Source organism: Pinus tabuliformis, chromosome X (assembly GCF_031772625.1).
Source record: "Pinus tabuliformis cultivar Carrire ecotype Pingquan chromosome X, CPIR1, whole genome shotgun sequence".
Lineage (NCBI taxonomy): Eukaryota > Viridiplantae > Streptophyta > Pinopsida > Pinales > Pinaceae > Pinus > Pinus tabuliformis.
This window is the reverse complement of record NC_142308.1, coordinates 1,591,121-1,879,478: the sequence shown is the minus strand read 5'-3', so window position 1 is coordinate 1,879,478 and position 288,358 is coordinate 1,591,121. Positions and strand designations below refer to the sequence as shown.

Below are 288,358 nucleotides of genomic sequence, written 5' to 3'. Positions count from 1 at the left end.
GATTTTACTTCTGATGCAAGAGCAAGAGGATCATCATTTGGTAATTCAAGGATGAACAATTTAATCATCAATTGGACAACTTCAAGCACAGAGTGTGAGTCATAGAGTTCCTTCAACTTTTGCAGGGCTTCAAAAGCATTTGAAAATGGTGAAATATGGGGACTCACCTCTTCATTTACAGATGTTGCAATCAAGGCATAGGCCTTGTTGTTCTTATTTTCCCAAATGGCAAATTCCTTGTTTGATGTAGGCTTTGCAGGTTCATTATCTCCTTCTCCTACACAAACTCCTTTCCACAACTCATTGAAAATGAGAGTGTGTTTGATCTTTCGAGACCACTCAGGATAGTTCTCCTTCCCGATGAGAACCACTCCCACAATAGATATCAATGAATGCGTTTTAAAATCTGTGTACTGTAAAAAATACTTTTGCTGCCAATGTATAGAATTTGCACTTTTGGTGGTAATAAATGCAGTTATGGTGTAAAAAATTACAATTTGATATGTATAGAGCAGAGGTATTCTTAGGGGAGGGTATATTTGGGAGAGGGAGTATGTGGGGGAGGGAGATGGTATGGGAAAGGAGGTGGACTGTGGAAATGTATCACAGTTACCGTGTGGGGAATGTATGACTGTAGGAGATATTACAATGCAACGATTCGGTATGACTATAAGAGATATTACAATGTAGTGATATGGAGGGGCCAATTATATGGAGGCTAGCGCATGTATTTAAAAAAATGAGAGTGGGAGCGGTGTAAAAAAAAACACAGCAGTATACTAAAACGAAAATGGTGGGAGTATTACCAGGTCGGGAATGTGGAGAAGCAGAGGCATACCACCTGTGATCTTCACTTCGCTAGATAAAAGAACCAGCAACATGACCCTGATTTGCAACACGTTGTTCTCAGGTATATCACCATTCTTGCTTAAATCTATCTGTCCCGCCTTGTCCCTGACACTCACTCCAGCTGGGAGCCCCTCGTTGGGAGAAAGGTATCATATAACCAGTCAAGAATAGCACCACGATGCCGCAGGAGTGGTAATCCATTCGGATCAACCAACGAAATAACACCAATAACACACAGTCAATGCAATAAAATACCACCAAACTCGCTCAGAAAAAATTGACATACCATATATAATTCTTGCAACATGGAGGATTCGCTCACCGCACCACAACACTTACAGGTAGCATAAAATTGATCATCCAGCAACACAGGTTTCGATCTAGATTATCCCTTAACACATAAAATAGAGCATTGGCAGAGATGTCAGTTTTATAAAATAGGCAGGAGGGAGTTACAAGGGTAGAGAGGGAAGCCAAAAATGGCGTTGGCTCTAATACCATACCAGGCCGGGAGATAACTCCTCAAATGAATTGTGTTTATTCAATAAGACTAATCATGGCTATATACATAAGGGAGTAACTCTTGGGCTTCACCTCTCAATGACTCTTAATTTTCCATTATTTTCTATTTACATTATTTGCAAGTGTTCACCCAGTCCCAATGATTAGGTGTCAACAGTTCTCATCATCAGTTTCCTCTACTACCTTTTCGTCATTAGGAGGACTTTTTTGTAGCAACTTTGTCCCACCTTCCTTCAAACCCTCTATGTATTTCTTCAAATTTGTTCTCGTACCATCGATATTAGCTTCCATAGCATAGATAAAACAATCTATCTTAGCTTTGATCGCATTCTTCAAATCATCCATCCAATTTTGCTTACTAGGTGTTTATATTTTCTTGATTTAAGTCATTCTTTTTCTTGCTTTTAGGAGTTTGATATTTAAATGTCTGTAACTCTATAATTTCAGATCTCCAAGTTCTAAAATTTCAGCTAGTAGTCCTATTAGTCTTCTTTCAAACCCCACAGGTCTGATCGAAACTGGATTCTTCAAGAAAGACTTATGCCCAATCTCCCACGATGACCTGATTATAGACTAGTTCAGTGGAGTGAACTTCTACAAAGTGCCACGTGTCACTGTTTCGACCTTCGACCCTAAAAATGATACCCAACAAACTAAAGTTCGTACTCTTTCTGTCCATTTTTACAAAATTTGGATCTAATTCTTAGAGAGAAAGTTATAACGATTTTCCCAAGGTCACCTGTTTGCGATCGAATTCTGGAGCTTGTAAAAACCCTAACTTCCTCGAATTATATCTATGAAAATATCGTGAGACAAGATATGAAATTCATACACGAGGTTCACTAAGATTTCAACTCAAATGGGTTTTAATTTTAGCTTTTTAAGATTCGCAATATATATATATATATATATATATATATATATATATATATATATATATATATATATATAGGGAAAATGCCACGATGACCTGTTTGAAGTAGCGAAACCCTAGAATCCAAAGCTTTGATACCAAATGCTATGCAACCAACTCACAAAATATAAGAAGAGATAGATCAATGACTTCATAATAAGCCTCTCTGAGGGGGAAACCTCCTTTACATTACATAAATGAACAATTCTTGGATGATACAAATGACAAGACCTCCTTTCTATATATAGGAGTTTAAGGGGTCACAATATAATTAGAGCCGACATAACAGTAATATTGTAAGGGCACAACAATAAAAATTGTGGGATTCTATGGGGCACAATAATAACAATATGGGGTCTACATGGGCACAACAATACAATAAGGGGGTTGCACTAATAACAATAAGGGGCTACACTGGTAGTATAGGGACCTAATAGGACAGGTGATGCAGGTCTAGGATGTATTGTTTGTACCATGACTGAGATATAACGTGAGATCTGTCTCGATTATCGAGAAGAAGGGGTTTGAGGTCTTGTTCTAGGATCGGAAGGCAAGACTCAGTCCCAAAGGCTTTAACTCCACAAGTATTGTGCTTGGAGTTAGAGTGCATGGTCTATATAAGCTGATGGGCAAGCCTTTGGATCATGGAAAGAAGAAGCAAGCGGACCAGGTGAAGATTCTAGAGAAGCAGTTACAGGTGCAAGCTTCAGAGGCACAGGTACAAGCTCCAAATGAGAAGGTTCAGGTTCCAGAGGCTTAGAGGGAGTCGAGTTCTAGCGGGAGTTTGCAGGTTCAGAAGGAGACTTTGCATCCCAAGAAGAATGTGTGGTCAGCGGGGAGCAAGGTTTCTCCTACAAATGCCAAGAATGAATAATGGAGAGAACATAAGGAATTCCAGGAGAAGAAGAAGAAGTAATATGCTTCTAGTGACAGCGACACTTCTAAGAGAGGCATAGTTCATACTACAAGGATTGCTGCAGTGGTGAGTGCCAAGAATTGGAGTAGTGATGATGATGACGAGTTACTTCCTAGTCTTGGAATTACCTCTATTTCTAAAAGGGAGTGTTGATTTTTTGAGTAGCTTGGGAGATACTCCAAGTCCTAGGGTTCAGTGTTTGGAGGTTGGAGTACCACAAGAGTCACTTGTGGGCTTGGAACCCAAGGTTGGGGTTTTGCACCCATAGATGTTTGGGTCAAAACTATGGAGAATTTTCTACATGTGATGGATGGACATGATGGAGGATGGTGAGGAGAATCCAACGCAACAAGAATCGTCAAACTCTAAGTCATAGAAGATGAGTTATGAATTTTTGAAGTTTACAATGAATTTTTGGACAACCAATTCATGTAGGCTTGAGATGAATTCGTCCAAAATACATGTCTCTTCATGAACTCAGAGGCAGTCGAGTTATAGAAGAAGGAGGACGATGATTTAAGGGTCTATTTTGTCTGTGTACATATGCAACTAGGCCAAGGAGCTATAGGAGGAGAGCCGCAAAATTAAGGGTTAGTTATGGGCTTGAAGTGTGGAAAACTTCCTTTGTAATAAGTCCGAGTTAATGATAGAAGGCATCTGCATGGTCTGGTTATGATCACAAGAGTTTTTAGTTTGATTTAGGAGAGATATTACCACTGTTATTTAGGTTGCATCCTAAGTAAGCAATTTGAAGTAGGCCTCAGGCCTAATGACCCTAGAACAGGGTGTTGTAAGGGAGATTAAGGGCTTTCAATTGGTCCTAGACAACAACAAGAAGGAACATGGGTAATAAGAGTTAATCAACAATTGTTAGGAGGCAGAGAAGAGGTATTAAAGTGGGTTGACGTGGACTGCATTCAAGCCCTAACCAGGCAGCCTAACCTACATTAGTATTGGAACAAACTCATGGTATGTTTGTGTTGATCTTATGTTGAATTGTTGCTAGTTGGGTGGTTTCCAAGTGTGGACAAATTTGCGGCCTGTGGGAGCCAATTGTTGAGGTTGACTTGGGTAGTTGGAAACCTCAACAAGGAGCAGATCTTACAGTGATTGTATTGGGCATCATTGGATTGGTGGAGGATAGCGTGTTGGTAGTGCAAAGTAACCCTTGACAAGTAGTCATAAAGGGAGTTTGACAATTGAAGTTTGGGTGAAGCTGTGAAGCGTAATGTGTAGTACATTGATAGACTAGTGCACTCTTTGAATTCAGCCTTCTGTGATCCATAATGAATTACAAAAAGTGTTTCGGTAGAAATCACATAACAAAATTTTTTGCCCGACGCGTTTCGAACCAACTAGTGTGGTTCATCATCAGGACCAGATGAAGAGGCATACCATGGTAACGGCTTAAATAGAGAGCAATGTAGAGACCAAAATTTCAAATAACGACTATTTTTGAAAAATAATATTTAAATTAATTTATTAAAATCAAATATTATTAATTTTTTTTATTAATGGGAAACAATCGAAAAATATTACAAGAATATATATATATATCAAAGTCGATAATATTTAAATTACGATATTAATTTATTAAAAACAAATATTATTAAGTAACAACTATATTAAACAACTAGTTTTTGAAAAATAATGTTTAAAATTAATTTATTAAAATCAAGTATTATTAAAAAAATCTATTAATGGGAAATAATCGAAAAATATAACTAACAAGAAAAAAATCAAAGTCAAATTCCAAACGAGGGAAGTAAAAAATTATAAAAAGAGTTAAGACCCTAATCGAGACAAGATCATGTAACAAATAAAAATAATTAATGGAAAATAAATCAAATAAAACAAAAATATGCACAAGTATATATATATATTCAACAATAAAATACAAGGTTGAGGCCCATTAAACAAATAACAAAAATACTAAAAGGAGTTAAGAACAAATATAACTGACAAGAAAAAAAATAGTCAAACTCCAAACGAGGGAAGTCAAAAATTATAAAAAGGAGTCAAGACCCTAATCGAAACAAGATCATATAACAAATAAAAATAATTAATGGAAAATAAATAAAATAAAATAAAAATGTACACAAGTAAATAATACATATATATATATATATATATATATATATATATATATATTCAACAATAAAATACAAGATTGAAGCCCATTAAACAAATAATAAAAATACTAAAAGGGGTTAAGAACGAATAAAATACTAAAGAAAACATGAAGGATCAAGAATGTAAACTCTAATGAAGAATAAACCAACAACATATACTATAAAAAGGACACCAATGCTTACACATATAAACAAACAAACAAAATAAACCCTGTTAGCACTCCACAGTGTCCCAAGGACGAGAAAGGAGACTGACGGAGGTAACCTCAAACCAACTTTAGATTTGGTAGCTAGTCCTACCAAATCAGAGAGGGCTCTCTCAAGGATCTCACAGCGAGTGAAGTGACTAGAGATGAAATCCGATGTTAAGCTAGATATTAAGCTCAATGGGGTTTGATTTTAGGGTTTGTTGGATGAAGCTCATAGATCTAGGAACTAGTTAGGGTTTCAAATGATCAATTGTAGAGATACAATGGGGCAAGGTAGGTATGATCAGTGACATAAGTAGGTTGTCATTATGGTATAGGGATGAAAAGATAGAGGATCAAAATGAGCATGTAACCATGAATTCACTCATCATAAGAAATAGAACACTAGTATGAAAATCTCATCAAAACAGAGCATATAACTTATGAATTTTGCTTAAACACCTATGAGATGATCACAAGAAAGCATAGAGATGTTAGTAAGGTAAAATAAAGATTCAATTTAATGATAAATAGAGAAAAACACTGTCAATAAAGCATACCACAAGAGTCCCAAGATAATAGCTGAAATTGCATGTTGTATTACTGCAAAAAAAAGGTACACTAGCTCCAAGTTATGCTTATCAAACATCCAACCCTCTCTATGACTTAGATCAGGCTACATATAGACCAAAAACTACATTTCCCCCTCTCACGGGTCGAATCCACCTTCATAGGAACTGTTTACAATAATATCTCCAACCATACCTAAGACTAGGGAGGTTAGAAACCAACTCCCAATTTGGCCCAAACTGATTCACTTTAACTTTACAAGCATTAATGAGCATGAATCTACACTTATTTGACATTTACAAGCTTAATTACAATCATTTACATCATGTCAACTCAAAACAAGACAAATTACATCATGAAAGATGGACTTTGACTGAAGCAACTCGAAAATTTGGCCTCCACAAGCCACACGTTGCGCTTCTATCTCAAAAAAAACATGAAGGATCAAGAATATAAACTCTAGTGAAGAATAAACCAACAACAAATACTATAAAAAGGACACCAATACCTACACGGATAAATAAACAAACAAAATAAATCGAAAAAGAAAGAAACCTAAAAAACTAGGAGGATAGGTTAGGGACCCAACTTCTACTAATAATTCGACCATCATCTCTATTCAAATTATTGGGCCTCCCTCAATTTACGATGATGGAAATGACAAACCCTAGCAATGACTTGGGTCTCCTCAATGCAGATGTGATGCTTATATTTATCTGCATGCTCTATCAAAGCAGAGGAGTGGGTCCTGCTACGCTTGATGTCAACAGCATGTTTACGAATCCTTTGATTAATTGAGTGATCAGTTTCACCAATGTAGGGAGTCCCACAAGGGCATGGGATAACGTAAACACCATTCATATTCTTGGGGTCCACTGGGTATTTTACAGATCTAAGGGAGCTCCAAATGGTATTTAAAGGCCTAAAGGTTGAAGCCATCTTATGCTTCCTTAGGATCTTCACAATCATGTTAGTGGTCCCTTGGATAAAAGGAAGATGAACACTAGTAAATCAATCCTTGGTATCTTTCTTAGCCCTAGGACCTTTTTGAGATCTGAGGAAAGCCTTAGTACATTGGTGTTTACTATACCCATTATTAAATAAAACACTTAGGAGATGTGCTTTCTCTTCATTGAGATGGTTGTCATCATAAACTCTTAAAGCTCTAGTCGCTAAGGTGTTGAGAACACCAAGCTTTTGAGCTGGGAAATGATGAGAATTAGCATGAAGATATTGTTTGTATGAGTTTTCTTACGAAATACCTGATGAGAAAAAGAGCCATCATCATTCCTTGAGAGCAGGACATCAAGGAAGGGAAGACTACCATTACTCTCAAATTCCATGGTGAACTTTATGGAATTAGATTTATTGTTAAGATGGAGGAAAAACAATTCTAACTCTTCCTTACCATGGGACTAGATGACACAAGTGTCATCCACAAAACTCTTCCACATATTAGGTAGAAGACAAAAAGAAGCTAAGGCCTTTGAATCAAAATCCTCCATTAATAGATTAACTACCACAGGGGAGAGGCGGGAACCCATGGTGACACCCCAAGTTTTCTCATAAATTTCCCCATTGAATGAAAAAAAAGTAGAAGCAAGACAAATACCAACTAAATTAGTTGTATCAGGATCCATAATGCGCTTGATGACTTTGATGGCTTCATTGATAGGGATATTAGTGTAGACAGAGACCACATCGATGCTCACAAGCTTGTCATTCAGATCAAGATTGAAACTCTTTAACTCATTGACAAACGATGCAGAGTCCTTAATGAAGGATTATGTATGGCCAACAAGGGGCTTACGAAGATAAGTTGGCCCTCCTATCGTGTTGACAGTGGGTCTCAGAGGAGCCCCTTCCTTATGAATATCTAGCAGTCCATAGATTCTAGGGGTTAGAGGGCAACTTTCTATAAGTTTATGACTGAACGAGTTGACTGAGCTACTAGCATTTATAGCAAGAGCCACACTTTTGGAAATCTTCTTCAGGGGATTGTTGTTGAGTTTCCTGTAGCTCTCATTATGGTGGTGGTCCATCTTCCGACAATAATCATCCTTATCAAGAATAACCACAACACCACCTTTGTCGGTGTTGAGAACAACAATATTCTTATTAGTGTTTAACTATTTGAGAGCGTCAAACTTGGGTTTGTTGATGTTGTTCTTGAGTGGCTTTGCCTTTCTAAGCACAACCGCACAGTCTTGATGAATGATATCTTTAGTGACATCCTGTAAGTCTTTAATACCATATCCAATGTCACAGCTGATAGCTTCGACTGGGATCTTTCTAGGAGCAAGAGCAAAATTTAAACCTTTCTCCAAAAGACTAGATACAGGGGGGTCAAAAGAAAAGCTAGAGAGATTGACAACTCTATTACTAGAAGAGGAAAGAAAATTGGAACAAACATTATTATCCAAACCTAGAGTCTTATTACCAAACCTAATATTATTACTGTTATCATAATTGAAAACAGAGTCACTAACCTCATTAATAATATTTGATTTTAATAAATTAATTTTAAACATTATTTTTCAAAAATTAGTTGTTTAATATAGTCGTTACTTAATAATATTTGTTTTTAATAAATTAATATCATAATTTTTTATTATTTCCCATTAATAAAAAAAATGAAAATATTTGATTTTAATAAATTAATTTTAATATTATTTTTCAAAAACTCGCCATTTAATATAGTCATTACTTAATAATATTTGTTTTTAATAAATTAATATCATAACTTAAATATTATTGACTTTGACTTTTTTATTCTTGTTAGTTATATTTTTCAATTATTTCCCATTAATAGATTTTTTAATAATATTTTATTTTAATAAATTAATTTAAATATTATTTTCCAAAAACTAGCCATTTAATATAGTTATTGTTTAATAATATTTGTTAATATCATAATTTTAATATTATTTTTCAAAAATAGTTGTTATTTGAAATTTTGATCTCTACATTGCTCTATATTTAATCCGTTGCCATGGTCTGCCTCTTCATTTGGTTCTAATGATGAAGCACACTAGTTGGTTTGAAACGCGTTGGCAAAAAAAATATTTTTATGTGATTTCTACTGTAAGACTTTTCATAAGATTAGTGGACTGCTAGAAGGCAAATTGGAGCTCAGGTATTGGCTAGCCTAGAAGAGCAGATTGGATCAGCCCGTGTTCATTGGAGCAAAAGTGACCTGCAGTAGTGATAGGTGGCAACGCTCCTGTAGACTCTATGTGTTGTCCTTTGATGGACTAAGGAGCAACTAGAGAGCAGAACAAAAGCAATGAACCGACAAGATGAGATATGACATGGACACTGTAGTGAGGTTGTCATTGTATCTTATATTCATGTACTTGTGGATAATTGAGAGTCATTTTCCCTTATATGGGAAGCCCTAGACTGTTATATTACTCAGTTGGTTTAATATAACGAAGATTGGGTTGTTGTACATATTTGTACAATATTTTTGTAAAAAGTGGTCTATACTTGTGCATGTGTGATTTACTACTATTTATATTCCGTTGTGCAAAGTAGCTTTGTTGAGATTCTTGGTTTGGTGTCAGAGATTCTAAGATTCTATCCTAGACCCAAGATCATGGAAATTCAACACCTTCAATGTTCCAAATATTACAGAACCAAGGGAGTAAGCCATCTTTGTTCCACCCTATGATTTGTCAAATTGCCCACATGCCATTTGTTGGTTGCTTCCTGTTTGCTATTGAGGTAGCGTGGGCCTTAAGCTTCCTTCTTTGGCTTCAATGTGAAAGTTTCATTCCATTCAAATGCAAAGGGAAAAGCTTTTAAGTTCTCCAACTCTAAGCCTTTGTTACCCCTATACTTCGCATTAGTGCTTATGCAAAGCATCAACCCCTCAAGTCCCCTACTTTAAGCTCTATGTAGCTTTGTTACTCCATACCTTTGCATAGCTCCTTACTCCTTACTATGCATGCCTCATCCTTCACTTTTGATAAGAGTGTATAGTGTAGAGGTGACACCTTTCACCATCTCATTGAATCCTTCATGTTATTTTTGTGGTGTCTCGCTTGACCTTTTCCTTTGACATAGAGCGCAAAGGTAACACCCTCCTCCATAATTAAACCAAAACATTTACATACTCTTTTACGTAGGCATTTTTTCAAGATGTTTTCCTCCTCATTCTATGCAGCATGGATGTAACACCTCTGCTTTGACTCCTCCAATCCTATGCATGGTCATAAACTTTGCATGACCAAAACTTTTCATGAAGGCTTTCACCAAGGTATAGAAAAACAACTCCTATCAACCTTATAAATAAGGTTTAACAAGTGTTCTTATGGATAAAATTAAACTATTTATAAATACAAATTTAACTAGAGAAAATAACTTGATTCTTTAATACTTCCATATTAGTGTAATGGTTGAATTCTTAAATATCAACATCTATCAATTAGTTTGATGCATGTCATGAATACTATCATTGATGTTCTTATTTCTTGACCCAATAGTTAACGTGATAAAACTTATCATAATAATTTTAAAATTGCCCCACGTAATGGCATGAACACTTCTAATTGCCCATTATCCATGAATGTGTTCTCTTGTAAAAAACAAAACTTCTCCATGTATTCTTAGCTTTGTGAAAGCAATGCTTGCATCATAGTATATTCTTGCAACTCTCAATAGAAATCAAGTTGCCTTCGGTAGTAGTCAAAATAAAATAAAACAATTACCATAAAGAGAAATTTCCATTTTGATCTCTAGGATATGGAATTCATTTGTGAAGGGTTATTGGAAGTCTTAATAGGGCTTGGAATGAGCCTACTCGCAGTCTTTTATAGCCTGTACTTGAGCATGCTAATTGTGATACATTTTTTCTAAGTATGCAAAATAATATCAATGTGGGTAGTCTGTTTGTCCAAATTCACCATTTTAAAATCAATATTGGCAATTTATGACTACGGCAATTTAATTTGGCTACTTAATTCATCTTCTATTTCTATCTTTATCCAAGAGTTTATCTTCACATTAATTTATGTACACAACTTTATAATCACATGCTAAATAATGCATTGATCAAATTAGAATAATGCAATGGATGAATGTTAAAAATCACTATGGTAAAAACTAAAGAATGGTTGTATATGGCAAGAGCTAATTGTGCAATTAGATTTTCTATTTTTTTTTCCACCTTTCAAATACCATGGTTTACCAAAACCATGGCCTTGTAAACCACAAACAATAGAAAACAATTATTAATCGTGGTGATTCACTGGCATCCACCTAGAACAATCCTCTTCCCTTAGGAAGAAATGGTATCCATTGCATCAAGTTCCCTCATCAAATGAGGAAACTTTTGGTAAATTTAGCTCCTTGTGAGCCATTTTCCTTGGTAAAAAAGTTTCCCTTCTTTGACAACTCAATAGAGTTGTTTGTTTTGCTGGTGGGTATCGTTTGTCTTAGTGTCCATAATCTGATCAGTTGTAACTCGTTCAATGTAGTCAGGATTGAGATTTTGGGGACCAAGAGCTCAACTGCCTCTGAGGTGTCCAACAAAAGTGGAAAGTATGGTTAAAGCAACTCCACATTAAACACCAGGTGCAAGCCAAGGAGAATAGGAATACTCAATTCAAAATCATTTGCAACCACAACCTTTGTGATCATATAAGGCCCATATTACAATGTTATAGGCTTCCTATGGGGGCCTACGAGGTTCTCTTTTTATAAATGCAACCACACCTTATCACTGACCTAAAACTTGTGTGGAACTTGATGCTTGTAAAGTCCCTGCTTATACTTGGCATTAGCTTTTACAAGGCATCATGAAGTTGTTGTCAAAGGTGTTGGATCTATTTAACAATTTTGGATTCTCAATTTGTTTCGTCTTGAGCATCAAGGACTCAATTGGTGAAGATGCAATAGGAATGGTGACATCCATGAGGGATATTAGTTGGAACCCCACATATGTAGATTTTTTTTGTAGCAACGAGAGGTACTCTTGCTTTGCTAAAGGGTCTCCAAGTCGGCCTATATGAATTAGGAAAATTTTTATACTAAAAGGATAGGTCAGCCTGGGAAGAATTTGAGCCGACTAGCGTAGGAAGAGGTGTGTCTCTTGGGTTGTCACACCCCCATTCAACTTGCATAAATAAACATTATGATGCTTCATTTCAACACCAACAAAGAGAATTTTTTCTCCACCATTCTTATCCATCTTGGACAATGGCACATGTGGAGAAGGAAGACAAGTTTGACCATCTTAACTGAGTTGATTTGGCCTCTTCTTTGACCAAGTTTGACTTGTGTTGAACGAGTTGGTTTATCTCATAGTTGACAATAGGATAGTTGCAGTTTGACCACAATAATGCCACAGGTTGATCGTAGGTCCAAATTTGACCGCAATCTTGTTTTGACTAGCATTGAAATTCTTATATTTTAGCTAGTTTGACTAGTGTTGACTTGTTGAAGTATTGACCATGTTTAATTGGTAGTTTAACTTGGATATTGTCACAAAATTCTAAACAAATTGTTGATTTGTAAACCTTGTTGAAGAATAATTTCTCTTAAGAAAAGTTGTTGGATTTTCTCCCAAGGTTGGGTTTCCCAGGGAAAAATGCGTTGTCTCTATTGTGCATGGTTGTCTTTCTATGATCTTTATTATTTCCACTGCATTTACTATTGAGATTTATGAAGTGTAATTATTCAATGATAGTAATGGCATAAATAGTGGTTAGAAATTCTTAGGAAGTAATTATCTGGCCAAAAACCATATTCTAATGTACATCTTGTAGAAAATTTAACATGGTATCAGAGCTTTGTTGAAGATTAGAAATTGAACTTAGCCTTATATACTAGTATTCAACAACCTAATTAGGTTTTGGATTTGTTGTCAAAATGGCACCGAGTCTCAAAGTTGAAGATAGGTTGGATGGTGTTATCAACTTCATATCTTAGAAGACCGGGATACTCCTTGTCTTGGACAAAAATGAGCTTAAGAATCATGTGGAGGAAGTTATTCCAGAGCCATAGGGATCTGGGGAGAAATCCAAGTAGAAAAAGTCAAATGAATCTTTTTTTTCTCCGCTCTTACAGACATTATTACAGATGGAAACAATGTTTGGTTGGTGGACAATGGTGCATCTACGCACATGACTAGTTTTCAAGATTCTCTCTTAAATTTGACAGAGAGGGATTCAACATTGCAGATGGAACTTGGAGATAATGCCAAGTATGTAGTGAAAGGAGTTCGGTTAATTTTGTTTTAGCCGGAGTTCGAAGATTCTCTACACATGAGAGATGTTTTGGTTGTACCATAATTTAGGAAAAACCTTCTCTCTATATTAGCATTGGAGGATAGAAGTTATAGAGTTGCATTCATTGATTGTTAGGCTTTTATATAGCCTAAGGGCTCGAGTATAGACTTAGTGGAAGTGGTTGATGTTCAAGAGGGAGGACTATACAGACTAATAAAATGACCAACCTATGCATTGGTATCAGTTTATGTGAGTTATGGCATTGGAGATTTGCTCATATACATTCTAGGACAACATCGTAACAAAGTTAGTCAACATGTTACTTTTGATGAGGAGGTAGACTTCGGAAGTCCAAAAAGTACCATATGGAGATTGATAGTGAGGAGAAAGAGGCTCTGAAGGATGCAAGTACATGTCCATTTATTCCAGATGTTCATCCTTGAGACTATCCAAAGGAGTCAACAGAACCTATAGATCTACCAAGAGATTTTGCTGACACTTTGCAAGATGCAGAAGGGCATGCAACTCCCCATGGTACTTTCAGGGAGAGCGAATGACCATAAAGGTACTCGGTTTATATGATGTTGACGAGCCACATCATTGATTTTGAACCTTGTAGTTATGAGGAGGAAGCATGCCAACATGTTTGGAAGGATGCCATGATGGAGGAGTACCAATCCATCATGAAGAATGATCTGCGGGAGATAATTTTGAGACCATGGGGGAAGTCAGTGGTGACTTCTAAGAGGATTTATGAGATCATACATGCAACAAATGGTAGAATTGAGAAGTACAAAATGAGGTTCATGGTGAGAGGGTTCTCCTAGAAAGAGGAAGTGTACTATGACGAGACATTTGCTCCAGTTTCCAAGTACACTTTTATTACAATTATTGTTTATTGTGCTTCATTTATGGGTTATAAGATACATCACATGGATGCAAAGATCACAATCCTAAATGGTGTGATTGAGGAGGAAGTGTACACAAAATAACCTCAGAGCTTCAAAGTACTTGGGAAAGAGTCCCATGCTTATATATTGAAGAAGGATTTGTACAAACTCAAGCAGGCACCTAGGGCGTGGTATTCTAGGATTGATGGATACTTGATGAGCTTAGGCTTCACCAAGAGTGTTGTGGATCATGACCTTTACTTCATAATTGTTGATGGCAATCCTTTTATCTTGGTGTTGTATGTTGATGATTTGTTCCCTACTAAAACAGAGAGACCCATCGTTGGGTGCAAGAGGGAGTTGGCCTCAAAGTTTAACATGAAGCATCTTGGCTCTATGCCCAATTTCTTGGAATTGGAGGTGTGGCAGAGATCAAAAGTACATTGTTAAGTTTTTGAGGAGATTTAGCATGATGGATTAGAAATCCATGGCTACACATATGGTGACAAATCTAAAGAAGTTGAGTGATTCTGCTTTAGATTCAGATTTGGTGGATCTCGTGATGTACAAACAATCAAGAAAAGTGGAAGGAGTAGTCTTCCAAGAGGATGTCATGGGATTTAGATTGCCATACTAGATGCTCTGAGATAGGATATCTCTAGGGGCAACATCCCTTCTGCGAGGAGACCATGCTAAACAACAGGTATGCTTCAATAACAGAGTGAGCAATAGTGGCAAGAGGATTTGCTTCTATGATAAAGGGAGCAATTAGGATTGCCACAAGAGGATCTGCTTCAGTGTTAGAGGGAGAACAAAATTAGGGTGACCAAAAAGTAGTTGTAGTGATGGATCCAATGAAGGAAGTTGGGCAGTTTATGGTTGAGTCGAGGCATCCGATGATGCATGTGTTGAGGTACCTATGTGGTACTTCATATTGGACTAGGAGTGCAGAGGATAGAAAGAGCACCTAGGGGTGTTGCTTCAACTTGGGATTAACTATGGTAACCTAGTTTAGTAGGAAGCAAAATTTTGCCGCACCTAGTACAATAGAGGAAGAGTATATCGCAACCAATGCCACAAGTCGTGAAGTCGTTTGGCTTTGAAAGCTTCTAGCAGAACTAATTAATCGGGTCACTTCATCTGAGACATGGTGAAAAAGGGAGCAATGAAGCTTTAGTACATATCCATAGATGAGCAAATTGCGGACATTCTCACAAAGCCTTTGTTTATAGTGAAGTTTGTATACTTCAGAGGCAAGCTTGGTATGCTAAAACATTGCCTCCCTCATTGAGAGGGGGGTATTGATGTCATTATAGAATAGGGTAAACCTTCTCCTTAAAGGTCATGTTGATTTGGCCAAGTCACGCTAATTTAACCAGGTCATGCTGATTTAACCAAGGGAGATTAATACATTCAGTTGAGTAGCCATGTTGATTTGGCTAAACCATGCTAATTTGTGGTGGGCTCCAGTATTGTAGCAATAATGCTACAACTCCTGGAGCTTCCTTCTCTAATTTTATCAACCCGGTAGTTCGTAACAAACTTGGAAGCGACGGTGTTGTATGCACAAGTACTAGCTCTTGTCGCAACTGTCACTTGGTCAGCTGGCACAAGTCCGCTAGGGCTCAAGCCAACTTCTATATGTTCTCAGAAGAAGCTTTCTAAATGATGAACGAAGGCTATCTCAAAGGAAATTAACCTACTTTGCAAGAATGAACTGAAAGCCAACCAAACATGGAAACCCTAGTAAACCCTAATCTGACTAGCTTAATCCTTATGATGCAATGGTGGGAATGCAACTTCTAGAAATGATGCCATTACTTCTAGTGAGATGAGATGCATGAATTTAAACTACTTCCATTGAAGAGAACACGTTTTTGTATTTTTGCTCAAGTGGGTGGAGTTATTGTGATTGTGCTTCTTACTGGGTCTTGACTGTGCAGGGGTAGTTCAAAGGGGAGGAAGGCTTGGGAACGGTCAGGAGGACTCTAAGAGGTTCCAGGGGATCCCTAACATCATTCCACAGAAGTTCACAACGTTCAGGTGCTTGGCAACCGTGTTTGCAGACTTCTACAGGATGTCTGCAGGGGATCCTACAGGAAACTCGGGATTTCTACAGGAAGTTTGCTAACTTCTACAGGATGTTCTACAGTCGGAGTTTTGGGTGATGGAGGAGTGAAGGAGCTGTGTGGGTGGATAGGTAAGATGAAAGAGGAGCTTATGATGACCTATGGACAGAAGGATGAGATGGAGAGAGAGTGGATAGAGCTGGTTGGTCGATAGAAGAGTAGAGGCAATGGAAGGCCGAAAAGATTGAGCAACGTGGACAGTAGAAGGGTTGGAAGGCAAAAGAGCTGAACAGAGGATGCGTAGGTGGCTTAGGCACAGTTTAGAAGAATAAGAACACGATGAAGTGGTGCTGCACAGTGTAAATGAAACAAATCACCCTTATCTTGCATGTAAACGAAAGTTCACCAACCTATTCTAACTGTTTTATTAGGAATCAAAGAACAGCAATGTAAGTTGAAAGGAAACCGTGCATGATGCTGAACCAAAGAGTCATTACTCAAGATATAATCGTATGAACAATTCTCCAATCGAAAACATTACATCAATACTTGCATGCATATGTTAAAACAGGGTTTTTGGCAGTTGGCACGATCTACACTTCCGGTCCCCAAACAGAGGTGAAAGTGAGCATGCATTCAACCTTTTTTGAACTCAACGTAACTTCAATCTCCCTACGCTAATTCTGAACTACTGAAACAACTGCATTCATGAAACTAACCTACATAACCAAACCGAAACAGTCAACTCAGCAAACTGTGTTTTCCAAGTGCATGTAAAGGAAAGAAATGCAATGATAAAAGAAAGACAAGTAACAATACAAAGGAAAGGAGGTCTATTGCTCTCAGGTTGGGCCCTAACCTGAGAGCTATAGCTCCTCTAAGAACTCAGAATTGAATCCAAATCCGACTGCCTTTATTAAAAGATCATAATCATGAGTCTAACAACATGCCAAAATTGGCTTACAAAGAGCAAAAACAGAGCTACAACTCGTGCTTCAAAATCTATATCAAAAGTTCAAGAGTCTCATCGAAGGCTACAACCTTAATATTTATACATGATGAGGGCCAAGTTGGCCTCCTCAATTAGTGGAGCTTGGCTGTCCAACTAAAAGTAAACTGTTGTTCCTGTAGAATCCGTTGGCTGCCTTCTAGTTCGGTGGTGATAGCTGTTGGAGCTCGGAGTTGGGGTGGAGATCACGAGGAAGGTCATTCAAGGCTGTGGATAACCTCCCTATAAACCCGCAATGCCACCTTGGCTGTCTCCTTGTCTTCATTTGCGTGGTCTTTGCTCCATTTAATGTCAAAAAACCTGAAATCATCATGTATTAGCCATATAGGCATAATGACTGCCCTTCTTCCTACAAATAGCACGAATATACTAAGAAATGATGCATAAGTGATAAAAAATGAAGGGTTGAGCAAGGTAAGTAGGCCAAATGAGCCCAAATTGTTACCAAAATTTGGGGCTCATCAATTTGGTCAAGGGTGAATGGCCCTCAGTAACTGTAGAATAACACAAACTTTCTCCTGAGAGGCCATTCTGATTTGGTTGGGTCATGTTGATTTGACTAGGGGAGATTAATACATTCACCTAAGTAACCGTGTTGGTTTTGTTGGGCCATGCTGATTTGGATAGGGGTGAAGGGCCCAAGGGCAAACCTTCTCCTAAAAAGGCATGTTAATTTGGCTAGGTCGTGTTGATTTGAGTAGGGAGTTGGATACATTTACCTAAGAAGCCATGTTGATTTGGCCAGGGGTAAATGGCCCAGGTTACTCACATTTCCTGCTCCAAGATGGAGTGATATATATTTATAGACATGCAAGTGAGGGGACACTACATCAACATAGTAAGCTCATGAACTTTTTTGTGGAGAAGAAATTTCAGCTAAGGGGAAATATGTTTTAAGCTAAGGTGAATACCTCCCTCGCTAAGAGGGAATGTTGATTTTTTTATAGCATTAGGAGGTATTCCTGCTTTGCTAAAAGGTCTCCAAGTCAACCTAGATGAATTAGGAAAATTTTTGTATTAAAAGGATAGGTCAACCTAGGAAAAATTTAAGTTGACCAGCCTATGAAGAGATGTCTCTTAGGTTGTCACACCCTAGATCCATCTTAACTCCGATCTACCAAGTGTCGAGAGGGATCAATCTCTTTTCACTTTAAAAGAGGTTTGCATCTCAAGAAATTTGATCCCTCTCAACGCTTGATAGATCCAGAGTTAAAATGGATCTAGTATAGTTTAATTATTAATTATAATTATAAATATAGTTATTAATTTTATGTTTTTTATTTTATTTTTACCAAGTCAAAAAGTTAAAGGTTACAACATCTCTATTGTATTGGGATCAAATGTCTAGTTGTTAAGTTTAGTTATGAAACTCAAATATAAAGAATTTTTTTAACAAAAATTGAATTGGCTGTGGGGAAATATTTGATAAAATATAATATTACAATATTATATGTTACCTAATATTTATTAATTACCCAATAAAAAGTGGCTATGGGTGGAGGGAAATACTAATTAAAATGTAATATTATTACATTTTATTCAATATTTCCCCACCTCTCCTAATTTTATAGTTTAGATTATTTACTTTCAAACTTCAAATATAAATAGAAATTACAATAAAATGAATATTATAATATTATATTTTACCCAATATAACCTAGTAAAAAATAGATGGAGGTAGACAAAAATATTAGATAAAATGTAATAATTACAAATTTTTTTAATATTTTCCCCACCTATGTCAGCATAAATATATCAAAGAAAAAGTTTTACCTTTACAAGCTACATGGATTCAATGCCATCATTTTATACAACTAATTATGTATCTAAATATAACATCAAAATAAGATGGATCTAGGATAGTTTAATTCCCCCCTAAAATATGTTATATTCCACATGAATACCATGGGTCAATACCATGGATTAGTACCCTCTCATTTTTTATTTCAATATATCCTTCATACTAAAAAGTATATATATATATATATATATATATATATATAGAGAGAGAGAGAGAGATATAAAGGTGAAAATTGAAGTATTTTATCTATGATTTTTAAATTAACATTATTAAAAAAAAAAAAAACCTTACACACAACATCTCTTCCATATACATATATTAGCCCTCCCCCCCCACACACACATATATATATATATATATATATATATTAACATAACGTTACGTGACAATATCTCCCTCATGTACTAGGTTGTAGAGCACCTCTTGGCACAATAACTAAACATTGTGATGCCTCATTTCAACACCAATGAAGAGCAAGTTTTCTCCATCATTCTTATCCCTCTTGGACAATTGCACATGTGGAGAAGGAAGACAAGTTTTACCATATTGACTAAGTTGGTTTGACCTCTATTTTGATTGAGTTTGACTTGCGTTGAATGAGTTGTTTGATCTCATATTTGACTGTAAGAAGGCCGCAATTTGACCGCAGAAGGCTGCAATTTGACCGCAATCCTATTTTGACTAGGACATTGACCAATATTGAAATTCTAATATTTTAGATGGTTTGACTAGTTTGACTTGCTGAAGTATATGACCAGGTTTGACTGGTATTTTGACTTGGATATTAGCACAAATTTATAAACAAATTGTTGATTTGTAAACCTTGTTGAAAATAAATGTCTCCTAAGAAAAGTTGTTGAGTTTTCTTCCAAGGTTGGGTTTCCTAGGGTAAAATTTATTGTCTTCATTGTGCATTGTTGTCTTTTTGTGATCTTTACTGTTTCCATGGCATTTAATGTTGAGATTTTCTAAAGTGTAATTATTCAATGATAGTAGTGGTGTAAATAATGGTTGGAAATCATTAGGAAGTAATTATTTGGCAAAAAATCGTATTCTATCGTACATCTTGTAGAAAATTTAACAAAACACAGTTGAAAAGAGATGTGGCTAGTAGAGTTTTGGAGAGCTCTATTATAACCATGCTAAGCATATGGAAAGTTGTCATCCCATGTATGTAGATGTTTGACCTAGAAGTGTAGAGGCACCCTTGAAGGCGAGGTGATTATGTCGTTGGACCCTTCTACAAGCTTGTCCACTTGTTTATGTTATGTAGAGAGAGCTTGTGTTGAAGTTGTGGTGGTTGTAGTGACCTTTTATTCTCCTTTTGGCTAAACCATGAAGAGGACAAACTTTGACGTATGAGAGACTACTTTTTGGCATTGTTTTGTTAGGATTAATGGTTTTTTCATAGTTGGAACTACCTCTTGTATCTTATAGAATTGACCCCCCATAGTAGCAATGACACTATAAGGTCAAGGCTCACAAATAACATAACATTTCCACATATAAGATTGTCCTAAAAGAACATCACAAACTTCAAGTGGGGCAACATCACACATTACCTCATCTTTGAAGGGTTTGATGTTGTAGGATAGGTGACATTTATGGTTGACACAAGAGTCTTGTCCATGGCTCCACTAACCAATGGTGTATGGTTGGGGGTATGGGACTATCGAGAACTTCAATCGCTTGATCACCTCAGTTGAATTTAGTTTCTTATAGCTCTCATTATCAAGAATGGAGTGTAGTGGGGTCCTCTTCAGCCACATCTGTGAATGGAAGAGGTAGTCCCCCTTCTCAGGTTCCTCCAGCTCTTTTGGTTGGATCTTTGTGGTTGTGATGGTATCACTTAGTTATGCATTGATGATTTGGTTCCCTTTATCTTATTCTGAAACAGAATTTGAGCCACTATGGTTTTTTCTCTTTGAGCTCATCCAACAATTATTTTTTTGAGTGGCATTCATCAATGTTGTGCCAAGGGTTTTTATGGAGCTCACACCATTTTCTAGTGTCATTCTTTGACTTCCCATTACCTATCTTTTCCTGTGACTTGGGATGGTTATCTTTATGTTGGATCTCCTTACTTTATCCCTTGTTTTGTGAGTCAGGGCTTCCTCTTCCAGGATTATGTCGTAGTGGATTTACTGAGCTAGGTGGCTCCACACACAAGCATAAGTCCAAAAGGGCTCAGAAATGGTCAAAATTCAAAGTGTTTAAATTTCAACAAACTCAACATCAGATCAAAGTGCTCGTCACCCTGATTCCAACAACACTCGAATCTGAGCTCTTATGAGAGAGATAGAGTTCTTTAAAGTTTGATAAGACAGGGTAAAAGTGTGGCCCGCAACATGCCACATGGCATCCCAATTAGCAGGTGTGGCCCAGGGATTACGTGGAAGTCGACATGTAGCCTATCAGCTATTGACACTTAGCCCCTAGTCATTGGCTCCTGACCCTGCATAAAAGACAAAAAAAATATCTATTAAAAATTCCATATAAAAACAAAAATCATTTAAAACAAGAAACTATATATTAAAATATAGTTATTAATATGGTTATTCCATATTAAAAATACCAAAAAAAATCAACGATTTTTATTAAATGGTAAGGTTGTTATACCATAACAATTTGATCGTTTACCTTATGGTTAACACGCCCATGGTTTGTAACAAAGTTATGGAACCGCATGCCATTTAACAATTCCAACTCATATGGTTATAACCGTTGAGCGCCCATTAAAAAATGGCAAAACAGGGGATGTAATTTGGGCAGAGATAGGGTTTGAACACAGGATGCACCACGCCCAATCTTAGCCTTTGCCGACAGTCCAAACAGCCTTCTTGTTAACTTCATCCGACAAATTATTTATGAACCAATTCATTCCATCCGACCTGGAAGAACCGAACGGAGGAGCGTCGAGCGACCAACGATGGAGATTGCGGAACCGTGAGCATGAATGGAACCTTTCCAGGCAGTGGAACCATGAAGAGTCCCAAACGGCAAAACCATGATGGGACAAATTTCGAGACAATTTTTTGCAGAGAATATTCCTTGATCCCTGAAAGATTATGTGGGGAGGTAAATTTTCATTTTGTCAGAATATTATGAAGTTTATAGTCATTTTAACCAGAATTTCATAGGGAATGCGATGGTGAAATCAGAATCACCATTTGAGCAACCTATTAGCAAATTCCCAACAAAGTATAAGCTTTGAAGAATCTTGAGAGAATCTTTCATATTCCTTGGAGGCTGAAATTCGCCAGAGTCAAAATGCAGCCAACTTTATTCTCAGAAGTCTCAGAATCTTGCAAGGATCATGATGGCGAGATCAGATTCGTTATTTGAGCAGAAGATCTCCGGTAAGTCTAGAGGATAGAATCTTTCGAGAATCACATGGATCTAAAAGATTCCTACATGCCCAGATTTTGACGGTGTCAGAATTCGATAAATGGATAGTCGATTTTACACCTCTCGACAACAGAAATTCAATGGTGCAGTCAGTTTTATAGATGAGCCTTCCATTTTTCGGCAAACGTCAGAGGTGCAGGTACATGAATCAGTGATGTCATGTTTTCCTTCATAATTGTTGAGATGATGTATTATGTTTTGAGATCCCTGCTTGATGTTATGTTGTGGGATCACTTTTGCCACATTATGTGAGATGTATTTAGCTTGTCATGCTATGTATTGTTGTGGAGATCCCTATGTAACTATGTTGAAGGGATGCTCATTTCCACATTGTGTGAGATCATTTTAGTTTGTCATGGTGAGAGGAAGCCTTCTTGAGTGAGAATTCTTGTAAGCAAAACGTCTCATGGAGAGACAAGCCACTCTTGTTTGAGGGCATATGACCTTGCTATGAAAAAGTGTTGTCCATGTACATCATCATCATTTCCAACATTATATGAAGTGACCTCCACCATCTTGACACTAGGCCTAGAGACGTAGTCCACACTGGACGAACTCCGTTATCAAATGTCTCGTGTTTTGACTTGCTGATTGTTGTCATGTTTCCTCTTACTTAAGCATGCATATGTGTTCTTTTATGCTATTTTAAATGCAATTCTAACAACATCACAGAAGTAAAAGATCTTGGATGATTCCGGTAGCTGAAGGAACCCAGATCAAGTTTGGTATCAGAGCGGTCTTCTCACTGATGTGAATTGCAAGCGTGAACGATTGAATGTGTAGCAATGGAGGATGACAAAGAAATGTATGAGACCTTCCTACGAATGTCCAAAATGGTGGACATCATGTATGAAGCATATGAGAAGAGAAGAGAGGAGGAGGCAGAGAGATCGGAAAGCAATGCTTCATCCACATCTTCCAGTGTACACTCATTGCCTTCATCATCTTCTCATCATTCGAATGAGGAGATCAACCAGAGTCTTCAAGTAGATAACATCGAATTAAAGATGCTTCTACAAGAAGAGAAAAAGGAGAAGCATCGATTGCAGCTTCAGTTGCAAGCCGCAGAGGCAGCCTTAGAAGAATTGAATGAAATGACTGAAGTTGTCAAGCGGAGCATTCTGAATTATAGAGGCTTCTATAAGAAGAGGAAGAGGAGAAACAGAGGCTGCAAGCTAAAGACGAGGCCTTAGAAAAGTTGTTGCGTGACTGCTGTGAGGTAAAAAGTAATTCTCTGACTTCATGTATGTTTCGTGATGATGATTTCGTTATTTTTGAAAATCAAACCACAGGAATCGGCTCCAAACTGTTAAAGAGAATGGGGTATCAGGGGAAGGGCCTCGACATTAATGGCCAGGGCATCATAAACCCCATCAAAGTAGAGGAATTACCCCGTTAGGCAGGACTTAGGTATGTCAGGAAGGAAGTTGGAGAATGCACCAAGATAGCCAACAAACCACCAACTACAGATGATGAGAAGCCCTCATTAGTTATTTCCAACTCGACGGTGGAGGTAAAAGATATTGATTTCCCTTCAGTGTCATCTTCACATAGTACAATTTTTGTTACAAACAATTGACCGCCCATTAAAAACAAAAAAACGAGCAATATAATTTGGGCAAGGACAGGGTTTGAACCCAGGATGCACCACACCCATTTTTTGCCTTTTCCAACAAGTTAAATAGCCTTATTGTTTACTTTGCCTAACAAATTATTTATGAACCAATTCATACCATCTGACTGGGGAGAACCGAACGAAGGAGCGCTGAGCGACCAACGGTGGAGATTGCAGAATTGTGAGCATGAATGGAACCTCGCTATGCAGCAGAACATGGCACGAATTTCTAGACAACCTTTTGCAGAGAATATTCCTTTATGCCTGAAAGATTCCGTGGGGAGGTAAATTTTCATTTTGTCATAATGATATGAAGTTTACAGTCATTTTAACCAGAATTTCGTAGGGAACACGATGGTGAAATTAGAATCACCATTTGAGCAGCAGATTTGCAGATTCCCAGCAAAGCAAAATCTTTGAAGAATCTTGAGGGAATCTTTCAGATTCCTTGGAGGCTGAAATTCGCTAGAGTCAGAATGCAACCAACTTTATACTCAAAAGTCTCAGAATCTCACAAGGATCATGATGGCGAGATCAAATTCGTGATTTGAGTAACAGATCTCCAATCAGCCCAGAGGACAGAATCTTTGGAGAATCACGGGGAATCTAAAAGATTCCTATAGGCCCAGATTTTAACGATGTCGGAATTCGACAAATGGATAGTCGATTTTACACCTCTCAACGACAGAAATTCAGTGGTGCAGATAGTTTTTACAGATGAGACTTCCATTTTTCGGCCAACGTGAGAGGTGCAGGTACATGAATTAATCATGTCATGTTTTCCTTCATAATTGCTGAGATGATGTATTATGTTTTGAGATCCCTGCTTGATGTTATGTTGTGGGATCGCTTTTGCCACATTATGTGAGATGTATTTATATTGTCATGCTATGTATTGTTGTGGAGATCCCTATGTAACTATGTTGAAGGGATGCTCATTGCCACATTGTGTGAGATCATTTTAGTTTGTCATGCTGAGAGGAAGCCTTCTTGAGTGAGAATTCTTGTAAGTGGAACGTCTCGTGGAGAGACAAGCCACTCTTGTTTGAGGGCATATGACCTTGCTATGAAAAAGTGTTGTCCATGTACATCATCATCATTTCCAATATTATATGAAGCGGCCTCCACCATCTTGACACCAGGCTCGAAGACGTAGTCCACACTGGACGAACTTTGCTATCAAATGTCTCGTGTTTTGATTTGTTGATCGTTGTCACGTTTCCTCTTACTTAAGCATTCATATGTGTTCTTTTATGCTATTTTAAATGAAATTCTAGCAATATCACAGAAGTAAAGGATCTTGGATGATTCTGGTAGCTTAAGGAACCCGAATCATTTACAAATCCAAACTCCCACTTATTATTTTTCTTTGGTTTATGCTCTAGTTTAACAAGATATTGATATGCAAATCCTAGTGAGGAGATGTATAGGAAATCCATCTTTGTTTGGATGTACCTATGTAGGCCACTACAATAATTCAAAACTAGATGTCACCTAGAGTCTTTGATACCTAAGATTGAAAGTAATGTATGGAAAATATGGTGTACTTTGGCAATGTATGGTTTGTCTCTTATTATGGATTTACATTGAATATCCTAGACTCATCTTCGATGTGTCTTTCCCAATAGCCTTTTCACCAAACTTTGACATAAAGAAGGGATTTTAGGAGCGCAAAGGTGATTTTCTCATTGTTGGAAAATGTTTGGACAAAATAATAGCCTTGTAACATATATAACCATTTCTCTAAAGCACCTGCATTTATATGGCCTTCAAATAAGGGAATATAAAAAAATTGTACCTTGAAGGGTGTTGCAACTCCAAAATTGCCGCTTGATGAAGGTGCCTTGGTTGCTTTTGGTAGCTCTTAAAGGATCTAGATGAAATTGTCCATCATCTCATTTTTGTCACGTGAGTGCTTCCTCGAGCAACAACTCAATAACATCTCCTATGGCATCATTTTTTTTCTTTCGTCATGGGAGGTCACTTGGTCTAGCAAGAATGGTTGTCCTTAAGTGAGACTGGCTTGAGATTCAACTCTTTATACCTTGACCTTTTTGGGGACATGCCCTACGAAAATACAATGATAAGATTTCTTTGATACCACTGACCTGGGTTGTCTGAGGAATGAAACTAAACAATGACAATGGAAAAAATGTCATAAGTGCATTGATCCAGGTGGATGTTGGTGGCCACCCACCTATCCCATTTGGACCCCCACAACTGTCTCTTTCAGCTTTTTCAGTTTCCTAAATTGTAGCACAATTTACTATTTTTAGCAGTTTTTTCGGGTCCTGAACTTCCGGAGCCGTTTTGAGGCCCTAAACGACGTTTTTTTGGGAATCATGTTGCCTCCCAAAGTGGTAGTACTCGGACAGATCTTTCTAACGAGCTATCGTACGCGTCAAACGGAGATCGTATGCCAAAGTTATGACCTCGGGAAATTGATGTACCAATTTACCCAAACGGGGCCCACAATTTGGCGTTTCATCTTCTAGGGTTAGGTTTTGGGATGTGAAGGGTTTTCCATTGTTTCTCAACAATAAATAGGCCTTCGAGCCTCATTGTAACACAGTTTTTAGAACAGTTCAGAGGTATGTAGCCGCCACATCTCTTCTCAGAGATAAGCTACCATCGCCCTAGCTGATTTATTTCCATTTCTGTTTGTAAGCACATTTCAGTATTTTCCATTAATGAAATGAAGTATTATTTCCACTGCATCTTTGTGTATATGGTTATCTCTGTAATTTGTTGCGTTCCTGTTTAAATCCGGATCAGTGGTATAAGAGCGGTCTGCTTTTTCTCTGTTTTTCTTTGCATGTCCCCAACGAGGTCGGGATATAAGGAGTTAGGGCTTGAACTGGTCGAACCTTTGCAAGACCAGCCTCGCAAATCCCGACGGCCTCCCATGGCGGATGAGAAGAAAGACGAGGGGGCAGGAGATCCTATCAAAATCTTGCTCGAAGAAACCCTCGAGCGACAAAGGAACGCGATGATGGATAGCTTCGCGCAGATCCTTCAGCGGCTACCTATAGGCGACGCATCGGCTTCCAACAACGACTCTGGAAACGCCACACCGTTTAAGGTACAAGTTAATTTTGAAATCCCCATCTTCGAGGGTCAAATAGATGCAGATGTCGTAGATAAATGGTTAAATCTGCTAGATGGGTATTTTTTTGTTCATGAATTTTCAAATCGGGAAAAGATTGTTTTCGCTCTTCTCAAAGCAGCCCCCCACGTCAAGGACTGGTGGGAAACCTACTGCGAGCAGAAGGACGAAAGTACAGGCTCACTATTTTCAGCCACACCCACTTGGAATGACTTCCGAGATGCCATCAAGGAGAAGTACTACCCTGTCGGAAGCTATGAGGACAAATACATCAAATGGACCACACTACGGCAGGGACGAGACCAAGATGTGCCGGAGTTCACAAACATTTTTCATACCCTTCGCACACAGTTGGGTATCAAAGATTCTGAGCTGCATCTGGTACTCAAATACTGTGGCTGCCTTCACAGATACATCCAGGAAGAGATGGGGTTCTTGAACATCTCCTCACTCGGCATAGCATACCGATACGCTGTCAAAATCGAGCAAAAGTTCAAACAGAAGAAGCGAGACTTTGGATCTGCAAATCCGAAGCCCAAAGGACAAAGCCAAGGCAGGGTGACCCAAGGCAACCCGTCGAAGCCGCAAGAAAAGAACAACACCACGAAGCCGAAGAAGGACACAGGGAAGTGGTGTGAGTTCCACAAGAGTCCCACTCATAACACAAGTGAGTGTCGGACCAAGCAGTCGCTGGTGGCTGAGTTGAAGGCTTCCGAATCAGATGCATGTTCCAACCCTGAGCCAGAACCCGACAAGGGGAATGGAAAAGGGAAGCAGATCATTGATGCGGATCCCAGCACCACTGTTGCCACCATTAAGATCCAGAAAGATGAGCCTGAAAATCCAGAGGAAGGGGAGCGTCTTTTCCACTCACAGATGTGGGTGAAGGGTTCGCCGCTACAATTCATTGTCGATAGTGGCAGCCAAAAGAACCTCGTTTCAGCAGAGGTCGTGAAGCGGTTGGGCCTACCGACTACACCGCACCCGCAGCCGTACAGTATCAGGTGGCTTCACGAAGGACGAGATCTGAAAGTTCGCCAGCAGTGCCGCCTTCCATACAACATCAAGCCCTTCACAGACGAGGTATTGTGTGATGTTACACCTCTGGATGTTTGTGATGTATTATTAGGCCAGCCATACTTGTGGAGGCGACATGCTGTGTATGAGTCAAGGCCTCGCGCTGTCATTATTTCTTTGGGTGATTCATTATACAGGATACCGGAGGTAGCCCCACCTACTACCACATCTTTGATCACTGCTAAGAAAGGCAACAAGCTCATCTCGCAGACCAGGAAATTTATCTGTCTGGTTCACTCCCAAAGTAAGGGGAAGATCGTTGCTACCTCCATGACCCCTGCAAAGGGTTCCTCCATGCAGCAGCAACAACAAAGGGATACGGTCGTGACAAGACACAGGAACAACTTCTCCTCACCCACAGGGGTACCACACAAGCTTAAAGTGGGCAACAAAGTCTGGTTGCATTTGCAGAGAGAACGCCTTACCATAACCCATCAGAAACTTAGACCACTTCGACATGGTCCTTACACCAGCACCAAGGCTACGGGAAACAATGCTTTGAAGCACAACATTCCTCCATTCCTTTGCCTGCACCAAGTGTTCAATATGGACCATCGTCGACCATGCTTCCCACCATTTCTGGTCACAGCAGAGATTGCAGAACAACTCACCAGACACCCAGCTCAGCAGAAGCTTCCTCATCTCAGGGAGGAACTCAATGCAATGGGGACCATTGCTTCCTAAGGGGGGAGGAATGATCCAGGTGGATGTTGGTGGCCACCCACCTATCCCATTTGGACCCCCACAACTGTCTCTTTCAGCTTTTTCAGTTTCCTAAATTGTAGCACAGTTTACTATTTTTAGCAGTTTTTTCGGGTCCTGAACTTCCGAAGCCGTTTTGAGGCCCTAAACGACGTTTTTTTGGGAATCTGGGGCAGTACTCGGACAGATCTTTCTAACGAGCTATCGTACGCGTCAAACGAAGATCGTATGCCAAAGTTACGATCCCGGGAAATTGATGTACCAATTTACCCAAACGGGGCCCACAATTTGGCGTTTCATCTTCTAGGGTTAGGTTTTGGGATGTGAAGGGTTTTCCATTGTTTCTCAACAATAAATAGGCCTTCGAGCCTCATTGTAACACAGTTTTTAGAACAGTTCAGAGGCATGTAGCCGCCACATCTCTTCTCAGAGATAAGCTACCATCGCCCTAGCTGATTTATTTCCATTTCTGTTTGTAAGCACATTTCAGTATTTTCCATTAATGAAATGAAGTATTATTTCCACTGCATCTTTGTGTATATGTTTATCTCTGTAATTTGTTGCATTCCTGTTTAAATCCGGATCATGCATAAAAGAAATAATGTAGAGGAAAAATAATATAAAAAGAGCTTAATTATTTTTATTAAATGGTAAAAGTGTCATAAGACTACAACATGAGAAACTTCATGGATTTTACAAAGGTCAAGGCCCGTATTCATATTTTTTATGGGTGCCTTTTATAGTCATGCACTTTCGTTAAATTGTGCAATTACATTTTTTGTTTTCTTCCACCTTTCAAATACCATGGTTTACCAAAACCACGGGCTAGTAAACAAGTGGACAAACATATTGAGCCTATAACTAATCAACCACTAAGTCATTAGGAGGGCCATTACCATTACATGCATCCCTTTTGGCATGAGGATCACGAGATATTGGACCCTTTATGTTGTCATAGAGTAGGCCTCATAATTGATGTGGGATATGAGGAAGGGAGATCTTGTGGTTGGAAAAAATATTCCAAGATGTCACACACATGATATCTTATTGTTGTTGTTATCATTCACGTACATGTTCATGCCATATAGGCATGGGATGAGAAGGCCAACAAAGTAAACATATCAATGTATAACCAATTGATCATGTTATTAATAGGGATGCCACTACCTTTGTGGATTCCCTCACCAACATAAATATTATGGTATATGAAGGCCTTTATGTCACAAACCAAGCCTTACAACAAAAGTGGAATAGTAGAAGAGAATAATTTATTGTTGCATAAACTATTTTAAGGCACCACTTATAAGTGCATCCAACAATTACTATTATTATTCACACACACATACACTAACCACGTAGAGGAGGGAGAATAACATTGAGTAAATAAGCATATCAACATCATAACTAATCAAGTATTATGCTAGTAGTAGGGGCATTACTTATATGGATGCCCGCATTAGTACACGGATCATGGAATACCGCATTCAACCATAAACCAAGCCCCACAACGAAAGTGGGATAAGAGGCAACAATATTCTATAATTGTAGAAACTATTCCTAGGTGTTGCACATGGGTGTATGTCATCACCACTGCTATTGTTCACATAAACTTACACAACCCACTTAGATGACGAAGAAAAAAGATGAGGAAGCAAGCATATCAACCCCCAACCAATCAACCACCACATTAATAGGGCACTGGATGCCTTAATTATATAGGGATCACAATATATTGGGACCATTACACTATCTCATACCAAGCCTCACAACTAAATTAAGATAGAGAGGGAGATTTTATAGTCTCGTAGGAACAATTTTTTTTAGTGACTCGACGATACCAACTAAAGTAAACTAAAACTGGAACAAAACCACATTAACTTAGACTTTTAGTATAAAAGTTCTCCCATTAAAGTAACACGTGGGAAAGAAGAATGAAAAATTTATTATAAAACAACATTCGAACATAAGGATACACCAATGATAGTGAAACTTGTAATTAAGCATGGAAATGACATAGATAACATCCATAAGCCAAAAAGACTATATAAAATATCACATCAAAACCTTCAGTAAATATTAATTTTTTCATAGCAATAACTCGTTATTTTATCAAAAACTTTATCATGCCTTTACTCATGTGACATTTAATATATGTTTAAAAAATGATTGTCTAGTCTCAAAAGGAAATTTAACAAGTCTGTAAAATCATTACACAAACAAAACCAAATCCACACACTCCAATGCTTGCAACTATATTGCTTGATAAATTGACCTTGTATAAATATAAACTGACATAGCATTGATAAACTACATTGAGATTTAAAGCCCTCATTGGGTAACAACAATTTATTCAACTTGCTTTGTTGAGCCAAAGTTGTTGAAAGGGTTGCCTACTTATTCGTGATGGCCATGAGTAATCAAAAGTATGTCCATTGAGGGAAATTAACAAAGCTTGAGAGTAGAGCTAGTGAATTTGAGACAATGGGGAGAGAAGTCTTTACCTCCATTTGTTTTAATTAAAGGAAGGTTAAATTGGAGGAGAGATTATCAATTCAAGTACCATAAAGCCAAAATGTGCTTCCCTGCTTTCACATCAAACCTATCCCTCACCTTGTTGGATTCAAAATTTTGTGTCCCAAATTGGTCTTACTTCTTTGCAACAAGTGTCGAATAGGTCACATTCAAGTTGATCCAAACTTATACAGGAATGCAATGAAATACATATATTGATCCAGGTGGCTCCAATGACACACACAAAACAAAGAGGGCTTATGAACACTCAAAAATGAAAAATATCAGAATGATTTCAGACCAGGACCAAATCTCGTCGTCCTCATTGCGGTGATATGAACGATTCGTCAAACCGAGTCCATATGCGAAAGTTAGAAGCAGTCAAAGTTCGGTTGACTTTTTGTTGATGGGTAGGCTTAAGGAGGCCACAATTTGGATAGAACCCGGCCACTGGATTCCGGCCAACCTGGGCCAGGTTCTGGGCGAATTTGTAGCCTGGTTAATTTGTCTCCTTCGGCCTAAAATCCAAATAATTTTAAAAGGCCCTTTTTTAAAAAGCATTATATATATATATATATATATATATGAGGTGGCGGGCCATGATCCCTGCCACCTCCCTTCCCAACCGCGTTAACAAAAAAAAAAGTTAATTATATGACTCGACGGCCATTACCTTGCTAGGCCCTCCCATATTTGCACCATATATATATATATATATATATATATATATATATATATATATATATATATATATATTAAGGGCGGTGGGCAGGCCACCTCCGGTGGACCTCGCCCATGCCCCACCAAACATAGAACAACAATAAGCCAAGGTTGGCGGGGATTGAACCCGCCAAGCCAGCGTGGCCGGCCCACCTCCCAGGCACCCTCACCAACCTCACATCCACGCAACCATACGGCCCAGCAAACATTTAATGCCGCCACCAAAATCAAATAACGCACCATGTAAAAAGTTTCCAACACCAAACTTGATTACGGTTGTTGCATTTCAAGGGCCGCCCACCCAATTTGGAATGTATGTTAAAATATAGGAGGGGAAGGATTTGACACCTCCTCGACCGATTGTGTATTTTTTCCGCCACACCAACGACCTCTTCATTGATATCTCTGCCCAAGAAGGATATTTAAAAGGGAATTCTTTCTCATTTTTTAGGGAGGTCGGACTTGAAAGAAAACGGAGTGAAGCATATGGATGGAGAGGCAGAAGGGTGGCATGGAAATCGAAGCATGATTTTCTTCAATTAATTTTAATGCAGGGTGGAACCATGACTACTGTAGAAACAGGAAGCGGAACCATGATCCTTGAAATTTTCCCGTGGAGGTAATTTTTCTCTATGTCGGAATATAGTCAAGTTTATAGTTGTTTTTCACGGTTTTCTGCAACGATTATAATGGCGAGGTCAGATTCGCCTTTTGAGTTGCAGATTTCAAGTCCACCCATGGAGCATAATCTTTGACAAATCCAGAGGGAATCTAAAAGATTCCTTAAGCCCCAGATTTTCAATTTCTCAGAATTCAGAAATTTGACAGTCGATTTTGCACTATTCGACACCACAAATCTGATGGTGCGTTCAGATTTTTCATTTGTTCATTTTATTTTCCAACCGCTTTTCTAAGTGGAATGCAGGTGTTAGCATTTATGTAAGAGCAGCCATTTCCATGCGATTGATGTCGTGATGTCGATGGCACGAAAAGCTTCAGCAGTTTGACATCCGCTTCTTTAGATGGCCCTTGGTTGTGAGGTATATGCAGTGTGTTCATGTACTTTTTGCTATGCATTATGTTGCACAGATCCCCATTTGATGTTGATGAGGGATCTTGTTTATTACTTGTTTTCATGATTCCTGCTTTATGTGACGCAGAATCATCTATGTGATGTACTTGTTGTCATAATTCGTCATGTTATGTTTTGAGATCCCTTTGTTGTATGTTGATGGGATACTCATGTTGTTGTCATGCATGTTTTGCATTGAGATCCCTCTTATGCCATGTTGGCGGGATGCTCATCATGCATGAGTTTATGTCATACTGATAAGAGTCTTTTTGACTAAGAGTTCCTGTAGCGGAACATCTCTTAGAGCCACTCTAGCGTGAGGGCATTTTCCTTGTATGATAACGACATCACCTCTATGTACATCATCACTATTGAAAACACTTAATGCAGCGGCCTACACCATCTTGACACCGGGGCCCGGAGACATAGTCCTTCATGGACGGACTCCATTATCAACGGCTTATGATTTTATGTTGCTGATGATTGTCATGTTCCTCTTCTTTCCAACATGCACATGTATTCATTTATGCTCTTTTAAAAATGCAATTTAACACATCACGAAAGTAAAAGGCCTTGGAAGGGTCCTTTGTCACACCCGGACCTGGATCAAGTGGTATCAGAGCGGTCTTTGCGTTGATGTGAATTGCAAGCATGAACAATGGAATGTGCAACGACAGAGGATGAGAAAGCGATGTACGAGACCATGCTCAAAATTTCCAAAAGGGTGGAAATAATGTATGAAACTATACAAAAAGAGACAGAGGAAAATGAGCGATTGCAGCTTCAGTTGTAAGCCACGGAAGAGACCCTAGAAGAACTGAAGCACAACAACCAGAATCTTCAAACAGAGAACGTTGAATTGAAGATGCTTCTACATGAAGAGAAAGAGGAGAAACATAGTTTGCTACAATAGCTGCAAGCAAAGGACGAGGCCTTGGAAAAGCTGCAGCGTGACCCATATGAGGTACAAAGTAATTCTCTAAATTCATGTATGTGTCCTGATAATGATTTCGCTATTTTTGAAAATCATGCCATAGGAATTGGCTCCAAACTGTTGAAGAAAATGGGATATGAAGGAAAAGGCTTGGGCATTAATAGCCAAGGCATTGTCAACCCTATCAAAGTAGAAGAATTACCCCGTAAGACAGGACTTGGGTATGTGAGAAAAGAAGTTGGGGAATGAGCCGAGACAGCAAGCGAACGACCAACAATAGATGATGAGAAGCCCTCAACAGTTCTTTCCAAATCGACAAAGGAGGTAAAAGATGTTGATTTCCTTTCGGTTTAATCTTCACATAGTATGCTTTCCGTTGGAGATTTGGAGATCCCAATTACACAGACAGACATGAGGCTCCTTACCAGGACGAAGCATGCGAAGGAAGAAGAATTTGGTGTTAATAACCAAGGCATAACTCAACCATTAGAGGTTGTGCAGAGACCTCAATTTTTAGGCTTGAGATACACCGAGGGAGAATGCTCGAAGGTGTCAAATTCTTCTGAGACATAGTCGAAATCGTCGAGGAAAGAGAATGATGGGAAAACATCCCCATCATCCCATGGTAGTTTCCATTACAGGGAAAGAGTCGAGGCAAACTCTCATCGCCATAATTACACCAAAGACGACAAGGAAAGGAATAACCACTCTCGACATTCAAATGTTCATGTCGATTATGATCATGTTGTTAATTATGAACGTAAAACATGGCATCGAAAGACATGTACCTTTTGTGGATTACATAACCATACATTTTCTAAGTGTTGGAAAAGAATGGCAGCACACAAAAGGATGAGGCGTGAAAAACCCCCTCAACAGCAGGTAAAGAAACATGTTAAGCAGATCTGGAAGAAGAAAACCTATTGCAGTCATTGCGATAGAAATGGCCATCAAAGAGCCACTTGTTGGAGGCTCCATCCAGAGCAGCGCCTTAAAGACAAAGTGTCGATGCATGAACTTCATGAAGCAATTGTTCGACAAGCAAAACCGCCACAAGGAGGCGACCCATTCACCTTGATAAGTGAAAAATGGTTTCTAGATATGTTAGTGTTTCATGGTCGTGCTTTTGTAAATCATTTGTTGCATTTTAAAATGTAAAAGTGATGACGTGTTTCCATCCTTGTTAGGCAACAATGATGTCTGGTCTTAGTTTGTCTTGCATGATAAACTGTAAAAGCGTTGTCGTGTTTCCATCACTTGTCAAAGCAAATAGTGTTGGCCTTATGTTTGTAAATCATGTGTTGCAGTGATGATGAGTTTTCCATTACTTGTTGAAGCAACAATGATGTCTTGGCATTGTTGTCGTAGCTGGAGTATTGTGTCCATCTTGTTGTAAACTTGACCACCGAGTATGTGTTACAAACTCGTGGCAAGTGTGGGATGCTTGGGTCATTTGTTGGTCATGAATGTCAAGCATGTAATTTGGAAAACAATGTACTACAGGTTACAGAGGTTGCAGGTGTCGGCTCATCGCTTAAGGCTCCGAAGAACAAAGGTGAAGGAGATGGAAAAGAAGCCTTTCAGGACGCTTGTGATGCAGACATGTACAAAAAAGTTGCAGATTGCTTTTCATGCTTTTGGAGGACAAAAAGCTCCTAAGCGGGGAGGATTGATCCAAGTGGCTCCAACAACACACACAATACAAAGAGGGCTTATGAATGCTCAAAAATCAAAGAGATCAAACCAGGACCAAAGCGTAGATCCCGTCGTCCTGATCATGGTGATATGAACGGTTCATCAAACTGAGTCCGTATGTGAAAGTTAGAAGCAGTCAAAGTTCGGTTGACTTTTTGCTGACTGGGCAGGCTTAGGGAGGCCACAATTTGGACAGAACCCGGCCGCCAAATTCCGGCCAACCTGGGCCAGATTCTGGGTGATTTTGTGGCCCAGTTAATTTGTATCCTTCGGACTAAAATCCAAATAATTTTAAAAGGCCCTTTAAAAAAATAAAATTAAAAATATATATATAATATGAGGTGGCGGGCCATGACCTCCGCCACCTCCCTTCCCAACTGCGTTAACAAAAAGAAATAACTATATGGCTCGGGGGCCATTACCCCGCCGAGCCCTCCCATATACGCACCATATATATATATATATATATATATATATATATATATATATATATATATATATATATATATATATATATATAGATATATAGATATATATATAGATACACACACACACATATATATATATGTGTGTGTGTGTGTATATATATATATATATATAGGGCAGTGGGCAGGCCACCTCCGGTGAACCCGACCGACACCCCACCAAACATAGAACAACGACAAGTCGAGGGTGGCGGGGCTTGAACTCGCCCGGCCAGCGTGGCAGGCCCGCCTCCTGGGCACCCTCACCAACCTCACACCCACACCACCATATGGCCCAACAAACATTTAATGCCACCACCAAAATACACCAAACTTGATTACAATTGCAACATTTCAAGGGCCGCCCACCCAATTTGGAATGTATGTTAAAATATAGGAGGGGCGGGATTTGACCCCTCCTCAACCGATTGTGTATGTTTGCCACTACACCAACAACCTCTTCGTTGATATCTCCGCCCGAGAAGGATATTTAAAAGGGAATTGTTTCCCATTTTGTGGGGAGGTCGAACTTGAAAGAAAATGGAGGGGAGTGTATGGATGGAGAGGCAGAAAGGTGGCATAGAAATCGAAGCGTGATTTTTTTTAATTAATTTTAATGCAGGGTGGAACCATGAGTGCTGTAGAAACAGGTAGCCGAACCATGATCCTTGAAATTTTCTCGAGGAGGTAATTTTTCTCCATGTCGGAATATAGTCAAGTTTATAGTCATTTTTCAAGGTTTTCCGCAGGGATCGTAATAGCGAGGTCAGATTCACCTTTTGAGTTGTAGATTTCTAGTCCACCCATGGAGCAGAATCTTTGAGGAATCTAGGGGGAATCTAAAAGATTCCTTAAGGCCTAGATTTTCAATTTCTCAGAATTCAGAAATTTGACAGTTGATTTTGCATTATTCGACGCCACAAATCTGATGGTGCTTTCAGATTTTTCATTTGCTCATTTTATTTTCCAGCCACTTTTATAAGTGGAATGCAAGTGTCAACATTTATGTGTGAGCAACGATTTCCATGCGATTGATACCGTGAGATCGATGGCACGAAAAGCTTCAGCAGTTTGATATTCAGTTCTTCAGATGGCCCTTGGTTGTGAGGTATATGCTGTGTATTCATGTACTTTTTGCTATGCATTTTGTTGCACAGATCCCTGTTTGATGTCGATGAGGGATCTTGTTTATTACTTGTTTTCATGATTCCTGCTTGATGTGACGCGGAATTGTCTATGTCATGTACTCGTTGTGATGATTCGTCATGTTATGTTTTGAGATCCATTTGTTGTATGTTGATGGGATACTCATGCTGTCGTCATGAATGTTTTGCATTGAGATCCCTCTTATGCCATGTTGGCAGGACGCTCATCATGCATGAGTTTATGTCATACTGATAGGAGTCTTTTTGACTGAGAGTTCTTGTAGCGGAACATCTCTTAGAGCCACTCCTGCGTGAGGGCATTTTCCTTGTATGATAACGACATCACCTCTATGTACATCATCACTATTGAAAACACTTAATGTAGCAGCCTACACCATCTTGACACCGGGGCCCGGAGACGTAGTCCCTCCTGGACGAACTCCGTTATCAACAGCTTATGTTTTTATGTTGCTGATGATTGTCATGTTCCTCTTCTTTACAACATGCACATGTATTCATTTATGCTCTTTTAAAAATGCAATTTAACACATCACAAAAGTAAAAGGTCTTGGAAGGGTCCTTTGTCACATTTGGACCTGGACCATATACAAACATAAACATAGAGATGCAGCAGAAATAAAATATCATTCCATTAATATCAAAGAACTGAAATATGCTTACATACAAAATAGAAATAAACTAGCTTGCTGTGGACCTCCAAAAAACGTCGTGTAGGGGGTCAAAATAGCTTCGGAAGTTCAAGACCCAAAAAAATGCTAAAAATAGTAAATGCTGCTATAATCAAGGAAATAGATGAAACCGACTCAAGCTTTAGGTGGAATAAGCGAGTGGCCACCAATATCCACCTAGATCAGTCCTCCCCCTTTAGGAGGCAATGGTCCCCATTGCGTGCAGATCCTCCATGAGGTGAGAAATTTTTTGTTGAACCTGGTCCCTGGTGAACCACTTGCCCTGGTGGAGGAGTTGGCCTGCTTTTGTAAATCATTTGTTGCATTTTAAAATGTAAAAGTGATGACGTGTTTCCATCACTTGTTAGGAAACAATGATGTTTGGTCTTAGTTTGTGTTACATGATAAATTGTGAAAGTGATGTCGTGCTTCCATCACTTGTCAAAGAAAATAGTGTTGGCATTATGTTTGTAAATCATGTGTTGCAATGATGATGAGTTTTCCATCACTTGTTGAAGCAACAGTGATGTGTTGACATTGTTGTTGTAGCTAGAGCATTGTGTCCATCTTATTGTAAACTTGACCACCGAGTATGTGTTATAATCTTGTGGCAACTGTGGGACGCTTGGGTCATTAGTTGGTCATGAAAGTCAAGCATGTGATTTGCAAAACAATGTACTGCATGTTGCAGAAGTTGCGGGTGTCGGCTCATCGCTTAAGGCTCCGAAGAACAAAGGTGAAGGAGATGGAAGCGAGGCCTTTCAGGACGCTTGTGATGCAGATAAAGTATAGAAAAGTTGCAGATTGTTTTTCATGCTTTTAGAGGACCAAGAGCTCCTCAGTGGGGAGGATTGATCCAGGTGGCTCCAGCGACACACACAAAACAAAGAGGGCTTATGAACGCTCAAAAATAAAAGAGATCATAATGATTTCGGACTAGGAACAAAATGTAGATCCCGTCGTCCTGATTGCGGTGATATGAACGGTTTGTCAAACCGAGTCCGTATGTGAAAGTTAGAAGTAGTCAAATTTCGGTTGACTTTTTGCTGATGGGCGGGCTTAAGGAGGCCACAATTTGGACAAAACCCGACCACCAGATTCCGACCAACTTGGGCCAGATTCCGGGCGAATTTGTGGCTCGATTAATTTGTCTCCTCCGGCCTAAAATCCAAATAATTTTAAAAGGCCCTTTTAAAAAATAATAAATTATATATATAGATATATATATATATATATATATATATATATATATATATATATATATATATATATATATATATATATATATATATATATATGAAGGGTGGTGGGCGGGCCACCTCTGGTGGACCCGGCCCACGCCCCACCAAACATAGAACAATGACAAGCCGAGGGTGGTGGGGCTTGAACCCACTCGGCCAGCGTGGCCGGCCCGCCTCCCCGACACCCTCACCAACCTCACACCCACGCAACCATACGGCCCAACAAACATTTAATGCCGCCACCAAAATCAAATAACGCGCCATGTAAAAAGGTTCCAACACCAAACTTGATTACGGTTGCCGCATTTCAAGGGCCACCCACCCAATTTGGAATGTATGTTAAAATATAGGAGGGGCGGGATTTGACCCCTCGACCCCTCCTCAACCGATTGTGTATTTTTGCCACCACACCAACGACCTCTTCGTTGATATCTCCGCCCGAGAAGGATATTTAAAAGGGAATTATTTCTCATTTTGTGGGGAGGTCGGACTTGAAAGAAAACGGAGGGGAGCGTATGGATGTAGAGGCAGAAGGGTGGCATGGAAATCGAAGCGTGATTTTTTTTAATTAATTTTAATGCAGGGTGGAACCATGACTACTGTAGAAACAGGGAGCGGAACCATGATCCTTGGAATTTTCCCGAGGAGGTAATTTTTCTCCATGTCGGAATATAGTCAAGTTTATAGTCGTTTTTTCTCAATTTTCCACAGGGATCGCAATGGCGAGGTCAGATTGACCTTTTGAGTTGCAGATTTCCAGTCGACCCATGGAGCAGAATCTTTGAGGAATCTAGGGGGAATCTAAAAGATTCCTTAAGCCCCATATTTTCAATTTCTCAGAATTTAGAAATTTGACAGTCGATTTTGCACTGTTCTACGCCACAAATATGATGGTGCATTTAGATTTTTCATTTGTTCATTTTATTTTCCAGCCACTTTTCTAAGTGGAATGCAAGTGTCAGCATTTATGTGTGAGCAACCATTTCCATGCGATTGATGCTTTGAGATCGATGGTACGAAAAGCTTCAGCAGTTTGACATCCGCTTCTTCAGATGGCCCTTGGTTGTGAGGTATATGCAGTGTGTTCATGTACTTTTTGCTATGCATTGTGCTGCACAGATCCCTGTTTGATGTTGATGAGGGATCTTGTTTATTACTTGTTTTCATGATTCCTGCTTGATGTGACACGGAATCGTCTATGTGATGTACTTCTTGTCATGATTTGTCATGTTATGTTTTGAGATCCCTTTGTTATATGTTGATGGTATACTCATGTTGTTGTCATGCATGTTTTGCATTGAGATCCCTCTTATGCCATTTTGGTGGGATGCTCATCATGCATGAGTTTATGTCATACTGATAGGAGTATTTTTGACTGAGAGTTCCTGTAGTGGAACATCTCTTAGAGCCACTCCTACATGAGGGCATTTTCCTTGTATGATAACGACATCACCTCTATGTACATCATCACTATTGACAACACTTAATGTAGTGGCCTACACCATCTTGACATTGGGGCCCGGAGACGTTGTCCCTCCTGGATGAACTCCGTTATCAATGTTTTATGTTTTTATGTTGCTTATGATTGTCATGTTCCTCTTCTTTACAACATGCACATGTATTCATTTATGCTCTTTTAAAAATGCAATTTAACACATCACAGAAGTAAAAGGTCTTGGAAGGGTCCTTTGTCACACCTGGACCTGGATCATATACAAACATAAACATAGAGATGCAGCAGAAATAAAATATCATTTCATTAATATCAAAGAACTGAAATATGCTTACATACAAAATAGAAATAAACCAGCTTGGGCGATGGTATCTTATCTTTAAGAAGAGATGTGGCGGCTACATGCCTCTGAACTGTGTTACAATGAGGCTCAAGGGCCTTTTTATTATTAAACAACGAGGGAAAACCGTAAATAACCAAAAACCTAACCCAAGGAGATGGAACACCAAGAGTATGTGGGCCCCGTTGTGGTTAGTTGGGCAACCAGCTTCTTGGGATCGTAACTTGGTCATATGATCTTCGTTTGGCGTGCACGATACCTTATTGGAAATATCTCTTTGAGTGCTACAAGATTTGCAACAAGTCCCTACCTATGTCCAAGAGCTTGCTGCGAACCTCAAAAAAACGTCATGTAGGGGGTCAAAATAGCTTCGGAAGTTCAAGACCCAAAAAACTGCTAAAAATAGTAAATGCTGATATAATCAAGGAAATAGATGAAACCGACTCAAGCTTTAGGTGGGATAAGCGAGTGGCCACCAATATCCACCTAGATCAGTCCTCCCCCTTTAGGAGGCAATGGTCCCCATTGCGTGCAGATCCTCCATGAGGTGAGAAATTTTTTGTTGAACCTGGTCCCTGGTGAACCACTTGCCCTAGTGGAGGAGTTGGCCTGCTTTGACAACTCGATATAGATGGATCCTTTGCTAGCGAGTGTTCTTGATATGTGTGTACATGATCCTATCAGTTGTGGCCTATTCGATTTAGCTTGGGTTGAGCTCTATTGGTGTGAGCTGCTCAGCAACATCAGATGTTTCCAATAACAGGGGAAAGTATGGTCGCAATTGGTCCACATTGAATATTGGGTGTAGGCCAAGGAACGATGGAATGTTCAGTTCGAAGGAATTTTCCCCTACAGCCTTGGTGATGGTGTACGACCCATATCGTAGCAGGCAAAGTTTGTGGTGGGGCCTAGCAAGGCACTCCTTCTGCAAATGTAACCAAATTTTGTCACCCACATGGAACCTATGTGGCACCCAATGCTGATCATGACGCTACTTGTACTTAGAATTGGTTCGGTCTAATATGTCATGGACTTGCTGGTGGATGTGCTAAATGCTCTCAATGAAGTTGTTTGCCCTGTCAGCATCGACCTTAACATGAGCCGAATCTACATGAGTAGCTACAAATAGTATGACCACATCAATGAGACATAATGGCTGAAATCCCAACCCCACCTGAAAGGGACTATGACCAGTTGAGTTATGGAGAGATATGTTGTAACTATGTTGGACATAGGGGAGGCTTTCATCCCATGTGTGTGGATGCTTCGATTTGTGCATGTGTAGAATGTGCACGATCATCTTGTTGATGACCTCTGTTTGGCCATAAATTTGGGGGTGGAAGGTCGTGGACTTAGTGAGCTTGGTATCCAACATCGGCCAGAAGCTTGACCAACATTTACTCTAGAACTTGTTGTACCGATATGAGAGAATGGATTGCGGGATCCCAAAGTGTAACCACACTCGTTCAAAGAAGAGCTTAGCATTGGCTTCTATTGTGATACTCTTCTTGTAGGCCGCTAAAATGACCATCTTAGAGAATCTGCCGACGACCACGAAAACATAGTCACTGCCATGCTTAGTAGAAGGAAGGTCCAACATGTAACCCAAGGAGATGGATTCCCAAGGTTGACTAGGAGTAGACAAAAGAGTATATATCCCTTGCTTCTTGATGGTCGGTTTGGTAATGACGTCGACAGTGTAGGATTTGATGTACTTCCCAACATCCCGTCGAAGGTTCGGTCAATAAAAATACTTCTGCAACATTGCCATTGTTTTCTTAATTCCGAAATGTCCAGTGATCCGATTGTTGTGCTCCTCGCAAATCATCTTGGCACGCTCGCTTGAAGGAACACAAAGGTGTCCCAGGTGGCATAACAGTGCACACTGGAGGTGAAAATCAGGAACTTGCTTACCTCTATGTAGCATTTGGTATGTATTGCCGAATTATGGATCGCTCTTGTACAAATGCGGCCACCCCAAAGTCTCATGTCCACAAGAGTCGAGCATAGTGGTTAGCACCATGACCAATAGTTAGCTGAGGCAGTTTGCAACATTATTGGTGTTTCCCTTCTTGTACTTAGTGTTCAAATGGAACTATTGCAGGTATGTGGACCATTTCTAATGGTGATCATTCTGCAACTTTCCTTTTGTCTGTATGAACTGTAGGGGCCGATGGTCTGTGTGGATGATCGTGTCCTTCCCAAAATGTAATGCTTCCATTGTCGGCAGACCTGCATAATGGAATACATCTCTTTGTCATAGGTGAGATACTTTCAGTCTGTGTTTGAAAGTGTCTCATTGTGATATGCCACTAGATGCCCCTGTTGAGTAAGAACTGCACCAATAGCATAGTCAGAGGCATTTGTCTCAATCTTAAACGGTTGTTGCAGGTCTGGTAATGTGAGCACTGGCGCAGAGTAGAGGTGATGCTTCAACTCGACAAACGCCTTCTATTGGGATTCAGACCAAAAGAACTTTGCTTTTGCTCCACCATTGGTGACTTGACTCAAACGTCAAGTGATATGAGAGAAACCGAACACGAACCTACGATAGAAATTGGCAAGACCCAGAAAGCCGCGGAGCTGTGTTAGAGTGGTTGGGGATGACTTGTATGTTGAGTAGGGCTCTTATGAAACTCACACCATTTTCCTGTGTCCTTTTTTGTCTTCGTGGTGTTGTTCTTTGCTTGCGGCTTTAGCGAGTTGTCCTGGGTCATCCCACCTTGTCTTTGTCCTTTATTTTGAGGTTTGGGGGCACCTTTCCCTTGCTTCAGATTCGTAGATCCAAAGTCTCTCTTCTTCTATTTAAATTTCTGCTGGATCTTGACTGCGTATCAATAGGTGACACCAAGCGAGGAGATGTCCAAGAACTCCATCCTGTCCTAGATATACTTGTGTAGATAGTTGCGGTACTTGAGTACCAAATGTTGTTCAGAATCCTTGATACCCAACTTCATACGAAGGGTATGCAAAATATTTGTGAACTCCGACACATCTTGGTCCCTTCTCTGCCGCAATGTGGTCCACTTTATGTATTTATCTTCATAGCTCCTGACAGGGTAATATTATTCCTTGATGGCATCTCAGAAATAATTCCAGGTGGGTGCGGCTGAAAACCGCGAGGGTTCCTTCTCGTTCTTTTGTTCACAATAGTTTTCCCACCAATCCTTCACATGGGGGGTGACTTTGAGAAGTGTAAAAGTAACATTTTACCGATTGGAAAAGTTATGAATCGAAAATTATCCTTCCAACATATTTAACCATCTTTTTACGATGTCTGCATCTATCTGGCCTTCAAATATGGGAATGCTAAAGTTGACTTGTAGCTTAAAGGGAGTGGCACCTCCATAGTGGCCGCTGGGTGACGATGCATCGCCTGTGGGTAGCCACCGAAGGATCTGGGCAAAGTTATCCATCATCGCGTTCCTTTGTCGCTCGAGGGCCTATTCGAGCAATATTTTGAAAGGATTTCCTGCACCCTCGTCTTTCTTTTCTTCCACCATGGGAGGCTGTCAGGGTTTGCGGGGCTGGTCTTGCAAAGGTTCAACTAGTTCGAGCCCTAGCTCCTTATACCCTGACCTTGTTGGGGACATGTAAAGAAAGACAGAGAAATAGTAGACCACTCTGATACCACTTATCCAGAATTATACAAGAACGTAACGGAATACAGATACAACATAAACACAAAGATGTAGTAGAAATAAAACATCATTTCATTAATATAAAAGAACTGAAATATGCTTACACATATAATGGAAATAAACTAGCTCGAGTCATCGTAGCTTATCTCTAAGAAGAGATGTGGCGACTACATGCCTCCAAAATGTGTTAAAATGAGGCTCAAGGGCCTTTTTATTATTGAACAACAAGGGAAAACCTTAAACAACCAAAACTCTAACCCTAGGAGATGGAACACCAAGAGTTTGTGGGCCCAGTTGGGGTCAGTTGGGCAACCAACTTCCCATGGTCATAACTTGGTCACATGATATTCGTTTGACGTGTACGACACCTCATTGGAAATATCTATCCGAGTACTATAGGATTTGCGTCAGGCCCCTGCTGGCTACAATCTTGCTACATACCTCCAAAAAACGCTGTTTAGGGGGTCAAAACAACTTCAGAAGTTCAAGACCCGAAAAACTGCTAAAAATAGTAAATGCTTCTATAATAAAGGAAACATATGAAATCGATTGAAGGTCTAGGTGGAATAGGCAGGTGGCCACCAATATCCACTTGGATCACAAGTCTCAACTACTTCTTTTCCACATCAACAAATACTATTCAATTCATGAACTTCTCTCACCAAACTTCAACAACATCAATGTTCTATGGAGAGTGTCTCTTTTCAAGTGACACAAAGTAAAACTCTAAGCCAATCCTCTTACAAGTCTCAAGGCCATAATTGGTCGAGAGAGGCAAGAACCAAGAGATCTCCAATATACATGCCCTCATTAATGTCTAATTACAAGATATAACAACTATTAATATCAAGGATAATCACAAGAACTTTCACATTGGATTTTAATGAGGTCAATGCCATGCGTTGATGATTCCATGATGTAAGGAATAATGAGGCATGAGGGGTGATGAAAAAGGGTTTATTACCTCTCTCTTGCTCGAAGTTTCCAATGGGGCAAATGCAAAGTATGAATTCCCCATTATATTTATTTTATTTTCCATTAAAAAAGGTTCAGACTAATATTATATCCTATTATACCTTGGAAGTGAAAGTTTTCCCTTTATTATAGTAACTTTTACATTAACTATAATTTTTGCTTTTAAATTAAACAAACATTTAGAACAAACACGAGTGGAACTACGTGCAAATAGATTTAAACACCAAAAGTTCCGCAGTTTATGATTTTTACAAGGTCTACCTCAAATTCATTAATTAACGATATTTGCCGTCAACTAACGCTAACGTCATCGTCTAGTAACGGAATTTTAAACCCATATGAAAATCTTGCTTGTGCTCTGATGCTCCGTTGCAGATTACTGTTTTCCATTACCGAGACGGACATATATAGCTCTTATGCGAGGGTCTCAAACCCTTTGAAACACCTTGTTTTGCTTGAGTTGGTTACGAGAACGAATCTGCTAACAATGGCTTCAGCTGGCCTCAGGAGAGAAGCAAGGCGCCTGGGCAGTATAACTGCGTCAGGAACGCTCAAGGCCCTAACAGGATCACCATGGCCGCAGCCTACGATCCACCAGACACAGTAAGTCCCATTTAATTCTTCGATTATACCAATACATGTATATGCTTTGAAGGATTTGGCACAGGGTGTGAGTCGATCCTCCACTTTATTGGATTTTCCCATAGGTCTTAGTCATCGCGCTTCCGTTCTTTGTTACCCCTCCTTTCAGGGGGTTTTTGGACTTGGGCATATTCCTTGTGTATAAACCACAATGCCGGTGATGGATTGCTTTGAACTCTGTTTAGTCATCCTATAATCGATTGAAGTGAAGTTTAATTTTTGTTTCCTTTTTAAATTTACTTAAATCCTATTATCCATCGGCGTGATCGAGCCCTTGCTGAAGAATAAAATGTGGGTAGGGCTAGAAAACCACGGTTTTTTCGCCCTTTATTTTACGCTCGCTTACTCATATATTCGTTTTATAACTTTAATGTTGTCACAGATTCCAAAAGAATGATTGTTTCGCGACGAGCGGTGGCACATACATATCTGTAGCCGCATTTTTTTACAGTTTTAGTTGTTATTTATGCCCACTCGAGGCTGCATTTGGTAAATTTAATCATGTTAGAAATTACCAGTAGAAAAGTTCCATGTTTGTGGTATTTTGCTTGTTTTCCAGCTACTTATTGCTCCATGCGAGCAGAAAGTTGTACACATCTAGGCTATACCTGCATTTGCACATATTTGAACCTTGTGACTATTTATTATCGTTTCGAATTCCAGACAGGACTTTTCAACCACGCATTTTTCTATAGAGAAAGATGCATATTTATGGCCACATTTAATGTGTGCTCTCTTAGTATATTTTTAGTTATTTTCCTTTAATCAGATCCCAAAGGATACCTCCTAACATTCATGGATAGAATCCCTGGTAAACCTGTTGACATAAACTAGTGCACCTAGAGGGGTTCACCACCAGGCACCTGCTGGCACGGAACTAGCCAAATGCCCAGAAACATTACAACAATTGCTGGAGCTTATATTGCAATTATAATTGTTATCTTTCACTTTTTAATTTAAGTATCAATAACTGTGCTCATGTTAATGTTGATTGACCAATTACATTGTGATATTTAATTAAATTTTATTTATGCCTTTTAAGAACCCAAATTTGATTAGAGTAAATTTTTAGGATTAGTTAATGTTGAAGGACATGTGACATGGATACTTGTGTGACTTGTCTCGTTATCCATGCTCCCATTGTAATGCTCAACCATGCCCCAGGTGTTGTGTCTCGAAACACTTCTTGGAGATGACTTAAGGCAAACATTCTTAGGTGTTCTCTCCACTTGCTTTTCAATCTGTTTTCTGGTTGTTAGTAACCTTTTGGATTCAATTATTATTATCTGCTGTTTACGTTCTTGTCATAGCATGTTTCTTAATGTCTGGTAACTATTTGCATCTAAGTGCATTTTATACTTTCTAATCATCTCCCAAAACTCAGCATATCTAACAAATGGTATCTGAGGGTCAGTTTCAAACCTGTGAAGTGTGTGAAAGCCATCATTTTCAGATTGTCATCTTCCCAATTTTGATAAGCAGACATTGAATGTAGGTTGTTACATTTTTATAGATTCTATGGTACACATGGTTGCGGGATTCCAGGTGCTATTCTTCAAAATTCTGAATGAATTCTGGGATTTACTTCAAGAGGAAATATCAGGGCCATAGCTTGACTTTTTTTTAATGGTTACTCTGGCGTAGTTGTATAGTTGCACCACTGTGACCACCATACTGTGGAAGTTACAAATTTGTCTGGACTGATCATTATCAGCACTCAGTAACATGGAAATAACAAATATCTTCATGCAGAATCATAGAAGTTTGATAAATATGACTGCTCAGTTGGATTTATGCTGCAACTCATGCTTGGAGACAAACTCTTCCTGACTGAAAAGTTAAGGTGTTAGAATTATCAAACTCCCAAGGAATTTGTGATTACTCATCAATTAAGGAAAGATGTGGTAGTGAACAAGGTTCACTATCCATTTTGATCTATTAAAGTGACCTTGCCCTTTAAAAGACAAATTGACCTTTGCATAGAATAAAAGGTCTGCAATTTTCTCATATTTGGCACTGTTGTGGCTGATTTGAAATGTTAATTATGTATCATCTGTCATTTGCAAAGTTATCGGACTGGACTAGACTGGACTGGACTCGGGACTCGTTTGGTCCTATAGTCAAACTTGACTTGTGGCTGAGCAAACACCCAGCAGTCAACCCAACAATGACTCAACATATAGAAAAATACAAAGCTAAAGGTTTTCTAGAAAAATATATTTATTTTTTCGCATCAAATTTAATATTTATATTATACATGAAGTGAATAAGATTGCAAAATTAACACATTCAAGTATATTGTATGATCCATGACAAGAAGTTATGAACCAAAATGAACAAAGTTTAGTGTGTCCAATTTCATGAGTCAAGTTAATACTCAAGAGTCAAATATGAAATCGTATGACAAATTATGATAATATATAATAAATATAACCTAAGAAACAACTTCAACAAAAGTCTCTTTCACCCCTTCTCTTCACTTGTATTTTGCTCCAACCACATTATTTCATATTTTGTAAATAATCTCGCCTAGGCTACAAGGTCCTGCTTTGTAATCCAATCTAATGATATCAACATTGTCCATGTCAATGTCTTAAAAGTTGGTGCCACTTGATATGTGAAATGAGTTATGAAATATTTCAACATACAATTTAGATTGATTCTAAAATGCTTTTAAAAGTTTTAGCTTGAATATAAAATTTTGACCTAAAAGGTTCGCCTCTTTCAACTTCATTCAGAGTTTGAGATGATAATCTACAAACGCTAAATCATTAAGGCGTTTCTTAGTTAATCAATGCTGTGTTTTGGAGTTTATATGCTAAAATGAGCTCCACTTTTGCTTACAAAAGCATGGAGCAAGGCTGGCTTAATATTCAACTAACGAATAATTGTAGCTCAGGGTTGTTATCAACAGAGTTTTCCCACCCTACACCTAGCATAGTATGTACACATATATTACATATTTGAATTCAAGATTTGAAAAGAATATAAGAAATTCTAATCTATCATATCTTGGTTTTTCTTGATAGCAAATTCTATCTCACTTTGACCTCATTTGCATTGACAATAAACGATTTACCCCCATTGAACTCATGAAGCTAAGAAACAACTTTCCTATATAAAGCATCAATCCCAAAAATGTTGATGAATACAACCATTTATACCCCCTTTTCACCTCTCCATTTACATGCACATTGCCCCCACCATCATTGGGAGTTTGTATGGGTCCCTTACAATCTTTACAACCTAAATGGCATTTGATAATACTAAAATATATAACCTTAGGTGGCCGATATCCTTATTATTTCAAAGCAAAAAATAAGTTGAATTTATTTAACTGTTGCAATCTAATTTTTGAACATAACATCAATCACACAATAGCTGGAAAAGTAAATTGCGGAAGCATAAATGAAATGGACACATAGACAAATGATTTCTCTTTCAATGCAACTTCTCATTTTGTAGATCAAAACTGACAAGGGAACCTCCACATACTGCCAAATCAACAACTGTATGAGCAGGTAAATCGCCCACAAAACATATTTGTATAGCCTGTTGAAGAGTTGTATGGATTGCATGGACATCGACAAAAACAACTATATGGATATGCTGTATGGATCTGTGTTGTATGAATTTGCTGTTGTGTGGCATTGCATGATCTAATGTACATTTGCCATATGTTCACTGTATGACGACCTCCTCGTTCTTTGGATTTCCTGCTCACATGATCTGCTTACTTATAATTTACCTTATTTGTCTTGTCTTATTTATGCTTTACTGAAAGACTCCAATCTGCCAAAACTCTAATCTTCCCTTGAGATGTATGGCTATGATTAAATCTAAGTCATTGATGTATTAAATTAAACTCCTTAGGCTAAGTCAACTGCAAAACATAAGATATTTCACTTTTTCCTAAGTGAATTACAAGATAGAAATAATGACGCACTTTTCTAAGTGGTTACTTTTGAAATGTCTCGAACCACTTCTTGCACATTCACACTGAAACTTGTGCAAGTTCTTTTCCAAGCCACACTCATCAACATGCTCACTTAGCTAGGAAGGAATTCGACACCAATCCATGTTTGTCTTAAAATGCTTCAAACTTCTCTTTTGCCAAGTGTTGGTCAGAATTTCAATTACGTGCTAATTTGTGGTACGTAAAATATTGGAATTTTACTACTCTCTTATAAATCCTATCTCCTATGAAGTATTGGATTTTCAAGAGTTTGATATAGATTTGATTATCATAGTTTATCATCATGGAATCCAACTTCTAATCAAGCAACTCTATGTGCAACTTGCAAAGCTAGATGGCTTCATAATCATAGTGTTGGTTGCCATGTATTCTACCTTGGCTAATCTAAGTGCCATGGAATTTTGCTTCTTTTTGAATTGAGATATCATTATTGATCCCACACTAAAGAAACACCTTGAAGTGCTCTTCTTGTCTATGACATTGCATGCCCAACTTGAGTTTGTATATCCTTGTAATTGCACTTCACCATCTCTAAGATATCACTTGCGATATTCCTTTATGCCATTAAGCTGAGTAACAAGACATGTCCAAACATGGCCCATGTCTCAGATCCTACATGCTAGACATTGATACGTGAGCGCATTTGTTACATGTTTTTGGCATGTGTCCTTTTCATAGGGCATGAACTTGTGTTAGACAATTTCCCTCTCTGTTCTGTCTTAAATGAGGCCTGCGACCCATAAACACATGTTTTCTCTTTCTTTTGAGCTCATTTCACTCATTAGGTTGGAGGTGTGAGATGTTTTGGAGTTTAGTTAAGGGTTATTGTGCAGTGTTAGAAGGCATTTCAAGTACTAAACAAGTGGATTTTCCCACCAATCTTCAAGATTTTCCTACAATAGCCCATTGTCTCCTTCATTTCACAAAAATCATGGCTCCATCATCAAGGGCAGCTCGAAAAGGTCAAAGAAGGGAGGAATGCACCCATTGATTTTTCCCTCCTCCTTCATGTTCTTTAGGGTTTGCTAATGCCCTATTTGCTTGAAATGGGGCTACACCAACAACTTCAAATGTTGAAAAAACCATTGTTTTAGCAAGACAACATGTTCAGGAGCAAAAGTTGTATGATTGAATTTGTATCATCATGTAAAATTGTAAATGTTTTAGTTTGTAAATTGTAAAGAAATTTGAATCTTTGTTCATATTTAATTTTTGTATGTTTAATTTACTAATTTGCTATATTTTTTAATATATGTCTATACACACACATAGAGAGACACATATACATATACATATACACATAACATGTCCTTTGTGTCCTATTTTTGGGGTCACTGTGCCTTGTGTTGGACACTAGTTTTTTGCGTCCTTTGTGTCCCTTGTCATCGTGTTATGTGACTTGGCTCTCAAGTATTTGGGTACATGTTTTGTTGCCACCTAATGATTTTGTCTCGGCTCCACAATGAATTGGCTCAAGGTGTTCACTACGTAACACATATTTGGTTTGGTGTAGATGAAATATGTCAAGGTGTTAAGATATAGTATGTTCTATGCTTATAACAATTTACTTCTTTTTCTTATTATATTCCACCGATTAGCAATCACATGTACATAAAGTAAAGTGCAGATAGAACATTAAACGATCGACAGAAAACAAGCCCAGGCAAGAGACACAAGATGTGGCGGCTAGCCAGGGACAAACCCCACAATGTGTGGGGAAACCCTTTGATCAAATCTTCTTTTATCTTCAATAATTCAGCAGAGAGAAATAGTACAATAAATTTGATTCATATCAGCAGTAGCAAACCCTAGATCAGTAGCATCAGCATTAGCGGCTTCATTATCAAACTAGGGTAGACCATATCTCACAAACCGACAGTCGGATTGACTTCATACCACCACCAAAAGTTTCGGCTTCCAGAGGAGGTTCAGATGAACCTACAACGCAGTTCAGATGAGGAGATCTTCTAGGCCACGCAAGTCAATCTTTGCTTCTGCAGTTGCAGCTTTAGTTTCAGCAATTTCCGGCTTCAAACTAGGGTAGTCGATATCTTGCAAACCGTTCGTCAGATTGACTTCATTCCACCACCAAAAGTTGCGGCTTTCAGAGGAGGTTCAGATGAACCTACAACGCAGTTTAGATGAGGAGATCTTTTAGGCCACGCAAGTCAATCTTTGCTTCTGCAGTTGCAGCTTCAGTTTCAGCAGTTTCCGGCTTCAAACTAGGGCAGTCGATATCTTGCAAACCGTTTGTTGGATTGACTTCATTCCACCACCAAAAGTTGCGGCTTTCAGAGGAGGTTCAGATGAACCTACATCGCAGTTCCAGAGAGGAGATCTTCTAGGCCACGCAAGTCAATCTTTACTTCTGCAGTTGCAGCTTCAAATTCAACAGCTTCCGGCTTCACATGTGTGAGAGAGAGAGAACCATTTCAGCGCGGTAGAGAAGAGACTCATATTTGCGCAGTAGAGAGAGAGAGATGTGATGAGATGAGTGTGTCTAAATGAGGAAAAGTTCTCTTATATTTATACACAACGTTGGTGGGTGAATAGATGCCACTGTTGGGCTTCTGAGCCTACATGAGTTGTAGGTCGGCTTGATAATAATTCCAATTCCATAATCAAAATAAATTCATATCTCCATGAATACTTATCGGAATTGGATGATCTTTATATCAATCCTACACCTCTCGACGAGAGGAATCTAATAAAAATATTATTAGCCATGAATAAGATGACCCACATGAAGTTTTGCCCTGGTTGCCAAATTTAACACAAGGAACATATCAATTGTTTGTACAATGCGGGGTCCTCCAACTCTGAATTTGAAGTTGTCATCTTCATGATATTAGTAATCATGGAGGTGGCAGTCAATATCCTCCATTCAAAACCTCTTCAAGATCTCAATTGCATGCTTACCTTAACCAAGGAAAAGCTCCTCTTGTTTCTATTGAACTTTCAAATCCAAGAAGTAATGCATCATGCTATTATCCTTCATCTTAAACTCAATTTTCATATTTGCTTTGTACCTTGCAATGAGATTCTCTATACTTGTAAGAAAGAAGTCGTATCCATACAACATCAAAATAAGTATATCAATCCCAACAAATATATAATATAAATTAGGATTTGCTTCACTTTTGGTGAAGCCCACATTTTGCAAATATTTGACAATCTTGGAATAACATGCTCTTGGTGCTTGCTTGAGTCCATACAATGCCTTAAGCTTGCAAACATGGGACTCCTTCCCATTTAGTTCAAAACTATGAGGTTGCTCTATTTACACTTCTTCCCAATTGTTCCATTAAGGAAGGTTGTTTTCACATCCATTCAATGTATCCTCCATCTCATAAATGAAACTAAAGACATAAGTGCTGCAATGGAAGTGTACTTAGTGATTGGAGCAAATGTCTCTTCATAGTTCGCTCCCTGGACTCTTTGGGGAACTCTCTTGCCACAAACCTATCTTTGAGCTTCCCAATGTTGCCACTTGTAGCCTGCCTAATTTTGTAGAGTCACTTGGAACTCACTACCGATTTTCGCTTTGGTGATGGTACTACACAACATTTTTCATGATGTAGGTGTACTCCTCCATGTCATGCCACCAAATCTTTTGGTTTGTTGCCTCTTGAAAGATAAAAGTCTTTGAATCTATGATGTTGGTCATTTATGCCATGTAGTTTGGAAACTTCTTTGGACATTTGTTCTCCCTTAATGTTGTCTTAGGAGTCTTAAAATGCTCATGGCTCTCAATGTTTGAGTGAGCCATCGAGGTTTCTTGACAAAATTGGAAGGTGCTAATGTCTTCTCATTCTCACATGAAGGTTGTTGTCTTGTATTGGGGCTTGTTGGAAAATCGGAAAGGCAAAAAGTTTTTCTTATGGTGATAATTACTTGTGATATCCTTGTGTTCTTATTAACTTTCTTATGTTCTTCTTTTTTCTTTGTTTCATCAAGTAATTATCAAATACAAACCATGAAGATCACGGACATTAGATGTAGGCGGACAGGCAGGGCAAAAATCCTCATCTAGGGGAAAACCCAGTCAAGAAGTCTTCCTTTAGTAGATTCATATGACAGTGAGACATCCAAGACCCTAGACCAACAAACCTTCCTCCTCCACCAAGTCAACCCTTCCTTCCTGTAAGTATTAGCCCTTCAAAGTGCAACTTCAATCTAGAACTCCGACTTTGATGCAACTTCATATCTTTGACCTTGATGCAGCAACTATCTTTGACCTTGATGCAGCAGGTTCACATCTTCGACCTTGATGCAGTAGGTTCACATCTTTGACCTTGATGCAACAACTTTAGCGCAACAACATCCATAAACTTCGATCTAGTTTACTGCAATTGCAACAAAATTTGCGACCCCCAACTTTAGAACAACGATCTTGCAATAGAGAGAGAATTTTGGTCCCAACTTCAGCTCAATAACTTTGCATGTGTGAGAGAAAGGTAACCCAAAAACTCAATTTCCTTCTTCCAACTTCTTTCCTTCTTCTCTAGCAACTCCGCACCTTTTATTGCAACTAGTTTACTGCACTTTTTACTGCAAATCTAACTTGATGAGAGAGTGTTCCAAATGAAGTCGAGTTGCTCCAACATATAGGCTTCTGGTGAGGTGGAATTACCTTATTTGAGACCGACTTGATCTTCTTGAGGCTGACTTGGTGGAGGAGGCCTAAATGACTTATTTGACTCAATAATAATTCTTTTTACATGATACAAAAGCCCAAGAAGGGTCTTATAAAATGGACAATGACTCTAATGATTCAATATAAAACCTAGAAGTCCTCAATGGGGAATTTGACCTATAAAATGATGACCCAAGCATGAAACCCATGCTTTAATAAGTCATAATAATAATAATACAAATTTCTTTTTCTTTCTTTTGATAAATACATTTCGTTATGACTCAATTAAAATTATGAAGATCAAACCACTCCCTCTTAATTAGGGAGGTATTCATAATTACATATATCTATAGAGGTACATGGAAGATCTCAAAATGAACTACGAAGAGTTTAGGCACTCACGGTGCCACAGACTAGATTCCTGACTAGGGAAATCTATCCGGGTGGGACTAAGATGGACTAAAGCTTTCAGCCACTCTAGGTACCATCAGGCTTACTTGCTAACCATCAACCTATGGAACTAGGTGCGTAATGCAAGGTCAAAGCTTTATGACCAACACCACCCTCCCTACTTTGCTAACTAGACATCAACACTCAGGCCAACCAGATGTCCTCCCAGGCAATGTGTATTATTAACGCACATGCTGACCAGATGTCCTCCCGGGCAATGTGTATTACACACAAAGCCTCAACACTCCCGATTTTTCAAATCGATAACAAATCTCTCCCGATTAAACAGATCGGTAACATCAAGCATGTAAAACATGCTTCCAAAACTTCGAGAGATTTACCTATACAAACACGACCCTAACAACCTTTCAAATACACATAAGTAAACACAAACCTTCGAGGTCTTCAAACATCTTGATGTTGCTTCACAATTTATCACAATAGGACTTAGAGGCTTCCCAAACAAATCTTGACAGAAGTTTCCTCAATCATACAACTTCCTTTCCTACTTCACATGCAACAACATATTCTACAACAAGATCATGCTTTCCTTCTTTTAGCAACACCTAAATATCTTAACTTGGGAGATATACCCTTTCTTTTATCCAGGCTCCCTCTTAACTTAGGGAGATCAACTACTTTCCATGACATTGGAGAATCTTTTATGGCTTCCATCCTTCTTATCAGAGTCATCTTGATCATCATCATTCATATAACTTCCTTCATCATGCTTGCTAATCAAGTCAACTTTTCTTATGAATATCTTCAACATCTTGAAGATTATGTACCTGCACAACTTAGACAACAAGTACAACCAAATACACATATAGAAGCATGAAGTTAACTATATCAGAATCATACAATAATGGAGACTTTAGACATCAAATACCTGAACTTAGTTAGGTTCATAATCAGCAAGAGACACATACTTCTATACTTCAACTTCTTGCTCAGGTTTTGTTACAAACCCTAGATCACATCAATAACTTAATCAAGATATCAGTCTCATTATATCTAGGGCCTCAATATTTCTTTCAGAGATATGACATACTCTACTATAATATATTGCAAACCCTAGAAGCAATTCAAACAAGTATAGTTCTACAATGCATCCAACAATTTTAGAATTCATATGTTAGACTTCTACTAGGATTTAATGCAAACCCTAGATTCCATCTTTGAGACACTAAGCCTTAGATGTCATCAATCATAGCACAATCTAAGGTTTCAACAATATGATCAACTTCTACTAGGGTTTGTTGTAAACCCTAGATTTTATCATCATAATGGAAACAATATCACCATATCCTAGAATATCAAACTTCTACTAGGGCTTAGTTACAAACCCTAGAACTATGAGCATCAATGAGTAGGTTAGCACATATACATATCTAGGATTTCATAATCATGCATAAGCATATCACAATAATATCTATTAGGTAAACCCAAGACACAAATATCAATAAAAGTTAGACATATAACAAACTTGATCAGGTTAGGGTTTTGATCAAACTGAAAAACATTCACCTAGGGTTTCATTCCTAGGAGCTTACTCTAGCTATATAAGGGTTTTGCTCATAAACCCTAATTTACCAAAAGCTTTAAAAGTCTAGGATTTTAATAGATATTACCATCCAACCGTAAAGGACTAGGGTTTCCATAACAATGACATTAACATCAAAACCCCAAACATCAAAAGGATAATATTTTCTAGATTTCATCAAACCGTAAAGGACTAGGGTTTCCATAACAATGACATTAACATCAAAACCCCAAACATCAAAAGGATAATATTTTCTAGATTTCATCAATAACCCTAAGTAGACTAGGGATTTCACATTAGCATCAACATACCCTTAGGTTAGGGTTTTACAGAGAACCTTTTTTAGGGTTCCACAAGAATGATTAAATGTATAAAGAGGGTAGATTCAATCTAATGATTAATCACCCAAATAAGAATCTTTATGATTCAAAGGTCCTAGACATAACAATGTTAGTAATGTAGAACAAATTATTAAAAGGAATGAATATACCTTTATCATGAAGCTTATGGTCTAAGACATACCTTTGAGTTGTTTTCTTGACAAACCTTGTAGGACATCAATTCTTGAAGAACTTCTCTTGCAATAGGACTTTTGCTTTGTGAGGTCTCCTCCACAACCCTTGAGCAGATCAACAAACTTTCCTAAACAAGGAAAAATATAAAAGAAATGTTATTAGCATCTAATACAAACACATCTAGATAAGAGAGGGAAACCAAATATAAAAAGATAATACAAGGAGTAAGATACTTATCTTTGGAAAAATGGTGAGGGCTCCCTCTTAATCCAATCTCGAGGGATACCTATAACTTTATCAAAACAATTCAAAAATGTTTTTCCAAAGCATGTTAAACCTATAAATACTAGAAATCAAAGCATAAAGGAAAACAATTCAAAACTTAGAGTAGAAGGATATGTAAGGGATAAAGTCCCTAGCAAATAGGTTTTTGACTTCGGATTCTTCCATCTTTTTCTTGTTTGGTGAACCTTCGTTGGCAATTTTTGCTTGATACCTATCTCTTCTTGTATTCTCAAAATAATTACTTCTATAGTGACCCATCTTGTGACAATTGTAGCATTCATTCTTCGATATGTCTGTCTTCTTCCTTACCCCTTTGGACTTCAATACTAGAAATCAAAGCATAAAGGAAAACAATTCAAAACTTAGAGTAGAAGGATATGTAAGGTATAAAGTCGCTAGCAAATAGGTTTTTGACTTCGGATTCTTCCATCTTTTTCTTGTTTGGTGAACCTTCGTTGGCAATTTTTGCTTGATACCTATCTCTTCTTGTATTCTCAGAATAATTACATCTATAGTGACCCATCTTGTGACAATTGTAACATCCATTCTTCGATATGTTTGTCTTCTTCCTTACCCCTTTGGACTTCTTGAAGGTTCCTTTATTATTGTGATGAGTGGAATAGGCATTGATATTTTCTCTTCTTCACTGTCCTTGTTGCTTACTAAAGATATTCTGACTTCTTCTTGACTGCATGCATCCTCGAATGTAGGAGTATCCTTCCAAATCTCTTGAGCGAAATCTATGATGGATATATATGGGATGAGGTCATCCTTTATTCCATCCACTATTAGGCTCATGGCCAAAATCTCTATTTCTCTGAACTTTGCTTTCATTGCTTCACTTAATTCATCTGTAGGCTTCTTTACTATTCCTTTGACTAGATCCCAGACTTTATTCTTCTCGAGGATGAGATCTATCCTATTTTTCCATGCTCTGTAATTGGATTCTCCTTCTAATTTGTTTTCTCCCTTTATTGAGTTAGACATGGTTCTTGAAGATAATAGGCTTCTCTCCTTATATGATCTCCTTTGATGACCCTTATTCAACTTCTTGAGATTTCCTTATTCTCCTTTCAATAGATCTTCAAGTTTCCTTTTTCCTTCTTCTTCACCTTAGCTTTGATACCATGTTGGAAAATCAGAAAGGCAAAAAGTTTTTCGTGTTCTTATTAACTTTCTTATGTTCTTCTTTTATCTTTGTTTCATCAAGCAATTATCAAATACAAAACATGAAGATTAGGGACACCAGATGCAGGCGGACAACTAGGGCAAAATCCCTATCTAGGGGAAAACCCAATCAAGAACTCTTCCTTCATTAGATTCATATGACAGTGAGACAACCAAGACCCTAGACCAACAAACCTTCCTCCTCCACCAAGTCAACCCTTCCTTCTTGTAAGTAACAATCGTTCAAAGTGCAACTTCAATCCAAAACTTCAACTTTGATGTAGCTTCACAACTTCGACCTTGATGCAACAACTTCATATCTTCGACCTTGATGCAACAACTTCATATCTTCGACCTTGATGCAGTAGCTTCACATCTTCGACTTTGATGCAACAACTTCAGCGCATCAACATCCAAAAACTTCGATCCAGTTTACTGTAACTCAAGCAGAATTTTCGACCCCCAGCTTCAGAATTTCGATCTTGAAATAGAGAGAGAATTTCGGTCCCAACTTCAGCGCAATAACTTCACATGTGTGGGAGAAAGGTAACCCAAAAACTTGATTTCCTTCTTCCAACTTCTTTCCTTCTTCTCCAACAACTTCACACCTTTTATTGCAACCAGTTTACTGCACTTTTTACTGCAAATTGAACTTGATGGGAGAGTGTTCCAAATGAAGTCGAGTTGCTCCAATATATAGGCTTCTGGTGAGGTGGAATTACCCTGTTTGAGGCCGACTTGGTGGAGGAGGCCTAAATGACTTATTTGACTCAATAATTCTTTTTACATGATGCAAAAGCCCAAGAAGGGTCGCATAAAATGGACAATGACTCTAATGATTCAATATAAAACCTAGAAGTCCTCATTGGGGACTTTGACCTATAAAATGATGACCCAAGCATGAAACCCATGCTTTAATAAGTCATAATAATAATAATTTCTTTATGACTCAAGTACAATTATGAAGACTGAACCTAGTTACATTCTTCAACAAGGCCCACTAGTGTTTATTGTGGCCCTAACTCAACCTTTGAAGTTACTTTCTCCTTATCCTTTGTCGCTAGAATAGGCTCATTGGACTTCTTGGATTCATGGTCCTCCTCAGAATTTACATCCTCACTTATTATTGTCTTCCTTTGTGCTAGAATATAGATCCTATAGTCGTGTGAAATTTCACTGTAACCTACAAATAGACCCTTCTTGCTAAAGGGCTCCAACTAGTGTTTATTGTGGCCCTAACTCAACCTTTGAAGATACTTTCTCCTTATCCTTTGTCGCTAGAATAGGCTCATTGGACTTCTTGGATTCATGGTCCTCCTCAGAATTTACATCCTCACTTATTATTGTCTTCCTTTGTGCTAGAATATAGATCCTATAGTCCTGTGAAATTTCAATGTAACCTACAAATAGACCCTTCTTGCTAAAGGGCTCCAACTTAGTTCTTTTCTCTACATGTATATAAATATAAACTGCACAACAAAAAATGTGGAAATGACTTGCATGAGGACACACGTTTTGGATGTAGACTATGTATGCTTTTGTGGAGAGAAATATCGACAAGTCATGATCATGAAACATGGCCTTAGCAGTCCCCATAATGGATCGATTCTTACGTCTGCAACGTCATACTGTTATGGGTTGTATGGAACATTTACTTCTCTCTTGTTTCCTACCTCCTTGCAAAAACTGGAATCTCCTTGGAGGTATTCTAACACCCATTGTTCGATCTCAAGATTTTGTTGAAATATGTAAGTAGGTTCGGTCTTCATAATGACATATGTAATCATGATTTTATGTATTCAATGTAAATATAAATAAATTTATTATTGTTGTTCTTGAGGCATGGGTTTCACGCTCAAGGGAAATTTATTTTTAGGTCAAGCACCCATTGAGTGCTTCTAGGGCTTGTCATTTAGTCTACAAGTCAATTGAGTCATTGTCATGTATTGAAGACCCATTTGGGCATGTTACATATTGTAAAGAAACTTTATTTGAGTCAAAATAGAGTCAAAAGACCTTCCAAGACCTCGTCATGGTGCAAAGATCAAGTGGACCTTTACAAGTGTACAAGTCGGCCTAAAAGAAGCAATTCAACCTAGTAGGAGACCTATGTATAAGAGAGGCTTCGACCTCACTTGGAGAACTCACTCTGACACACACAAGTTCGATCAAGGAAGAGGAAAAGGTGCGAAGAATAGAAGGACAACAAGAAGAAAAGAAGATCGAGAATTTTGGACTGTTTTTGGGCTATTACTCGCCACAAGTGCGAAGAAATCAAGGCATCTTTTGCAACATAAAAGACCAAGTTGCAGAAGTCAGGTTAGGGCATCAAGAAGTACACTTGCAAGCCGAGTTGTCTAGGAGAGAGAATCAACTCAAGCGAAGAGAAAAGGAGGAAGAATCTACCATAATATTCTCATGTGCAAGATCTAGGGTTTTTTGCAGAGGAATCTACTGGAGGTCGAAATTGCAGAAGATTTTGCTGGGTGGGTGGAAGTTGTAGAAGATTTTGCTGGGGGGTGGAAGTTGTAGAAGAATTTGCTGGAAGTCGAAATTTGCGAAGTTGCTAAGGAATTGCGGGAAGGAAAGCTCGTCAAGAAGGAAAGATTTGACTTGGTCTTGGGATTCGTCAATTGAAGTTCTATAAGAAGAGAGGAATTTCATGTTAGAGAGTCTAGGGCAAATTAGTGTTGTGATGATTCTCTGAGACTTGATAACATTGTGAAGTCTTTTTAGTTTTCTTAGTTAGATGATACTTCTTCTTCGTCTTATTAGTGCATATGTGTGTGCTTCATCAAACTGCTACCAAAGCAAAATAACAAGAACACAGAATTTAGTTCTCTGCTAGGGACAAACCCTCTCCATTCTTGAGAGGGAAACCCTTTGTAAGTTTTCTCTTATTGAAGCTTCTTATTTGAACAGTTGCTAAACCCTAGACCCTTGACTAAGATCTCCTCCAAGCATGAGTCAAATCCTTCCTCTTTCTGCGCTGTCTCTTCCGACACATCTTCCAGTACTTCTCCCGATGCTTTGTCTTCTAGTCTTCTAGGTTAGGATACCTTAGAATATTAGGGCTCCTCTTCTTTGTTATAAGGAGATCCTTCTTTGCTGTCCTTGGAGACCTTGTAGGATACCTTAAAATATTAGGGCTCCTTCAGATGTATCCCTCCTTCCCCCTCATACCTTCAGGATTATGAATATGATTAGCATGAGCAACCTGTGTATTGTATCTCCCCTTGTCATCGATCTCCCTTTCCTCCCAGTCATGACCATGTGGTGGTCATAAAGGATGATATTAATGATGGGGACCATAATGAGGATGATATGATTGAGGTTGCTATCCATCAGAGGTTTATGAGCTTAATTTTTGATATCTCTATCTTTTGGTTAAAAGAAAGGATCCTATGGAAAATATTGCATACCTTGGCCCCCTCTTTCCCCATGATACTCCATGCGTGGTCACTTCATTCTTTTGAAACCCGCCCTTGTGACCTTCCATGTTGTCATTCCTACCCCTGCCTTTGGATCCATTGCATGAGTGAGCATAAGGGAAGTTGCTTCCATATTGACTCGATGATATGTTAGTTACATTGGGTCTATGCTTACATTGAGTATTTGGGTGATGTAACATACATGTTAGGGCAGGATGCATTACATGCTCATTTTTTTTCATTAGAACTAACAACATGTGATATTTTCATGATGGATTAGTTGCATTTAGATTAAATTTGCATTTTGTTTTCTTGTTGATTTTTATGGTCTAATACTAAGCATGAGTGATCATAAGACATCACAAAAAACATGTTGGTCCGTGTGCTTGGTCTTTGATATGTGCAGGTAACAGGTTTACGGTACCAAGAGGTTGCTGGTGTTCTCATGACCTGCTGTTTGAGTAGCTTCATGCACCTCTCCGAGAGCTCATGCCCTAGTTGGAGCTAGATGTTACCTAACTCTTGTGGGTAGTGTATATAGGAGAAATTTTTTTCTGCTAGATGGTCCTCAGTCGACAGCCAACAACCCCTTGCAGCCACTAGATAGCTCGATGTGCCATTATTTTCGGCACTTGAGCTAGCCATGTGGTGCCTCGCCCACTTGTTATGATTGTATGTTTGCAGGTGGGCCTCCCAACCCTGAAGGTATGGCTTTTCATTGGTATAGTCGAGTAATTTTCCTTACTTGTCATGGGCACTTTGGGGCATGGATTGAGGGGGGGATTCAGTGGAAAGAGTGGGCTAGGTTTGTACTCTTGTCTCCACTGCTTGATTTCATGGTTAGCCTTGTATCCTAGTCTCGTAGGATCTCCTTTACTGGCCATTAGATTTAGGGGTGGCACTACATGTGAAACCCTAATTTTTTGGTTGCATGGTCCCACTTCCCGACACCATATACATCACTCACTTCCACTCATTTTAGCCCAATTCATCTCTTCTCCCATCTGGGTCCACATGTGTCCACTGGTCCACATAGGGTTAACCTTCTGTTTCCCTTGTCCACACCTTGGGTCGGGCCTGGAGCGATGCCCGGAGGTTGATGTAGCTAAAAAGAAAAAAAGAGAGCATAATTTGGCCATTCTCAAGAGGAAATTTACCATAAAATGCAAAAGATGGTCGAGACATACAAGTTTAGCACGTGGGCAAAAGCCAAATTTGAACTCTACCCCTTATCCATGACCATCACCTTGGTTCCTATGGCCCCTAGATGAGCCCCCTCCATCATTAAGGAACCCATGATTGTCCCAACCCCTAGTGGGCGATGAACTGCCCCCCTTTAGGGGGTATCCACTGCTATATATTACACAACGTGCTCTCATCCCCTGGAGCCCTGAGTAATTATGAAGAAAAATCAATCAAAGGCAAAAGGCATGTGAAGAAGTGTGGAAAAACAAAGGCCGTGGTAACTCATGTATCATGATTTTCTCCCTCCTACACTCATATACCAAGGTGTGGGCTTCCCTTATTATAGCTACCCATGTACCATAACACGTGGTTTGGATGATCCCCCTGATCCCCACTCTGTTCCATTACTTTATCATTTGACACTTAACATTTGAAGGATGTACCATGGACATGTCACCCTCTTTAAAGGATGAAGCCACTTAACAGGGTCCTTGGCTAACCCCTTATTGAGCTTGGAGACACTTGTACATGCCAAAGCCCACTATGGAAGGGCATGCCACCATGAAGTGCCCCATTGATTCCATGATTTGTAAGCTCTTTTACTTGATTATTCTAATGCTTCGTTGTATTGGAGGGCAAGGGGATGTCTTGGATCTTATGCAGGATTGCAGGTGGGTCTCCATTTGGGGCTTGGTCTCCCTATACGGGGTCCTCGCCCTCCAGAGGGCCACATTAGTACTTGTAGGCTAAGCGTTGAAAGCCATGGGCCTCCACTATAATAGAGAGTACTTCATGGATCCCTAGTACCACTCATTGATTGCTCGTGTTCCACCTTTGAGATGAGGATGATGCACTTGGTTCACCATGCCCAACAGACTTCACACTTGCACCATACACTTGGCAGATGTTCTAGGGTCCAGAGGATGTCTCCTGCTGTAGAGGGAGGGCTTATGTTGTCATCCTCGCCGTTACTGATGGTCTACAGGCATTTTCGATCCACTTGGAGACCCATGAGGATGTCCTTGTGCCCCATCCCTACTTGGGAGCACCACAGGTTCTTGCTTGGAAAACAAGGGGTCAACCCTTTGTCTACTATGTTGGGTGTCCATTTTCACATCATGACACCTTTTGGACTTCATTAGGGCTCTTCAAATGCCCAACGACTCATTATGTTGATCATTCTGTCCTCTTGAGAGGCTGATCTTTATGTTATTGGGCTATTTGGTGGGCTTGTCACCAAAAATATTATTATTATACATATTATTTTATGTTAGGGGCATTATTAGTCCAAATTAGGACACTCAAATCCCTTAGAGGATTGTATAAATAGAAGAGAGGCATTCTCTCTCATTCATCATCATTTGGATTGGGTTATTAGCTCTTATGAGATTTTCGCTATCCCTTTTGGAGGACGAGTTTGGATCATATGGATGAATTTTGATGTTTGGATCTATGTCTTTTGTCTTGGAGATTCATTATTGACATAATTTGATGATTGAATATACCCTTTTGTACATGTAATTGCTCTTTTTCATGATTATTCTTGTTATTTACTCTGTCACATGAATGTTGCTGGGATTTTTGCTATACAAGTATGAAATTTACTGCTTTCCTATACAAATTTGGTGGAAATTTTGATTTTTATTTGCTTTGCATCATGTCAACGGCTATGTATGAATGGGTGAATGTTCCTAAAGATAATTTGTGCTAAATACATCTCGATAAGTCATTAATTATTGCAAATCGAAGTATAAAGTCCTTGAGGTATCTGCTCTCATGCCCTAATGCCATGCGAAGTTTCTTGAAGACCTCCTTGATTGGGCGAATTCTTTCTAAATAATAAATTCTCCTTGACTCCATCTCTCCTAAAGGACAAGGCACTAATCCTTCCATAGGTGGTCACTTTCAAAGCTTATTTGTCTCACCTCTCTTTCTCTTTCTAGGGCTAGCCTCCATAGGTCACCTAGGGCATCATTTATCTCATGTTTTAGCCATCAAAAGACTTAGATCTCTTGCCCATATTTGCGTTAGGGTTTTCTCTAGAGGTCCTCCAAGATAGATTGTCAGGAATATGGGCACTTAAAGAGAGATTGTCCTAAAATCAATAAGGACAACAAGAAAAGGAAAGAAAGGAATGAATCCCATATCACCAAAGAAGTGGAAGAACCTGAAAAGAGGAAATCAAAGGAGGAGGAAGTGTGAGATCTTTACTATGATTGAGATAATCTCTGTCGCTTAGTTCTTTTCAGTTTTGTAAATAATACCTATCATGCTAGGAAGCATTATGATAGGATGCATCATATTAGAAGATGACGTCATATAACTGAACTTTTGAAGTAAGAACTCATGACATCATTAGGATAGCTCAAGTGGAAGTCTACAAGGTTGTAACAATCATCATAGAAAGAACGTAGCTCTTGTTTACCTTGTTGAAAGCATAAGTAGTACTTATGGGTAGAAGAAAGTCATCTACCATGATAAAGGATAGAAATAGTTCACCATGCATCATCATCTATAGAAAGGAGCATTTGTTGGATGAGGATAATCAAGATCCTTTGTTGGAATCTTCATTAGAAGCTTCACCTCTACTAGAAAGAAGCAAGTGTCTCGTTGATGGATGGTGCACATTCCACTTTGTGTGAAAAGATGATGGTATGATGACAAAGCATTGCAACATGATTGGAGTACTTTCAAGCAAGGAAATGAAGTTGTTGAAGGAAGTCTAGATGACCTAAAGGAGAAACGAGGTATGTATATATTTGATAGATTAAGTCATGTCATCATATAGCTGCAGATAGCTTGAGTGAATGCTCTACCTCATGAGCATGATCGAAGAAAAGGGATCTCTTCCTTTGGAAAGATGCATGAAGGCATGATTCACATATTGACAAGAGGAAATCTGTTAATTTTTCGTATGTTCTATGCTTAGAGAAATTTATTTCAATTTTCACAGTTAGATCAATATCTTTTCCAGATGAGCAATCACATCAGCATTAAAGTAAATTGCAGATATAACATAAACATAAATCGCAGAAGACAAGCCAAGATAAGAGGACACAAGATGTGGCGCTAGCCAGGGACAAACCCCTATGTGGGGAAACCCTTGATCAATTCTTCTTATATGTTCTTCAATAGTTCAACAAAGAGAGAGAGAGAGAGAGAGAGAGAGAGAGAGAGAGAGAGAGAGATCGTACATTTACAATAGAAGTCAACATTTTGACTTATCTAGATAAGAGCATAGATCATCTCTAAGAAGATGATACGTGAGATCAGTTGAAGACATGCTACTTCAATTGATTCTCCAAGGTGACTCCACCTATCATTGTGCTGAATCTCGTCATCATGCTGCACCTCACTGTGCTGCACCCATCATCACTATGTTGCATCTCATCATGCTTCACCAATCATGACTGTACCATGTACTTATTGCACCAAGCATCATTGCTGTCCCAAGTACTATTGCTGCACCTAGCTGCACCATGTACTTGCTGCACCTTGCTGTTGTTGCTATCCCATTGTGCCATTGCTGCACAATGTCATTGTTGTCCCATCATAGATTTGTCCCAACATGCTGCTGTCCCATCATTGTTCTGAAGCTGATCATGTTGCCACACAACTGTCCCAAGTGGTATGCTGAACCACATTGACACACAACATGTCTCATTTGCTTGTAGCACCATGCTTGCCATGTTGTCCATGCCTGCCATGCTTGTCTGAGCATTCCTTTGCTGTCCCATTTACTATACAGCTGTCCCTTGCCACTGCTGCCTAGATATATAGGTGTAGCTGCTGTCCCTAACAATCATGCTATACCTTGATGCTGTCCCCTTAGCCTTTCCATACTTGCTGCTGTCCCATGTGTCTTAGCAGCACCATGTAGCCCAGCTGTCCCATTTATTAGCATTGTTGTCTTGGGCATGTTTGAGTCCTCAAATTCTCATGTTGTCCATGTTTTGAGGGTCACCTACAGCCCACCTTTTCAGCCGTATTATGTCTGCATCTAGGGCACCATAGGTTAGCATTAGGGCTCCCTTTAGACTGCTTTAGGGCTGCCTTTAGACAACGTTTAGGGCTGCCCTTTAGACAACGTTTAGGGCTGCTCTTAGACTGCATTAAGGGCTGCCTTTTGGACAGCGTTAGGGCCTCTCTTAGACTGTGGATAGGGTTGCCTTTTGGACAACATTAGGGCCTTTCTTAGCCTTTTGGACATTGTTAGGGCCTTTCTTAGACTGCATCGAGGGCAACCTTTTGACAACGTTTAGGGCCTCTCTTAGACTGCGTCTAGGGTTGCCTTTTGACAATGTTTAGGGTTGCTCTTAGACTGTGTTTAGGGCTTCTTCATCAGGGCAACGTTTAGCCTAGGGCACTCCCTCTAGATCTCTCCTTCATCAAAACCCAAAACATAATGAAGAGAGAGATCACAAGAGTGTGAGTGTGTCAAAATGATTTGAAGGCTATCTCTATTAATACTAAAACGTTGAGCACAAGTGGGGGCAGTTTGGTTGCTGTTCGACCTTGACGAATTGTATTATAACACAATTAAATTCATAACTCCATGAATACATATCGGAATTGGATGATCTTTAGATCAATCCTACACCTCGCGATGAGAGGGATCCAAGAAAAATATCAGTTGCCATATATAAGATGACCTACATGGAGTTTGGCCCTAGTTGCCAATTTTAACACTCCCTCTCAACTAGGGAGAACTCCATCCGTTGATCCATATGTCCGACTGTACTATCTCTGTCATCAGTGCCTTGTACTGGTCTGCTCTACTCTGCTTTACTCTGCTTTGCTTAGTGCTGAGCTTTGCTTTGCTTTGCTGAGCTCTCCTCTGCTCTGCTCTGTTGAACCATGAAGAAGAATTGATCGAGAATGTCTCATACCATTCTCTACTGACCCGAAGTCAGTTCCATATGAAGAGAGCGTGTCATACCACTCTCACTGACCCGAAGTCAGTTTCATTGATTCCAGATCAATATCACAAGAGAGTGTCTTAAACCACTCATATTGATCCTAGATCAATGGAGGTCATCCTAGCATAGGGAGTACGGTAGATACAACGATGCGTCTATCAATAGTACTACTATGGTCCCTAACCCCATTTCCCTGCTCATTGGCCAGATGAGAGGTACTTCCCATGAGTCCTAGACTGCATGGGTAGGATGCCTCGACAGAAGAACCATTCATCTTGTCCCTACGTCGCCTCGGGGTATCACAGCGGAAGGCTAAGCCATTCACCCTGTACACAGTGCACCATTAGGGGAGGGTGAGTCGCCCTATGGTTGTGTGTTGCTCCAGTAAGTACCCCAAGTCCCCCGGAGATCCCAGAGCTCAATGCATGCAACATGCAGGATCCTCATAAGAGGGTCTCTCAACGACTCCAAGTTGTTCGGTAAAGTCACAAATTTGACCTTTCCCCGAGGCTTTGACAAAATGTCTGCGGCTTGTACATCAGTCTCATTGTGATGGAGCATCCTCGCTCATCGACGTACCATATCCCTGATAAGGTAGTATCTGATGTTTATCTGCTGGAGCAATCATAGAGTACGAAATTCCTCAACAATAGAATCCCCCCCTGGTTGACACAGAGGATCACGGTGGTATCCATCATTTGTACAAATAACTCACCGAAGAGCTCCAACAACCAGGCAGCTTCACATGAGGTCATACTTGTAGCTATGTATTCAGTCTCAGCAGTGCTCAAAGCAACCGTCTTCTGTTTCCTGCTCATCCAGGATATCGAGTAGAAACCAAAGAGAATCAACACTCAGAAGTGCTCTTGAGATCCTCCACATTGCCTGCCTAGTCAGCATTCAAACAATCATGCAGCTTCATATTTCCGACAATGTATCTCAATCCATGAGAGATTGTGCCCCGAAGACATCTCAGAAGATTCTTGGCACCAATCCAGTCAACCATATATGAGCTCATCATACTAACTACAAATCATAAGTCCGGACGGAAGTTCGCGAAGAACATCAACGTGAATGAGTTTATGAAACTCAGAGGCATTTCCCAAATCTGGTCCGGCATCACCACCATATAACTTTTGAAAGTTAAGATCCTCGAGGTAGTCACGGGCTTGCAGTTTACCATTCCACATTCGGAATCCAACTCCCTCTTACTTTTGCAAATGAGAGGGTCTGCACCTGTCAGAAATAGGTCGTCCTCAAAAGTTGCTAGTATGAGAGGTCTATCATCCACAACCTTCGAGCAATTGTTTGGATCAGCTTAACTCTTAGTGAATCTTAGCTTCATCAGACAGCTATCAATCCTCTCATACTACGCCCAGGGTGTTTTGCTTCAAGCCATAGAGGGATTTCTTCCACCTGCACACATGAGATTCCCGATCATGAATCTCAAACCCCTCGGGTTGTTCCAAACCTGTGGACCTATTACATGAGGGGAATGGTTCCCTTGTAATAGTTTCCTTCGGTACATCTCGGACATGTACCTTCATGCTCTTCTTGAATTCAAGCATCCCTGTCACCATCTGACTCACATTGGGTAGGTCCCCATAATAGACCTTCGATGCTATAGATGAGATGTGTCAATTGACATGGTCCCCAATGGACCATCTCGAAACTTGATACAAATTGCCAACCCTGAACCCATGAGTAAAAGCATCTTTGAAAATTCTATTTTCAAACACGTACCTTTCCATCGATGAATGCCACCCTGAAACCTTTGACTTCCATTACCGAAATGGACACTAGGTTGTTCTTGCAATCAGGGACATAAAAGAGATTCTTGTAAATGAATCGAGTTACCCTCATTCAATCTAAGGCTAAAGCTATTGACATTGGTCCACATACATTCAAATGTACTATGTCAAGAATCTCCTTAGACTTATGCTCGCCACTTGGGAAAGCAACCTTGGGATGCTTGCCAAGCATGCACTCTTTGCTTACTCTGCGCTGCTTAATGTTGAATTTTGGAATACCTATGACTATCTCCCTCGGAATAGGCAATGGCTTATGATGTAGGTGCCCACATCCTCTTTTTGCCACAACTCATATGAGTTGTCATTGTTATGTACTAGGGCTCGAATAGGTTCACCTTATAAACTATATAGATTTCCTTCTCTAATTCTTATCACTTACATTAAATCTAGGCTAGATTGCTTGGGCGTGATGAGGTACTGTTGGTTCTTGGATTCCACTGCATATCCCTTATCATCCATAATAGAAAATGAAAGCAATTTCTTCTCGAGGCTTGTAACAAAGAGAAAATCACCAAGGTCTAAAGAGTTACTTGATTGGAGTTGGAAGGGAATGGTACAAACTCATGCTACCAGGTACTTGGCAACATCATCAAACTCTGCTTGAACGTTATGCTCTTTTAGATTGGAAAAACATTGTTTGGCTAATGTCATATGTTGATATCTCCCACTTTCGACATACGAAGCATCCCTTGGAATTTTGCTAGTAGAAAGGTAAGATACCCTCAAGAAATCTTTCTCAAATTTGGTAGCAAACTTGTTCATCTGTTTTTGTAGAGGCTCCCACTTGCTTCTATTGTTGTTACCCTTTTCTCCTCTTGCTTGGACAGTGTGACGCATAATGCAAGTGCTCATGAGAAATGAAGCACTCGATCTTACTCAAGTCCTTTCTTGGCTTTGAAGTTGATGCCTTGTTCTTTTCCTTACCCTTGTCGGGTCCTTTTCCTCAACCCTTGTTTGCATGTCCCAATAGGGCATGGTTGTTGTCAACTTGTCATTACCCTTCTCTTTGGCCTTTGACTCCATTTGAGTCTCCTCTTGGATACAATCATCCCATAATCTCTCAAAAGAGGGAAGACTTTCGAAAGAACAAATGCCCTTGATAAATATTTCTAATGAAGTTGAGAATTCATTTATTACCATGTTCACTAGCTATGTCTCTTAAATATTTTCCTCAATTGTTGTAAGCTGATCACGAATTTCCATGACTTTCAGTAGGTAATTGGTAGATCGGTCTAATCAGATCATCATTATAGATTTGAGTTTGTTTGGCAAAATCATCTTCTTGTTTATCTTTTCTCTATGGTAGAGGCCCACTAGGGCATCAAACATATCCTTTGCGGTCTTTCTTCCATATATGCGAGGAATCAAGTGATCCTTTGCAACATCCTAATCATCTCCTTCGCCTTTCACTTTGTTCTTTCTATGAGTTTTCGTTTGTTGTAGATGTGTAAGTGTAGCCCACAATATCTTTGATGACTTCCAAAGCTAATGGTCCATTTTAGCTATTTAATACTACCCTCAACATGTAGAACTGACTCCTTTTTACATGGCTTCTTTGGGGCCATGTTGCAGGCTTTGAAGGGATTGACATTGAATTGGTTGTCTTTGTCTAGCTCAAGCCTTGCCTTTTACATCTCTTTAAGACACTATTTGAAGTCGTGCAACTTTTCACATTGGGTTGAGAATTTTATCTCATAACTTTATTTTGAACAACCGTTAATGGATATTGTGTTTTCGGAGATTTCATGGGGATTATTCTACATGATTCAAGGTCTCCCTCAAGGAGTTTTTAGTCTTATGTTCTAGGCTTTTGGTGCTCTAAACAATAGTTGTGGAGATTAGCAAGTGATAACTTCTTGTCAAACTTACCTTCCTCCACAATAACACCAATGGATGTTTTGAGGTTCATAGAGAAATTGACCTCTTTTCTAACTTGCATATTTTGGTGGGACACAAACATCCTTGAAGGTTAATAACATATAAACTTCCCTATAGAGGGCATTAGATGATCTAGCAATTTTCATAGCGAGAAGGGAAGGCTTGGAACTCAATCTAGATGTCACTAACTCTATAGATGAAATGTGTTTCATCCAAATGGAAGAAAATAAGCAAAGTCTTGCAACACATTCAATAGTTGCATCCAGGCCATTTTGACAATTGCATGTCTTCAAACACTGGGAATGAGAATACCCATTGATGAGATTTTAAATGTAGTTGGTTTGTGGAATTTGCATATCTCCCATTTGAGGGTGTAATGATTGGTCCTAGGTTACAACTTATTATCTTCAAGAAGTAACTAATAGGTTTGTAAAACCTATAAATGCCTAAGGCATCCTTAGATCGAAATGCCAAAATTATCTTTTAAAGAAGGGATTTTAAAATCAATGTCAGAGTTATTACTTGGTGATAAACCTTGGGCTTTTTAGATTTATCAGACACCAACTCCTTCGTTGCTACTTGCAATGACAAAGCTAATGGTCCATTTTAGCTATTTAATACTACCCTAAGTATTTGACTGTGGATTCCCAAAGAAAATCAAGGATAGAGTGAAGCATGCTGTATGCAGATTCAATCTATTGAGAAAGAATTTTTGTAGAATTTATATGCACTGCAATTGAACACAATGGCACAAGAACATTTAAAAAAGTACATCTTACATACATCTTCATGATCTTGAAATGATGTTTAGAGACCAAAAAATTTTCAGTAGTGAGCCTATAAAGAGAGCAAAATGCAATTTGTTTTTTGGTGTGGCTTGGATTGACCAAATTGCTTTTACTTTTAAGCCTATTATATGAAAATAATATTGAGTTTTCTTCCTTTATATTTTTGGTCTTTTTCAAGGGACCACTGTATTTTGGATAGCATTGACGCTTATGTTATTTTTTTAATGAGTAATACATTATATTCCTTGTTGCTGTTTTTTCAAGCACCTATTGATTACTTGTCTTTGTGATTTATCAATCATCTAATGTGAATCAATGTACTTTTTATTAATTTCTTTATTTACAACCATAGTTATGATTCTATTTAATTGTTTAAAGAAATTTCTAACAACCAAACTTTGTTATTCAGGGAGTTGCCTGCTTTTGGATCACGAACAATTTCTACTCAAATTGGTAAGATGGTCTCCACCTATTCTCTTTCTTTTCAAAATGATAGTAGCTTTAAGATGGTATAGTATAAATTTATTTTTAGCTTCTATTAATATATTTTTGGTTCCATCTACAAGAACTTCATCAACTATTTGGATCTTGTTGGTTATAACTGAACAGCCTTTCTTGATAGGGGTCAAAACTAGAATTAAATCAAGCCATTAATCTTACATGTTAATACATCATGCAGTGAGAAATAGAATGAAAAGTGTAAAGAGTATTCAAAAGATCACAAAGGCAATGAAGATGGTTGCATCATCAAAGTTAAGGGCAATACAAACAAAGGCTGAGAACTCTCGAGGATTATGGCAACCATTCACTGCATTGATTCGCGATGTTCCTGGTAGGTCTTACTCTATGATTTTATTATGATAATGTTCTTTGGATAATTCTTCAAATTATCTTCCAATGTGACATTTCTAGCTCATGCATTGTTTAGCAACTGTCATCAAAAAAGTTGTTGGCCTTGCAATTTATGGAGAGTTGACATCATACATTCTTGAGCGTACAAGTCCATGAAAGATGGGGCACGTAGACATCCACATCGAACAACGAGGCCCAAATCAGCCTATATAACCCCTTAAAAACTTGGCTTTTTATTATATCTTCTGTGTACTAGTACTTTGGTTATGGATTTTAAAATTTGGTCAATAAATCGATGCTTTTTCACAATTTTTTGTCAACACACTGTAAGAATTATTAATCTTAATATGTCAATTAATAATACAGCCACTTACAAGATGGGCATACTCAGTTTACGTGAATATAATTTTTCTTCACTTGGCACATTTAAATCACACATTTTACCTCACAGTGCTCTACAGTAATTTTACTATTTCACAACTCATCAAGAAATATGTAACAAACTACTTGCTTATAAATCTTTATTTGCAATTTCACACAACATTATGGGATCAAAATGGCCCTTTTAAATACAATTTAAGCCTATAATCTCCAATTAAACTGTGATAAGTGTAAATGAATTAACAAACTTATTTTATCTTCGTGACAAATCCTTTCACCCTAAGCCCTTTTTCTTGGACATTCCAACACTATGCACCAATCTCAATTATATATAACTCAACACCTCCTTTTTTCGATGTGCAATTTTGACTTAAAATAGATTTACAATAAACTTGGAAAACTTTAAACACAATAAAATTTATATCTAACCTGTCTCTTGCTTGCCCTTGTATTATAACTCATTTATTATAGGAATCAATGATTATGCACAACCCTTAATTGTAGCCCCCCTTTTTCACTTGTATATATAATATATATCATAAGTTATGTACTCTTTTTCTTTTTTAAAGGAAAAGCTTATGGGGAAACTCAAGGCATGCTTCTGTACATTTCTGGCCAGCGTCCCAAGTAAACTCATTGGTGTAGACCAGTGTGCCCCATCTATAAGGATTTGAACCAGGCAACTGCTGGCACAAAAACAAGTAAAATGCTGAACAACATTGGGGAGAACCAGTTGAGCTAGCCTTTTGGGCTATATGTTATGTATTCTATATCGTCATCACTCCTAACTATTACAAATTATTTAGCCATTATGAACATATTTCCAGTCTTCATGCTGTGACGGTAAGGAGGTTCCTTGCATTGGGATTTTAGCTTTATCTGCATTGTTGATCTATGGCTGTTTCACCTCCAACTTGTTGGGACAATCCCCTCGCTCTTCAACATTTCTTTTGGTTGGTGGTGAGCGACAATTGCTGTATGTCATAGTTCTCTTCACATGTCTTTATATAAGAACATAAACATGCTTTCCAACACGGCGAGCTGCTCCATTACTCTGAAACACAACTACTGAAATGAGCATATAATATTGGAGAGTTATTGTATTACGCAAAACTGGCCTATGTTGAATAAAATTTTCGAAGAAATTGTGAAGCGTTTATGTATAGCATGGTTATTGTTTGCTCAGCCATCATGGGTACTTGCTGTTATTGAAGAATTTGAAACCCTAGCAAATTCTTCATCAAGTGAACTGTGATAATTATTAATTTTAAAAAAAGTTGAGAAGAGAATCAGCAAAAAAATAATTTGTTGCCGAAAGGAAACTATTAAGATGTCGTAAAAGATCAACGCTGGCTGAATGGTAGAAGCAAAAAATGGTTTTTCATGTGCTGTTGTCAAACGCTCGTGTCACTATTAAATTCCGATGCTGCTGAAGGGAAGGAGAGCAAACAACCACCATAAAGCAACTGCAATATCAAATATATTCTGCTGCGCATGTCATCAAGAAATATAATTTCTAGTAGTTGTGTTTTAAGGAGCTTTAAATTGCACAGTTTCAGTAGTGGCATTTCATTAAAATGGTGATAAAGAAAGGGAATATTGAAAAGTGATTATTTGAAAGTTATTTAAATATATTAAAGATTTAAAAAAAGCTCAACAAAGGCTAAAAGTACTAAACCTAAAAGTAGATAGACATCAGAGGGAAATAAATTTTGTAATAGAAGGAAGGTGGATTTAATTATTTGACAGGTGGAAGATATTTGGAGTCAATTGTGCGTGTGTGTATGTATGTATATGTATGTTTGTTTTTCCAGGGAAAACCTTGAAGGATGCTCCCTTTTCTGCAGAATACCCGGATGGAGCGCATCTCAAATGCTAGCCACAAAATTGGCTAGTATCCCTGAGGGACTTGATTGGATTTGGGTCAATTATGTGTATATGTGTATATCTATATATATATATATATATATATATATCTGTCTCTCTCTCTCTCTATATATATATATACATATATATAAAGCTTTTCCGAGGAAAAAGCTTGTATCACTTTCAATTTCAAGGAGAAACATTCAGTGATACATTCAACAGTTGTGTTATAAAACATGAGTACTTATCCATCATGAGACAAATAACCAACATCTATAAAAGATTCAATATCCAGGCATTTACTGTCAATTTGGCCAATAAAATTGAAGTGTTATCCTTCATGTGAGGAGTCGGACAGCCTCTTTGTGATGTGAATATTGAAGGAGAAAGATTTAATGTTACAGTCAACAATTGTGTTATAGAACATGAGTACTTATCCACCATCATGGTGTGACCACTACCCAACATCTAGAAAAGATTCAATATATGGGTGTTTACTGTCAATTCAACCATTAAAATGAAATTGTCATCCTTCATGCGAGGACAGCCTCTTTGTGGAGTGGTGTTGATGAAGTGTGCTATAAATCTTCTGGAGCAGTTTAAAATTGGATTTTGACAAAAAAATCCGAAGTCCTAAAATTTTAATAAATTTTCACATCAACTCTTCCTCTGTTCCTGTTCTTGCTCCGGGACCTATGCTTGTGGTAACGTCACCTGAAAGTGATGAAATTGTGCCAGTAGATCAAAATTTCGTATTTAATGAGGGAAACCATTTTGTAATGTGAACATCAGTAAGTGTGCTATAAATATGCCTCAAAACTAAATGCATGAATTTTTTTTTTGGTTTTTCTGGGGTTTTGTAATTATTTTTTTCCGTAAATTTGTCTACTCAGTATTAATTAATAGACAAAAAAAGTACATGCTTTTTAAATATCGGATGATTTTTCCTAGCATGTTCCCCTGTTTTAACTGAGTTGTTCATAGTTTCAGCATATAGCTATCTAACCTAGGAGACCTAGATACAACAGTATAAAGATAACTATAGCTGTTTCTGAGACAAAAAATTGCCCACCGGTAGTTTTTATTATGAAGAAGAGAAAGGATTTCTCAGCCTAATGATTAAGATAAAAGATTAAGCCAAAAAGAATCTTAGATCAATCAGTGATTTTCCTAGTCCTCTGCCTCTGAGGTTGAGTCTACATATATGTAGCTGCTTGAGCTTCTGTAGCCAGTGCTTGGTTATCCCGGTCTTGCACCTACTCTACAAGTTGCATGCCCACTGCTTCATATTTGCTGTCTAAGAAATTCAGGTTGTCGAAGATGGCTTGTTGCTGGAAACATCATTCTTCGACTCCCTAAGCAATGAAGGATTTGTTGTGCTAGTATAAATCAACCAACTTGAAATATTTGGTATTCCTGCTTAGAGAAAAGCCTGTGTTTGTGATCCAGTCTGAGCTCTGCATCAATGTCATTAGAGGAGGTGATGCCATATTTCTCTTCTGCTAAATTTTCTATTTGCTCAATCTCTGCTTTGATTGCAGCTGGAATTTTCTGTTATTTAATGCTGATGCTTCTGTATCCTCTCTTTGAACCCTAGTTTGCTTAATGGGAGGTCTTCCCTTGCTAGATTTTTTGTTTGTCCTTCTTCTGCCCCTTCTAGCAGCAGTGGATTTGGGTACCCCCAGCTATTGGCTTCCCTGCTGCCTGCTGCCTATTTATATTTTCCAACCAACTTTGCACCTTCAAATAACCACATGGTGAGAGCTGATAAATGCCTGTGAGCCAGGCAGAGGGACTCCCCATCCTCCCCTCCTACTCTTGCCAGCCTGTCACAAAGTGCCAAAGGAGAAATGATTTGGCCTCCAAAGCAATGCATACAGCAAGATGATATATAGGTAGCCCTTTTTTCTGCAATCAGAATCCCAACCCACACTTGTTCATTGCAGATGCAAACTCCCTTGACTACAGGGAATTATGGAAAATGGAGTTTCTCTTCTTCCTCAGGATGTCAATGGTTGAGGCTCCTAGGAGGTCTGTCAAGACCACTATGCTGGACTGAGCTTGTGGAGCTCTAGATTTGCTAGGAAGAACAAGAAAAACGTAGAAGAGACACCTCAAATATCTATCAGATACATACCTAACCTGTAAATTCTCAAACAGGCTTGCTCTTCACGTCAGAATCACACTGCATGTTGTTATCACACCCCTGCCCACTCGAAGGCATCATTCTTGCAGACTGGGTGTTAATTCTCAATGGATGGAAGGCAACTCAAGATGACCATTGACATCATGATGATGGCCTTCTGCCACCTGCTCCTCGAAGGGATAGGCATCTATTTGCCTCATCAATGTTCATCCCTAACACCCTATACACGGGTAGTAATAATAAAGAGTTTTTGATGTCATTAAGATAAGATGATTCAATTAATGTCCAACAACTAATGACCACAGAAGGTCAAATAGGATTAAGAAGTATACTAGTGTTGATAACAAGTGGGAGTGCAAAACAATCTGCCATAAAAAATTAGTGATAAGCAAATGTCATATATCTAGAAACCAGAAGCAACAAGCCTAGTTGTGTTAGTGATGTCTCAAAGAAAGAAAATGATACGAGGTTTGAGGATTATAAATTTTCAGCCAGGAGGATAACATAACATATAAGAATTCTTTGTTGAAGTAATATTGAGGAGGCTAAACATTGGAGGTTTGTGACCATTGGGTGGTAGCAATGTGCCAGGGGCCCCTCATTGTATGATTTAAGGAAGTCCATGGGAAGACCCTATATACTACTACTAGCATTTGAGGCCAAGATATTGATAGTTGAAGCTACTTTATTGAACTGTGGTGTATCTCGTTGCCTAGGAGGGATAGTTGGTTTCAATGATTTGGAAGAGCCCCTCGCCTTGGAAGAGAACCTTTGCAAATTGGGTTGGTGCATTTTTTGACAGGATTGAGAACAACTCCATAAGGGTCTCAAAGGTATCCCTTGAAGAGAGGGGGTGGAGGTTTGTGAGGACACTTGAGGTCTGAAGGATTTGGAGACTAAGTTGTTGTGACCTTCAACTTTGTGCTTGTTGCCACTTGACACTTGAAGGGGCAATGTGAAGAAAGATGTGTCCCCCCTAGAGGGAGTTAGATCACGATGGTGATTTGAGACTCAAGAGTCTAAGATCCAAAAACAACCCTCTTGAATAGGGCAAGGCAAGTTTGGTTAAGAGCTTAGTTGTATGATCTGGGGGAGCGCATGGAGTGACCTTGTATACTGCATTCGAGGCCAAGGAAAAGAAACTCTTGGTAGATGATTGGCTACTTGATTGAGATGCAGTGTGTCTTGGTTCCTAGGAGGGGTAGTCGGTTTTGCAGATTTGGAAGAGCCGCTCAATCTGGAAGAGCACCTTTGTTGGCTGTGAATTGGGCTGGTGATGTCTATGTTGGGATTGAGAATGGTGACTCCTCAAGGGTCTCAAAGGGCTCACTTGAACATAGAAGGTGGTGGTTGGGAAGACACTTGAGGTGTCATAGATTTGGAGACTAAACTGTCATGACCCTTAGCTTGGTGTTTGCTATCTGTTGAAGGCCATTTGTGGAGAAATATGTGGTCCTCAAAAGGAGTTAGATCTTGGTGGTGACTTGAGATCTTGAGATTGAAACCCAAAATTACCTTCATGAATAAGGCAAGGCACATTTGATTGGGGTAATTGGAAAGGGTGGATAGGAAGATTGTGAGTCTTGATCCCATAATATAAGGGAGGTTTGTGAGTTGGATCTCATAATATAAGGGGTAATAGAGGATAAGGTTCTCCTTTGTCTTTGGATTCTAGAGATGACAAATTCGGCAAACCTCTCATGGAATATGATGGTTAGTCTCCACTCGTAGATGAGAGCCCACTTGGAACTAACCAAGGGGGATGCAAATAGTGTTCTTGCAATGTCTCCATGTATATGGTGGTTTGATGATATTGCCATCCATCATCATTATGAAATGCTTTGCATAAAGTGCAATATTTAGTGGCAGTTCCTTAGAGTTGGAGATCCAAGTAACTTGTTTGTGCTGCTTGTAAATGCATTCTTTGAAAATATTGCTTAGATAGTATGTTGACCAGGGAATTCTAGGGAATATCTAAAAGAGAGTGATGATTGGATGAAATGCCCATTGATTGGAGAAGATGATTGACCCCTGAGTACCAACAATGGCATGCCTAGGGAAACTGATTGAGGCAATGGCTTCTAAAGACTAAAGTGAAAGATATGGATAGTGATCCTTGCTTGTGGACAAGTTTGTATAACATTGTACTTTGTGGAGGAGAAAGTCCATTTGAATTGTCTTTGTCCTAAGCCCAATTGACCCCAAGTAAATTGTCCCCAAACCTTGGAACCATAGAGAACTATAGGTGTGTAGATCATGTTAAGGAGTGAAATCTTGGATGAAATGTCTAAGCGATGAGTTTGAAAACACTGTTTCTCAAGAATGGTAAGGGGGAATCGGGATCCATATCCCTTTTTGAGTCGACACTAGACTACCTTTTTTTGAGGCCAAAGAGAGGCCTTCAGAACTAGACACCCAAGCAAGTATGAAGTAGTGATCTCAACTTCCTCCCCGTGGAAATAGAAGTGATGCATTGGGAGGTCCCCTATTGATGCATTGAAGACCACAACCTTGGTTTTAGCAAGTATGAAGTAGTGATCTCAATATTGTGCCCACAGAAATAGAAGTGATGCATTGGGAGGACCCCTACCGATGCATTGAAGATCACAACCTTGGCTTTACCTAGGTTGAATGCCAGTTGTGTGAGATCATGGAAACTGGAAAGGGAATCAATTTTTCTTTGTGGTCCCATCAGAGAGCAAGCCAAGAGGACCATATTGTTCATAGAAATGAAGCAATGAGATCAAAGCATGATGGAGGAGGCACCCATCACTAGCCTGAATATGGTCATGGAGGAACGATTCCAAATTGTTAATGTATATCCAAAAAGATGTGGTAAGAGGGAACCTCTGCTTGATCTCTATGGTTCTTCAAGTAAAGTCTGACAAGTTGCAGGCCAGTGCAGAGATGCCTTGGAACTGACTCATAAAGCCACAGGATAACCACAAGAAGGGTCTCAGATATGCGAATCAGGTTTAGCCTCCGAAACAGAGCCCCTCCCTTGGGACTGAGTCAAAGGCCTTTCAAAGGTCTATGAACCAGCACACGACTTTGGAAAATCGATGATGAGGCTTGTCATTAATAACCTGAAGAGTGGGAATATGGTCTGTGGTCTGATAGAAGCACCTCAAAGATGTAGTTACACAGAACTACTGCTATAGACTAACCAGTTGCGTCTAAAACCACCTCACCCATGCTTGTGAGATTCAATTGTTGATTGGGCATCTGGTTTGTGCCTCCTTTTTGATGGATCTGGAGTGAGTACTGTGAGTAAACCAACTGCTAAATATGGTTCTCATGGATAATTCAGCTGTTATCTCGGGGCGTTTTTCTCTTTCAAGGTTTCTTGGTTTGTGACATCATTGAATGAGTCATGCCACAGTTTATCTAAAAACACTGCTTTGTATATCTTTGTTTGTATTGAACTGAAAATGTTTATAATTTTAAATTTTGTGGGTCTTTTTGAACTTATCTCATTTTTTGACTTGCTCCGTTATGTGATTTCACTGATGTGCTCTGGCAAAACTTAAATCTTCACATGTTCTTATTGGCATTGAATTGCAGGGATTAATGTGAAGAAGAACATTTTTCTTGTTGTTACCTCTGACAAAGGTCTTTGTGGTGGTATCAACTCCACATCTGTGAAGATAAGCAAGACATTTGCAAAGATTGAATCAGGTAATTTCTTATCCATAAAGCTTTCGTTGTCTTCACAAAGTTTATTGATCTTCTGGATTTCATTTGTAGCTTTTGACATCATGATTTTGATCTTATCTAAAAGAACTGATATCTTATATTGACATTATTGTAATATATTCAGGTAGTTAGCATATGGAATCTCACAAAAAACCCAAAAAAGGGCACGGAGTTGGCCCTCTTTTCATGTTGGTTTAGACATTATTCTAGACTATTGATGACAACATTGAGAGGGGAATTATATGTTCGTTAATTGTTGTCCTTCATTGATCATATACTCATGGCTAAGATCCTGATCACCTATTCATATCAGTTCTTTGTGCCCATCGAGTTTATTTCCAGCAACATGATTGCCAGTGAATTTTTTTATTAACTGGTGATTACAGTTTTCCAAATATAGTTTTTTGAATTAACTTGTTTCCATTTATTTGTTAATTTCTCGACTATTGATGACAACATTGAGAGGGAGATTTTATGTTGTTCGTTTATTAAACTGATTCCATTTATTTAAAGTAGTCATATGTTCATGACATGGTAGGCTCTTTTATTTTTTTTAATCCTTGTTGTTGCTCTATATAATTTGTTCATTACCCTTTCTACTAGTATATGCTATAGCTGGTTTCTCCGTCATCTTTCTCACAGAATGAGTTCTGTTAATCCTCCCCACCCTGACAGATATATGGCTGCTGTCTGAGGTAGATTTATACGAGTCATGTTGCCAACAAGGTGAATCCTCAGAATTTTTTAGGGTTCAAGAAAGTTTATATGCTGTTAAATAACAAAGCCCCTGCCTTTGAAGACCTACAGTGTGAGCATGTAATGAATAAAATATATATAAATAATATAAATATAAATAATAAAGATAAATCATAAATAATAACGAATAAAATATATATAAATAATATAAATAATATAAATATAAATAATAAAGATAAATCATAAATAATAATTAGTTAAGCTAGTAATTAGGCTGAACAGGCATGTCTAATAAGACATGACTCTTCATGAAGAGACACTTGCTTGGTATATAAGCAAGCCTCTCGTTCTCATTGTAATTCATTATCATTCTTATTCTTATTCACATATTTAATATAATATTTATATCCTCATGAATATGCTCTTGGAGTAATTAATTTGTAGAAGGAACTTTGTTCGTTTCATGTGGTATCAGAGCAGTTCGGTCCTCTAGGTTGTTTAACCGGTGCACAAAGCTCGTTCTCCGATCCAAGTCTTTGGCTATCAACTCTTCGTCAAATTTATTGTTGTTGCAGTTCAAGCTTTTCGTTAAATATTTGGGAGTTTCTCCTTTTCTCCGTTTTTCTAGGCCTTTGGCCATAAAAAAAATGAACCAAAAAAAATATAAGTAAATAAAAAAAAGATGAAGAAGAAGAAAAAAAAGTAAAAGAAAAAACAAAACAGATACAAAATCTCATACCAAGTATATTTAAAACTTTTTACGTGAGAAGCCCGTGGTTTTAAAAACAACTCATGGTAATAGCCCATGGTATTTTAAAAGTTAAAAAAAAACAGGGATTCAAAAGCTCTTACGTGAAAGGTAAATATTACTTTTTACAGGAGGTTTTAAAAACAACACATGGTAATAGCCCATGGTATTTTAAAAGTAAAATAAAAAACAAAAGGGATACAAACGTGAAAGGTAAATATTACTTTTTACAGGAGGTTTTAAAAACAACACATGGTAATAGCCCATGGTATTTTAAAAGTAAAATAAAAAACAAAAGGGATACAAAATCTCATACCAAGTGATATTTAAAACTTTTTACGTGGAGAAGCCCGTGGTTTTAGACACAACCCATGGTAATTGCCCATGGTATTTTAAAAGTAAAAGATATTTTGATAACATTGGAGAAAAAATGTGTAATCTAAATAATTTTAATCGTTCAAATTTAAAGATTGTGACCGTACCAAGAGTTACGTCTCATCCAAATTAGTCACGTATCCAAATTCTCTGAGAAAAAAATATTATTATAATTATAAAAAATGATACTATATAAGCCTTATATAGTTACATATAAAAGGAAAAGTGGGTCTCAAAAAGTATATATAAATTTTATATAATTATAATTTTATAATATATATAAATTAAAATTATATAATATATATAATTTATTTTTTATATGTAAAAAAGATTATTATTATATAATTTTTTTTATTAAAAGAGTGAAAAGAAGAAGAAGAAGAAGAAGAGAATATTTGAAATATATATATATATATATATATATATATATTAGATTTTTATAAGAGAGAAGCGGAATATATTTTATAGATTAAGGGAATATATAAAATAAAAGAAAAAAAAAAAAAGAAAAAAAGAGTGATTTAAAAAGGTATTTACTATTTAAAGAGAAATGGACTAGTAATGAAAGGTTTCCTAAAACCTTTAGTAAAAGTCTTGATACATTATTTAAAATCAAAGGATCTCTCGCACGAAGAGATATCATAATCACTATCAGTGCTGTTGAAAAAAGTAATTATGTTAGTCTTAAATGTGCTAACCAATTGGTGATTCCTGAATCAAATATAGTTGAAAAGAATACTCTTGGCGAATATGACAAACAATATGACATAAGCAATCTACACCTAAGTATTGGAGATTACACTTTTACCTCACAATTCACCGTGAAAACCTTATATTCTAACGACAGTGACATTGTTTTGGGATCACCAAGGATGGAAACTCTAGGTTCCTTTATTTTAAATACAAAAAAAAAGATTTAGACATTTTCTTACAGGAAGAAGAAAATAACGCTCCAAGATTTTACACTGGAACCAAACTCAGTAACGCCAGAAGATATCTCAGATATTTCAAAAGTAATTTCTCAAGAAGGTAAAAAAGTATTACAAAATATGCAAAACGAAATTAATAAAATCACTGTTGACAAAAATGAAGAAGTTTCTCGACTTAAAAACCATAGTGAAAAATTGCTGACGCAAATTAAGAAACTTAAGAAGGATAAGAAGTCATTAGAAAGCCAGGTACAACAACTTATCAAGAAGGAAGCATCAAATGTAGGAATTCAAGTTGATGACAAAACAACAAATATCGATTCAGTGAATGTCACAACTCAGGAAGAAGACAAGCAAGTTGAAGAAAACACGCGCTTGGATGTTGCAGTTCAAACAATGAACATCCCTAGTGAATGTTTCATAACCAACTCAACAACATCTTCGCCAGAAGAAAATATAAAAATTGGCACATGCCTAGTAAGGAAAAATCAAACAAAAAAAGTTCCATATCGGCATCCGAATCATGAGAACAGACGAATCAACCATGCTACATATTTGAACCAGTCAGAACCGAAACAACAAACTAATGTTCCAGAAAAGAGTAATGTAACCTCAACCCAGTGCTACGAGGACAAGTCGTTACAAAATTCCAGTGATCAGAATGCTATACAGAAGATTAATCTCGGATGGTCTGATCCCTTCTCAGTGCGACAATTTTGTTTGTCACTAAGAAGATCATATCAGCTTGTATCGATGAAGATGACTATTCCGAGACAGAAAGACTTTCGAAACTGGAAAAAAGATCAAGCCTTTTTCATCGACAAGCTTTGAGGACAAAGCTCTTTGAGGAAGGAGGCAATGTAACGAATAAAATATATATAAATAATATAAATATAAATAATAAAGATAAATCATAAATAATAATTAGTTAAGCTAGTAATTAGGCTGAAGAGGCATGTCTAATAAGACATGACTCTTCATGAAGAGACACTTGGTATATAAGCAAGCCTCTCGTTCTCATTGTAATTCATTATCATTCTTATTCTTATTCACATATTTAATATAATATTTATATCCTCATGGATATCTTAATATTCCAAGTCTCTTGGAGTAATTAATTTGTAGAAGGGACTTTGTTCGCTTCAGAGCAGAGGTTGTCTTTAGTAAGACCAATTCTGCTCAATATACTATATTCCTTAGTTGTTCATCATACTTCTGTCAGTTCACTTTGACACAATGTTTGAAAAACAGAATCAGACTTAGAATTGGCAGGGTCTGACTTGATTCTGATTGGAAACGGGAGATGACCTGCTTTATGAACCAGTTTACAGAAAAATACACAATATATAAAAATTAAATTTTAGAAATCTATTTTCATGTACATCAATGTAATTGGTTGAACCAACCGGTCTTATTGGTTCTGTACTGAAGCAGTGAGGTCTTATTGGTTATGTACTGAAGCAGTGAGTTTGATATGGAACTGGTCACTGAATTGGTTCAAGGGTTGGTCTATCCTCTGTTAGGTCAAACTGATCCATCCTCTTATTGGGTCAAATCAGCCGAATCACTTTGTTCTGGTTCTGGTTGTTAGAAATTTAGTGGCCATGGTCGGTATTTTCATCAATAAAGAAAAAGGAAAATTTAATGTTTTAAATTTATGCCTGTTAATTTTAGGTTAACATGTTCTTAACTTCTTTGCTGAGGGTAGATTCTTCATGAGCTCATTCGTTATTACATTAATCTAGTAGCAATCACATCAATCATTATCTTATAGCAGTAATTGATGAAAGAACATGAATGCAGAAGACAAGCCAAGATAAAAGAACACAGTAATTGGCACAAGCCAGGGAAAAACCCCAAAATGGGGAAAACCCTTTCTCAATTCTTCTTTTATTAATATCGAAGGTTCAACAGAGAGAGAGAGTACAATGAAGACGTCTTGCCAATAGAGGATCTAATAACTTCTGAGAATGAAGAGCATACCAACAGCCCTAAATAAAAAAGGCATCCTTCTCACAGTGGACCGCTCCCATGACGTCCACTTGAAGACCTAGGGATAGAGGCAACCCTGTACCAATCACAAGAAGAAGCCTTAGATTAATTGCGTTGTTCCTTCAGATTGCTGCGGCTTGAAGAGAAGAGCCTCACTAGGCATTATGACCCCTGAAATAGGTGATTCAATCTGCTGCTGTAGCAGCTTCTATCCTGTGGCCAAAACAGAGACATGGAACTAGCACAGAAGCCCTTCTTACTTGGAGTAAGACATGACAAAGGCTACACCCAAACTCGGCCTTATTTGATGTTCAAGAATCTGGTCCTGAAGCGATAAGAAGGCCCATACAAACTGCCCAGAAATTCCTTCAGTTCCTGTGGTTATTTCTCATAAGTAGCTTGGCCCTTGTGACAGAATAGGAAACCCAAAAACACTCCTGCGCCCTTCCTCTAAACCTGCCTACCTCAGATATATGTGAGAGCTAATTTGATGATGTAGATATGAGGTTGGAGGATGCCTATTATATACCATTAGACATGATTATTTGACCTTATGAAGGAGAAGCCAACCTTGACATTTCGAGGCAAATATTAATTTTTCCCGCCTTGATAAGATCATGACTTGTTAAATTTCTTTTGAATAAATAAATATGTTTGATTATCCAAATTTGGTGATCTTTAGGTTGATTTTGTTCCTCTCGAAAAGAGGAATTCAATGCCACAATTATCTTCCTCAAAGAAGCTGTTGAAAGTGGGATTTGGCCCTAGTTTGCCAGTTTTAACACTCCCTCTCAACTAGGGAGAATCCCACCTGACAAACCAACAACTATATCACTGATCATCATGCCATCATGAACCATCTATGTATCTCGACTCTGCTGAACACTGAAGTAAATAAATAAGAAGAATTGATCGAGAGTGAGTCACATAACCTTACCACTCTCCACTAACAAGAGGTAAAACCTCAATCAGACTTGATCCCAGATCAAGTTGAAGAACACCAAGCATCCTAGTCATAGGGAGTATGGCAGTACCTGATGCATCCATCGATAGTGTTATGATCCCTAACCACTTTTCCCAACTCATTGGCCAGATGAGAGGTACTTACCATGTGTCCCAGATTACATGGTTAGGATGATATTGAATCAATAACAGGGAATGATTGTATCACATCCTGCTCACAACTACATGTAGGGAAAGGACGAACCACATCTTACAATCGCACATCACAATCACACGTAGGGAAAGGGCGAACCACATCCTACATATGAAAATCACCGAGAGTAGGGAAATGATGAACCACGTCCTACAAACACAAGTTACAATCGCATGTAGGGAAAGGATAAACCACATCCTACAAACACAAGTTAGAACAAGTGGGGCAAGGATGAACCACGTCCCACTGACATGTCAACCAATAATTGTAGGGAATGAGCATCCTACATGTGGGGAAATGATGAACCACGTCCCACTGACATGTCCACACGTGACAACTAGCAGATGCCTATATGCATCTCTCACTGCGATGTCCATAGGAGAAGGTGAACCACTTATCCTGTTGATATGCCATAGGAGAAGGTGAACCACTCATCCTATGCATATGTCATCAACAGTAGGGGAAGGTGAACCACTCACCCTACACACATGTGAACCACTCACCCTACACACATGTGTTATCAATCATAGCGGAAGGTGAACCACTCACCTTGTACATAACACACCTATAGGGGAAGGTGAACAACTCACCCTATGGTCGCTCATAGCTTCAAGAAGTACCTCAAGTCCTCAAGAGCTCCCAGAGCTCAATGCTCAATAAGGAACCCTCATAGTAGGGTCTTTCCATGACTTCCAACTTCTTTCTGAAGGAAGATAAACTTACATCTCCCTCTGAATATTGGGAAAGTAAGCTTGCTCAAAATATAAACATCGAGCTATTTGCAATCGTCTATTAATCCTTTGGCCCATGTGCTAGAATTATTCAGACATAATCATGCAACTTGTATGCAGTTTATCAAACTCAGCTGTCATGACTTGCTTCCATCAAAAAAATCATCGGACAAAAATAGTCATCGGAGATTTTATAGCTCCCTCTGAAGCCTTGCTTAAGGTGATCATGAATCCTTAAATCATGAGCTTCCTATATGAGAGATGAGACCTTGCACGAGGCAACAACTTTAGGTAAAAGAGGAAAGTTATGAAGAATCATCATGATCCTAGTTGTATTATCCTTTGTTGTTAGAAGGCAGCTACCAATGCATCAAATTTCCCAATCCATGATGAGGAGTCTTTCTCATTCGGGCATTCATATCTATAGAACCATTCTTCATAAGATCTTGGCTTAATGCAACCAAGATATCTAACTCAGAGTCTTCTGCTTCTCGTGCTTGTCAAGGCATGGAATCTGTCAAGCACTCCTTCTCCTAGTTGCTCTTCAAGAATGAAAGCTTCAGGTGAGTTGCATTTCTTATCAAGGGTGTTTCAATTTCTTTTTCTGGCAGATCCTTGTAGCTTATAATAGGTAACCTTTCAGAAAAATAAGTTGTCCAAGATTTACATCTGTCTTGTTCACAATCGAAGTTGTGAACAAGACTATCAAGTTACTGGAGTTACAATATATCACCATAGCTACGGATTGTAATGGTATTGTATATAATACTGGAACAGAGTTCTATCCTGGATTGATAGCTCCAGGTCTTCATACTTCTAGGAAGACTATTCCTCCTTGAGAGATTCAGGTCAATTTTGACCTTGAATTATTATGCTCTCTCTCTGCTGCTTTCTGTTTCTCTTTACTTATCACTTCAAAATACTTATTCGTTCATTACCTATCAAATCTTGACTGATCCAGAGAATTATAGGTGGAAGACAAATTGCGTGGAGATTGCATTCTTTCTTGCTTGGGCTTGTCCTCACCGGGCTCTGATACCATGTTAATTTTAGGTTAACATGTTCTTTGCTGAGGTCAGATACTTCATGAGCTCATTCATTATTACATTAATCCATTAGCAATCACATCAATCATTATCTTATAGCAATAATTGATGAAAGAACATGAATGCAGAAGACAAGCCAAGATAAAAGAACACAGTAATTGGCACAAGCCAGGAAAAAACCCCAAAATGGAGAAAACCCTTTCTCAATTCTTCTTTTATTAATATCGAAGGTTCAACAGAGAGAGAGAGAAAGTACAATGAAGACATCTTGCCAATAGAGGACCTAATAACTTCTGAAAATGAAGAGCATACCAACAACCCTAAATAAAAAAGGCATCCTTCTCATAGTGGAATGCTCCCATGACGTCCGCTTGAAGACCTAGGGATAGAGGCAACCTTGTACCAATCACAAGAAGAAGCCTTAGATTAATTGCACCGTTCCTTCATATTGCTGCGGCTTGAAGAGAAGAACCTCACTAGGCATTATGACCCCTGAAATAGGTGATTCAATCTGCTGTTGTAGCAGCTTCTATCCCACGGCCAAAATAAAGACATGGAACTAGCACAAAATCCCTTCTTACTTGGAGTAAGACATGACAAAGGATACACCCAAACTCGGCCTTATTTGATGTTCAAGAATTTGGTCCTGAAGCGATAAGTAGTCCCATACAAACTGCCTAGAAATTCCTTCAGTTCCTGCAGTTATTTCTCATAAGTAGCTCGGCCCTTGTGACAGAATAGGAAACCCAAAAACACTCCTGCGTCCTTCTTCTGAACCTGGCTACCTCAGATATATGTGAGAGCTAATTTGATGATGTAGATATGAGGTTGGAGGATGCCTCTTATATACCATTAGACATGATGATTTGACCTTACGAAGGAGAAGCCGACCTTGACATTTGGAGGCAAATTTAAATTTCAAAATTTTAATTTTTCCCGCCTTGATAAGATCATGACTTGTTAAATTTCTTTTGAATAAATAAATATGTTTCCTTATCCAAATTTGGTGATCTTTAGGTCGATTTTGGTCCTCTCGAAAAGAGGAATTCAATGTGACAATTATCTTCCTTAAAGGAGCTGTTCAAAGTGGGTTTTGGCCCTAGTTGCCAATTTTAACAATGCCCCCACACGTGTCAAGTTGGCATGGTGCCTTCGAGGCACCTCTTCGACACCCCCTTTGAAGACTATAAATATATGAGAGCTCTCCCTCTCATTTGCACATCGAATTATCTCTATTTTATCTCTGTTATAACAAAGATGGAAGGAGGAGGATGAAGCTGAAAATCAGAAGAAGAAGAAAGATGATGACTTGGTGGCTTGGTACTTGTGGTAGGTCTCTTATCTCTGGTTAGATGCTATTTTTGATGTTTTATTTCTGGATGGATTGATGAACATTTCCTCTCATAAGGAAAGATTTCTGGGTTTTCCCCTTGTGGGTTTTGCCCTTGCCGCCGGCCTAATTTTCTATGTCTCATTTATCATTGTGATTTTTATTGCTCTTTCATGTTTAATGGTTAATTGTTGAAATTTTCTTATGTATAACTATTTGATGATATTGAATTCTATATGGAACTAATACTAATGAATCATTTGAAGTAGTTATCTTGAAAGAAAATTGTTCTAGTATGTTTCTACCATAGTTTTAAAATCCGAAACCGGTGACCGACCCAGTCCACCTAATAAACCAGGTTTCAAACTGGGACTGGCTAGATCTCAGTGAACCGGTTTTAAAAAAATACATTAAATAATTACTTTTTAATGAAAAAACTATTTTTAAGATTTAAAACCATGATTCCAAGCCAATAGAGACAAAATATGCAAAGTTTGCTCATTTATATACCATGTAAAGGTGAATATATCAAAATGGCACTGAGTGCAATACATATCATTGACAAAATACATAAGCAATGAGGCTCTAAATGGCCTATAAAGTCCAAAAAATATGCTACAAGCTATGAGGCCATTGACCTACTACGAGACTACAAGTCTAGACTCTACACATGATCAATCATCAAATTCATCACCACTACTAGACACATGATCATCATCATCATCATGAGCTACATAGACATCATCTGGTTCAGTGTCTAAGGATGCCTCAGCCTCATCTGTAACCTTAGTAGCATTGCCACCAATAACAATAGAAGTGGACCTAATGGAAGCATGAGTTGGTTGAGCTGCACGACTAGTGCCTTCCATTGGTTGTTTGCCTTTCCTTGATGCGGCTACTAATCCTGGTTCTGATGGTGCCACCAAATCTGCTTCATCCCCCGCTAATGCCATGTCAATATCAAAATCAACATCAAACACAGGATCTTCAGTCTCCTCCACCCATTCTGATGTTGGATCAATATCGTCCAACACAATGGGATCTAGATCAGGTGTTTTGTTCATCATTTGGTTCCGTCTTAGTTGAAGGTTGTATGACATGAAGACAAGATCATTTAATCGTTTTTGTTCTAAACGATTTCTCTTCTTCGTGTGTATGCACTCAAAAATAGACCAATTGTGCTCAGAACTTGAAGCACTGCAAGTTTGGCTGAGGACTCTAATTGCAAACTTTTGCAATTGAGGGCATTGGCCGCCAAATGACTCTCACCAATGTGCTGCAAAGAAAAAGACATTAATTAGTAACTTCGTTCATTTCATTACTTATTTGCAAATTACAAGTATTTATAGATAATTTGAATTGTAAATTTGTAACAATTTAACTTGAAAAGAAAACAAATCGGAAATTGGAATTACTTACCTGGTTGATCCATCACTTGCCATCTTTGCCAAGTTTTTGCCAAAGGTAGCAGCTGCCATACTGAAAAGAGTAAGTTGTCTATGTATTTCCAATTGGTCTGCATGGATAGGGACCATGCGCTCCAAGCAATCAATCAATCCAGCTCTGACATCTTCATCCTGCAGATCTCCTAGCCGAGCTTTATAATGATACTTTGGGTTCAAAAAATACCCAACTGCTTGTATAGGACGATGGAGTTGATTGTTCCGTATGTTATCAATGATCTCCCATATACGGCCATATTTAGCTAACCTGTCCTTGTAAGCTTCACGTATCTGTTGCTTTGCCTAATCCATAACCTCATAAATGTATCCCATGGCCAATTTCCCTGATCCACCATCCTTAGCACCTTAACAAGGGGCTCATTAATTTTCACAAGCTCTGCAGACTTTTTCCAAAAATAATTGTCAAACACTTTCTTTTTGTTGTCCTTGCCATATTGTCTACGAATCCACCGAGATTCAGTCCAATCATTAGAAGAAGACATTTTCTGTAGGCTTTTCTGTTGAGCATTGAGACATTGCAACGTGAGGAAGTGAGTCGCAAATCTCGTAATTGTAGGCCTAACAAGCTCTTTGCCCCCAGGTTTTTTCCTCATGAGGCTCAATGCCCATGAGTAGTTGTAAATGCATTTTACTATTTTGTAATGCACTTGGTATGCTCTACAGTGTTCTCCACTTTGCCTATGTCCTCAAGCATGAGGTCTATGCAATGTGCAATACAGGGAGTCAAAAATATGGTCCTATATTTGGACTCAAGCATCTTTCTAGCAAGAACATAGTTTGAGGTATTATTTGTGATGACCTGCACAAGATTATGCTCCCCCACTTCCTGAATAATGTCATCCAAAATCTCAAATAGAAGGGTTGTATCCTTCACCTTATCAAATGCATCAACTGATCTCAAAAACATGGTTCCTTGAGGGCAAGAAACAAGGAAATTAATGATAGTGAGGTTCTTTCCATCGGTCCAGTGCAACACAGGGAGTCAAAAATATGGTCCTATATTTGGACTCAAGCATCTTTCTAGCAAGAACATAGTTTGAGGTATTATTTGTGATGACCTGCACAAGATTATGCTCCCCCACTTCCTGAATAATGTCATCCAAAATCTCAAATAGAAGGGTTGTATCCTTCACCTTATCAAATGCATCAACTGATCTCAAAAACATGGTTCCTTGAGGGCAAGAAACAAGGAAATTATTGATAGTGAGGTTCTTTCCATCGGTCCATCCATCTGACATGATGGAACAACCTGTTTTGAGCCATGAATCTCTATACTCAGCCAAATACTCATCAATGGAAGAGATCTCTTTTTGCAAAAGACATTCCCTCAACTCATGCATACTAGGGCCTTTGAAGCCCTTTCTTGCAGGTATAACAGAGTCCCACATAGCCTGGTAATAAGGTGAGCGAACAACATTAAATGGGATATCTGCATCATACCAACATCTAGCAATGTATTGATAAGAAGTTTCTTTGCATTGTTTTTTCCAATGTTGATCCTAAGTGGGTTGACGACTTGGCTGGGAGAAAGCGGGATTAGAAGAGGCAATGGTGGCAGAGGATGAGAAATAACTTTGGATGTTTGTTCTCTTTGTTCCTTTTGATTGTTGGCCAAAAGGAGGAGGAACATAGTGAAAGGGGTCATTGGTGGAAGGGATAGAAGAGGAGTCTTGAATATCATAATCATTGTACCCACTCTCTTTCATGGTTTCTAATAATTCCCTCTTCCTTGCAATGTCATCTTGGATGGCCTTCTCCCTAGCCTTATTCTCCTCAAACGTTTCAAACTTGCAAAGGTATTCTGCCCTAATAGGACCTAACAGTTCATTTGGTGCTTCACAGGGCTTTACTTGGCCTCTTATCGTAGCCAAGTGTTGTTTCAATTTGAGAATGCCCCCACCTCCAATAGGTTTATGGCAAAATTTGCATATTATTTTTCCATCAATCACATCAAATTGAACCCATGCACTGTCCTTGGCTTTTGGAGCCATGTTGGCTTGAAATAATTAAAATTTGCAAAGAAATCTGCCATTTCAAAAAAATTGCAGCTAAGAAAAATGGATAACCAAAGCTAAATTTAGGGAAAAAAATGCACATGTAGCCTACAAAATTTGATAGCATAGAACTAGAGATTTGATAGCATAGAACACACAAAAAAATTTAATACATGGACAACAGTGAAATGAGGAAATTTTCAAGAGAAAATCCTTACCTAGAGATGCAAACTAGCTTCCTTAGCCTCTTCTTGAAGATGCCAACTCCCAGCTCCAAACTCCAGCTGCAAACTATCTCGAAAATAGATCCAACTCCAACTCCAAGCCCCCATGATGACTACTCCAGCAAAAACTCAACACTCTCCAAGCTCCCAATCAAACTCACAAAAACTCCAAATGAGATGTGTGAGGCAAATGAGAGGGGTAAGCTCCTTTTAAAGGCTTGGAGAGAGTGTCTTTGGAGGGAAACAACCCTTATTTTCCCTCTAGAACACCCTGGAACCTTCCTAAAGTGTGCTGTGTGGGTCCTCTGAGGCCTTGGTAGTGAACCAACCGGTTTAGGACGGAACCGGCTGGTTTGACCATAAAACGGCCGATTACCAATGATTTTTGTGATTTCTGGGTGAAGAGGTGGGTTAAACCCGGTTTTTCTGCTGGTTTGACCCGGTCGGCCAATGAACCGACAGGTTTGACTAGTTTCTGTTGAAGACGACCGGTTTTTAAAACACTGGTTGCGATTTGTCACGGGCTATAAGTCCTTGGCTAGAGAAACCATTGATGGGTTGCAGAGGCTATGGGGGCTGAGAGAATCTCTGTGGTTACAAGTGACTTGAGCTGAAGAAATGAGTGAGCTGTGAAGAGAACTTGATAATGGTTGACGACTCGATAGTGAACGATGGCTTGGACAGTCAACCATGTGGTGGTTGCAACCAGGGTGTAGTGGCAAGTTCAAGTTCTTGCAAAGGTTTAATGCCCAAACCCCATAATAACATGAACTGATATATACATGTTAACATGCATTTAACTTGAAACATAAGGACTACTCTACCACTTTTCTTTACAGCTGATATAAGAAATAAGTGCAAGCAACACACACAATTTATACACAGTGTACACAGTTATTTTTTTTGTCAACTGACCCCTAGAAAAATCCACAAGGGGAAAGCCAGTCTCCAAGGAGAAATTAGATTGTTTTTAAGGAAATATTTACACTGTAGAATAAGGTCACTTATCTCCCTTTAAGATAGCTGAAGTCTTTGCCACAATGCATAGAATTTTGAGCCCACACAGTCTTTAACACAACTGTGATTTAGCTATAATTTCGGTGCACATAACAGTGGTATAATTTGCTTCCAAACTAAGAATACAGGTCCTGGGAATATCTGTCACTTCTCCAACTGTAAACACCCTTGAAGCACGAGCTGAAGGTGACCCGAAATGCACACAGACAGGGAGCTAAAACACAGCCTGTTATCTCCTTACTTCCGGTCCTCTATTTTTCCTGAACTCGGTGTGACAGCCCTGCAAGCAACCCTGGTAACCTTGCTTGCAAATTTGGCCTCTATTCGGCCTGAATACCCAACAATCTCGGCCTGAACACATAGTTGCTCTAAGTTGCACTGAAACAGATACGGGAATGGATATGGATACGGGGTTTGAAACAGATACGACAATTTTTCAAAAAATCAGGATACAATACGACAAGGAAACAACATATATATATATATATATATATATCTTTTAGAATCTATATCTAAAAATACATAATCATCATCATGATTTCAACATAAAAAATCATCATCATCGATTCAGCATAAACGTTGTCATTATCATTAGCGATTATTATAACATTCAACATATTATCATCATCATTAGTAATGCAATCAGAAATGCTACCCTTTGTGCTTTTGGGTTCAACTCCTTCAAAGAATGTGTCATGCGTGGCAGATGATATCTATCTTCCTTGCATGGCAATTAAAAGGCCCATGGGATCATTGGGATATTCTGTCAAGACCTATTTGAACATTTCAATCTTCTCAACGTTAGCTTGGTTTCTTGACTATAATCTGGCAAAAGATTGTCTAGAGAATATTTTTTATATTGGAGGGATTTATGAAATCAAGAGCAAAATCAATGACAATTAACAAAACCTTAACCAAACTGAAAATTAATTGCTCAAATAAATCTCTTTATGAAGACATTCATCAAACCCTTTCGTTTGCATTTTTGAACATCTATCTTTTTCCTAGTAAGAATCCTTGATAAATATATAGTGCTGTTGTTTCTAAAGATTTAGAAGAGACATTATGAGACTGTGTTTGTAGTGAGTTTATTTGCAAATCTGATTTCTTCATTTTTATTATGTATTTATGGCTATACAAATTTTCATGCTTTTTAACATTTAAGGGTGGATTCTGATCATGATTTTCGTGGATCCGTTTCCGTAAATAAGGAAATGGATTAATTTTTTTTTTAAATCCCGTGGAACGTAACCAATTCCAAATCTGAAGTTTCCGATTTTTTAAAATGACAGAAAAACGTTTTTACAACATTTCAGACAAGAATCGTATCCGTTTCTATATCGGAAATGGGGATCTGTGTTTCCGGCAAATTCTTCAGGCGTTTCCGGTAACTTTGTAGCTGGTATACCTGTTCATAAACTCAACCAAGTTTATTCACCAATCATGGCCTCCAATACGCATAACTCTTCGTGGAACCTCTACTCGAAATTCTCGTAATTTGTGCCAGAGATTTAATGCTATAAACTCGCGCTGGGTTGACTACTTGGCTCAGCTGTTTGGACTCCCTTTGACTACAACCTTGCCTCCTTTTACTCTGCTCTCTAGCTCTCCTTTGCTAGTTCGAGCTCCTTTTTCTCTTGCCTTGTGTGCTGCAATTTGAGCCTCCTTGACTAGTTCCTTGCTCTCCTACGTTCTCCTCATGTCCTTGTGAGAGGAATAATATGAATAACCCTTCCTTTTCCTTATTGTCTTTCATTTGTGAGGAAAACCATTCACTATCAAGGAAAAATGGTACAGAGGAAGTTGTTTTCCACCACTCCATCTTTATCTCTGAAGTGGAAATGCTCACCCCTTGGTACCATCCTATCACTTTCTACTCTTGCCACATCACCACCCAACCTCTTTGGTGGTTTGCACCCCCTCACTGACTCATGTGCTTCCTTCATAAAGCCTTCCCAACTTCCTCCTCCGTGAAGAAGTCTACTACACAAGTGTGGGAATCTCATATCCATCCCCTGACACGTGTGGCCCTGATGAAGATGCCCCCATGGCCTGTAGTGATCCTATACTCATGAGTTCTGCACTTTGATATCCTGCCATCCCAGAAGTTAATAATCCTCCTAAGTTCCTAACCTTTGTGAACCTGTACCAGTAGACCCTGAAATCTATAATGTGCTCCCTTGCCCAGGAGCCTGCTGCTCTACATGATCACTCTCTTGTGACCTCTTCACGGTCCTGGCAGGATGAAACATGAACCATGTAAAGTCTCCCCTCATGGACACCAATCACTCTAGAAGATGCCATGCTAGATCCCACGGGATACATCAACACCTGTCCATTCCAAAACACCACAACATATCCATTGTCCTCAATACATGAAATCGATATTAGGTTCCTACTCAGCCACGGTACATAAAGGACCTCCATCACATTCAAAGGTGGCAACGACTCCCTCTGAAAGGATACAATCCTCACTCCTATTGCTCTGACCTTGGTGTCTATTTCCAAGCACCACCTCCAAGCCTACACCCTCTGTAAGACTCGTAAAGTGCTCCCTCACTCCATTCATATGGCAAGATGCTCCACTGTCTATAAACCATACACTTGTGGATATAGGACTAGTGGCTAAGCTCACCACCAGTGCAAACTTTGTATCAAACCTAGAGGCGAAGTCCTCCACCTTGGTTGATGCTGCCACATCCTTCGTCCCCTTCTTCTCGGGACACTTGGGTGCATAGTGACCCATCTTCCCACAAGCAAAGCATTTCAGTTTGCTCATGTCCTTCTCGGACTTCTCTTCCTATTGCTGCTTGGACCACTCGTGGACCCTTGCTTCTTCTTGTTGCCCTTAGTTGCAAGGGAAACATTCCGTCCTCGTCTCCCCGCCAGTTTGGCTACGATTCCTGACACTCCTCCTGGTTGCCTTCTAGATAAAATCATCCCACATCCTCCTCCAGTCTGGAAAATGCTCTCTGGCCCCAATGCCATGAATGAAACCATCCCATTTCCGGGTGACACCGTCTAGTGCAATCCTGACCAACTGGTTCTCGGGGATAACCTCTCCCACGACAACTGACTCATCTCTCACTTGAGTGATCTTGGTGAGGTATGAGGTCACAATGTCGGTCTTGGTCATCTTGGTATTTCTTAGCTTCTCCTTCAACACCATCTTCGTATTTTGTTTGGAACTCTAGTGTAGTGCGACAATGGACTCCCACATCTCATAGTCATACCTTTTCCGGGTCACATGAGGGAATAGGTGGTCTCTGATGGCATCAAGAATAATTATATTCACTTTTACATTCTTCTTGTTGAACTCACTCAACTGAACAGGATCTATAGGAGGTTGCACCACATTCTCCACAATGTCCCATGCCTCTAAGTCGAACAAAAGCGTCATCCTCTCTTTCTAGGGGCCAAAGTTTTCTGCCCCTGCCAATCTGTCTTCCACCCTTATACCAATCGCCATGACTCTCGCAACAAAACACAGAATTTCAGGTCTCTCACAGATCTGTCACTAGGCAGCCTTTCTCCCTCTCAACCAACAGTCCTTTGGGTTTCTGAAGATGGTTTTAGGCTGTCTTCTCACTGTTTTTACAGAAGGTTGCTTGCTGCTCTGAAATATCCGCTTCTGATCCTCAGATCTGAAGGCTCCTTTCTCAGATCGAGAGCTTTCGAAGGTCTGATGCCATGTAAAAATTTTAAAACTGCTGTAGCCCACCCAGTTTCAAGTTCTTGCAAAGGTTTAATGCCCAAACCCCATCATAACGTGAACTGATATATACATGTTACCGTGCATTTAAATTGAAACATAAGGACTACTCTACCCTTTTTCTTTTACAACTGATATAAGAAATAAGTGCAAGCAGCACACACAATTTATACAGTGTACACAGTTATTTTTTGGTCAATTGGCCCTGGAAAAATCCACAAGGGGAAAACCAGTCTTCAAGGAGGAATTAAGGAAATATGTCGACAGTAGAAATAAGGACACACTTATCTCCCTTTAAGATAGCTGAAGTCTCTGCCACAATGCATAGAATTTTGAGCCCACACACAGTCTTTAACACCGCTGTGATTTAGCTATAATTTCTGTGCACATAACAGTGGTATAATTTGCAGCCAAACTGAGAATACAGGTCCTGGGATTTTCTGTCACTTCTCCAACTGTAAACACACTTGAATTGCGAGCTGAAGGTGACCCGAAATACACACAGACAGGGAGATAAAACACGGCCTGTTATCTCCTTTCTTCTTGGCCAGATTTCTACTCAAATCGCGGCCTCTATTTTCTCAGAACTCGGTCTGACAGCCCTGCAAGCAACCCTGGTAACCTTGCCTGCAGAACTGGCCTCTATTCGGCCTGAATACCTGACAATCTCTGCCTAAACTCACAGCTGTTACACCTGCACACAAACTCGACCAGGTTTCTTCACCAATCACGGTCTCCAATATGCAAAACTTTGCCTGGAACCTCTACCCGGGATTCTCGGAATTCGTGCAAGAAATTTAATGCTGTAAACTCGGGCTGGGTTGACTCCTTGGCTCAGCTGTTCCAACTCCCGTTGACTACAACCTTGCCTCCTTTTACTTCTCTGCTCTCTAGTTCTCCTTTGCTAGCTCGAGCTCCTCTTTCTCTTGTCCAGCGTGCTGCAATCTGAGCCTCCTTGACCAGCTCCTTGATCTCCTAAGTTCTCCTCATGTCCTTGTGAGAAGAATAATATGAATAAACCTTCCTTTTCCTTTTTGTCTTTTCATTTGTGGGGAAAACCTAACCCTAGAGATTTAATGGCTAAGATTAAATCTCAGCTCATTAGATCAACGGTAGAGATTATTTCCCTTTCTTAACCCCTTCTCTCATGTGGTCCCCCTCACCTACTTAGCTCCTAGCCTCCTAGTCACTTTTTATTATTTTGTACTTTATGCACTTTATCTCTCATAAAGGTAACTTTTAAAACATAAAAGTCACTTTAATAATATAAAGTCGCTTTGTATTTTTCACATAAGGCTCACTTTCATAATACTTGGGACTTTAATAATTTAAAATACATGGTACATATATCATAAAAGTACTTTTGTTCAAAGACATTAATAAACTCATAATGTCTCCAGACAAGAAGATTATTAACGTGTCTTCCTTGGCCAAAAAGATAAATGCCTAGAAAACACTTCCTTGGTACCAATTTTCTCAACATGTTTAACTGGTTTTGCTTTAGTACCTTATTGTCTATTTAATCAGATTATTTTGTTGTGTAGATTTGGATTTTGTTTGACCGACTATTCTTCATATGTTCAAATGCATTACATATAATTACAGCTTGACTCTGAAGTACAGATATTTCCTTTCATAAAATTTTCCAAACAAACTGTATGCATTTCCATTTTTCCAGAAGGAATGCAAAATAAACTTATCTTCTTCTGTAAACATCTATTGGTCTCCAAAACCTTTCTGATTAGAGGTTTGGGGTTTTGGTCTGGTAGGTCATGCATTGGCATGTTTTGGGATTATAGTTGTGTTGGTGTCCAGACCGCAACTTGCTTGCTAATCAGAATATGATAAATGCATGATTACAATGGACTTTAACAGAGGCATCTGAATATGTTTTTGGTGGCTTTGCTAGTGCATCAAATTGTTCCTAAAACTCATTGAGAAAATGCATTTGAGTTGTATTTCTACTGCAACTCTACACAACTCTTCGCATTGATCTGATATTCCTCTTTTCAATTGCTATGGGATTAAGGACAAGTCCCTGTTGTTGAAGAATCTAGTGCAAATTAAGTTAATAAGATTCTTCTTGCCATGATAACTATTTGTGAGGTACTTTTAATTTTTCTTATTAGCACATTCTTCGCTTTAATATTAGAATGTCTTCTTACTTCATCAAATAGTTACCAAAACAAAAGAGACAAGAGCATAAGATGTTGGCTTTCTGCCAGGGCCAAAACCTCTCACTCTTTGAGAGGAAAACCGACACAAAATTCTTCTTATAGAGATTCCAATTGACGAATACCAAGACCATGACCCTTGACCTATTAGGCCACTCCAAGACCAAGACACCAATCCTCTTTTTTTTCATTGTTGAGATCATCATCATCACTGCTGCTTCACCGAGGTCATCCTTATTGTACCTTCACTGATATATTGATGATAACAACGAGATCATTACTGTTGCACCATAGCTACACCTTCATTGAGATCTTCGTCTTGTAACTATATCTCGATCAAGATCATGACTATAACTATATCGAGATCCTAATTGAATCTATGCTGAGATCATGACTGCATCTTAGAGGTATACTGAGATAGAGTTTGTCACTGTGAGATCTCCTTATCACAAATATACCGAGATCATGACTGTGTTTTCTCCCTGCTCCGAGATCATCATCATCATAGATATGCCGAGATTGTCTAGTATGTCGAGACAGTGATTGTGTTCTCTTCATCATCATAGATATGCCGAGACAGTGATTGTGTTCTCTTCATCATCATAGATATGCCGAGACTGCAAGGAGATAGGTCTGAGCAACATAACATGAAACCTCAGAGATTGTTACAGTAATTACCCATTGTAATTACCACCAAAGTTGCAGAGGTATCTCAGACCCTGTACTCCACTGTAATCATCCAAAAATTACAGAGAAATCTGAGATCTGCACCTGCTTCTAATGCGGATCTTACACGTCTATTTATAGTGGTTAGTCTCCATAATAATCCAATATGAGATAGTGAACTGTCGTGTCTTCATTATATGAGCCGTCATGAGTTCCTTTGTGCATTTAGAGGCCGACATAAGAAGAAGACTGTGTGCTTGTCGTTGTAGGACTATTTGACAATGTTTATGACTCAAATGTATTTTTCACATGCTCTAGAAGAGCTTCTTCATAGGACATTGACTCTTTCACTCAATAATACATCCTGAGGCTCTCAATGGGAGCCGCTAACAAATAAACCTCTTGCTCATGAAACCCAAGCAGCGAGGCATACAAAAATAATTTTATTTCTTTTATTTCATTATTTACGAAGATCATGTCATTATGAAGACCGAACCTAGTTACATTTTCTTCAACATGTTGAAATTTCTAAGTATTACCCGTTAGAAATTTTATCTGTATTCTCTGGTTTGTTTCGCCTACTTGTTTAATTACTAACAAGTTGTTTAACCATATAAACACTGAAATAAACACAATACTGTCTCAACCATTTACAGATCAACCACTGAAAGAAATAGACAAACACACAAGTGACACCATTATTTTTGGACAATCGTCCTTGGAAAAACCCAACTTGGGAAAACCGTTGCAACAATTCTGAGGCTTATATTATTTTGCAGTCTTTTTGAGTACAACTGGGTGCCACGCTGGCTCACTCGATAGAGAAAATAATCTGGCAGTAATACCTCTCTATTCGGAAGCAAATATTCAGAAAGTCTGCCCCACGAAACCCTCTCCTGCACAATCTGAAGCTCAGCGTCGGACCTCTTGGCCTTTGCATTAGCCTGAAACCCTCTGCGTCAGCCTTCTGAGGCTTTGCGCAACCTCTCTAACCCTCTGCATCACTCCTGCAGCCTTTGCGTGGATGACGCAGGCCCTTCTTGCCTCTGCGCAGTCCCTGCTAGCCTCTGCATGGCTCCCTCTGGCTCTGTGTCTACCTCTCTGCCTCTGCGCTGGTCTTCCAACACTATCTCTGCCTCTCTGCCTTGTACTCATTGCCCCTCGCTGCAACTGATCACTGATTCAATGTCTCTTAGCAAGCCCCACTTTAGAAAATCGAATGACTGATCACTAAGGTGTATCTCCAACTGACCCTCAAGCCTCCTCTTATACTTTTCCTGTTGGTCCTTCAACAACCGAGATTACGTATCTAGTCAACGACTAAGATTAGATTTGGCTTGATCCATGTCATTTAGAACTTCTTAACCCTGTTTTATATTAATATCCATTAATATTTTATTTTTCCTCAGTTTCGAGTTAGGAACTCCATTAAAAATATTAATTATTTTAATATCTCCTTAACCGGGTATAATCTGCCCAAACCATTTTTGGGTCTTGGAGATCTCATGTGCTTTAGTCTCTCCACCAATTTTCATTGCTAGAGCACATCCGATGCTACCCCAAATCAACACTCCCTCTTAGCGAGGACTGTGCTCTAGTAATACTCCACACTGAGCATCACTCTGATTATACGACATTGATACCCGTGCTGATGCTAGGCCTCCCCGCCCAACATCCTTTGCACTGCTGCATCCTGTACTACTTCCCATGGATTTGCCACTGCCACTGCTATATTCGTACGACAACTCCCTCTGCATCCGAGCTGCTGTTGGTCCTTTCTCCCAACACCGCAGTTCTCTTCTCATCATGCTGCATCATGCTACTGCTACTGCTATTGCACTGCAACTAAGTTACTAAGAAGTAAGTAATTGATCCACCCAACTATTAACATCCCTGTCAAGCTAGAAACACTCTCGATGCTGAAGCTCTCTTTGTCGCTATACTGTGCTCCCTCTACTGCATTTGCGCTGCTGCAACAACTCTGTGCCTCTCGCACTGATGCAACATGTCTGTGCTGCCAGGGACTACTGCACTCTAGCACTCTCTGCTGCTTCATTCACATCTGCTACTACCGACATCCGCCATCCTGCTACTTTCACTTCGGGGCTCCCGTAGCTAGGTATAATACAAGAGTTTGGGTAACTCAAGGATCTTGCCCCTCATCGCTTGAGTCTTCTTGACTACAGCTCGATGTCTCTCCACCTCTTCTCTAGTGGTACATGAGCACTCATGGCACAATCGTCATCCTCCTCTACCTCCTTTTCTGCCTTCGCTGGTGCTGCCTTGGACTCATACGCCTCTCCCTTATTCTTCTTCCTTGGACATTGGTTTGCATAATGACCCAGTTCCCCACAGTTGAAGCACTTTATCTAGGAGAGGTCCTTTTTTTTCCTCTTCTCCTGCTTCCCCACAAATGCCAGAGCTGCATCCTCTTCCTCCTCTTTCTTGACCTAGGCTCCTTTGTTGCTACTTCCCGTCTTGGTCAGCCGTTCGATCTCTTTTTGGTGAAGAGCTGCCCATAAGTCTTCCCAACTTGGAAGATTCGCTCTCCCCAGAATACTCTAGACGAATGTCTCCAACTCCTCGGAGACTGCATTTAGGGCGGTCCTCACCATCAACTCCTGATCTGATGTGGCCCTTATGGAAGTCAGTGGGTCTTGGATCTCCTGCAACCTGCCGAGGAAGTGATCTATCTGCTCCCCCTTTCGCATCTGGTACGACCGCGGCTCATTCTCCAGTAGCATCTTCCTTTGCACGGAAGTGCCTTGATACAATGTCTTCAAGGTATCCCACATTTCCTTTGCCGTCTCCTTCTTGGCAATATGCTAGACCACATGATCCTTGACCCCATCAAGGATTATGCATTTTGCCTTAGCCATCGCATCCTCATACCTTTCATTGTCAGTTTGGTCGACTGGGATAGCGACGGTTCTTAAGGTGAAGGCCTTGATGCGATGTCTATCTAGAACGGACAAGATCCTCGCCTTCCAAATGACAAAGTTGGACGCCTCGTCCGACCTGTCCTGATCCCTAAGTCAATTCATGGCCATCTCTTTGCTCTTCCTCTCAACTCCTCTGAGTCTCTTCTTCCCACCTAGAAGTTCTTTTTTAGACTCCTTTTGAGTCGCTACTTCCCTCCTGGAAGTTCTTTGCTAGACTCCCTTTGAGTCTCTATTTCCCTCCTGGAAATTCGCCTGCCAACCGTCGAATCTTACCTCTCCGATCTCCTATGCACTTGCAACACTGATATGGATTTCTTGGCTAGAAATCCGCCTAGGTAGCGATTCCCTCTCCCTTGGTTTTGCCCTGTTAGATAATGTTCTGTCTCAGCAGCAACAACACCCCACCAACTTCACTCCTCGCAATCTGTCCACAACTTCTTATTCCCCAACAACTGAAGAACTGAGCCTCTAGGCTCTGCGCAAACCTGGCACTGATTGAATTGCTCCCTTGGCCAACTGCGTTAGCCCTACTAGTCTCTGCGTGGCACAACGTGAGCCTCTTCTGCCCTCCTTAGCCTCTGTGCTAGCCTTTCTGTGGCTCGAACTGATGACGCAGGCCCTCTGCGTCAACCCTTCTCTGTTGTTTTATGCTAGAAACAACTTCTGTCACTCGGGACAACTGTTTCTGCTGCAAATGCTCTGATTCAGGTGGTGCCTTCAACTCTTTTGTGATCTGCAACGCTCTGATACCATGTTGAAATTTCTAAGTATTACTCGTTAGAAATTTTATCTATATTCTCTGGTTTATTTCGCTTACTTGTTTAATTACTAACAAGTTGTTTAATCATATAAACACTGAAATAAACACAATACAGTCTCAACCATCTATAGATAAACCACTGAAAGAAATAGACAAACACACAAGTGACACTTTTATTTTTGGACAATTGTCCCCGGAAAAGCCCAACTTGGGAAAACCAGTGCAACAATTTTGAGGGTTATATTATTATGTAGTCTTTCTGAGTACCACTGGGTGCCAAACTGGTCCACCCAAGAGAGAAAATAATCTGGCAGTAATACCTCTCTATTCGGAAGCGGATATTCGGAAAGTCTGGGTCGACTAGGATAGCCATGGTTCTTAAGGCGAAGGCCTTGATGCGATGTATATCTAGAACGGATAGGATCCTGGCCTTCCAGATGACAAAGTTGGATGCCCCGTCCAGCTTGTCCTGATCCCTCAGTCCATTCATGGCCATCTCTCTCCTCTTCCATTCGACTCCTCTGAGTCTCTCTACTTCCCACTTGGAAGTTCTCTTTTTGACTCCTTCTGAGTCGCTACTTCCCTCCTGGAAGTTCTCTGCTAGACTCTCTCTGAGTTTAGATTTCCCTCTTGGAAATCCGCCTGCAAACTGTCGAATCGCACCTCTCTGATCTCCTATGCACCAACAACACTGATTTGGATTTCTTGGCTAGAAATCTGCCTAGGTAGCGACTCCCTCTACCTTGGTTTTGCCCCGTTAGGTACTGTTCTGTCTCGAAAGCAACATCACCCCACCAGCTTCACTCCCCGCAATCTGCCCACAACTTCTTACGCCCCAACAACTGAAGAACCGAGCCTTTAGGCTCTGTGCGATCCCAACACTGGCTGAATTGCTCCCTTGGCCAACTGCGTCAGCCCTACTAGTCTCTACGTGGCTCTTCGTAAGCCTCTTTTGCCCTCTTAAGCCTTTGTGCTGGCCTCTCTCTGGTTCGAACTGATGACGCAGGCCCTCTGCGTCAACCCTTCTTTGCTGTTTTTTGCTAAGAACAACTTCTGTCACTCGGGGCAAACGTTTCCACTGCAAATGCTTTGATTCAGCTGGTGCCTTCAGCTCTCCTGTGATCTGCAATGCTCGGATACCATGTTGAAATTTCTAAGTATTACCCGTTAGAAATTTTATCTGTATTCTCTGGTTTATTTCGCTTACTTGTTTAATCATTAACAAGTTGTTTAACCATATAAACATTGAAATAAACACAATACAGTCTCAACCGTCTACAGATCAACAATTGAAAGAAATAGACAAACACATAAGTGACACCGTTATTTTTGGACAATCATCCCCGGGAAAACCCATCTTGGGAAAACCGGTTTAACAATTTTGGAAGGTTATATTATTATGTAGTGTTTCTGAGTGCAACTGGGTGCCAAACTGGCTCACTCGACAGAGAAAATAATCTGGCTGTAATACCTCTCTATTTGGAAGTAGATAATCGAAAAGTCTGCCCCACGAAACCCTCTTTAGCACAATCTGAAGCTCAGCTTCAGCCCTCTTGGCCTCTGCGTCAGCCTTCTGAGGCTCTGCGCAGCCTCTCTGGTCCTCTGCGTCACTCCCGTAGCCTCTTCGTGGATGACGCAGGCCCTTTCGGCCTCTGCGCAATCCCTGCTACCCTTTGCTTGGCTCCCTCTGGCTCTGCGTCTGCCTCTCTGCCTTTGCCTTTCTGCCTCCGCGCAGTCCTTGCTACCCTCTGCGTGGCTCCCTCTGGCTATGCCTCTGCCTCTATGCCTTTGCCTTTCTGCTGGTCTTCTGACACTATCTCTGCTTCTCTGCCTCGTACTAATTGCCCCTCGCTGCAACTGCTCACTGATTCGATTCTCTTAGCAAACCCCGCTCTAGATCCTCAAGTTTCCTCTTATACTTTTCTTGTTGGTCCTTCAACAGTCGAGATTACATATATAATCAACGGCTAAGATTAGATTTGGCTTAATCCATGTCATTTAGAACCTTCTAACCCAGTTTTATATTAATACCCATTAATATTTTATTTTTCCTAAGTTTAGACTTAGGAACTCCATTAAAAATATTAATTATTTTAAGATCTCCTTAACTGAGTAGAATCTGTCGCAAACCATATCTGGGTCTTGGAGATCTCATGTGCTTTAGCCTCTCCACCAATTTTCATGGTTAGAGCACATCCGATGTTACCCCAAATCAACACAACTCCCTCTTAAATAGGGAGGTATTCATAATGATATTTGATCATTCTCAATCTAAAGAATTTCTCATAAGAAGAATCAGATTGGTAACCCATCTGTATAGCATCATAGTAACCAACATTGTTTCCACAACACGCCGTTGACTGATAGCTCTATCTCCCATCAGATTAGAGCACAATGTTGGTGAGACCAATAACTTTAGATACCTTCATCATTGTCTCTCAATGTACATACCCACCCGGGTGTTCACTGAGTATGACCTTCTAGGACTATTCTTATCTTGGGTTCCCAACCCTCGAAGAATATTGATCCTCTTGCCTTCTCTTATGTTGGATGCCCTACACATCCTTAAAGAGCACCAGATGCCAGATGATTACCCAATCCTCCATTCCTTCTTCCCAAGTGGAGACAAGAATGTTGTGTCTATCTCTCCTTCTCAAGTAGGGAAGATATGCCCATTCTTGTAAAGGAATGTACCCAAGTTCCCTATGACCAGGAACGTGCCCAAACTCCCTCTCAATTAGGGACTTGTCAGAGCTCCATCTTAACTAGGGACTCTCCTTTTCATCAGCAACTTATTCTTCATTGGTCATTCAAGTACTTAATCAATTTTCTTCCTTGATGTCATGAAATTCAGTTGAGCTTCTTCCTTGTATGGCATTGGCCATCCATCACTTTCCTTCTTGGGTCGTCATGTCATTCCTTTCTTCATGGAAAGGGGCCTTTTTGATACATAACTGGAACCTTCGTCATATAGCTACTTCTTCCTCATGTTTCTTTCAGGAATTTCTATCCACCACATGAATGCTAGTTGTACTTGAACTTACAACTCTTGTTCCAGTAGCCCTACATGAACTCATCCAAATATTATTCAAGAAATCAAAACATAACATTAAATCAAATAGTACCTTACGGGATGGCTCTTCATCATGACATCTTCCTGTGGGTATTAACACCTTGCATACATGTTGACACATCTCCCAAAGATATCCATTGTCAAGGGTCTCCATATTTTTCAGACTCTCATCAAAGCCTTCATATCTTTTCCTGTAGATTTTCTAGTCAAATCTTCTTGGTCTTTTGGATGTTGATTGCCTTCATCAAGGTTGCATATCAAACGATCTCTTCCTTTTTCACACATTCCATTCCCAGGAGATTTCAATCAGAGTTCCTTAACTGTTGTCAACCACCTCACACTTCATATGAGGAGGAGATCATTTTCCCTTGATCATGCTTCTTAAGATAGAAGTAGTGATCCATGTTACCTGCAACCATACGACATGACTTTATAATATCAAATACAAGCATACATACATCATTTTACCTTTAGGTCATTTAGGCTTCTTCTAGTAGCTTCTTTGATTGAAAAGATTTTTAGGTCGATTTTGGTCCTCTCGAAAAGAGGAATTCAATGCCACAATTATCTTCCTCAAAGGGGATGTTCAAAGTGGGATTTGGCCCTAGTTGCCAATTTTAACACTCCCTTTCAACTGGGGAGAATCCCACCTGACAAACCAACAACTATGTCACTGATCATCATGCCATCATGAACCATCTTTGTATCTCGACTCTGCTCTGCTCTGCTGAACACTGAAGTAATAATGAAGAAGAATTGACTAAGAATGAGTCACAAGACCTTACCTCAATCAGACTTGATCCTAGATCAAGTAGATACATTTTTAGCCATGTGTTCGGTATTTGGTTACAAATTCTTCTAGGCAACACCCCCCAATCCTAATGACACTTTAACTTGTTGGTCTCTTGATGCACACATGACATTTATTGCACACTAACATTACTTTGTTAAATGTTAACCTTTGATTCTTAGTATTTTTGAAGTGTTAATATCCCAACAATATATGACAAGATTTAACCAAAGGCATCGTGCATGTAGATAGAAAATATAAATCTTTTCAGCAATAGGTAATCTATGTTACAGTTGTACTTTGAGGACAAAGCAACACAAGATGGGGGGACTTGTATCGAACCAGATAAAAAAAATAGTTACAATCATTTTAATAGTGGATGAACTAATAATATATAATGCTTAGCTTAGATTCACAAATTTTGTTCATGAAATTTCATGGTGGGTACATCTACAACCACATTATATATAGGTCCCTTGCCATCATATGTAATAAGTGCATAGTCTATCTTTTATCGTTTTCAGAGATTTTATGTCTTCATTGTACCCCTATAAGTGGTTACCGTTATGTACCCTAATCAACCTTGCGTCTGTTAAATGTTTAGATGAACAACAAAATTGGTAGTTACCAAATGGATCAATAGTAACACATATAACAATGATGCATTGGAGGATTCTCATTAAAATAGTATAGAGTATCAACACAGTGAAGATGAACAATGAAATTTTATTGTATATTATGAAAATGATTTTCTAAGCATCCTCTAAATTACATTAGGCGATGCATTTCAAATGGAAACAACGATAGATTTTTGATTTTTTTCTCCATGAGAAGTATCTTTATATACCATATAAGGAATATAAATGTTTCGGTCCTCAAGGAACTGCTTAGACAACAAGGCTTGAATCAATCACAAGAAATACTCATTATGAGCTCAACATGTCACATGCAGGTGGGGAGGCTAACAACATTTCTCCCAACCATCGAAGTTTAACCCAATTGATAGGGATAGGTTTTTGATTATTAACACAACAATAATATCTATGTTGGCTTTCATTAATACTTGTATTATTTTATGTGTTAGTGATGTGTGATCAATGTATTGTTAAATGTGGCTAGGGTTTCTGCAGTGTGACCACCTAGAGTTGGTATAAATATGCAATGCGAGATATGATACATGGTGAGGTAAATGTATATGCGGAAACATCAACACCAATAAATTTGTCTTTGTTTTTTCTTGGTACATTCATGTTGGTATAAATATGTAATGTGGGATATGATACATGGTGAGAGAGATGTATATGCGGCAACACCAACATTAATGAATCTATCTTTATTTTTCTCGACCTTCATGTGTTTCTTCATATTTGTTTTTGCACTCTGCAAAATTACAGTCTTCCATGTTGGCCTGCTTGGAGACTTGCCTAATAGGCAACTAGTCAACTATATAGTTTTCGTACTTCAATAAAATAAACTACAAGGGTAGGCAACCAGTTAACTATATAGTTATCGTACTTCAATAACATAAACTACAAGGGTAGTCTTGAATGCCTTCTAGGACAATTTTCTTTGCCAAGTTATTATGTTTGCATAAAATTTAGTTTTTCTTTAATAATTGTGTCCAACGTTCAATATGTCAAAATTGCATGTCCACTGCACAACTCTCTTTCCAAATTTAAATGAAATTATAGAATGCCTTATCTATTGCTGCATGTCTACTATGTTTGCAATTCTCCCCAAGCTAAGTCGTTATTACCACATTTCGCAATAAGCACATGTACATTGTCCAAATATATTGAAACCAGTGTTTTAAAAAATGGTCGAGCCGATTTCGACTTGGCTGAGCCAGACCGAGGCAATGCCTGGCCGGGTCAGCTCGGTGGCCGAAACGCAACGGTTGGCCGAGTTGTTACTGAGCTACCCGAGCCTGTCATCGACTTGGCCGGCTCGATAACAACCTGGCCGACTCGGTCACCGAAATAAAAGCACGACCAACAACCAATTGTACCCCACAACCAATTGTAATTTGCCTTAGGGTTATTTTGAGGTTCATTTACCTCTCCCAACCCTATAAAAGCTACCCAACCCCTCTCATTTCCTCACAACTATCTCATTGCATTTGTGTGAGAATTTGTGAGGAGTTTGTGAAGAGTTGTGGAGTTTGTTTTTGGAGCAGCAGTGAGGAGTCTTGGGCAAGCATTGGGGCAGCAGTGAGGAGCTTCTTGGGAAACCATTGGAGCAACATTGAGGAGTTGGTTTGTTGGAGTAGCATTGAGGAGGCGTTTTGTGCCTAGAGGTATTTTAGTTTCACTTCTAAAATTTGTGCTTGCTTATTTATTTTTTTGTGCAAATCTGGAAATTGAAAATAGTCTTTTTTTGTAAAAGAAATGAACATTGAAGCAATGCTATTTTTTTGTTTTCATTTTTAGAAATTTTTCTTTCATTTCCAAGTCAAAAAATGGCTCCTAGAGTGGAAGATGTTGCTTGGGCATATCCTGAAATGGTTGATAATCAAATGCATTGCAAATTTTGCCATAGGAAAATTAAGGAGGGTCCTGAGGGCATTCATAGGCTGAAACAACACTTGGATGGTATTAGAGGCCAAATTACTCCATGTGAATCACCACAAATTGGGGAGATTAGGAAGGAGTTTTTAAATAACTTTGAGAAGTTTCAGGAAGAAAAAACTAGACAAAAAGAAATAGAGGTTGAAATTGGGAGGAAGAGGAGTATACAACAAATGATGGCTACAAACCTCCATTTTGATTTTGAGGGCTCTTCATCTATCACTTGTACTAATGCATCCAACCCCTATTGCTATGTTCCTCCCTCTTTGGATTCCATGCAAGAAAAAAAGGGTAAGGGTAAAATGAAAAAGAAGGGTGATATGAATATCAAAAGTTATTTCATTGTCACACCCTCTTCACCATCAGATGCACATGGTCCTCAAGCTAGTAGAAGTCATATGCAACCCACTTTAGATGACCATTGGAAGAAAGAATTGAGGGAGACTGCTTGTGATTACATGGCTAGATGGTGGTATGATGCTGATATCTCCTTCAATGCTTACCGTTCACCATATTATGAGCCTATGTTTGATGCCATATTTGCTTCTGGAAAGGGCTTCAAAGGCCCTACCAGTGTTACTTGGGAGCGGGAGCGGGAGCGGGGAGCGGGAGCGGAAGCGGGAGCGGGAGCGACCATTTTCAGAAGCTCCCGGTTTGGGAGCGAATCCCGGAGCGATTTTTTAAAAATATATATATTTTTTATATTTTTTAATTTTTGATACATATATGTCAACAAAAACATGTAGAATGATGAAATAGACATAAAAAACATAAAAAAACATAAATTGATCATTGAACCATATCACATCAATCATCTAGAAATTATAATCGTCATCAACCTTAGTAAAATAATAAATTAAAATAACATTCAATTCAATAACATTTATCATCATTGATCACCAAAGTAACAAGTTGTACTTGTAAGCCAAGTTTAACCATTACAAGAAGTAATATCGAAGATATTTCTAAGTCCTAACTTCTAACTGTTAACATGATATGAAATGTTAAAAATTTATAAAATGAAACATGAATAATGAGATGAAATGAAACAACTTTAGTCTTTCACAAAGCATCATATTCATAATTCACAATCATTACCAATGAGTTATAATTGCCAAGGCCCAACTTCAAACTTCAAATTTTCATTGTCACAGTGATATAATGTTTACAAAAAATATCATAATGTCATAATGATATGAAAGAGTCAAGAGTCAAGAGTCAAGGACTCAAAACTCAACACTGAACAGTTATGAAAACTAAAGTGACAAGTCTAATAGAAACTAAAAAAGACAAGTAAAGTGTAAATCTACAAGTGGCCCTTGCCACGAGAGTCTCCAGGAGTATAAGTAGGTCTTGGCGGTCTTCTAGGAGTCTCCCTCCCAGACCGACGACCAGAACTCGAGCCTCCACGCGAGGGTGTCGATGGAGGTGGCGACAGCAATGGAACAAGACTCGGGCCCCGAGAACTGCTACTGGATGGTGGAGGTGGAGGTGGCATGGCTGCTGCAGCTGCTTCAGCTTCATCCCGTACAAGCTCATCTTCTAGTTCTTCCATATGTACAATGCCATCCTCTAAATTGTCGTCCTCAGGGTGACTGTCCCAAATTTTATATGTGGGATCTTCATTGGCCCGATCACAGTAATGGCTCAACAACCTCAAATTGTAGTGCACATAAACCAAGCTTTCTGCTCGGTTTTCGTTGAGCCTGTTTCTTTTCACATTATGTATATAACTGTAGGTGCTCCAACACCTCTCTGCAGAAGAAGAATTTACAACCTGTGCAAGAACTTTCAATGCCAATTTTCGCAAAAGTCCGTCGCCGCCATATGTTTCCCACCATGTGAGAGAATCAAATTTATCTTTGTCGTCCATTGCATGGAAGTTACCATACAAACCACTGCCAGTGAAGTATCTGCCTATTTCAAGGCGCACAGCTGCACATTCCTCCCTGTCAGGCACCAACTTTTCTAATGCATCCAGATATCCTTTAGTTACCTCTCGATCTAAATGGGGTTTGGTCCTAACACCACCCCCTGCTGCAGGTTTGCCCAACCAAGAATCTGAGTAGTATTTTGGCGTAAGGATATACGCCAAGCAATGTAGTGGAAGGTTAAGCTTTTTCCACCGTTCACACACACAATCGTGAATCAGATTGTACAAGTCGGGATCTCTGTTATTAACAATGTCTTTTATTTCCCCCAACATGGTATCCATTTGCTCATACACCTCGCCAATCACCGGTTTGTCTGTATCTGCAAACCGAATCATGTTATAAATTGGCTTGGTGAAATCCAATACCTGTCTCACAGCTGTCCAAAACTGCCCATCAAGAGCGGCCTCCTCCACCGTATCAAAACCTGCAATGTCAGCTACATTTGTAGCCCTTTCCTTTAACACCTGCCAATTTGGACTTGATACCATGCTAGCTAAACCCTCTCTTACCTTCAAAAGGCGCCTGAAGGTGAGGTAATAGCTACCAAATCTAGTCCTCGCAATCTTCAGCAACTCCAATCTCGAGTGACTGCGGAAAAGGCCATGGGTATTGCTATGATTTGTAATAAATTTTATCATTTTTTTTCCTCTCTTGTACAAATCCCCAATCCATTGGTATTGTTCATTTTTGTTTTTGACAATATCATGCAACAGAAGGTTCAATGTGTGAACCAAACATCCAGACCAAAATATGTTCGGGTATCTATCCTCAATAATTGCTCCCGCTGCCTTACAATTAGGAGCATTATCAGTGATGACTTGGATGACATTGTATGGGCCAATACGCTCAATTGTTTCAAGCAATGCTTCTGCAATGTTGATAGCGGTCTTGAACTTGTCTGAGTAATCATGTGCAGCTAGAAAAATGGGACCACTTCGGGACACAGCAAGAACACTTATCAATGGCTTGCCTTTTACATTTGTCCATCCATCAGATACAATGGACACCCCATTGTCAGTCCAAGAACTTGTCATTTTATTCAAAGAATGTGATATTTTTGCTTTTTCATGATCAAGGCCAACTGTTCTTGCCTTGTCATACCCAGGGCTCTTGTATCCTTTAGGGGCATCATTTATGGCAGAAACCATTTCGTGCCAATAAGGTGAGCGTAGAACATTGAATGGTATCCCATTTGCATAGAGGAACCTGTAAATTTTTGAATCCACATCATTCCTACACCCCTCATCAAGGAAATCTGATATGCTTCTACGGCGTAAAGATGATGACCCTGAGCCTCCATGTCCATATCCACTGCCTTGGGAGGATGCTGAAGGAGTTCTTTGTGAGCTTGGTTCAAAGAAACCCCTTGATCTTTTTGCTTTGTATTGGGCGTCCTCCTCTTCCTTTATGTATTTGGCTCTATCAACTGTTGACACCCCGTTGCAAGTTCTGATTCCTATTTGTTTCTCTCCATCCCATGCCCTTTTCCCGCAAAGGTGTCTTCTCAAACGGGTGTATGAGCCTGTGAAATCAGTGTTGCAATGGGGGCAATGAAATTTAGTGGTTCCACCCCCTCTCCCTGTTTCAGGCCTCTGAACATATTTCCACAATGGAGTTTGGTCTTGTTTAGTTTTTTCACCCTCATGTTCACCCTCCACATCCTCCTCACTGGGGTTTTCACCTATTTGACTTCCTCCGGCTTCTTCATCCACCTCTTCAGGGTCAGGCCCCCTCCGTTTCCTACTCTCCACCACCATAATAACCAGAAAGGGGACCAGGAAGAGGAAAATGCCAATAAAAATGCTCAGGTCCATCGTGTTTGATGTTTGTAGGGTTTGAGTCTTGAATCTGCAAATTAATTTAGTTTATTGGGATTAATTCATTTAATTTATTAATTTAATTTAAATTAATGATCTTTAAACTCAAACAGGTAAATGAAACTAACCAAATTAACTACCTAACCAGCTAAACTAACTAAATGATTAAGTTACATACCTCTGCAAGCTTGCTCCTCGCTCCTTGGCACTTGCTCCTCGCTCCTCAGCTCTGGCTCCTTGCTCCTCAGCTCTTGCTCCAGCTCTCAATCTCTTGCTCAAGCTCTCAATCACTTGCTCAACAAAGTTGTAATGACAAGTTTTTGGCCCATTGGGCTTATAAAACAAAAAAAATTAGCTAAATTTTTTTAATTTTTCGGGTCCGGCGGAATTTTTTTCCGCCGAACCGCTCCCGGCCGGTTAAAAATCGCTCCCGGAGCGTTTTTTAATGCCCGGGAGCGATTAGGGAGCGATCGCTCCCCTATCGCTCCCGGGCATTAAAAAACGCTCCGGGAGCTCGGGAGCGATCGCTCCCTGAAACGCTCCCTATCAGAGCAGGGAGCGTAAATTTTTTTAAGGGAGCGCGCTCCCGAAAATCGCTCCCGTCCGGGAGCGATTTTGGGAGCGCGCTCCCGACCCGCTCCCGAGCCGCTCCCGCCCGGAGCGCGCTTCGGGAGCGGGTTCGAAGGGGGGGGGGGCGCTCCCCCGCAACACTGGGCCCTACTATGCATGAGTTAAGGGGGTCTCATTTGCGAAAAGAAATTTCCTCCATTGATAGTATTTGAAAGATTTCAAAAACTCATGGGCAAAAACAGGATGTATCATCATGTCAAATGGATGGACTGATCAAATGAACCATACCATCATAAACTTTCTTATCTTTTGACCACAGGGAACCACATTTCTAAAATCAATTGATGCATCTGATAGGGTGAAAGATGGACAATTGTTGTTTCGGCGATCGGATGAGGTTGTTGAGGAGGTGGGAGTGGCTAATGTTGTTCAAAGCATCACAAATAATGCCTCTAACGATGTTCTTGCTGGTATACTGTTAGAGGAAAAACACAAAACCATCTTTTGGACCCCATGTGCCGCACATTACATAGACCTCATGCTTGAGGATATTGGCAAATTAGATTGGGTCAAGAACACTGTAGATCTTGCCAAAAGCATGACAAAATGTATGTACAATCGTTCATGGATTTTGAGTGTTATATACCTAGGGGGGATAATATGGGGTACCAAGGGAGGTACCCAAGGTAATAATGTAATAATGAGATGGTCCATAGTAATAAATAAGGTGGTTAACCCATATCATGTAAGGGACCACAAGTAGTTAATAATAATGTAATGGGCCCATGGTATTAGTTGATGGTATGAGGGAACCATGGTAATGACCCATGGTATTATATGTATGAGGCCTATATAGAGGCTAGAGACTCCATGTCAAGGAATATGGTCAAGGATTATTGTATGAACAGGCATATGGCTTGTGGAGTGCTCTCCTTCCTTAAGGAGTGAATATATGGTGTTGCCCTACCTTAAGGGTTCTGATAATAAAGAAGCATTTCTATCTATTTTTCTCTTATTGTTTCTGGGTTTATTTCCATTATCATATATTTCTGGGTTAGATCTATAACAAGTGGTATCAGAGCTCTTTATTGGGCACAAAAGTGGAGATTTTTTTTTTTATTTTTTATTTTTTATTTTTTTTTTTGGTTTATTTAATTTTTTATTTTTGCAGGGATTTTTAGGCGGCGAGTTTGCAGATCAGATCTGTATGTTTTGGTGCAAGATCTGCAAAATCTAATTGCAGATCTGGATTCTTTGTGAAAAATAGCCGATTTAAAAAAAAATCAGTTGAATCGGAGTCCGGATGAAGGAGATATCGCTGATCTAAAAATCAGTGGGGTTGCAGACAATTTTTCAGGGCAGCGAGTTTGCGGCGCAGATCTAGACGTCCTGGTGCACGATCTGCAAAATCTAATTGTAGATCTGGAATCTTTGTGAAAAAATACCTAATTTCAAAAAAAAAAATCAGTCGAATCGGAGTCTGGATGAGGGAGATATCGCTGATTTAAAATCAGCTCTTTTTTGCAGAAATTTTGGTGACGGCGGGAGAGTTGCAGCGCAGATCTGAAATTTTAGTGTCGGGATCAAGATTTCTATCACATGGATAGATGCAGAATGATTGTTCCATTTCTGAAAACAGGTCATAATAGGGATTCTGAGCAATATTGACTAAACTGTGACAATTTCAAATTTTCGCCAAGTAAGTGAATTTTTTCAGAACTCTCTTCATGGCGGTTCTATGTTTTACAGGAAAAGATAATGGTCGTACTATTGAAGAATACATAAAAACACACAAGTTATTATGGACACATCATTGGAGAACTTTTGTAGTGTTTAATTTTGAAGATGAGGCAGCCACATGGTGGGGATTACTTAACCAAAAGAAGTGTTCCAACCTGCCCGATGAAGAATTTGAAAAATTACTTTTAGACAGATGGTCTCATGCCAGAAAACAAGATAAAGAGAAACATGTGGGGCTATTTCCTACTGGTATATCCTTATTGCTGGTTCATGGATTGATTCAGAAAGAGAAGATCACTATTTCTATAAATCCTAGTTGCAAGCATAATTTTATCAATGTTAATTTGGTAAAAAAATTGCAAGTTCCAGAAAAACACATTGAAAACACACAGGTGGATGATGAGGATGTTCTATTGTATAAGGATTTGAAGATTTCTATGGATAAGTATGTGTTGCATGGTGATTTTTATGCTTCAGATATGGATAACATGGATGTTGTTTTGGGATACCCTTGGATGGAATTAGTGGGTACTATCAATATTAATGTACAGAAGAAATTCCTGAAGCTCTGGTATAAAAAGAAGAAAATTACATTACAGGATATTTCCGTTAATAAACAGGTAGAGTCCAAGGAGACTGAAGCAGAAGATGTTCCAGGGTCTGACATATTAGATGATGAGCAAGTGATGATCGACAATCAAACACAAACAGAGGCTGAAGAAGAAAAGGTTACAGGTGCTGATACATCAGAGGAGGGCTCAGTGGTTGAAGTAATATTGAAAGATAAGACACCACAGCAGGCACCACAACATGCACCAGATAACAATCAGGCTCCAGTAAGGGGTGAATTAAAGAAAAAGACATCGTGGGTTAAATCTTCAACATATCATCACCCACATCACCCCGCAAGACAACCATCAAGATGGAAACCAAATAGTCACAAGGACAACAACCCCCGTATGACGGATAGCGAGGAGAGAAGATCCACCTACTACACATCAACACAGAAGAGCTGCCACGGTCAACTTCCATCTCAAGCGAGTGAGGCACCAGCGAGATCGAGGGTTCACCTTTCTCTTGGATGGCTAGATGCACGTGCATGGTACCAGTGGACTACTCTTTTGAGTAGATCTTATTATTTGTGTTCTTCCCATGTTTTGGGGACGAAACATGCTAGGGGGGGGTGGAATGTTATATACCTAGGGGGATAATATGGGGTACCAAGGGAGGTACCCAAGGTAATAATGTAATAATGAGATGGTCCATAGTAATAAATAAGGTGGTTAACCCATATCATGTAAGAGACCACAAGTAGTTAATAATAATGTAATGGGCCCATGGTATTAGTTGATGGTATGAGGGAACCATGGTAATGACCCATGGTATTGTATGTATGAGGCCTATATAGAGGCTAGAGACTCCATGTCAAGGAATATGGCCAATGATAATTGTATGAACAGGCATATGGCTTGTGGAGTGCTCTCCTTTCTTAAGGAGTGAATGTATGGCTTTGCCCTACCTTAAGGGTTTTGATAATAAAGAAGCATTTCTATCTATTTCTCTCTTATTGTTTCTGGGTTTATTTCCATTATCATATATTTCTGGGATAGATCTATAACAAGTGGTATCAGAGCTATTTCATATCAGATCTATAATATTTCTGGGTTAGATCTATAACATTGAGCATGATGAGGAGACACATAAGGGGCATGGACATTATTAGGCCTGCCATCACTAGATTTGCAACTCATTTTTTGACATTGCAATGTATGCTTTCCCAACATTGACATTGCAATATTTGCCATGTGTTTTGTGCAACAGTTATATTCTTCATGTCCCACTTCAATTTGCAACATCCATTAGCTTGAGCATTGAATGTATGGTTTTTCATGTGGGTGCAAACAAAAAATGTCTGTTCACTGTCAGGTCATCGTCTTGGCTACGAAAACCTACTGCAAGGGATTCAAACTGTTAGAAAATGTTCATTAAAAATCACTGGTCAGTGTTTAAGAAAAAGTGAAATATTTTTAGATCGATCCCTATCCCACGATGCTTCTATTTGGACACCTTTCCTCCAAACAACCCCGAACACTTGTGAGTGTTGAGTAGTCCTAAGATTTGTGGATCAAAAGAATTGTTAATGACCCAAGATCATCTATCAGTTATTTGAGGATGCAGGAGGTAATTAAATAACTTACCACAAGCTATAAAGCATAACTTACATTGATGTATTTGATATCTCCCAAGTTTAATAAATAAGACATTTATCGTATGTCTTGCTTTCTTGTTATAAGCATGTGTCTTTAAAATACCCACTGTGGTAAGATGTGTCCAAGTGATACCAATTCACATGCTCATAGTCAAAGGATCCACACATACCAAGTTTAGAAAATTTTGAAGGAGAGAACAATAAAGTAACAGGTGTAAGATATGATCAAGGGCATCTGAAAGAATCGAAGATCCCAATCAAAATAAGCTACACATGAATCTATGCAATTTGATTAGTCAGTTAAACCGTGCCTATCCATATAAACAGGAAACAATGTCTAGACATATGAACACCTTGAATGTACTAATGAAACAATTAGCTGAAGTAGGCATCAAGGGATGAGAAAGATTATGCCAAAGTAGCATTATTAAATAGGAATGTCCAATGGCTCCAACCTAAAATTATCGGCAGGGAATCTTGCAAGCCTACAATTGGATGGAGAAGTCCAATGTAATGATGTCAAAGAAGAGGCTACAGGGCAGCAGGGAGTCTTGAAAGCCCCAAAAGTGCTAATGGTCATGATTTATATTCCCATAGAAATTATCAATAGACGATGACATGCTCCTTTGTTTTGACTTGTAAAGTATTAAGTCTTCGAAGTTCATATGTATTGAGCAGTTGAATGTTGATGAGTGTAGTCATTACAGCTCAAGCTCAACTGAAAATCTTTGACCTTGAAGATATTTATATATTATACATTCAAGTCAATTGGACATTCCCCTTGATGAGCCTTGGCCAAAAGATGCTCTTCTACCTAGAGCATTTGTTGGAGTTGCAGGATGGCCTCATCGTTTGCCCCTCTTATACTCGCAGGCATTGGATGCACTCACTCAGGATCCCATTGGGGCAACATCGAGTTGGGTCCCATCGACTTCTAATGGAGATGGATCTTCATATACAACGATTTGATATGGTCTCCTGGCTGTGCCACTTACAGGAGCTGGAGACTGAGATACACCTCATTTTTTGGTGTCCAATATACCATGAGATCAAAGGACGATATCATTGCCTACATAGAGATTATGAAAAATCCCTCTGTGCCTCCTAGTATCTTGACCAATGTTGTACGAAGCGGGGACGTTTTTTGGAAGTGGATCCGCGGAAGTGCCATTTCCCAAAAATTTAGCAAGCGAAGTGTCTATATATATATATTTTATAAATATTTATATTTTTTTTGCATTTATATTAAAAAACATCCAAAATACCAAATTAGTTGTAGAAGACATGAAAGCATGCATATTTTTACATAAATCAAGATAGATATGGCATCCATTGTACATCAATGATTAATTATTACAACATTAACCATCTAGATGCATCAACCATCTAGAATCTAGATTCCTCTTCTTTTCTAGCCTTTGCCTCTACTTTGATTCTCTAGGGATATTAATCAACATTACTCGATTTTGATCAAACGACCTAATCCAAGCCTTGTAATATGGTAGAGAAGGCTTAACATGCTTGATCAATTATTTTGACTTGAGTGAAGGGCATGTGATTGGCTTAAATGCTAATCACATGCCCTCATACATGATATAATCCAATGAAACACCACAATCCCATTGATCCTAAAAACTATTAAGTCTGCTAAATTTTGAATAGGATATGAAATTCTATTTTCTCCATATGAAGTTTGATGAGGTTGGAACCACTTTCAAACATCTTGAGTCATTTCATGGTAATGTTAAAAATTTAAGTAAAAAGGATGAAAATGAAAGATAAAGGAGAATGTTACTTTTACTTTAAGAATTTAATATTACCATTAGGGAGCATCCTCAATTCCCCCCACCCAATACCCTCAAGACTGTTGCGAAGGTGGATCATTCACACCCAAAGGGTTAGAAGGTTTAGTACCAAATGCTTCTCGAACAAGTGCCACCCAGCTTGAACATTTCCTCCCCAGCCTTAATGGAGCAACCAAAGACTTATCTAGAGCTTCTTTCCTTTGGCCTCAAATGTTAGGAGTATCTCTCGCTCTTACAACCCCCCAGGATCATGCGACCATACTACTCGTTGCATCCACGAGACTCCTATTAGCTAGCCAACATTGTTGCACCACCATCGACCCCCTCGTCGTCGACTATCAGACTTGGGCATTCTTGACATGATCGACCTCTAGGCTTGGACTTATTCACTTAGCCTTCTACATGATCTGGTTATACACATGTGTATGGGGATGTCCTATTACTGTATCCCTTTTTTACTTCATTTTGTTGTAGATTTAGTTTTGGTGTTTTCTAGGAGATGCGTTTGCACTCGGACATTGTACTTGTACTAGTTGTATCCTTCATTCCCATTGACCTATTTATGGTCATTCGTTGGACATTAATTAAATTATTTTATCTTTATGGCTTCACATGTGCTAACGGAGTGAATGCTAATGAGTGCATACAAATTAGCACTCAGTTAAGATATGCTAATTATATTAATGCCCAACAAATGACCACAAAAAAAGTCAATGGGATTGTTGAGTACAATGATGTCAATACAAAGTGAGGGTACTAAGAAGTCTCTTATATAAAGAACAAGAAATAAAGTAGAAACATGAAGTCAATATGTGAAAAGATGAGAAAATTCTTAGATCCAAGTGCGGGCTGTTGCAGTGGAAGGGAGATGTGCAGAGGGAAAGTATTTAGGGGCTAGGTCATGAACCACTAAATATGCATCTCCTAATATCCGAGGCGGAATGAAGAAAACTCAAGATAGGATGATGCAATGAAAAAGAGCTAAGGGAAGTCTAGACCATCTCTTGTGCTGCTACCGGGCCAGTTTAACTTGCTGATGATGTCGAGGTGATTTGATTTACCTGTTGGTAAGAGATTTGGTTTGGCAATATCTTTGAGGTCTCGAGGCAGGGAGAAAGGCCCCTCTAGTTCACATTGATCTAGAGCTAGAAGTAATGTTGTGATCAACCAATCTCTTAGTGCCCCTAATTGATGGGAGCATCGCAAAGAAGGTGATCTGTTGAATAGGATCTAGCCTAGGAGGAGGATGGAGAATGTGGGTACGAACCTTGAGGCTTATATAAAAGCTAGATATCTTTGGTCTGAGTACTGGAAGAAACTAGAAAGGGTATGGATCGCCTTGATCAGGAAGTGAAATCTTCCGCAAATCTCATAATAAAATGGGGCAATGGAAGATGAAGTTCTCCTTTGGCTTAATCTCTAAGAGATGACATAATCGACAGATCTTATTTGAATGGTCTATTTGGTGGTTTGTCTTAATCCGTAGTTGACGAGATCCAACTTTGAACTGTCCAAGGGGATATGGAGGATGTGCATCTAATGTCAAGTGTGTATTGGGGATGAACAACAAGTCCATCACTCATCATCATCATGAAGTGCTCAACTGAGAAGCCCATCTTTTGACGTAACCCACCTTGAGGTTTTTATCTAAGTGACTTGTACATGCTGCGTGTAGATATCTTTGCAAATGATTGTATTCATCTCCTGTTTGGTAGGTAAGAGGTGGCCAAGTGTACATCAGGAATATTTAAATGGAGGAAGCTTCTTCATCGTAATACCAACCAAAGTAACGTGGATTGAGAATTTGATGTACTAGGCATTGAGACAAAGCCGAAGGACTAGTTTTTGCAATGGACTTTGATGAGTGCTAGGCCAAGCATGGATATCTGATGTACTAGCATTGAGACTGAGCCAAAGGACTAGTTGTTGCAATGGACTCTGAGTAGGCCAAGTATGGATATTTTTCCCTCACTTGCATTGTATTGGCAGAACTCTAAACAAAATCTAGAAGTGGGATGGGGCTGAATACTACCCACTGTTTTAAGAATCAACCAACTTGGAACCGATTCAGCCGAGTTGGTCCAAGTCAAGCCCTCACCGGGTCAACTCGGCCATCAAATCGGTATTGCCAGCTGGGTTATTACCGAGCCGACCGAGTCCGAGCCTACTTGGCCGGCTCGGTGACAGTGGCCTGAAAACTAAAAAAAACAACGATTTTTTTTACTTGCTTTTTGGTGAATAGATTTGTGTAAAATGCTGGTGGACACGTCGTTTAGTGCTTTAAAATAGAAAGTGATGAGTCTGGCGCTGGCAATTTGATAGGATCTAATGTTGTGAGCTTTTTGCCAAGAACATGAAATCTCCTATAAGAATGGAGCAAGACATCTGTTGCCTATATTGTATAAAATTCCTCAAGAAACAATGTGAATTTCTAAGTAAACAATGATACTATCTGAGAACCATGTAATAAAGACTCAAGTGGGCACATGAAATTGGAATGCTGATCAAACATGTGATCCTAGTTACAATGTTTATAGGTGCAATTCTCTCTTGGAAGATGGCAGTTTATCTTATGCATATTACAAAGTTGATGGGAACAAACTTGAAGTTGCCCCAAGGGATCCTAAAACTAGAGAATAGCCACAAAATATTCTATGGGGTGTGGATGGGTCTGTCATGACTGCATGTAGATGTGGACGCATAAGTTTTGGCGTTAGGGATCCTATATCTTGATTTGTGTCACATACAAATTGCTTTTGTAGTTCTTCTCATGAATACATCTGTTAACATCCATCTTGGTGAGATGGTCTAAGATGATTGATGAGGGTACAAGATTAAAAATGAGTTACAAACTATGAATCATGTAGATATGCTACCAGTGGTTGATCCAGATGATCTTGGCTCCTCTAGCAGTAGCCACTAGCCAGTAGTACTGGTCACAGTTTACTTTTGTTGTAGAGGCCATTTCTAGCCTCCTTGGTTATGTGTTTTTGTTTTGATCTCTATATCATCATCATGTATGTATTGGACAGTGCACTAGGTGCCATTTTGATATAATGGATATATTCATGAGCCTACTTTGATCATATGTTGCCTTCTATCTATATTCTAATGTTGTGTGTTTGGAAACATGAATGAAAATATTTAAAATTATGTTTTTTTATAAAAAAAATATTTAATGTATTTTTTACAACGATCGAGTCATTGAAATCGAGCCGGCCGAGTCAATACCGAGTCGGAGTCGGAGTCAATCCTCAGCCGAGTTGGAGTCGGAGTCGGAGTTTTAAAACATTGATACTACCTCAAGTTGGAAGGCTTGAGCACCAAACTCTACGAGGATGATGGGCGGATGAACTGTTTGTTTGCATCGAAGGAGGATGGTTTGTACTTTCTCTACTAAGGACCAATCAAACTCTTGTAAATTAGGTCCCAAAACCTCAGATCCATATAGAACTGAGCGAACACGACTGTGCACGAGGGACATCTTCAATGATATGTATCGAAAATGATGCTGAAACCACTACCTCTCTAGAGGAGCTAAGGACGGATAGTCCTTGTTGATTTGGGGTTGAGGTGCATGTAGCAGATTGAAGCAAGGACCTATGAATAATGCCCTTAGATAAGTATATATGGTGGTGATCTCGATCTCCTCACATTTGAAAAAGAAGTGGTGATCAAAGAGAACATTTATCGATGCATTGAAGATCATGACCTTTGTTTTACCTAGGTTGATTGTCACTGGATTGAATCACAAAGAAATGACAAGGCATCCAAGTGTGTGTTGCTGCATTCCAGCTGTGGATGATGTTAGAAGGAACACGTTATCTACAAAATAAAGGATAGAAATCATATCATGGTGTTGAAGTCAACCATCACCATTATGGATATGTTCAATCAAGAATGCCAACTTGTTAATGTAGATCTCAAACAATGTGGGGGATAGGGGGCAGCCTTATTTAACTCTAATATTACTCCAAATAAAGTTTGGTAGGCCATGTGCTATGCGTAGGTGACCAAGTGGCAATAACTAACTTGTATAGATACATGAAGGTTGATAGTAGGTTCTCGAAGATGCCAATGTCTTTTAAGGCTCTAGAATAAATCTTCCCTAGGGACGAAATCAAAAGCTTTTTGAAAGTCTAGAAAACAACAATAAAGTTTTAAAGAGCGATGATGAGCTACCTCAATGATGGCCCTTAGTGGAAGAGCGATGCTGATCAATAGTTTGGTGCTTAGGTCGAAAAATGGCTTGTTCTCTAACTCTGAGATGTCATTGCTCACGCTGTTTTCTAAGGCTCTAGAATATATCCTCCCTAGGGACGGAATCAAAAGATTTTTGAAAGTCTACAAAACAACAATAAACTTTTGAAGAGCGATGGTGAGCTACCTCGATGATGGCCCTCAGTGGAAGGATGTGATCAATAGTTTGGTGCTTAGGTCGAAAAATGGCATGTTCTCTATCTCCGATATGTCATTACTCAAGCTTCTTAGAGAGATGAAGTGGAGAAATGTAGCATAGAGCTTCAAAAACATGTGGCCCACCATGGTCGTCATGAAGTTATTGGGATCAGAGCTGAGTCCTGATTTGTGTATTGGGTGAACGATGTGATGTGACCATACCAATGGAAAACCTGTATGAACCAATAACTGACTCGTATAGATGCATGAAGGTTGATAATAGACCTTGGAGATGCAATTGTCTCTAAGTTTCTAGAGTAAATCCTCCCTAGGGACAAAATCAAAAGCTTTTCGAAAGTATGTAAAACAAAAGTAAACATTTGAAGAGCGATGATGGCCTTGAGTGTAAGGATGTGATCAATAGTTTGGTGATTATGTCGAAAATTGGTCCATTCTCAAGATCTAAGATGTCACTGCTCAAGCTTCCTAGAGAGCTTGCGTGGAGAGATGTAGCATAGAGCTTTGAGAACATGTGGCCCACCATGATCGCCATGAAGTTATTGGGATTATAGCTGGGTCATGGTTTATGTATCAGATGAATGATGTGATGTGACTACGCCAATGGAAAACCAAGTACGAAACCATAGGGGTGTTTAAATAATTTTGCCTTGAAGGCATCCTTGTCTATTGCTTTTCTGCTATTCATCACCCACATGGCCTCTTTGATGTCTTTCTTTGTGAACAAGAAGCATGGAGGAGGTGTAGATGTAACTTGAATCTAGGGCTGCCTAGGGATGTCATAACGGGTGGATATGTGTGAGAATAGGGAGCCAGGGTTAAGGTTAGATGGGAGGGGGGACGGAGGTGGTGGGGGAAGATTGTGCACTAAAAATGCTAGGGGAGTGAATAAAGGAGGTCCACAAGTCTTGTCTCTTGTAAGAGACCAAGAGGCGTTTCTTGTGTTGGAGAAGATGGTGATAGGAGGCCTTGTTGTTGGGGTAAGAAGAGTGAGCATGGGTGAGTGTGTAGCAAAGCTGGTGGTGGAGGGCCTTGCATTCTTTGTCATACCAGTGGTCCATAGGAGTTAGGACAGGATTTGTATTTGGCGGTGGTGGAAGTGAGCTGGGTGGTGTGAGGGTAGGATTTGAGTGCTGCGTTCCAAATGATGAAAGTCTTTCACCTTGTGGCATATGTAGGTACAAATGTTAGTCTGAGTAAAAGATTATAGGAATTATTTTCACATCCCAATGTTCCTAAATTTGATGCAGTTAACACGAAATTGGGAAGCATCCTTTCTAATATCCTTTGATTCACATGATAAAGGAAAGAAACTTGCAGCATTATAATCTTGGCTATTTAGATCTTTAAGAGTGATAAGAAAAAATTAATGTGAACCAGATGGAGAAATCCACTTTTAACCAATTTTAGATGCATTTGATAAGATCTTGTTAAGTTTGTTCTGAATAGCTGTGGTTGGGAAGTATGGCGACTACATCCCCAGGATGAAATACTAGAAATTGGTACTGTTACATCATGATTAGAGTTCCGAGGTAAAACTAGCAAAACAACAATCTGACTAGAACTTTTTGAGGTTAGTTTGTTTGATTTTCTTAGATCTGATTTCATGTAAGGCTATTTGTAAGAATCTGTTTCCAAGGGTAGTTTTTGACACTGTGTTTGGGACTGTGAAGCACGGTATCACATTTTGTTATCTAATGTATTAAATTGAAATTATTTAATGCCTGCAACATGTGATGATATTTTGAAACCAGTCTTAAGAAAAGGACAACTACGGTATCAATTTTTTATTTGTCAATTTTTGAGCTATTTTGATTTTAATTACTTGCTTCAGGTCCAGAGAAAGAGCCAAAATATGTTGTAATTGGCGAAAAGGGCAAGTCACTATTGCAGCGTGATTCAAGCAAAAATATTAGCCTGTCTGTAGGAGAAATGCAAAAGAATCCGATTAACTTTACACAGGTAACTTGATCATTTTCGTTTTACTTTTTCATTTTTAAAAATTCTAGTGAATAGGAACAGCTGTTATTGTTTTTGTTTCTTGTAGAGTTGATATCTGACACCGAAGCAATGAAAGGAAAGATGATCTGGTACTTTTTAAGCAATGTCAAAAGTCAGTTTGATGAATTACCATCTAAAATATTGACCCATGCAAAGAAATTTTAAGCTTTTTAAAAAATGCTGTCATACTTGGATTTGATGCTTTGTTTTGGAGAAGTAAATTTAGACATGTATGCGAATACATCCTTCTGCACTAGCATGTTTACATGACACTTTTATCTCTTGTTGAGAGCAATGTGTCCTTGTTAGAAATATTTAATTTTAGAAAACTGACTTCTGAAGTGTTGAGATAATAATGAGATAAGATGATTGTAATTATTGCTATAAATGACCAAAGAATAGGTCAATGGGACCAGAAAATACTGGCAATCATCATCTGACTATGGGAGTACCATGATCACTTGTGAATGCTATTGTTTATAGTAACGACTATTTTATATTAACCAAGAAATTAGGGACTGCAGTGTACCCAGATAATATATTATAGGAATATATAAAGAGCCCAAGATAAAATGACAGAAACTTGAGAAATCACCTATGTGCACAAGTAGTCCCAAGACAATTCTTGGTTGCCTACTCTTTGCTTATTGGATTACAAGTTAAACTGCTAGTGTAAACTTTTTTGGAACTCCCTGCTAATTTGACTGTCTTAAATACATTTACTGGTGTGGATGATATATATAGAAAATCCTTGGAACCTTGCAACTGCTAATGAGAGCAAACTGACCACAAAAGACACAAGATTTCTTTACCAAAAATCTGCGGAAAGAAAACAATGAATAAAAACACAATCACACATAGAACACAAAATTTATCTGGGGAACCCAACTAGGAAAAACCCCTCTTGCTTGTATTAAATCAACTGAGCAATCTGATCTATTGCATAGAATCTGCCTCAACCCTGAAGCTCCCAGCAATACTGATCAACGCTCTAGAAGACTTTCCCAACACTTAGGCAAATAAGGCCTGCTAGGAGCTCCTATTTCCTAGCGCAAATCTGCCCCTAAAAATAGGAATTCTTCTATTTATTTGCACAAATCCCAAGAGAAATTGCCCTGCTTGATCCTCAAGCCTGTACACCAAAACTTGTATACAATAATGAATTACAATTGTGCCTTCCTCCAATCTCAAAAGGCAATTCAAATTATATGAACTACTAGAGCTAAATTTAGTAGCTGCTGCAGTTAACTGAGAGTAAGTTGAGTTAACACAAAGTCAACTACTCAACTAAACTCGTGTCTATCTCTATTCTAGAACTAGAGATCAGTTAACTCACAGGCACTAGAGTTAACTCCACTAGATAGCTAATTTTAGCCATCAACTAGTCCACAACTCACTGAAAGCCATCTAACTCGAAAAAACTGACAATAACTCAGTGTTAGGCCACATCACATGTGTTACTAACAGCTAGCTCAAGTAACTATGAGGCTGAATTCGAATTGGCATCTTTGACTAAGGCACAAGTCAAAGAAGCCATTCCTTGCTACATTTTCAACAATATACATCTTCAAGGGGTTGAACTCTTCTGCAAATTTATTTCTGCTTTGTGCATCTTGAGTGCCTGCGGGTTGGGTGAATTGCTCACTAGCTAGTGCCGGGTTTGAGGTTTCCCTTTAATTCTTTCTTTTCATTGCCAACTAGTTTGGGCAGGTGAGAGTTCCTCGTAATTCTTCCACTTCACTATGAATAACTTGTGTGATCAAATGAGTTCATTTCTCACCTTCTATATGCATTGTCTTAGAGTTGCAAGCTGTCGAAATACATCTCCATCTTACCCTCTGTCATGGGGTAAAATTTTACTCTAATGGTTCTAATAGGTTGATGAATTTCAATAAGTTGGCCATCCTTAAGAGATAGTGCTGATCCCAACCTATCCACCTCATCTCAAAATTGAAGAATTTTTTACCAAGGAGACTTTATGTTCCCATTGTTGTTCATCGTTGAGGATTTTGATGCCACTAAGCCTTTGAAATATTCCACTGTGGAAGACAAGCATAAAGATTTTATCTATGAAGTGAATGAGAGACAACAAAAGAATAGTAGGTGCTTCATTCCCCCCCTTCAGTTTTTACAACGTTCGGCAAAGAGACATTGAATTCTAGCTCATGAAATGGAGTCTTAACCTTTTGAGTGTGTTATAATTGTCACATGCCAAGGATGAATTTCCCTACAAAGGACACACATGAAGGAAGATGAGGAAGAGAGGGATCATGCCAAGTATTCCTCCATTCACACCTTATAATAATAATAATAATAATAATAATCTATTTTTAAGGTGACTACCAACCTAGACACAAAATTGGTGTATGAGACCCCTTTGCTTATGGGACAAGGGACTTGCCTTTGCACAATGATGTGACTGCTAAAGTCTATACAGGTGTACATACTCGACCTCACTTTGGATTTAAACTTGTGACATGTTACAAGGAAATACATGCTCTTAACCTCTTACAAGTTAATTACCAATGGCGCTTGTAAGTTATGGCTTCCATGCGAAAGAGGAGATTAAGTTTCCTTATGCTTCATTGAGGAATTGTCCCTCAACATAAATGCTAATTGATCAACTTGTGCATTGTATCTTCTCAAGACATGTTGTAATGATATAATGGCAAAGATGAGGCATGGCACATGAGCTAGTTAAAGAATAAATTTAAGTGAGGGAAATGGCAAACCATGGAAGTGCCAAAGCAACTTTGAGAAGCTAAAAGAAAAGTACAATAAGATAATCCAAACCATTGAATGGGAGATTTAACCCAAACTATGGCATGAGAGAAGTAGCCAAAAGCATAAGCATATTGGAGGGGGAGAGGAAGTCCTTGTAAGGATATTGGAGATAGAGACAAATATGAAAGAGGAAGATGGATCTGTCCCTTTTTTATATCTTCAATTATTTGGGAGCCAATACACTACTTGATAATTTGCTTAGGGGAGAATCCAACAACGAGAGGACATAATTGCGTGGTATTGGGAGGGAGTTGTGAATTATCCACCAAAACCCTAACACTCAAGGTTGTTGGAAAAAATCAATGATGAAAGAGTGGCATCCTAATGAGGAGAAGCCAAGCAATTGGTGTGCACTAAGGAGGAGAACTTTTCAAAAGCTTCATGGGATGTGTTTGCTTGCCAAAGATTGAGAGGAGGTGCATCGCTATAGTGATTTGTTGTTTGATTTTTCATGGTTCTTTGATTATTGGTTGTTATCATCGAAAATTTGGATTAGAGGGAATCGTAGTAATCCACTTGACGGGGTCCACCCTAAGAGGTCCCAATAAGATATGTCTCTTGTGCTATAACAACTCTCATAAAAAGAGGCAGGCATATCTAGTTTTTAAAAGAGGAAGAAGATAGTTGCATGTACCCCTTAAAGTTCTGGTAAAGGCAATGGAATCTCCCTTTGATATATCATAATAAAAGGGACACATAGAGTTGAGGTGGTCCTTCGTCTCAATTCCTTTTTGGTGGCACAATCGACAAATCCTCTTCGATTTGGATTGTGATGAGTTCTGCCAATTCAAAACTACTCTAAGTGAATCATGAACTAGCCAATAAGAATCTTAATGCTATGTGTCCAATGTTTAGGAATATAGGCGTCCTTGGCAACAACGCCAACCATCAATTGCATGAAGTACTTGAAATAGAAGTGCCTATGTTAGGATATTCCGACACATAGGAAGTAGTTAAGTATAACTTGGTCTAGTATAGAGTTAGGTAAAGTGTGTTTCTTTACTATGTTTGTAACTTACAATCCGATGGTCACGGTATGTAGTGATCCGACGATTCATTCTCTCCTCGGTATTACCGACACTTGATCTGTGGCTTAACACCCGATTGGTCCATGATCTCTATTTAAAGAGAATGGAGGGTCATTTGTAGGGTAATCGTTCATGAGAGCAGCGTATGTAAATTTTCATTCTTTTATTAATAAATTGACTGAAGTGGCCGTGTTGGCTCAGGCCGTGGACTGTTTCCCTCTTTGAGGGTTTTAACCACGTCAACAATACTGGTGTATTGATCTGTGATCTGTTTGTGAGCGGTGTCCTTTGGTGTTTTGTCTGAGGAACTTACCCTGTAAATTCCTACATGGTATCAGAGCTATTTGAGGGCCGCGTTCGTTGGTGATCCAAATCTGAAGCCGATAGAACTGCATCCAACTGCCGTTTCCTAAATCTACTGTTTCTGACTGCTTTCGGGCCGAGAGGATTGCTCTGTTGTGTTAGGAGCATTTGTTCCAGTGAGAAACCCCTTTCGTTTCATGTGAAAAGGTTTCTGGTAGCCCTAGCTACGTCATTTTTAAGATCTGGAGGTATACAATGTTTATTTGCAGTTTCTAGTTATTTTCTCTCTGTTTATTTCGATTTATTTAGCTCTTTGTTTTTTTTTTTATTACCGGATGTATACCTTTCATCTCTGCATATGCTCTTTGCCCTGCGACTCTATGCGATCTCGGCAAATCAAAAACAGAGAGGAAGGCTTTTTCTTATGCGTATGCTCTTTTCCGCCCCGCCTTAGTGTGATTTCGGAAAATCAAAAACATTGAGGAAAATATTTAGTTTTCGGCTAAAGCTAACTTCAAGCTGTAAGGTCTGTTCTTTTTGTATGTCCGTGTTGGGTTTTGTGTTTTTTGTTTTTGTAGGGAAAAAGAGCTTTCTCAAGTAAGCACGCAACCCAAAGCTTCAGTGACTAAAAAAAAAACCCCCCTTTCCTCTTTTCCAAAAATTACTAAGCTTTTAGTTTAGCTCACTTGGTCCAAAGCTACTTTATGAGAGTAGAGGTCTTGAGTTCAAGTCTTCTTTTTGTTGAGCTAATTAGATTAAGTTTGGAAAGGGGGCAGATTTTTTTTTAATATAACATTATCATTCATTTCTGCACATTCCCGCACTTCGTCAGCATCTTCATCAACTTTTCTTCAAAAAGCCATAACTTCTTCATCCAGAAGCCGTTTTCAGAGCTGTTTTTTTTGAACCAGCCTAATTTTTCGAGATCTTTCCATTGGAACACTTAGTTTCAACATCTATAGCTTTAGTTTCTGTTAAAAATGGAAAGTCCATGCCAAGTTGTTCTTGACAACACCAACTACTTCCAATGGTGGTCCTACATTGTGGATTTACTTAGAAGTAAAGGTCTCTACAGAATAGCCTCAGGCCAAGAAACCAAATCGAAAGATGAAGATAAGGCAACTAAATGGGAAAATAGGCAAGATCAAACACGAGGGTTGATAGGGATGTCTATTTCTCCAGATTTTAGATTCCATATTGCAGAACTTGATACTCCTGATGAAGCAATGAAACATATTACTAAAGTTTTTGGAATTAAAAATGAACTTAAAGCCCATCAACTCGAAAATGAGTTGCTTACATTGGACCCCAATAATTTTTCTTGCATTGAAGATTTTTTGTCGAAGTTCAAGACCCTTAGACTTCTCTTGGAAGGTGTCAAGGTTAAGAAAGAATATAGTAACCTTATCCATTCCATTCTTACTAAGTTGGGACCAGCCTACTCTGTGTTTGTTTCCACCTTCCATTCTACAAGAGAAGCCTTCATTTCTCAAGGACAAGCCTACAAGTCCCCTTCCTTTGATTCATTTTGTGATTCTTTAATAAGAGAACAAGAAAAACTCTTACACCTTGGTCTTCTTAATCTTGGAAACTCTTCTAAGAAAGCGTTAGCTGCCCAGCAACAACCAAATTCAAAGAATCCTAAGAAGTTGTATCTTAAAAGGAATGGTTCTAAACCAAACAAGGGTCCTAAGCAATATCAGCCTCAAAATGAAAAATCATTTCAACAAAATGATAAGACAAATAAAAACAAAGGGAAGAAGACTGATAGACATTGCCACTTTTGTAATCGAGATGGCCACTTCGAATCCAAATGCTTCAAGAAGATGGAAGCCTTGGAAGCAACAATGAAGAAGCATAACATCCATTTGGAGCACTCTTCGATTTCAACTTTATCTTCAGGAATAACACTTTCTGCATGTGGTTGTCCAGCATCTCGGTCTGGCTATGCACTAAATGTATCTTCTTCTTCTTATTCTCATGAGTGGCTCATTGATTCTGGAGCTTCTTATCACATGGCCAAAAACAAAGCCATGTTTTCTTCTTTAAATGATTGTAACACCAAAAATATATATGTTGGTGATGATAGATCTCTTAGTGTTGTAGGGACTGGAACTGTTCATATAGACAATGGTCAATTTAATGATGTATTATGTGTTCCAACCTTATCCTGCAACCTTCTATCTGTATATCAGATAACTCATTCAGGTGAAGGTAAAATTGTTAAATTTTCACCTCACGATGTTGTAATTAAGGACCTAAGAGATCCTAGACAGATTTTAGCTACTGGCATTGCTGATGATTCTACAAGGTTGCATAAGTTTCACAACTTTGGGTCATCCAATCTTCCCTCGATATTTGTTGCTCATAACGATGAAGTGAGCAAACTTTGGCATGAGCGATTTTGTCACTTAAACTATCGCTCCCTTCAGAATCTATGTAAAGAAAATATGGTGACAGATCTTCCAATGGTATTTTGCAGAGATGGTGTTTGTTCGGCATGTGTACTCAGAAAACATCATCGGCATAGTTTTGAAAAATGTGCCTCTTGGCACGCCTAAACCCCTTTACAGCTTGTGCATAGTGATTTATGTGGTCCACTTCCAGTTGTTTCATTCTCTGGCTACAAGTATTTCTTAACTTTCATTGATGATTTCTCCAGACACACTTGGGTATACTTCTTAAAACTCAAGAGTGAAGTATTTAACATGTTCTCGACCTTTAAGGCCTTTGTTGAAAAACAATCTGGACATCAAATTCTTAAGCTAAGATCTAATAATGGCGGAGAATATGTTAACAACAAATTCACAACTTTTGCACTGAGAATGGAATTCAAATGCAACATACTGTTCCATATACTCCACAACAAAATGGTGTAGCTGAAAGGAAGAATTGCAACTTAAAGGAAATGGCTAATTGTTTGCTTCAATCTAAAGGACTTAGTCTTAATTTTTGGGCAGAAACAATTAACTGTGCAAATTACATAATAAATCGCACTCCTACTAAGGTTTTAAAGAATATCACTCCAGAAGAAGCATGGAGCTCAATTAAACCAGATGTCACTTTCGTGTTTTTGGAAGTGAAGCATGGGCCCATATTCCAGATGAGAAACATAAAGCTTTAGAACCTAAGAGTGAAAAATGTATTTTTGTTGGATATTCTGAAGATGTCAAAGGATATAGACTTATTCCACTTAAGTCCAAAAATGTTATCATTAGAAGAGATCTAAAGTTTGCTGAAAATATATCGGCCTACAAGCCTAGTTCGACGGATGTGCCACCTCTCCCTATCTCTTCTACTTTTGAAAATATTTCTTCTTCAGATGATGAAAGCGAGGATGACAATCCTCCCCCACCTTCTCAGGATCCTCCTTCAGCTCCTCAGCTTCCAAAATGGGTCCGTGCTACTCGAGATGCAACAGGTGATCTTACCGGTGATCCTACAGATCAATGACGTACACATTCTTAGTTCGATAGAGCCTCTTCTTTACTAGCTCAAGCTTCATCGAATTATGATCCTGACACCTTTGAAGAAGCCTCAGGCCATCCAGATTGGGACGCAACTATGAATGAAGAATATCGTTCATTATTGGGAAATGATACATGGGATCTTGTTCCTCTACCAAAGAGACGAAAACTTGTTAGATGCAAATGGGTTTATAGAACCAAGTATGGACCAAATGGAAACATTGATAAACATAAAGCTCGTCTTGTTGCTAATGGTTTTTCACGAGTTGAAGGCATTGACTATACTGAAACCTTCTCCCTTGTTGCCAAAATGAACTCTATCCGCCTTGTTCTTTCCCTTGCTGCCTCTTTCAAATGGGAAGTCCATCAGATGGATGTTATATCTGCCTTCTTGCATGGGGACTTGCATGAAGAAATCTATATGGAACAACCTATTGGCTTTATACAAACAGACTCCAGCCTTGTATGTCGGCTTAAGAAATCTCTTTATGGTCTCAAGCAAGCTCCTTGGGCTTGGTATGCCAAAATGGATAGCTTTCTTTTAGAATCTGACCTTTCTAGGTGTCATTCTGACAATACTTTCTACACCAAGAAAGTGGGAAAGTCTCTTATCATTCTTGTTCTTTATGTTGATGATCTTATCCTCACTGGTAGTGATCCAAACCTTATCAACGATGTGAAGTCCAGCCTTAAAAAGAAGTTTGAAATGACAAACTTAGGACACTTGTATTATTTTCTTGGTCTTCAAGTCTTGCAATCCAAGGAAGTTATTTCCCTTTCCCAGTCCAAGTATGACCGTGATCTTCTACGCCATTTTCACTTGGAAGACTGTAAGCCAGCCCCTTCTCCCTTTCAATTTGGAGCCAAACTTTCAGTCACTTGTACTTCCCCTGAAGTTGATGCTACCTTATACCGTCAACTTGTAGGAAAACTTTTGTATCTAACCCATACTCGTCTTGACCTTTCCTTTGCTGTTGGCCTTGTTGCTCGGTTTATGCAAAACCCATATGAAAGTCATTGGAAAGCAGCTAAAAGAATACTTCATTTTGTTCGAGGTACAGTTCAGTTTGGGATTCATTACAGTGCCGAAGCATCTCCTCTATTGGTTGGTTAGGACCTATTACATGGGCTTGCAAGAAACAAGGTGCCATTTCTCTTTCTTCAGCAGAAGCAGAGTATCGTGGTGCCGTAGAAGCTAGTAAGGAAGCCTTGTGGCTTCGTCAGATCCTGTCAGAGTTTGGCTTTCAACAACAACATCCGACTACACTTTGGTGTGATAATCAAAGTGCCATTCAACAATGCAAAGATCCAGTCCAACATCAGCGCAACAAACACATTGAACTGCACATGCACTTCACCAGAAAGCTCATTCATGACCATGTTCTTGAAGTGCAATATTGTTCAATAGATGATCAAGTTGCAGACATCTTTACAAAGGCTCTCACAGGGGCGAAGTTTACTAAACTTCGATTTATGGTTGGAGTTCAGGAAGTTGTCACTAAGGGGGGATAGGCTCTAGTGCCTCCTTCCTTCTCCTATTGTGTCATATTTGTGCATCCTTCAATCCTATCCCAAGTTGTTCTTGAGAGGGGATGTTAGGATATTCCGACACATAGGAAGTAGTTAAGTATAACTTGGTCTAGTATAGAATTAGGTAAAGTGTGTTTCTTTACTATGTACTTTTTGTAACTTACAATCCGACAGTCACGATATGTAGTGATCCGACGGTTCATTCTCTCCTTGGTATTACCGACACTTGATCCATGGCTTAACACCCGATTGGTCCATGATCTCTATTTAAAGAGCATGGAGGGTCATTTGTAGGGTAACTGTTCATGAGAGAAGCTTATGTAAATTTTCATTCTTTTATTAATAAATTGTCTGAAGTGGCCGCGTTGGCTCAGGCCGTGGATAGTTTCCCTCTTTGAGGGTTTTAACCACGTCAATAATACTGGTGTATTGATCTGTGATCTGTTTGTGAGCGGTGTCCTTTGGTGTTCTGTCTGAGGAACTTACCCTGTAAATTCCTACAGAACTTGCCAATAAGAATCTTAATGCTATGTGTCCAATGTTTTCGAATATAGGCGTCCTTGGCAACAACGCCAACCATCAATTGCATGAAGTACTTGAAATAGAAGTGGCTATGTCTCTGGGGGGAGTTTTCCAAGTTACCTGGATGTGCTATCGGAAGCATCCTCTCTATTCATATTGTTGAATTCCATTCTTGGAGGGTAAGACTCTACAAGAGGCATCTAAGGAGTAGTTGTTAAGGTTGTGGTGATTAATAGAAATGCCAACAAATTTAAGTTTTAAAGAGCCCTTTAACAAGTAGGATTGTACCTATTAGAATTTTGATGACAACTTTGACATCAATGCTTACATCCATCAGTTAACATCAATCATAATTACTTGCGAGACTTTTGTGATACATCAACTTGAAACATATTTTTGTGCAACATGGATGTCAGTCCATCATTAGCTTCACTTGGTATCGACTCGGTTGGCTCGATTTCAATGACTCGGTCGTTGTAAAAAATACATTAAATATTTTTTTTTTTTATAAAAAAACATAATTTTAAATATTTTCATTCATGTTTCCAAACACACAGCGTTAGAATATAGATAGAGGACAACATATGATCAAAGCAGGCTCATATATATATCCATTATATCAAAATGGCACCCAGTGCACTGTCCAATACATACATGATGATGATATAGAGATCAAAACAAAAACACATAACCAAGGAGGCTAGAAATGGCATCTACAACAAAAGTAAATTGTGACCAGTACTGCTGGCTAGTGGCGTCACTGGCTACTGCTAGAGGAGCCAAGATCATCTGGATCAACCTCTAGATCAGAGTCAGACAGGGGGCCCCATGGCTCCTCCTCATCATCATCTCCAACTGCAACTGTAGAAGTGGTAGCACTAGTAGGCTGTGCAGCAGCTGCCAGTTGAGATAGACGAGATATGCGCTTTTGTCATGGCTCCACAGAAGAAGCCCCTGCAACTGGAGGACTTGGGGCTGGCCTTGAGGCTGGTACAAGTGGATCATGATCTGCATTCAACTGAAAATTATGTTCGAGTGTTGCCTCCACCTGTAAATCCAAATCAAGATCCTTTTCAGAATCAAACTCTGCTGGATGACTCTCCACTACCCAATCTGATGTTGGATCAATGTCTTCCAACACAATGGGATCTGAATCAGGTCTTTTGTTCAGCTATTGGTTGCGTTTGAGCTGGAGGTTGTATTGGACATAGACTAGATCATTTAACCGTTTTTGATCCAAACGTTTTCTCTTCTTTGTGTGAATCCTCTCAAAGACAGACTAATTGCGCTCACACCCAATAGCACTGCAAGTTTGACTCAAAATACGAATTGCAAACCTCTGCAATTCAGGACAATGGCTACCAAAAGCCTCCCACCATTGTGCTGCAAAAAACATAGGAGTGTAATGAGTTAGCTCAACAAAATTACAAATTATATCCAACTTTCAAATTATAAACGATTTAACGAAATAAGTATTAAGAATTTGAAAATTGAAATCTTTGTTTACCTGGCTCATCTACTTCCCTTGCAATCTTTGCTAGGTTCTTCCCAAAGGTACCTGAGGCACTGCTGAAGGTTGTGGCCTGTCGGTGTATCTCCAGCTAATCACACTCCAATGGGATCATGCGATCAATGCAGTCAATCAATCCATCTCTAACCTCCCCCTTCAAAGCTCTCGTCGCCTTAGCTTTATAATGATACCATGGGTTCAAAAAATACCTAGTTGCATGTATAGGGCGATGGAGTTGATTGTTCTATCTTTCATCAATGATTGCCCAAATGGGCCCATACTTAGCCACTTTATCCTTGTATGCCCTCTTTATTTGCTCCTTTGCTTGATCCATAGCCTCATAAATGAAGCCCATAGCCAATCTTTCCCCATCCACCAACCGCAACACCTTAACCAATGGCTTAGCAAGCTTCACAATCTCTGTTGCTTTTCTCCAAAATATTTCTTCATTAACTTTCTTTTTCAATTCTTTGCCTTCCAGTTTGTGAGACCATTGGCTTTGATTCCATTCTTTACTGGGAAAAATCTTTTGCAAGTTTCTATGTTGTGAAAGCATAAATTGCAATGTCAAAAAATGAGTAGCAAATCTAGTGATGGCAGGCCTAATAATATCCCTGCCCCCTGTGCTTTTCCTCATTAGGCTCAAAATCCATGAATGATTGTAGATAAATTTTGTTATGCTTTTGGCACGATCTACAATGTTTTTGACCCAATCTAATTTGCCAATATCCTCAAGCATGAGGTCTATGCAATGTGCAACACATGGGGTCCAAAAGATGGTTTTGTGCTTTTCCTCTAACATTTTACCAGCAAGAACATAGTTAGAGGCATTATCTGTGATGACTTGAACAACATTAGCCACCCCCACCTCCTCAACAACCTCATCCAATAGCTGAAACAACAATTGTCCATCTTTTACCTTATCAGATGCATCGACTGATTTTAGAAACATGGTTCCCCGTGGGTAGAAGATAAGAATGTTTATGACGGTACAATTTCTTTGATCAGTCCATCCATCTGACATGATGGTACATCCTGTTCTTGCCCATGAGTCCTTGAAATCTTTCAAATACTCATTAATGGAGGCAATTTATTTTTGCAAACGATACCCCCTTAGCTCATGCATAGTAGGGCCTTTGAAGCCTTTTCCAGTAGCATGTATGGCATGAAACATAGGCTCATAATATGGTGAACGGGAAGCATTGAAGGGGATATCAGCATCATACCACCATCTAGCTATGTAGTCACAAGCAGTCTCCCTCAATTCTTTCTTCCAATGGTCATCTAAAGTGGGTTGCAAATGACTTATGCTAGGTTGAGGACCATGTGCATCTGATGGAGAGGAGGGAGTGAAATAACTTTTGATATTCATATCACCCTTTTTCATTTTACCCTTTTCCTTTTCTTGAATAGACTCAAAAGAGGGAGGAACATATTGGAAGGGGTTGGATGCATCAGTACAAGGGATAGAGGAAGAACCCTCAAAATCAAAATGGGGGTTGGTAGCTAGCTTTTTTTTTTGTATATTCCTCTTCCTCCCAATTTCAACCTCTAACTCTTTTTGCCTAGCCTTTATCTCCCCAATTTCTGGTGAGGTACATGGAGTAATTTGGCCTCTAATCCCCGCCCAATGTTGTTTCAGCCTATTAATGCCCCAAGGACCTTCCTTAATTTTCCTATGGCAAAATTTGCAATGCATTTGACTATCAACCATTTCAACATATGCCCAAGCAACATCTTTCACTCTATGTGCCATTTTTTGACTTGGAAATGAAAGCAAACAATCTGAAAATGAAAAAAAAAAAAACATTGATTCAATGTTCATTTCTTTCACAAAAGACACTCTTTAGGATTTGTAGATTTGCACATAAAATTTAATAAGAAAAAACATATTTTTACAAGTGAAAAAAAATACGTCCAGGCACAAACTGCCTCCTCAAGCATGTTCCAAGAAATCAACTCCTCAATGCTGCTACAAATGGCTGCCTAATAAGCTCCTCACTCCAGCTACAATGCTTGCCCAAGACTCTTCACTGCTGCTCCAAAAACAAACTCAACAACTTCTCACAAACTCTCACTGATATTCTCACTTAAATGCATGAGATGGCTGTGAGAGAATGAGAGGGGTTGAGTGGGTTAAATAGGGTTTAGGAGAGGGGAATGGACCCCAAAGACCAAATAGGCAAACTATAAACTGGTTTGGAGTCCCCCAAATTTTTTTTTTTTGGTTCTATTTTTAGTTATAATTTTGGCCTTTGTTTTGTTTTTTTAATCTCTTTTTGTATATTTGTAAATCACAGTTTTCAGGTTTGCGTGGGCTCCTGTCAATAACTCGGCTGAGTTATTGTGGGCTCGACCGAGCCAACCGGGTTAATACCGAACCGGCTGAGTTGTTAGACAACTCGGCCGGCTTGGTATTAACCCGGATGACCGAACCGAATCTAAGGCCGAGTCATAGTTTTAAGGTCTGGCTCGGACTTGGTCGAGTCGGTTCCGAGCCGGCCGGTTTTGAAAACAGAGCTTTTGACCCACTCTCCTAGCACCAATCCACTTGAAAATCCACACGGTACAATTTACATTGATATTGCAACATTCCGCCTCCCTCAGCTTATCCCCTTTCTACTCTTATTCCCTTGATACAAGGATAGCCAAATATGTTTTATTATCAAACATCCTCAAGGAATGAACCTTGTCGCCTAAGATGCATACCTAATTGTGGGAAAAGTTTCCAATCCCACAAGGTATAATCTTTATGGCACACCACTCAGAGCAGGGGTTGTCACCTATTCCCTACTCACTCTGTTTAAGCTCTCTCCTAGGTAAGCTTAAGGGGGGTAGTCCCTAAAGATGATGAAGAAAGGAAAACTTGTTGAAACAACAAGTTCTAGGAGACTAAGGGGCACGACAATTACTTCTCTATGTAACTTGAATTAAGATTGTTTTAGCAAGTGTGAGAATTAGTGAGCAATGTAAATGTCAATATAGATTTAACTAGGATTGGAATGATAATAACAGATAGAGACCAGTGCCTTAAACAATGCTCAATAAATATATATACTTGCAAAATAGAAAGATGCTTCAAGTGACCAGAAAAGCAATGCTGCAATACAAGTGTTAGTACAAGAAACCAATAGATTATAAGCAACTAAAAATATGAGCGATAAAACTTGAGATGAGACTTGCAAGAAAATGTAAACTTGTACTTCAAATAGAAGATGCTTTAACAATTCAAGATACAATAAGCATGAATTGACAAGTACAAGAATGTAAAGTGAAACTTGCAAATAAATAAATCAGCCCACAATTCTAGCTACAATAATCAAATGAGAGATGAATGAAATGCAAGATCTACCTTTGTGAAATGCAGGGATCTTGGTTAAATTTAATTAGAATGTATAATCTAAGGTGAAGGCCTTCTCAATTGTTAGAAACTAGTCTTAAACAAGGTTGTAGAAAGAAGTGCTGGGGAAAGAGGCTAAAGCCTGATTAATGACCCAAGTGTTTCTGTTCCTACAAGGGACTTAGCCACGAGAGAACTGCAAGGTCACCTGTTTTAACTGTTGAGTAAGGGTCAAGCTCTAAAATTGAAAAATGGAGAAGCCTGTCTTCTCTTTCTATTCAACCAAGCTTATGCTTGGAGGCAGATTTTAAGGATGTTAATGATGATGCAATGCTCCAATGAGATACAATTATATCAATTTGCTTCAAAGGAATAAAACACCAATATGCTTATAATCAAGGTTGAAATAAACGCTTCGAGCATAAAATTATGACAATAACCAATGAAGCAATATGGAAGCACTCATTGAAACAAAGCTTAGAGATGACAATTAGATTCTAGATGTGTTAGAGCAAAATCCCACAATGCCTTTAAGTGTTTATTAGAGATATTCTTCACTTAAGATTAGACAATCGAATGAGTGAAAATTATATCATGTAAACACAATTAAGAGATTGTGGCAAATGAGATTACTAACAAAAAATTAGAGAAACCGCTTTAGATCTACAATAGCAAGTGATACAAGGCAAGATATATTTCAAGTGTACTTAGATTAAGCAATTAGTTAGATGATGCCATAAATTAGATCTAGGATGCAAAATGAAAGCAAATTAGAAACTATGTGTTAGATCTATGAGCTAGGTTAGTGAGAGCAAGAGAGACAAAAGATCCTCCTTTTTAAATAAGGAAGAGGGATACCATGGAACCAAGTTCCAAGCTCCCTGAAGTAATAAGATCACTTTTGTTAATGAAATTACATTGAAGTACCTCTTAGATAATGAGAGAGAGGACTTCAATTCCTTAAGGAAGGCTTACAATAATAGACCTTAGAGCACTAATGCCTTCATCTCAAGTACAAGAAAATTTTACAAGGCTTCAAAAGATGTCACAAGTAAATCAACCCTGATAATGAAATCCTTTTGTAAAATATTATTGCGTACTCAAGAAAGTAGATATGCTCTTATGAAGGAAGAGAGGACCTTTTTTGCTCTTGACTTAGGAGAGGAGTGGTCTCAAATATGAACTTATACAAGTCTAAACTTTAAACTTTGATATCTCTCTGCAAGATGACCTATGAACCCTAGTCGCTTGCAAAATAAAAAGTGAGAAAACTTTGAAGAGCTCACGACCAGATGGATATTTAGCTCAGAAAAAAATTAATTAGAATTTGTGATATTTTCTTAGTGAATTTCTTAAATTTTAGGTCTCATAACTTCTCTAAAAATCTGTTGAAAAAACCTTCCTCCAGATTGTCTTTTCCCACCAGGTAGAAGGAGCCCATTTTGGAGCTCTCGACCTTGACAAGATAGGCTATGAAATGATGTGTGACTTCTCTAAAGATTTGCAAGTGAGAAACAAGTCTGTAAAGGTGATTCCTTGCCAAAATTATTGATGAAAGCCCTGTAAAATAAAAATGTTATGACTGCAAAAACAAGGGGTTAGTGAATATGCAATGAAAAAGCTAGAAATCAAACCTTCAAATCCCCACAGTTAAACAAAAAATTTAGTATTAATGCTTGCGATCCTTAAGAAAACTATAAAATATTTTTTTTGAGCTCCAAAAATTTGCTGCGTAATTGCTAAGAGATAAGAGCATGCCTCCTAGTGCTAGCAACCTTTTCAGAAAAAAGTTATTGAGCCGCAAAAAGGCAAACCCCAATCGAAAGCCTTTTAAATTGATCTGTCAAGCCCTAGTTGCAGTCAACGCTGGTCAATAGTCCACGTTTACCCTCGATTTCTGTGCCCAGAAATGCGGCCTGCCCAAACAGAGATAGCCCTCACAAAAACGCAGTCAAAGGAGGCCAATGCATGCTGGTCAACGCTTGGTCAAAATGTCCAGAAATTTGATCTCCTGCAATTTCGGCCTTGTGAAAATTCGCTCTCCTGAAATTTCGGCCTCCTGAAATTTCGTTCTCTTGAACTTTCGCTCTCCTGAAATTTTGGACGTGTGGAGAGGGAGAGGCCCAAAAATCCGTACCCAATTAATGAGAGAGAGAGAAGTGTGAAGATGAGTGTGTCCAAATGAGGCTAAGTCACCTTCTATTTATATGCAACGTTGAGGATGAATAGACGTGACTATTGGGCTTCTGAGCCTACATAAGTTTGTTGGCCGACCTTGACAATTTGACCATAATCAAAATAAATTCATAACTTCATTTGTACATGTCAGAATCGGATGATCTTTAGACCCGTCCTACACCTCTCAGAGAGAGGAATCCAAGAAAAATATTAGCTGTCATAAATAAGATGACCCATGTGGAGTTTGGCCCTAGTTGCCAATTTTAACAGAAACCCTTAAGAAAAGTTGGTCTAGAGGCAATGGAAGCTTGAAAACCCTTGTGGCCAAACCAAAAAATTATTTGAGCTTTCAGAAAATGTGCCAAACGGCTATAAAAAATCCTCTAAAAATTTCTGTAAAAAAAATTAAGATAGAAACCCTTCAATGAAAATTCGATTTTGAGGGTTTGGAGGACTTCAAACTATTGCAGTCTTCTAAAAATAAATTTGAAATTGATCTCTTCAAGCCACTAACAAGGGATACCTGCAAAAGTTGAGTTAGATGGCTCCAAATGATTGATAAACTTTGAAACCCTAGCTGTCCAAGATGGAAAGGGTTTGGGCTCAAAAATGTTTTGATTTTCCTCTTGATAATATATTAGATCTACCTCCAAAATTTTATTAGAGAAATCCCCAAACCAATTTAAATCCTCCTCTTCAGATCTGAAAGACAAAACAAAGGAAAATCCAAGGAAATATATACAAAAATTTACAGATACAAGGTTTAGAAAATATTTACAAAAATATTCAGAAATCTACATAGGCTAAATCAATGGAATATGGGTACAACTTGGTTCCATGATTAGCAATTAATAGCTTGATATTAGCAGATCTATCAATTAAGTACAATATTTGAAAGAAAATAGATGAAATAAATAAGTTATGTCACAAGCCAAGGCTAAGGAATCCCTACACTAAAGATTTGGTTATTAAAGCTGAAAACATCCCCTCATGCTTGAGGTCTGATTCAAATGATTTCTACACAACTTCAAGATAAATTGTTAGATCCATAGCGGTTAAATTATATAATGAAAAGGAAGTTCTAGAATTTAAACTGAAATTTTACTAAAATGTCTAAATCTAAAATATTTCTTTAGTTGAAATACCAGTGTAACGTAACTATACACCAGTGGATCAATGAAAGCTAAAGAAATTAACAATAAAATTATATCAGTAGAATATTATGCACATAATAAAAAAATCATTTGTGGAAGAAGAACACCCGAAAACTAACCCCAAAGACTTGATTTTATTAACTAGAATATTTCAGTACATAACAGAGCTTCAGAGCTAAGAGCTTGATCTCAATTGTGTTACAATGAGGAGCCTTGAGCTTACAGTAAAATGAGAGATCTAGATCCCTCTCCAAGTGAAAAAATGACTAGGTCCAAGAAGTTTAACAAATTTGACTTGATCCCGGCTAATTGAATGCTTGATCCATGCCAAAATAATCTCCTCCCTTTATCTGTGAGGTTCGAATTCCTTAAGGATGGCTTTGATTTTGGTCCAAAAAATAATTTATTTCTGACTTTTTCTACTTAAAAACCCCCATTCACTTAACCACATTGTCTAAGAAAATCGATTTTCCTCAAAAAATCGATTTTGACCCAACGATTTTTTCTTGGATTTTTGCTTCCCTAATTTGTGGAGATTCCCATTTTGGAAAGTGCACATTTCTTTTTTTAATATTTTTCACTTGGAGAGAAATTTATTTTTCTCATTTTTATTTTTTGACCAATTTCCAACTAATTTTTTACCATTTTTCGCCGGAAAATAAAAATAACAATTATTTGAAGCAATAGCTATATTTTCAACCCTCAAAATGTGTCTATATAGAAAGTTGAGGTGTAGAGGTTTAATTATGATTACTCATACCCCCATCAACTTCTATAAACATAAGATTTTGCAATTTACATCAAAATAACTATTAAAATCCTGACCATTGGGAAATTTTAACAATAAAATTAGACACTTAGACTTAACCAATTTCTGCAAGACTTTAGACACGGCCTAGTATGGCATTATTCATTGACTCCATACACTAGGACTCACCTAAGACCTTACCATCAAGCCCCACTCTAGCTTTTATAAGTGTTGAAAAACACAAATAATTAGTGGAGGAAAAAAAAAGTCCCGAGAGTAAAACTCTTTGGTAAAAATTCTTAAGCTTGCTTAGATGTTTTACATGATTTTTACATGATGGCCCACAGGGTTGCAAAATTTGGATTACATAACTTGGATAATGTGTTGAATGATGATGATGAACTCTGGATGTCTAAATGTTCAAACATGATGGAATGCTTCGAAAAAATGTACTCTGCTATAGGGTAGTTGACACTAGTTGTCAGCTTTTTGCTCTACATGGGGACATGTTGCTTCTTGAAGGAATGTGAGAATCTAGAATCTACATCCAAGCCACACACATGTTTATATTAATAGCGTCCATGCAAATATAAATCCAAAAATCATCATATGACGTTAAATACACAACATAGAAGCTTTGTAAAGAAAGACTATTCTATTTACATGAAATATAAGTCTATTCTAAGAGCATAAATGAAATCTAACCTATGAGATAGAAATGTTGAAATGAAATCTACTCTAATAATTGAAATGACAAGGAGTAGGGTTAGAAATACAATACAAAGGATGCCTATGGCATCATATGTCATCTTTGTAGAACAACTTGAGCATTTGGCCATTCACAGGTAAGTCCAGTGGTTCACCATCCAATGTGCTCAAATAAAATGAAATTGTTCCAGCAAGTCCTTTGATATAAGGTCCCAACCACAAGTTGTCGAACTTGTTGTGACTTCCCGACTTCTCGTTCTTGTGATCCCATAATAGTACCAAGTCTCCCACCTGCAAAGGTGTAACTCGAGAAGATTTATCAAATTTTTTCTTAAATTTAGATTGATTTTTACAAATATGATCAAAAACCTTTCTACGAATTTCATCCAACTCCACTATCTGATCAATTCTACGTTGCACAACATCTTTATTAGTAGAGAAATGCTGAAGGAGTTGATAAGTTGAGTGCTTAAGGTGCATAGGTAAAGTCACATCCAGGCCATAAACTAGTTCAAAGGGACTCTTTCCAGTAGCTTTCTTCTTCGTAATCCTATCTGTCCACAACGCATACTTGATTTTGCTATCCCAAGTCCGCTTATTGTCTCCTACTATCTTTTTGATAATGGTTATAAGATTCTTATTACTAGATTCTGCAAGACCATTTCCTTGAGGATAGTAGTTAGATGAATGAGACAAAATAATGCCATACTTAAAACAAAATGATGAAAACTCTGAAGAGCTAAAAGGCTTGGCATTATCAGTAGTAATCTTAGCTGGGACACCAAATCGAGTAATGATTTTATCTTCGGTGAAGTCCATAACAATCTTTTCAGTGGCATTCTTTGTAGGAATGGCTTCGACCCATTTAGTAAAATAATTAGTAACAATTAAGATCCATGAGTAGCCATTACCAGAATTTTCATGGAATTTCCCAATGAAATTCAAACCCTAATGCTGAAAAGGAGCTTCAAAAATCATAGGGTGTAAGGTCAGGGCAACTAACTTCTGGTTCCCAATGAACTGTTGACAAGCTTGGCAAATTTTAACATACTTGTGCACACCAAAAAAGATCGAAGGTCAATAATAACCAACTCCAAGGATTTTGTGTGCAGTAGTCTTTGCAGCATAATGAGCACCACAAAATCTTCAATGAAACTCATAAATAAGCTTTTTTGATTCAACTTTGTCAACACACCTAAGTATTATCCCTTCAGGATTCCTCTACCCAAGATCATCTTTCATGATACGATACTTGGTTGATTTTAAGCTTAGAGCTCTTCTCTTATGAGCAATTAAATGGTTAGGAGATGTAATATTTTGCAAATAATAAATAATGTCCTTGTACCATTCAAGTTCTCCTAACCTTTGAAGCTCAGGTGAAGTTGAAACATTTGAATAATCACTTTGACAAATTAGCGCTGATGCCTTCTCATTCCCTGCGGTCAACATTTGAGCCAATCCTTGACCCTTAACAAGCTTAGTGGCTTTAATCTCCAAATCATATTCTTGACTCTTCATGACCCACCTATCTCGAGTCCCTAAGTAATCGATTTAAGTTAATAAATCTTAAATAGTAGAATGTGGGACAAAAGCTATAACTTTAGAATATCCCACATATGTCTTGAAATGCTTAAGAGACTTGACCAAGGCGTATGCTCACTTTTCCATGGTACTATAATTTAACTCGGAATTCTGAAGCGATGTACTTATAAAGCAATTTGTTTCTCATGACCCTCCTTATTCTTTTGAAGCAAAACACTCGCTATAGTATCCTTAGAAGCGAAAGAAAAATTCATAAACTCCTTTGTATAATCCGGGCTAACTAAGATAGGAGCCTTCATGACAACACCCTTGATATCCTGAAAAACCTTCATTTCTTCATCTTTCCATATAAACTTCACATCTTTCTTTAACAGACTATGAACATGCCTAACGATTTCCACATAATTTGGAATAAACCTCCTAAGAAAGTTAATCTTTCCAAGGAAGGATTGAAGGGACTTAATGTTATGAGGCAAAGGAGTCTTTTGAATGGCCTCAACTCTCTCAAGGTCAATCTTGATCCCATCGTTTGAAATGATGTGACCAAGCAACTTTCCTTCAGTTACTCCAAACACAAACTTAACAGGATTCAAAGATATTCCATATTCCTTGCACCTGTTAAAAATTTGCTGAAGATGATCTATATGGCTAATACAATTCTTTGAAAACACCGTAAGATCATCTTGATATATTTCAATGATTTTACCAATTAAACCCTTAAAGGCGTAATCCATAGCCTTTTGAAAGGTTGCTCCAACATTAGTCAATCCAAAACGAATTCTAATATACTTAAATGTTGCCCATGGTGTGATGAAAGTCGTCTTATCCCCATCTTCCTTTTTCACTCAGACTTGGTTGTAACCAGAGAAACCATCTAACAATGACATCATGCCTGATCTAGTTACTCTTTGCAACATAGTCTCCATGTTAGGCAAAGGATAATTATCTTTCTTGCAGGCTAAGTTAAGGTTTCTAAAGTCAACACAAAGTCTAATTGTTCCATTTTTCTTCCTAACAATCACCAAGTTAGAACACCATGATGAATGACGAGGCTGTGCAATGATTCCAACTGCTAGCATTTTTTGAAGCTCCTTCTGGACCAAGGGGGCTAACTTAGGATTGATTTGCCTAAGTTTTTGACGAAAAGGCTTAGCATTTTCATCCTTCAAGGGGATAGTATGCTCCATGACATCTTCCCTATAACCCTTTAACTCATCATAAGAAAATGCTAGAACATCTCTATATTCATGAAGTAAATCAATTAACTTTTTCTTTTCTTCCTCAATAGTACCTTTACCAATTTTAACAATCTTTGGATCCTCAAAGCTACCAATATTTACTTGAATGAATTCCCCTAGATCCATCCTTTTCTTCTTTCCTTTTTGTGGCATCATGCCTATCAAAAAGTCGCTCCAAGGTTACCTGACCTTTGGGAGTAGGATTCGTTGTATCATCACTATCAACATAATTACATCTGTCCAACTTATAGCCAATATTAAAATCCTCAAATTCTTCCAAATTATTCAAAAATCAAACAACTTGACTATCATCATTAAACACTTGTCAGTGCTCAACGTTATCAGAAATTGACGGCCTAAAGATAACTTCCATATTGACTTTATCATTTATTAACTCTTCAAACAATTGCAAAGTGGATGCAACAATTGCAGGCTCATCAACATAGCCATTCTTTTCTCTAGGGACAGTGTCAAGATTAAAAGCATTAAATAACTCTATAATGTCGCAGACCACATTTCAATATTTCTCAAGCCTATCATTCTCACATGAAAGTTTACCTTTGACTTGTTGAATGATAAGATCAAAATCTCCCTTAACATTAAGCAATTTAACGTTTAAATCTTTTGCCAATTCAAGACACCCAACAACAAAACTTCATACTCGACGACATTGTGGGTAGCTTCAAATTCTAATCTATAGGCAAATTTAAAAATATGACCAAGGGGAGATTTAAGGACCACTCCAACAACCTTATCATGCTTGGAAGATGCACCATTAGTATACATATACCATACTTGAATCTTTAAATCAACAACCTTTTCATCCAAGGGGAACTATTGAATTAGATAGGATGGAATAGTTCCTAAGGCTAGGTTCCATTATAATCTCGTTATGAGGCCTCTTGGGGTTTTCCACATGAAATCTTCTTTCAGGCTCCCTATCAAGCCTAACAAAGCCACTGCCTCTAGGAGAGGGAAAGTAGCATAAGACCAATTCATCTGAATATGCCCTTTTAGATCAGAAGCTCACTTTATTGATAGCAACATACCCCAGGCATCGGGCGCATCAATCACAACAATGTCCATGACAATCATTATATCAGGATAAAGTTTAAACAGACACATGAACTTGAAAACCCTTAATTAAACCATGTACTTCAATGCTTTTAGGATCCATGGCACACATGTGGTGATAAGGTTTAGAAATCCTCAAGTTAAGCTGTTCCATGGCCCTCTTGGTCATGATATAGGCTAATGCACCAGAATACAACATGCAATTATATAATCAAAAACCATTAACAAGCAAAGTAATATAGAATGGTTGATGATATTTATTATCTGGATCCATATTTTGCAAATATATTGGAGCATCATGATAACCAACTTCAAGAGCCTTTTCACGAGAAACATCAACACGAGGAGCATCAATAGCCTTCAATAACTTAGCCTTTTGAGAGGGAATCTTTAATATCTCGATGACATGAACCAAGATTTTGGCATTATTAATCCAACCTCCCAAATCAATATTCAATCTAGAGTTAGAATTCAAACCAGGGTTAGGAACTCTAGGGGTATTCTGATTCTCACTTTATTCTTTATTTCTTCGCGGATAACTTAATCCTTTTCCTTTTGCAAACTCCAAGACTTAATACAGAGAAGGTTTTTCACCAAACAACTCAGAAATCATATCCTTCTCATCATTAAAAGTATTAGTACTATAAGAAGATTGAAGATTTTTCACATGATGACTCTTCTCCACAACTTCCATCCAATCTTCCATGGACAACTGATGCTTATGACCAATAATATTTATCTGATTACTTGTCCCCGCCATTCCACTATCCATGATTCTCTTCACAACGGGGCAAGTAGCCTCATCATGAAGGGCATCACAAGCTCTACAATAAGGTGGAGCTTCTTCCACAAGATGGGTAGACTCAAGTGGATTTGGTGGTCTCTGCTCATTCGATGGGCCCCTCTTCTGCCAAGTATTATTACCTTGATTATTCCTAGGTTGGAGATTATGTGCTTGCGATCTTTCCATTTCAACCAACCTAACTTGCATGGCACTGATTTCTTTGGCATGATTTGATATTAATTGCGCTTGATTGAGCTCCATATTCTTAATTATTTGTATCAATTCTTTAATAGGATCATTATCAACTTCTTTAATTTCTTTTCCTTTAGATTCAAAAAATTTACTAGGACACCTATCAAAACCTGGAATCTCAGACTTCCCAGATGCTTTCCTATTTTTTTCCATTTCTTCAACCAAAGTCTGAGCAACCTTATAATCATTAGGCTTAGCGTGTCTCAACTCATAAGAAGTATCAATGGTAAATGCATCGATATAATATTCCAAAAGAGATGTGTTAGTAGGTTTATAATCTTGATGTAAGCTTTTAACAATATCTTTGAACTCCTTATTGAATTCCTCCAGAGTCTCATTCTCATTCTTCTTTATGGTGCTAATAGTTCTAAGAAAATGCCTTTCTAACTTCTTATCTCCATACTTATCCTTAAAGGCATTAATAATTGATTGCAATGAACTAACCGAATTATCATGATTTTTCGTAAAAAAATCCAAAGCATCTTCTGCCAAAAAAAGGACAAAGAGCCACATCTTCACATCTTCATGATTATAGTTAGCACTGCTAGCAAATCTACCCATGAAAGAGCTAAAAGCCTTGAGATGAGCTTTGGCACTAATCACATTATTGCCTTGGAAAGAAGGCAACCTGGCAAGTTTGTTTGGAAGATTATGCAAATAACCTTGAATGTTAGTAAAGTTACATGGAGCAAACAAGTCATCAACGATGTCTTGTTCAATAGGATCAAGAAATAGCAAATGGATATTATGGAGAGCTTCTTGTCCAAGATAAATAAGAAGTCTACGAGAAGCAAGCTTGATTAATCTTACTCTCAAAGCCCTTTCCAAGTCATCGATGATGTCTTGTTCAATAGGATCAGGAAATGGCAAATGGATATTATGGAAAGCTTCTTGTCCAAGATAAATAAGAAGTCTACGAGAAGCAAGCTTGATTAATCTTACTCTCAAAGCCCTTTTAGGTTCGGAAGTAGGATTAACCAAAAGGCTCGGGTTCCTTCTAGTAGAGATTCTTGCAAAACATGAACCAAGTGGAGCCACCACTTGAACAGGGACCTAACTTAAAAATCCAATATGCTAAGAACTGAAAGCTAGATGAGAAACTGAGTCAAAGTAAACTTATCCCTTACGATAACACCAAAAACATGTTGTCGCCTAAGGTGCATACCTAGTTGTGGGAAAAGTTTCCAACCCCACAAGGTATAATCTTTATGGTGCAACGCTCAGAGCAAGGGTTGTCACCTATTCCCTACTCGCTCCATTTAAGCTCTCTCCTAGGAAAGCTAAGGGGGGTAGTCCCTAAAGATGATGAAGAAAGGAGACTAAGGGGCAAGGCAATTACTTTTCTAAGTAACTTGAATTAAGATTGATTTAGCAAGTGTGAGAATTAATGAACAATGCATATGTCAAAATATAGATTTAATTAGGATGAAAATGACAATAACAGATAGAGGCTAGTGCCTTAAACAATGCTCAGTAACTATATATACATGTAAAACAGAAAGATGCTTCAAGTGACCAGAAAAGAAATGTTGCAAGACAAGAAACCAATAGATTATAAGCAACTAAATATATGAGAAATAAAACTTGAGATGAGACTTGCAAGGGAATGTAAACTTGTACTTCAAATAGAAAATGATTTAACAATTCAAGATCCAATAAGCATGAATTGACAAGTACAAGAATGTAAAGTGAAACTTGCAAGTAAATAAGTCAGCCCACAATTCTAGCTACAATAATCAAATGAGAGATGAATGAAATGCAAGATCTACCTATGTGAAATGCAAGGATCTTGGTTAATTTTAATTACAATGCCCTAATCTAAGGTGAAGGCCTTCTTCTCAATTGTCAGAAACTAGTCTTAAACACCAATATGCTTATAATCAAGGTTGAAATAAACGCTTAGAGCACAAAATTATGACAATAACCAATGACGCAATATGGGAACACTAAATGAAATAAAGCTTAGAGATGAAAATTAGATTCTAGATGTGTTAAGAGCAAAATCTCACAATGCCTTTAAGTGTTTATTAGAGATATTCTTCACTTAAGATTAGACAATGGAATAAGTGAGAATTATATGATGTAAACACAATTAAGAGATGGCAAATGAGATTGCTAACAAAAAATTAGAGAAACCACTTTAGATCTACAATAGCAAGTGAAACAAGACGATATATTTCGAGTGTACTTAGATCAAGAAGCTAGTTAGATGATGCCAAAAATTAGATCTAGGATGCAAAATGAAAGCAAATTAGAAACTATGTGTTATGTCTAAGAGCTAGGTTAGTGAGAGCAAGTGAGACAAAAGATCCTCCATTTCAAATAAGGAGGAGGATACCATGGAACCAAGTTCCAAGCTCCATGAAGCAAGAAGATCACTTTTGTTAATGAAATTACAATGAAGTCCCTCTTAGATAATGAGAGAGAGGACTTGAAACCCTTAAGGAAGGCTTACAATAATAGACCTTAGATTACTAATGCCTTCACCTCAAGTACAAGAAAACTTTATAAGGCTTCCAAAGTTGTCACAAGTAAATCAACCTTGATAATGAAATCCTTCTGCAAAATATTACTGAATACTCAAAAAAGTAGATATGCTCTTGTGAAGGAAGAGAGGACCTTTTTTGCTCTCGACTTAGGAGAGGAGTGGTCACAAATCTGAACCTATACAAGTCTAAGCTTTAAACTTTGATGTCTCTCTGCAAGATGACCTCTGAACCATAGGCGCTTGCAAAATACACAGTGAAAGAGCTTTGAAAAACTCACGGTCAGAAGGATACTTAGCTCAGGAAAAAAATTAATTAAAATTTATGATATATTTTTGGTGATTTTCTTAAGCTTTAGGGCTCAAAACTTCTCCAAAAATCTGTTGAAAAAAACCTTCCTCCAGATTTTCTTTTCGCACCAGGTAAAAGGAGCCTCTTTTGGAGCTCTTAGCCTTGACAAGATAGGCTATGAAAAGATGTGTGACTTCTCTAAAAATTTGCTAGTGAAAAGCAAGCCTTCAAAGGTGATTCCTTGCCAAAATTATCGATGAAAACCCTGCAAAGGAGAAATGTTATTACTGCTAGTGAATATGCTATAAAAAAGCTAGAAATCGAACCTTCAAATCCCTGCGGTCAAACAAAAAGTTTAGCATTTCCCTTAAGAAAAACTATCAAATAAAACTTTTGAGCTTCAAAAAATTGCTGAGTAATTGCTAGACGATAAGGTAAGACCTCCTAGTGCTAGCGCCCTTTACAAAAAAAATATTGAGTTGCAAAAAACAAAGCCCCAATCAAAAGCCTTTTAAGTCGATTTGTAAAAATGTTGTAAATTTGAAACCATTATGAAAAGTCGATCTAGAGGCAATGGAAGCCTCAAAACCCTTGCGACCAAACCAAAAAATTATTTGAGCTTCAGAAAATGTGCCAAACCCAAATCGAAATTCCTCTAGAAATTTCTCTTAAAAAATCAAGTTAAAAACCCTTCAAGGAAAATTCGATTTGAGGGCTTGGAGGCCTCCAAACTCTTGTGTCCTTCTAGAAAAAAATTTAAAATTGATCTCTTCAAGCCACAAACAATGGATGCCTGCAAAATTTTGAGTTAGATGGCTCCAAATAATTGGTAAACTTTGAAACCCTAGCCATCCAAGATGGAAAGGGTTTGCCCTCAAAAATGTTTTGATTTTCCTCTTGATAGTATATCAAATCCACCTGCAAAATTTTATTAGAGAAATCCACAAACCAATTTAAATTCTCCTCTTCGGATCTGCAAGAGAAAACAAAGGAAAATCCAAGGAAATATATGCAAAAATTTATAAATACAAGGTTTAGAAAATATTTACAAAAATACTCAGAAATCTACGAAGGCTAAATCAATGGAATATGAGTACAACTTGGTACCATGATTAGCAAATAATAGCTTTATATTAGCAGATCTATCAATTAAGTACAATATTTGAAAGAAAATAGATAAAATAAATAAGTTACATCACAAGCCAAGACTAAGGAATCCCTGCAACAAAGATTAATCTCAAATGATAAGCCTTTTAGGAAATTATATTTTGGGTTCTTACAAAATATGCTCGAGAGTTGGTTAGTTTAGCAGAAAACGTCCCCTCACACTTGAGATCCGATTCAAATGATTTCTACACAACTTCAACATAAATTGTTAGATCCATAGGGGCTAAATAATATAATGAAAAGGAAGTTCTAGAAATTTAACTGAAATTTTACTAAAACGTCCACAGCTAAAATATTTCTTTATCCCAAATACCAATGTAAGGTAACTATACGCTAGTAGATCTAAGAAAGCTAATGAAAATAACAATAAAATTAAATCAGTAAAATATTAAGCACATAATCAGAAAATCATACCATACACCACAAAACTAAACCCAAAGACTTGATTTTATTAACCAGAATATTTCAGTACATAGCAGAGCTTCAGAGCCAAGAGCTTGATCACAATTGTGTTACAATGAGGAGCCTTGAGCTCAATTTATAGAAAAATGAGAGATCTAGATCCCTCTCCAAGTGAGAAAATGACTAGGTCCAAGAAGTTGCACAGATTTGACTTGATCCCGGCTAATTGAATATTTGATCCATGCCAAAATAATCTCGTCCCTTGATCTGGAAGAAAAAAATTGATTTCCTTGAGGATGGGTTTGATTTTGGTCCAAAAAATATTTTTTTTTGACTTTGTCTGCTTGAAAAAATTCGATTCACTTAACCACCTTCGTCTAAGAAATTCGATTTTCCTAAAAAAAAACCGATTTTTTTGGGAATTAATTCCTCTTTCCTGCCCAATGAATTTTTCTTTGATTTTTGCTTGCCTGCTTTGTGGAGATTCCCTTCTCGGAAAGTGCACATTTATTTTTTTAATATTTTTCAATTGGGGAGAAATTTATTTTTCTCTCATTTTTATTTTTTGACCAATTTCAGGCTAATTATTTTACCTTTTTTTGCCGGAAAATAAAAGTAATAATAATTTGAAAGGATAGTTATATTTTCAACCCTAAAAAAGTGTCTAAATAGAAAGGTGAGGTGTAGAGGTCTAATTATGACTACTCATGCCCCCATCAACTTCTATAAACATTGTCGTAATTGTGATGACAAATAACCCTGACTTCTAATGGAACCAAGAAAGAAACCTTTACAAACATATATTCTTCGAATAAATCTGTTTCTGTAATCACAATCTTTGATCATTTTCAATGTTTCACAGCAGGCACTCCTGCTATCCAGATTCCAGCAAGTACACTAGCTTTCCTGAAAGTGGTGGTGCTAGTGTTGCTGATTGTGTTATGCCTAACCTGGCCTTCACCTTATTGGTGATTGGTGCTAGTAATAATGGGACGCTTGAAGGTATGAATGGCTCACTATCACCTACAAGGGATTTCTTCGGACTAAATCAGAAGCCTATTGGAAGTCCACAAAACGTGAAGAGGCCTTTGGATTACCGTTGTAAATCCCCCTTATTAATACCATAGTGTGTTAGTATGTGATCAACATTCTAGTAGCAATTCCTGAAACTTGCTTGTCTTTTTGCTTTGACTTTGTTTCTCTCCAAATGCTTTAAAATTCAGATACAGAAACATTCAATAAAGCTTAGGGAAAGTAATGCCCAATCATGATAGTCATTTAGTTTTGTGAATTTGATCTACTACCAAATTTAAAAATCAAGTGGATGATTAGCTAAGCCCATGAAGGCAGAAACACAAGAAAAGTACATTATTGAAGTGATCAACAATATGGAAAGCAAGAGAATCAATACCATGATTGATCAATTCAAATTGGAAGAGATCTCCATCAAATGTTCTATTAGTACTCTAGGCCCGAATAGCTCACTTAATATCACCTGGGGAATGTAGGTCTCACAAGGTGTGAGTAGGAGGGTACAATAATAGAGGGTTGAGATTAGATTGGTAGTCAATGCCAAACAAGAGAGAGGCTTTCTGGGAGGAGTGTTTGCCAAAAGGATTTAGGGGAAATGTGTTTGGAAAAGAGAAGTTCATGTTTCCTTGAACCAAGAATGTTCCATTTCTTATGTTGAGACTTTTATGCATGGTCTTGCATTCATTGTTGCAGCAATGGCACATGGGGCAATTACATTGGGAGTGGACATGTTTGTTTTGATTGTGGACCATGGTATGGGGGTACAGGGTGTGTTGCCAAAGGAACTTTGATAATAAATCATATTTGGCCGTCCTTGTTTTTGGTTGCCAAAGGGTGAGTGACCTTGGGGTATAGGGATTGTTGACAACTTAGTGTAAACTACCCTATAGCAGAGTACATTTTATCAAAGCATTCCATCATGTTCGAGCATTCAGACATCCAGAATTCAAGATCATCATTCAGCAGATTATCAAAGTTATGTAAACCAAATTCTGCAGCCTTGTGGGCCATCATGTAAAAATGATTTTAGTATGTTTACAAGTCTTGTAAAACATCTAGGAAAGCTTAAGAATTTTTACCAAAGAGTTTCACTCTAGGGAGTTTTTTTTTTTTTTTTTTGGTTTCCGCTAATTATGTGTGTTTTTCAACACTTATAATTGGTAGAGTTTTTCTCCCAAGCATACCCCAAAGCTAGAGTGGGGCTTGATGGCGAGATATTAGGTGAGTCCTAGTGTATAGAGTCAATGTATAATGTCATACTAGATCATGTCTAAAGTCTTGCAGAATTTGGTTAAGTCTAAGTGTTTAATTTTAGTTATTAAAATTTCTCACTGGTCAGGATTTTAATAATTATTTTGATGTAAATTGTAAAATCTAATGTTTATAGCAATGTTGTGAAAGTTGCGATCGGGATTAAATCGGCGAGGGGAACAAATTGCAAAAAATCGGAAAAATCGGAAAAAAATCGGAAAAAATCGGGAAAAAATCGTTTGGTACAAAAATATTCATTTTTTTTCAAAATTTTTAATATCTAAGCCATCTACAACATAAAATAAATACATTGACACATAAATATGATAAAAAAACTAATATATAAGATGTTTAATATCATTTCTAGCGCTAAAATCACACATAACATTGAATCATGTCCTGAATAGTAAGTCCCGACTCTTGAGTCCCAACTCAGCCTCAAAATATCAACAAAAAATATGATAATGTATCTCATCATGTCATAATGTCATATACAATAAAATGAAAGTCTAATCCTATTGATTTCCTCTGCCCCCTCTTGCGAGAAAATGCCACAACTTTCCCTTTCCCTCTAGATGTAGATGCTGGTGCCTGTGCTGGTGGAGATGGCAGTGGAGTTTGATGTGCTCTAGAAGCTGAAGAACTAGAAGTAGGAGCTATAGGAGGTAGACCACGTCCTCTACTGGTGGCAGGGGTAGCCCGGGTAGGTGGTGTCACCTGGAAACATTACAATCTCCCAATCCTGAAATCTTGAAAAACTGATAAGTCTGCTGGATTTTAAATGAAATCTAAAATTCTACTTTCTCCATATGAAATCCAATGAGGGTGGAACCACTCTCAAACATCCTGAGTCATTTCATGGTAATGTTAAAAATTTAAGTAAAATGATGAAAATGAAGATTAAGGAGAATGTCACTTTTACTTTAAGAATTTAACATTACCAACATTACCATGAATAGCATATCCATACTAAGGCCTACACTTGATCATTAAGCTGCCCCACTCAAAAATGATTTGTTTCTTTCAAAAAAAATTGCATGAAAAAACCCAAAAAAACGTTATAAAACTATGCTGTCGCGACCCCTAGCGATTTTTAAGTTTTTATCGCGATTTTTTTCGTTTTTATCACGATTTTATGAAAAAATCGCGATTTTTTCAATAAAAATTGGCAAAAAAAAATACCGACGTTTTTTTCGTATAAAAATCGCGATTTGATCGGCAGAAGGAAAAAATCGCGATTTTTTCATTAAATCACGATTTAATCGCGATTTTCACAACACTGGGGCATACAGCTGGGAAACAGACCTGGATCCAAGTTAGGTGAGATAAATGGGCTGAGTCATTCACGTTGGAGAAATCCCATTCGGTTGCATTAGTCCACATTTCCAAGTCTGTATTTCCATCTTTCCCATGTCTGTCACTGCTCCCTGCTGGTCTCATTACCATGGATACGAGGAGGTGCTCTGCTCTGTCTGTCCCAACACAAAGTTGCTTGGTCTCTTGTACAGATAAGAAATGAATGCCATTGAGTGACAAAGGGCACATGCCAATCTGGCAGCTTTTTTATTCCCAAAAACGCCTTTGGCTGTTATGAAATGAGTTGCCTTTAGGAACTCATTTTTGAGCTTGATGTGACAATCATGTGACATTTTGCTGCCTAGTTTCACCTCTTGTCTAGATGTTAACAATAAAGGTTATTGTTGCATTGTCTTCTTGTGAAAATTTACTTGTTTGGCACTTTGTTTTCAGTACTAGTCTTTGGTAAAACTATTCTTTGCATTTTTTTCAGCTCCTCATGTAAGTGCCCCCACTATGGTACAAGTAGCCCATAGTATCTATGTTACCTGCAGGCTGCAACCTTCTCAACCTGGTGGACTTTACTCTTCAGCCTGCAACCAGTGACATTATGGGAAAGTCCACTTTTCAAACTCTAGCGGTCATAATGAGATATTGTAAATAAACACATTTTCTAATTTATTAGTGTATCATCCTTGAAGGTCTCAAATGTTAACAAGATAATGTGCTTGTAATCTCTGTATGGATGACACCTGACGAGAGATTCTAATTATAAATCAATTACACTTGTTGCAAATGATAGTGTCATCATAGGTTCCTCAATGCTTCAGAGGACGGATATTGAAAATTTGGTTTACTGCATTCTGTAGTATGCACTACCTTGATAATGGTCAAAATGGCATAATTTTTATTTTTTTGTTTTACCTGATGGGTTTTTAACAAGCCGAGTTAGGACTAAACAGACACTGCTTTAGCATGAAATGTTCAGACAGATTAGAACAACAAACTAATCACATGCTGTGTCTTCTGTTGCTTGTCTCTAGTAGTGCGGATAAGTGATTGGAATTTTTCCAGGATTAAGACCCTCTTTCTCTTCACAAGTGTAGAATAACATATGGTGAAACAGTGTACTGACTACCACACTTGCGTCTCAAAACAGACAAATTTTCATGTCTGTAAACTTGGAACTAATGGAAGATCACACGTGCCATTTGGTGGAAAACAAGGAAATTATTTGAGATAGACGATTTTCCCTATATAGGAGTTTTGAGTCACCAGAAAATGCACAAATGCAGTAGCAGCTTGAATTTCCTTGGTGAGCAGTAAAAGGACCTGCTGGGACAGAGCCAGTTCAGCCGGCTACATTTGTTATAGTTTTGAGTCTTGACTCAAATGCAGTAGCAGCTTGAATTTCCTTGGTGAGCAGTAAAAGGACCTGCTGGGACAGAACCAGTTCAGCTGGCTACATTTGTTATAGTTTTGAATCCAGAGATGTTCTATGTTGGTGTGTACATATAAACTCCAGCTTGGTGGAGGAATCCCTTGATGATGTATGCTAAATTGCCAGTGGTTAAATATTTTTTCATATATATCAGATTTGTTTTATACATTGTAAATTTAGATCCATTTGTCTGAATAGAGTTTTGAGGGCTTCTAGTAGGTCTAGAGAGATTATGTTCTTGCTTTGCTTTTCCTTGATTGAGCATGAACATACAGCACCAAGTTTTGGGTGCATATGGTTTGGACTGTGGGCTGATTTGGCATATTGCTGGTATTCTGAAGTGGACAGTCGTATGTCCCTAATTTGTTTTTATCGGTAAAGTTTCATAACAAACACAATCACATTTATGACAATTAAATTTATATTGCAATGGTTTTAGATTTCCTATTAGTTGTTATTTATTTGGTTCTTCTTGTTTCCATGTTTTGATCTAGTATCACTGCCTTTCATCATTGTTGGGAAATTCTGCAACCTTAAATTATATATAGGTTTTACTTTTGATTGTATTTGAGTATTTTAAAAGCTGTTACCCTCTCCTTTGTTTTTATGATTTTAACATCTCAATGGGAGTTTGCAAATCCCAGTTTGAGTCAGCACACTTTCACATGAGGCACCTTTCTCTATTCACAAAATTTAGACTGCAAAATTGGCACGTTGCAACTAAAGAAGGCAGTTCTTGGGAAAATATCTGACAAATAGGAATGCATTAGTGCTCTAAAGGAATCAGATGATGCAAAAATGAGCTAAAGATGAGTGGTTTAAGAGGCTGATTGGAAGAAACCATTCCTATGAGCATGTCAGCATTTTGCAACTGTGACTTAAACACCATCAAGTATCAAATTGCTCTGAACCATTAACACGTGGCCAGTTTTTTTTCATTTTTTGTGTCACTCTAATAGATGCATACATCATTAACAGTTATATTTTAACATATACTATATTTTCCAAAGACAAATTTTTGGGCATTGGTGACTACCTGGGGAAAGAAGTCGTCCTCCCTCTCAGCTCGATGGCAAGAGTGATGTTGCTGGTACCATGCCAGCACGACAGTATCTCCATTAAGAAGATAAATCAATCACTTGTTGGGATGAAACCCGGGTGGTGAGGTTAAGAATCATAATTCACAATCACCCAAGCTAGACCCCATTGACAGATTAACATATACCATATACAAATAGATAAAACAAATTTGAATCATGGTTGGGAAACAAATTATCGGGTTATTGTTTCATTATAACAGATAAGGTTAGGACTGTTTTGTAAAACTAGTTTTGGTATCTAACCACAGTGCACCTTGTTAGGTATCTATGCTTGTGGATGACATTTTGAAGAATGTGGAGTTTGATGCTTTAAGAATCATTTTCAACAGATTTCAGTCAATAGTCTCATTTGCACCAACTGTGTCCACTGTATTATCTGCTGAGGTAAGGTTATAACTTCATATTTTTTTGTTGTGAATGATCATGTCAGATAACCCCAGTCGCGTTTGCTCCTGTGGCAGTTTTTTGGGACTTTCACTTGATTGTATGTTGGGGTTCTGGATGTGTTGTAGGTTGTTGAGAAAGAGTCTGAATCAGGAGGAGTCCTCGGTGACTTGGATTCTTATGAAATTGAAGGAGCTGAAACAAAAGGAGAAGTGCTGCAAAATCTTAGTGAATTTCACATTGTTTGTGTATGTATTCTGATGATCGAGAGCTTCTCTGCCTCTTATAATTAAAGGTTTCAAGACATGCTTAAAATGAAAGACATTTTTGAATTTAACTATAAATTGTGCTCTGTTCATGGTGCTATAGTAGTTGCTGACACTTATAAAGAGAGTTCTAAAGACACAAAAACAGATTCTTCAGCAGGTTCTATAGTTGTTGTACGTTAAGATACCGGAATTTTTTCTGTTAAGAGTTGGTTCAAAAGATGATATTAAAATATCTAATTCAGTTCTAAAGACACAAAAAGAGATTCTTCAGTGTTGAGAAATCTAGGTCATGTATAGTTAAAATATTTCTTTGCTTGATAATTGCTTGTGATATACTTTTACTTCTTAGCTTATAGTCTTTTCTTTGTTATGTTATTATTGTGTTCTGTTCATCAAGACACTTACCAAAATGCACAACAAAGACAAGTGACACAGTATGTAGGCTTGTCAGCCAGGGCCAAAACCTCTCACCTCTTGAGGAGAAAACCTGATCAAAATTCTTCTTCTAGATCTTCAATTGAGTACCAAGATCATGACACAGACCCTTGACTCTAGTATCCTCCCAAGAACTTTGTCACTAACCTTGATGCTCCTTCTAGAGAAACTCGGTCTCTATTTTTGACACTGCTGCTTCTCGGATTCCTCTAGAGAATCTCGGTCTCTAGGCTTTCACTGGTCTCCTCTAGATCTCTATCTCGGTCTCTAGATCTCTATCTCGGTCACTCAGAGGAATCCTTCTTCGCTGTTCCAGAAGAAACCTTCTTTGTTGCCCAGAAGAATCCTCCTTCTCTGCCCCTGAAGAAACTTCTCTTCGCTGCCCTAGAATAAACTTCCTTCTTCTGTTGCCCGGAAGAAACCTCCTTCTTCGCTTGCCAAGAAGAATACCTTCTTCGCTAATCCAGAAGAACCCTTCTTTACTGCCCCAGAAGAATCTCTTTCTGTTAATTTTAGATAACAATGGTATGTTCTTATGCTTTAGAGCAATTTACTTCAATTTTTCTTATTAGCTCAATATCAATTTCCAGATTAGCAATCACATTAACATTGAGTAAATGCAGATAGAACATAAACAATAAACAGAAGAAAAGCCAAGAGAAGAGGACACAATATTTGGCAGATGCCAGGGAAAAACCCCAATGTGGGGAAAACCCTTTGATCAAATCTTCTTATTATTCTTCAAAAGTTCAGCAGAGAGAGAGAGAGAGAGTACATCATACAAAATTTACTTGCCCAATCACTGTCAAAACAGTCCAGTCAAACAACAGTTAACAGGATGCCCTAACCAGAAAGTCAACGCTGGTCAAACCAACAGAAAAACTCCTCCAAATGAGCTCGGTCAAACCCAGTCAACTCGGCCTCCAAAGACAGATAGAAGCAGCCCAAAACAGTCCTGAAATATCTGGTCGAACTCAGTCAATGCAGGTCAACAATGTGGTCAAAGGGTCCTGCGGTCAATGCAGGTCAAACTGCTGCAATTTCCTCGATTTCTGTGCCAGGAGATGCAGCCTCAAGAGATCGGATTTTCTGCCTGAAAATCGCATTCAAAGGAGGTGATTTGACCCCTCACTCAATGCTGGTCAACGTTGCTGCAGATAGCCCAAAAACAGTCCTGAAATTTCAGGTTGAAATTTTCGGTCAACCCAAGTGAAAGAAGAGAAGAAGAAGAGCTGCTCCTTGCTGTACGAACCAATGAGGAGAGGAGAGAGAAAGATGTGTTGAGATGATGGTGTCCAAATGAGGAAAATGTCTCTCCTATACACAAGTTGAGGGTGAAGAGACACATCTGTTGGGCTTCATGAGCCTACATTTCACTGGAGCCGACCTTGACAATTTGTCCATAGAAGAAATAAAGTCATAATTCTATTTCTGCTTGTCAGAATGAGATGATCTTTTGATCAATCCCGCACCTCTAGGAAAGAGGAATCCAGGAAAAATATCATCTCCATCATATGAGCTGTCCAAGGTGGTGTTTGGCCCTAGTTGCCAATTTTAACACTTTCGCTACCCCAGAAGAAGCTCCTTTTGCTGCCCCAGAAGAAACCTCCTTTGCTTCCCTTTCTTCGCACTACTCTTGGTCAAATGCAAGTCGAGTTTCTTGCTTCTAATGGAGGCTGAGTGTGGCTATATATATATCCCTCATCATATGTTCTTTAGGCTGACATGATAGCTAGAGGTTAGGCCGACTTCTTCTAGCATGTTCTTCCATCGTTGTAGGCCGACTTGAAGAGGATGAGTGACAAGGTCTTGGAGGATACTTCACATAGATAAATTTGACTTTTATACGAGCGTAACATGACTTCATTACATGACAATGACTCTAACATTTTATGACTAGATGATAAATAATTCCTAAAGGCTCTCAATGGGAGTCTTGACTCGAAAATGAAATCTCTTGCTCATTACAATAATTTATTTTTCTTCTTTACATCTCATTATATAAAATCATAATTACTTGTCATTATGAAGACGGAACCTAGTTACACTTTTCAACATTCAGCAGGTTCCATAGTTGTTGTATGTTAAGATACTGAAAGTTTTTCTGTTAAGAGTTGGTTCAAAAGAGGATATTAACACGAATTCTTGAGCAGGCTCCATATTTGTTATATATTGTTTTAGAAAAGTTTTCTCATTTTGCACTGCAGTTTCTTGTGGTGGACACAAAAGAATGATCACTACTTTTGAACTGATGACTGTTGCAGGATGAGGACATGAATATATACTATTTGTTGTACTTGTTCGTAAGAGTCCCGTCACTGTGGATCTTTCCCCATCCATACTGTGACACTTGTACCGATACATATTCTGTCCAGACATGGATGGTATATGTGTCCTGTACAGATACGGTCTGCATCTACATCCACTCATGCAAGTTTGAGCCTCAGTTATGTGCACTTTGTTTGATAGACAAGTGAAGGTTTGAAGGGAAATTTGTGTTAGAATGGTGACACCTGAGGAAGTGTTATTAGAAGTTATTAATATGGAGGTCACTTTATATGATATGTGATGATTGTAATATTAGATATAGTGGTTAGGTTGGTAAACCACTGTAACCACTTAGGCGTATTATAAATTATGGTGCAACACAATACTTACGTAATGGTGCCCACGGTAATTTCTTGGATAGTATGAAGGGTCATGGTTCTCAGGTCTGTGATAAGAAAACCCCTGCGTACATGTTGACATTGAAAAAGGCAAGCTTTTAGTGTGATAATTATAAGTAGCCCTTGAATATTGATGTTTAGGACCTTAATTTTTTTAAATTATATGAAGTTTTTGAAGACAAAGTTATCAAACTGACTGTTGCCAAGGAACTTTTCTCTCTGAAATACATATCCTGGAAACCTGCCAGGCACTTCCCCTCATTCCAAGAATGGTATGCAGTGTATTCTGGATTCTTCATGGCTCAAGGTCGTTACAACAATATACTCATTAAGAACACCTAGGTTGGACTCAATTGGGAATCTGCACTTTGAAGATGTTTGCACTTGAAAGGTTGATGTCCCTGCAAACAAAGGTCAGACCAGATAACCATGAGGTGTAGACTAGTCGGTTTGTGTGGGGTTTAGCATCCAGCAAGTCTCAGGTTTAAATCTTATGGGGAGGGGCTGAGGGTGGGAGCTACCTGTGGGGGGCGGGGGGGGGGGGAACCTATCCCAAGGGGCCTCCAGGCTCGATTGAGCTTTGCGCAATCCTGGTAACAACATCCAGCTGGTGGGAAGATTGTTCTTCCTTTCAACATTAGGGCTGGCCCTGGCATAGGCTTTACCTACCTGGAAAAGAAAGAAAGGGTCAGACCAGATGATAGTTACTCGAGAAGAAAATGCCCATATCAGATTGAAGATCATCTTGTTTACAATTAAATGCTCCAGTTCAAGTCCATGACAAAGATCGAAAGGAAGAACCAAAGGTTTTAGCAGCCATATACAAATAGAAAGAGACAACATTGTCGAGGAGAAGCAATGATGCCTATTAGTGCACTTTCCTGCATATTGAAGAATTGGGAAACAAATACGCAGTGAAAGAACGAGACTTTGATGTCAATAAAAATAGAAACAACACCATCATAACAAATGCACCGATAATCCTTATGGTTCTAGCATCTGGTTGCAGATAATATGAATTTGGTGGCTCATGCATGGTCAGTGTTCCCTCAGCGTACATAATGAAGAGTACTATTTCTTCTCTCTATTGTTGTCCTTGTATATGTGTGCACCCTAATTTGCTTTGCTATTGGTTGAAGTTGTTGTTTTATTATTATTATTTTAAATTTTTATTTAATCCTTTTTTTTGGTTCAGTGTAGCATAATCTCCTTCATTTATGGATGAGTTCATGGAGTGTCCTCATTCGATATGCCAATTTATTCATTATTTGATTTCAAGGATGATTTTGTTCAATGTTGGCTGATTGTTCCATCTCCTGCTTATACTGTGTACTATGTGTGTGTATATTACAAATACACATTAAATATGGATCATAGTTGCAGGAAGTGTACCCCAACACCCTAGCCTTGGAACTATGCTTCAAGAAGGAGCGACCCTAGGAGTGCGCTCCCAAAATTTGAGAGCAAACTTTGGACCTTTTGGGTACACTCCTTGCCAATTTGGGAGTGTGGCGCTCCCAAGGATGCTCTTAGAGCCAAGAAATGCGCTCCCAAGGTGCTCCTTGGATGCTCCCTAGTTGTTCCCTAGGCACTCCATGGATACTCTGTAATGGTAATGTTAAATTATTAAATAGAAGGAACATTTTATTTAAATTTTTAACATTACCATTAATTGTTTCAAGATATTTGAGAGTGGTTCCAACCTCATTGGGGAGAAAATAGAATTTTATAACTGATTTAAAAATTTCCGGACTTTAATAGCTTTTAGGATTTCATGATCAATGGGATTGCAACATTTTCATTGGATTCTCTCATGTATGAGGGTATGTGATTGGCATTTTAATCAAGAGCAGAAGCCCTAAATGTGGACCCTTCTCAAACTAGAATCATTGATCAAGCATGCTAAGGTTTTTTAACCATATTTTAAGGCTTGGATTAGGCAATGCCATCAAAATTGTTTGTGTTGATTGATGTCCATTGTGTTGATTGTATTACTGTGCTTTTTGCAATATCTCTATGTTATTCGCTTGTTATTGCTATCTTCATTTTGTTTTCAACATAATTAGGAATAATGGGATGAGAGTGACCTTTCTGTTGTTTTTTTGTGCATGTCCCCAACTATGTTAGGGTACACGGACTTTGGCCTTGAATAAAATGAGCACGGTGAACACTTATCTTGTTCGTTGAAACGACCTTCCATGGTGGAGAAAAGGAAAGATAATAGAGTAGGAGATCCTATCAAGATGTTGCTTGAGGAAATCCTTATGTGATATAGGAGCGAGATGACAAATAATTTCACCTAGATTTTTCACAAGCAGTGATTTTTGAGGTATGATGTTTTTCAAGGTGCAAGTTAACTTCAACATTCCTTTGTTTGAAGGAAAGATAAACATAGATGCTTTGTAGAAATGGTAAAGCCTTATGGATGGTTATTACATAGTTGAATTTTTTCCAATAGGGAGAAGATCTACTTCACTCTCCTTAAGTCCCTTTCCCATATCAAAGATTGGTGGGACACTTATTGTATGCAGCATGCCAAGGATGGATTTGAAGGATTTGGGATATGGCCTAGATGGGTAACTTTTGTTGATAACCTTGATGAGGGATTCTATCCTATTGGAAACTATGATAACGATTACATGAGACGGACAACTTTGCATTGGGAGAAGGATCAAGTAGTGCTAAAGTACATAGAGATGTAATGTTTAAAGTTGCGTATTAGGGATGCCAACCGAATACATCATAATAGAAATGCAGTTTTTGGACATCTCTTCAGTGGGAGTTGCTTACCAGTATGTTGTCAAGATTTAGCAAAAATTCCAACATAAGTTTAAAAGAGTTTGGGTTTGCAAATTAGCCACAATGAAAAATTGGTAAATAGAACAAAGGACAAAGAAAGGATAGGAAACCTTGGTACAATTTGTCCAACCTACATGCAAATAAGAGGAACAAGAAAGCAAAGAGAAAGGTGTTGGAAAGTTGTGTAAGATCCACAAAACCTCTTGGCACAAGATTAGTGAATGTGTCCCTAAACAATTGTTGTTCATTGAGTTGAAAGACTCAAGATTTGATTCTAGCTTGGACTTTGATTTCAAGCTGCATAAGGGAAAACATATCATTGATGAGGACGACGATATTACCATTGCTACCATAGAATTCCAACTAGAGGAGCCAAATGAACCTAATGAAGGTGGGCACCTTTTCCACTGTTAGATGTACGTGAGGGGGACTTTGTTATTTTTCATTGTTGATAGTGAATCAAAAGACCTAGATCTCAACACAGGTTCTGAAGAAGTTTAAAATGTTGAATATTGCACCTCTAGCCATACAACATTTGTTGGTTGAGCCAAGAACAAGATATATGAATCAAGTAGCAATGTCACCTATACTACGACATTAAGCCTTCAAAAGGTGAGGCACTTTGTGTTGTTATCTTGAATTTTGTGATGCTCTTTTAGGACAACCATATATGTGGAAGAGTCATGTTTTTTTATGACTTTAGGCCCTAGAGTGTTATTGTTAATTTGGGAAGTTAGCTCTAAAGGGTATTAGAGGTAGCCTTGACTATCTCAATTTCTTTGATCATAAGTAAGTGTGGTAGGAAGGTTATATCTTAGATTGGGAGATTTGCCCTCTTCATGGTTCTATCAGAACGTGAACGAAAGATCATTATGATTTTGAATGCCTCTATAAATGGGTTTCTGTATACAACAGAAGCAAGTGCACTGTGAGATAAAGTGTGCAATTGATTTGTCACCTGATAATACCTCTCTGCATAATGGCCTAATCTATAGATGCTCTCTTCTTGAGATTGTGGAGATCAAATGCTAGATTCAAGAGATAATACAAAAGGGTCACATTTTATCAAGATCCTCAACTTGTGGGATCCTGATTGTGTTGGTTTAGAAGAAGGGTGAGAGATGACAACTTAGTGTTTATTACAAAGCCTTGAACAAAATCATAGCCAAGTTTTTTAGTAAGATTGATATGAAGTGTTGAAGACAAAGCCTTGAACAAAATCCTAGCCAAGTTTTTTAGTAAGATTGATTTGAATAAAGGCAATCACTAGGGGCTGATCCAATAAACTAATGCGTGGAAGACAACCTTAACTCTAAAGAAGATCCTTTTGACTCGCTGGTCATGCCTTTTGTCTTGACTAAAGCCCCAATAATGTTCATGAGGATGATGGATGATATATTGTAGCCATTTATCAATTCCTTTGTGTTTGTATCTCTGGATGATATTCTCATTTTAGTAGAACTTGGGATGATCATTTGAAGCACATCAACGAGTTCTAAGCACCCTATGACAAGACAAGTTATATGGCAATTTGGGGAAGTGCTCATTTGACATGTAAATAATTTAGTATTGGGATACATTGTGGATGAGCATGGTGTGCATGTGGATTCAACCAAGATCCAAGTCATTCGTGATTGATTGTCCTTGAAGACACTAATAGAACTTTGCAATATCTTAGACCTCTTCAATTTCTACCCTAGGTTTGTCTTGGGGTTCTCTCATATTGCTTAGTCCTCAAGCTAGATAACCAAGGGTGGGGCCAAAGCCAAGTTTACTTGGGTTGAGGTAGAACCAAAAGGATTCGAGGATTTGGACATCGCCTTTGTTTGGCATCGACACTTGGGATGGAAATATTGTGGCATATCATAACGAGCGACGAGCCACTATTTGATGCAATTGTTCATGTACCCCACCCATGACAAGGACATATATTCCATTGTGTAGGCATGTGTTTAGTGGAAGCAATATATTATGGGAAAGGAAACAATCATCGACATCAACCAAAACATCATGTAGGGAATGTTTCAAAACAATTTCCATTGGAGGTTGTCCATTCATCTTCAACAATACCACTTGAACATCAAGTACAAGAAGGGAAATAAAAATTGAGTTGTTGATTGCCTCATATGGCCTCCAGTTGTGTCCCTGATCAAAGTTATTAATTCTATTGAACATGAGACTTTTGGGAGGTACCAATTGTATGATAATGGTCTTGACTGCCCTACTACATATCTAACACTAGGTTTAGATATGCAAGTTTTAGACTTTCATCTCTAGGATGAATTTATATGCCATTTGATCCATCTTTGTGTTTCTTCAAGTGAGCATGTGAAGTTGATTTGGGAGAGGCATTATAGTGAGGTGGTAGGGCACTTTGATGTGGACAAAGTATTGGCAATAGTGCAAAAGTACTTATATTGGCCGAAGTTGTAGTAGGACGTGACTAGATATATTAGATTGTGCACTTCCTATGCCATTGCTAAACATTCCATCTAGAAGCATGGGTTGTATACTTCTCTAGATAAAGCCTTGGGAGCTAGTCTCCACAGATTATATTTTAGACTTGCCTTGTACTAAGCGTGGTAACAAATATATATTTTTGTTTGTTGATTGGTTCTTTGAGATGGCCATTTTGGCACCTTCCAAGAAGAGAGTCACAACAAAAGTCATTGCTAAGCTATTTGTCAGCCCATTGTTTTAGATAAGGACAACATGTTCCTCAATACTTTCTGGTCTAGCCCATTGTCGTTGACCAAATCTACTACAATCTCGTTGGATTTTGGGTAGCTCAAAAGGTATATTGGGGAGGTGACGTTTCTAAATGTACTTGTTCGGAAACTCCGAAACTTTTCCATGCTTCGTGTAACTTAGGTTTGTTGAAGTTACCTCTGCAAAGATCTTTGTTCAGTGATTAGGAGGGCTGAAGCGCTAGAAGGAGGTCGAAAGGCCTCGGGAGGGACGAAAGGGCTTCAATTTGTGAACACAGGTTTCTAGGAGAGCTGCAGACATAGAAAGAGGCCTCAGACCCTTGGGAACAGAGGGTTGAGGTGCCTCAACATGCAAGGAGACTAATGAAGTTGATTTGGAGCATGTTGTTCTATAGTAGCGTGAATGCCGAGTGTGTAATGGAAAGTATGCGCTGTTCTTCACTTGGAGGATTTCTTATGAGCAAAGAGACTAGGTTGTAGTTCTAGAAGAGGGCCGAGTGTCTCAACTGTTGTGTTAGACATGCAAAGAAGCTTCCCTTTGGACGGCTGAGGGTATGTTCACATAAATGGATGCTGGCCAAGGTAAAAGGTCTGCTTTATAACTAGGCCGCATTCCTAGAACAAGGCCAAGGGATTCAAGCTTGAGGTAGGGTATCACGAGCAGTCCGAAAGGTTAAAGGAGTAGACAACAAGGCATCAAATTGAGGAGGGCGTAGACAACTACAAAAGGCCTAGATTGTGGACAACAAGGGAGGACTGATACAAGACTGAAATGTGAAGTTTGTTGGGTGAAGGAGGACCTGACAACTAGGTTTTTGATGCTGGTTTAAATACAGTGGACTGAAGGAGTAGCCCTACTGTGAGCAGCGGTGTGACAAAGGTTTAATGGAGCAAAGCTCTGTATGATTTTGGTGGCAAAGGACAACTAGGACAATGACTACTACAACAAAAGTCAAGTTATGTCTTTGTATTTGTGGGCAGATTGAAGGTTTGAAGGATTAAACCTCAAGCCCTAGATTTTGTATACTATGTATACTAGTTTGTATCAGGATTATTAAAAGGGCCATGATCCCTAATATGGGAGCCCTAATGATTTCTTATTGATGGACTAATGAGAAACAAGATTTTGGGCAAATATATATGTGTACTTTATTGCTTCACTGCTGTGTACTTCATTGTTTTTTGTTGTGCAAAGTTGTTTTGGTTGAGCATTGTTAATGTGTCTGTGTGCCAAGTCTAACCATAGACCAGAACTAGGGTGTAAGGAATTTCAACACTTCCACCCCTATATCAATGGACAAAGGTAGTTGATTTTGCATATCCACAAAATGTACAACAGAAGCATCCATGTAGATGGGGTGAAAGCCTCCCTTATGTTTAATATAGCTATAAGCTTGCAACAAAACCCTTCATTGTTTTATTGGACACAACACTTTCAAGTGTGCCTAGGGTTCTAAGCATTGTCCACTAGTTGAGAATGGACATGGCTCTACTCACTGACATATGAAGAGTCCTGCCATGCTAAGGTTGAGGTTGATAAAGCAACCAAAGTTGTTGAATGGATCCAACATATCCATTAAGGAGTTCATGATATATTCCAAAACTTGAATGCCAGGTACAAGCAATGACATTATTAGCATGGGGTTCTACACAAGCTTTAGGTTGGTGAGAAGGTATGGTTACACTTACAGAAAGAGCAAAGCACAAGCTCCCATAGGAAGCTTAGACCACTTCACTATGGGCCTTACATCGTCAATAAGGTTGTAGGTGAGAATGCTTTTGAAACAAGTGTTCCGCTTTTCCTTGGCTTACACCTTGGAGGTGGTAGACCACATGGCCCCTATAAAACTAAGCTTTGACTGCTATAGTTGATTGGATCATTGATGCCAAGTTGAAGGGAGCCCTCTTGAGTCCTCTGGAACATGTATCTTAATTGAGTTTTCAAAGCAAAGTAGGCTCTCCACTATGGCAAATGGTTCAACAAGAGTTAGATATGGCAAAAGTTTCCCCACTTGATGAAGGAACTTGATGTAATGGAGACCATTGCATTCTAAAGGGGTATGTTTGATCCAGGTGGATATAGGTGGCCAACTGTAGAAATTTGTGTCTAGTTTCTAGCCTAACCCAATTTTATGTTTTGTTTGTTTTAATGCCCAAACCCATCATGAAATACAAGATTAACAATTGCATTTAGATAAAACTTTATAGCTACTCTAACATATTCTTTTGCACAACTAACAGACTAGATAAAATAACAAGCGCACACAATATTAAACACAGTGATTTTTGGTCAAGTTGACCCTGGAAAGACCCCATTGCCTCTTGGGGAAAACCAGTGCTGGAGAAGGAGATTTTATTTTGCTTCTTTAAAGTTTTTTTACAACAAAATATAAGAAGAGTTTGACTTATCTCTTCCCTTTTTGATTGCTTCTCAGACGTCTCCTTAGCATTGAAATTTTTGGACTGATATGTGCTTCCTCACAGTCCTCTCCTTCCAGCGAAAAACACGTCCTCCTATTAGCTCTCAGAACACAGGAAATGTATATCAAGGAATAGTTGTTTCTTAGCTGGAAATGACACTTCTGTAACAGGGATCCCCTCCCAAAATAATTCGCTGTAAAGTGCCTGAAATCCTTACTGTATAGTGTTGCAGACTAACCCAAAATTTTCGCATCTCAGGCTCACTGTACCATGCTTCAGATAGGCCCAAAAGTTTTGCCTCTCAGGTCTGAGAATCTCGACCTCTCATCAACAGGTTGAAGGGAGAAGTAAATGATACTTGTATGTTGCCTTAAACCCAGAAGATAATTCAACCTGGGTTGTAATATTCCTAATGGAAATATACAATGATAAACAAAGCAAACATAACCAAAAACACAGAAAAATACTCAAGCATCAGAACCATATTAAAGCCAAAAACCGTGTTGTTGAGCCATTTTATTATAATATGAAGAGGGTACAATGAGGTGCTGGAGAGAGTGAACTTGGGCTTTCTCAAGGCAAGCTAGCTAAGCCCGAATGAATACTAAGAAGTTCCCTTCAAATATGCTGAAATATGTTGCTGCTCTATCTCTTGGATCTGCGCTGAACTGCCCAGAAATACATTGCTGGGTGTGAAGATCTACTGCTAGGGCCTCCTCTGGTGCTTAGAAAATTCTGAGAAATTAGCCTCCACCTCTACACCAATAACCCACAAAAATCCACGAACAAATTGGCCAAATGTTGACTTCAGAATTTTAGCCTGCTGCCTGGATTGGGACCCTTGTTTGGCCCCTCAAATCTGCCCAGAAAATTTTGCCAAATTATTTATGAGGTCCTTAAAAACCTAGAAAAACCCAGAAAGGGTTTGTCCTCCACAAGTAAAAGATGTAACCTGTAGCAAATGTTGCATTTGTTGCTCCAGCCAAAACGCTGGAAAAGCCCCCACAACACTTCCTTGGACTCCACCTCAAGTTTTAAGCCCAAACTCCCTTCACTCCTCAACTCCCAATTGTGTCTCCTCCAAGCACTACGCAGTCCCTGCGCTGCTGTTAGTGTCTCCTCCACGCAAACTCGCACTACCACTGTTGGAACAATAAAAAAAGGATGGAACTTCCTCCTTGTGTTGGCACTCAAAGTCCACTGAAACAAGGGTTGAGATATCTGCTTAGAGACACTCGTGTGCTAAACATCACTTGCAGACTTGTCTTCTATGCAAGCGTGCTATGTCAAAGACAAGTTTCTGAATAGATGAATGAATGACCAAAATGAGTGCCTCCAAGATGTCCATATGGGCCCAACTCGACTTCCCCCACCAACTTCGCTCCAATGAGAAAGTGTTGCCCATGTGGGCCACAATTTTCTATGACTGGCCCCCACGTACCACTAGTGGCCTGATTTTCTCCTCATCCTCTATTGTTTGGGCTCACATTTGATCAAAAATACACGTGGGCCCTGTAAACCCACACTTCCTAAGTGCTAATGTGAATTAATTCAAACTGGCCAAAAATTGATATTTCCTTTAGCAATGTCGCTAAGTGGGAAGATCATAGTCCTCCCTGCCAAAAATTGTTTGTCCTCAAGCAATGCCTGAACAAGCATCCTCTCTAGCTATTGCTCCCCACTGTCACTGCAAAATGTGCCAGGGTCCCAAATGTTCCACTGAATTGTGCCTGACCTCTGCACTATCCTGACATGAAGGAATCCTTCAATACCAGAATCCCATGACAGCCTGTCCAACGTGAAGCTCCCTTCACTCGACTCACTATCTTGCCCGGTGGAAGTACCAAAAGTCCCCTGCTCCATCAGTGACTCGCTAAAGCCCAATGGAAGATCTGCATGATCTCCCCCTGTAGTAGCCAACTCATCCCTAAAGGTTATTGAGCTGTGAAGAGTTGTGATGCCCTTGTTCCTTGCTAGTCCCAGAGTGGTGCCACCATGCTGACATTGCGTTACTCTGAAAATGACATATTCCCCATCATGCGCAGACAATATCCTCCCCTCCTAAGGTCTAGTGGCGAAAAATCTGTGAGAGCCAAGCTCATCCTGCCTGGGCATCTCCATGATGCCAATATCTACCCATCCACTGCTAATCTCAACCCTATGCCATAACAGGACAAGTCTGCCTCGCCATGCAGTGGAGGTCTCAGTGATCCCCCATGTATCAAACCCAAAGTGAATTGGACCATCCTCTGCCATGACCTTTCTCCTCACAAAGTGGAGTGATCTGCCCACCAACCAGATCCCTGGATCCCCCAAACATACGAGGAGCTCATAACTCCCACTCCTCACAGGATGTCGCTGCATAACGCTGTTACTTGCTAGAACCCATCTAGCCCTCATCTCTGATCCCTGTATGTATCCCCTCGATGGACCCCAAGTATCAAGAGTATGTCTTATGCATACGAACTTGCCCTTCTCCTACTAGACCATACAGTGGAATCTGCTATCCCAACTCTTGATGATACACTTGGACAGTGCTCGGAGTTTGGGTACCCTCCTGTAGACGAAGTCTACCATCCACTCTCCCTCAAGTGTGAGCCTAGGTGTGGAACATATGCTACCTCGACCATCAACTATGCCATCTTTGATCTTGTATTCGACAACTTGTGCACCTACCAAGTGTCTCAACTGGAGAGTCTCCTCCCGGCTCATGACACACGGTGTCTCATTCAACTGTCTAGGGTGAGCCTCCCATGTCCCGCTACCTGAATGGAGAGTATGAAGGGGCAACAACCAAACGCAATATTACTATAAGCAACACTGGAGGATGATGGGCGGGTATGATCAATAGTCTGCAGGAATGCTCTAGAGTAATCCTACAGACGACATTCTCTCCATCTCAGATCTGCTGATAACCCCCTTGAAGCCTTGTCTCCGCAAAACATGGTGTCCCCATATGCTCAACAATGTCCTCATCGATCCTAGGTGAGCTGCATCCAATGGTACATCTAATGCCCTGGTCCATAAGTCTCCTTGGAGGCAACACTCCAAGATCCCGCTGCGCTGCATCATGTGTCACTGCATAACACCAAGTATTATCGTACTCCTCAACATGCCATTGTACGCTGCAACCTGTCCCTGTACACCACTGGATACCAACGGCTACGACTATACCATTTTGTACCGTCCTACGTCCTGTCTGTGTCAAGGCACCAGTCACTCCCCTCGTGTACTCAATGTAATGTAAGGCACTCCTACTCCACAATGCAACCCAACACACTACAGTACACCACCATGCACCTCCATGTCGACCTGCAGTCCATTGCTTAGTGCTAGATGCTTCCACACATCCCTGGATCTGATGGCCTAGAGCTGTGTCTCTACGTGTCAGTCCACACTTGATTGGTATCATCACCTCCACCGTCACATCACTATAATCGTCGATGAATGGATCTTCACTCCAAATCCTCCTTGAGGGATCCGAGAAGTGAATCTCCCTGTGTCAGCAGTGATGCAACCACTAGTTTGCTCCTCGGCGTTCTTTGTGCCTCGTACAAAAGTGAAGAGTCCCCACCTCCATACAAGGCACTGTCTGGTACATCCAATGCTCCGGTCCATAAGTCTCCTTGGAGGCAACGATCCAAGATCCTGCTGCGCTGCATCATGTGTCATTGCATAACACCAAGTATCACCGTACTCCTCGACATGCCATTGTATGCTGCAACCTGTCCCTGTACACCACTGAATACCCTCGGTTACGACTATACCATCCTATACCTTCCTGCGTCCTGTCTGTGTCAAGGAACCAACCACTCCCCGCGTGTACTCAATGTAATGTAAGGCACTCCTACTCCACAACTCAACCCAACATGTGTTGTGTGCTACTATCACTTGAGAACTTAGTCAAAACCCAAGATACCTCATCAATGGATACCTCAACAACGGATGACATCTCATCAACAGGTGTATGCTCAACTGTATCCTTGCCAATCATGGCCCCTTGAACTACTCTCTCGTCTTCTTCCTTAATCTTCCCCATCATCCCAACAAAATTCCACTGAATCTCCATTGGTTTGTGCATGCCTCTTAGTTCATAGAACTCCCAAAAAGAGAGGGGCGCCTGAATGCCATGAACCAATGATTGGTATGCCCTCCAGTTTTCTCCCAATAACTCCACATCAGTTGCAATCATGTCTGGATTCCCAATTGCGGAATGAATCAACTTCTCCCCCACATCAATCATCATTTGTTGCATCCTAATCATCTCATTCAAGGTTATTGCCATGTTGTTTGATTCTAACCTTTCTTTGGATCCCATGACTTCTAAGCTTTTATTCTGGTCTTCTCATAGAACGAAGGGTTTCCCACAGGTTGAGCCAAGATTATGGCTTTGATATCACTGTAATGTTCCTAATGGAAATATACAGTGATAAACAAAGCAAACAACCAAAAACACAAAAAAATACTTAAGCATGAGAACACCATTTTAAAGCCAAAATCTGCGTTGTTGAGCCATTTTATTATAATATGAAGAGGGTACAATGAGGAGTTGGAAAGAGTGAACCTGGGTTTTCTCAAGGCAAGCTAGCTAAGACTAAATGAATAATAAGAAGTCCCCCTCAAATATGCTACTGCTCTATCTCATGGCTCTGCCCTAAACTGCCCATAAATATGCTACTGGGTGTCAAGATCCCCTTCTAGGGCCTCCTCCGGTGCTCAGAAAATTTCGGGATATTAACCTTGGCCTCTTCACCAATAACCCAAAAAAACCCACGAACGAATTGGCCAAATGTTGACCCCGAAATTTTGGCCCAAATTTCCCCTAGCTCCTCTAGCTGCTGCCTGGATTGGGACCCTTGTTTGGCCCCTCAAATCTGCCCAAAAAATTTTGCCAAATTATTTTTGAGGTCCTTGTCAAAAACCCAAAAAAACCCAGAAAGGGTTTGTCCTAGTTTTGACGCTCCAAAATTGCCCCCAAATGCTTGGCCCTTCTCCACAAGTAAAAGATGTAACCTATAGCAAATGTTGCGTTTGCTGCTATGCCAAAATGCTAGAAAAACCCCCACAACACTTCCTTGGACTCCAGCTCAAGTTTTAGGCCCAAACTCCCTTCACTGCTCAACTCCCAAGTGTCTCCTCCAAGCACTGTGCAGTCCTTGCTTTGCTGCTGGTGTCTTCTCCAAGCACTGTGCAGTCCCTGCTCTGCTGCTAGTGTCTCCTCCAAGCACTGTGCAGTCCCTGCTCTACTGCTAGTGTCTCCTCCAAACAAACTCGCACTCCCACTGTTGGAACAATCAGAAAAGGATGGAACTCCCTCCTTGGTTTGACACTCGAAGTCTACCGAAGCAAGGGTTGAGATCTCCACTCGGAGACACTCATGTGCTAAACAACACTCGCAGACTTGGCTTCTGCTCAAGCGTGCTATGTCAAAGACAAGCTTCTAAATAGATGAATGAATGAGCAAAATGAGTGCCTGTGCTTCTTGCTCTATTTTCAAAGAGCGTCCAAGATGCCCATGTGGGCCCAACTTGACTTTCCCCACCAACTTCGCTTCAATGAGAGAGTGTTGCCCATGTGGTTTGCAATTTTCTATGAGTGGCCCCCACGTACCACTAGTGGCTCGATTTTCTGTTCCATCCGCTAATGTTTGGGTTCACATTTGATCAAAAATACATGCGGAGCTTCTAAACCCACACTTCCCAAGTGCTAATGTGAATTAATTCAAAACTGGCCAAAAATTGATATTTCCCTTCGCAATGTCGCTAAGTGGGAATATCACGTGGGTGCTAAGATTAAGAGGGCTGCTCCTTAGAGATTCGAGCCTCTCCCCAAGGCTTTGCACTCAGCTTCTTGAGATTCGAACCACTTGAAATTCTGTTGCTCTCTCTGTTGTAACTTTCTTCTTGAAGCCTCCTCCTTTCTCAAGCTGCTCTCCTCTTCTCAATGTAGTCATGAGAATAATGAGCCTCTTTTTCCTTTTTTCCTCCCTTTTGTCTTCTCCATAAGATAGGAACCTGATCCTTATGATCTAATGGCCGAGATTTAATCTCAAACCATTAGATCAATGGCTAGGATCAATCCCCCACTTGACCCCTCATACATGTGGTCCCCTTCTTTTAAAAAGTCTTCTAGTACTTTTAATGTTTTAGTACGATGGTCACTTTTTCCTTATAAAGTTACTTTACATCATAAAAGTCACTTTAATAAAATAAAGTGTACTTAGTACTTTTTCACATAAAGTAACTTTTAAATCACATGTGACTTTAATAATAAAGTACCTAGTACATCTCCACATAAAAAGTACATTAACCCCCTTGATATTAATAAACTCATAATATCACTTAGACAAAAGGTGATTTATGTGTCTCCCTAGGCCAAAAGGAGAAAAGCCTAGGAAACACCGCCTTGGTACATTTTCAACACTCCCTCTTACCGAGGAAGGTGTCTCTCACCACCCCCATCCTGTCTTTGAAGAATACTTGCTTTTCTCTTGGAAATGACTTTGTGAGAATGTCTGCAACCTGTTCATCACTGGATTTATACTCAAGCTTCACAACTCCCCTTTGAACCCAATCTGTGAGGAAGTGGCATGTGATGTCTATATGCTTTGACTTGTCATGAAATACTCGATTCTCAGAGAGTTTAATACAACTTTGATTATCATAGTCTATCGTAGTTGGTCTTAGCCTCTGACCAAATAACCCAAAGAGCATCTTGCGAAGCCACAATGCCTCACAACTTGCTTGACTATCTGCCATATACTTTGCCTTTGCACTGCTCAATGCCGCTGACCTCTATTTCCTGCTGAACCATGACACATCTGCTGAGAACAACGAGAAACAACACCCAGAAGTACTCTCCCTATCACTATCACTGCTAGCCCAATTTGAGTCTGTAAGGTTACATGCCTTGACCCACAAGAAGAAAGGTAAACTCTGAGCATGCAACATCGCTTTAGCTGCACCCACTATGGCCTTGTTCTTCCTCTCCGCCACCCATTCTGCTGGCGGTTGTAAGGCAATATAAACTCGCTTGATGCCAACACTCTTACAAAACTCCTTCTCCTTGGAGGTATACTCGCCCCTATTATCTGATCTCAACACCTTGATCTTCCTACTTGTTTGATTCTCTACAAAAGACTTAAATTGTTGGAACCTCCTGAAGACCTCATCCTTGGTGGTCAGAAAGAAAATCCAGGTCTTCTTGGAGTGGTCATTAATGAAGATCAAATACTAATCACATCCAGTCAATGATACATGAGACATAGGACCACAAATATCGAAGTATACCAAATCAAGGATACTTGCAGCTTCGCTGTCCTTGTTCACAAAAGGTGACTTGGTGTACTTTCCCAAAGCAGACCCCTTGCATGCATCATCATGCTCCGTGCTGAAGTCAGGCTACAGGCAAACCTGTAACCATCTCCCTCAGCATCTTGAAAGCTCCCTGGTGCAAATGGGACTTCATCCCGTGCCATAGCTCACACAACTCACTGTTGTGGTTTGCGCCACCACGGTTCTAATAGGTTGAATCATAAGCTTGTATAGCCTCCCACTACGTCTCCAATCAGAGAAGAACACTTGATACTGGATCCTCTGGGATATATCAACACTTGTCCCTTTCGAAACAACACTTCATACCCCCTGTCCTCCAAGCTAGAGATTGATATCAAGCTCTTCTTCAACCCTGGAACATAAAGAACACCTGTCACCTTCAGAGGAGGTAATGCCTCCCTCTGAAATGACACTGTCCCCACTCCTGCTGCTCTTACCTTGGAGTTACTCCAAGCACAACCTCCAAGTCAATATCATCCTTTGAGAGACTCGTGAAGTGCTCTCTTACTCTGGTCATATGGCAGGATGCTCCACTGTTAACGAACCATGCACGGGAAGATGTAACATGAGTGGCTATACTCACATCAAGGAAAACTCATCCATCTCTGCTGATAAGGAAAACTCAGTGTCAAATTTGGAAGCGAAATCTCTACAATGGGTTCCAACTTCGTCCTCTTCTCCTCAGGGACGTGTGAATATGTAATGCACCCAAAAATTGCCCAACTTTCGGCTTCTTGCCGGTAAACACCTCAGGAGTCTTGCTCCCATAAGACTCTGTGTGGACTCCTGTTCTGCAAATATACTACAATGTTACACGCCTTGACCCACAAGAAGAAAGGTAAACTCTGAGCATGCAACATCGCTTTAGCTGCACCCACAATTGCCCTGTTCTTCCTCTCCGCCAACCCATTCTGTTGGGGTTTGTAAGGCAGTATAAACTCTCTTGATGCCAACACTCTTACAAAACTCCATCTCTTTGGAGGTATACTCTCTCCCATTTTCTGATCTTAACACCTTGATCTTCCTTCCTGTCTGGTTCTCTACAAAAGACTTAAATTGTTGGAACCTCTTGAAGACCTCATCCTTGGTTGTCAGAAAGAAAATGCAGGTCTTCCTGGAGTGGTCATTAATGAAGATCACATACTAATCACATCCAGTCAATGATACATGAGACATAGGACCACAAATATCGGAGTGTACCAAATCAAGGATACTTGCAGCTTTGCTGTCCTTGTTCACGAAAGGTGACTTGGTGTACTTTCCCAAAGCAAACCCCTTGCATGCATCATCATGCTCCGTGCTGAAGTTAGGCTGCAGGCAACACTGTAACCATCTCCTTCAGCATCTTGAAAGCTCCTTGGTGCAAATGGGCCATCCTCCCGTGCCATAGCTCACACAACTCACTGCTGTGGTTTGCGCCACCACGGTTCTAATAGGTTGAAACATAAGCTTGTATAGCGTCCCACTACAGTCTCCAATTAGAGAAGCAGACTTGATACTGGATCCTCTGGGATATATCAACACTTGTCCCTTTCGAAGCAACACCTCATACCTCTTGTCGTCCAAGCTAGAGATTGATATCAAGCTCTTCTTCAACCCTGGAACATAAAGAACATCTGTCACCTTCAGAGGAGGTAATGACTCCCTTTGAAATGATACTGTCCCCACTCCTGCTGCTCTGACCTTGGAGTTATCTCCAAGCACAACCTCCAAGTCAATATCATCCTTTGAGAGACTCGTGAAGTGCTCTCTTACTCTGGTCATATGGCAGGATGCTCCACTATTAATGAACCATGCACGGGAAGATGTAACATGAGTGGCTATACTCACCACCAAGGCAAACTCATCCACCTCTGATGATAAGGAAAACTCAGTGTCAAATTTGGAAGCGAAATCGTCCACCTCTGCAGAGCGAAAGTGGGATACTGAACAACATAGTGACCTATCTTCCCACAAGCAGAGCATTTCACTTTTCTCATATCCTTCTGTGCCTTCTGCTTTCCCTTCTCCTAGTTCGCTCCACTAGAAGACCCCTTTTTGGCCTTCTTCTTTCCCTTCGCTGCAAGGGCGACATTCTCCTCACTTCCCCCACCACTCTTGCTGCCCGCCTTAGCACTCCTGCTGATGAAATTGTCCGACATCCTCCTCCAGTCGGGAAGGTGCCTTTGGCCATAATGCCATGTATGAATCCATCCCATTTCTTGGAGAACCCATCCAAGGCAATCCTTACCAACTGGTTCTCTGGAATAGCCTCTCCCACGACAGCCAACTCATTCTTCACTTGTGAGATCTTGGTGAGATATGAGGTCACATTGTCGGTCTTGGTCATCCTAGTGTTTCGTAGCGTCTACCTCAACACCATCTTCTTGTTCTCATTAGAGCTCTAGTGTAATGAGACCAAGGACTCCCACATCTGGTAGGCATATCTCATCCCGGACACATGAGGGAATAAATGGTCCTTGATGGCATCTAGAAGGATCCTCTTAGCCTTCACATTCTTCTTGTTGAAGTCCACTAACTGAGCTGGATCAGTAGGTGGTTGCACAGGAGCCTCTACAATGTCCCACACTTCAACTTCCTCCAGTAAAAACATCATTCTCTCCTTCCAAGGGCCAAAATTATCAGCCCCTGCCAATATGTCCTCTACCCTCAACCCTGTTGCCATGACCTTCCCAACCAACAAATGGAGCAAATCTGTGAACTAGGAACCTTCCTCCCTCTCAACTGCTGAAGTCTTTGGGTTTCTAGCAAAGTTTTATCAGTTCTGTTCACTGTTAGCAGAAGTTTGAGCTTGCTGGTCTTTGTATCAGCTGTGAGAAGTATCTCTGGTCTGACCCCTCTTTGGCTCTGATACCATGTAGAAATTTGTGTCTAGTTTGTAGCCCAACCCAGTTTTATGTTTTGCATGGTTTAATGCCCAAACCCATCATGAAATACAAGACTGATAATTGCATTTACATAAAACATTAGAGCTACTCTACCATATTCTTTTGCACAGCTAACACACTAGATAAAATAGCAAGCACACACAATATTAGACACACTGACTTTTGGTCAAGTTGACCCTGGAAAGACCCCACTGCCTCTTGGGGAAAACCAGTGCTGGAGAAGGAGATTTTATTTCGATTTAAAGAAATTTGTACAACAAAATATAAGAAGAGTTTGACTTATATCTTCCCTTTTGGTTGCTTCTCAGACGTCTCTTTAACACTGAAATTTTTGGACTGATGTGTGCTTCCTCACAGTCCTCTCCTTCCAGCCAAAAATGCGTTGTCCTATTAAATTTCAGAACACAGGAAATGTATATCAAGGAATAGTCATTTCTTAGCTGGAAATGACACTTCTGTAACAGGTATCTCCTCCCAAAATAACTCACTGTAAACTGTGCCTGAAATCCTCACTGTACCATGCTTCAGACAGGGCCGAAATTTTCGCATCTCAGGCTCACTGTACCATGCTTCAGACAGGGCTGAAATTTTCGCCTCTCAGGCCTGAGAATCTCGGCCTGTCATTAACAGACTGAAGCGAGAAATAAATGATACCCGTACGCTGCCGTAAACCCAGAAGGTAATTTGACCTGGGTGCTAAGATTAAGAGGGATGCTCCTTAGAGATTCAAGCCTCTCCCCAAGGCTTTGTACTCAGCTTCTTGAGATTTAAACCACTGGAAATTCCCTTGCTGTCTCTGCTGTAACTTTCTTCTTGAACCCTCCTTTCTCAAGCTGCTCTCTTCTTCTCAACGTACTCATGAGAATAATGAGCCTTTCTTTCCTTTTTGCCTCCCTTTTGTCTTCTCTGTAAGATAGGAACCCTATCCCTAAGATCTAATGGCTGAGATTTAATCTCAAATCATTAGATCAATGGCTAGGATCAATCCCCCACTTGACCCCTCATACATGTGGTCGCCTTCTTTAAAAAAGGCTTCCTTGTATTTTTAAATTTTAATGTTTTAATACCATTGTCACTTTTTTCTTATAAAGTCACTTTACATTATAAAAGTCACTTTAATAAAATAAAGTGTACTTAGTACTTTTTCACATAAAGTAACTTTTAAATCACATGCCACATTAATAATAAAGTACCTAGTACATCTCCACATAAAAAGCACATTAGCCTCTTTGATATTAATAAACTCATAATATCACTTAGACAAAAGGTGATCTATGTGTCTCCCTACGCCAATCGGAGAAAAGTAGGAAACAACTCCTTGGTACATTTTCAACACCGACCACATCTTTCACCATCTCCAAAATGGCCCTACATCTTGCTAGTTCTACAATAGCTTATAACTACTAGGTACTGAACTTCTAGTGCAATTTTAAGGCTCTAACCACGCTTGTGTGGAAATTGACATGGCCTAACGATTGCTAGGTCTACCAGACATAGAGCTTGAAATAATCTTTATAATGGTCCAAGAAAGGCTACAAATAAAGGTTGTATGCCAGAAAAGTTGAAGTTTAACTAGGCTTCTTGGGGCTCACACTCGTTTTGCCATTTGATCTTCTAGGGTTAGTGTTAAATTTAGGTATGTTCTATGCTTAGAGCAATTTATTTCAATTTTCATAGTTAGCTCAATATCTTTTCCAGATTAGCAATCACATCAGCATTAAAGTAAACTGCAGATAGAACATAAACATAGATCGCAGAAGACAAGCCAAGACAAGAGGACACAAGATGTGGCGCTAGCTAGGGACAAGCCCCAATGTGGGGAAACCTGATCAATTCTTCTTATATGTTCTTTAATGGTTCAGCAGTGAGAGAGAGGGATAGTACATATACAAGAGAAGTCAACACTTTGACTTATCTAAATAAGAGCATAGATCATCTCTAAGTAGATGATACATGAGGTAGCTGAACTCAGGTGAAGACATGTTGCTTCAACTGATTCTCCCCGGTGACTCCATCACCATGCGGCACCTATCATTGTGCTGCTCCTCACTGTACTGCACCATGCTGCACCTCACTGTGCTGCACTATGCTGCACCCATCATTACTATGCTGCATCCCATCATGCTTTACCAATCATGGCTGTACCCATCACTGTACTGCATCATGTACAATTGCTGTCCCAATGTGTTTGTAGCACCATGCTTACCATGCTGTCCCATTGTGTTTGCAGCACCATGCTTGCTTCTGTCCCATTGAAGCATTGCTGTACCATCTGCTGTCCCAATTTGCAGCACCATGTTTTCTGCCCCAATGTAGCATTGCTGTACCATGTTGCTGTCCCAATTTTGCAGCACCATGCTTGCTGTCCCAATTTGCATTGGTGTACAATGTTGCTGTCCCAATTTTGCAGCACCATGCTTGCTGTCCCAATTTGCATTGGTGTACCATGTTGCTGTCCCAATTTTGCAGCACCATGCTTGCTGTCCCAATTTGCATTGTTGTACCATGTTGCTGTCCCAATTTTGCAGCACCATGCTTGCTGTCCCAATGTTAAGCATGACTAGCCCTCTAGTGCTGTGGCCATGCCTAGGAGAGGCTCCTTCATACCACGTTGACCTCTTGAGGGTCTGTCCATCTCAATGCAGCCCTAGATTAATTCCAACAGCTTGCTATGGCCTGCGACCTAGCTTGCTGTAGCTTTCGGTCTCCTCAACGTGCCCAAATAGTCACTTAATTTCCAGCGTTTATTCCTCATCTACTCGGCCTTGCAGCTTGCCCTCTCAGCCCTAAATCCTTGGCCCTCCATCCAACAATTCAGTCACTTGAAGTGGCTTGCGGCTAGGGCATCGTTGACCTACGGCTAGGGCAGGATAGACCAGCTTTTAGGGCAGAATGAATAGGCTTTAGATCTGCCAGGTTAGGACAGATTTAGGATAGCATTAGGGCTGATTTAGGACTGCGGCTCGGGCTTGTTAAGGTGTGCTCCATAGCTGCGTTAAACTTCTTCCATGAGCTCCTGTAGGTCAACGTAGATCCCTTCCATAGCTTCGCTGGCCTGTCTTCTTTGTTGCGGCTAGGGCAGCTTCCTTTCCTCCAACGTCTAGGGATTCTTCCTCCTAGATTTCGCTCACACTAAAACCCAAGACAAGTGGAGAGAAATCAAGAGAGAAGTGTGTGTAAAATGACTCTCAAGTCATCTCTTTTTATACTAAAACGTTGAACACATGTGGGGGTTATTTGGTTGTTGGCCGACCTTGACAAATTGTCCCATAACACAAATAAATTCATATCTCCATGAATACTTATAGGAATAAGATCATATGAAGAGAGTGTGTCATACCACTCTTATTGACCCGAAGTCAGTTTCATTGATCCCAGATCAATATCACAAAAGAGTGTCTCAAACCACTCATACTAATCCCAGATCAGTTTCATTGATCCTAGATCAATGGAGGTCATCCTAGCATAGGGAGTACGGTAGATACAACGATGCGTCCATCGATAGTCCTACTAATGGTCTCTAACCCCATTTCCCTACTCATTGATCAGATGAGAGGTACTTCCCATGAGTCCCACACCGCATGGGTAGGATGCCTCGACAGGAGAACTAATCACCCTGTCCCACAGGAGGACTAATCATCCTGGCTCACAGGAGAACGAATCATCCTGTCCCAAAGTCGCCACGGGGTATCACAGCGGAAGGCTGAGCTATTCACCCTGTACACAGTGCACCATTAGGGTAGGGTGAGTTGCCCTATGGTCGTGTGTTGCTCCAATAAGTACCCCAAGCCCCCAGAGCTCCCAGAGCTCAATGCATGCAACATGCAGGACCCTTATAGAAAGGTCTCTCAACGACTCCAAGTCGTTCAAGAAAGTCACAGATTTGACCTTTCCCCGGGGCTTTGACAAAATGTCTGCGACTTGTACATCAGTCTCAATGTGATGGAGCCTCCTCGCTCATCGACTTACCATATCCCAAATAAGGTAGTATCTGATGTCTATTTGCTGGAGCCAATCATTGAATATGGGATTCCTCAACAATCGAATCCCCCCTGGTTGTCACAAAGGATCACAGTGGTATTCATCATGTGTACAAACAACTCATTGAAGAGCTTCCACAACCAGGCAACTTCATATGAAATCATACTTGTGGCTATGTATTCGGTCTCGACGGTGCTTCTAGCAACCGAATTCTACTTCCTGCTCATCCAGGATATCGAAGCAGAACCCAAAAAGAACCAACACTGAGAAGTGCTCTACTGATCCTCCACACTTCCTGCCCAGTCAACATTAGAATAATCATGCAACTTCATATTTCTGGCAGTGTATCTCAATCCATGAGAGATTGTGCCCTGAAGATATCTCAGAAGATTCTTGGCACCAATCCAATGAGGCTCAACCAAAAATGAGCTCACCATGCTAACTGCAAAACGTATATCTGGACGGAATTTCCCCAAGAACATCAATGCAAATGAGTTTATGAAACTCAGAGGCATCTCCCAAATCTAGTTCGGCATCACCACCATATAACTTTTGAAAGTTAAGATCCTCGAGGTAGTCTTGGGCTTGTAATTACCATTCCACATTTGGATTCCAACTCCCTCTTACCTCTGCAAGTAAGAGAGTCTGCACCTATTAGAAATAGGTCGTTCTCAGAAGGTGCCGGTATGAGAGGTCTATCATCCACAACCTTCAAACAATGGTTTGGATCGGCTTCACTCTTAATGAATCTCAGCTTCATCTGACAACTATCAATACTCTCATATCAAACCCGAGGTGATTTGCTACAAGCCATAGAGGTCTTTCTTCCACTTGCACACATGAGATTCCCGATCATGAATCTCAAACCTCTTTAGGTTGTTCCAAACCTGTGGACCCGCTACATGAGGGGAATGGTCCCCTTGTAAGATTTTCCTTCGGTACATCTCAAGCATGTACCTTCATGCTCCTTTTGAATTCAGGCATCTCTATCATCATCTAACTCATAGACCTCCGATGCTATGTGTCAATTGACATGGTCTCCAATGGACCATCCTGCAACTTGATACAAATTGCCAACCTTGAACCCATGAGTAAAAGCATCTTTGAAAATTTCATTTTCAAACACGTACCTTTCCATCGATGAATGCTACCCTGTAGCCTTTGACTTCCATTGCCGAAATGGACACCAAGTTCTTCTTGCGATCAGGTACATAAAAGAGATTCTGTAAATGAATTTTGTTACCCTTATTCAATTGAGGGGTAATATTCCCTACACCCTTTTCGGGATAGGTGGCATCGGGTCCAAGTATAATCCCACGATTGTTTCCATCTCTACTAAATTAGAGAGATCACCCTTCTATTCGATGAAGTGCCTTGAAGCACTATAACCAATAAGCTAGATTCCCACAGAATTGGAAGGAGAGGGCCAATACAAGATAACACTTCTTTATCTTATCAGAAACAACATTTGATTCTTCATACCTAGGGTTCCTTGCTTTCTTGAAGAGTCGGCCGTTTCCTTGATGACCTGCATTACCTGTCATTCCTTCGATCATTGAAGATGTCCTTGGAATGATTGTTATCTTCATCAAGAGATGTGTCCCTGCCATTCAGACACTCCTTTGCATAATGCCAAACTTATTACAAACAAGGCATCTGTCTTTCCTTCCACCCTTAGATCCGGACTTCCTAATGAAGTGATCTTTAGGTAGGCCATCAGAAGCTTCCGCTGCGCCATTTTGATAATATTCTCTGCTTCGATTTCACCCTTGGTGAATTTGAAGAGGGATGAGGAATCCACTGATCCTTTTGTCCTTTCCCAACTGTATTCGGTGATTGCTCTTTCACTCTTGCTTGGGCATTGTCTTCACCTCAGCTCTGATTCCATGTTAATTTTAGGTATGTTCTATGCTTAGAGCAATTTATTTCAATTTTCATAGTTAGCTCAATATCTTTTCCAAATTAGCAATCACATCAACATTAAAGTAAACTGCAGATAGAACATAAATATAAATCACAGAAGACAAGCCAAGACAAGAGGACACAAGATGTGGCGCTAGCCAGGGACAAACCCCAATGTGGGGAAACCCTTGATCAATTCTTCTTATATGTTTTTTATAGTTTAGCAGAGAGAGAGAGAGATAGTACATATACGACAGAAGTCAACACTTTGACTTGTCTAAATAAGAGCATAGATCATCTCTAAGTAGATTATACATGAGGTAGCTGAATTCAGTTGAAGACATGCTGCTTCAATTGATTCTCCCCGGTGACTCCATCACCATGTGGCACCTATCATTGTGCTGCTCCTCATCATCATGCTGCACCTATCATTACTATGCTGCATCCCATCATACTTTACCAATCATGGCTGTACCCATCACTGTACTACATCACGCACCATTGCTGTCCCAATGTGTTTGCAGCACCATGCTTAGCATGCTGTCCTATTGTGTTTGCAGCACCATGCTTGCTGCTGTCCCATTGAAGCATGCTGTACCATATGCTGTCCCAATTTCCAGTACCATGCTTGCTGCCCCAATGTAGCGTTGCTGTACCATCTTGCTGTCCCAATTTTGCAGCACCATGCTTGCTGCCACAATTTGCATTGCTGTACCATGTTGCTATCCCAATTTTGCAGCACCATGCTTGCTGTCTCAATATTAAGCATGACTAGCCCTCTAGTGCTGCGGCCATGCCTAGGAGAGGCTCCTTCATACCACGTTGACCTCTTGGGGGTCTGTCCATCTCACTGCAGCCCTAGATTAATTCCAACAGCTTGCTATGGCCTACGGCCTAGCTTGCTGTAGCTTTTGGTCTCTTCAACGTGCCCAAACAGTCAATTTCCAGCGTTATTCCTCATCTACTTGGCCTTGCAGCTTGCCCTCTTGGCCCTCCATCCAACAATTCTGTTACTTGAAGTGGCTTGCGGCTAGGGCATCATGGACCTGCGACTAGGGCAGAATGAATAGGCTTTAGATCAGCCAGGTTAGGGCTGATTTAGGGTAGCGTTAGGGCTGATTTAGGACTGCGGCCAGGGCTTATTAAGGCCGCCTCCATAGTCGTGTTAAACTTCTTCCATGAGCTCCTTTAGGTCAACGTAGATCCCTTCCATAGCTTCGCTGGCCTGTCTTCTTTATTGTGGCTAGGGCTGCTTCCTTTCCTCCAACGTCTAGGGCTTCTTCGTCCTAGATTTCTCTCACACATTAAAACCCAAGACAAGTGGAGAGTAATCAAGAGAGAAGTGTGTGTAAAATGACTCTCAAGTCATCTCCTTTTATACTAAAATGTTGAGCACATGTGGGGGTTATTTGGTTGCTGGCCGACCTTGACGAATTGTCCCACAACACAAATAAATTCATATCTCCATGAATACTTATCAGAATCGGATGATCTTTAGATCAATCCTACACCTCTCGATGAGAGGGATCCAAGAAAAATATCAGCTGCCATTAATAAGATGACCCACATGGAGTTTGGCCCTAGTTTCCAATTTTAACAGTTAGTGTTTTGAATCTTAGGGCTTTAGACCTATGTTAAAAAGGCAGTTTCAGCCTATTGTTATGCTCATTTTTTGCAAATGAGCATAGTGGATATATCTCTCTCCAAATAAGCTATCACCATTCTAGCCAATTTGTATTGCTTTGCTTAGTGGAGTGTTTTCACGATTTCATTCATTAGTAGAGCTATCACCATTCTAGCCAATTTGTATTGCTTTGCTTAGTGGAGTGTTTTCACGATTTCATTCATTAGTAGAGATTATGTTTCATTGTGGTCGCCTTCTTTAAAAAAGACTTCCTAGTACTTTTAATGTTTTAGTACCACTGTCATTTTTTCCTTATAAAGTCACTTTACATTATAAAAGTCACTTTTATAAAATAAAGTGCACTTAATACTTTTTCACATAAAGTAACTTTTAAATCACATGCGATATTAATAATAAAAAGTACATTAGCCCCCTTGAGTTTAATAAACTCGTAATATCACTTAGACAAAAAGTGATCTATGTGTCTCCTAGGCCAAAAGGAGAAAAGCCTAGGAAACACCTCCTTGGTACATTTTCAACACCGACCACATCTTCCACCATCTCCAAAATGGCCCTACATCTTGCTAGTTCTACAATTGTTTATAACTACTAGGTACTGAACTTCTAGTGCACTTTTAAGGCTCTTACCATGCTTGTGTGGCAATTGACATGGCTTGACGCATACTAGGTCTACCAGACATAGAGCTTGAAATAATCTTTATAACAGTGTTTTTAAAACCGGAACCGGTGACCGGACCGGTCCACTTAATGAACCGGTTTACCGACCGGAACCGGTCTAACCGGGACTGGTTTGGTCTAAACGAACCGGTTTTTAAAAAATACATTAAATAATTAATTTTTAATGAAACAAAACTATTTTTAAGATGTAAAACCATGATTCCAAGCCAATAGAGACAAAATATGCAAAGTTTGCTCATTTATATACCATGCAAAGGTGAATATATCAAAATGGCACCGAGTGCAATACATATCATCGACAAAATAGCAAAATACATAAGAAATGAGGCTCTAAATGGCCTATAAAGTCCAAAAACAATGCTGCAAGCTATGAGGCCATTGGCCTACTACAAGTCTATAGTGTACCTCCATAAACTACTTTTTTTTAACTACGAGCAACTGTTTATGGTCAAAGAAAAGATTGAGAAGAAGGTATGGTGATGTTACTTTGACCCCCTGAAAGATTGCTTCTATGCAATGAAAAATAGAATGGAAGTTGTTTTTGAAATCTGTTGAAAACTTGAAACCTTTTCCTAAATCTGAGTATGCAAGGTGAGGGGTATATTCATGAGCTGTAGCGATCTTTTTTAATTGGGATTCATCTTCTTATATTGGACCATGTACATTTGGATTCCTCATAACTGCAGTTATGTTGAGTGTGATCTGTTCTGAGAAGTGGGCACCTTTCTCAAGGAGCTAGTAGTTATTTTAGCAAGAAGAAGAGATGGTTTTACTCTTTGTTTTCCCATAGTAGAATACTAGAAACCACCTGCAAGCATTTCCATATGTTGGAATGATAAAACCTGTTCATACTCGACATGAACCTATGATACTCGGATCAAATAGATCAAACTCGGGACAAATCTTTCAAACTAAATCATGAATGGTCAAAAGTGGTTCACGACAGTCCCACAAGGTCAAATTTGGCCACACTCTCCCGCGTTTTCCAATTCTTTTAATGTCATGTAACATGGCGCGTATGCTTTGAGTTTGAAGTCCATAAAGGCACAAGTCAAAAATATAACTAATATAGTAAAATACTAAAGGCCATTTCAGAAATATAACTAATATACTGAAAATTAAAGACTACTTCAAAACCATAACTAATTTAGTAAAAACTCATAGCAGACAGAGTCCTCTTCTGAAATATCAGCAGAAAGAGAATATTTGAGGAAAGAAATGTGATATAATTGTGAACTCTGTACTATATGGAAATATCAGCAGAAAGAAAAATGGTTAAAGGATAAAAACTGTATTATGTAATTGCACTTCAGTTTGTCTATTGCGTGCCAGCTCAGTTGAGGACACCATGATCCCCTTCAAGAAGAATATTGGACTTCTGCCATGGCGCTGAGAGTATAAAAAACAATGATTCTAAATACAATCATTTCAAAGATAGACAACTCCAAACCTCTTACATGCAATCCACAAAGCCACTTCAACATCAATCCAATACAGTCCTGAAAACAGTCCAAACTTCTAATCCCAAAAAACTGGAAAGCAGGCCACTGCTGGACAGAGCATCCAAACAGTTAATAAGACAATCTCCATCCATCAGAAGATGTCCATAGATCAGAAAACATATAACTGTGGGGCTTTGATGACTAATTCAGACTTATCTATCAATTTTTGAAGCATACTCAATTTGGAGACATAAGAAACAATGCTGTCCATAAACCGGCCGGTTTGCTACAAACCGGCCGGTTCCGCCCTAAACCGGCCGGTTTTGACCGGTTAGGGCCTGTTTTTGGGCACATAAGGTAATAAACCGGGTTTGTTAGGCCGGTTCGGACCGGCCAGGCCTCCAACCGGCCGGTTAGACCGGTTACCGGTTTTTGTGGCCGGTTTTTAAAACTATGCTTTATAATGGTCCAAGAAAGGCTCTAAATAAAGGTTGTATAAAAATTGTGGCCTGGAAAAATTGAAGTTTAACTAGGATTCTTGGGGCCCACACTCGTTTTGCCATCTGATCTTCTAGGGTTAGTGTTTTGAATCTTAGGGCTTTAGACCTATTTTTAAAAGGCAGTTTCAGCCTATTGTTATGCTCGTTTTTTGCAAATGAGCATAGTGGATATCTCTCTCTCCAAATAAGCTATCACCATTCTAGCCAGTTTGTATTGCTTTATAGTGGAGTGTTTTCACGATTTCATTCATTAGTAGAGATTGTGTTTCATTGTATTACTTTTCTCTTTGTAATGTCTTTGTGCCATTTCCCCTTTTATTGCTATTGTCTTTTCATTCTCAACGTATTCAGGATCAATTCCAAAATTTGGACTCGTACTTGAATCAAAGGCTGCATTTAGTAGTTTTTATGGAAGCAGTGGTGGGCTGTTGTGGTAGCGTCTTCCAAAAGGGTTAGAGCCTCTGTCCTATATGTCATGAACTATCCTCTTCCCATGAATCACAGACCTCATTTGAAAAGGATATCTCAATCTTGCTGGACCAAACAAAAGTACAAATGAACGTTGGTTTTGGATATTCAGTTACTCCTTGGGGATCCAGACCTTAAAATCCAATTGTCTATGGTCTGACAAGGAGCCCATACCCACGTAAACCTATAGATTAGTCCTTTCTCTTTTCGGCCAAGAATGTTATCTACCAAAATTTATGGTTTCAGAGTGATTGTGGTCTTCCACTTAGAAAACAACACTCTGTTTTGGCTTTGGAGAAGGCTTCTGCTCGCCCTTCTTTGCAAGAACCTCTGGAAACTCCCCACACTAGTAGATTTAGTGTTGGAAGGTGAACCTACTCCAACTTTTCATGTCAGAGGAATTATTTCTGAACGCCAGAATTGCTGAAGTTGTGCATAAATGCAAATGACTGCAAGGGAGATTTGTTGTTTGCCAGACACTGGTCCTATTGCAGTTGCAACACTCCCTTAATTTCACAGAGTGTTGTGGTCTACTGGGCACAGCCTATTGGGTGCAGCTGCACAACATGTTTGGTTTGACCTTTTGACCTTTCTTCTCTGCCATTTTCCCACTTGCTGCTAACTTCGTTGCCACCATGAATGAAGTTTTGCTCCTCCTTGGAAGATAATAAGTTACGACTCTGAACTATCTCTGTAAATCATTTTCAGCATTGTTGCTAATTGAAAATATGGAATTTAGTTTAGAAGATTGGTTAGTGAGTTGCTTATGTATGCCGGAGTGCTAAAAAATTCAGTACAATTGGTTGAGCTCAGTTTATCCTAAGTTTCATTGAATTTGAACTTATCCAGACTACCTATTAAGGGCTGTTTTTTTTTCATTCTGGCTTGAAGTCAGACAGACTTAAAAGGGGTGTAGAATATTTTGTAACTTTTTGGGCTTTGTGTGCAAGATATTTCTGGACAGGACTTCTCAAGAATGGCTATCCCCATGAACTATCATAATTTAATGTTTGGATTAACTGAAGCTGTTTCAACTGTATTTGCAGGCTTTGTTCAATGCTTGTTTGGAAAGTGCTTGTAGTGAACAAGGAGCCAGAATGTCTGCTATGGACAGCTCTAGCAGAAATGCTGGTGAGATGCTTGATAAGTTAACCCTGTCTTATAACAGGTACGTCTTCCATTAATGGTTTTTTGCTTTCCATTATAATAATTCAACTTAATTTCGTCATTTTTTAAGTCCTATATTTTCAGGGTGGGATTTGATGTGTCCCCCTGCGCTAATATATCTTCTATTAATTTTTGTGTAACAGAACTCGTCAAGCTTCGATTACAACAGAATTGTCAGAGATTATTTCTGGTGCTGCAGCTTTAACAGGATAAAACTTGATTGACATCAGGTGCTTGACAGAATGTGGCTTATATTTGTTCATATACCCCAAGAAGCATTTTATTGAATCATGAGATTGATTTTTTAAATTTTGCATGGGGTGAAACTTGCACAATGGGAAAATAAATTCTAATAATTATGAATGCATGACAGTTCTTTGAAGGAGAGTCTGGTTCATGGTTCTCCGTTGTTCTAAATTGAATCGAGAGCTTGAATAAGTATTTTTTGGAATTGGTTTTAACATTTTTTACAACTACTAAAGATTTTTCATTTTCCGACATAAATTAAGATTTTTTGATGCAAACTTGTCAAATACAACCTTGTATGATATGGGGTGTGGCTTTTTTTGTTCTTTTTTGGTTGAACATATGGTGATTTCAGCCATCTCTTTTGAGTCAATTGGACCTTCATTGTCATCGGCTCTCTTAAAGTACCATGAAAGAGAACCGTTTAGAGTCAACACCATGTTGGGTAATGACTTTCGCATTGCAATAGTTGAGGTTGACCTGATATTTTAATGTAATATGGACCATCTTAACCTTTGACCTATTAAGTAACAAATTGTTGGTACCTATTAAGCACCAAATGATAAAATAACCTGGTGCAAACTCCTTAACCTTAATACAAATCAGGGATAAGATAAATCTATGTTATTGGGAAACAGGACGGTGGAAAAGGCCTAAAGAAGCTTGGGAAGAATGGGTGTGTACGTTTTGCACATCTGGGCAGTGGAATCGGAAAAACATTTTATTTTGAAATGTGATGCATTCAAAGACATCAGAGAAAGTTATGGGAATATTCTAGCATCGGTTTCTTGGCATTGTCTTTTCAGTGAGGGGATTGTTGGAAAGTTGGGCCAGCTCATCATCATTTTGAACAAGAAAATGATTGAATTGCAAAAGACAAAAGGCAGAGAACTATTAGTCCCATAGACTATTTTTAGTCTCGTGGATGTTAAAATATCATTTCATTTCATATATAGGAGAGCTTTTTATGTTAGCATTTTTATAGCTCTACACATACAAAGATAAAGACACACACATGGAGAGATCCCCATCAATGGTGTAGATCTTTTTTCAGTGTATCGTCATCTTCTTTCTTCCCCCTTTTTTTTCTTTAGTTAAATTGTAATGCAGATGACAATGCTATGAAATGAAATGAATAAATTGCACTCATGGATATGCATTGACAAAAGCAAACTTGTAAGAATGAGGAAGTCTTCTTTCTTCCCCCTTTTTTTTTCTTTAATTAAATTGTGATGTAGATGATAATGCTATGAAATGAAATGAATAAATTGCACTCATGGATATGCATTGACAAAAGCAAACATTTAAGAATAAGAAAGTTTTTAAGAGTGTATCTTTCTTCAAAGTTAAGTACAAGAATCGAGGTTATCAATTTCATGACTAAAGATATCAATGTGAAAGGAATTAATAGGGTCACATATATCTAAAGGAACATGCTCACGAGGAGGGAAACTTTGATAAGTTAGAAAAGTAATTCTCCAGAAAGAATGCGTTGACATTCGTATGCAGGGTTATAAGTTGTCTTTCGCATGTAGGGTTATAATTGGCTTACGCTAGATGTTACGGTAGATGACATTTAATTATACTAATTCATTCTATGAGATGATTGTGGACAAGGAATAGTAAGTTACCATACAAAGGGTGAAATATTGTTCTATTTGATCACCATCTTCAGAAAAATTGCCCCTCCTAAAGTTGTATGTTTTATTTTTCGGGGTGGGAAAGAAATCGAGAGGAAGCTGAAACTGCGTTGTTCTTTGCTTGCCTCTGGGTGACCGTGTACGCTGGCTTATCAAATCACGGTTACACTGCAACATGAATTTATTGATTTTGATATTTTAAACTGTATTTACTGTAATGGATCATGTCAATACGATGGAAGTAAGAAGATAGTCTTGAATTTCTTTTTTTGGTCGTTTCTTTGTTTATTTATGTCTCTTTATTTTTCTACCCAGCTAGGCGGAGTTTAGGTTGGGGTTGGTTTTTTTGGTCGTTTCTTTGTTTATTTATGTCTCTTTATTTTTCTACCCAGCTAGGCGGAGTTTAGGTTGGGGTTGGTTTTAATGTTAAATGGAAAAATGATCTGCTTACTAGTGAAATGCTTTCACCGGGATTGTGAGGGACTCGATCGAGCTAGGACATCCTTTCAGAGAGTTTATTCCTCCACAAATGGTTCCTACTTTCAATGCCTCTCCATGAGATTTGAACATGATACTTGATGTTGACTATACCCCACACAAACCAACTGGCCTACACCTCATGAGTGTTACCAGCTCGAATGGAAGAATGATCTTCCTATAAATGGGACACTGTCACCAGGTTTGTGAGACTCACTTGAGCTTGGACACCCTTAAAGATAATTTATTTCCTTCACAGGGGGCTCCTACCCTAGATCTCTCCACATGAGGTTTGAACTTGAGACCTAATGGGGGTCTATACCTCACATAAATCCATTGGCCTACACCTCATGGGTATTGTGGCTTGAAATATTTATTAGGAGTTTCAATAAAGTCAGTTCAAAATTTAGGAAAAAAAATAAATACGATAAAAATCAAGGGTTAAGATTATTAGTTATTGGACTTTGTTTTTGCTATGGAATATATATCTTGGGGAAACACTATGGGTGCTTGCCCTCTTTTTGAGGATGGTACTTGGGGTACACTGATTGGTTGTAGTATTGACAACCTAATCCAACAGAGACGTTAAATGAGGTCTAATGATCCACAAAGGAGGCTAGTTTGGGGACTTGACCTCATGACCTCCCTCTTGTAATTCACAATACACAACCACTCAAGCAAACCCATCATTTTTTTTTTGGCCAATGAAGTGCGTCCGCGACATATAATTCATCCCTCTGTAGACCGTAAGCAAGAATGGGAGCGTTAGTACCTTGCTAGCGCCACAATAATATGCCCAAACAATAACTTGTGCCACAATAATATGCTCAAATAATAACTTGCTCATTTGTATGTACTCCACCCCCCTTCGAAATTGAACATGTGACCTCCAAGGAGAAAAGCTAGTTTGTAATTGCTAGGACCACTTAAGAAGTATAGTCACTGTTTTTATTATTATCTAATAACTTTCTTATTTGTTTCATTGAAAACTACCCAGACTTGCAAAGTTTTCATTTGAATTATAAGACTTGTTTTATAAGAACGAAGGTTGGATATTCCTTTCCATAGATTATGTTATTCTTAAGGAACAAATCAACACAATTATATTGTAACTTCCCCCTGTTTTACCCTTGCTACTATGGCGACCACACAACATGGAGAGAGCCACGATTGACTGTAATTCTAATTAATATTTGATATTATTAATTAAAATTAATTAATTAAATTACACAATTGAAAGTTGGATTGCCTTGATCCTTGGTCAGAGGGAAGAAAAGTTGTAACCTTATCCACCATATTTAATTCCGGAACAACTAGTAACTAAGAAAAGCCACTTCACCTGTCATAATTCTAATGATATACGGTTGGATTGAATCTTAGAGTCGAATGACTTCGCTGGTTTTCTGGCATCATGAAAGGACATGTTGGCTGGGCGGTGTCGACCCTGATTTTCTTTCCTCTTTACGGTTTGAAGAGACAAGGCGTAAAGAAAAAGGCAATGGCTATCTTTCATTGCCCTCTTAGCTTGTGTTAGGGATGTAGAGGATATCGATTGCAACCTATCTTGCAAAGTTCTTTGGTACCAACCCACTTGTGCATCCCTATCATTTATATTGTCACTATCACTCGCATATTCATTTAGACTACCACTCCATATTTATTCGATCTCTACAACTATCATCTCTTCTTTATCTGGTCCGATTAGTAGAACTCTTAGAACTCTAGGTCCTTGATGCTAATTTCCATTCATAAGATCAAGAGTGATTAGCTCATTGACCAGAGTGCTATTGCGTTATCTCTGTTGGAAATGTAGAAACTATATTCAAAGTGCTTCCCTGAGTGCTTGCTATCTTCCATTAAACTACCTGCAAATTCCTTAGACCTTGGATCCGGCTGGGGGGTGGTCAACTGCAAGAGAGATGAGATTATCGTGTAGTTGACATACGATTGGAAGGAGAGTGGGAGTCCCACCTTTAATTTCCCCTTAAAATAAGCAATGTGGTCTATGATCCTTGTGTTATGAATCTTCAGTTATGCTTGTTTATAATGAGCAATGTATATTTAGGTTTGTGTGGGTTATGATTGAATACTATTTAATCACATAATCACGACAATTGTGTGAGATGTTCATGGTCTCTCAATTTGTCTGGTTTTGATTACTCCACTGATAATTTTGAAAGTACAACTCATTTTTGGACAATGCCAGAATTGAATTGTGCACCCTATGTGCCTGAAATGTTGAATTGGTACTGTAAATGTGAAACCCATGACATCTCAAATTTTTTTGTTGTTTATTTGAATGTCTTGTAGCTTCTGGAAAAGGCTGATTTATTATTTTGACAACTCGCTGAGGCATTGCAATATTTAACTACATATGTTTATGACTATTGGAAATGTATATATGTCTATCCTTATTCGACAACGTATAAATTATGCCTCTTATATTCATGAATGTAGTTAGAATTACATGTTTGATTGATGCAAAACTACGTATCTTGTGTGACTAGGTAAAAGAACTTATACTTTCATCTATAAATTGGATTGGACTGGACGCCCCTGAATCTGTATATTGTTTGTGAAATTATTGAAATAACCCATGTTTCGTAATTGATGATATAATAGAGAAAACGAGCTGAGTATGTCAATACACAATTTTTCTCACATTACTTGCTTGTCCTATTATAAACCTAGCTGTCTCAGCCATGTTGGTGAGTAGCTGAGACATATATATATATATATTTCGAAGAAGAAAAAATCATAGTTTTCATTAAAAGAGTGATGAAAATTACATTTAAAATATGCACATGAACCTAGCTGTCTCAGCCATGTTGGTGAGTAGCTGAGATATATATATATATTTCTAAGAAGAAAAAATCATAGTTTTCATTAAAAGAGTGATGAAAATTACATTTAAAATATGCACATGAGTGCATGCAAAACTGGGTTGTTTTTTTAAGTACAACCATCCATCTAAAACATCAAAATAACATGTCCTTTAAGCCTTTCCCATGTCTAGTCAAATAAGTCCATCCGTACATATCATAAATAGATAGCCAAAAAGCAATAAACTACTAGTCATCTCAGGAGTATATCTCATAGAAAACACATAAAAAATTAAATGTATGGTCTTCATTCATGAAGGATATCCATCTACACACCTTTTAGGAAAGGCCTATGTTAGTATTCAGAATGTGTCATCTCGCTGCTCCACGATTTTCCAAATTCCCAATTTTTTTCCAGCACTTGCTTTGGAGAGAGCATTTGCAGTAATGTTCCTTTCCCACAACAAGAAATATGACCAAAACCATGTTTCAACTATATATATATATATATATCAACATTTATGCTCTGAATGTGTCATCTCGCTGCTCCACGATTTTCCAAATTCCCAATTTTTTTCCAGCACTTGCTTTGGAGAGAGCATTTGCAGTAATGTTCCTTTCCCACAACAAGAAATATGACCAAAACCATGTTTCAAATATATATATATATATATATATATACCATGTTTCAAATATATATATATATATATATATATATATATATATATATATATATATATTTATGCTCCGTTCTCTGATAGAAAGAGGTTTTGGGACTGAATCAACTCATGTGGTTTGATGGATTTGAGTTCACTTATACAGGTGGGTGATTTTAATTTTTCTATGGAATAAGATGAGATATGGGGACATAAAAGCAAGGAGGATAAGTTAGGGGGATATTTCAAGGACTTATTTGCACAAAAGTATTTATTGGATATCAGGCCCGTTACAATTATGCATACTTGGAGGAATGGTTGTATAGGGAATGAGGGGTTATCTAAAAGGCTAGATCACTTTTTTGTTCAGTCATACTTGGTCGGTAAATTGGAGGATTTGGCATCCTAGATACATATTCACCATATATCTGATCACTGTCCATTTTTTTGGAATGGTCTGGAAAAAATAAAGTCTCTAAACTTTCAAGTTCAATCATTCCTGGTTGAAGGAGAAAGAGTTTACAAAGCTGGTACATGTCTCTTGGGAAAAAACTTTTCTTGTCCAAGGACTTTCAAGTATGGAAGCCTTTTCTTACAAACTTAAAAACTTTGAAGAATCGATCATAATATGGGTTAAGGAAAAGAAAAATGCTTTGGAAAAGGAACTATTTTCGGTTGAAAATTTGATTACGACATTAGATGACCCGTCGAAACCATAATATTTCACTGTCGACACCAAAAAGAAGTTGTTAATACTAGAGGAAAGGAGAAATAAAATTCTGAAAACCAAAGAAGATGAGTGGCACTTAAAGAGAAGGGTAACTTGGGTGGAAGGAGGAGACAAAAACACATGATTCTTTCATAATCAAACCTCTTTTAGAAGGAAATAAAATGCCATATGGTTCATTAAATACAAAGAGGGAACAATTTTGACATCCCAAAAGGATATTCAAAGGGAACCAATTCACCTTTTTAGCAGTTTATACAAAGTTAGAGAAGGTGATTTTTTCGAAAGACATGGGGATTATTAATCTCTTTCCTAACACGGTGAACACAGAGGAGAAGGAACTATTGAAGAGGTTGATTTCCAAAGAAGAGGTGTTGGTAGTTCTGAAAGCATTGGCTAGAGAAAAGAGTCCAGGACCAGGTGGTTGGTCTGTGGAGCTCTTTCTGCGGTTTCAGGACATAATGATAGAAGAACTCACAAATATGGCTGAGGAATCATGATGCATATGTTAGATAACAAGAGAGATTAATGCTACATTCGTAGATCTCATCCCTAAGGTTGCAAAGACTTGAACCTTTGTTGATTATCATCCTATTTCTTTATGTAATATAGTTTACAAAATGATTTCTAAAATCATTGCTAGCAGGATTAAATCTACATTGCCCAAGCATGTTACCTTTAAACAATTTGGTTTTTTAGACAACAAACAAATACATGATGCAATTTCCATTACATAAGAGTGTATTCATTCTACAAAAACCTGTCATATAGAGGCTTGTATCATGATGATATATTTAAACAAATTCTACGACAATGTGGACTTGGAATTATTAAGGATGACCTTACATAAGATAGGATTTGGGGTCAAGTTAGTAGATTGGATCATAGCCTACGCTACATCAGTGAAATTTGTGGTCATCATCAATGGGATCCCAATAGTTTTTTTCAAGTCAACAAAAGGCCTCAGACAGGGGTGCGCTCTATCACCCCTTTTGTTTCTGTTTGTTATTGACAATTTAAGTAGAAGGACCTTGGAGGTCTGATCAAGGGGCCTTATATCAGGTTGTAAGCTATCTAGGAAAATCATTTTAAGACATCCTATGTTTGTAGATGATGTCTTCTTTTTTATTGGAGAGGCTAAAATATATGAATGGTGTGCCTTTTATCATATATTACAAAGTTTTGGGGAGGCCTCAGGATTACTATTAAGGAAAATTTTCCCTTGATTTCGACAAAGCACGAGGACACATTGACGTTGGAAATTACCAAAATATTTGAGGTTAAGTCGATTAATATGGAAGGAGATTTTAAATTTCTTGAGTTTGATATGACACTGAATAAATATGAGATCAAGGAGTGGGAATGGATAACAAATAAATTTGAGAAAAATCCCACAAATGGCTATTGATGGGAGGGAGACTAGTTTTGATTAAATCAATATTACAAAGCATATCTATATACTAGATGCATCTTTTCAAGTTGCCCAAAAATATTATCAACTGTATTAAGTTTATCATAGCTAAATTTCTTTGGGCCGATCGAGGAAATACACAGAAAATCCATTTGGTTCGCTTAAAGGTGCTTTCAAGGGAGATAGAAGCAAGCAGATGGGATATCAAAGATACATAATTTTTCAATATGGTTCTTCTTTGTTAAAAATCTATGGAGGGCATTGAACGAAAAAGACATTTGGCGACATATTATTAAAGCAAAACATATTAAAAATGAACCACTAACATTAGAGAAATTTTGAGGTCTAAAATGGGCTTGCTAAAAAATATTATAAAATAATAATGGAAATAGTAAAATAAGATTAGAATACATCATCAAATTTTAGAGGCAAAAAAGAAAAAACTACTTTTTTCAACTTGTATTTTCAAATTATCTCCCTATAATTTTACTCAAATTTTGAGCAGGAACACTTGTTGGATGTAGAATTTAATTTGTCATCAAAAGATTACCCATGTTGCATACTTTTGATGGCCCCTACTACACGAAAAATGAGAAATAAATGAAAAACATGATTGCAGTCACATTTTTCATGATTTTTTTCATTTTTTATGTCGCAGGGTCCATCAAAAGTATACAATATGGGTATTCCTTGGATGAGGAACTAAATTCTGGATCCAATGAGTGCTCCCACTTGAAATTAGAGTAAAACCATTAGGAGATAAGTTGAAAATATGAGTTGAAAAAATAATTCTTATTTTTTAATCTTTTTACCTTTTTACACCAAAAATGGTGAATCATCCCCCATGGTTGACACCATCATTAGATATTACAAAGTTTTGGGGAGGCCTCGAGATTATTATAAGGAAAAATTTGCCTTGATTTCTACAAAGCACGAGGAAGCTTTGATGCTAGAGATTACCAAAATCTTTGAGGTTAAGTCGATTAATATGGAAGGAGATTTTAAATTTCTCGGGTTTGATATGACATTAAATAAATATGAGATCAAGGAGTGGGAATGGATAACAAATAAATTTGAGAAAAATATGTCTCTATGGTCCCACAAATGGCTATCGATGGGAGGGAGACTAGTCTTGATTAAATCAATATTACAAAGCATATCCATTTACTAGATGCATCCTTTCAAGTTGCCCAAAAATATTATCAACTGTATTAAGTTTATCATAGCTAAATTTCTTTGGGCCGACCTAGGAATACACAGAAAATCATTTGGTTCACTTAAAGGTGCTTTCAAGGCAGATAGAAGCAGGCAGATGAGATATCAAAGATCCATAAAATTTCAATATGGTTCTTCTTTGTTAAAAACCTATGGAGGGAATTGAATGAAAAAAGACATCTGACAACATATTATTAAAGCAAAACATCTTAAAAATGAATAACTGACATTAGACAAATTTTGAAGTCTAAAATGGGCTTGCTAAAGAATATTATAAAATAATGATGGAAATAATAAAATAAGATTATGTTATATCATCAAATTTTAGAGGGAAAAAAGAAAAAAACTATTTTTTTAACTCGTATTATCAAATTATCTCCCTATAGTTTTACTCAAATTTTGAGCGAGAACATTTGTTGGATGTAGAATTTAGTTTCTCATCGAAGGAGTACCCATGTTGCATACTTTTGATGGACCCTACTACACGAAAAATGAGAAATACATGAAAAACGTGATTGCAATCACGTTTTTCATGTATTTCTCATTTTTCGTGTAGTAGGGTCCATCGAAAGTATGCAACATGGGTACTCCTTGGACGAGGAATTAAATTCCACATCCAGTGAGTGCTCCCACTCGAAATTAGAGTAAAACCATTGAGAGATAAGTTGAAAACATGAGTCGAAAATATAATTTTTATTTTTTATTTTTTAATCTTTTTATTTTTTTACACCAAAAATGGTGAATCATCTCCCATGGTTGACATCCTCATCTTGAATCCTATTGGTTCTTATAAAGTTGATTTTTGTTGTACATTTTTGTTTTGAGGTCTATTTTAGACCTCAAAATCTCTCTAATGAAATATGGATCAAAGCAGGGGCTCCAAAAAAGGAAGAAACACACACTTCGAGGAGTATGATGAAGATAAAACATTGGCTCTTGGGTAATTTGAGGTGGGAGGTAGGTAAGGGCATGACAGTGGAGATTGGTCTGGCGTCCATCAAAGGTATGGCTGCTATTCATTCTCTATCTGTCCATATGTTGAGTTGTTTACACAACAAAGGTCTTTTTTTCTTGAATCAAATTTATGTTGTTCGCAATCCTATTCTGGTTTCGAATACATGGTTGGATGCAAGGGAGCTTGGCCTCTCAGGTCCTTTAATTGAGGAATGGGAATACTACATTCTTCAATTGAGTCTTGCAGGCATTCTATTGTCGGAGCATGATAATATGATGACATGGGATGGAAATACGTTATAAGTCCAGATCTCGATCAAAGACATATATTCCCAGATTTCTCAGGGTCAGAGCTCAGTAAATAAAGAGTTACGATTCCAAAATAAATGGAAATGGGAAATTGCACAAAAACTAAAGTGCTTTATATGGATGGTTGTTCACAACAAGATCTTAACATGGGATAATTTGCATAGAATAGGTTTCCAAGGAGCAGGGAGGTGCATATTATGTAGAAAATACTTAGAGGATGTAGTGCATCTCTTTCTCACTTTCCCATTTACGTTATCAATATAGTTCAGGGTTTTACATATGTTAAAGATCAATGCCACTTGGGATAGATCTTTGATTGGAGATTGTCTTTCATTATGGTTTATGGATTTTAAGGACTACAAAGGACTGCCTTTCTACATCATGTGGGGCATCTGGAGGGCAAGGAACACTTGGAATTTTGATCAGGTTGTGCCAGACATAAGGAGAACATGCCTTTAAGGTGGCAACCTATTTTATGGAGATATGTCCAGAAAAGGATAAGGTTACCCAAAGACATTGTCATATTAAGGATATATTGTCTAAATACCGTGTGGCCTTCTTTGATGGGGCTTCATCTTTCAAGGCATGTGGCAATGGGGCGTTTATAGTTAAGAAGCCTGGGCATTTTTTTCATTTTTGCTAGTCCAATGGTGTTGGAACAAACAACAAAACGAGCTCCTAACACTATGGGGAGTCATCTTTTGCGCCAAATTGCTAGCCATTGATGAGATTGATGTTCACTGAGATTCCAAAGTGATCATAGAGTGGGTTACGATTAGATCCGTCTTTAAATAATCATCACTATCAAATTGGATGAATATGATCAGAATGTTGATTAAGTCATTCAAGAGGAACTCCTCTCACATTTATAGATAACAAATTCATGTCGTTGATGACCTGTCTAAAGAAAGTTCTAGCATGGAGCCTATTAAGATCAAGTTTTCAGAGTTTGAAAAAGGTGTATTTCAGCAGTGAGGATTTATCAAAATATGAAGGAAATTTAAGACTTTTTCTTTTCGAGTTTTTTTTTTTAAATGTGTATGTGATGAATTGATATATATTCTCTCTTTTTTAGTAGATATTATAGTCAACCATGAAGAACTAATATTTTTGTTTTTTGTATATAGGGCCTAGACTGGAAATTGTAACTGATCTGATACAAGAAAGGAAGAAATAGAGGATAGGTCATCCTAGTAAAATATATGGGATAGGCTATGTTTTCTCAGTAAAAACAGAGTAAAATTTGAAGGAAATGTAACTACTTTTTTCAATGAAAGTACATATGTTTTATTCTTATATATATATATATATATATATATATATATATATATATATATATATATATATATATATATATATATGTATATATAATGTGTGAATCATTTCAGGGTGAAAATCTCATTCGCCTAGTTGTGTATTATTGAAATTTCCCTTTGCAAATTTGAATGAGGTTTTTCTTTAGCCTTTATTCATAAAGGTCTGACGCTATTAATGATAGCCATAGAGCTACATGCGACCTTTGGCCATTGTTAAGCATTCAAAAGGGTCACACTTTATTGGCAAACATATGAACATTGTTGTGTCACACATTCACCTTTAGGCCTTTGACAAAAAATGGAATTGGTCTCATATTGTTGACAACTTAACTTTCTTGTTCAATTGTTCGACCTTGACAGTGCTTGAGAATTATAGTGTGGTGCGTTGCTCCATAATGTGGAAATGGCTTTGACACCATTGCTTATCGAGCCAAGATATTGATCTTGTGCCACTCCATAATGTGAAAATGGCTCCAACGCCATGGCTTATCGGGCCAAGATATCGATCTTGCATTGCTCAAATTTTTATTGTGTTTGGTATTCTGAGGGCTGAAGTCTTTGGAGGCTTTGTGTCCACAATTGGGCCTTGGATGTTGGGTTTGTGTCTTCTCGGAGAAGTCGGAATTGGGGTCTTGAGTTTAAGGGTGGTTTGGGTGTTGTTGGTTGCAAAGCCTGCCTTGTGTTGTGGGCAAAGTCTGGTTATTTCTATTCAGGGTTTTGAGTGTTGTAGTGTCTTGGTTTTAGGGTTTCACTTGGTGTGATCAATGGTAAAGGGATTCAAGTCTTTGGTTGATAAGGAGTTGTCCATCTGCTTGCTTGGTGGGTGTGCACCAAAAGGTAATTATTGTGTTTGGTGTATTTGTGATGATGTTATCTGGTGGTACCCGATCCTTCCCAAGATTGAGTGGAGTTGGTTTTTCTGTCCTTTTGCAGGTAGACACATCCTTTTCAAGGAAGCAAAAGAACCCTCCTGTGTTTATGTGATGCTGCCTAGGTAGAGATGGAGGAAGAGGGGAGGAGGACTCAGAGCTCAGTTAGGCCAAAGTGGTGCTAAGATTTTTGCCTCATGACTTTGTGGCCTCATATTTTAATGCCATTCCTTCTTAGATGCGCTAAGAGATTTGTGAGTTGGAGGTTAAAGTAGGTGAAGAGAGACAATCTCTCTCAGAATCATAATTATTGGAAGACATGTTAAGTTGGGTTCCAGACCCTAGAAATACAAGGGGAAGGTGCAAGCAATACTCGAATTCAGTGACGCTCCACTAGAAAATGAAAATGCTTTTGGGGTTGGTTTTAAGAGACAAACATGCAGACAAATATAACATCTTTGCCTTTATTGAAGATGTAAAAAGAATGCCAAGGAACCTGAGGTTTTGTGTGGACAATATAAAGAATCACTTGATGCATGTGGAAGACCACATACCCTGTAATTATGATGGGGGGGAGCAATTCGACCCCTCGAAATCTAATGCACATGTTTTGGTCAACATCTCTTCCTCAAAGAATGACTAGCATGGGTAAAAGGTGGTGGGTTGTTCCTGGTTCTCTCTTGTTGGTTTTGATGAGATTGGTGGTAGTCTTATTTACAGATAATGACAACTTAGAGGGTGTGTAACCATGGGTCTCAAATTTTTGCTTATGGTATCAAGTCTCAATAATGGAGGTAGGTTTTTATCTCCAAAGTGATAAATGGATGAAGCTTAGCGACTGGTGCAAATCTCTGGATGAAGGAAGTCCATTTCTTTTTATGGTGTTCAATTCTTATCATGCGTGGATAGATGGTTTTCTTGATGTGGCGTTTGAGCTGACTACCTATGGTATTTTTGTGGTGGCAGTGTCAGGCCTAGAGCCTTGGCTCTGAGCTTTGTCTCGGGTTCTTCATATAGTCTGTCATTGTTATAAATGTTTTCCTTGTCTATGTTAGAATTAAGGAGTGTATGCCTTGTCTCAGTTTTTAGGTTCAGTTTCTATATGGTGGCAGAGGTCAAGATACTCTTCCTCCCTCTTTATGAAGTAATATAAGCATTTTAATTTTAAAAAAATTATTGATTTTAAGAATTCATAATTTTTTTTTAATACATTAGCAAAGATAATAGTATGGTTAAACTCTATTTAATTTGAACATAATATTGTCAAAATTATAAGGGGGGATTTGATAAGATATGGATTGATACATGCCAATGCTCAATAAAAATAGATTAAAAAGCATTACTTTTTTGGTATATTATTTGTGATTTGTTTAAATTCGATTGGATGCAATATGTGAATTATAAATGATGTCATATTGACAACGAAAACATAGCGTTGTATTGTTGTTTCATTAACAAATGCTTTTTATCATTATATATTTCACAACATTTAACCAATAATAAATAAGTTGTGGGAAGGTTTACGGATCATGAATTTTGAAGTTATATTGCCAAAATAAGCATTGGGATAAATCATTATAATTCATTTCCTGTGTAAAATACTATTCAAAATCAACATGTAATCAAAGTCCCTTGTTAATGAGAATTGCACTCTCCTTTGATATTTGTTTAGCAAAAATATAATAAAGTGGACAATTTTAAGTTGCGAAAATAATGTGCAGACTTGGACCTTTTCAAGGTGGTTTACCTTAACATGGAAAAGGTTATTATTGTACAAAAATATAGTGGCGATAAAATTATTTTGTGGAATTTGGACCCTTTCAAGGTGGTTTACTTTAACATGGAAAAGGTTATTATTGTACAAAAATATAGTGGTGATAAAATTATTTTGTTGAATAAGAGGTTTTTAGCTAATAGTTAATAGTCAATACATTCTTGTTTTTGGAAAGCAAAGTAAAAATATTTGTATTGAAAAATATAACGAAAACATATGCTTTGTTTGATAGATCATAAATATATGTAACCCCACATTGGAATTATTTTGATGGAGGAAGAGGATGAGGGAGAAGGTGTTTAGGGTTTGCAGTGGAAGCTAATGGTTTTTATAGAGGATCTCAACTTCGAAAAATGCTAATGAAGTTCCAAATTCTTTGAGATCCTCTAAGGTGGGGACATTAAGTTTGGACACTCCAATTACTATCTTTGTGAAGGGGGATAGTAACTATTTTTCAGCTAATGAAAGCACCATACTAAATGGTGAGCATATGTAGATTTCTGTCTTGGGAGCCAATCTATGATACCAAAATGGTGTTAAACTTTTTTGTTTGGTGAGTGAGAACTCAAATAGGATCTCGATACTCTTAGAACAGATTTTGGAATGTGTGGAAGATTTGAGGAAAACAACCGTAGTTAAACACTTCATTTGGAAGAATCCAACTCTCCCAAAAATGTTTTTTGGGGAATAATGGTTGATTGAGTCCTTATGGTGGTTAAAAAACCTCATTTATAATAGTGCTAGGCTGGATTACAGATGGTTCTAACATGGAATTTCCTTCAATGTTTATTATTATTATTTAGGTTTCATTCATTATCTATTGGCATCTCCATACCTACATCTTCCCTATCATATGTTGTCACACATTCATGTCCTAAATGAGGATTCTTTAGTGGGAGTGATGTCTATTGATGGGTGTAATTGTTCAACATATCTACACTAAATAACATCTTAAAAGGGAAGTTATGGTAGCTTTAGTGATCTCCAACAAATATTTTTTATTAATTTCAATCATATCCAAAATTATGTCTTAAAAAATACCTTTGCAATATATATAGTCTAGACTTTGTTGTTGTAGGGTCATGATCATTGTTGGATATTACACCTGTGATAAAGGTTAAGAAGTTCAAAAAATAGTTATAAAATCATGTAGCTCTGGTGTCGCTCAAACTTAATTAATTTTTGCATTGAGTGTGGTGTATTGAATTTTCAATATGATAAAGTACCATGAATTGGGAATTTCTTTCACAAATATCTATTTTGTAATTAACTTTAAATTTTTAATTTTTAATTTATGTTAAACACACTTTCTTTTGGTTTAAGTTGTTGAGAAATAATAATACAACTTATGATCATGTCCTTTATTAACATTTTTATTTAAAATACAAATGTATATGCTTGTATTAAATATCATTGAACTAAACCATCTAACCGAATAATACAAAATTTAAAGGGTTCAACTATCAAAGATATTGAATTGCTTCCCAAAAGACAATTCTTATTGTCTTTCCTTTTCCCTGGCCTTAATTTCCTAAATCCACTACTAATTATTCTATAAACATGGAACCAAAATATTGATCCAACGAAAAAAAATAAAATTATATACATACATACATACATACATACATACATACATACATACATACATACATATATATATATGTAGATATTGAATTGCTTCCCAAAAGACAATTCTTATTGTCTTTCCTTTTCCCTGGCCTTAATTTCCTAAATCCACTACTAATTATTCTATAAACATGGAACCAAAATATTGATCCAACGAAAAAAAATAAAATTATATATATATATATATATATATATATATATATGTATATGTATGTATATGTATCTATATCTATATATATATATATATAGATGAGAAAAAAACCATAATTTTATTATGATAACAAGGAATTAAAATTGCATTATGTAGACACATCATCTGTGTATGCAAATATGAGTGAGAACAAAATTGTTACAAGGAGAAAATCATCTATCAAATAGGGTTCAGGGAAAGAGACCCTAGGGTCAAAAAAATCCCCAGACCACAGAGCTAAAACTATAAAAAAATCTAGGCACACAGGCTTGGCGAAATAAATATTTAGGCACACAGTCCTGCAAAACCTAGTAGGGAGCAGATAAAATGGCATAGAAACGCAAAAAATGGAGCAAAAAAACTCCAAAAGAAATCATAAGGCTAAAAAACCCCCAAAAGAAGCACTAGTCTACTGATGACAAACGTAGCCAAGGCTAAAACACCAACCAAATGCCAAAAACCCTAGGCACACGCTGCTTAGGTAGCCCGAAGAACCCTGGGAGGGCAACGAAAAGATGCAGGGCCAAAGTTCCTCTAAAAATAATGTGGCGGTTGCCAAGCAAACAGAATAAATCACTGCAAGAAAAGAATGATGATGAAGAGAGGAGATATCTTCTTCAAAGGATGCCTCCACAACGTACACCAAAGGGGCAACAATGGAAACAATATGATGATCCAGGAGCACCAAAACCTGGGCATAACCAACCCAGAAAGCCCCAAAGATAGCACAACACTCGCGAAAAAAATCCAAGCGGTTGACAACGTCAATGGTTACAACGAAAATATATAAATGAAAAAAGTGAGGCATGAAATGAAACAAAAATCAGCGATGGAGTTGCCTCGACCTCACTCCCTCAACTCTTGAAAGCCATGAAAACCATTGGAGAAAAGAGAGGCACAAACTGAAGTGGCAAAGGAGCCACCATAACCCCGCTCCCTTAACTCCCTTCTAAAAACTAATTGTGTGACAAAATGAATGCCACAGGAGGAGACACCAACCAACAAAGGAGAAGAAGCGAAGGCTACAGTTCAACCCTTAGAAGGCAATAGTGCAACCACAACACTATAAAATAGTTATAAAATCATGTAGCTCTGGTGTCGCTCAAACTTAATTAATTTTTGCATTGAGTGTGGTGTATTGAATTTTCAATATGATAAAGTACCATGAATTGGGAATTTCTTTCACAAATATCTATTTTGTAATTAACTTTAAATTTTAAATTTTAAATTTATGTTAAACACACTTTCTTTTGGTTTAAGTTGTTGAGAAATAATAATACAACTTATGATCATGTCCTTTATTAACATTTTTATTTAAAATACAAATGTATATGCTTGTATTAAATATCATTGAACTAAACCATCTAACCGAATAATACAAAATTTAAAGGGTTATATATATATATATATATATATATACATATATATATGTATGTATATATATACATACATATATGTATGTATATATATATATGTATGTATATATATACATACATATATGTATGTATATATATACATACATATATGTATGTATATATATACATACATATATGTATATATATATATGAGAAAAAAACCATAATTTTATTATGATAACAAGGAATTAAAATTGCATTATGTAGACACATCATCTGTGTATGCAAATATGAGTGAGAACAAAATTGTTACAAGGAGAAAATCATCTATCAAATAGGGTTCAGGGAAAGAGACCCTAGGGTCAAAAAAATCCCCAGACCACAGAGCTAAAACTATAAAAAAATCTAGGCACACAGGCTTGGCGAAATAAATATTTAGGCACATAGTCCTGCAAAACCTAGTAGGGAGCAGATAAAATGGCATAGAAACGCAAAAAATGGAGCAAAAAAACTCCAAAAGAAATCATAAGGCTAAAAAACCCCCAAAAGAAGCACTAGTCTACTGATGACAAACGTAGCCAAGGCTAAAACACCAACCAAATGCCAAAAACCCTAGGCACAGGCTGCTTAGGTAGCCCGAAGAACCTTGGGAGGGCAACGAAAAGATGCAGGGCCAAAGTTCCTCTAAAAATAATGTGGCGGTTGCCAAGCAAACAGAATAAATCACTGCAAGAAAAGAATGATGATGAAGAGAGGAGATATCTTCTTCAAAGGATGCCTCCACAACGTACACCAAAGGGGCAACAATGGAAACAATATGATGATCCAGGAGCACCAAAACCTGGGCATAACCAACCCAGAAAGCCCCAAAGATAGCACAACACTCGCGAAAAAAATCCAAGCGGTTGACAACGTCAATGGTTACAACGAAAATATATAAATGAAAAAAGTGAGGCATGAAATGAAACAAAAATCAGCGATGGAGTTGCCTCGACCTCACTCCCTCAACTCTTGAAAGCCATGAAAACCATTGGAGAAAAGAGAGGCACAAACTGAAGTGGCAAAGGAGCCACCATAACCCCGCTCCCTTAACTCCCTTCTAAAAACTAATTGTGTGACAAAATGAATGCCACAGGAGGAGACACCAACCAACAAAGGAGAAGAAGCGAAGGCTACAGTTCAACCCTTAGAAGGCAATAGTGCAACCACAACACCCTAAAAAACTCGAGCCATAAGAGCCACATCGAGAATCAACATTCGTGGCAGTCATGAAAGTGGAAATAACAAGGACGACGTCTACGAACCAGAGGGATAGGAAGAAAGACAAAAAATGAGGGCTATGGTGGTAAGGGTTCTTGCCGCTAAGCCCCCCTAGAGATCCACAAAAATATTACTTTGAAAAACATGAAAATTCAAAAAATTTGGGTACTTGCTTGTATAAGGTCTTCATTTTTCTATTGGCCTTAGAATACTGGGTAGCTCAAGTTGTCTTATTTGCTTGTATTGGTTACCACACTACCTCTTCCTCCATATTAATTTTGATGCCAAAAGATCCATCTCATAGTAGAGGAGAGACCTAGCACTACTCTTTCTTCCATGTCCAACTATGGTATTGGTTCTTGTAGCGTGTTCATTTTCTCATTCACTTCTTGAATCCTCAATGTTGTTTCTAATGTTAGTCTCAATTTGTCTTTGATGGAATTTGGCTAATTCCACCCAGGTATTGAAACTTGTTATTTCCCTATGTATTTCTCTTGACTCCGTTTTTGTCCTCCTTTCCCATTCCTTACTACAACATTGCCACTTCTATACATATAGTAAGAAAGTCCCAGGCTTAATTTATGTGTCTTTCATACTGGTTGATACCTTTGCACAACATAGAATTTTCATAATTAGTTCATTGAATTAACTTGCCATGTGGATGTGGATTTTCCTTGTTCTAGTTCTCATGCTTGCCTTTTTGAAATTAGTTTCTAGCCAAACCCTTGCAAAGGTGTCAAACACTATGTCACATATACCAATAAATTAGAATGGCATTTCTTTGACCTATAGATGCACAAATATTCTAGCACCCAAAGTCCTATTTTAAATGGTTGAGGGTGAATTGAGCAATTGCTGGGGGTCAGTTGGACTCTTAATAAATTTTATTCTAGAGGGCTCAAAGAGATACACCACACATATGGCTCAAGTCTTCTCTAGAATGTATTCAATTAAATCTTGGGAACCACTGCGCAAAGGAACGAAAGAAGAGGTTCTTTAATGTCCAAGTACTCTTTGTCGTTTTAATTTACCAATTGTTATTTGCATTTGTAGTTCTTACAATTGGTTCTCTAAATGGCTTATATATCAATAGAGTTGACAATATAGAATCCACCGCCCCGCCTCCGCCCCCACCCCCCAATTTATTCTTAGCCATCTTAGTTGAAGATTGGATGTTTTATTGGCTCTTTAATATGTTGGAATGTTGTTGTGTCTCATAACTTGATAGGAATTAATAGATTCAATTTTTTTTGCTAACGTTTCAAAAGTGATTATCCTTTTTAATTTGGGGTCATGAAGTTATAAGAGGTAATGCATGTGTTGAATAATTATGAATGAGTCCTCAATCAATCATCGTAAGCTTCCTTATTTCATTTTGTTTTAGAATATGGAGTTCTCAGATTAAAACTAAATCTTTTGCTTGATTATTTGTGGCTTTGATTAACTTCCAAATAAAATTAATTTCTTATTTCCGAGAATGATCGCTAGAATGATCCCCTACTTTTTATTAACATTTTCAAACCTTTAATTTTTTTTTTAAATAAAATTTCAAAAATAATCACATATGATTGCTTTACTTAATTACTATATAAATAACATTGAAATCATATTTTCTACCATTTATATTTGAATTACCAGAAATTACAACTAAGGTAATTAATTTCATATGACTTAATATATGTATTTTTGTTTTAAAAAGATTATTATATTTTTAAACAACATATTATAAATTCCTATAGTAGAATAGCCCAAGAGATAATTCACGTGCTTCAAGCCTTTTCATCCAAGCATAATGTTTAAGGAGATCTTGTCATCCATTTCGATTTATTCTTATGAAACCATTAACCACTAATCACTATTACATCTAGTGGTTAATCTTATATTCTATCTAATAAAATCATAAAAAAATAAAAAAGTAATACACACGAGACTAAGAGGGTGTGTGCATCTTTATACATAAAATGGAAATATATATATATATATATATAAACTTTAAATATAAATCTTTTAACCTTTAATAACTTTAATGATATAGCAACCTAATAAAATATCTATAATATCATTGTAAAATGTGAACTTAGAAAATTTAAAGGTTGCTTAAGTATTGATGGTCAAAAAGTGTTAGCTTTTGTTATTATTTTGTTTTGAATAATGCATGTGATCATTTCCACATTTCATGTCAATTTTGGAATATAAATTTTGTAGGGTACATTTAGGAATGTTTATAGGGTTAAAATTATAAATTTTAATCAATTTAAATTGTAACACATTATCTTTTGATCTTTGACTTAAATTTGAGAGGAGTCATGGTTGTGTTTTTCACTTTGTATGCTCACAATGCAATAACAATTCAAGACTTGAGTTTCTGCTACATATTTGTGCCGCTAAATTTTATGCTGCTCAAAATGTCATGAGACGTTGGAGATATTTCAAGTTTTAAAATTGAAGCCAAAAGCTCCGACTTATGTCGAGCCATGGAATTGTTACCTTTTTGCATTCACTTTCCTATTCCTTTTTCTCCCTTATTGACCAACAAGACCACAATTTATCACTGTAGCAACCATTATTCACCTAAGTATGTTTTTTTTCTATATATCACCTTCTTAGTCTAAACTTTCTTATAATTTGGACTATGAACTACTATCTTAGGTGATTTTTAGTATAAAACTAACATATGGGATGTTTCAAGTTTAAGTGGCCTGTTGAAGTTGCTATTACAAGATCTCACTTTTAGCTTCCTTTATCAATTTGGGAAAATTAGACTCTGAGAAATGTTGTTGATACACAAACAATTTAACTTGGGCATGTTTTTCTTCCGTAATTAGTCACATGGACCGAATCTAGGATGGCATCAAGTCAAAGTTAGCTCAACCACCAAGAGATATTCATGGAGCATACAACTCGAGTAGTTGAAATTTTCTACAAAGATCATTGTAATTAAAGGAAGTTGTTACAACTTTACCTTTACCATGGAAACTGTTGTATGAATTACCAAAATGTATTCTTATTTTAAGATCACATGAGAATATGAAAGGGGCTCGACCTCATCTAGATTAGGGCGCATAGGATTGCATTTCTTGAATAGTGAAGAAGAAAAAAACAGTTCCCCAAACAAACTCACTGTGCAGGTGGAAGAGGACACGAGAGGAAGAAAACGAATCGAGATTTGGGAAGGACAACTTACATACAAGAAATCATTTCGAAGTTTGAAGAAGAATCCTCCACTTCGGGGGTAGGTGATAAAAAGGAAAGAACCTATTAAGATTGCCCCACAGAATCCAGTATCTCTTGATACATTTGTACTAGGCAAGGAGATAGAGTTTGAGGAAGCTTCAGAAACAAGCCCTAAGATCTCTAGTCCTTCTATAACAACAGGAGGTGAGGATCAAATTCTAAAGGAAGGTTATGGGGATACATACTTAATTGATCATGGATTGACTCCAGAAGAACAATTGTTTGGTCATCATACTCTAGACTTTGGTAGTGCAGTGAAACAACTTGCTGATACATAGAATAATGAGGATTTGTTAGGATCATCATAACTATCTGAATAACCTGAGTAGGTTGAACAACCTGAGCAACTTCCATCACTGAAGGAAGGATAATATCCTTCACCAAGAAAACCATCTATAAAAACTGTTCTGAATTTTCAACAAAATCACATGGCAGGAAGTTCAGTTACTACTTTTTTTTTTCCCATTGGGAATCTTCAAGGGTAGGGTTTGATGAAAAACATACCTTTATCTACACTCCCTATTTTTCAAGGTATGCTCTCAAAAGACCCTGGCACATTCCTTTTTGAGTTTGATGTCCTTTGTAGAAGTTATGACTACACCACTAAGGAACAAAAATTGAAGATGTTTCCAACTACATTAAAGGGGGAAACATTGACATGGTTTATGGGACTTAGTGGAGAGTCTATTGTACCTGGGATGCAATGAAGAATTTTTTTCTAGAAAAATACCAGGATTAATGTCACTCTAGGGATTTGAAGGATGAGCTATTTGAAATTACCCAGAAACCAGATGAGAACTTGAAGGAATATGTTGAATACCTTTAGTATAATTTGGAAAGGTCTCAGCACAATAATTTGGATAAAGAGATAGTCAAGACAATATTGATTAAGGGAATGAGGGATGAACACCTTAATATGCTAAATCTTTTGGGGAAAGAAGATATATCTAAGGAGTCCTATGGTGACATAGTTCAGAATTATTGAAGGAGCTCAAGGGGATCTACTAGAAATTAGACCATGACACATGATGCCTCTACCATGTTTTTGATGCCAACAAATACTAGAGAAACTCAAAAAGAAATTAGGAATTTATTGGAGAACTTCAAAATTGACATCATGAGTTCAATGTCTTCTCAACTTGATGTATTACATGTAAAGAAAAAATAGAGATAGGATAAGAAATCATTAGCCATTTTCTTCTCCCAGTGTTGAAAGAACCACCTCTTGAGAGAGTTCCCACTTAATAGTTGGACCATATGTGAAGAGATCATTCCATGGATCACTGCCCTTCATCACCTAAACTCAATTCAATTTACAAGAAAGCAGAGAAGATGTTGAAGAAACTTTGTTGGATTTAAAAAGCCATGGAAACCTAGGGCACCAGGTATGATGCAAGACCCTTTCTCTCCTTTCAATCCTTGGTATAAATGTATATAATATTTAACAACCACCCTAGAAGTTTCATGACAACCCCTAATCCTTCTTTGGTTTAATATCCTATACCTTGGCCCTAGTGGCTCGTTTCTTGATGACCTCAACCTTGGTGAGGACATGCTCTCCCAAATTAGATGCATGTGAAATTACTGATGCAACAATAGTTACATCTCCCTTCCAATGTTCCTATGAGTGATCCTTTACTACACCCTTAGCTGCTTGCGCAACCCAATCCTAATCCTAATAATAAGGTAGTACAACATATAGAATCCTTAAATTTTCATGCTTACTACATTTCACCAGTATAATGTATTGACATTCAACTTCGCTTAGGTAGTATAGTAATCCCGACTCCTCCCTCGGTTATAATAGAAAATGAGGAAGAACATTTATTAGGAGGAGGAGATGTGATTCAAGGTTATGTGGGAAAGCAACATGATGAAACAACATGTGATACTCTTAGTGTTGAAAAAGTTTACAAGGCTGTAACAACTGATACTATAGTTAGTGTTCCTATAACAACCAATGCCACTGTAACAGTAGATGTTTCCCCAACTATGAAACTTGTAACAAATACTAAAAGTGAGACTTATTATGCCATCCTTATCCTGAAAGACTGATTGAAGCTAAAATGTTTCCCAAGATGAATCCGACTTCCTAAAAGAACTAAAGAATATGCATGTTCGGATTCCTTTGCTCCAAGCAATTTGGGATTTTCCTATTTTTTCTAAAATAGTTAAGGAACTGTGTGTCAAAAAACCATGTAGAAAACCTCAGGACCCTCCTACGGCGCATGTCATTGGAAAAATATATGATTGATATTAGGAAATGATGTGCCTGCTAAGTATGAGGACCCTGAGAATCCCACTGTGACTGTTCAAGTTGATGGAATGGATCTTCCTAATAATTTGATTGATTTAGGGGTTGCCATCAATATAAGAACTAAGGAAGCATTAAAACTACTCGGGCTTATTAATTTAATCTTGAATCCTACTATTCTAGAGTTAGCATATAAGTATAAATTCCAACTTGAGGGTATGTTAGAAGATATTATCATCTTGGTTGATTCTTGGCAGTACCCAATAGACTTCATGGTGCTTCAATCCAAAACATGCTCAGGTGGAAATCCTTTGATTTAGGAATACAGTGGTTAGCTACCTTTGATGCTTATATTGGATGTAGTTATGGGTGTATGACTATCTTGGATGGACATATTACAAAGGACCTTGTCCTTTATCCTCCTTCCAAGTCGAATTTTGGACCTGAAAACCCTCCAGAATCAGAAAATGAGTTGGAAGAAATTGATGCTTGTCCAATACTTATATAAGTAAATCCTTATATGTTAAAAGTGAAACTTAATACAATGTTATTAGTATTTTTATTAGTGATCCTTCTGCTGTTACATCTTGTACATCCCGATTGATTAATGTTGTAATAGACAAATTTGGCGAGTAAGAACTTTTTGATGAGCCCGTTACACATGACATACCCACTACCTTTGGTATTAAAAGCATACCTATAGAAATTGAGCTTGGAAAAACCCTTAACATTAATCCTATTTTATCTGCTGAACAGAGAGAAAGATTAGTGTTGCTACTCAGAAAGAATAAGAATCTTTTGTAGCTTTTGCATGGGTTTATAAAGACATGAAGGGTATCCATCCTACCTTATGTACTCATCATACTTATTTAAAGGAAGGATCACGGCTCGTCGGACAACCTCAACATAAAATGAATCCTGCTTTAAAAGGAATTTTATAAGAAGAACTTGAGAAACTTTTGGATGCAAATTTCATTTATCCTATCTCTGACAGTTAGTGGGTATCTCCACTAGTTATTATTCCTAAGAAAAATGGGAAGTGGAGAATCTATGTAGACTACAGGGAGTTAAATAAGGCCACTCAAAATGATGACTTTCCATTACCTTTTATTGATAAAGTCCTAGACACTTTGTCTGGTAATAAATTATTTTCTTTTCTGGATGGATTTAGTGGTTATAATCAAATTCAGATTTCCCTTGAAGATTAGGATAAAACTACCTTTACTTTCCCCTGGGGTACTTATGCTTATAGGGTCCTACCTTTTGGATTGTGCAATGCACATACAACCTTTCAATGAGAAGTATTGGGAATTTTTCTAATATGGTTAATGATTGTTTAGAAATTTTTATGGATGATTTTACACCTTATGGGAGTGGATTTGATGAAGCCTTGAACAACCTTGAAAAGTTACTTGAGCATTGCATTCAAACCCACCTTTGTCTCAACACTGAAAAATTCCATATGATGATGATTGAGGGTATTGTTCTAGGACATTATCTTTCTGCTACAGGTATTCAAGTGGATCCGGCAAAGGTAGAGGTAAGTTTGAAAGTTCCCACTCGTAAAACAAAAAAAAATGTTATTACAAAAAAAGAGGTTATTACAAAAAAAGAGGTTATTACAAACGATTTATAGAAAATTTTGCTAAGATTGCATTACCATTATTTGCCCTATTAACAAAATACAAGGAGTTTGAGTGAAAACACTTTTGCAGAATTAAAGAAACATGTAACAACTCATGTTTTGAGAGGAACATATTAGAATTTGTCGTTCCAATTCTATTGATGCTTCTGATACAACCATTGGAGTTGTTCTTGGTCAACAATACAGAAACAAGGCATAATCCATCTACTATATCAACAAGAATTTGGCTCCTCCAAAGGTAAATTATATAGTTACAAAGAAGGAATTTCTTATTGTTCATGCTATTAATATGTTTAGGCACTATATCACTAGTTATCAAACTTTTGTGCATACAAATCATTCTGCTACATTTTTAATGAAAAAAGATATTAAAAATGTTAGGGTTACTAGATGGTTGTTGTTACTCCAAGAATTTGATATTACTATTATAGATAAATCTATAAAAGACAATGTTGTTGCAGATTTTCTTTCTAGGTTAACTCATGTTACTGATAATCTTCTTGTTGAAGATTCTTTTCTAGATGAGTATCTATTTGCAATATCCACTTATTCACCCTGGTATGCATATATTGCTAATTACCTTGTTGTAGGAAAGTTTCCTCATCACCTGTCTCCTAGAGAAAAGAGAAATATTATACAACAATGTGCCTGATATTTTTGGGTGGATGGATGTCTTTTTCACACTGGTTTTTATCAGTAGTTTAGAATGTGTGAGGGAGGATGAGATCCATTAAATCCTCAAGGCTTCTCATGATGGATCTTGTGGGAGGAATTTTGCATATAAGAAGACTAGCCATAAGGTGTTACAAATGGGCTACTTTTGGCTTACTATATTTTGAGATGAAAAGAGGTATGTTCAGGGTTGTGACAATTGTCAAAGAATGGGTCAACCTACCCAATTAGATGAGATTTCATTACAACCTCAACTAGTGGAGGAACATTTTGAGATATGGGAATTAGACTTTTTGGGACAAATTAATTCTCCATCTCAGTAGAAGGTTTATATTCTAGTTTTCAAAAACTATGTTACCAAATGGGTGGAGGCTAGAGCACTTACTAAAGCAATTGATTGTGCTATTTCAGACTTTTTGTTTGAAGAATTTTGTGCTCGGTATTGAGTGCCAAGGGAAATAATAATAAATAAAGGAGTAAAGTTCACCTCTCGACTAATACAAGTTCTTGTCAAGAAATATGGATTTCATCATAGAATTACCTCACCTTATCATCCTCAGGAAAATGTGAAGGTGGAAAGTACTAATAAAGTACTTGAACCTATTCTTACAAAGTTCGTGGTAGGACATAGAATAGATTGGGTGGAGAAAATACCTCAAGTATTGTGGGATTATAAGACAAATTGGATAAATACTACAAGTTTTTCCCCTTATGAACTAGTTTTTGGTAAGAATCCCATCTTCCCCATTAAATTTGGGATTAAAACCTTAAGGATTGCCTTGGAAGTGGATTTAATCTGACTGCAACTCAAGAATATAGGTTGAAACAACTAAATGAGTTGGATTAAAAGCGCTTGGTAGTTGTGCAACGAATATATATCATTCAACAACAGCGTGCCAAATGGCATGATAAGTTTATTAAGAAGAAGTTGTTTTAGAAGTGTGACTAGGGATTACTTTATGATTCTAGGTTTAAGGATTTCAAGGGAAACATATGCACCAGATGGTTAGGTCCTTATGAGGTAACATTAGGAGAATTTTGAGGTCTAAAATGGGTCTCCTAAGGAAATTATAAAATAATAGTGGAAATAATAAAATAAGATTAGATTACATCATCAAATTTTCGAAGGAAAAAAAGAAAAAACTATTTTTTCAACTCATATTTTCAACTTATGTCCTTATGGGTTTACTCAAATTTCGAGTGAAAACACTCACTAGATGCAAAATTTGATTCCTCACCCAAGGAGTACCCATGCTTCATACTTTCAATGGACCCTGCTACATGAAAAATGAGAAATACATGAAAAACGTGATTGCAATCACGTTTTTTCATGTATTTCTCATTTTTCGTGTAGCAAGGTCCATCGAAAGTATGCAACATGGGTAGTCCTTGGATTATGAATTAAATTTTGCATCCAACAAGTACTCCCGCTTGAAATTTTAGTAAAACCTTAGGGAGATAAGTTTAAAACACGAGTTGAAAAAATAGTTTTATTATTTTTTAATATTTTCACTTTTTTACTCCAAAAATGGTGAATCATCCCCCATGGTTGACATCACCATCTTAAGTCCTATTGGCTCTTATAAAATTTATTTTGGTTGTACATTTTTCTTAGGAGACCCATTTTAGACTTCAAAAATCCCCTAATGAAGCAATCTTTGACAATGGGACTGTAAATTTGACAACTATTGACAATTCTCATATATCATTTCTTGTTAATGGACATCGTCTCAGGTTGTATAATAAACCTACCTCTAAGGACTCATTTCCTTAATTGAAAGTTCAAACCTTGAAGTTGTTGGGGCAGAGGAGGTTTTCATATGCTGCTAGCCATTTAAAAAGAGAGAGAGAGAGAGAGAGAGAGAGAAATAAATAATAAATGTTCAATGGTGAAAACCCCTTTGGGCCACTATTGGATGATTGTGATGATTGAAAACCAACATGTTAGCGGTCAACAATTCTTATTTTTCTATAACAATACTGTGATAATTTTTTCTAATTATTGATTTGTTATTTTAAGTTTTGTTGTTATAGATTCAGCTTGGGGCTCATCATAACTTGGTTCATAATAGTTCAACTCTGATTAATGCCTTGCTGAGACAACCAAATATATAACCATATGTCAACATTACTTCTATAATTTCATATGTTTGTATCTTCATACTAACATTGTTGCTACAGTTGAAGACCCCTTTGGATACCTATTGTTGTTGCTTCAGTTGAAGACATTTTTGACATCTTCATGGTTAATAATGTGGTCTCAAGGCTGATACATTGGATATGTTGTCACATGAGTGGTTCTTTCATCTCATCTTACCAATATAATTTCACCTTTGAAAATATGCCACAAGGATATTTTCATAGCATCATTTGACATGTACAAGCATATGTGACTAGATTGGTAAGCCAATGCCAAGTTTGTTCTATTGTCATTTATTTGTGGAATTTAGACTTAAGAGGTGAATTATTACTTTATTGCACGAACATTGAGGACAACTGTTACGATAAGTGGGGGTGGGGGGGAATGTATCATATTGTTAAACGATACACTATCATTTCACCCTAGTTAATCAATTATTTATTTTATTGATGTATATTTATTCCATATCATGATGATTAAACCTTTTTAATCGCCATTATACCTATCATCATTTTCAAAAAACCTATCATCATTTCCGAAAATTGATGTGATTGTGCGAGGTCCTTCCTCATAAGTACCATAAAAACTTCATTGGGTTAAAAAGGGGTAATTGGTATTAATTCCAAAATACTGACATTCTCTCCTTACCATGTGTCTGTGTGTACCAAGGGCAACTTGTTGGAAACGAGGACAATACTAGGGGGGGTTGAATCAATATTGTAGATTTTTTAGCACTTTAAAAACTTTCTTTCACTTGTGTTAGAAGACTAGGAAACCACTAAGTACTTCAAAAATTAATTGAAATTAGAATGACAAGAAACAATACCAACAATCACAAATGAACACACAAGGAACAAATAATTTTTTTCAAAACTACTCTTTAATTGCTTCACAATGCAAGCTATAACTTCTTACAATTCTCTGGTTACAACCAACAGGAAGCTACAACTCCTTGATTTATCAACTACAACTGAATGGAGTTACAACCCCAGATATTTACCAACATCCACTTGAAGGAGCACCAACCCCTGGTCTGCAAGCTACAACTTGCTTGACACTCACTAGTTCAAATTTCATCCATTTTCATACTAGAGCCATGCATTCATTCTCTACTTTCAAAGTAAAAATTGTTTTCTCCTTGATCACCAATACCATCAACAATCTCTGATTACTGAAAACACTAGAAACTTCACCTCAAATGTTGGAAACTAGATCACTACTAGGGGGGGGGTGAATCAGTAGTGATGGCCTTTATATCAATTTTAAATCTTTTTAATGCAATATAAAATAGACATAAAAATTCACAATATTATCTTATCAAAACATGAAAGAGACAAAAAACTCAAAGCATAATAACCATGGAAAGCATCAACAAAAATAATCACACATGAAGAAACATGTATTTCTGGTGGAAACCCTTTCGAGAGAAAACCACCATGTTGTTGTTGCGCTTCTCAATTCTTCTATTAATATGATGAACAAGGTTTTACATGGATTAGCTTACAACCATAAGCTGGAAGACTCGACTTCCTTCATAGTATGCTGGTCAGACAAGAAATTTGTTTCTCTCACAGATTTGTAAAATCTATCCACTAGAAGCTCCCACGACCAATGATCCTCGCCCAACTCCCATTGGACTATCCAACTCCTATTGTATGGAGAAATTTGTTCCTTCAACTGAATCTGTCGAATCACTATCTACTTTGAAGCCTCCACACCTTCAATTCCTCCATTCGAACCACATTTGAATTTCAAATTGGGTTCTCAATCTACTCAACATGATCAAGTCAACAACACCATCATTTTGCACACAAAATTTGAATCAAAATATCTGACCTGAGGGAGGGAAATTCTTCTCTTCTCACAAAAAACTCTTCTCTCAAACACACCACATGCTGCCAATCCTCTGCCATAAACAATACATAAATTTTGAATCTTCTTCTCAACTCTATGAGTCTGATTTCTGCATACAATTCTCTGATATAACACTGCAAAACTATGTGAGAAGCTTCTACAATATCTACTCACTCCGAATGCCCTCACAATGGCATATTCTCACATTCTCAAGACAACCAACCAAATAGACTCAACATCTTCTACTATTTAACATTATCTGGAATGATTAAATCAATAATTGCAACTCAGTGATGGAGCACTGTTCATATACTTGATTTGATCTAGATTCAGCTTCTTGACTTTATCAATCCACTAACTTCACTTAACTAGTGAATATTTTTAAGTTTAACAAACTTCTAGAAGATCCCTTACCTTTTTCAACCATATACTGAAAATTTATGATCAAGAACATCGCCACAATACCAAAATTAACTGAAATGCGCGAGGAATCCAGAGAAATTCTAGCTCTAAGTCTCAGTCGCATGCACAACACTAGATGATCTTGACTGGTTGCATGCATAGGCACGTCTCCCAGCGACTAGATCCCTTCAACCACACCCACAAGAATGCATCCATGCAAATGTGGAAAGGGATGGAAGAAACTCAGTCAAAGCCAACCCATAATTTTTCTAAAATTTTTCCATAACTTGATCATCATTAAAAAGACCTCAAGAATACCTTGTCACCTCTGCAACTCTTGACCAATTGACTTCAACATCATCAACATAATCACAAGTCAAACTAGGTTGAATTGGATACCAACCAACAAATATACTAACACCTGGGCCATCAACTTTCTCCACAATGACTCTGCCATCAATATGCAACTTCATAACATGTTAGACATCCTCCAACACCTGTACAACCAACTCAATGATCCTATGACACTTGTATATCCTCTCCAACCCTATGTATCATATAATCAACATGTGGACCTAATCCGCTACATGGAGACCTAATCAACAAGGATCCTTGACTCTAAATCCTGTAGCAGCATCATGAACAAAGAGATCATCACATCTCTACTTTGTGCTGGCCATGCAACACCTTTTCACAACTGATCATCAAGGTAAGTGCAACACACCATCATGAACAAAGAGATCATCACATCTCTACTTTTTACTAACCATGCAACACCTTTTCACAACTGATCATCAAGGCAAGTGGAACACACCATCATCCAACTCAAAAACAACAACATGATCATGAGGACCATGACATCCTCTGATCACACTCTATATGCAACACCTGCAAATCACATCTCCAAGCTAGTAGACATTCCAAGGACCATCTACACATCATCCATGCACAAGCCATCTGCATCCACACATACACATGCATAATCGAGTGACCTACAACCCATGTTATAAGGTTGGCATCAATGCCAATCAACAACACATCTGCAACACACATCAATGCCAACATCAACTCACTCATGAGAACTCTATTGTTGTCTATTCTAACAAGTTTTCTCAAGCTTGCTTAAAAGAATTTTGGCCTTATATTTTTGGCTTCAATGATTTTTGCTAACTTCACTTGTAATCTTGCATGAATGCTTATTTTGCCTTTGTCCTATTCAAAAATTATCCTATGACTATATTCATCAAGTTTTCAGACCTTAACCATCCTTTTTTGCAAATTAAACTGAATTTATTTTCTTATTTTAGCATTACGGCCTTTTAACAGGTTTTAGAAAGGATTTTATAATTTTGGTGAACCTCCATATTTGTCAACACTGCTAAATATACCTCTTAATAGTTTGTTATTCTATCATAGCCCCAAGTATTATTTTAGTGCCAAGTTGAGTTTCCACCTCATTCATGCACTCTAGCATTTTGTTGTTATGTTTGGCTTAAGTGCTAAACAATGCCACTGAACTAAAGCTACAAACTCATTTCGTCAAAGCAAAAAGGATTTATTAATAAACATCGCCAAAAATAGATTCCGACTCATTCATCCATGCACATGCCCATTCCACTTTACTATAGGTCCAAAGGCCTTTTACTATTTTGTTGCGAAACATGTTACCAAAACTGCTTCATGACCCTTTTATTTTATAAAATAAAATTACTACCAATTTCGTTGAATTTTGCATTTAGCTCCTTTTGCGCTAGCACCTGCCTGCTTTCCTGTCATAGGTGGGCTTTTGGGCATGGCCCACCTTAATACCTCTGCACGTTTTTCTTTGGATAATACTTTGGCTTGTGATATTTGGTGCACCACATATATGTGCTGTCTAGAGTGGAGCACTGGTGCCCGCGTACCCATCGCTCTAGATTCTAATTCTTAAAAGGCTACGGGCTTGCAGACTTCTGGGAATGGCCCACTACTCCATGCTTTCTTTGCACCACCATCCATTATCTATCACACACTTGGTCCCATGTAAATCCAACTCCCAATTTAAATTAATTCCAGTCTTTTGGGTTTCTAAGCTTCCTGGGTATGGCCCATTGTTCCTTGTCTTCCTCTACACCACTAATACTCCACATGTCGGCTCGATGGAGATGCCCGACTCTTAATTATAAATTTTTCCAGGCTTGACAGTTCTAGGAAACATGAAAGTTCTTGTCTCTTGTCGTTCCATCAATAGATGGATCCCTAGTCCCCGAAACTTTTAAAATGAAAAATTATAATTCTCACAGATTTTTGAGTCTACTACTGTGGCTCAATGCTATTATGGGCTTCTGGGGTTCCTGGCCTCTGGGCCTACTACCCTGCTAAACTTTGACTTGGGGTCCTTCAATTTTGATTGGATCTATCTCAGAAACCAGGAGGCCATTTTCGAAATTCCACATATAATTGGAAAAAAATTTCCAAGCTCTTTACATCCAGGTGGGTTTCATCTGCATTTGAGATGATATGCTACTCCATAACTAGTTTCGAAGTCTCTACATCATTACTGCTACTGTTCTTATCATAAACCTTCTTCTTGTCCCAGGAACCTAATCTTATGAGGCGTCTCTTTGACACTTGTGCCACCAATTGTCACCCTATTGCCATCGAAGATAACATATTTCTAACACAACTCTGTAATAGGTCCTGACAAATGCGAAGTAGTTACATTCTTGGGAAGCTATTGGGGAAGCAACAGTAAGGCTTAAATCCGACTCCGTTGACATGTTTTTACAACACCTGTAAGCTCTAATTTTTTTCGAAATGAAGGGTGGTTGAGTTGTTTTGAGAATTTGCAGAGTTTTAGCGAGTTGGTTTCTCTCGAGGTTGCACAAGCCCTCGCTGAACAATATTATGAAGTCAGAGGTTTCAGAATTGTTGATACAGAAGAGTTAATTGCAAGAGTAACAGGACTGCCACAGACAAGGCCTCGATGGTTTTCAAGGAAGGTGGTAATTCCATCAATTAAGGCCATGTTTCTATAGAAGGAGAGGAATTAATGACTAAGGGTATGGGATTTGATAGAACATCTCTTCCCCACCCTTGGGATGATGTGGCTCTCTTCATTTACAAATTTATCACTTGTGAAGTTCACTTTGGGATTATATTTAATTACCATTTTCAACTGCTAACACATATTAAGATATGGAAGCTGGTAAATATTCCTTACTACTTGTTGAAGTGTTTACAACATATGGTAGAGGCAGTGAGAGGAGAAAAACACCCGGAAAATTGCTTGACCAATCATGCACTTATCAAATTAGTCATAATTCACTCATTACAGGAGTAGGGGAGTTCATGGGCTGATCTGTTAGCAAGACCATGTGTGGATGCAGAGGATGATGAAAGTGAGGAGCACGAGGAGAGTGTTGAAACAACACCCCAAAATAAAGTAGCCACACCCCCTAGAAGTAGGGTTGTTACACCTCCCATGAATAGAACCACTGCAACCCCTAGGAAAAGTAGGGTGGATGCATTTCTTTGACCTGGCCATTGAAACCTTAAGAGATGGAGCTATTTAAAATTTTTTGTTGGTACATCCTCAAAAGGAAAATAGGCATTTATAAAGGAGCCTATGGAGGTGTCCAGTGGATCATTGGAGAATAACTATCATGGGTGTCCTATTGAAGAAGAAAAACAAGAAGAAGCAATTACTAAAACAACAGTACCTAAGCCAACAATTGAAGAAACAAAGATTTATGAGGAAACCAAGGATGCCTCAAGACAAGTGAAGGTAAAAAAGAGAATACTAGAGAAGCCAATTGGTGGAAGGAACCCTAAGAGAAGGGTGTGAGTGTCTATTGCACAAAAGACTACTCTTGCACCCGAAGAATGCACTATTATAGATGAACCAAGGGAGCGTGAGAAACAACAAGATAAGAGAAAACAATAAGAGCTTGTAGAAGAATGTGCCTCCATGTCTGAAGCTCCTATTGTTACACCAAAATTCAAGAATGGGGAAGAAGAATTAGTGGCGGGAGAATTCATAAAAGAACAAGAGGATTCCCCTCTACCAGGTAAGACCAAAATTGACCCTCTTTTCCATCAAATTGAAAAATTGAAAAAGGAAAATGAAGAGTTAAGGAAACAAATTGCCCTAGTTGGGAAACGACTCCAGTCTAAGAAGGGAAATGGGTTAGATGTGTTAGTATAAGCAACATAAATGACATCACCCACTGAAACAACCTCAAATTTGTGTGTGGAATGTAAACAAGTTCTTAAGGAAGTTGGGCTTGTAGAATTAATTACTGTCTCAGTAGGAGTTCAAGTAGGAGAACAAGATGAAAAATTTCAACGTGTTTCTCCACATTAAAGGAAATTTCGGCATAAAAATGACCTACTAAGGAAAAATAAAAAAATAATAAAAAATGTCTTGTAGACAATTTTTTAATATTACTTAACCATTACAGAAATTTTGAGGTCTAAAATGGACCTCCTAAGGAATATTATGAAATAATAGTGGAAATAATAAAATAAAATTAGATTACATCATAAAATTTTAGAGGGAAGAAAGAGAAAACTATTTTTTCAACTTATCTCCATGTAGTTTTACACAAATTTTGAGCAGAGCACTCATTGGATTCAGAATTTGATTCATCATCCAAAGAGTATCCATTTTGCATACTTTCGATGAATCCTACTACACAAAAAAGAGAAAGACATGAAAAAACATGGTTGCAATCACATTTTTCATGTATTTCTTAGTTTTCGTGTAGCAGGATCCATCGAAAATATCCAACATGGGTAGTCCTTGGATGATGAATTAAATTCCGCTTCCAATGAGTGCTCCCACTCAAAATTTGAGTAAAATCATACAGATATATGTTTAAAATACGAGTTGAAAAAGTAGTTTTTTATTTTTATTTTTTAATATTTCACTTTTTTACTCCAAAAATGTTGAATTATCCCCATGGTTGACATCATCATCTTGAATCCTATTGGTTCTTATAAAGTTGATTTTGGTTGTACATTTTTGTTTTTAGGCCCATTTTAGACTTCAAAATTTCTCTAATGTTTTATCTATGTTCCACAATATTTATTTGCACGAGTTTTAATAAAAAATTAATATATTATTTCTAATTCTTTACTTTTATTGAAATCCCTCAATATATGACACAACACACACACACACACACACACACAACTAATTTTTTTGTTGTTTTTTAATGGCATTGTCTACTGAAGTCAACATTTCGCCCCGGATCTATTTTTTGGCTAGAATCTGGTAATTTGTCCTTTCCATAATAGATGTTTTAACTATTTAATTATATTTAACTATTTTATATTTAACTATAACTATATTTTATTTTTAACTATTTTATATTTTATGTTTTATATTTAGCTACTATTAAAATTGAATTATATTTTGTTTTTAACTATTTAACCATTTTATATTTAACTATACTGTTTATATTTATATTTTAAATTTAACTTTTTTTGGGGTTTTTTTTGGGCATGATTATTAATGTCAAATGGACCAGCATTTTTTATTTATATTTTTTCACTAATATCAAGATTTACATTACATTAATAATTTTTTTCGATATTCTATTTCATATGGGTAAGGTAGGTAAATAGCATTAATTGATATTTCACAAATACCCAAATTAACAATAAAATATTTCACCAATACCCAAATTAATAATAAAATATTTCATGGATACCCAAATTAACCAATTTAAAATTATTTAGGATGTGTACTTCTTTTTAAATTTAAATGATTTTCATTGGTTAACATATTATGACATGGACACTTTTAGGATGAAATTTCCTCTAATGCAAGAACCTATTGATGACATTATTGTCACACAAGAGCTAGCAATCAAACAGAGTAGGAAGAAGAAAAATAATTTGCTACTCCACAAGAACTTGTTTATGATGTTGTTGTTACACAAGACCCGATAGCTGAAACAAAGCAGACTGAAATTAATTTGACTGTTCCCCACAAGAAGTTATCAACGATGTTGTCACACAAGAACCATGAGCTGAGGTAGCACAATAAGAGGAGAAAGGGGATAAAAAAGAGATTGTTGAGTCTGAGGCTGTAACAACACTAGGAACTGCCTAGCTTAAGCCTGAAGAAGTATTGAGAACAACATCTTTACTCGGGGAATTAGGAATATGGAAAATGTTAACATTCTTCCCCAAAGATGAAGTTATTTTTTTGAAACAACATGAGGAGATGGTCAACATTTTTAAGAAGGAATGGGTTGAAAAATTGAGATTTCAAGATATTGTGAGAATTCAAAGAGAGAGGAAGCAAACACTGGTGCAAGTAAAAGAATTGCAAGTGGAGGTGCAACTGCTATAACAAGAAAAGTAGTTTATGTATGAGCTTATTGATGGTTTACTAAGTTGTAGACTCCCTTCCCCATATTATCCTTTATACCTGCAAGAGAAGCACTTTCTCTTTTAATTGACAACCCTTAAGGAAAAGTGGCCATATAATACAAGGAAAATTCAAGATTTCTTGGAAACTTTTCAGAATGCTAATTTCTCAAAGCAACATTTGTTGTGTGAGTTGTATTTGCATGACCTTGCCTATTTTGGAGATAGATATTTTAATTTGACACCTTACATGGGGGATGTTCAGTTGAGAGATTTTGTGTCTTTTGATCAGAACCAGGTAAGATGGAAAGTTGCTTATGACACTGTAATAGCCAATGAGGAACGATTAAAGTTGTGCGTCAGAAATGAGTCTGGCTTTGTTGATGTTATTGTTGGGGAATACAATTGGATATGACGGTTTCCAGCCACCGAAGAATTGGTAATGTAACATCAGGGTTTGGTTTTATAGAGATGTCTCAAGAATATTCAGGGGATAAGAGCTAGTGCATTAGAAGGGAGTAAGCTAAGATGGAATTTTTGTCGACAAGAGCTGAGGGAAGAGGACCAATATTGTTATCGAAACTTTATGCAAGCTCTTTGTAGGGTTCCTCAATATGTATATTGTATTAAGAGAAGTTTCCCAATATGGAGACATGTAGATGCTTAAGCTAGGGGGAGATGTTGGGGCACGGAATTGTTACCATTTTGCATTCACTTTCCTATTCCCTTTTCTCCCATTTTGACCAACAAGACCACACTTTACCACTGTAACAACCATTATTCACCTAAGTATGTTCTTTTCTATATGACACCTTCTTATTCTAAATTTGCTTATAATTTGGCATAAGAATTTCTATCTTAGGCAATTTTTATTATAAAAATGACATATGGGTTGTTCCAGGTTTAAGTGGTATGTTGAAGTTGTTGTTATAGGATTGCAATTTTAGTTTCCTTTATCAATTTGGACAAAGACTCTGAGAAATGTTACTGATACATGAATAATTTTCCTTGGAAATTTTGTTCTTCCTTAATTAGTCACATGGATCGAATCTAAGAGCACATGAAGTCATAGCTAGCTCAACCACCAAGAGATATTCTTGGAGCATACAACTCGAGTAGTTGAAATTTTCTACAAAGATCATTGTAATTGAAGGAAGTTACAAATTTACCCTTACCATGGAAATTGTTATATGGATTACCAAAATGTATGATTATTTTAAGATCACATGAGAATTGAAAGATTCGCCTGATGAGATTCTTGTTATATTCAAAAATTATAAAGAAGAGATCTCTTTGCCCACGTGGGAAGGGAAGGGGGAATTAGACAGATAAGATTGGGAAGAAGAGAAAAACACGAAGAATTGTAATCTTGATGTTTTGTTAATGAAAATCTCAACCTTCTGGCATTTTATATTTTTTTGAGTAGTCTGCGTGTTATTTAGTGCACCATCCCCTATCGAGGAGGAAGGGTCCTTCTTCTTAGTAGGTATCACTAGTTAAGTAGAATATAATAATTATTTATATTAATTCCTCTCAATTATGTGATTGTTGTTACTGTCAATTTTATTTATGAGTTATTGATTGCATACAGTTTTGAATGGCATGCCAACATAAGTCCTGGACTAGTCCCTTTTATTAGTGTAGTAGAAAGTTATTTACTCTTCTGTTACATGTTGGATTGAACTTTCTTTGAATATGAGTGTTCAACATTTGATTGAGTGGTCAAAGGGTTTGTAGGAGTGTTGTTTATGAATGAGAGTGTTTGCATAAGATAGTGCTTTATTCAACGATTGTGTGACTCTTTTCTAGTTCGGTTGAAGAGTGTAACAACATGAGTGTTTGCTGAGAGTGATTTTGTAACGACCTTGGTTTGAGATCATCATGCTAGTTATCATTTCCCTTGAATATAATTTGTGTGATAGCCTTAAATTAAACCTACATGGATTGATAATTAATGTGAAAGTGGACTTGTTGCTCTGGTTTAAAGGAAAAATTGTTTCACCCAACAACTTTGACAGTCCTCCTGTGAAGATTAATGGGTGGGCACCATAAATCATCCTCATGGAAGAGGCCACTACTCAGGTTATAAATAAATTTTCTTCATTTTTGATATAGTTAAGTTGATTTTCGCATAGCTTGATGTGAAGGTATTGTTGTCAGATGAAGGTTTCATTTTTCAAACAAAAATCGCAATAAGCATCAAAGGAATATCGATGTGTGGTCCTTAGTTCTATCTTTGAGGGAGCTTGTACGTATTTGGATGATGCAAAGTGGACATACTTTGACGGTTCCTCCAAATAAAAACAATATTTGGACAAGGCCGAATACGTTTGTGGAAAGTCTCTCTATAATGTGTTTGTTAATATCTTTAACCGAACTTTTCAGAATTGGAGGGGGAATATATGTAATATTTTTGACATAATTCCCAATCCAGTTATGGGTGACATAAGTTCCCAGCAAGAGGGGTTTCCACTTTAGGTCTCTCTCTTGGAACCTCACTATTGGATGGGCATCGAATACAAAAATTATTGGGGACCTGGATCTGCAAAAACTCCCACTTTTCGCCATATCCTTGTCTAGAAAGTCCTTATGCACTATGGCCAAAGAATCAGATGTTGTAGAATCGATTATAGACAACATTCAAATGCTGACAGGGACCCCTGTGGGAGCAATGAGGCTCCTCCATGAGGAGAGAAAATTGAAGATGGAAAAATGCGTCAGATAATTATGGCATAAAGAAGAACGTCATGATTTCGCTTGTTGTAGGTCTAAAAGTGGGTGTTATGAGTGGTGGAGCATCCTCTGCTTCAAAGCCCATGTCTTTCAAGGATACCATGAGGCTAGATATCAATTCTCAGTCACACAAGGAGATCTCAGGTTGGCGAGTTTTAAAAATTCAGGTGATTATATGTCGATTCAATGGATTTTGGTCCTCACCATCTTCTATGTGGGATTGGGTTCATGAGAACTGGTCCTAGAACATAAATTTTTTATTCAGCTTGAAAGGTTTTTTTTGTAGTTTTCTTCAAGGATCCAGAGGACTGAAAGAAGGCTTTAGACCAAGGTACCTGGTTTTGGGGTAGAGTTGGCTTGTCGATTCATCCATGGTTTCTAGAGTTTAATCTGCTTACCATGAAGTCCTTTCAAGTTCTTGTTTGGGTTAGGCTCCCAAATTTTCCCCTTCAATGGATCTTGCCATAGATCCTAGAGGATATTGGTTAATCAACAGTTATTAAGGTTGACAATGATAGAATGTCCGAAGGCTTCATCAGTTTTGTCTACATATGTGTGGAAGGGGACCTAAGTGAAGGTTTTCCAAATAAAATTGTCCTAAAGTGGGGAGACAAGGAGTATTCCCAACCATTGGACTATGAAAACATTATTTTTAGGTGTAGAACCTTCCAACAACCTAGGCGCCTTCAACATGCATGTCCCTTTCCAAAATACACTGAGATCCCAATAGGAGAAAAGAAGCAAATGTAGTTAGCGAGATCCAAAGAAAAGAACAGGTGCCAAGAATTATGTAGGTAAAAATAAGAAAAACTCCCAACAATAGGAGAACTATGTGAACACTCTAGCATCTCACGACCCAAATTAGACTCTAGTATTATGCACATTCGTCAACGGAAGAATATTCTTCGGCAAAGGAAAAGGAAAGAACTACAACTATAACTTTTATTGTAATTTGTGGGAAGAAACACAATCATGAATCAGACCATTCAAATGGCAAGAAAGATATGTCAAACTTGAGTGGACCGGTGGCCATGGTACTCTCTCAAGATAATGAGGAGTTGGCATTATCCTTAGATATGACAGATAATTTTGTTGGGTGGACGGATGCTTGTAAGAGAAAGGGGAAAAATGAAAAACCCATGATTCATCATGATGTTTAAATCTAGAGATGCAGTATATGTTCTCCAATGTAAAATGTATTTTATGATGTAATCGGCTTTCTTGGAAATAATAGAATTAAATTTACAAAAGAAAATCACAAGGTTAAAAGAAATAATTTCACCATGGTAATTAAGATGAGAAACCATTTGAACTTCTTTGTTTTTGAAATTTCATGTATAATACTTATTTATTTTGTTATAAAAAAGTTATTTTTGTAATATAGCTTATAAGATAAGGCTAAAAAAACTATAAAGAATTATGGAAAAACATTTAATTGACAACAATCATATTGTTTTCTTATCATTTTATTTTGTGATATTTTAAATTATATAGTTAGGATGAGAAAAGAAATCAAGATGATGGATAGGAGAAACTAAACATGAAAATGTTTGATAAGGAGTATCAACCCAAGAGGAAAATAATTTTTTTTGAGTGGGCTTTAAGCAATTGTAACTATATATAAAAGAGTGATCTTCTTGTTGGAACAACAAGCTAGACATGTTTGTTACACTTCTATATATTTTGGAGACAACCACTTGAAAATCAACCATTGAACATGAGAGTAGATTGAATGGTTCATTGTGTGTTTGAATAAGAGATTGACTAGGTAGTTGTTTGGAAATCATATTGGTCAAGTAGTTAGAATAAATTAGTAGATTAATGCACAAAATAGGGAAAGAAAAAAAGGAGTTTGTTATTTGTCATCATCAATCTATGTGGACCTTGTCTTCCTCACATCAAGGTAGTTGGCTACATCTTGGTGCTATATAATATGGCCTTATGGGTTGATTTAAGAAGAGCGTGTGAATCACATATGAACATATGTGATATGTGTTGTGCATATTTTGTTTATTACACTTCTATGTATGTTGAGCTATGCTTGGTTGTGCTTAAGTGTTGTAATGATATAAATAGAAATTACCTCTCTTGGGATATTTGTTGGAAATTCTAAGAGGGGGGTGAATCGTTATTCCACTTATTTTAATTAATTTTTCACTTGTAGATCATTAAATATCATTAGCATCAAATCAAATTAGCAACACACTGCATCACATGAACAATACATAAGAAATTTTACGTGGAAACCTGATGCGAGAGAAAACCACATAATGGCTTCTAATATATATGATGAGTATGATAATTTATCAACACTAACTGAAGGGAAGCACCAAGTCCCTAATACTCAGTTAGAATTTAGGTTTATTAGGACGCATTGCCTCCCTAAAAGGATGCACCAACACCCTGGCTTTACCATCACTAACTAGATGGATGCACCAACACTCTAGCTTTACCAGACCAACTATATGGATGAACCAACACCCTACTAGTATAAATTCACTACACTAGGACCATCCTTCCACACTGAAGTGGCACTAACGTGAAGGAGACTTAAATATACACCTTGCACCACCTTTTCACACTAAAGATAGAAGATAGAACAAAATGATTTGTGGGCTCCCATACTAGGGATAATTTCACACTTACAATAATATTTGGTCACTATCAAGTTCACTTAAATAATTCTCCTACTGATACTTAATCCCTTACAACATAACCTTCCCCTTATATTATGACAAGTCTGATCTAGTTAGGTACTGTTAAAGGTATGGCTTTTGAATTGTTAATCCTTTATACAATAAATTTTCAATAATTCATTTGATCATTAGATTGTAAAACCCTAATAATTAAACAAAATAAAGGGCTCCAACTCATACCTCATATATTCAAATTAATTTTGGAAGGGTATGATCATACTATGGAAGAGGATGAGTCTTAATCTCGCTACCACTAAGTAGGCATCCTCTGCCACTATTTTTCTTAAGAATTTTCCTCATATTTCCCTTCAAGGTATCCTAAATAGACCTCTTGACACCACCCTTGACTGCGACCTAACCAGGCCCGATACCTCTATCCTTCAGCTGCAACTTAAACATACCTTTAACTTTCTCAGACTACGACCCAATTCACCCCTCAAACTCCAACTCAAACTCAAGCTTACTTCTTCTCTTTTCTGCGACTCAAACATGCCTTACCTCAATGCTCATCTGCAGTGAAAAATTCAGCTGTAAACTTACCTTTCTGTAGCTACAACATGCCTACACTCAGACCCTTTGGCTACTACCTAGACAGGTCTAATTTTTCCTTTTTTCTTGCAACCTAAATAGACCTAAATTTGGCCCTCTTTACGAGACCTAAACATACCTAAATTCAACCCTTCAATAGGATAAAAATAATCTCATAACATTCCCTTCATCTCCTTCAACAATTCATTCTAGAACATCTTCATATCAACAACAACAATGTGGCGTAAAAAATCTTGATCAATGAGCCATTAAACACAAAGAAAGGTAAAAAAAATATATATCCAAAACAATATTCTCTTTGGTATCTGCTCCAGATCTTCAATTTTCTCCATGGCCTAAAAATTTCAAATCCATTTGGTTGATCGAATGATGATAACAATGAGCTATCATTCCCTCTATTTATATCCCATGACTAGGGCTAGGGATGGGATGAATTTACACAATATATTCTACAAAAAATCTTTTAAAATGGATTTAAAACCACCTTTTCAATAGGCCAACCTTAAATCTCTTATAAAACAATTTATATAAAAAAAAATTCCTATTTTAGGGTTGACTGGGACCTCCTTTTGCATTTTTTGATTGGGAAAATATATTTATTTATTTCTCTTAAATTTGATGTCAATATTTGGACCAAATAATAGTGCTTCCTATACCATTCATTTGGGGAACCTTTACCATGACTTCAGTGATTTATCTTTAGGAGGGAATATCTCCTCAACAGTGAGTAGGCACATGGTGTGCCACCTGCTGTTGCAAATGGAATTACGAGTATTATTAGATGATGGTGTTCTAGCATGCATTTCATGTTCAATTTCCATAACAAGAGTGGGGAAAGTAGGGCTTCTTCTGGATTCTACTAGAGTCAACATCAATGAAAACCAATTTTTAGTAATCTCCCCCTTTCACATTGATGGAAACACTCATACTCCCGCTACAATTACTACTCTCCCTATCTCCATGCTTCTAATTTTTCTCTACCCCTTTGACATCAATGGAAAAGGTGACTCCTCCTGACAAACAACCTCTCTTGTCTTCCTGTTATTTTTATTTCTCCCCTTTCTTCTTGGATTTTTGGTATGTAGATCAATGTGAACCTGGAAGTACTCCAAGTTTGTATTGAAGATACTCAAAGGTTTCTCGTGGAAGTGGTTTGGTGAATATGTCAGCTATTTGTTCCTTTGTCCCAATGTACACGACCTCGATATTATTTTCTATGTCTAGTTCCCGAAGAAGGTGGTATTTGATAGGAATATGTTTGGTCTTGGAGTGCATCACAGGATTCTTGGAGAAACTTATGGCATTGGTGTTGTCACAAAATATTGAAATGGGCTCATCAAACTTCACTTGTAGATCTTGCAAATTTTTCTTCATCCACAGGACTTGAGTGAAACATGTTGATGCAATAATGTATTCCTCTTCTGTTGAAGACAAGGATACTAAAGGTTGCTTCTTGATCAACCATGATACTAGACAATCACCTAAATGGAATGTTGATCCACTTGTGATTTTTCTATCATCAACACTTCTTGCCTAATTTTCATATGTATAAGTTGTAATAGTTAATTTGTTCCCTTTCAAATACCATTACCCAAATTTTCTTGTTCCTTTAAGATATCTGAAGATCCTTTTTATTGCTAAAGCATGTGAGTCTTTTGGTTCTTCTTGAAATGTTGCCAGTTTTCCAACTAGTTTCATCACATATAGTCTTGAAGTTTTCACATAAAGTAGGTTTCCAATCATCAATCTATAGAGTCTCTGGTATGTGTCCTTATATTCATCATCCTTTCTTAAATTGAAAATGGTCACCATGGCAATGCTTACATGTTTACAATATTCCATTCAGAACCCTCTCAAAATTTACTTGATGTACTTGGTTTGGGAAATGAATATTCCTTCATCTTCTTGAGATATCCAGAGTCCCAAGAAGAAGGTCAACTCTCAAAGTAGAGACATCTCAAAATGATTATACATATATTTGGAAAACTTCTGAACGAACCTGTCATCGTCACTTCTGAAGATGATGTCATCCACATATACTTCAATGATAGTTACGTTGTCTTGATCAACCTTTGTATATAGATTACTATCTGCACTTCCCCTTTTGAATCCTTGTTGCTGTAAATATATGTCTAGTCTTGCATAAAATGATCTAGGTGCTTGCTTGAGAGCATATATGGATTTCCTTAATTTTCATAAATAATCTCACTTATTAGTTAGTGGAAACCCTTTTGGTTGTTCTATGTATACTTCTTTTTCTAACTCTCCATTTAGAAAAGCTAATTTTAAGTCCATCTGATGCAATTTCATCCTTATTGAGCAAGCATAAGCCAAGAACATCTTGATTGCTTCCATACTAGCCATAGTTGCAAGTGTTTCTTCAAAATATATCTCTTCAACTTGCACATATCCTTTACATACCAATTTTTCCTTATTCTTGAATCTTGGTTACTTGTCCATATTCGTTCAACTTATTTTTGAATACCCATTTTATGTCAATGACATTCATTTCCTTAGGTCTTGGAACCAATTCCCATGCTTCATCCTTCTCAATTTGGTTCAGTTCTTCTTATATGGCCTTGATCCAATGTTCATCATGGCTGGATTCTTCAAAGATTCTTGGCTCAACTGTGGATAGCAGCAAAATATGTCTCTATTCTAGCATGCACATTGTTTTGTTGAGTGATTCTTCTGATACCAACATTTAGGTTCTTTGGAAGGTACTTGAATATTTTGATGATTATCTTTAATTTCTTCCAGGTTGACATTTGGATTTTATCCTACTTTTTATTCCTCTTATATTCCATTTTCTTTCCATGTTTCTTCTATTTCCTGCTCTTTTGAACATCTGCTTCCCTGTTGTGGTGAAGTAAAATTATAAGTGCGGACACAAACAAATTCCTCTAGCCCGATAATGGGTCTGGCCACAACAGATACATTCTATGGAAGATTTCCTTAGGTTAGAACCAATTAAGAGGCCTACCTCTTAGTAAGCTTATCCCATTTGATGATGTCCTTGCTTGCTTGCTCCAGCTATTTATCGCTTCCTTCTTCAAGCACCTGAAACAAGTAAACAACAACAAACAACAACTGTGATGATAGACAAATTGTAATTCAACCTACTTATCAAGTCAAGAAACATTAAGCCATGAATATGTAAGATGACAAATCATGTAGTAAATCAATCGATAGTTTCATATATTAATATCAAAGAGAGATTACAACCATTGTCTTGACATTGCAGTCCTCCTCTGACAAGACCAGGGTTTGACACACTTCTGCTAGCATTCCATGATGGCCTCAATCCACAATAGTTTTAAGGATCTTCCCTTTAGGCTTCACTCCAAACCAAATCACACTTCTCCCTCACACAACTAGATAGCTACAACTAGGAATAGCTTGTTGTTTACTCCAAACCAAAATAGCACTAGCACACCAACATTAACACTAGCTTGTGCTTGGGAAGAAGGGAGGTTTATATAGGATGAATGGATGGGAGATGGATCCTCTTCTCATGGGAGAAGGGATTATCCCTTGAGGTAGTTCCATCATTATAGGGGAAAGGAGCCCAAATTGACATCCTCAACCCCATTCGGCCAAACCATTTACCAGACTTCCGTTACGAAGCTTCTAGAGCTGGAAGCTTCGGCTCCTAATTTAAAAAAATTTCCATAACAGGACCGGCGCGACTAGAACACAGCTCAGTCACTCTGGTCGGTGCTAGGGATAGTGCTAATCTCTGCACATCGGCATGGGGGAGACAAAGGTCATTAGCGCCGGTCTTGTAAACTGGGCAAAACAAAAGTTTCAGGGGAAATGGTGCAAAAGGGAATTGATCTGCTCATGAAGAGGGACACAATGGGAGTTTCTTCATGAAGGAAAAGCATGCGGAGTTCACTGTAGAGATCCTCCAGGATCAAGGAATGGGGATTACAAGGATAGTGACAAAATGTTGTGTAACAGATGTCCCCTAAAGCGTGAAGGCCGAGCTAGAGTGAGGGATGAAATGCTTTATGAATTAGCGCGGGGAACTATAGTCTGTCGTTAGAAAACCTTCAAGAAAGTACATATACATATACATAAATGAGAAATCTATCAAATGATACATGAATTATGCTATGGACATAGCCATCTAGAGAATGATCGTGTAAATGGATCCAGGTATGGACGCAACTATCCGTCAAAGGGGATGATAATGAAACTGAAGCATGGTCGCAACCATCCAATAATGAGAAGGATCACATCCGATAACTCATGGTATGGTCACAGCCATCCATCTGAAAGAGACATGCATATCAACATAACCATGTCACATCATTGCACAACCTAGACTTTTGTGATCTGAGCCTAGGGTCTTGCACTCCAACACGGCCCGATCAAAGTACATATTCTAACAGGTGAATAGATGTGTTGGCGTCGAACATGTTAGAAAGTCACTTGATTACCAGTCAATGATGTAAACTATTAACAAGCACGAGAGAAACCACCAATAATGACAATGGTACTAAAGGTACTATCAACACAACCCACGGAATGTGAATAGAGGAATTGAAGTCGAACACCCGTGAAATCACTTGATTGAAAGCCAATGATGTGAACTTGTCATCGAGTGTGAAGAAATTTCCATTAGGGCATGCAAGCTCTAAGGTACTGGAAGGGAGTCTCTCGGTCAACTTCCCGGATAATGAGTTGAAGTTGACAGGAAACGACCGTGTCGAAGGAGGGCCATAATTTTTCCCACATCATCGACATGAGACAAAAGGATGGAAAATGATTTTGGATGATACAAAGAATCAAAGGTAAGTGTAATTGCATAAGGACAACTCTTGAACATATCGACGACACAACTGGAAGTTTGGCAGATTTTGGATCCATGGGATTAGTGGTCATGATGACATGGCAGAGATCAAATGGAAGGAAAAAATGAACATCCAAAACCAAGGAAGGTCAACGATACAAAGGAGGATATCCCAACCCGACACGAAGCAAAAAATGTCATGTTTCAAGAGTGAGCTGCCGACACAACTGATAGATTTCCAAATTCCCCCCCACCATTTCTGGCAGGTACCCAAATTATTTTTTAATCGCAAGCTTGAAGGGGATAGAATATCCTTGCACTAAATGTTCATCCTTCGGATGAATCTGAGCTAGTCAGTTTAACGAGCCCTAGGAAGGAGAATCTCATGTTCGTCATGGTGACAAATCTGATGTCGTTTAATAGTTTAACGAGTCCGACAAAGGTGTAACCCGGTATATTTTTCATGTTTAGAGAGTTTGAAAAAGACACGGAAAAGAAAACATCACATGGTCCCTTTTCATACATTTGTGTCTCTCGATCCCGAAAAGGTAGAAAACAATACTTGAGAGAACTGCTTGACCATTTCAGTCAAGGAGTACCTTTTTCGTAAATAGTGCCTCCAGCCCGAAAAAGGGGTAAACTTATATTAGGCACACGACATTTCACATCCATTAACGAGTTTGAAATGACAAGGGCTCAACCATGTTTTCGCTTTTAAAGGGTCGTAAAAGAGCTGAAAGTGGACCCCCCATTTTATTCTCTTTTACGAGTCAAAAGGGAAAAATACTCGACAATCTTTTCATATGAGCTTAATGAGTCGAGAAAAGAGCTGAAACATGACTCATCATCGTCATAGAACATCCATCACTTGTAGCTGTGCAAAAAGGTAAAATGTGTTATCCAGTTCTTGAGGCAAAAATAGGTTAAAATATTTACAAAAACCTGATATTTTCATGAAAAAATGAATAAAAAGGAGAAAAGTAAATATATTTTTACCATTTACCATTTTACCTTGCTGTGAATTTTTTTTACTCACTTTGTCCCTAATTGTTCTAGAGCAGATTGCGGGAGATCCCGGAGGTCAATTGACGAGCCGCTAGTTCCAGGTAAAAGCTAAATCCCTGAGCTCCATTTTCATGTCTTTTATTTATGTTTTTAACCATTTTTTTAGTTTTTTGAGGGGTATTTTGAAAAAAAAATTCACCCTTAGTTGGCACAACTTCCGGGCATGGAATCGCACTGGCCGAGGGTGATTAACAAAGCCATCCGCGCCGTTCAACACAACTATTTTGAAAATAGGCAAACTGGCGCTGTGAATAGGGCAAAACCCTATTTCCTCAAAAAATCACCGTTTAAACTCAAATTTTATGGGCCAAGTATGATTGTTGACTCAAATTAATGGCTTTTGTAGGAAATAATCACTGAAATTGGTGGACTGGAAAGAATGGGAACATGAGGATGTTGACACCCAGGCAATGAATGACCCAAATTGCCCGGAAGCTTTGAGGGTTTGCAGGCTCCTCAAATTCTTTCTCACGCCAGGGATGTGGGCCTAGCTTGAGTTGCTTTGGTACCTGATTAGTCTTTAGGACATTAGTCGGGAGATATTTGTCATTGGTGACCAGGAGGTGGAGTTGGAAACTTCAGATATTTACTTCATCATTAGACTGTCCCGCAGAGGGGAACCAGTGAACTTGTACGGGTCACGACCGATTGGGGCAAGCATATCTTCATTGCTTTCCGAACAGTGCCCTGAGGTCCTGAAATCCAAAAGTGGGAAGATAGAGATTTCCAGTGTTCGGGATCTGACACTGAGAGTGCTTCTGTTGACTATCAATAGAGTGGCGGGGTCCCAGGTGGAACATGAGACCAACAAGTTGAAGTTACTTTATGCTATCGACTGTACAGCTCCTACGATTTTCAACTGGGAAGAGGCCATGAAGACCAACATCAAATGCCAACTATCCAAAGCTAAGGCAGGGAATCTGAAGCAATTTTGCTTTAGATATGCGCTTATGACCTTCTTCTTGGAACGAGTACCACTATTCTAGTATCAGCTGACTAAGGTAGATCTTCCTATGCCACGCGATCCGTGGATGGTCCGCTGGAGTCATTTGATGTCGAGGCCACTAGAGTCATTTGATGCCCAGGATCACTGGGGGTCACTACATGTCATACTGACCTGCATTCTTTTCATGGCTATGATGACAAAAGATCATCATGGAGGAATGGCCATATAGTGGCATCGATTTCCATGGAGATCCAGATATGCCCTTACCAGATCGAGAGGACTTCGATGATGAAGGTAAAAAATCAAATTTTTAATTTTGATATTTTTTGAAATTGTTTTTGGTATATATGTGCTTATAACATTTCTCTTGCTAATTCAGATGTTGGACTAGAGCGACCTGATGAGATGTCCCCAATAGCCAAGCGTGTCCCTCTACCTATCGATGCTGTCGCTCCTTATTAGGAAGGGAGTGACAATGATGAGGATATCGCGAGGAACCTTGAGGGGTTGACTCGTGGTATCCCAGAGTATGCTCGGGTAGGAGACATTCCTCGTCAGTACCAGAGACACACGGTGGGAGTCTCGGATCGGATTCGCCAATTGCTGACTCATGTTGCATGAGCCGTATCATGCTACCATGATCACCATTCTAATTATTTCCTAGGTCCAACACTTACATCTTTTGAGGCCTGCGTGCCATGGATATATGAGGCCTACAAGCCACCAATGTTATTTTAGGCACACATATTATTTTTTTGGGTTCTGATGTATCAAACATTATCACCACACACACACACACACACACACACACACAGATATATATATATGTATATATATATGTTGTATTTTCTTGTCTACTATGGTACAAATGGTTTGTTTTATATTTTCACATGTTTCGTAAATGTCTATCCAACACATGATTAGCTAATGCATCTGTCAATGTATTCATACGTCTAGGAATATGATGATATGTAATGTAATCAAAATGTCTTTCCAATAGATGGATACGAAGATACATTCTCAATATTTGAGGGTTTATGACAGAATATTGCCCATTGAGTTGAAGGACGAGAAGATTTAAATCCAGGTTGACAACCAACTCTCTGATGCCCATAGCGATGGCTTTTGACAATAGTTCGATGACCGCACTGTATTCAGCAATATCATTAGTTGTGCGACCTAGATAGATACCTTGAAGGTCAATCAACTCATTGTTAGGGTCATAAATATCCCATGCCGCAGATGATAGGTTCTGGGTACTACGGAAAGCACCATCAGCGAAACCAATGTGGGGAGTCGCAGACATCTGTAAAGCAAGAAAAGCATAGTAAACAGGAAAGCTGTTTGAAAACTACCACACAAAACCATACTACACAAAAATGAATGACACACTAATGTACACAAGTAACCATGCAAGATGACCTAAGCATAGTACTTCTTGAGGTGAAGCCCATTTCGGGGCTCATCGAGAGGATTTCCTTCATAATCAATAAGATCATAGGCTCTTTTCTGCAAAACACATTTGACAATGTAGGGCCCATGCCACATGGGTTCAAACTTGCCTGCCCCCAGCTTATTGTTAGCTTGGTCTTATAGTAAGACCAAATCACCCTAAGAGAATGCGCAAGGGGAGACTGACTGATCGAATGGGATTTGACCCATTTATCTTTTTCTTCGATGACCAAGGCGGCGAGATGGCTAGTCTCGTCCAGTCATTCTAAATATAAGAGGTGTTCCTCTTGAGGTGATGTTTCAAGGAGGAGTTCAATATCTAACTTGAGTGAAGGAATCTCACATTCGATCGACAATGTTGCTTCTAGACCATAGACCAATTGGAATGGTGTGAAACCAATTGCGTCTTTCGTTGAGGTTAGGTAGGCCCACAAAGTTGAAAACAACATGAGATGCCAATTTGACTTGTGCATCCCAATAGTACGCTAAAGCATTGTGACCAAGACTTTGTTCACAGCTTCAACTTGGCTGTTGGCCTAAGGGTAATATGGGGTTGAGCCATCGTGGCGCAAACCCAATGCAGATGTCATCTCATCCATCATGTAATCTCTAAAGTGGGAGCCATGGTCTGTGACAATGGCTTGAGGTACGCCAAACCTAGAAATAACATGGTTGAAAAGGAATTGAGCCATCGTCTTACCATCTGTAGAGTATGTAGGCATCACTTCGGCCCATTTGGTGAAATAATCCATAGTGATGATAATATAGCCATGCCCCCCGGCCGAATGAGGGTTACATGTCATATAATCAATGCCCCATTTGGCAAAAGGACCAATGGTAATGACAGGGTGTAGGTGAGCGGGTGGGGCACACATCTTGCGTTGGTAAATTTGGCATTCGTGGCACTTGCGAACAACAAGAATGCAGTCCTTAAAGATAGATGGCCAAAAATAACCAACGTAAAGGATTTTTTGAGCTGTAGCGTAACCAAACATATGACCACCACAGGCCCCAGAGTGGCAATCATTGATAACTCTTTTAGCTTCCTCAATCATAAGGAATCGGTGAAGAACTGAATCAACACTGACATGGTATAAAGTATCAACAATAATATGGTAGGGTTGGGAGTGATGCTGAATCCTTCGGCGGTGATCCTTAGCCAAAGCAGACCGAAACGTGGACGTCTGGAGATACACGATGATATCACCGTACCATGGATCAAGAGTGCTAATTAGAAAGAGGGTCTCATCCGGAAGCTGTTCATCTGCACCAACAGGGAGAGACTTGGAGGGAAGGGAACAAATCAATTCAGGGAAAATGAGTGACTTCTTAGATTTAGATGTAGTAAATACCAAATCAAATTCTTGCAGGATCACGATCCATTTAGAATAGTTTCCTCCAACAACTGATGAGTTAAGATATAGGTCATGGGGTTGCATTCATAAATCATTGTAGTTGTTCGCAAAAGGATATAGTTTAGATAATCTTCAGCAAAATCACATAATCAATCGTTTGACAAACGATTGATTATGTGATTTTGCCGAAGATTATCTAAACAAGTTATGGATCACAGAAGTCTAAATTCCTTAAAAGGATATAGTGCCGAAGGCGTTGAACAACCTGGACGACAACCAAAGCCAACTTCTCAACATGTGCATAACATGTTTCAGTGTCGAGGAGATTCCGAATAAGGTAGTAGATCACATGTTCGTTTCCTTCATTGTCGTCTTGGACCAAGACCGTAACAATGGTGCTAGGGGCTGCGACCAGTAAAGAAAGTAATATCGATAATAGTCCAACGGGTGCAATAGAGGAGCATTTAAAAGGATGACCTTGAGATCGTCAAAATATTTTTGGGCCACCTTGTCCCATACAAAGGGCGTTCCTTGTTTTAGCAATTGGGTAAATCTTGTAGCTAGCCTGGCATAATTGGGTATAAAACGATGGAGAAAGTTGGCCTTTCCTTGCAGACTCTAGAGTTGGTGCAGTGAAGATGTAGGGGGTAAATTTACAATGGCCTCGACTTTTAGCGGATTAAGGTGAATACCATCCTTGGAAACGATGAAGCCAAGGAGTTGTCCTGATTCTACGTAGAAAACACATTTGTGCGGGCTTAACCGAATGTTATAGTGTCTACAGCGTAGAAAAATCAGCCGAAGATGGTCTGGGTGATCTTGCTGCTTACGAGAATGAGCGGGAAGGTCATCCAAGTAAGGCTAGACAATGTTGCGAATATCATGAAATGCATAGGACATTGCCCGTTGAAACGTGGCTCCAACATTTTTGAGGCCAAAAGGGAGCTTCTTGTACACGAACGTACCCCACGGACAGATAAAAGCTGTCTTTTCTTGATCGGTCGGTGCGATGTTGATCTGGTTGTAACCAGAAAAATCATCCATAAAGGAAAAGATCTCGCTCCTAGCAGATTCATCAATGATTTGATCAATGAAGGGAGTAGGATAGTTGTCTTTGGGACAAGCACGATTGAGATCTCAATAATTGACGCAAATGCGGATCGTGCCCTATTTTTTAGTCACGGATTAGACACCCAATTTGTAAGGGGGATGGGATAGATGAACCTAGATTTGAGAAACTTTTCAACTTCACCCTTAATAGCGGTGACCTTCCTAGGGTGCACTGGGCGAAGCCATTGGTGAATAGGCTTTGCATGCGAATACGTTGGTATTTTGTGCACTACAATGCTAGGATCAATGCCGGAAATTTCTTCGTAGGACCACGCAAACACATCACGGAATTCCTGAAATAGACGAGTATATGTCTTGATCTCATCCGGAGAACAAGATACCCCAATATGAACGTGTTCAACGATATCGGGTTTGATAGAAATTTCAATCGGCATCGTTTGGGTAATATTACCCAGATTTCCTTCCAACCATACTTCATGAGTAACAATTGGTGGCGGAAATGGAGAAGAGGACTCTTCGAAAACGGTAGACATGACTGTCGGGCGAGGCAGGAACGAGGAGCGATGATGAGTATTGATCCAAGGTGGTTCCTCAAGAGACATGACTTCCATGATACCTTCATCAGCAAGGAAGGTCTCGGTTAAGGGATCAGGTGATTCCAAAGTGCCAAGCCACGAGGATTGAGAGTACGTATTGAGAGAGGTCTTCGACATAAAAGAATTAGAGGATGCAGAACTCCAAGTCGAAACAATTTCCACGTAATTGACTTTGACGAGACTAAGTGGCATAACCTCGCCCCAGGCATCAACAAGATTCGGTGAAGGTATGACCCAAGGATCAAATTTGACCGAGATCATGTTGACAGAGGCAACATGAGGAGGTGGGAGTGGAAAAATTCCCATTAAGGTAGAATCTTTGAAAGACCTGCCCCAACACTCTCATAGGGAGCACTAGTGTGCTTAATGTACAAAACATTGCCATCTGAGGAGGAAGAGGCAAAGAAAGATAGCTGGTCGACATTGATAATCTTCCCTTGATGGGGAAACCGAATCACGCGAAATAAAGAGGAGGCCACGACATGCATGGCATGGGTCCAACTTCGGCCGAGTAGAAGATTATAATTGAGATTGGCGTCACTAATTTCTACTTTGACTTGTACTGTCTTTCCTTCCAGGGTGATGGAAAGGTTAGGTGAGACACTGAAGGGTCGCAAATCGTGGCCATCGAAAGCTTCCAAAATGTTCAGAGATTGGTTCCAAGAAGGAGAACCAATAGCCTTCCAACATGCGGTTGACATGACGTAGGTGGAAGCACCTTCATCGATGACAGTCTGGTGGATGGTATTCTCATTGATGATTACCTAAATAAGAAAGGCAATCTGATGAGGGGGTGCGGAACATGGTTCTCTATATCAAAACATATCAAATTGGAATCAGTGGGATCGATGCCATCGATAGCTGACAGCAAAGATTTCTGCTGTGATGGGAAGATTTGGAGTACCTCGAGATCCGACATGGTTGACAGCGCCTGAGCCAAATTCTAAACAATATTGTAGTGCTAAGTAGCTCGGGCATTGGGATTATACGAGGATTTCAGCAGCACACCTCAGTAGGGTGGGCGCATAGCGGAATCAGGGTTAGGGCGCTCAATATGAAGAGGGTCAGAACTAGGGGTAGAAGAAGAAGATGTTGCTTCTTTCTCTTTCCCAGCTTTTGAAGCAAGAGTTTGATAGTCTTTCGATCTAGTAACCACATTAATAGGCGTACTCATCATGAACACTCGAGATATGGAGGAAGCAGATTGTGGTTGGTTTACCATTTGGGTCTGCTGAGACGGAAACTACTCTTTGGGGATAGTGGGGGTTCCTTTGAGAAACCGACTAACTTCGGATCATCGGGGACAATCCTTATTGTAGTGATCTTCCTCGCAAATGAGGCAGGGATACTTAGGTTTATGTTAAGAAGATTCGTTGGTAGACAATTTGGGAGGACCCTGTTTTGGGGCATAAGATTTACCCTTGCCTTTGCCTTTCTTCTTTCCTTTCGAGGATTTGTCTGCTGCGGTAGACTGGACAACGTGGACCTATGAGTTTTTACCAGGGCCAGGTGGATTCTGGGATGAACTATTAGGAACAACATTTGAGACCGACTTCTGTTTGGAAGAATATTTAGCAGGGGTCTAGGATACTGAACCAATAACTCCATCAATGAGAGGTACAACTTGTGAATTTGATGTTGCGGGATTGGATGATGGCTGCGGAGCATCAAGTAATAACTCATAGAAAGTGCCAGACTGAGAGTAAACTAGATCCAACTACTGGGCACGAGCGATGGCCTGCTCTTTAATGACGCATCCACCCATAGCTATATTGTGAGCAATTGGGGCCACAGATGATTTCATGAACCATTTAGTGAGCAACTGATCAACAATATCAAATTTGATCAGGCGAAATCTATATCTCCATTCATGGATGTGATCAGAGATGTGTGTCACAGTATCTTGCTTAAGTGATGTGAGAAAATAGGTGCCATTTTCATAGCGAACCGGAAATTAAAAATGCATGAGGAAATCCATGGCTAAAGAGTTAAAGTCATGGTAAGTACTTAGAGGTAGATCGATGTACCACTTCGCTGCAGCACCTGTGAGGGTTCGTTGGAAAAGACGGAGACAAATGGAATCGTCAACGTATGATTTCGACGAGCACCAGAGGTGATATGTCATCACATGGGCCTAAGGATATTCTTTAGCTTTCCCATCGAACTTTGGGCAATCACTTGGTATCTTGGATGGCACCGGAGGCCAGTATGACAAATGAAGGATTGGATCATTCATAAGGCGAGATACGTCTGGCAACTCGAGTGTAGCCAAGAATGGAAATTGGGTGTTAAAAGGCATGGGAGGTCGATAAATAGGTCCGTACGGAGGAGCCCATCCCTGCTTGTAAGGATTTTGGCCCCACAGTGGTGGATTTTGGCCATATGGCATCTGAGGTTGCCTCCATTGCGGATTACCTTAACCATAGGGAGGATTTTTACCTTGAATACCTTGAAAATGTCTGGTCATAGGTTGCTGATAAGCAACTTACAAGTTAAAAGGCTGTTGAGCCTATTGACCTTGGACATATGGATATTGGACCTGTTGTCCTTGAACATACGGGTGATGAACCTTTTGTCCCTGAACCAGAGGGTTTTAGACCTGCTGTCCCTGGGAATAAGGTTGATACACTTGTTGCCCTTGGACATAGGGATTCTGTACCTGATGCCCTTGGCCAGCAGGATTTTGAACCTGTTGACCTAGTACATGAGGAATTTGAGCATGCTGTTGCAGGACTTGACCTTGACCTTGCCCCTGCAAGGGTTGAACCTGTTGATATGTATACAAGGGTTTCTCTTGCCCTGGTTGGTTTTGCTGTTGCAAGGGTTGACCTTTCGGTTGCAAAATTTGTCCCTAGGGCTGCAGAGGTTGGCCCTGCGAGGACATGGTTTGAGAGGTGCGTGGAGCATATTGCATCTTCTACTACGTGGTTTGCTGCAATTGTTGCAAGGGTTGACCTTGCAGTTGCTGCAGTTGAACTTGCTGTGGGATCATTTGCCCTTACGGTTGCACAGAGAGCCCTTGCTGCAACAAAGGTTGTCCTTACAGTAACAAAGGATACCCTTGTTGTTGTAGAGGTTGTCCTTGCTGCTGCAAGGGTACTTCAACAGTGCCCAGGAAATTTCTGAATTGAATCTGGCCATAGCTAGGCTAGATGTACCACCTAGATTAGAGGGTGTAAGGTTGATTAACCATTCCTTGAGAACCATATGGAATGTAAGGATTTTGGTATTGGACCTGAGCCCCATAGGGCTGCTGATACTGAACATTGCTCAATCTAGATGGACCAACGAGATTATGAACCTATTGGTACTAGACATTGCTTGATCCAATAGGATCACTAGGGTTATGAATAATACCAGAAGAAGTGTTAGGTCCCTATACTACTAGTGTAACCCCTTATTGTTATTAGTACAACCCCCTTATTATATTGTTGTGCCCATGTAGTCCCCATATTGTTATTATTGTGCCCTTACATTATTATTGTTATGTCGGCTCTGATTATATTATGACCCCTTAGACTCCTATATATAGAAAGGAGGTATTGTCATTTGTATCATCCAAGAATTGTTCATTTGTGTAATGTAAAGGAGGTTTCCCCCTCAAATAGGCTTATTTCTAAGGCGTTGATGTATATTTTCTATGTTTTTGTGAGCTGGTTTCATAACATTTGGTATCAGAGCTTTGGATTCTAAGGTTTCGTTGCTCCAAACAGGTCATCGTGGAATTTTCGCTATTAATTTTTTCAGCAAAGTTTTAGAAGCTAAAAAAAAAACCCATTTTATAGGAAATCTTGCTGAACCTCATGTCCAAATTTCAGATCTTGTCTCACTATATTTTCAGCGATATGATCTGAGGAATTTAGGGTTTTTGCAAGCTCCAGAATTTCATCTAAACCAGGTCATCGTGGAAGTTTCGCAATAAATTGTTCGCTATGAAGTTTCAAAAGCTAAAAAAAAACCCATTTGAGAAGAATGCGTTTTGAACCTCGGGTCTAAATTTCAGATCTTGCCTCGCTATAGTTTAGGATATATGATATGAGGAAGTTAGGGCTTTTGCAGACTCCCGAATTAGATCTTAAACAAGTGACCATAGAAAAATAGTCATAACTTTCTCTCTGAGCATTAGATTGAAATTTCGTAAGAATATACAGAAAGAGGATGGATTGTAGTTTCCTGTTTATATTTTTCAGATCCGAAGGTAAAAAAAGTGACACGTGGCACTTCATACAAGTTCTCTCTTTTGAAAAGGTATATAATCAGGTCATCGTGGGAGATTGTGCATAACTCTTTCTTGGAGAATCCAATTTTGATTAGAATGGTGGAATTGGAAAGAGGACGCAGAGGGCTACTATAGGCCAAGATTTTAGAAATGGAAAATCTGAAATTATAGAGTTACAGTCGTTTCAAGATCGAGCGCCTAAAATCAAGAAAAGGCAATATGAGGAAGTTTGATGACAAGGATCTGGTAAATTGGATACTACAAATGGAGCAATATTTTGATCTACATGAGGTGAAACTGTTACGAAAGGTACATATTGCATCTTCATATTTAGAACCAGATCAATTTTATGGTATAAAGGGTTGTGTTCTTGTAAAGCACTTGTCACTTGGTCCATTTTCACGGAGGAAATGATAGCACATTATGAGGATACAAAGAGTAACACCTTCTTTATCCAATTGATAAATATCAAACAAAAGGGTTCAATGGTAGAGCACATTGAGGATTTCAAAAAATTTAATATAAGGGTAAATGATATTCCAGAGAAGAAAATAATTGATGTCTTCATAGGGACTTTAAAGGATAACATTCAACATGAGGTTTGTCTTTGGGAACTTGATTCATTGGAGAAGGCATTCAGGTTGGCAAGAAAAATTGAAAGCAGAATTATGGAAACAAGGAATCCTACCACTGACAACTATATATATGGAAGTGTTTTTTCTTATAGCCTTCCAAAACCTAGAAGTTTTACATGACAACAATTGGAAGAAAAAAGAGAAAAAGGACTTTGTTACATTTGTGATAGCAAATACACTAAAGGTCATAAGTGTGCTGAGAAGAAATTATTTTACATAGATTGTGAAGAGGAGGAAGAAAAGGATCAAGAAACATCAAAAGAAGAGGATATACACCAGGAACCAACCCCAGAGAAAGAAGAAATGAATCCGAACATATCTTGTAAAGCATTGAAAAGAATTACCACTCCTCAAACTCTCAAGATAGAAGGACATATAAAGAAGAAAAAGGTTCAAGAAGTGAAAGATCACATTGAGAAAGAAGAAATGAATCCGACCATATCTTGTAATGCATTGGCCGGAATTACCACTCCTCAAACTATCAAGATAGAAGGACATATCAAGAAGAAAAAGGTAATAGTGTTGATTGATTCGGGCAGTACACATAATTTTACACATTGTAAGATAGCCAAGGAATTGAATTACTTACTATATCCAGCACCAGAGTGGTGAGTGATGGTTGCAAGTGGAGGAACCATAAATTTCTTTGGAAAGTGCCATAATATCAAGTTATCCATGGGAGAATATGTATTGAATAGCCCAAAGCTTTCAATTCTAATGGGTGGTGTTGATGTTGTACGAGGAGTCCAATGGCTACGATCCCTGGGTACAATAGCTTTTAATTTTCAATAACTTTTCATGAAATTTTCTTTGGAAGGAAAGGAAGTTAAATTAAGGGGTATCACAAGGAAACCGGGAAAGATAATAAGCTCTAATGGACTGACAAAGATTCTAAAGAAAGAAAAACGAGGCGTAATTGCACAATTATGTTCGCTAGAGGTTCCCACATAGAAATCATCTATTTCTACAGATCTCCAAAAATTTTTGGACAATCATCCCAAGGTATTGGAGACTCCCAAAGGCCTCCCACCTATTTGTGATCATGATCATTATATTCATTTCACTCCAGGAAGTGTTCCTCTAAACACCAGGGCTTACAGATATCCCTATGCCCAAAAGAGTGAAATTGAACGTATGGTTACAAAAATGCTAGAGGCTGTTATAATTCAACCTAATCAAAGTTATTTTTGTGCTCCAGTAGTATTGATGCACAAGAAGGATGGGTCATGGCGAATGTGTCTGGATTATAGGGAGCTCAACAAGGTCACTATTAAAGATAAATTTTCCATTCCTATCATTGATGAATTATTGGATGAATTGCATGGATTAATTTACTTCACCAAGTTGGATCTTCGTTCATGATATCATCAAATAAGAATGAAGACTGAAGACATTCTGAAAACAACATTTAGAACTCATGAGGGTCACTATGAATTTTTGGTCATGCCTTTTGGCCTTACAAATGCACCTTCTACATTTCAAGGTTTGATGAATTCCATTTTCAAACCCTTCCTTAGAAAATTTGTGCTAGTATTTTTTGATGGTATAATCTACAACAAGTATTGGAAGGATCATGTTCAACATGTTGACAGGGTGCTCAAACTATTGGAGGAGAAACAATTATATGCAAAAAGCTCCAAATGTTTCTTTTGAGTACAAGAGGTGGAATATCTGGGTCATATTGTATCTCATGAAGCTATTAAGGTAGACCCTAGCAAAATTAAAGCCATTAAGGATTGGAAAATCCCCACATCCATAAAGCATCTGCGAGGATTTCTCTGGTGGATAGGGTATTATCGCAAGTTTGTTAAGAATTATGGGAGAATAGTAGCACCTCTAACAATATTATTGAAGAAAGATGCATTTTCACAGAGTCCAGAAGCAACAAAGGCCTCCGAACATCTTAAAGAGGCAATGTGCCAAGCACCGGTCTTAGCTACACCAGACTTCACAAAAACCTTTATTTTGGAATGTGATGCTTCGGGAAATGGAATTGGTACTATTTTAATGCAAGATGAAAGACCCATTGCTTTCAGAAGTCATCCAATCAAAGGAAAGTATTTACACAAAGTTATTTATGAGAAGGAAATGTTGGCAATACTACATGCACTTAAAAAATGGTTACCCTACCTAATGGGAAGACACTTCAAGGTAAAAACAGATCATGATAGTCTTAAATAATTTTTAGAACAAATATTATCCTCTGAAGAACAAAAAAAAGGGGTCGTGAAGATGTTGGGTTATGACTTTGAAATCATCTACAAAAAAGGGAAGCAAAATGTTGTGGTAGATGCACTCTCAAGAAAGGATGAAGATGTGGAAGCATTGTTTTGTGCTATTTCTGTTATCCAACCAGATTGGATAAACGAAGTAAGGGATGAATGGAATAAGGATGCAAAAGTGTGGCCACTCATTCAAAAGTTGCAAAAGATCCCAGTTCAAACAATATTGCCAGAACTTGACAAGGAAGGAAAAATAATATTGGAGCCTGGACTAGTCATAGAAACAAGAACCCAACAACTACGAAACCGATCAATTTCAGAGTATCTCATTAAGTGGAAGAACTTACCTGCTGAAGATTCCACATGGGAGGACAAGAATTTTATAAAGAAGCATCAAGAACTACTCAAGCGTTGAGGACAACACTTTTTGAAGGAGAGGGGCATGTTAGGTCTCTATACTACTAGTGTAACCCCTTATTGTTATTAGTACAACCCCCTTATTATATTGTTGTGCCCATGTAGTGCCCATATTGTTATTATTGTGCCCCATAGAAGCCCACATTTTTATTATTGTGCCCTTACATTATTATTGTTATGTTGGCTCTGATTATATTATGACCCCTTAAACTCCTATATATAGAAAGGAGGTCTTGTCATTTGTATCATCCAAGAATTGTTCATTTTTATAATATAAAGTAGGTTCCCCCCTCGAAGAGGCTTATTTCTAAGGCATTGATCTATCTTTTCTATATTTTTGTGAGATAGTTTCATAAAAAGAAGGTTGGTTTATACCAAGCATGTGAGCTTGTGATCTGCTCACATTAGTGACACCCGACACCATATAAACATTCAGGTTCTTCCCCCCAGGCGGTGGCACAACTTGGCCACTGACTAGAGGGATGGAGGAACTGACAGAGACATTCTTTGAAACTACCGGTTGTGCCTGACGGGTAACTGGGATTGACGATACAAGGGTATTTGGAATGGTGGGTTGCACTAGGACTGATGTAACAGCCTATTGGGAAGTTGTGTTTGTAACGAATGGAATTGAAGTAGGCATGATGCCTGACACCCAAACAGGGTTATGGTAAAGTGATGAGGCACTAGGTGTACCTGAAACCAACTGTGCCAAAGACACATAGTTGGGTGGAAAATTCGCGGCAATACCCACTGAATAGGGGAAACCCTCGGGAGGAAAAGGTAACTCTTCCCCCTCAACATTGTGTGGAGTCTAAAATTTGGACTCGTTCGGAGAGGTGACTGGAGCATCGCCTTCAAGTTCCATGTCTGGAAACAAACGAAGACGAATGACCGAAGAAGTATGAGGGCATAGTTCCAAAGGAACACCCGGTTGGTCGTACAGACTGTAAGGACGCTGCGGTGATATCACAATAGGGTCAAACAAAGGATTCAAAGGGTAGATAACCATTCCAAGCTGATCGTCGGTGGTTGGTGAGTTCTTAAGAGTTTGAATGGGATTGTCCAGAGATTCCAGGCCAAGATCAACAGATGACCTAGTATCGAAAGTAGGCGGAGGATGAGATGACAAAGGTTGAATGCTTAGAACAATTCCGAGTTCAACACCTTGGTCCTCGAGTGACTCTGGTAACTCAGGAAATGAATCCTCAGACAATCTTTCAAACAGAGGAGAGGAAGAGGAACTGGGTGAACCAGATGGTTCAGCCACGATGACCTTGTCTTAGTCGACATAAAAATTAACTTCAAGGCTTTAAAATGTTCTTTTAAGGGAAACTCACGATTTGGTCTCAGAAAAGACTAACAAGGTGTTTTTGGATCATGGGCAATCAATTATTAAGACGCATAAAAGATTGGTGCTCTTTCATTTTTTAAGAGTCGAGAAAGAAACAAAGATGAATCTATCGCTTTCGATTGGAAACAAGCTCGAAAGGACAAGTGCTCGAATGATCTTTTAAATTTAATGAGTCAAAAAGATCAAATGACTGCTCTGGATGATCTAGGTAAACAAGATTACCAGGCAATCGTGAATTGCAGAATACCTCTCGACGAACCGAGAAGTACAAGCAGGCAATCTCCCTGAATGCCATGTTTGGTGTATCATGTTTGCAAGGCGGCCGACTTGGCTTCCTAAGGATAAAAGGATTGTAGCCTAGAGGGGTCTCCCATTATATACTCGACGGTATGTGGAGCACAAATTCGTACTAGTGCTATCTAATGCAAAATCTAATGACAACTGCTAGGTTTAAAGATGCCGAAACACGTCTCTAGCCTAGACCTTCTAGATATGATCGTTAATGTCAAATGTGCCTTAGGTTAATTGAATTCATTTCAAAGTTTATCTTGAGTTATGTTTCAGTTTTTAGGTCTTAGTGATGCAACTCAAAAAACCTTAAATGCAACTAAATGAGACAAGCCCCTTTCAATTCGAAGAAATTCCTACACTAGAGAGGGTAGAAAATACTCAATCAAATGCCAACAATCAAGCAACTAAAAACGAAATGATCTTTCACTACCTTACTTTTTCGAAAAAATAAACTAATGAAAAATGCATTCCAATTCCTAATTTCCTGACAAGAACTTATCTATTAGTCCTTTCAAAAGAAAAAGAGTTCTTTTCCTTTTCCAAATGCTGATGTAATTCTAGTCTTTTAATGATGCAAGCTATCATAGCACAATGATGCAACAAACTAGAATTTCATACTTTTTTCATGAAACAACGAAATAAACTTTTCGCATATAATTCTTCAGTGAAAAAGTTCTCGAGACAATAAGCTCTTCAAGCAGATGAAAACATGAAAAGAGAAACTCATTCAGACTAATGAAACACCGACTTTACCAACCACAAGAAAAGCAACATGATCCATGTCAGAAAAGAAATGTTTAGACAAGCAAACGAAAAATTTTCAAACTTGTGTAATAGAGGTCAAAGTCGTAAAAGGACCAAAAATGAAATGCAAGGAGTAAGTACACCTACAACCTGACTTACTGAGTTCACAAACAGCTGCACGGACAAAAAACTAGATGCCCTAATGTCGCTGACCACTCAATGACTCAATCAATCAAGCAAAAACATGATAAGTGTTTAGTCAATTTAGTGTTGTCTAAATTGCTATCATAAATTGTCAACCAGGAGCTCGTAAGCTGATGAAGTGAGGGTGTACTATATGTACTTAAGCAACCTCTTAGATCTTTTTGTCGTTTGGGGGTGTTGTTTGTGGTCAATTTAACTTCCTAAGATGGAGTGATGATTTTATAAACAGATGAGTGATAGTGTGTGTAAGGTGATTTATAAATGAGTGAGTGTGTGTTGCTGGTGATTTCTAACTACTTTCTAAACTTTGCAAAGAAAGAGCTTGAAATAAATAACTTGAAATGAACTGAAAGCAAAGAACCACTTTCTAATGGCACTAGACACTATTCATGCCGTTGCAAATAAAAAGGTAAGAAAACCACTTTAAAAACCAATGATAATGTTCATCTCTTCCTAACTCTCTGCTTCCAACATATAGTACTATGTAAAACACGATTAGGAAGTAGTTAGAGATAAGTTTAAAAAGTGATAAAGCTCTAAATGACAAATTATAACACCACTGTGCCTTTCTCCAGCATTCTTCTTCCAACATACATTGTTATGTGTAACAAGTGAAGAAAGAGTTAGTGATATAAGCCAAAAGCTACTCAAAGCAAGCTGTAATTTATTAGTAATCTGATCTCTTAAAGATGAACAATTTATGATAAGGAGACCATTAATGTGTTAGCATACAGCTTGAGGAACTAAGCTAGAAGTAAGCTAAAAAAAATCAAAGTAAAGGCAACAACTATGAATATGTCAACTGAAAATACCATCAGATATAAAACAAATACACAAAGACAAAAACAATCCCGGGTTAAAAACCTGCAAAAGAACAATACTGATCAGTTTAAAATAAATGCTGGAAATGAAATGACATGAAATCAAATGGTGCACTATTATACATGATGAAAGAGCTAGAAATTGCTGAAAGCAGGAAAATGAAATCAAACACTATGTACACGGGCTGCCATAGATGGGGGCCCTCCATCCACGCAACCAACTTAAAAGATCAGCTACGAAAAGGTGAACAAAATAATCTTCTTTTTATAAAACCAGCATGTCAAAATACAGTGAAAAGTGCTGTAGGAACAGCCTTCTAAAACAGAGTTTTTATAACAAAATCAGCGCAGCAATTACAATATTCCAAAAGCTAATCTATAAGCGTTGGCACATGCTTTATTTATAAGCACAGAGGCAACTACCCTCTGCGTGAACTAAGCAACTACAGCCTAACTTATTAACTACGCAGCAACACACAGTCTTAACTAATTAACTTGTGCAGCAAACACGCAGGCAACTCCGTGCACTTTTGAGGGAAACGGTCATCATGGGAGATAAATCTATGTTTGTATCCTGTCTTTAGCTGTCTTCGTGGTGTGGAGGAGGTGCCAGCTATAGTTCCGTGTCCCAGCTGCTCACGGCTCCCGTGCCACCGTTTAGAACTTGACCGTTTGACCGAGGGAACACCTGCGTTGACCAAGGGCTTACGTGACTGGTTTGGCTCAACCAATAGCATACGATCCATGTGTACATCCAACCCAACATGCCCATGTGGCCCGTTCCTTGAGAAGACACGTGGAGCAGATCAAACAACAAAAAGGCTGCAGAATCTCTGAGTAGCTGCGGAATTGCTGAACAGCTGCGGAATTGCTGAACAACTGCGAAATTGCTGTATATGTTCCAAAATTCTAATCAAACAGTCACACATTAGCATAGTTAACAAACCATGATAAAAAGACATGTAATGCAATAATTTGAACAAATTAATGGAGGAAAAGATGGAAAAAGGAAGAAGTGAATGGAAAAAGGCTGTTGGGAAGATGGCTAAGTAAGTGCAAGGTTGAGGCTCAACATACCCCCACTCTGAGGGTGTTGCATGTCCTCATGCAACCAAAACTTGGCATAATCCTTTAGTTCATATGCTCGGATGCCTCTGCTAAGACATCCAACCTTCTTCTCTTCCTCTTTTTTGCCAAACTTGTTCTTGGTTTCTTCACCAAGCACCTGAATTTTAAGTTGATCAATGCCCGGCTCAACTTCTTGCATTTTCTCTTTAACTTTCTGTTCTTTCTTTGCCAAAGGCCCAAATGGAGCATGGTGTTGTCATGGATCATCTTGTCCAAGTTACCTTTCTCTTTCAATTTTTCATTTTCATTTTTGATGTGGCGATTTAGAACTTCTAGTTCAAATATTTCTTGCTTCAGAGATTGAACCTACTGTTTAAGGGGCAAGACTGTGCTAGGACCAGCAACGGATTGCTCCAATGTTTCTAAATAGTCATATGCTTCTTGCTAAACAGGGTCAATATCTGGAGTTTGCCTTGGTCTGAATTCAAACTCTTGAAAACTGCTCTCTCTTTCTTGTTGAAAAGGGCTTTCCTCTCTAGGAGGACTTGAGTCAATGTCTAGCTGAATTTGCCTCTTCTCAGGTGTGCTCAAGTCAACAAAATGGGACTGTTTTCCTTTTATTACACTTTTCCTTTCTATGAGCCTTTTACTTCTTCTTACCTGTATGCTAGTGCTTTTCTTCTTGGAGATGGCAGTTTCCTGAAGTTGAGCAAGCCTATGAGCCAATGTTTGGGTATCTTCTTCGGTTGAAGGCTCAGGTGAAGGAGATGGTGTTTGCAAAATAGCTTTTCCCTTATCCCTTTTCTGTCTTTTTGTTTTTCTACCCTTTTCCCTCTCTTTTTGACCAGTTTCCAAGACGGTTTCTTGGGCAATTTCTTGAAGAGTTTCTGCAATGATTTCTTGGACAGTTTCTTCTACATCAGTATCTTGGGCAGCAGTTTCTTCTACATCAGTATCTTGGGCAGCAGTTTCTTTCTCTTTTCTTCTACTTCTCCGGGGCACTTTAGGAGAGCTAATAGAGGCTGGTACTTTAGGAGAGCTAATGGAGGCTTCAGCCACCTCCTGAAAATGGTTCCTGATAAGGAATTTCTCCCATGTGTCTTTCCTAATTTTTAACTGCTCTTCAATTAGTATTTTGATGAGGCCATGGTGGTATAGGTGTGGCTCAATGTTACCCACATGCTTTTGCACAACAACACTCATTTTCTTTAAACTAGACAACAGGAAATAAGGGAGATTGATGGTATGTTCACCCATAAAATGCATCATTATCTTTGTGTGATAAACATACATTGTACCAAATCTGCCTTCACATGTCAAAAATTTCTGCACTAGCAAAAGTAAGGCAGTCCATTCCTTTTTAATGTTACTTACATGTATTCCTTTGGTGAAGATAGTAGTATCCATACCTGGATTTTTCAATATGTTCTTCCATTCTTGGCTTTCAACAGTTCGATTCTTGAACCATCGTTCTCCAGTACGAGGCAAAGTAGTTGCTTCAGCCAGGCTACTTTCTGTGACAGTGAATTGCAAGTCCCCAATCTCCACAGCGTTTGTTTTCCCATCAAACGACCGAGCAAAGGCCTTGGTAACCTCTTTGTGGTATCCTTTAAATTTCTGAATAAATTTTAACCACTTGGCCTTCTGCAGGGCATTCCTTGTTTGTGGGTAACCGGCTAGAAATTTAGAACCTTCCGGCTCTGCTCTTAATAGCTTGCCCATTTCGGTTACCAACTTCTCTTGCTGCTCTGACAATACTGTTTGGATGCTAAAGGAAAGAGACTTCACGGGAAAACAGTGCTCCTCAGCGTAAATTACGGCTGGAACAGAGAACTACACGGCTACAGAAGAATGGCCGTAATGGAATTAGGAAAACAGTGTTCAGTAGTGGGTGTTACGGCTACAGTAGAATGGCCGTAATGGAATTACGAGCCTATTGGTCAGGGTTTTTAAGCGGAGAGATGAGGAGAATGGAGCAGCGTAAATTTACGATGAGACAGAGTGGTGAAATGAACCGAGAGTGAAATCGATGAAATCAAGGGAGTGAACAGCGATAGGAATGAAGTTATGCATGCGTAGAAAGGTATTGAAGGGTAGAACGGCCGAATCCCATCGACGTCAGGTAACGGTATATACCTGGCTGCGGAATGATCAGTTGAAGAGCCGTGGTGTAACAGGACACGTCATTTTGGTACGAAGAATTAATGCAAGGGAGCAGGCCGTATCAGGTTTGAATCATAGTGATTATGGACCGTTAAAACAGAGGTGAGGTGGATTACGCAGCATAATGGACAGGGAGTGAGCGGAGATCTTGTTCAATCATTACACTAGGTGCCTAATACCATAATCCGCAAACCATACGTAATGATATAACTGTGAGTTAGAGGTTTAGAACATACCTTTGTGTATTTTGATTCCTTTGCTAATCATGATGCCAACCTTTGATTTATCGCTGCCTTTGTATATCCTGTGTGTCTTCACCCTTTAATGATGCTGGTACTTCTGACTGCAGATTTTTTCTTTTTGAAACAGAGTTTATTTTTGTTGCAGGGACAGAGTGTATTAGCTGCGGAATTCGGATATCAGCTGCGGAATTGACTCCTAGCTGTAGAATTTGCAGCAACATTTTTCTTCCCGCATCAAGAGAATTAAAACAACTTGACTAAATGAAATAGTCCTAATAGGAACTTTATTGATGAGAATGGGATGGAGTGAATGGACTGAAAAAAAATGGAATGGAATTAAGATGATGAGATGGATGAAATGAATGAGATGGATGAGATGAATGAGATGGATGAGATGGAAGAAGAGGGATTTTTTTATTTTTATTTTTGGAAAATATAAAGTGTCAGGTGACCCTGATTTTCACCTTACATTTTCTACCTAAGACTGCCAATCCAAGATTGGTTTTCAGGCTTATACAAGAAATTTTTTTCTCTTTTTTTTTTTTTTTTAACTGGAAGAAACAGAGATTAGGCTGATGGAGGAGAAGAATTCTTCCCCACCAGCCTCATTGCAGAATCTTCTTTGAACAACTTGACAAATTCCTCTTTTGAGAGAGGCTTCTGGTAGATTTTCAGGCGATGGCCATTCACAATAAGAGGAGTATGAAATTCATCAATAGTTTTCACTCGAACTGCTCCATTACTAAAGACTTCATCAACCTCATATGGCCCAAGCCAATGAGTTTGAAATTTTCCTTTGAAGTATTTAAACTTTGAATCAAACAATAAAGCCCAATCTCCTTTCTGAAACTTTCTTTCTTTGATATGACGATCATGCCATTTAGATCTTTGGTGCTGAACTAGATCGGTCCTTAGAATTGCATCTTGTCTTATTTCATCTAGCTCATTTAGCTGGTCCATTCTGTGCTTTTGGGCTTCTGAGAGGCTCATTCCCAATTGGACTGCCATCTTGAAGGTCTTGATTTGGAACTCAATGGGGAGCAGGACTTCCTTCCCATAAACAAGTTCATAGGGAGAATGTCCTGTTGTGTTCCTCCATGTGGTTCGATAGGCCCATAAGGCTTCAGGAAGCCTTTCCGCCCAATCTCTTCTATGAAGATGAACAGTCTTGGTGATAATGCCTTCAAGAACTTTATTGGTAGATTCCACTTGGCCATTGGATTGCGGATGGTATGGAGTAGATGTTCTGTGCTTGATCTTATATTCCTCCATCAGCTTCTCCATCAATTTAGATGTAAATTGGCTGCCTTGATCTGTCACAATTTCCCTTGGGACACCAAAACGAGTGAAAATATCCTCAAAAAGAAATTGAACAGCTGAATTTTCAGTGGCAGAAGGCAATGCCTTGGCTTCTACCCACTTAGTAACATAATCAGTACAAACCAGTATATACTTCTTTTGCTTTGATGGTGGATTAATTGGTCCAACGAAATCTAGAGCCCATTTCTCAAAGGGTTCGATGCATACCTGAGGCTGTAGTGGCATTTCATTTGAAGGAGTTGGTCTCCCAACTCTTTGGCAGCTGTCACACCTTCTAACATACTGCTTTGCATCTTTAAAGAGAGAAGGCCAATAATATCCTAAAGAAAGGATTTTATAGGCTGTCCTCTTGTCAGCAAAGTGCCCGCCGCATGGTTCATCATGACATGCCTTAAGGATGCCAGGCATTTCATCTTCCCGAACACACCTTCTGATTATACAATCTGGCCCTGTTTTGAACAATTCATTAGAAATCCAAGAATAATGTGAACTCTCCTTAATGATTTTCCTTTTCTCATTAGGAAATAAGTGTAGAGGTAGCTTCCCTGTAACTAGATAATTAGCCATATCTGCATACCAAGGAGTCTTGGTAGTTACTGCAAACAAGTATTCATCTGGAAACTTATCTTCTACTGGAGAATCTTCATTAGTGTTTTGGATTCTAGACAAGAAATCAGCTACTGTGTTTTGTTTTCCAGGTCTATCTAACACAGTAATGTTGAATTCTTGTAAGAGTAAAAGCCATCTTGTAACTCTACCATTAGTAACAGGTTTGTTCATTAAATATCTTATGGCAGAGTGATCAGTATGGACAAAGGTTTCATAGCCGGTTATGTAGTGTCTAAACTTATTGATCGCATGTACCACAGCTAAGAACTCTTTTTCTGTAACAGTATAATTTAACTCAGTGGGAGTCAAATTTTTACTGGTGTAATAAATGGCATAAGGGATCAAATCCTTTTGTCCCAAAACAGCTCCTAGAGCTGTATCTGAATCATCAGTAGAAATGTGGAAAGGGAGTTTCCAATTTGGCCCCCTTAAGATGGGTGCTTCAGATATTCTAGTCTTTAAAGCTTCAAAGGCAGATTGACACTCAAGATCCCATTTGAACTCACAGTCTTTGGTAAGCAATTTGAAAAGAGGAGATGCTATCTTAGTGAAGTTTTCAATAAATCTTCTGTAATATCCAGTAAACCCAAGAAAACTTCTAACATCTTTCTGGCAATTTGGAACAGGTAACTTAGAGATGACTTCAACTTTGGATCTATCAACCTTAATCCCATCTCCTGAGATATGATGTCCTAAAACAATCCCTTCAGTAAACATCATAAAACACTTTTCATGACTTAAAGAAAGATTTGTTTCCTTACATCTTATCAGTACTTTTTCCAAATTTTCCAAAGCTTCTTCAAATGTATTACCATAAACTGTGAAATCGTCCATGTATACCTCTACACAATCATGAATCAAATCTGAAAAGATTCCTAGTACAGCCCTTTGAAATGTAGCGGGTGCATTGCACAATCCAAAAGGGAGTACTCGGTAGGCAAAAGTTCCCCAAGGACAAGTAAATGTGGTTTTGTCTTGATCTTCAGGTGCTACCTGAATTTGATTATACCCACTAAAACCATCCAGGAATGAGAAATACTTTTTACCTGCTAAAGTGTCTAGTACCTGATCAATAAAAGGTAGAGGGAAATGATCCTTTAAGGTTGCCTTGTTCAATTCTCGATAGTCAATGCAAACTCTCCATTTACCATTCTTTTTGGGCACTATAACCAAGGGAGAAACCCATTGGCTATCTGAAATGGGGTAAATGAAGTTTACCTTGAGCAATTTCTGGAGTTCTTCTTTCACGATTTCCCTAAGGTTTGGATTCATCCTTCTTTGTGGTTGCCTAATAGGTCTGCTGTTTTCTTCAATATAGATGTGATGAATACAAGTCTTAGGATCGATTCCTTTCATGTCAATGTATTCCCATGCAAATGCAGTGGAATATTTTTGCAAAAGTTTAGTTAATTCTTCTTGTTGTGGTCTTTCCAAGTTTCTGTTAATGTTCAATGTTTTTCATGGAAGGATTTCAACTGTAGAACTACCAAACTCTTCCATTGAGAAGAGAGACATCTGTCTAGAGGAGAGATATTCAATGTCTGCATCTAACTGATACTGTGTAGAGTCATATTCTAAAGGTATTTCAAAATTTTCTAATGTATTTAGAATTTGACTATCTTCACTGATCTCAGAGATGGTTAGAACAGGTTGAATAGTATCCTCATCATCAACCCACTCATCTTCTCCTATTTATGTTATTGCCTTTGCTGGAGGATACAAGTTGAATTTCTTGGTGGAATTACCATCTGATATATACATGTCCCCAGACCTACAACTGATAAAAGCATCAGCTGTTGCTAGCCAAGGTCTTCCTAAGATAAGAGGGTGTCCTCCTAGATTGTTCTTGGGAGTTAAAATCATAAAATCAACTGGATATTCCCAAGAGTCTAGGGAGATTGGAATGTCTTCCAATACACCATCAGGTTTAATGATTGATCTATCTGCAAGTTGCAGTAAAGTAGGTGTAAAGAGAAGGTTAGGAAGCTTTAACTGATCCATGGTCTGTCTACTCATGATGTTGATAGCGGCTCCTAAGTCAATCAAAGTATTTGGGATTTCAACCCCATTAATATGAGTCTTGACAATAGGGCTACCGGGATCCACATACTTTTGCATGGTAATCTTACCCATCATAATGTCTGCAATTTTTCCAACTAGATGTATCCTTTTGGTATCTCTGGTTCTTTTTCCTGTTTTCTTCAAACTCAACTCCTTTATTGTCTTTGCTAGAATGGGAATTTCCTTAATGGCTTGTAACAAGGGGATCTTGATACAGACATTCTTCAATTCATCTAGAAAACTATAGTCAGGCACCCATATTTGCTTTTCCACTCCTTTTTCAATTTGTAATCTTTCAGGAAAAGGAGGTGTAGCTAAAGGTGTAGGTTGCTCAATTATGGGAGTTGTAGAGGTTGATTCTTTTTCTTTTTCTTTTTGGATATTTTGGTTTTGAAGTGATACTTCAGAACCCTTATTGACTTTGAGAGATTCTTCCTCAGAAATGCTTGGTTGCTGAACACTTGTAGAAGGTTGATCTAAGATTCTACCTGATCTGAGTTGTACTTCATTGAGAGGAACAACCATATAGGTAGGGAATGGTTGACCTTCCATCATGTAAGCATTTTGAGGGTTCCTATTATTTGGATTTGGTAATGGCTGAGAGGGAAGTTGATTTGATTTCTGCTGGGATTGAAGCGAGAGTTGAGAATTTTGATTTTGTGGAGGAGGTTGTTGTTGTTGAGGGTATGGCAATGATAGTTGTTGACCTTGATTTGGAAGTTGTGGAGCCTGCTGATTCTGAAAAGATGGAGGATATTGATAGAATTGAGCAAATCTCCCATAAGGATTTTGCATGCTTTGCATCCATGCTTGAAAAGCATTTTGAGGTTGAGGCCAAGGTTGTTGCTAAGGATTCCAATTTGGTTGGGATTGAGAATTCATAGAGTTGTTAAACCCTTGATTCTGTTGCCCTTGCCAAGGTCTCCTTGCAATAAAACAAAGAGATTCAAGTGTATTTGGATCCTCTTGAAAGACTGCTTTGAGGCCAGGTATTGAAGGACAATCCTTAGTCTCATGAGTTTCTGAGCAAATTACACATGTTTCTACAACGTGTGCGTCTAAGGGACATTCTCTTAAAGCATGTTTCTTTCTACATTTCAGGCAAAAAATGGCCAAAGCCTCAGCTTCTGCTTTTTGTTTATTGTGAATCTTAAGGGTATCTAGTTGTTCACTAAGACTCCCTAAGATATCAGTTTTGAATTCATCAAGCATATTCCCGATTTCAGCCCTACTTACTGATCCTGTTGCAGATTTATTTGCTCTAAGGAGAGAAGGATCTCTAGGCCCTTTTTGAGTTTTTGATTTGCCTCTTGAGAGATGGATACAAAGTTCTGCTATATCATTGAGTGAAAGTTGAGAAATATCCCCTTTCCCCATCATGTTTAAGATATCTATCCATTCATCCCTAATGGCTTTTAATAAGAGGGCTTTTAAGGTCTCTTCATCCAAGCTACTCATTTTTGCTCTTTTCAAGTTATATTGAAATCTTTCAAGTAAATCTTCTAAGCTCTCATCTTCTCTTTGTATCATTTTAAAAACCTCGTCCTTGTGATTAGTAGGCATACAATAGTCCAAACACCTATCCAAAAATGTCTGTTTCATTTCATCCCAAGACCTAATGGATTGAGTGAGTAACCCCATGAACCATTTCAAGGCTTGATCCTTCAGTGTTGAAGGGAACAATTTGAGTTTCTGAGAGTCATCCAGGTAGTCATAAGTTCGACACACCACTTCAAACTCAAATAAAAATGTTTCAGGGTCCTCAGTCCTTAACCCATGGAAATTTGGGAGGACAGATGGTGATATGTTTTTCATAGTGGCTCGGGAATCCTCATTAACAATGGGAAACCCAAATGAATTATCCCCATCTCTATTTCCTCCTCCAAGGGGACCTCTACCTCCATTATTGTTGTTGTTTCCTCCTCCTCCTCTACCTCTACCTCTACCTCTACCACTACCACCTCCTTCTTCCTCTGCCATGATGGTTCTCCTAGGGATTTCAAAATCTTCTGGTTCCTCTACAAAAGGTGAATGAGAAGAGATTTCTCCTTCTTCTTCAGATGATTCTACTTCCTCAATTACAATTGGTCTTTCTGTAGGAGAAAGAGAAGAGTCTCTTCCTGGTTCAAATTCAATAGAAGGTGTGGGAGAGTCAACTCTTGGCTCTTGAATTCCAGGAATTCTAGGACTAGGAGTGTCGGTTGGAGATAAGGGAGGTGTCTCTTGTCTACCCCTTGAAGCAGATGGGCTTGTAAAAATTGAACTTCGAGCTCTAGCTAAAAACCTTCCCCTAGAATCTCTAGCTCTATGCATGTCATTTTTTATTATTTTTCTTCAAGTCAAGTTAATAGTTCTTTTTCTGATCTTCCAGATCACTCTAGGTGCAAGAAGAGAGCATACTCAAGAAACTACCAAATCAATAACTTTCTCTTTTCTGATCCTCCAGATCACTTTGAAGTGCAAGAGGAGAGCATACTTTGATAGGTTATCAACTTCTTTCCTTGAAATTTTTATGTTTTTTTTTCTCTAAGAATATGGCTACTTAATTTCACTTCCCCGGCAACGGCGCCAAAATGTTTAGTCAATTTAGTGTTGTCTAAATTGCTATCATAAATTGTCAACCAGGAGCTCGTAAGCTGATGAAGTGAGGGTGTACTATATGTACTTAAGCAACCTCTTAGATCTTTTTGTCGTTTGGGGATGTTGTTTGTGGTCAATTTAACTTCCTAAGATGGAGTGATGATTTTATAAACAGATGAGTGATAGTGTGTGTAAGGTGATTTATAAATGAGTGAGTGTGTGTTGCTGGTGATTTTTAACTACTTTCTAAACTTTGCAAAGAAAGAGCTTGAAATAAATAACTTGAAATGAACTGAAAGCAAAGAACCACTTTCTAATGGCACTAGACACTATTCATGCTGCTGCAAATAAAAAGGTAAGAAAACCACTTTAAAAACCAATGATAATGTTCATCTCTTCCTAACTCTCTGCTTCCAACATATAGTACTATGTAAAACACGATTAGGAAGTAGTTAGAGATAAGTTTAAAAAGTGATAAAGCTCTAAATGACAAATTATAACACCACTGTGCCTTTCTCCAGCATTCTGCTTCCAACATACATTGTTATGTGTAACAAGTGAAGAAAGAGTTAGTGATATAAGCCAAAATCTACTCAAAGCAAGCTGTAATTTATTAGTAATCTGATCTCTTAAAGATGAACAATTTATGATAAGGAGACCATTAATGTGTTAGCATACAGCTTGAGGAACTAAGCTAGAAGTAAGCTAAAAAAAATCAAAGTAAAAGCAGCAACTATGAATATGTCAACTGAAAATACCATCAGATATAAAGCAAATACACAAAGACAAAAACAATCCCGGGTTAAAAACCTGCAAAAGAACAATACTGATCAGTTTAAAATAAATGCTGGAAATGAAATGACATGAAATCAAATGATGCACTATTATACATGATGAAAGAGATAGAAATTGCTGAAAGCAGGAAAATGAAATCAAACACTATGTACACGGGTTGTCATAGATGGGGGCACTCCATCCACGCAACCAACTTAAAAGATCAGCTACGAAAAAGTGAACAGAACAGTCTTCTTTTTATAAAACCAGCATGTCAAAATACAGTGAAAAGTGCTGTAGGAACAACCTTCTAAAACAGAGTTTTTATAACAAAATCAGCGCAGCAATTACAATATTCCAAAAGCTAATCTATAAGCGTTGGCACACGCTTTATTTATAAGAACAGAGGCAACTACCCTCTGCGTGAACTAAGCAACTACAGCCTAACTTATTAACTACGCAGCAACACCCAGTCTTAACTAATTAACTTGTGCAGCAAACACGCAGGCAACTCCGTGCACTTTTGAGGGAAATGGTCATCATGGGAGATAAATCTATGTTTGGATCTTGTCTTTAGCTGTCTTCGTGGCGTGGAGGAGGTGCCAGCTATAGTTCTGTGTCCCAGCTGCTCACGGCTCCTGTGCCACCGTTTAGAACTTGACCGTTTGACTGAGGGAACACCTGCATTGACCAAGGGCTTACGTGACTGGTTTGGCTCAACCAATAGCATACGATCCATGTGTACATCCAACCCAACATGCCCATGTGGCCCGTTCCTTGAGAAGACACGTGGAGCAGATCAAACAACAAAAAGGCTGTGGAATCTCTGAGTAGCTGCGGAATTGCTGAACAGCTGCGGAATTGCTGTATATGTTCCAAAATTCTAATCAAACAGTCACACATTAGCATAGTTAACAAACCATGATAAAAAGACATGTAATGCAATAATTTGAACAAGTTAATGGAGGAAAAGATGGAAAAAGGAAGAAGTGAATGGAAAAAGGCTGTTGGGAAGATGGCTAAGTAAGTGCAAGGTTGAGGCTCAACAATAAGCCAACAAGCAAACAAAACCAAATGAAAAGTAGCTTTCTAGTCAGGGAGAAAATGGTCCAAAAGGCTTATGGGGTCAAAATCACAAGAGCAGAACACACTGGCCAAGATTGGGGTTAGGCCCTAATCTTCACTTACAGGCATCAATGCAACTGCCTAACTGACAACAAGCGCCAAAGGCCGGTCAGCGCGACTATTTCCCAGCAACTCGCACTGATCGACACAACTGCCAGCGAATTAAGCGCGCTAATCGAGGAAGCTAAGGAAAAAAATAAAAAAAATTGAAACAGGGACTAGATCTGCTACTATGAATTTTAGACTTAGGCCAGTAAGTAGGAGAAAAGAAACAGAATCAAAGGGAAAAAGTGGAACTAGAAAAGTTCTCACGAAATCATGAAATCCAAGACAAAAAAAAGGATTGGGATCCTCAGTGGAGTCGCTAATTTGTGGTGAAGTAAAATTATAAGTGCAAACAAAAAAAAATTCCTCTAGCCCGATAATGGGTCTAGCCACAAAAAATACATTCTATGGAAGATTTCCTTAGGTTAGAACCAATTAAGAGGGCCTACCTCTTAGTACACTTATCCCGTTTGATGATGTCCTTGCTTGCTTGCTCCATCTATTTCTCACTTCCTTCTTCAAGCACCTGAAACAAGTAAACAACAAAAAAAACAACCGTGATAATAGACAAATTGTAATTCAACCTACTTAAAAATTCAATAAACATTAAGCCATGAATATTTAAGATGACAAATCATGTAGGAAATCAATCGATAGTTGCATATATTAATATCAAAGAGAGATTACAACCATTGTCTTGACGTTGCAGTCCTCCTCTAACAAGACCAGGTTCCGACACGCTTCTGCTAGCATTCCATGATGGCCTCAATCCATAATAGTTTTAAGGCTCTTCCTTTAGGCTTCACTCCAAACCAAATCACACTTCTCCCTCACACAACTATATAGCTACAACTAGGAATAACTTGTTGTTTACTCCAAACCAAAATAGCACTAGCACACCAACATTAACACTAGCTTGTGTTTGGGAATAAGGGAAGTTTATATAGGATGAAAGGATGGGAGATGGATCCTCTTCTCATGGGAGAAGGGCTTATCCCTTGAGGTAGTTCCATCATTATAGGGTAAAGGAGCCCAAACTGACATCCTCGACCCCATCTGGCCAAACCATTTACCAGACTTCCATAATGAGGTTTCTAGAGCTTGAAGCTTTGAATCCTAATTTAAAAAACTTTCCATAACAAGACCAGCGCGACTGGAACACAAATCAGCCGCTCCGGTTGGCGTTAGGGATAGTACTAATCTCTGCACATCGATGAGGAGGAGACAAAGGCCATTAGCATCGGTCTTGTAAACTGGGAAAAACATAAGTTTCAGGGGAAATGGTGCCAAAGGGAATTGATTTGCTCATGAAGAGGGACACAACGAGAGTTTCTTCATGAAGGCAAAACATGAGGGGTACACTGTAGAGGTCCTCCAGGGTCAAGGAACGGGGAGTACAAGGATAGTGAGAAAATGTTGTGTAACACCTGCTTAAGTTTTAGCCCATGCATTTCAACAAATTTTACATTAATGCTTTCTACTATCTTGTTGAGTATCAAGCTATAGCATTTGTACGCCTTGCCTTTTCTTGAGTATCCAACAAGTATACTTTTATCTACCTAGGATTCAAATTTTCCAACCTTTTTATCTTCCCTTTTTATATAGCATTTTCTCCCAAAGACTCTAAACTGCTTGGCATTTTCAGGTCTTCCCTTACATAGTTCATATGGGCTCTTGTCATTATTACTTATGAGAATTCCTTTATTTAAAATATGAACACTTTTTTATAGTGCTTGCACCCAAAAGATACCACTCAACTTAGAACCATTTAACATAGTTCTAGTCATTTCCTCTATAGTTTTATTCTTCCTTTCGGTTACTCCATTTTGCTGAGGTGTCTTAGCCACTGAGAATTGTCTTTTTATTCCTTGCTCTTCACAAATGGGTTGGAATTATTTTGACGTGAACTCTCCTCCATTATCTAATATCAAGCACTTGATTTTAAAATTAGTTTCATTTTCAACTATCTCTTTGTAAATCTTGAAGCATTCAAATGCTTTTTATTTTTTTTCGTCAGAAAAAATGCCCTTTCCATTTTGGTGTAATCGTCAATAAGCAACATGAATTATTTTTCACCATTAAACCCTTTAGTTCTAATTGGTCCACATAGAACGGTTTGTAAAAGCTATAATTATTTTGAAGTAGAGTGTCCCTTGGTTCTAAACTCAACCCTAATTTGTTTTCCATGTTAGTAGTGCTCACACATGGTGCTTACCAGTTTTGAGATTTCAGGAATATCTCTCATTGCTTCAATTTTGTTGATTTGACTAGATTGTCAAAATTCACGTGACCCATTCTCATGTGCCAAAGCCAAATTTCATCTTCCTTCCCGAAACAATAACTTTCCTTTCCAATCTCATTCAAGATGTATATGTTATTTGGATTCCTTGTTGTTGTTGCAACTAATCTACTCAATCCATCTTTTCTTATTTCTCATTTCAATTGAGTTGAACAGAAGCATGTGTCCTTGGTCACACATTTTACTCACACTTAGTAGGTTATGCCTCATATTTTTAATGAATAAAACATTTTCTTCCATGGCATCCTTGTTTCCAAGCTTAATTATACATTTTCCTAAATATTTATCCGAGCCATTATTTCCAAATGGAATCGATCCATCCTTTTCCTTTTGCAAGGTTATAATATGTCTCTATCCTTTGTCATGTGTTTTGAACAACCACTTTCAACATACCATTCACTTTTCCTGCTTTGTGCTTGTAGAGAAATCACTTCAACCTTCCTTTTCCAACCTTTTGATGGTTCTTTTAGAGAATTGTTCAAACCATGGTTTGGTTCCTTTGGAAGGGTGATAAACCTGTAATATTTTGCTATGTGTCCAACTTTTTTGCACTTATAGCATTCTACTTCATTAATTAATGAACCAAAGCTGATATAGTTTTAGTTATAATCTTCAAGAGGATTTCTGAGATAGTTACTATTAGAGTAGCTTCTATAGTTTCTTTGGTTCCTAGCATAAGCTCCACAATTTACAGCTTTGTACCGAAAATTGTTGCAGGAATAACATAGACCAAGAAAGATAGTTTGGTACCTGAAAGTGGGGATCTTATAGGTGGTGCATCTCTCCTCTCCATTGTTGGTTGTTGATTCTATATTCTCTTAATTGACTAATCTTGACCTTTTATTGGTTGAACATTCTCTTTTAAAGGCTTGCATTATTCCTTCCTAATAAGATCTTTGATGACATCAAAATAACTCTTTTGTTCTGCTTATTCTCCTGTCCTCATGGAGATTGAACCCTTCTCAACATAGATTTTCTTGTATCCTAAACTAGATTTGTCACTACCTGGCCTTTGACTACTGATAATTTCGTCCAAAATTTTAGTGTTGTTTGAAAAATTATGTTGGATGGTTTTATTTTGTGCTTCCTTTCTTAGTGAAACTATCCTTGCTTCCAAACTTTCCTTTAAAATCACATTTTATTTGAATTGGTTTTTAAGTGTTTCTTTAATCATTCTAGCTTCCTCCAACTGGACTTTTAGACTGATGATGATCCTTTTTTATTCTTCAGAATTTTGTTGAGATTTTGTTAAATCTTTTTTAGTTCACTTAGCTCCTTTTCTAATGCCTAGACTTTCTTCCTTTCTACTTTTACATATTTTAAGGCACTGAATAGTTCTCTCTAAAGATATACTTCTCCTTCGTCTTCATCATCTTCAGGGGTTTCCTTTTGAGTCTCCATTGCCATGAATAACACTCTTTCAGAGTCACTATCATTGTTTCTTTTCTTTTCTTTTGTTTCTTGTCTCTTTTCTATTTTTATTTTATTTCTTAGGAGCTTCTTCTTCATCATCAGTATTTGAATCCCTTTCATAGGGATATTTAGAAGAAAAATGACCAATTTTACCATAATTAAAACACTTCAAAGGAATATTACCCTTATACTTGTTAGTCCCTTTCTTTAGGTTCCTTACAATGTTGGTTATTTCTTCATTTGAATCATTGCTACAACTACAACTGGAGCTTGGATTTGATAGTTTCTTGTTCTTCCTTGTCTTCTTAGATGCCTTCAAAATTGCTTCTCTTTTGGATGGATTTTCATGTTATCCTCTCATTTTGTAAGATGTAGGTATTCCATTTAGCTCATACATTCTCATTGTAGATAGATCTAATCTTTCTTATAGAACTAAGACCTTAGAATCAAATATCATCGAAAGATATCGTAGTACCTTTCGAACAATCACCTTGTTTTCTATTTCTTCTCTCAATCCTTTCATGGCATTTACTATTTCATCAACATGAAGTAGATTGCAATATTTTCGTCCTCCATTTTCAAATGCTCAAATTGTCCTCTGAATGTTTGAAACTTAGCCTCTTTTACTTTCTTATCTCCTTCATATATGCTTTGAAGCTTGTCCCAAATCTCTTTTTCTTATTTACAATGCATTACATTAACATAAACCGAATTTGTTAGACCGCTTAAAATAGCATTCCTAGATTTTGAATTTTTTTCTTAGAGTTTCTTACTAGCATCATCTATTGGAGGAGAGGTAGGTGCATTGTATCCACTTTATACAACGTTCTAGACATCAAAACCCTCTTCTTCCAAAAATGCTCTCATCCTTCCACCCAAAATGCATAGTTGTGTCTAATGAACAATGGAGTTCCATTCCTAGTGTCGTTTTTTCATCCTCCTTCATTTTCAAATGCTCAAACTATCCTCTAAAGGTTTTAAACTTGGAATCTTTAATTTCTTATCTCCTTAATATATGCTTTCAATCTTGTCCCAAATATTATTTTATTTTATTTTATTTATTTATTTTGTTTATTTTTTATTTTTATTATTTATTATTTTTTTAAATTTATTGTTTTTATTTATTATTTATCATATTTTTATTTTTATTTTATTTTTTATTTTTTTATTTATTTTTTTATTTTTATTTTTATTTCTATTTATTATTTATTATTATTTTTTAATTTTATTATTTATTTATTTAATTTTATTTATTTATTTATTATTATTATTATTATTATTATTTATTTATTTATTTATTATTATTATTCCTCTTAGAGTGCCTTGCGTATAACCACATTAAATCTCAGTTTCACAATCTTTGTTACAATACTGACCTTCCTAGCCTTTTACAATGTCAAAATTATAGTGAGCTCGGGAGGCTTCTCTCCAAGCTTTTTGAGCATAGGAATAAAATCTTAAATCAAAATAAATAATTTGTTTCTTTAGGTCCGATAGACCATTGTTTGGTCTCAGCGGACATTAACCACCACCATCATCATCATCATCATCATGATATATATATATATATATATATATATTAATTAATTAATTAATTATTATTATTATTATTATTATTATTATTTGTTTATTTATTTATTTTTTTTATTATTTTATTTTATTTATTATTTTTTTTTTAATTTTTTTTTTTAAATTTTTAATTTTTATTTTATATATATATATGTATATAATTATTTATTTATCTATTTATTATTTTTTTTAATTTTGTATTTATTTATTTATTTTATTTATTTATTTACTTTTATTATTTCTATTATTTTATTTTATTTTTTATTTTTTTTCTCTGATTTACAATGCATTACATTAACATAAACTGAATTTGTTAGACCACTTAAAACAACATTCCTAGATTTTGCATTGTTTGCATAGAGTTTCTTACTAGCATCATCTATTGGAGGAGAGGTAGGTGCATTGTATCCAATTTCTAAAATGTTCCAGATATCAAAACCCTATGGTTCCATAAATTCTCTCATCCTTCCGCTCCAAAACGCATAGTTTTGTCCAACGAACAATGGAGTTCCATTCCTAGTGAAATCCATGATCTTCCTTCTAGTGGTTAAACTATTGTGAAGGAACTTGCTTTGATACCAATCTTTGGAAATACTAAGAGGGGGGTGAATAAATATTTCATTTATTTTTAATTAGTTTTGCACTTACAGAGCATTAAATAGCATTAGTATTAAATCAAATCAAAAACACATCACATCACATGAATAGTACACAAGAAATTTTATGGAAACCTAATGCAGGAGAAAATCATAGAATGCTTTCTAATAATATATGTTGAGTACAATAATTTATCAGCAACAATTGAAGGCAAGCGCCAACTCCCTAGTACTCAGTTAAAAAAACATTTAGGCTTATCAAGAAGCACCACCTCCCTGAAAGGATGCACCAACACTCTGGCTTTCCCGACACCAACTGGAAGGATGCACCAACACCCTATAAGTATCAATTCATTTCCCTAGCACTACCCTACCACCCTGAAGTGTTCTCAAGAACCAATATATAGGGGACTTCAATCTATGCCTTGCAACACCCTGTCACTTGAAAGATAGAAGATAAAAAAAATGATCTATGGGCTCCTGTACGAGCAATAATGAAACACTTACAACAATATTTGGTCACTATCAAAGTCACTTTAGTACTTTTCCTACTATTAATTAATCCCTTACAATCTAATTTTCCCCTTATACTCTGACAAGTCTTATCTAGTTAGGTATTGTTGTAGGTTTGACTTTTGAATTGTTAACCTTTTATAAAGGAGCTTGTCAAGCATTCATCTAATCATTGCAATGTATAAACCCAATAATTAAAAAAAAGAAAAGCTCTAGCTCATACCTCAAATCTTCAAACTAATTTTAGAAGGTTCTGATCATACTACAAAAGAGGATGAGTCTTAATCTTGTTGTCATTGAGTATGCCTACTTTGCCATTGTTTTGCTTCAAACTTTTCTTCAAATTTTCCCTTTAAGGTGGCATACAAGACCCCTTGAATCTGCCCTTGACTGTGGCCTAAACAAGGATATCTTTGTCCTTAAGTTGTGACCTAAATAAGCCTTTAACTTTATCATATCGTGACCCAATTCACACTTCATTTTGCGGATCAAAATTGGGTTTAATTATTCTCTTATCGTAGCATAAATAGGCCTTACCTTGGCCCTCATCTGTAGCCCAAATTTCGTCCTTAAACTACACTTTCTATAGCTAGAACACGCGTAAAATTGACCCCTTTTCCTACAACCTAAACAAGCCTAAATTTTCCCTTCTACCTGTAGCTTAAACAAGCCTAAATCTGTCCCTCTGACTGCAACCTAAATAGGCCTAAATTTGGCCCTTCAATAGGAGAAAAATAATCTCAGAACATGCCCTTCGTCACCTTCAACAATCTAGTTTGGCACATCTTCAAATCAATAACATAAATTCATCCTCTTAATCATGATCAATTGGAAGTTATTTTTGGGACCTTTTGATGTAGAGTCTCTATTTTTGTGAATGAACACTTCAATTGAGTGGTTTTTCTAACTTAATTTGTAAGATATTTCTAGAGGAGTCCTCTTTCTATAGTTGTTATGCTTTTTTTCTTGTTCTCAAGTTGTTGGATTTCATTTTCAAATTTATTCAAGACTTAATTAGTTATGTTAATTTTTTGATGGTCCTGATGATGTAATTTTCATTGCATGGTGGTATCTTCCACAAAACCCCATTGTTACACAACAATTTCTCGCTCTTACACAAATGATACCAAATATGAGTCTTACACAATCCGAAGAACTATGTCTTACACAATCCGAAGAACTATGATTATAAGTCCCATTGAAAGACGGAAGAAATACCTTTTAATGGTGTATAATAATCCTAGATTAAATATCTAAAAAATCCTAATTTTGGAGGACATCACATGCACCCAATTTACAATTTGTGATGATGCATGATTGCATAATATATACAGAGCAATGTCAATGCATGATTTCCTATGTTAAGGTCGCGATGATCTTCTTACCGAGGTAAAAGATAAAAAGTAAACGAAGGTTCCTTTTCCAGAAGCCTCGTGCTTGGTATCTAATCCAAATTTGTTGGGATTGAGATCGATCTCCCCATATCCTAGGCCTCCTTCTTCCTATGGTGGATCCATCCCACTCATTACGGATCCCTCTCTTCCCTTCATGGATATCTCAATTTCCACTCCTTCCAATAAGTACAATGCTTTTCAAGAGAGTTGGATTGCCATTTCAAACCTCTGAACTTACCTAAACACTGCTCAAATTTCCGTTGGATTTCTTTTCATTTCAAAGGCTTAGGTTGAGGATCATTACAAGGAGACTCCAACATCAAGACACATGGTTGTAAATATCCTACTCTTTATCATTAATACAAATATTGTTTCTTCCCATATACATTTGTTTCAATGTTTATTGTAAGGCTCCTTGATCTCTTACATAGTTTATGATTGAATCTTTGTTATATTTTTATGCTTTTATCTCTTGTTTGGTTTTGTCTTTGTAGGTTTCCTCTTGGAGCATCAAGGGAGAAAGTTTGAAAGCTACAAGGATAGTAGCGAGGATCATTAACAAGAATTTCGTGAAAAGGTATGAGCTTTGCATCCTCTTCATATTTGTGATTCAATCATAAATTAGGGAATGTTTACATTTATTTGTTTGATTGTTACTAGGCTTGGTTTCCAAGCCTAGGGAGATCTTGTTCTATCCGCATAATGATATTTTTCCAGGTAATGATTTGGAGACTCCACTAGGAGTGAGATGCTCTTCAGTTTCCTATGCTTTTGAAAAAGTTGAGTTGCGTTATGAGTCTTTTAGTCAACCTTCATTAATTCTGGAATTTTATAATTGTTTGTTCTTTGATATTTTTTTTTTTTTTTTCTTGGTTTTTATGCCCATCGTGAGGTGCATTGAGTAACAATGTGTTGACATCATGCTTTTTTCTTTAACAATTGTGACCATCACTCTAGTGTCAGTGGTTGACCTGCAATGATCTTTGAAAATTTGAAATTACTTTGCCTTCTCCTCTGCCTGAACCTCAATCTGAGATGTGTTTTGGTTCCTGATTTTTTTTTTCATTCTCTTGTAAATGAAATTGTTTGTTTTGATTTCATTTGGTTTCTTTATCCGGAATTTTCCATTCTTACATTGTTTTGGTCTGGTTACTTATTTGACTTATTGAAGGAAATAATCACTATGGTAAATGATCAACTTTGTTGCATCTTTCTTTCTTTGTTTACAGTAATCATTTTCAAAACATTTTTACTTGTGTTTTTGGAAAGTTTCATTACATTATATAAAAATCTTATTTTCACAAAAAAGAATAAATGCATGCTTGTATTGAATTGACAATTACAACTCTCTCTCTCTCTCTATATATGTGTGTGTGTGTGTGTGTGTGTGTTGTTTGTTGGAATGAATCATTCTTTTGTTGGTGAAATGAAATTTGTGGAAGTTATGATCTTTGAATTTGTTGAAAAGTGAATGAAGCCTTCTCTTTTTTGTAAATAGGATCCATCGAATTGGAAATGTTTCATTTCATGTTAGCTGCATTGAAATTGAGTTATCACATTGGTTGGTTATCATACACATTTGACTACTTTAATGAAATTGAAACAATAAAATCAATTAAAATTTACCAATGCATTAATTAATCACATCACATTTAGTGGGTCTAGGTTAGAAGACATGTTTCATTGTCTTTAAACATAGGAGTCATCATTAATTGTCTGCGTAACATTTGGGTGGTCGATATTCCACGTACGATAAGTATATCAAAATTCTTCCCATTGTATAGGATGCATTCGACAACACTATTACAGACTGATCTTCCACATACTCTTGGGTATATCGGAAGACCCCTCTAGGTTGCAAACCTACCATAGGTAATTGAGTCAGTCACCTTGTCATTTTTGATACACCGAACACAACATTTGGGGAGATCGTCTGCATGTAGTTAACGGTATATTACAATTCACAGTAGCTTGGAAACCTTTTATACCTAGTAACCCATTTATTTTTACTACTAATGTTTATTTGATTTATTAAAATTGTGGATTTAACTACCATTTATTGTTAAAATTCTTAATTAAAATTCACTTTTTAGTAGACCTAGGGTTGAATATGATGGAAACAACTCCAAAATTTACCAATCAAGGAACCCATTTTAATGGCGATCCTAGTACTTTTCCTTGCTTTGGAAATGTTGGTTCAGCTTACATGGCTATGTTGTCTCTTCTTGGATTCACGACAGGTTTACTAGTATGGTTGTTTTCAACATTGTTGGCTTCAATACTTAACTTGCTTCACCTCAACTAGATACTTCTCAAACTCAGCTGGATACATCTCCTTAATCTCAACCAAATCTTTTAGATCATGTTGATCCTTTACCTTCTTCACCCATCATTTATTTTTTCCTTTCTTCTTCTTCGCCTGGTGAAAGTATTATTGCTAGTAAACAGGAGGCTAAGAAGAAGAAGGAAAGGAAGAAGAATGAGAAGCAAGATAAGGAACGAGTAAATCAACCAACCATCGTTGTGATGATTGATAATGTCAAAGAAAACTCCAACATGCTTCACAAACCCAAATACCCTTGCAATGTTTGTAAGGGTGCCCACCTTCTTAAGGATTGTCCTAGTATACCTAGAGTCTTAGAAGTGTGGTCTAAATATTCTCATCAACTTATTGTTGATTCATTAACCAGTGATTCTAAGGTTCCAGGGAAAAAGGGTAAATTTAGTTTTCCTTGTAGGTTATGCAAAGGGAGTCATCAAACTCACCTTTGCCCTTACATGGATGAACCCTCAAAATTTTTGGAAAATCTTACAGTTTCTCAACAACAACTTCCAATTGGTTACTGTAATATTTCTCCCAAACTATCATCAGTTGATGAAGTGATTGATCTAATTCCAAGTATAGTCAATCCCACTCTTCCATTGGAGAGTTAAAACCATAATACTCAGGTTGATGAACCATTGGTTGATCAAGTGTTCAAATCGATTCCATCTTTGGCTAATCCCACTCTCCCCTTAGAGAGTGAAGTTAATACAACCCATATTATTTTTGTTACTTTAGATTCCATTGGACAAGGGGACATTTTACCTGTTTTCATGGAGCCCCCTCTAAGTACTAAGGCCATTTCCTTTGATTGGAGTAGACTAACAGAGCCTCGTTTCCCTTCTCACATCCCTTTCCAAATCATTTTTGAAAGCTTGTGATAAAAATGTGTGTTGCACTATTGTAGATGAAGGTGATTTTGTTAGCATTTTATCCTCATCCTCTTGGCAAGCTTTGGGTTCCCTCAAATTGTATCCATTACTCAGAATATGTTGCCTTTCAATAGAAGCACGTGTGAACCTTTAGGGATCCTTCCTCAGTTTTCTATTACCTTGGAAGGGAAAACTATCTATATTGATGTTATGGTAGTCCAAGGCCCCTTGGATTTCAAATAGTTTCTTGGGTAAGACTATGTCTATGACATTTAAGTTGTCGTGTACACACTCTTTCATGTGATGTATTTCCCTCATAATGGAAACATTGTGACTATTAACTAGTTTTTGTTTGGTTGTATTGATATGACTGCCAACCATCTGACATCCTTGAATGTTCCATATAAGTAGGTATTTACCCCACCATAGGTTAATTATGTGGCAACTTGTCCCATGATTTCAATTACCGCTAAAGGAAAAACTCTCACTATATGATCAACTTATTTTGACTTAGATCTAGTAAGTGGCATGATGAACCCTTTAATAGGGACATTGGAGTCAAATATTCCTACCCCTATTGACTCCCTTGACATGTATTCCTTCCAGAGAATTGTTCTTCCATTTGATGAAGATCTCTTGTAAGCCATGATCAAGGTATATCCCTTGACATGTATTCCTTCCAGAGATTTATTCTCTTAGAAGTCATGATTAAATTTGGTGTGAGCACAATTTCTTTTCTTGTGTCAAGGTCGCTAAAAAAATGAAACAAGGTGTTATGAACATAATTAATTTCTTATGTCAAGCTCATTAAAAAACGAAACAGTTCCCCCTTTAATTGATTTGAGTCTTTGACTCATAAATGTTGAGTCGAGTCTTTCAATTGATCTCATAAATGAACCTTCATTTCGTCCGCCTATTAGTAACCAGTAGTCTACTTGGGTGGATGAAACACAGTTTGGGGGTTATGTGCCTCTAGTCATCATGCTAGAATTAAGCCACTAGCCTCTATCATTATGCTAGGGGGCATGGAACTTATCTCAAGCACATTTTTTCTCTTTTTCAAGCTTGTGTAAAAATAAAACCTATCTCTCCTCAATCGGGGTGCGAGCGACTAAATCCCCATTGTAATCATTAATATGGGAGTGGCACATTTTTCAATAAGCCTTCACAGCACCCTCCACATGCACAAAGCTCATGGACGGTGGTTGGGTGCATGTGGCCATTTAATGTAAGCATGGAAGGTGGAGTTTACAGCGAGACGTGACAACATCCCAACTTTTTTGTTAAGGATTTTGTTAATTCACCTGTTCAAAATGCATCTTGGTATCGTAGAGGTTTGAGAAGTCCGGTGCACTATTGAGGAGTTCTGGAGTGATTGATCGACAGGGTCAGGACCTACAGTGGGTTCAGCTAGCGGTTCTCGGGTATGTTCTCCCCTTTGTTACCTATCTCTATATCATGGTTTATCTATGTAGACTGCGGGATTCATGGTGGAAGGAAGTGTTTTGAATGGTATGGTTTGGAAGAGGTCCTCCCTAGAGGAGTTTGCAACTACTACTTCATTTCAAGGCTATTTAATTTCTATTACTCTTGTGTCAGTCTTCTTTGGTGTCCTTCTTGATCGTATGGGCATGCAGATGGCTTCGGCCAAGGGATTCCCCTGGTTAGTTTGCATAGCTCAATGGTGAGCCTATCTTGGTTTATATTTAATTGTTTGTGATGGTGTTTTAGAAATTTTATGGTATTGGGCTGGTGGTGGCACGACCATCTTTGAAACCCTGCACTAGTCCTCAGTTTGGTGGCTTTATAATCGAGCTCTTGGGCATCTCTCCTGGTTCAAGGATTTGGGTTACCAATAGTTTTTGTATAAGGTGAGTTTCTCATAGTGGTTAACCTTGACAGGTTCCCCGGATAGATGTGAAACTTGGGCACTCTTGGCTCCTGGGTTGTGGCTTGCTCGGGGCATGCTGTCTGATTTAAGTTTTGTTGGTATTTGTTTGGTATATCATTTTTTTCAATTCACATAATGCTCTGTGTGTCCTCTAGGGGAAGTAAGTCATTCGGGGGGTCTCGGGACCGTGGAAAACATATTAAAATTGGTAATTCCCGCAACACTTCTACTAGAAAATATCAAGGGCACAGGCTCACCTCCATAATAATTGATGAAGCTATCATTACTTACCATGCGGGCTCAACCCTGGTTAAGAGTCTCATCGCTCAATGGGAAGAGGAATTAAATAGAAAAGCAGATCTTCAGGACGATGATGAGAAGGAATGGAAGTCCCTGGTGCCTGATCCTAGGCACTCTTGGGACCACATTTCCTAGTTTAAGAAGACTCTCCACCTATATGGGATGATGAAAAACTTATTGGAAAAGGCTCTGGAGCACATTCTTACAAGCTTTATCACGACAAATCAAACTCTCCCAGATTACAGTCAAGATTTCCAGAAAATTAAATTCCAGTTGCAGAAAGAAAATGGATGCCTTAGTCAGATTGAGTAACATATTCCATGCATTCCTCAATTTGAGCTTTCGGGGTCAAATGCAAAGGACCCAACCCTAGTTGATTCTGTTGAT

At 38.3% G+C, this 288,358-nt stretch overlaps 1 protein-coding gene across 1 annotated transcript; it reads left to right on the top strand.

Moving 5' to 3' along the window:
• Positions 1 to 46,245: 46,245 nt before the first annotated feature.
• On the top strand, positions 46,246 to 197,762 carry ATP3 (gamma subunit of Mt ATP synthase). The gene is made up of 9 exons (XM_089446478.1): positions 46,246 to 46,482; positions 73,515 to 73,558; positions 73,785 to 73,937; positions 81,915 to 82,028; positions 128,757 to 128,884; positions 163,813 to 163,935; positions 164,064 to 164,183; positions 197,118 to 197,239; positions 197,382 to 197,762. Exons 1-9 carry the CDS (start codon positions 46,367 to 46,369, stop codon positions 197,449 to 197,451), a joined length of 990 nt encoding a protein of 329 aa, XP_089302604.1. The 5' UTR covers positions 46,246 to 46,366; the 3' UTR covers positions 197,452 to 197,762.
• The last annotated feature ends 90,596 nt before the right edge of the window (positions 197,763 to 288,358 follow it).

Excerpts from the sequence above, each read along its gene's own strand:
- ATP3 (XM_089446478.1), top strand. The coding sequence starts at position 46,367 with ATGGCTTCAGCTGGCCTCAGGAGAGAAGCAAGGCGCCTGGGCAGTATA. Across the intron at positions 73,938-81,914 it reads ATTGATTCGCGATGTTCCTG|GGATTAATGTGAAGAAGAAC; the intron begins GTAGGTCTTACT and ends ATTGAATTGCAG. Across the intron at positions 164,184-197,117 it reads GTGAATTTCACATTGTTTGT|GCTTTGTTCAATGCTTGTTT; the intron begins GTATGTATTCTG and ends CTGTATTTGCAG.